Here is a 228,197-nt window from a genome sequence, read left to right on the forward strand (position 1 = left end):
TATAAGAGGCTGATTAGAATAACTTTTTTTAAAGCTTGAACTGGAGTTGAACTCTGGACTCTGCTCTGACTCCCCCTCTGTAGCTACGCTGTGCAAACACAGTTGCCTGACCTAAATCTGTGCCCTTGAGTACCTTGCTGAGAAGCACTCCTCTGACAGGAACTGACAGCACTTTCCACTTTGTCCGTTTTACTGGTACTTGTTATGGAGCTTTAAGAAATGCATGCTGACAAGAGCCTGCAAGTATGGGAACTTAGCAGAAAACTAATAGGGCTGGTCACCAGTGTCCTCAAAACAGGCAGGCAGCCTTGGGGAACACCAGGAAAGAACTAGTCATTGAGGCTGCAAACCTTTCCTGCCTTGTGCTGCCTTCTCCTCTCACAATAAGTTTCATTCTTTCTCCTAGGTGCCAAGGGAGAATCTCCATCTGCCTTTGAAAACCCATTTTAGAAGTTGCCCTTTGTAAGGGCAGATGTCCCACAGCAGTAATGTATGCTCAGACTTTTGTGCCCCACTAACACTTGCTCATTGCCATGTGGGAGCTATGCTGGGAAGGAATCACCATTTAAATTGAAACTGCAGATTTTATGTTCTGAACTACTGAAATAAGCTTAGATGTCATCTTTAAGATTCTTTTAGATGTCCCCTTTAGCCTAGCTGTGGCTGCCTTTTAGTTCACTGATGTACTAGAGGATTAGATATTCTAGCCTTTTTCCATCCTAATGACTTTTCTCTAAAATTCTATTTCTCTTTTAAACCCCCAAAAGAGAGATGGTGGGGGGGAAGCTAAGCAGAGGCACCGTTTGCTCAAAAAGCCTTGCTAACAAATTATGCAATGGAACAGTCTGATTAAAGTCTCTCGCTGACTTTTTCCTTTGATACTTTTCATTCCAGTTCCATAATCATCTCCCTGAAATGAAGAGGAAGAAGAGTATTCTAGGTCTTGTATTTATTCTGTCTCACTGCCCTTTTGGTAGTAGCTGGAAAGAGAATCTTTTTGTGAAGCTGTGTGGAAAGCACAATAGTTGCTGTCTCAGCTATTTCATGCGATTCCTCTTTCAGATTGCACCAGGTTCCTACATGGAAGCAGAGGGATCATAGTGCTTGTAACGCAGCTATGATCCAAGCCTCAATGCTGTGCTGCAGTGGTATGTTGCAGGCTGGGGGGAACACTAGTTGAAAGTAGCTACTTGCTGTAGCAGGGAAGACAGCAGGAAGCCTGGACTGACCAAAGATTCTTAGGTGTACATGAATGCACAAATACCTTTCAATGAATTTTTACAGGCTTTTAAAGACTACTGTTAGCAGTGGTTGCTGTTGGTCCTTCCTTGAGTTCTGCTGCTTGGCCATCATCAGAATGGAAAGGCCTGTCTCCCTTGAAGAACAACTAGCTGCTTTCTACATCACATACATGCCCCAGCCTCTCTAATGTGTATTGACACATTATTTGCTCTGGCATGACACACTGACTGTTGCTGCCTGTATCCCAAGCGGCAAGTTACTTTGCCTTTCCTTTCCTCTTGAACAGCTCAGAAGGGTGGGATTGAATGATGCGGTCTGTATTGCATGGGTGAAGTCATCTTTATTGTTTATTTTACTTTAAAAGGTGGGAGGAGGTAAGTAGGAATTGCTCTGTCTGTATTTAATAAAAGAAATGAAATGTAGCTACGTGGCTGATAGATGTGTTGTCAGTGGCAGTGCACAGGATGAGTGGAAAAATAAACTGAGCAGAGAGGCTGCCTTCAACCACTGTTTTCTTTGGGGCCAAGAGGAGAACTACTGATCACTACTTGCCTCTGTTCAAGCAGAGGGGAATGGTTCATCTCATAGTCTTAGTCCTGCTTGTGAGTGGGGGTGGGAAGAAATGACTTTTCTTAGTGGACTTAAGGTCCATTACAACCTCAAGTCTTTGAATGTATGATATTTTGTGAAGATGGAGATCTCCAGCATAAACCTGGGAAGATCAGCACTGGATTTTTTTACTGTGCAGAGGGAAGGAAAGCTTGTACCAGCTGCATTTTTGCTGTGGAGAAGAGATCTCAGCTTGGGAGTTCAAGCATTTCCCAAGACCTCTGTCCTTCAAGGGCCAGGCAGGTTTTGGTAAGAGGGGCCAGCTGGGAAGGAGCCTGTGTCAGATGCAGGTGAAGACTGTTAATTCCTGAGGGCAATGTGGGGGAAAGTTTCCACAGCCTACCTTTGCTCAGAAAGAGTGCTGGTTTGGGTCTCCTTCATGTTGTCTCTTCCCTTTGAAAGAAGAGCATTAAGGGATCAATGAGCCTGGAACGAGAAGGGTGCAGAAGTGCCAACTGTATGAAGGCAGACTGTGGAGCAGGTAAGAGACCCTTATGGCCAAACTTTTCCCTGTACTGTCTACACTGTGCTTTAGGTGTTATTGCAGTCACTTACTCCCAGGGCTTTGTATATACAGAACTTGACCTTTTGTGTCCTGACCTCCCTCCACCCTGGAAAATCATACAAGCAGTCCCCTGGTCAGACCTTTCACATCTGTTCTCTTCATGCTTTTTTAGCAATGTATTGCTGACTCTTGGGTGACCCTGGCGCTTGTCAAAAAGCCAGGAGCAGAGCGCTTCAGTGTGAGCTTGTTCTTTCTGTCCATGTTCTTCCTTCCCAGCCCCGATGTAGTAGATTGTGGCAGCATCCATAGATCTGAAATGCTCAGTGACTTCTCATCCTTCCTGCTTTCCAGAGAAGCTCATGGCTTTGGACAGAGTGATTTCCCCCAACTCCCTCCGAAGAGGGGGTTCTTTATACAGTATCTAAAAGCCCATGACAACTCGTGTTGTTGGCAGCAGGAGAGGGCTGTTTTCACTCACACAATTACTCTTCCTTCGTATCATGTGCTGTCAAACACTGGTATGCATCAGCACAAACACTGATGAAGCCAACTTTCTTGATGAGGCTCAACCACTATTATACCAACTTTCTAAATCCTGCCTTTAAAAATAAACGCCTTCTCCTTCTTGCTATGCACTCAGCTCCTAGCTACCAGCGAGGTGATTTCATGCCCTACAGCCTGGTGAATAGCTGTGCCAGTTGCTGCACTTCTATTGCTTGCCTGGAAGGCAACAGGAAAAGAGAAATGCTACCAGACCTTGTTCAGCTCCTGCCTCAGCAGAGATTTAAATGCAGGGCCTTTGTCACTTCTGTCAGTTTCATTAATAAGTTTGGTTTGCTGTTGGCTCAGAGAATGAATGATGTCCCCGTGGAGGTGGCACCCAACTAGCTATTTGTTAATACTCTGTGCAGGGAGAGGGTGGCAACTCCAGGCTGAGGTTATTTCCCATCCATGACATTGAATGAGTTATGAGGTAAGAGCACTTTATTAAAATAGCATTTTGTATTGGAGAGCAAATCTAGGAGGAGATGGATTAGCAAGCAATGCATCATTCCCATCTTTGCTGCTGCAAGCTGTGCTTCAATGTTGTAGCTGGGAGACAGATTTATAATGTGGTCATCTATATTCTCATATGCCATCCATTAGAGTATTTACTTTTGAATATGATGTGCTATGAGGAAAGAGCCATTGAGCAAGAAGGAGGATGGGGTTATTGCATGCTTTCTCACCAATACACGTCTCATGCTGTAGAACTCAAGGGAGACAAAAGGCTCACCAGGAAGTATTTATGTCTCAACCTGTGTTTGTGTTTTGAATGGAAAAGGAATGGTTGTTTTTTTTTCTTTAATAAACCATTTTCTTTGACTGTTTCCATTTTACTGCAATATCATTCCTCTGTTCATGTTAAAAAAAAAAAAAAAATTGGTGGCAAATCTGATGAATTTGTCCAGATTGTGATGTAAGTCGCTGGCCTTACCTGGGAAGCCTTGCCGTGCCAGGAGCTTCTTTGCTTATGGAAGGCAGTCCATCTTTCACAGCCAGTGACTCAGTATGTTGGCACATGAATGTAACGGGAGTCTGTTGGAGGGATAATGGCAAAACATGGCAGAGAGTTTGCCACGCCCTGTGGGTGGCTTGTCTCCATGTTCATCTGGTTTGTAGCGTGCCAGGTCTGGACCTTCCCTGCCAGGACATTTCGTTTTCCTCTTTTGGACAAGCATGCGCAGCTCTTTGGTGCCAGTGCAGCTCTAAGGCCTAAGGCTCTAAAGGCCAAAGGGGGGGGGGGGGGGTTGTTGGTGGCAAATGGGTAGATATGGAAAGTCCAGCAGATGTGTGTTAGCTTTCTGTTCTCCTATCCCAAGCTGGAGAAGGAAGATACAGTCCTATGGGTATCTTGAGAGGCAGCACAGTTGTGTAACCGTATCACCAAGGAGAAAAGAACCTGGCATCCAGTCCCTGCACTGATCTGGGTCAGCTGCCCCCACAAGAATTCCACAAGCCAAAAATGACAGTCAAAAAAAAAAAAAATTTATCCAAATTAATTCTTTATCCTGCTTTTCTTGCAGCCTCTGGGACATTTATGACATGCATCCCTCAGTTAATGCTGTCACAGAACCCTACTAGATTCTAACTCAGCCAGTCTTCCACAGACAAGTACTCAGGCCTTTGAGTAAGGCAAAGTCTGTCCAATTGAGCTTCAGTAGAAGAGAAACCAGAGGACTTAAATCAAATGGATACTCAGTTAATGCTACTAGGCTGCTTTGCTCCTCATCTCTCGCTGTGAAACAGTAACAGCTCAGTTCGGGTGCTTGGAGAAGGACTTGCATCTGTTAGAGCTTGCTTTGAATGTCCTTGGACCAAGTTTGTCTTTGCTGGCTGATATTTTTCTTCTTTGTCTTCACTCCTTGAGGTAGCACCTTCCCAAATCTAGTTAATGTCTTCTGAAATATGATGTCCAATGGAACAGAGCCTTAGTTCCTCTGCCAACACCACACTATATGACACTACAGTTTTATAGGACTTGCAAAAGAGAACAATGGCTGGATAGCTCAGAGAAGTCTCCAGACATAATCTCTAGCTCTACTTCATCTCTAATTGTTCCCACATCAACATGATAGATCATTTTTCTATGTTCCTGGCCATTTTCTGCCCCCAGACTTGATTTGGGGTGGTAGTCCTGCTGCTATCTGTTGGTTCCATGACAACAGCTCCCTGCCTTTCCAGCTGGGTATTTTTTTTTCCCTCTCTCCCTCTTCTGCTACTATAGGCTATAGATTTCAGTATTGTTGTCAATATTGTTTTTCCCTGATATGGTTTCACATTTTGTCTCCACCAAGCCTGAGGAAGATGTGCCTGGATGTGTCTGGGTGTGTGCAACAACTCATGCATAAGCATCTCTGTGCAGAAAGAGGACTGAAATCCCAGTCAGTGTCAGACTTGTTGTGTTTATGTGCATGTGATCCTGTTCTAGGAGGGAAAGGAGGGAGAATGAGGAATTTTGAAGGACTGATTGATTCACGGTGGCTGACTTTGGTACTGCTAGAATAAGTAATGAAGACCCTTCTCTTTGCCCTTATCAAAGCCCTAGTTTTCTGCACTAACCTCCCTGTTTGCCTACTGCAGGCCCAGGATCTGTGTTTCTCTATAGAAGGTGGCTTGCATAAGGAGGTTTGTTTTACCGGTTTTATCTTTTAAAATCAGTGTTTTGGACCTTAGAATTTTCCTGTGTGGTAAAGAGTGAGTGTGAGACAAGCAGGCTAAAACCTGGGACAGTGTCCTATGGTGTCACATAACCCAGGGGAAACTGTACAGCCCTTCTCCATAGACAGGGCTGGATATAGTTTCTTCCAGACAGTTCAAACTATGTCTGCAGCTTCTGTTCTCTCTTAAACCTCTGTCCTTAAACTTGTGACCAGCTAGTCTGCAGTGCCCAAGCAATCCTCCAGGCTCCGACCTCAAGAGCATCATTTGCTTCAAAGAGTTGGAAAAAAGAGTCAGATGCAGAACATGCAAAAAAGCTATTTTACTGACAAACAACAAAAGATGGGCTTAGTTTCAGGAACTGAATTGGTCACATATCGTACAAACATATTATTGAAAGGGAAGGTATGACTGAAATACACTCATTCATTGACCCAGATAAAATCAGTGTGCTTTTTCTGTTGGCCCTCAACCCCTGCCACCCCCCACCATGCTCACTGTGGCCTGCAGCTGCTTCAATAATTCCCACTTGCTTCAGCAGTCTCTACAGAACACAAACTATGGGTGACATTTGCCTGTGCAATTATATTTAAAAAAATAGCCATTATTGCTTTTCATTCAGAAGAAAGATTATTCTAGGATTAGACTCAGAGCAGAGTATAATTTCTCTCTCTCAGTTAACATCAGTATGTGCTATACCTCTTCCTGTCTGATGCATACAAAATTGGTTTGAGTGTAGAAAACAACAGAAGAAAGTTTAATACTCCAAGTTTTGTTCTTGTATTCTCATTGCGAGCACTATTGAGAATGTCTTCCTAAGCTGAAGGCTGCATCCCACGATGGATTCCACTGCCTTAGCCATTGTGAGCTGAGGGTGCTTAGCACCTCGCAAGATCAAGTTATTCTCCACAGAAGCTGTGTCACACCTCTGCCAAAATCCTGGTACTCAACTTGAAGAGAAGCAAAAAATCAGCAACCCCACTCGAAAAGAAATGAGTGCAAATGAGCTGGAGGTATGGGAGAAGAGGAAAAGGGTTTGTCTGGTGAACATATGATATCTCTGTTTCTCTCTCTCTCTCTTTGTGTCCGTCTCACACACCCCACAGTATCCTGACAGCCCGGCCAGGACACAGCAAACTGGCAGCCCAGAATGACTGCAGAGCACCTTATTTCACCTGACCCCATTTTACCACTCTCCTGATTCCTCCTCTTTTGCTGCAACCACCCTTATGTATGGAGGTTGCAGACATGACTTTTTTTCTCCCCCCCCCTTCCTTTTTTTCCCCCCATTAGTTCACTTGCTTCCTCATGCCCTTCTGGGTTCCACAGGGTGCTGGACTGGACCAGGAGGGCGGTTCATCCTCACTCTATCCAAAGGTAGGGCCAGTTATCCTGTGTCCTGACTAGCAGATAATACCCTGTTTGTAAGATCAACACTGCCACCTTGGCTCTCTCCTACTTTATCTTGCATTGCCTGTCACTAGGATATATCTGTTTTACATGCATACCCAAGTTGCAAAGCCTTTCATCTGAATGTCTTTCAACTGGTAATGTATGCTCTAGTAATAGAAATGCTTCTGTTCTTTTATACCTGGAGATGCTTTAGGAGTTTCTGCTGGCTGTTTCAGCAGCCCCCTTCATGTGGAAGAGGCCTTCAGCTCCTCCATGTTCAACTCCCACCTCATCAGTGCTGCACTGAAAGTTAAACTGCTGCTGTGAAGGTGATTCAAAGTAAAGTTTGGCATGCAACTGAGGCTCCCCATGTCACTTAATACTTCTGCAGACCTCTGGCCTTCGTACAAAGACAACTGAATGGTGAGTATGGCACTCCCTTTCCCAGTGAGCCAGTGCATGTGAAATGTTCCTTTGCCACTATGCTTTCTCCTAAGTTGGGCAGTGACCTTGGATCAGGACTCTGTTGACTGGTTTCCTGAGGTCTTTATCCCAGCTGAGTTCTCCTAGACCTTGTTTTTTCAAGGTTTTTGATGTTTGAACTTGCAACATTTCCTGCAGTCTCAGAACATCAGCTTTCAGTCTGCTTAGAAGCCACTGGACATCAGCTCCCCTGATGCCATTTTTTTTTCTCACAGCTAAGTGCGGCTGGAAAATGAGGCAGAAAGTAGCAGTGAGAGTAACTAAAACCACTTCACCGTGGTGGGAATGCCTGGAATATACATTGTGGCATTTAGCTCTGGTCCGGGCTTTTACAATTCATTGATAGATATATCCAGAGACTTCAGCCAGGATGAGCCAGGAAACATGATGCTCACTACCCTTGGCTGGCTCAAGAGCAAGCTGATCAGTAAGAGACACAGTGGAGGGACAGCTGATATTACAGGGGCCACCCTCCTAAACTGTCTCTCAAGTTGAGGAGATTATCTTGCTTTGTCCCAGGACAGCAGGCCAAAGAAGGCATGCATGGCAGCTGAGTCTTCTGTGGGCTACACCTCAAATCCCACATGCAGTAGCTTTGGGATCTTTCCTCCCACCATTCCAAAATGATGTGCAGCTCTACGAGCCACTCCCTCGTACAGCCCCTCTTACTCCTAGAGTGAATTTGGGCCTCTGTTATTCCTATCCTGACAGCAGGGAGAAACTGGATGTGGTGTCACTGAATGTGACGGAACAGTTGATGCCAGACTTGAAGCAAAGTGGAGGAGGTGAATGTCTTCACAGGCCTGTTCTTTAATGCATGGTGCTCTCAGGAAGAAAGAATTTGGTAAGGACAGGAAGAGGGTGGGCACAGAATGGGTTTAAATTTACACTCTCTGCAGGGATCTCACTGAGAGGCAGTGCCGGGAATAGGCTGCTTGAATTAAGTACTGGCTAATACATGGGTTTCACCAGCCTGTGCTTTCCTCCACCTGTCTTTCCATAGCTATCCTTTGCAACAAATAGCAGTCAACAGTGTGATCCCATTCTGTGTGCAGACAGTGAAACCTGTGCTCTTTACATGAAAACTGCAGGAGAATGTTTCCAGTACCAATCCTAGCTCTGGAGAATCAGCTGATTTTTAGAGCAGAGAGAGAACACAGAGCTTTAAGCTCTCTCTCTGCTCTAAAAATAGCCCCTCCTGAGGCTGCAAAAAAATTCCCCTCACTATCTAATTCTGCAGAAGCCTCCCTCAAAGCATCTGGCAGATAAGTGCTAAGCCACGGTGCATGCTTCCCACTCCTTTGTCCCTGTAGACCTGCCATGAAAGGCACAGCTGCCAGCTGCAAGTTTTGCATCCTGCGTTTTTTCTTCCACAGGTCCTCTCCAGCATGTCACTAGCCTTGACCTTGTTGTGCCAATTCCCTGATGCCAAAATTACTTGTCTCTAGCTGAACTGTTTTGGGTTGGGGATTTTGTTGGGTTTTCAAGTTTTTTGGTTTTTGTATGGGGTTTGTTTTTTTGTTTGTTTAACTGTGAAGACTGGATCAGAGACAAGAGAACAACAAACAAGCCAACACTGTTACATCTCAGACAATTAAACAAGGAGAGAACACCCCCCCCCACACACACACACACATAACCAGGCAAAAGCAAAAAGAGCACATCCACAGGAAAAGAGGACAGTGCAACAGCAGACTTCACAGGTAACCGAGCTGCAAGCAACAGCAGCAAACTCGCTCGGACAGAGGAATGAGACACCATGAAGTCAGACATTGCTGGTAAGGCTCACACCTCAAGAGGAGCCAGTTGAGGGAATGGGACAATGACAAGAGTGCTAATCTCAGGCCAAGAGAGAGCAGTACTGCTTGGGGCTATACCTTGCTGATACCAGGGTCTTGCAATATTTTAAACATAGTTGCCTCTCTTACTCTCCTGTCTCATGGAGTCTTGCCATCTTGTCTTGGTTTCTCCTTAAAGAGGAAACACTTGGCTATTGGGGACAATAGTTCCCCTTCACACAATACGAAGGTTAAACAATGCATAGGACTAGGGCTGCTCCTGTGTTTCTACCGCTGCAGCTTTATTCAGCATGAAATGTTATCCCGTCCCAGCGATGGGCCATACTCTGATCCCTGTTACATAAGATCAAATCTGCAGTAGCTTCCTGGACTCAGAGAAAAAGGAGGCAACAATCTAACCTTGCATCTCTATTATGCTGTCTTCCCAAAATCACCCTTGCACGAAAGATGTACCAAATTTCTTGAATCAGAAATACAGCTTGGCCTTACTGCATGGGAAGGAATTTTTGACCCTTGTCTATTAAAGATGAGAACCAAAGGTCCAGTCAGTTCCCCAGTTCCATTGATTTAGTGTGTCCTGGGACAAACCCTGCACTATGAGGGTACTTCTGGTCCCCAAGGATTTGAGACTAGTGAATCACTCACAGTAAATTTAATTGCACTGAGCTCATAATTGGTTTTATTTTTTGACTAAGTGTAAGCAAGAGACAGGCTCACAGAGTTATAGCTGCAGCCACAGCAGATTAAACCTGTTGCTTAAACCATGGGAATATGCACCATGAAGGTTTTTTAGTTGTTATTTGTTTTGGGGTTTGTTTGTTTGTTTGTTTTTGTTCTCTTTCTTCCAGAGATTCATATTCTTTTCCTGAAATTCTGGTGTGGAACAGCCTTGATCACTGTGAGCCATCATTTCACTCTCTTACAATTGGAAGTTTAACATTTAATGATATTTCAACTAAGGTCAGTTGCTAGAGCAGGGCAGAGCCAGGCTTTCAATTCATTCTAAGTTTAGATCACTGGCTTAATTCTCTCCTGTGAGAGGCAGGAAGTGGAAAGACTATTCAAAGTGCATTTTTCCCCCATAGCAGCTGATTCCAAGGATTCAGTGTTTGCTCCTAGAATGATCAAACTTTCTGCCCTGAAAAAAAATTGTCCCATCTTCAACTCAGAACTGAAGACATGTCCCTGACATGCACCTGTTTTATAATGCAGCACCTATTCTTTTCTGTCAGCTAAGCATGTGCCATCACAGAAAGGCAAATGCAGCAGATCTTCATCTGGCACTGAATAAGTAGCACTCCTCTGAAGTTAGCGTCTTTTGCCAGCTGAGGATGAAGCCATATGATCAAATGCACAAAGCTCCTGCAGTGAGGGAGGTTGAAAAGCCTTGTGTTTTGGAGAAGACCTGCTAAAGGAAAGCTCATTCTTTAGATGCTAAAAGGTGGTTGCAGATAGCACAACTGCAGGAAGCCCTGAAATGACAGACACTGAAGCAGACAGACACAGGTATAGACTGAGCAATTATTTAGACACAGATGATAGAAACTTAGGCTCCAAGACAAGAGGCACTATGGAATAGCAAAGGTGGGAATGACAAATAACAGATATGCTTGTCAGCTTTGGGGATTGTATATAACAGAACTGATCCTGGGCATAGGAAACAAATAATGAAAAGCAAGACAGAAGCTGGGGAAGGGAGGAAAGGGGGCAAAGGAGGGTGTTATGGTGTCCTTTTCCTTATACAGACATTGCAATCAAATGATAGGAGGCTATTGACAGAGTCAAGGAATTCACAGAAGGAAATAGTACATTTCCGGTAACATTCATCATCTCTTAGATTTGGATGTTTTTCTCATTTAAACACAAGCCCCCTCAATACAAAATGGGGAACAAAAGAGGAATTTGAGGGCTACCTCCTTAAATTCTTGGGGCTAGATTCTCCCTCCCTTACTCTTCTCTGAATAAAAATTTCTCTCTTCCCACTGCAACTGGCTGGGCTACTACTGCCCACCATGTGCCAAAGCAGTGCAACTTGAGCATATTTGCTGCATTTCCCCAGTAGACCAAGACTGTTACAGGGATCAGATACCACCACACAGATTGATCAGAGGCACAAGGGCTTCATCAAGCAATCTCCTTTCAGGCAAATCTGACAAGATGTTAAGGACATCTCTGGATGTCCTTAACCTGATGGCTACGTTGAAACCTGCACCTAAGCTGCAACCATGGGAAACCAAGGCTAAAACATGTCAGAGCAGCTCCATACTTCAATTCAACCCATTATTGAAACATTTGACTCTGGAGATGAATTTGGCTTTAGGCCCACAGTCTCTTTGTGTCCCTCAAGCCAAGCCCAGCTGGCTGCTGAGGTGCTCTTTGAGCTCAGAGAATTAATAAAAAAGAGTGAGGTGACTTGAAGTGTAGGAAGCATGAGACTCTTAATAGGACCTTCTCACTGAGCTGCCAGGATTTCTGGGGAGGTATTAGCCAGGGCCTCAAGCTCACTGTCTAAAAAGGGGAAGAGCAGTTCCTTTCCTCCCAAGGGAGGTGTAGGCAGTGTTTGTGCAGGAGAGGGGTATGGTCAGGGTACAAGTCAGATCTAACCCCTCTTGATTCAATTTGCTTCTCCTTATGTATCAGGAGCAACTACACTGAAGCTAAGGGATCAGATCCTCCTCTCTAGTATTAGTGAAGAATAGTAGAGTGAGGTACCATCAACACAAAAGTGGTGTAAACCAGGCAGCACCAGCCCTGGTAAATGGGCTGATACCTTGTGGTACAACACTGAGATTTGTTCATTCACTTAAGGCAGGTTTCAGTGTATAGCAATGCAAAGAACAAAACAATTATTTATTTCCAGGACTTTCTTCCCCCCACTGCAGCTCCCCAAAACACAGACCAAAGCGAAAGATATCCTGTGCTTTCACAACTAGCTGACAGGAGTCCCCTTCCAAACCTCTAACCGGTCAGGCCATCCTAACAATGGAAGGAAGAGAGCAGAGCAAAACCAAACCAAAAGACCAAAGAAATTGGGGACTTCTAGCTCTCAGGTGAGGTACACTACATCTTCTGCACATGGTCCCACCTCTGCACCCTTGGTCAACACTCCCAGAGAGTAGCTGGATGTGCAGGACAGCCATGAATGAAAAAAAGGGGGGGGGGGAAAGGTTTGAAAGTATAATTCAAATCTCTCTTCTCTTTTTTGTTGTTGTTGTTGTTGTTCGTTTGTTTGCTTTTTACATATATACACACTCAAGTCTGACAATAAAATGTGGAACACAGTGCAATGTCTTGGCTGAGTAGTATCCAGAATTGGCTTAATTGTGCATCATGGTGTGCCACAGGGACACACAGGATGGGTAAATAAAATTATGTCCTCCACTGGCTTCCACAGAGGAGCAAACTCACAGCTGTTCCCATGGAAGAAGAGCAAAGTCCTTTTTAAAATCTCACTGTAGTCTCTAGAGGGGAAGACATTCCTCAGAGGTGCCGAGGGCTAGGGTGCCCATTATGGTACAGCTTCTGTTTGATGTGCACCATGTTCCCAGTCGCTTCCTCGTACTGCCTGTGGTGACGTTTCCTGAACTCCTTTAAGTTACAGAATTTTGGAATCCAAGACCAGGAATTGTCTGGAAGGCAGAAAGGAGACACACAATGAAACATGACAGGAATGGTGAGAACCATGTTCTGCTGTCTTCTCTTACCCCCTTTCTTGGCCTGCCCCAAGCAAATCAGGCATTTGTTACGGCATTGGCAAGGCACAGGGGCTGTCTGTATACCGGTAAGTTCAGCCTTGAGGCTTTTCTTCAGGCCATACTTGTTTGCTGGCTAAATTTCATGTTTTGGTTATAGCCAGAGCAGTGCCCACTCCTCTCCCAGTCATGAAACATCTTGTGCCCTGAGCACAACCAGCAGGTAGCTGCGACCCAGAACAGGCGGCAGAACACCCCTTGCCAGTGCCTGGTATAAGGGCAGCTTTTTTAGAGAAGCACAGATGGGCTGTGCTGGCCCATCGAGTTAGAGAAGGAGTGGAGTTAGAAAAGGAAAACTCCAGCTTGCTGAAACAAATTCTTTTTGTGACCTTTAAAGAGACAGATTCCCCCATCCCTCCTTCTGCCTCACTTCCTCTCTGAAAGTCTGATTACAGTTTGGGCAAGACTTAGTAAAGACAGCAGTCTCTTTTTAATCTCTGGCTAGCAGGGAGCTACTCTGGGGACCAAGCTGCCAGGGAAGCAGCCATACACTGCTGCCACATACATGTCATCCCTGTTCAGCAGGCAACTTTCTTCGGTACTTCCTGTTCACCAGGCATGCTGACTTCAGCCTAATCCTGCCCTGAATTGTCCAGCTCTGCCCAGGCAGGGAGCCTTGATGTCTCAGTCATTTTGGGTTTCCACCTCTGTGCATCCCCGCCCCATACAGCTTCCAGTCCTTAGTCATGCTTTCCTGTGTAGCAGTCCTGGCTTTCTTCTTCTTTGTGTCTTCTAGAACACTGGACAATCTCACCAACATCAGCACAGCCGCTAGTTTTCCCACAGCCTGTGCAGGCTGAGTCGTATCACTTTTTTTTTTTTTTTTTTTTTTTTTTAAGAAATATTTCAGCTTTCAGCCCATGAACCTTTCCTTGTAACAATGTTTCAGCTGCCATTGAATCTCTAAAGAGCTTTGGATTCCACACAGAAATTCATGCTGTCCAAAACCCACAAAGAAGAATTAGAAACTCCTCAAGAGCTGGCACGAAGTTGAACTACAGCAACTGGCATGAGGTGAAATGTGACTGCTCTGATCAGCACTACAGCAACTATTAGACTCAGTCTAATGTAGCCAAGTTGCTATAGAAAAATAAAAGATTACAGCACTGCAGTGAAATAAGCTCATTACTGAAAACTCTTCCATCAGGAAGGAGCTATAGGTTAATCTAACAGACCAAAATTGAAGCTGACCAGGACACAGAGTCACTGCTAAGTCATATTTGTGCATTTCAGGGAGAGCTCTATATTCTATGCCAGTGCTTCAAGCTATAGCAAGCAATATAGCTATTTAATAACAACACCCCTGCCCCATAGGCACTCGCTACTTCTGATAGCCACAAGCAACATCAGTCAATAGAGAGGGCCATCCTTTCTGCCCATTCCCTCTAAAATGGCTAGATTTGCATAACTGAGTTGAATGCATAGTAACTATGTAAAAATAAAAATAAAAGAATAAAAAAGCCAATTACTTTTTACTCTAAATTTGCAAGTGATGGTTCAGCCTGTCCTTAGTGAAATGTGATGACGATATCGGCATAGCATCTAAAAGTGCACTGTTTCTCTTTAGGCAGAACAATTCCAGGCATGTAAGAACCTCTATCCTAAGAGTGATATAATGTCCTACTGCACGGTATACTTGGGAAACCTCACCCACAGATTAGGAGGGGTTCTTCCACAACACATTGAGCTGGGAACCAAGAACAGTGCAAATTCACAGCTGCAGCTCAACCAATATGGTTTACAATCAGAGAGGTCCTGCATGACTGGTGCAAAGGTATAATGCTGCTAAGACTGCACAAGAGACCATGTCTCAGGCAAAGTCTCTTTTTTTTGGGGGGGGTGGGGGGTGAAGCCTTTTGCAATATGGAGGTTACACTTCCAAAGAGATAGCTAAGGGCAGGAAACTGAGAGCAAAGCAAAATTGCATTCAACTTCTGTAAAAGATGTAACTGTGCAGTTTGTTGCACAACTGGTCAGCCCCTTGAAGCTTTAGGGCATGCACAGAAAAGAAGGAATGAAATTCACAAGAAAAGAAGGAATTAAAGAAAAAGATAATTCAGCTTAAATACTAAATGAATATCACTAGAACTACCCTTAACAACTTAAAAAAAAAAAAAAAAAAAAAAAACTATGCAGCACCTGTTTACAAGAAGGTACGCTAGTTGGCTCTACTCTTGCTGTAGCTCTCAGCTCCACAACAAAAGTCATCAGCTCTGAAGAATGATATTGCTGTACGCTCATCTCCCCCAAGGAGAGCTCGTACCAGCCCTGCTGACTTTGTGAGCGCTGATGAGATCACAGCCACAGGTGGTCTGATCAAAAGCAGGTGTCATGGCCTTGAGATTGGCTCAGTACCTTAGATCTCACTAGAAACACTGACAATTAGCCTTCTGCTTGGGAAATGAAAGCAACACAGCCTCAAGAGAGTCTTGACTCAGACACTGCTCAAGCAGGCTGCTGGGAATTTGGGAAGACTAATGAGAAATTAATGTCATTTTGATCTGAGTTTTTAGAAAGAGTTAGTCCACTTCCCTAATTAGATTTTTTTTTTATAGGTTCACAGATAAATCTCGTTCTTGCTCAATCTCTCTTTCCTCTTTCAGATCTGAGTTGTAATTTAGCAGACATCCACAACTGGAGTTTAGAGAGAGTGTGATTTACAAGGACACTGATTATGGGCTAGGATTTCAAGTCTTAACAATTTTTAGTAATTTTTCTTCTTTTACCCTCCAACAAAGAAAGCCCATGGGTATCTGTGTTAAGAGAGCAAAGAGGGGCAGAGAGGGTCTCTGAAGGGATTTCTGCTGTTCAATCTCAGGATATTAGTTCAGGATGCTAAGCTAGTTGGTCCAAAAACTAGCTGCAGTGTACTAGTTACTATGGTTAACACTTTTCCCTGAGGTGTGAGGCAGATGTCACTGCTGAGAAAAAAATAAAAAAAAAGGACACACCTGGAACAGCAATGAGGATGGGGAAACCTCAGTTCATATGCCCATGAGACAACACGGAGGTGGCTGTCAGTGTCATCACATTGTCACTAGTTTACACAAATAAATGAAGCTCCACTGCACATGCATGTGCCTGGCTGCAAATTATATGCACAGAAAAACCCATATTTCAGGCAAGCTTTGTCTGACCTGAAAATACTCTGTTCACAAGTGCAGGCACGCAACTACCATCTGTCAGTCTGCCTTTGTGTGAATGTGCCACTTTCTATCAAACACTTCTTTGCACCAACACATACTTTTCACTTTCCAAAGCAGAGCCTTCAAGTCTAAGATCCTCAGCTAGATATTTCCAGGTGGACATTCCTGTTTTTGTATAGAGAGGGTGGGGATTTGGCTGATCAGGCCTGTGCCGAATCCACACAGAATAAACAAACAGGAACAAACTCTGTAAGACTGGTGACCTTCTCCCTCTCCAGGAGCCTCAAAAGACAGGCCAAGGAATTAAGGAGAGGGAAGGTGGGCTTGTGAGGCTGCACTTACCATACCGTCGACTAGTTCTCCAGGCTCGCACTGCATAATGGAGAACCCCATCCATCCATACCAGAAACCAGCTTATACAAAAGCCCAGCAAAAGTCCCAGCATCAGATCAATCTCTTGCTTGGTTACATTGTCAGTCACAAAGTAATTCTCCGAGGAGTCCACCACTGACTGATCCCCATCATATGGAATAACATAGTGGACATGATGCCTGTTGCAGGGAACAGAAACAGGGAAAAGTATCAGTGGAGAAGAGCAGAAAATGTTTTCTTTCCAGCACCTGCTCTTGTGGCCAAGGGCTAGATTAACATATTCCTTTGAGATGTGGATCCCTGGATGTTGGTAGACAGAAATGCTGCCTTGGCTTTTCTCACTTAACATCAGCAAGTAATTGGTAGACAGAAATAGCAAAGTCCAGAAACATGAATCCATGCTTGGGAAATGGGAACTCATGCCACATTCCTGACACAGGCTCTCTGTGCTTAAGTAAGTTCATCATCTGTAAAATGAAAAATGATATTAAGGGTAGCATGAGGATGGAGTGGTCATTCCCCAGAGACAAAAAGGGCACCACCATGTTCATGCCAGCAGGCAGAGGTCAGTAACACTTTACTTTTGTAAGTACTCACAATCTCAGAAAGTAGCTGTGTATCCCTGCAAGCGCAATCACAAAACCCTGACTCATAGAAGTAAGAAAAGTCCTCTGCTATGCAGTACTGTCAGTGCTAACACCTTCACGGCATTTCTCTGGAGACATGCTGTTTTGCTTTATGTCCCATCTCCCAGAGTCAGCAGAGACTCATATCTTTTACATAGTAAAGCAAAGCATGTTTACAGCCATGGAGGGAATATTGGAAAGCACTTCCTGAATCTATCCTTGTACAGCAGGTGGCAAAGACTCTGCAGTGTATCACTTCTGGAAAACTTATGGAAACTCTAAGACCATCTCAGACTCTCTTACAACCTAACTTAATTGGTTTAGGATGCAGGGTCTTTCACACCTTCCCATTCTTCCACCCTGTTGGGTGTAAGAGAGGCCAGCATCCTGCAGCCTGCCTCCCATCTCATTCCCCCACTCAGCACTTGCTGGGGAGATGGCCAGAGACTTGGCTTGACCTTGCGTTGTAGTCAGTCTCCAAAGAAGAGTGATCAACTTAGTGCTGTCCCATTCCCCCCCACTTCCAAACAGCACAGCACAGAAGCCTGGCAGATGCCCCTTCTGTCAACAAAGTGGTATGCAGCACCTAGGGCTATGCCACAGGCTGTGAATTTCCTTAGAGAGAAAGTAGTGGGCTTTCAGACACTGCCATCTCTCTCTCAGGGATTCTGGTAAGTCCCTGTGCCAGAGCAGAGTGTGTGGCTTCAGCTGTGCAATGAAGTAACAGACACCAAGCTTGGGATGGTGCTGGACAACTTCAGAGACCTTGATAGCTTGGGAAAAGCAGGAAATTGCAGGGGTGGGGTGGGGAAAATGGAGACTAAAGGAAATAAAGCAGGTCTGCAAGGGCTGAATGGGAGGGGACCAGCTGTGACAGGTAAACTGAGCATGAGAGACAAGAGGATCCCAGAAGACAGAGGACATGAAGAGAAGCTGGAAGCAAGATGCCCTGGAGCCCCCATAATCTGTTTTACACTGCTCTGAGATTCTGCTTTACACTGCTCTGAGCATCCCCTCAGTCCAGCCAGGAACCACGAAGTTGCCCTGACCCAGTGCTTAGCCACCCTTCCTTCTCCCATTGCTTGGCTTAGAGGTCCTGCCTGGCTTAGAGAAGACACTACTAGGGCAGGTGCTGTCCTAGTAGTGTCAGTAGTGTCTAGTAGTAGGAGGAGCCCAGAGATGGACAATTAGCAGTGACTAGGAGTGCTCAGCAGTCCCACATGCCTGCCAGCATTGTTAAGGCTGAAGAAAGCCTTTGCAGGAGGCTTCATACAGCAACACAGATTCATCACCAGTGCTTCCAGCTCGGTGCAGCTGGGGCCAAGGCACAGGTGCACAGGCTTCCTCCAGCATCACCCACTGCCATCACCACCAGCATCAACTGCACTCATCTTCCTCCTACATCGATGGCCCCAGCGCTGCTCTCAAATGCAGGAGGGGAGGCAATCTCTGGAGGCCTTTGAATATGCATGAGGTGCAGGTTGCTCAATAATCATGTCTGAGAAGCATCCAAATATTTACACAAACCAACTCCCACTCAATGAACCTACTGAAAACAGCCCTAATCTCAGCAACAACTTAGTGGAGGACACCTGCACCAGAGGCACTAGCTCCCAACGACCAAGGCATGTGGGGTTGGGGTACTATCTATGCCAGAGCACATGGGGGTGGAGAAGTCCACATGCACGGGATGCCCAGCCAGTCACACTCCCACTGTCTAGCACTTGTTCTTTGTACTATGCACTTTGAATGTACTTTGCATTCAGCAAGGCCTCAATACTAGGGACCAGCCTGGGACAGCAGCAGAGAGAAAATGCATCCAGGCCATCTCTGATGGCAGCACAAGCTGCCCTCAGATGATCAGGACAGGCCCTGTTCATGCATCATCTTGCTGGTTGGTTCGTAGCCAGAGATTCTCCCTCACAAACAAGGGAAGAGCTGGGGAACATAGGCAGGGAGAGAGAGGGGCTCCCAAAACCAGAGACCCATTCATGAATGGGAAAGATCTCATTTAGTTCATGAATGCAGCCAAGCAGCTTTGTGGAAGGGGAAAAGCAAGTCTTGCATATACTTGCCATGAACCATGTTCTCCCAGTCACTACCAGCAATACCTGGAAGGTCATTGACCTACACCCTTTCACTTCTTGTAGAACAGGAACAGCACTGAGGGCTGTGTCCACAAACACCTCCAGAAACCCAGACACAACCACCAGCATGGGCGTCTCAAAAGGTGCTGGCCTGTATCTCCTCCATATTATCATATCATAGCCCATAGAGTTATCCAAAGTTTCCCCATGTACAGCATCACTATCACACAGCTCCCACTGGGGTGGAGAAAGGAAAAACTTCCCCAAACTCATCAAGTACAGACCTGTTCCTGCAGAAGAAACTTCAGACTTCTCTTCACATATAAGGTGCTTTTCACATAGGATTTCAGCCTCGTGCTGGAAGAGAGTACTGGACTACACTGCTCCCAGTGACAAACTTTCCCCAAGACTCAGGAGCAGAGATGTGCCTGCAGCATTCATGTATGTGTGCTCACTCTCTCTCACACACACACACAGAAAACACACACACAGCATGGCCAGCACTGCAGTAATGTGGGACAAGGCACTCCTCTCAGCTACAAGAGTTTTTTTTCCCTATCACACACCCTTCACACATCTTGCTCTCTGCTTGCAGGACATTGAGGGAAGGAACACAGTTACCTCTTTCCTGACCTTATCCCTTCACAGCACAGCAGTGTGCTGACCCTGCATACTGCAGTGGGAGTTTCTCCAGTTCTCCAAGTTTCCTCTGGTCATCACTGGCCTGAACTGCAACTTGGGGCAGCAGTCAGGGCCTAACACTTCTTTTGTATTTTCATTTGTTTCTCCCTAGGCAAGTGACTCCCTCCCCAAGGCCCAGTGATTTTAGAGTCCCCACTCAAAGGAGATGCCTCTATAGCTCCCCCATAACCTCCACTGCAGAAGGAGTCCAGATCATCTAAATCTAGAGATCAGGGATAGGGTTGGATAGACAGACAGACAGCATAGCCAGCTCTGGGGTAGAACTGAAGTTGGCAACAACTATTTTCAACCCAGTCTTTCTAATGTGACCACACCAACATCTCCACATGCCTGTGAGCCATGAGGCACATCCCAGAGACAAAGGACACTCTAGAAAATGATGGCTGGCTGACCCTCTCTCACTGTTCAGTTGTGGGCTGGGGCTGGACTCACAGGATGTTTACTGGCTCGCTGCCTCCCATAAGGAAGGATTCAGACCTCACAGTATTGCTTATGCCTATACAGTCTGAAGTGCTGAACTCCCGCCCCAGGAGCAGGAGGGGAGGAATCAGTCCTGTTGTATGCTGAGCCAGCAAGAAGCCAGAGGAAATTCAATGGAGAGCAGAAACTGACCTGTCCAGGTTTGGCAACTTCATTTTCCAAGTATCAGAAATCAAATTTGGACCCCAAGCACATATTTCCCTTAAATAAAAAGCTACCTGTCACCAAAGTTCCTTAGAAAGCACTTGAGGCCCTGCACTGCTGTCTTCCAAGCAGCTTTCAGGAACTCTCGAATTACCAGAGCAGTGGAGATGCCAGAGCTGGGTCTCTACTAGGCAGAGTTTTCTGGGAAGGATTTAACAAGGCTCAGAGAAGATGAGCTTCTCCTGCTAGTGCATGGATTGGGAGATCTGGGCTGCAGGGCTTTTTGTGCTTTGTTTTAAACAGGATTGAGTGGTACCACCAAGATGGAGTGGAGATCAGGGACAGCCTCCCCCTCTGCCCTCGGATTTTTTTGTTGCAGTTCAAATCCTTTAGGATATTACAGTAGTGATTCAGAGACGGTGGCACATCAGCACAGCAAGTTATTAATAGAGCACGAAGGTCCAGGGTCCCCCACCGTATGTCAAGGGAATTGGAAACTGGAACATGGCCTGAATGGCTCTCGGGGCTGGATCCAGTGAGGGAAAATATCACCTCTAAGCTGAGCAGAATGTGATTGCTGCAAGCCACAACCAGCTTCACGTCAGTGCTGCCTCTTTCTCTGGGCTGGGCTGATGAGGACCACTGCATGAATTGCCATGTACCAGCTCTGGCTTGCAGCCTGCTTAGCTGCCCTCAGATGTTGTGGATGTCAGGTGCTCTGGTGGCAGGAGAAAGCAAGAAGTTGATTCGAGTCAGACAGGCAAACCTCACAGTCAGAGTGTTCCTGGAACACAACACTAATGTGAAATAGCCACTGTACAACAACCCTGCCAGTCTGAACATTTCAGGGGAGGAGGCCCTAATCAGGAACATCAGCTACACAACTGCCCCTTTTCGGTATGCTGGGCTAGCAGTGAAAGCTGAGGAGCTCCAGAGAAGTTCACACTAGGCAGGGCAGCCAGGAAGAGGCCATTTCTGAGGGGAAAGCCAACGCTAGCTCAGGCAGGGCAACTCAGGGTAAATGCTTTGGGCTACGCCTTGTTTTCAGAAACATGGCCACACACAACCCATAATAGTACCACACAGAGAAAGGGCCTGTGCAAGGGATGAATAACCTACCCTCCATCCAGTGCCTGTCTCACCAACCAGAGACCCTTGGGAAGAGATGAAAACCTCCTTCAGGCTTTGTATCACCTCAGTCAGCAGGATTGACATGGGTATGAGGCCTCTAGGATTCAGCCACAGACCCACCATGTGCCATGTCAGAGAGAAGCATGGAGCCCACAAAATCTCCCTGTAACAAAGAAACAGCTTAGCCTCACATGCTACCAGTCAGAAGGAGGAAAGGGGTTCACATTCTAGGGTCCCCAAAGCAATATGCTGTACCTCCTGAGGAGTGGTGCCACACAGGTTAAACAGCTTGTGGCTTCTGCGCCCTGCAAGTAACTTTCATAGGTCTCAGTGGGACCCTTGCACTTCCAGGCTTTGGGACTGTTTCTATAGGTGGGGTGGAAAGAGCCATGATCAGAGCAATTTAATATTTACATTGGTAGAGCAGAACCCAAACAGCACCCTGAGCTGTGAGAGCTGTGACAGAGCACGTGGGGTCTTTAAGTGGTAATACTATTTTCTGCCCATGTTTCTTTTCAAAAAAAAGATGTGTCAAAGAAAACAAACGGAAGACCAATTCCTGGGCAGTTCAAAACTGGTATCAGTTGTCACAACAGATCCAGGCCAAACAATTTCTATTATGTCAATCATATCCCACCTCCCTCCATCTGCCCTGCATTTTCACCACACACAAAAGCTCTGATGTGGTGCTGGGGTTGTTAAACCTTTGCTGTGTCTCACCCCAGATGTTGCAGAGCTCCCACAGGAGGTAGATGTAATTGTAGGAAAAGAGATGTAACCACACTTCAGGCCAGAAACACCCTCCAAAGCAGGAAAGTCTGGTGATTGCCAGCAACTCCTCTCCTGAAACAAGTCAAAGATCAGATCTGCTCATCCCTGCCCGGAAAGACAGCCCTTGGCTCAGGTGAAAAACTGAAGCTGCTGGATAAAGGGAGCACAGAGTTCATGTCTGTCCACATGTGCTTGAACATCTCTTTCCACTTTCCCAGGTCTGGTGACAGTAGGACGGCTCCAGATCCCAATGCAAGAAGTGCATGAAATCCCAGGTGTAGCTGTGCTGGAGCAGAGCCTTGGCCAGTATGCCTGAGAGGTTTCACCACAGAGCTGCCCAAAGCGCTAATGTCCCTTCCAGTGACCTTGCTGTGTGCCGGCTGCTGCAGCTGAAGTACAGCACAAGAGCCCTTCAGAAAGCACCACTGATCTGTTGATTTAAATAAAATGAACCCATTATTGCCTTTACTTTCTCCCCTACCTCCCCTCTGCTAGGGATGTCAGCTCAGCTGATGCTCTGGCTCAGCTTGGCTCCCTCTTGGACAAGTTTCAGTCTCTGTTTATAGCAGCCATCACATCTTCCAGGCTCATGTTGCAGCTAGCAAAACCTGGCTGGATTGAGTCATTCCCCAGCTCCAGCTGCATTGGGGTAATATAGCTTGTCCTGCCTTGATGGCTACCCCAAAGCACAGCCACCAAGACGTGCCCTATACAGAACTGCAAGCAGAGCTGAAGGGAGGCACAGAGCCTCCATGTTCTGCATTCCTGTCTGACCTTGCAGACTCTCCTCAAACTTGCCAAACAGCCCAGCTCATCCCAGAGCCAGGACCAGCAGAACTAGTCCACAGCCAGGTGTGGATGGCACCATTGCACAGGTAAAAATACATTGTCAGGCCCCTTCACACTACAGTGGCTACAAGAGGCCCAAGCAGGCCTGGTGTTTTTCAGCACTAAGCAATGAGTACTCCCAGCCTCCCAAAACAGTCACACAGGATGTGGGGACAGAGAGGTTTCATAAGTTGATACTGGCTGGGAAAGGACGTCACAGACCAAAAATGCAGTCTTTGTGTACCTCCTGACAGCAGTGCTGCCAGGCTGGGACAAGCGCTGCTCTGTCCCTCCTCTGGGTGAGGAGGGCAGCATTTGGCCCCTTCTAGATAGAGCCCCGTAAGCAGAGCTGTTCCGGCATTTGCTGCCACCGGGTAACACTGCTCCAGCACCACTGGCAGTCCTCCCTGGTCATGTGACCCCCAGCATGAGGGCAGGGCAAAGTCCCAGCCAGCAGCCACCTCCCACCTTGCCTCCCCACATCCAGCCTTTGTCTTGCGGAGTGGGTGGGAATTCTAGCTGACACACTGCAGGGACTCCACATGCACTGGGTTACTCAGGAGATGCCCAGGGAAGTTTTGTCCCAGGACCATCTCTGCTGGGTTAGAGCCTGGCAATAACAGGCAAAGTAGGGCAGAAGCATCCCTCAGACAGAAGGAGCTGACTCAAGGGTTGGCTAGGTCTGCTGCAAGGCATCGACATTCAGGTGGGGATGAAACTCCTCTCTTCTTTCTAACTTCCCTCATGGGGAGAGACCTCTGAGGGGGAAAGGACTTGCCCAAGGTCACCCAGAATGTCAGTGGCAAAGAAAAGAATGCAAGCCAGACCTCCTGAGGTTCCTGTCAGGGAATTTCCAAGCCCAGAAGACTGTTCTGTTGCATTCTTGCTCCATGCAGGTGTCACCTGCTCTCCTTAACATATCCTGCCTCCATGGACTCATTTTGGTGGTTTTTTTTCTTCTGCATGACATCACTCAGCTCCTGATCAGGGATGCTGCCAGCTAGCTGCTACCAGAGAGAACCCTTTACAGTCTGGGACAGAGACATCCAGGCTTGGGCAGTGCTATAGTTCTGAAACCTTCCATGGCCATTGTCTCTCCTTGGAAAGGGTATATACCAAGGAAGTAGGACTAGAAGGTAGACTAAAGGAAGGACTATTTGCAGGCATATATCATAATTTGGACAATTTGAATATCTTCACATGCTGAGATAGAAGGCGTCTAGCTCCCTGAGGGATCTGCTCCAGTAGGAACATTCCTGGATTGACAGTGCAGAACATCAGCAGGAGCCAGCAGGAGTGTAAGTAAGTGTGGTGCTCACCCCTTTCTTCCTCCAGCAAGAAGACAGATGCCTAAAGAGGCACATTTCCTGCTATACCACGTACAACTGTGCAGGCCTAGTATTAGCACCAGGTGCCAGGGTCAGCCCTTTGTCTGCACTGATGTTCTTACTCCACGTACTATCACTACACCAGCTCTGCTTTCCAAGTAAAGGGCAGAACCATGGGCCCTGCTCCTCCCATTGAACAGCACTGCCATCCCACTGTACAGCTGTAGGTATACAGCTCAAGGCAGCTTGCTCCTCCTTGGCTCTGGTACTATCATCAGGGCAGGAGAGCAGAAGAGCACCAGTCCAACCTACCAGAGACACCCCACCTGCAACAGGGCAGTGGGTCAGAGGGTACTCAAGTCCAGAGCACTTTCCTGTAGTTCCTCAAGAGCAGAGAGAGGCTATGGTGAGAGGAAAGTAACCACATTGTTACCTGTTCAGGTCTGCTCTCACTCACGGCTCAGAGTACCATTCTGCTCAGCTCTCAGAGCTCCTGCTCCTGCGGCAGAGGCATTGCCCAACCCAGGCTCACTTGAACTGACCAGAATGACTCAGTGGATGTTCCACTCAACAGACCACAGACAGGGAGAAGCGCTAGCCTTGGCCACATTTTTCTTCGCACTGGGCTGGAGAGCAGGGCAGCTGCCACATGCTCCAGCAGAAGGCATTACCTGCCAGCACCACACAGCCAGATAGACACAGGGTCCAACCCACACAGCTACAGGCAGTCACAGAAAACTTTGCACATCACTGCACTCATACACCCTCTCTGAAATCTTCAAGAGCAATGACAGGCCACAACTCCTCTCCTACTCCACAAACCTGAAAAGCAGCTGCCAGGCCCCTGCTATGGCCAGGTCCCCCCTGCCAGAACAAACTGCTACCTCGCTCCTGTCATTAAATGCTAGGGAAACAGCTTCAGCCTCCAATGGCTCAAGAGACCCTGACGCCACAAGAATGTGCAGGAGAAAGCAAGAGCCCAGCCCTAAGAGTGCCATGCATTCAGGGTTCAGACACCTCTGAAGATAGAATTAGTTTCCTTCCCAAAAAGGTCTGACCCCAGTGACTGCTCCATCACAGCTAACACACCCTGTGCTTAGAAGCATAGGAAAAGTACAAAGTGTAGTTCCCAGCTGCAGCCAATGAGGCCCTCCCCAAGGCAAGGGACAGTAGGGGGCATTTTAGGAAGAAGTGGGGGGCAGGGTGCCATAAGCTAACGCTCGACCCTGCTTGTTCCAAAGTCTTACTGCTGAGCTCAGTCCACTGCAGAAAGAGAACACACAGAGTCCAGGGAAAGAAACAATCCTGTCCACCAAGAGAGATCCCAGTCACAGCCTACATGCAGCCTCAAGAGCCCTGCCAGGTGACAGCAGAACAGCCTGCCCTGCTGGCCACCCACCTGAGTGACACTAATAAGCCCAGAGCCACCAAAATGTCGTCAGTGCCTCGGGCACCTTGTGATCTGGCTCTGAGGGCCGCTTGTCAGCCCACCTCCAGAGACAATGCTACAGGGAGACTCAGCACGTCCTACACTCTCCCCCTTCCCTACCTTGGGAGCAGGAAGCATAGAGAGAAACAAGGGAGGAGGAAGGGCTGAAAACATGGGCAGACCCCCAGCCAAGGGAGAGGAGATATGGACTACAGATGCACTAATGACACACATCTGCCTTTGACTCCCAGCCTAGAGCAGTCTGAGTCAGGAGCCAAGTCCCTGGCCATCTAGGCCTACCCACTCCTCCAGGAAGGCCACAAACATTCCAGGCCACTCTAGTACCAAAGAGTGACAGGGACAGCTTTGGAAACTGAAGTCTGGGCTTCTTTCCTTGTAGGGATGATGTAGGATATAGAGGCTGGGGAGGGACATGGCACAGAACCACAAAAGTCTCTGGTTTGCCTGGCTTCAGATGGCATCAGACATACACACACACACACACACACACACACGCATACAAGCAGAGTCATCCCTTGCGGTCCACAGCCACCACCAGAAAGGCAACAGTTTCCAGCCCCCTCACACTGACATAAGCTTGGTGCAGACTCTCATTCCTTGTGGAGAGCACACTCTGCTGAACGCTGGATGCCTAAGGCCAGGTACTCACAGCCCAGCCTCGGGGGGTTTAGACATTCAAGGCCATTCCAGGGAAAGGGGTCCTCTCCGATACCCTAAGGTGGGACACAACCAGGATGGGAGAGCAGAAAGAAAACATTTTTGAATGATTAGCTGGTGTGACTGACACCACAACCTAGGCAAGCACAGGAGGGAAAAGTAGGAATCACAACAGCTCAGCCCATTCCCTATCAATTCTCACTTATTCTAGTTCCTCCTTCCCTTCTATTTCTGCAACATTTACTCTCTTCCCCCATTGTTTCCTGTGACACTCTAAACTGAAGTCAGTTCCTTCTCTGAGGACTCCCTTCAGTTATTGGCAAACTCACTTAGTCCTTTATCAGTCTCTGGTACCACTGCTCACAATATGCTCCAGGATATAAACTTTCCTAGTGCAAACCAGTATTGCTCATGGCTCTGGCAACCCACTTTAGGCTACATGCACTAAAAGTCTGCCCTTAGAGCACTTGAACAGCTGACAAAAAAAGACAAGGCACAGTCAAGATCACCTCCTTTTATAAACCAGAGAAATCAAAGCTCAAGCAACAGGTCACAGCCCAAAGAGAATATGTGAGGATCACAGACTAACCCTCAGCATGAGAGAACACAGTGTCCCATAGCACAGGGATGCTTTGTACAAGAATCTCCTGCAGCAGAGCAGAAGCATGTAGAACCCAACACCAATGCAAAACAAGAGCCAGTTCCCAAGAGTGGTGACCAGTATGCTTTATCTGTTGGCAAGAGTCATTGCTTTTATATACTTAAGGCTTCCACCTTTTGTCTCCTCTCAGATCTACTTCTGAAGATTTGGAAGTTGTTTCAGGTACTTTCTAAGAAATGACTTGACTACATCCAAGGAGAGTGCCATAGCTAATTTATCTGCCCCAACAACATCCTGCAGACATGCTAATTAGAGGATAGATGAGTGTCCCTGCCATATTCCCAGGCTTGTGCAGAGAGAGCACTCTGCCAATGACACCAATGAGACCTGACACTTCTCAGTCATTCTGTTGGATTTTAAAAAGTGCATTATCAACAATCAATCATTTTTTTTATCACCACTGAACACAGCTGTAACAGGTTATATAGCTGCACATGCACATATATATATACACATACATATTTATGCATGTAGGTATGTATGTATAGCCTGTTACATATATACATATGCAGATTGAAGAGACAGAGGAAAACTCCCAAACTAGTGAAAAATAAGCAGTCTTCAAAAATTACCTAAGAAATTGCCAGTCCCTGCTAAAAAATCAAAGACGTGAAATGTATTAGTTGTCCACACTCATTCCAGCTGGCCTTAACCCGGAGGTGCCCAAGGAGCCAGGCATTTAAGATCTTCTTGCTAGATCACTCTCTGTCTGGCAGCATTTGGCCTTGGAGGTGCTGTTTGTGCCTTCCTTGCTGCTCTGCCATAGGAGGCTGAGGAGGAACTATGGGAAGAAAGGTAATGGTCATCTTCAGTAAAAGAAGTTGAGAGTGTGAGGACAAAGCAGTTCCCCTTCATTAAGTTATGCATATCCCACCTTCAGTTAGCTTAGCTTCCACACCAGGGACAAACAGACGTGATGCCTGGGAGACAGGATGCAGCTGGCTCCAGAGGCAGCTTGAACAGGCGTAAAGCTCAATCTAAATGTTGCATGTGGTAGTGGAGGCGTCCCCCCTGCACATCTTTTAGCTGACACCAGCATCATGCTGCCTTACTCTGCGCAGACAAGAAACTCTCTTCACCAGATAATGGGTAACCAGGCACAGGAGGGGAATGAGGCCTGCAGGACTGTAGGATAAGGATGACTGACAACAATCCCAGAGAGAAGAGAGAAATTTACTTCGCTGGAGCTCAACCTCAAAGCTTCAACTCAGAGAGCAGCCAAAGCTCAGTTAAAAGCTAAGCACCTCAGTGCTTATGTATGACACAAGAAGCATTACTTAAACAGACATGGAGAGGAGCAAGTATTTGTCCAGTCATAAACTTGTACCCAGCAAAAGCATCACTCATACCATAAAATCCACCCTAATGCTCTCAGCTTGCTAAATGCTCCACAACAACACAAACCAGCTACCAACTGTGCCCTGTCTAGCATCACTACAAGTCTTGGGAGAAAAGTCATAAAAAATAAAAAGCTGGTCAAAGATTACAAAGTCTTAAAGTGACAGTATCCTATAGAACAACACTTCTTCCTGGACACAGAGGGAAAATCCTCTAGGTTCTTCAAGCTGATTCCATTTAAGCTACATGACCACTGAATGCAATGCCCAGACCAAAAACACACCAAGAAACAACACAGTCTGGTGACAACAAAGGCAAAATGACAAGTGTTTAAATGAAAGTTACTCACTTTCCAAGGGCTCACAGATGCATGTGCACATGCATGAATACAAAGAAAAATGGACTTCCAGGCCCATAACAAACTCTTCTCCCAGAAAAACAAACAAATCCTTGTGTTCATGCAGAAGCTGCTGAGGAAGGTGAAACACAGCCAGAATGCAAAAATGTTAGTCCAGCCAGCAGGCGCCCTGCTGCTGGCCATCACCTCACTGTGCCTTTCCAATGAGATGAGGTGGGAAAGGGAAGGGGGGAACAGGTGAGACAGATCTTATGTGGCTAACTTACCTTCCACAGTTGCAGTGACAAACTCGGTCTTCCCCTCTCAGATGCGGTAGGATGTAATTGTGAAATCGGTCCAACAACGCATTCATGTCCATCAAGCAAGCTATTGCCTGTAAGAGCCCATAACCAAGGCATCTGGTCAACTCTGGATGATGGAATAAAACATTGACTCTAGTTTGATTGCCAAAGACTGGAGAAGTCATAAAAAAAAATCTTCGGTGTTCAATGATGCACACACACACACATACACACGCACACACAGAGGTGCACAGGCTAAGGGATAGCAGGGGTGGGGGTGGGGTGGGGAGGGAAATAAGCAAAATCTCTTACCATAACGATAGAGGCGCCCAGGATCATGAAAATCATGGTGTTTGCATTCATGGACATCAATGGGGAATTGCCAGCGGTCGGGTCCGTCCGCCCCCAGCTCGCGGACAGCGAGCGGCAGCCGCGCTATTCCGCAGAGCTCAGCCCGGGGCGCATCGCGCTCGGTGCCCGCACGCTGCGGTGCGGCGGGGGGCGGCGGGGTGGCGGGGCGCCCCCCGCACACACACACGCACTCCCCCGTGCCGCGGATGTCTTGGGCTCCCTCGCCCTGCCCGTTCTTTTTTTTTTTTTTTTTTTTTTTTTTTCTTTTTTTTAATAGGACAAACGTGACATGTTAAAAAAAAAAAAAAAAAAATCCCCTTTCCCAGCCTCTCCCCCGCTCAGCCGAAGGAGGTGCGCCACGTCTCCGAGAGCCGGCACACACCGCCACAAGCACAGCCCTTCATGCAGCAACTGGAAAGCGAGCCAGCCAAAACGGGGGGAAGAAGGGGGGAGGGAAGGAGGAGGCAGGCTGCAAAATCACCCAGTCCGGGGGAGCCTCATTGCATCCTCTCCCCGACCCTCCCCAAAATCACTCCCCCTCCCGATAGGTGCAAAAATAAAATCCTTCCGGCTCCGGGCGGCGGGTCCCCACTGCGTGGCTCTGAGCCGGCAGCCCCCGGCCCAGCCCCCCCCCCCACGCCCCCCGGGCGGTTCCGCACCGCAGGGCCCCGGCTCCGCGCAGGGGAGGGACGCGAGATGCAGCGGGGAGATGCGCCCAGGCAGAGCCGGCCTCCCCCTGCTCACCCCGGGCATTTACCTACGTAGGGAGGCGCTGCTCCGGGAGCGGCTCATTGCGAGCGACAGCAACAGCGACAGCTCTGCGGACTTGCCCTTGCTGGGCTTCCCCCCGCCTTGCAGCCGCACAGTTTTCCCAAGCGAAGCCCCGGGAGCGGCGTTTGACCGCATTTTGAGTCCACATCCCATCCCCACCCCCGCCCTTCCTCCTCTGCCCGGCATCGGCCCCTGCCCTTCTCGCGTCCAGCCCGGGGCCGAAGGTCCGGCCCCATCCCACAGTCAGGTGCAGCTGCCCCCGGGCAGAGGGCACGGCAGGGAGCCACGCTCTAGCTCCGTGCCACCGGGGGAGGCCGGGTGGGGGCACAGCCCGCGGCAGCACTGGGACACTAACCACCAACTCCCCTGCACCCCCACAGCTTCTCACGGCCCCTTGCTCTCTGCTGGCTGCTTTTTCACTCTGAGACCGATCTCTCTCATGAGGAGGTCTCGCCCCAGGTCGGTCCAGTCCCTCCTGCACACCTACTACCCCACATCTCCTAGAAGATGCCTCAAGGGGCAAAATGGGGAGTGATTCCCTTCTCTGCTGTATAAGTACCTCTCTTGGACTCTTCCCTCTAAGAAAAGCTGGGACAACACAGATCTGGAAGATCTATGGACTTTTTTGGCAGAAAGAAAATTACGCTGTACATCTTTATCTAGTCTATCAAACCCGAAATTTAAGGTCTAAGCAAAAGATTTCACTCCAAACTCTCCCATAGCTTTATTCCACTGGGTTACTTGGTAAGTCCAAGTCAGGTCATGCATAGGTGCTTCTGGGAAAATAAAAGAAAATAAATGATGAGGCAATAACCGCACTTTTGAAATGTAAACTGTCCAGCCTTGATGAGCAGAGGACATTAGACCTACCATGTAGGAAACCTATGGTAATACATAGCTTGATGGTTATGCTGTATCAACATGCAGTGCTTTCACCTCCAAGTCGTTAGCCTTCTTCAAGGTTAGTTTCACCTTGTTGGGACCCAAATGTCATTTATTTCTGAGGCTTCTCAGGGTCGTCAGCATAGGCTTTCCTTGTTCTGGGTTTTCCATTGTTGCCTCTTTGTTTTCCTTGTGTTCCTCAGGCCACAATCAGCCTCCTTATGTAATGACTGGTGTTATATAAACTCCATTCTTCAAGGAACAGTCATTAACCTAGTAGTGGGTATTGAAAATACCAATATACTGTCACACAATTAAAATCACTAAATGGTGTCCTCAAATTAGAACACAGATTGCATTGCATTTTTTTTAATTAAACCACAAACATGAAACATTTGATAAGTCTGGCACTTCATACAAACAGCAGCAAGGCTAGGAAGGCCTCCCTCACTGCCATCCTGCTCAGCTCATCAGGGTTCACTCCTCTGCAGCCCTCCGCCCTGGGCTGCTCTCACTGTTTATTGAGCTACAACGTGGTTTCTATCATCTACATGCAAAAGTACTGCAGAGATAGTGCAGCTAGCTACTCTGCTATCTGTGTAAGAGACAAGTATTTTTATTTTTAAAGTAACAACCAGGAAAATCACTAAAGAAAACACTTTGAAAACAAGTCCCAAACAATTTTGTGAGACTGAAATTTTGCCTAGCCATCAGCCAATGTGTCTGATGTCCCAGTCATCCCCACAAACTAGGCTGGGTCAGTTCTTAGCCTTGAGACACTGTGGAAAGCTTTTGTCCATGGCTCTGATCTAAGCTGGGTTTCTCAGCACAGAGCTTGAGGAGTTGTGTTCCTTGTTGCCCAGTTGAAGCAAAAATCCTGGCTGACAAGGATTTCCAGCATCACTGTTCTGAAAATTTTGTTCTGTGAGCACCGCAGCTCTGGTTGGACCTCCTGTCCTTTGCCTGCCGTCTTCAGCTGTGGGAGGACAGTCAATACATTTCAGCCTAGTGTTGTCGATTTATTAGGCAGCACAAGTCCTTTCTCAAACCCACTGGAACTTCCCAGAGTCCAGGATTCACTAAATGTGACAAGCTCACAGGGCTGAAAATGTGGTTAGCAGTCATGAAATTATCCCAGTGTTCATTAAATCCAGTTACCATGCAGAGCATTTGAGTCAAGGACCTCCTGCGGCACTAAATTATATCAGAAATTCCTTCTCCACTGTTCACTTCATTAGCTGGCAGGAATACAAAATGACACATGTCATTCTGCAGCCAGGAACATCTTGCACTTGTTTACTGCAACATATCAGTCAACCAAGTTTCCCCATTTCTCTTTCTGGCCCATGTTCAACTGTCCAGACTCAGGCCCTGTAAAACTCATGTTGGTCCATTCCCCCATTCCACTGCATCTAGGTTTGACCCCTAACCCTGGTATGAACTCTCCATGAGTTTTTCTAGACTCACCTCTCCACAGCAACCAGTGCAGCATAGCCATGAGATTATGCTGAAGACAAATGTGGGCAGGCCTAAGAAGACTGCCTCTCCTCAGAGATACAAAACAACAGAAACATTCCTGTCCCATTAAATGCTAACACATATTGAACTCCTGTCTGCCCACAAGAGACCCAAGGACCAATCTGATGCCATGGTGTTTGGCCAGAGTGGTCTTTCATCTGTGTGTCTAGAAGAGATAAGGTCAAGAAAGAGCTTCTCTAGCAACTTCCATCCAATATGAAAAGGCATCAGGAACTCTTTCAGCAGTTGTAATTGCATGAGTGAAGACTATCTTTTTAATTTAAGTGCTAACAGATGCTTGGATAATTTCAGGTTATTATCAGAATAGTTTAATACGGATTTGCAACATTTCTTCTTTATCATTTTAAGATTGCTAGAAGCAAGCTGCTCCTTTTTCCAAATCAGGATTCACACAGCCCTTGATTCCTGTTCAGCTTCAAGCCTCATGCTGTACAATCTCCACTATCTGTCCTCATGCAGACAAGTCCAGTCTGCATTATGAGACTGCAGCAAAGTTTGGCCTAACTCTGTTGTTTCAAACCAATCTTGCTGCACCTGCTGCTTCTTGCAATCAGCCAGCCTCCTTCAGCTCTCAGTACTTGAGGGCTTAAAGTAAATGCATCTTTCCCTCCCTATTAAACATCTTTAAAACACTAGCAATTCTAGCTGAGATGATGAACAAGACCAGGGATGCCTGTGGGGGAAGCAGCCTCATATTTGCTGCCCTGCAGGTATTCAAGCACAGAGAGAGGAGGCCTATCACAAGCCAGGTACACAGGAACTTAACTCCCTCCAATTTCCTTTCGAAGGGCGCACAGTCCTAAGCTGGCATGCTGTGGTGCTCACACAAGACAACTCATAGAAGAGCCCAACATGACAAATGGAACAAGCCCTACTCTTCTTTTTCCTTTCGATTTTTTTTCTTCTCTTTAATAACCCCTTCAGATATCCTACCCTCCCTAAACTCCACTCTGTTTCTTATTTCCCTCTTCTCTTCACAGCTGCTGTGCTGGTACAAGCACTTGTGTTTGTTTTCATTGATGTCTTCTTCTAAGCTCCTACATGCATGAGGAATAAAAGTTGAAGCTGGATATTCTGCCTGGCAACAAAATCATTAGGCTGCCCCATTGGGGAAATCCAGCTAGGATCACTGATCTTTGCACAGTTAGATCCAGCAAATATTGAAACCTAGGGAAGAGTGCTCTGTCTTATCATATGCAGGCTGATCACGCTATCTGCATTACTTTGTCCACCGAGCCTCAAAGGAAAGTGAAAAAAGCCAGCAAATGGAAAGGTTCAGAGACACCAGCAGTACTTATCTGAGAAAAGTCTTTGCTTTTTAATCAACAATGTTTATGTAAATAAATTTATTTGAAAGACATTATGTTGATGTCAGACAAAAATAAGAATCTTCATTGAATACTATGAAGGCCCTAAACAAGTCAAGAAACACATCAGAAAACAGACACATAAAAATGACTTGTGTCATAAATAGACTGCAAACTAGAAACGAAGTGCTCTGTGCCTCATGGATAGGATTTGCAAACATCTGAGAAGTGGGAGATGGGAATTCCAAGTAGTTCTTGGCAAAGACGTCTGTTCATGCAGATAGTAATATCAACTTTGTGGCAGCACGAGAGCGCAAAAATCTTTTAAACACAATTCAATAGAAACTTTTTCAACAAATGCAACTATTTCAATCAATAGAAAGTCAACAAAGCCAGAGAAATACTGACAAAACATGGTCATTATGTTCAGAAAAAGTGGAAAAAGTTACCCTGATATGAATCTGCATTTTAAAACCAACTTTGCTGGGGTCAGGGAAACCAGGAAAACAGCCCAGGTATATTTTAATAATCTAGTTTATTTTAGAGCAGAAACCTTCCTTCACAACCGAATTCTGAATAAATGCACCCTGTGTTCACAAGGTGCTAACCCTTCACTGCTTTCCACAGTTAAACAAGAATGCTAACTATAGGACATGGAAAACAAATGGACAATCTTTCATCACTAATAATCATCTTCAGCACTGATATTCACCAGTAGGAGCATCAATTTATCTACAAGGCAGGGAAAAGCACAGTCATGTATATGGTGAATCAAGAGCCCTGAAGCCAGCCCAGTATAAACATTTTGACAGATTGGAGAGGAGGTTTAGCAAATATATATACTAAATTACAGATATACCTCTGTACTTAACAGCTTAACCACCCCAGCAGTGTCACAACAAATTGTCCATAAAAGAATACTAAAAGGCTGCATCTTACACAGATAACCAGTGAATTGCTCATATTCTTAAAACTTTCTGGTATCATTTCGCACCACAACCTGTGATTGCTTGTCAGGCTTGTGGAATGTCACTCCACTCTTAAATGAAAAATATATTACTCCATTTCTCTTAACCCAAAATTTATCTTGAAAATTCTTTTTAGCACAGGAAATAACTTTGACCTTGGTCACTTGTGCTTGGCCAGGGTTTATTTTATACATGCATACATACGATTAGGACCCGACAAAATTCTTGCGGGATTTGAGCTTCACTGTGGATTTCAATGCAAATCAAACATACGAAGAAAAAACATACAAATGCAAATATTTTTTCCCCCAATCTATAAATAAAATGTGTCAAAATAAGAACAGTTTCAGGTGTGGAACAAATTCTGCACATGGAAATTTGGTCCATTTAAACTGGACTATGGACCACTCTGGATAATCACTTGTCTATCCTGGTAGCTCTTACCAAACATCCTTCCACACACAAGCAAACGAGCAAAATTCAGGCACTTGAAAGCACTGCAGTGTACTGCATGAGACCACCAGTCAGCTTCCAGTGCTGATTTTGCTCAAGATTAAAACACTGAGGAAAGAAAGAACAGTTCTTTAACATCCAGTATACTGTATCATATTTGGTCACATCAGACCAAAAATTCCCTTTTCAGGTTGAAGTTAAATGGATGAAGTGATTGAACTGATGAAGTTCCACTACTTAATCCATACTTAACACTACAGCAGTGAGAATCCTCTGCCATACTATTACACACATAAAAAAAATTATAATAAAAAGGGTACCTCTGTAAGTCTTCATGTGTACATACAAAACGGGTTAAAAAAATGTGCTGATAAATCACAGCCTGTTTGGCTGTTTGTAAAGTATCCACAAAGAGCTCTGTCCATTAAGAAAAAATGTGGAAGCAAAACTGTAACATTCTGTTTCATCTTGTCACACTGTAAAGACTGGTGCCATATAGGAAAGGAGAACTCTGCTCAAAATGCTCAGTACCAGGATTACTTGAAACATTGTTTCAGAGAGATCAACTCAAGCAGTTCAGTCCTTACTGAATCATCTTACTCCTTTGGTTTTAAGTGTCCCCATGGTAACAAGCTATGATATCATACACAAACGAACAGAAGAAGAGGAAGCTGGATCAAATGCTTCAGATAGTCTCCAGAAACAAAGTGGAGCAGGAAAAGCAAACCAAAACACACATATCCTGCAAACCTTTAAAGAACTGATTGAACTCCAACCCTTAATTGTTCTGATCTATTCATTCATTCTACACAAAAGTTTTGCTTAAGCTATTTTCCAGACAAGGATAGCAGTTTAGGTATTTTCTGGGATATTAAACATTCCTAGGCTCTGAGAATGATGCAATAATCCATTTGGGCAGCAGCCAGGACACAGGTCAAGCTGGCAGAGGTTTAGATTTTCCCACAAGGCAGTTGAAACAACAGCCAATCTCAGATTCCACAAGCAGAGACAGGTACAAGATTTCTTTTTTGGCCTATTTCAGACTCTAGGATTTGCATAGCAACTGCAGAGAAATATTTACAGATATGGGCTTGCAGTGTTCAGGAATCGAACAGAAATCTCCCTTTAATATATGTGTTCACAAAAAATGTTAAGTAGTATTGCCATATAACACAAGATACCTGCATTTAAAGTTGTATGCATAGATGGATAACATTGGCCTAAATTCAGAGAAAGCACGTAATCCTAACTTCTACCATATCCTAAATCAGTAGTTTAAGAGAATTTAAGATAATAATAATAATACTCACATAAGGTAAAACAAAAGGAGTCAAGATAGAGAGTTTGCTGGCAAAGCCCTAATTCATATAGAGAAAGCAATTCACTTTAGTTTAATGCAGGATCAAAAATATTACAAGTTGTCCAAATACACAGTCTTTTGGAACCGGGGCTAGAGTCCAGGTTTTGTGATTCCTATCAAGATCATCTCATAATCAACTTCCTCTCCAGACAACTATGGATGAATGAGCATTCTAGTGCTACTTCAGACAGCGTTTTACCTCACAGAGCATAGTCATAATTACTTTACTTCTATTCTGAAGACAAAGACAAAACTACAGATTTTTCACTTTTATTGGATGCTTCCAATTTTAAATCTAATAATATACAGATAGTCATTTTCATTGTTCCACTCATATCTTCACATAGTCCAGCCATTCACTTACATTAAAATAAAAAAAGAAATAAAATAAATTTGTAAGCTGGAAAAATACATTATAAACATATTCAAGAAACATTCTCTTTATAATTAAAAACCTACTTGTAACAATTAAAGTAGGATTTAAAGAAAATCTTGATTTTTATTTTTAAATAGATGGCCTTTCTGTATACTTTTAATCATTTAATATGTACAATTTAACCAGTATTTCTGCCTGCCTGTGGCAGAATACCTGAAACAAACAAAAAACCCACTGAAAATCATTAACAACAACAACAAAAGAAGATCAGCATTCATTTTCCAGGAAAATACAATATAATCAGAACTTTAAACACATGCTTCTTTCATCTGTATAAGGCCTAAGAGACAGATGTGCTTTAATAAAAGCAGACAGTATGAAGAAAAGTCCTTCCACTTTTCTCTTCAAATTCCTGTAACAGCTCATCTATTTCATTTTCCATGTCTTCTGTGTGCTGTATCTAAAACAGGAAAAACACTTAAGTAACTGGACTCCAAGGATATGATGCAGTTTGGTAGTATGGTAATGATTCCATGTTTTCGGCTTACTGCGAAATCTAAGCCAGCAGGCTATACCAAATTATGCAGCACCAGGGGCTTTACTGACGGTTTCCCAGCATTCCCACATCTACATATATTCTCTGCATCATGTTCACCTGCATATCCCTTCTTCTCCAACCCACTGAATTGGCACTTAACCAAACTAATGCTTTTGTTGGGTAGGCAACACCCATCCTAACTAGAATAGCTACATGCACACTGAACAGATGGCTAAAATTTGAAGTCCCTCAAACCCTATTAAGATTTTTGGATCTGTAAAAGGATGTACATGTTTAAGACCAGAATAAATCAGACAGGCCAGGGGTGTGGGGGGAAGGAGGGCAGGGTCTGCTGTCATACTGGAAAAGGTGAGCTCATCAGCCTGTCTGTATATTGCAAAAGGACAAAGATGCTTTCCTTGCTCTCATGATAGTTGTGTCAACTATTTCAAGTGCAGCTTATTTTAGACCCATTTTCAAGGGCTAGGGGTAAGAACACTGACGGTGAAATGCACGCAACAGGGTGGTACTACGTAGTACACCTACACACAATGCTTTCAAGTATATCAGGATTCAGAAAGCAACTCTGATGTTTAAATTAGGCATATTAAAACTGCTTTTGAAATGGACATTTGCCATGCATAGATGTTTTGAATATGGGCTCATCATGTGTAATGATTATGTTCAATACTTTGCAATACTGCATTCCATAACAGCTAACAGCCCCTTTGGTTTTGAACACACATTCTATTGACTTGAGATCAGGAACTCAGTTACAATTATCTCTTCAGGCACAACAACTCTAAAGAGAACCACTAGGAAAGAATTTCGAAACTGAAGTCTCTTGACATTAATTTTACTTTGGGGCAGCTTCACAGGGGTTAAACAGCTTTTGCTGTATACAGTATCTTCAAGAAGTACTACACAAATCCCAAATCCCTTGCCTCAGCTGAGTCCAAGGTGTGCATAGGTAATGAAACCTCTCTACTTACACACTGGCAGAGCTCACAAATAAGAAAAGCACCCAGGGTGGCCTCCTCATGATTATCCTGAATGTCCACATTGATCACATGTACTGGCTGACATGTCTCCTGCTCTCTGGAATTTAAATCTAGTTGGAAACAAAACACAGAACAGCAACACTTTGTGTGGAATGGTATCAGGTTTTACATAGAGTATTCATAAGGCTTTTTTAGTATGCAGAAATTGTCTACCTTTGCCTTCTTCAATCTTGCTTTTAGAAATTGGTTTTATTCATTGTTTTCCTAAACAATAGTCCTTCTTATTTCAAAAGAGAGAGGGTGGGTTTTGGAAACAAATATATTTAGTGTTGTAGAAGGATTCTGACAGTTTCTGAGCCTTGGTTTTTAAAAAAAGTTACTGCCTACTTTACTCTGACAGTCTTTTAAAGATCAAGGTGACAGTTTTCAAGAGTCAAGAATGATTTTGGGCTTCCACATTCAAAAAGTTTTAGACATGGTTTTTATAAAGCACTGTGCATCCACACTCAGAATTGCAAGGCGAATTTCAGTTCAAGCAATGATAGTCACATTTGAAAATCCAGTTTTAATATGTTTCACTTGTTAATGAAGAGTGAAAGGGAGAACAAAACAAAACATCTTTGTCCCACCAAACCATCTATGTACTATTGTTATGCCTCTCTGTAATATAACTTATTACATGGACTATTTTCTAAGACATTTATTGCTTTTTCTTATCCTCATTTTGCAACTTCAGCTTGGCAAAACCTGTCAAGGACTCCATTGTAAAAAATTCATCTTTCACTTCAAGCACCATTTAGTAGCACTTAAAGTTTCTTCCTTTCATTAGTCATTTATGAAGAACATTACCATGAATTGAGAGAGTTACAAAACTGGACAATCAGGGAATGGTTGCTCTTCACCTGCTATCTTCATAACTTAGAACTCTTAAATCACAAGGGTGAAAGTTACTTTCCTGGCAAGAGATGCTCAATTTTACTGAGGATTTATTTAATGCTGAGTGCAGTTACTCTCATAGAATTCCTCAATACATTTCAACCAGTTCCCTTAAACATTCAGAACACTAACTGCTCAGCTTTCAGAAACCCAGATGTACAGTGTTCTATATTGCTTGAGACATGACCACTGAGGACTGAAAAGCCAGGAAACAAACACCCTAAACCTCATGGGAGTCTGCATCCAACATTTCTAACAGCAAACTGGATCCTAGCCCAGCAGCTGATGGAGTCATTGCTGAAACCCCATGACTTTTGGTGGGTTCACATCAGCTTGCTGCATTATTTGTATTAATGCAGAACACTCAATATGCAACTTGATATTCTTCTGGCATGTCTCACTTTGACTCAGTTGAAGACAAAGCCCTACCTAGCATGTTTGCAGAGTGTTAGCCAAGCTCAGGGACAGTTTTTCTACCTGTACAGGCAGTTTTTATTGTGGGTGAACTGCTCGGTAGGTCACATCAAGTCTTCCTCAGAGAGCAACTGAAAATGACAAAATGCTCTGAAACCAGAGCATAAATTGAAAGCAGCCAAGTGGCTGAAAGTAAGGAGCAAGGACAACCCTCTGGACTGAACAGCTAACAGCAAGGATCAAGAGACACAGAACAGCATTATTTCAGGTGAACTTTATGAAGACATCTTTCATTAGGGTAGCATTTGGTCCACCGAGAATTTTATGATCTAAAGGGAGATAGGGAAGACAGCAAAGCTCAGCAAAGAAAGCCTGATTCATCTGGAATCAGGACTCTCTAGCACCATAGCCTTCAAGAAAACAAAGTAGTTACTCTATCTTTGGATACACCAGATACAGTTAACTCAAAGGCTAGAATGCTGCCTACTGTGGCTATCCCCAAGCTGCCTGTTTGATGGTGTGGTTTCAAAGTGCTTCAAAGAAGAATCAACAGTCATTTTCCAAAGCTGTGAAAAACCCAGATCACATCTTCAACATACCACAACATGTCAGTATAGTATGCAACAGCACAAACACAGAGAAATCATATCTAGAAGACCAGAACAGTGTTGTGTATGTGAACACTCCGCGTAGGATAGAGAACAAAGTTTCTCAACTCAGTGAAAAAGTACTTATCACATACAACTTGCTAGTTTTCTAGATCCATAAGATTTTTCAAACCAAATATGTACTTGAGTTTCTCCAAATGCTTGTTACTTCCTTATATCAGCTCTTGAAATTGCTGTACCTACATATTTTCGTAACTGCCAGCCCTGGTATTTTTCAAAAATAAGTATTCAGCCATCACTTTTCAGGTACATAAAGTCCAGGTCAATGGACTGTGACTTTTTCCACCAGCTGTTGCTTGAGCAACAGTAGTCAGAGCAGACACAGATGTCTAGATTTGTGAAGGACTTGGGGTTGGGAGGGAAAGAAAAGTACTTGCAAGTTAACATGATTTAATTAATTCAAGGTCCTTACCTTCTACTACTTGATCATAGACTCTTTCTTCACATGTTAGGATCAAATCAAAAATATCTTTGCAGTTCTGGAATCTTTCTGGTCGTGGCTTGATTCTCTTATTTCTGTCCAACATGTGTAAAATTCCATTCTGTGTGTATCTGAAGTTGCTTGAGTTAAGTATCTTTACTTTAAAAAAAAAGAGTTGTATCTTTGAGCAAATGAGCAGTACAAATTATATTTTTAAACGTGAAAAATTAGGACAAAAAGCTAAAATAAGATTTTTTTTCCTGCTTGCAAATACAAAGATTAATGACCACTACACAAATTCTTAAGGTGGCAGCATGACCCCAATCAGGATAATTCATGCAGCTTTTGAGATTCATGGAACTGTCACTGTCATCAATACAATAGCAGAGACAGCTTTAAAAGGTTTTCAAAAGACCAGGTTTCTTTTAAAAAAATGTAGGCAACTATTTTTACATCCATACTTTTTAGAATATACAGACTTAGCTGCTTGCATGAACAGAATGTCTTAGATCCACACAAATTAGTGGTCCTTACTCCAGGTCAAGTTCAACTATACAGTGCTTCTAGTGTCAACTGCATACCTGCATGAAGTCCTACTCATGCCTCAGATTTTCACAACAGAACTTCCAAAAAAATTAACACACACATAGAAGCGTCATCCCTTTAAAAATATCCCCAGGTATAAATGGGCACGAACATGGGCTGTTTTCTGCCTATTAAAATTTCAGTAACTGCATGAAAGGAATCAGTTATGCTGCTTGGTAGGTACATTTATGCTGTTACTGTAACCTGAGGCCCCCATTTGGCCTACTGTTCACACCATGCTGTCTTCTCAAACTTCTGGGATAGGGAGTTTCATTAGGAGCATTCCAGGGTTGACTGTCACTTAAACCTGTTCTTAACTGAAGCCACACTCCCTCTGAAGGCAGAGTTTTAGGGGTAGATTAGCAACACAAGAAAGGTTTGAACCAAAGAAAGCCTGAAAATGGATGCATCTCTTGTTTGGTTAGAAATAACTGATATTTTCATATATGTATGTATTTTAAAATTAAAATAGTAGTAAGGATAAGAGTCTACAATTTCTAGAGATAACAGAAGGATTCTGACTGGAAAAAAAAAATCCATCATCGTAGCAAGTACGTATGAGATCTTATTTGCTCATTCCTTTTTGAAGAGTCATACATCTAACAGGTATCTCTAACAGGTATCTAAATCCTTTAAGAAACAAATTTTGCATTAAAAGACTCTCAACTTCCTGTCTTATTGCAGATGTCTCTGGTTTCTCAAATTCTACTGCCTCAGAAAGTCAGATCTACACCAGCTAATCTACATGTTCCATGCTGTTCTTAGACAAGATTTCAAGCCAAGAGTCTCAAGAGCTTTTAATTCTCTAAGTTTTTAAGCTGCATTAAAAATGAAACCCATCTTTATACCCATATAAGAGCTGACTTTATATAGAAAAAACATTCAGGTCTATTATTTACTGTACCTCTGCAGCATTCCACTTCAACTAGAACTAAGAAAGTTTCTATTTGGAATTATTTTGGTTATCATAAATACATGATATCAACCCTCTATCAGTCAAATTGATTTTTACTGTGTTTCTTTTCTTCAGGTCAATCCCAAACTTTTTACCACTCTCCTTTTCAAAAAGGCTTCCCTCTACAAAATTAAGGAATTGCCTTTATAGTCAAATTTTACCTCATAATCCCTCCTTGGGTTTCTCAGGCTTGGAAGAATCCACTGACTGTACTTCAATATAACTATTTCAAACCCTTGGTTATGCGCAAAGCAGACAATACTGCCCAGTCATTTTCAAAGTACTTTTAAACATCTCGCTGTTTTACCTAGTTTAGAGTTTGAAAGTGAACCCTTTCTGGCTCAACTTCTCTATATAGTCTCATTTTTTTCATCATGCAGTTGGGAAGAAAAAAAATAAGACAGATTTTGCTTTTGTGTGTGTGTGTGTGGGGGGGTGTTTTTGGTTTTTCATTTCTAGGATAAAATATACTGCTGGTATCTGCCCCCTAGCTTTCCTGACTGAACATGGAGATGGAAAGTTACACATATTCAAGAAACCTACAATGTCAAACTTCATTTCTTCTGTCCACTTAAAGCTCCCCCCTACCAAGGGTCCATCTGCCTATAAAAGCAGACTGAAATATGTAGTTAAGACTTATGTCATTTTTGTATGTGGCTTTCTTAACCCCTTTCACCTGGAAAACCAGCCCACCATCCTTTCAGCAAGCAGGGAAAGTGACCTGCACATGATTTGCTTTCAGTATGCACTCCTAACACAACTTCTTTCTCTTCATGAGCTAAATGAACTTGAAGATACTACATTATTGATAATTTTCGCTACTCTGCCAGATGTTGAATCATGTAAGGCAGACTTTGTTTGCCAACAGATTTCTATTCCATACTTCCTATTCTGTGCATCCTTGCCCTCACTTTTCAACATAACCAGGTGAAAAAATTTTGGTTAACTTCTGAAGACTTCTTCAGAAGTTAACCAAACATTTTTCACCCGGCTTTTAATGCCATTAATGTTATCTGGCCACAGTAGCTTACTTACCACTACCGTACTCAAAAAGTCAACAAAACATTCATATATTTATCTAAGAGTCCTTCACCCTTTGCAAATTATTGGTATAGTAAACCTATTACATCTCAATGGGTCTGATACAGATATCACTTTTACTGGAATAACTATGCTGAATAGGTCACTCATGATGTATGACTAATCAAGACTATAAACACGTTACATTAAAAAAAAAGATGTTGTTGCAATGAAATTAACCTTTTCCAATAGCCACAACATTGTTACTCATTCTTATGGAAACGGCTGTACCTACTAACTCCATAATTACTGAGTGTGGACCTTCTTCATTTACTTAAGGATATCCCGCAATAAGAAACTGATGAAGATTTTATTTTTTCATCTCTCTCTCTCTCTCTCTATATATATATATATACACACACACACACACACACATACACACACACACACACACGGATATTTTGTCCAGACAGTTAACACAGCAAGAAAAAGCAGATTCTATCAGCTGCCTGAACACCAGCACATATCACTAAAGCACTTCCTCTTTTGTCTCTCTCACATTTAGTGTTTGCTTTTGTAGATGTCCCTTCATGTCAGTGTATGCTTTCAACTAGGCATTTCAAACCTTAAAAACCTGAGGCCAATGTAAGCTGACAAAAGGACAGACAGAGAAAATAAGTCCTTCAGTACAACAGTAACAAAGACATTGACAATGATCCACCAAATCCTCCATAAATTTTCTCTTTTTTTTTTTCTTGTTGGTCAGTTTAAGAGTTCTAAAATATCCATACTTCTGAGTTTTTCAAGTCCTCTCCAAACACCTCTACCCATACCAGTTTCAGTTAAAGATACTAGATATTCTCCTCCAAAAACACCAGTATTATTCAAAAGTACATTTGGAAAACTGAAAACCTATTTACCATTTTTCCCAATTTCCTCTGTTGCACTGTCCTTCAAGTAACAGTTTAATAAGTACATTTCTCATAAATAGAGCAGAACTTTGTAACAGCCGTGAATACAAGATTTATCTAAGGTGAAACTGGCATATGGGAACACATCCATAAAATAATGCAGATAATCCTGAGAAGTAATGTTTTCTTATTTGCTTTTAATATATTCTCATAATTATCTTCATATACAGATTGTTATTAGAATAATTCCTTTGCTCTCACTTCCCCAAATCTGCAATCTTTACACTGAATTTCATAAAACCTGTTCTAAAGTTAAAAGTAAATTTCCTATCCCGGAATACTATTTTTCAGTTTCATATAAATCACTCCCACTTTTAAAGATGCCTTCAAAACTGTCCAAATTCACGCTTTGCTGATAGCATTTCTTCTGCAGTTGAATAAGGTGGCAAAGTTTCTGGTGGTTACCTTAACACGAAGTTTAATAAAATTCCCATTGCTGTTTTTGCTAGGAATTGGATCCTTACAGACCTGACACAGATATTTCTGGATATAATGAGAGCTTTTGGTAGAAGTCCATTAAAAAAAAATATCCCCTCAAAACTGGATGCAGCTTTTTCAGCAGCAGAGTCAGTCCCTTAACAACATACTGTCATCACCTCTCTCAGAGGTGAGCTGAGTAAAAAGCAGCAATGGGCAGTCAGAATAACAAACAAAAAATCCCACCAGTGACTGATGTTATTCCATCTGGGTACTACAAAATATTGCAGAAATGCAAGGGGGACAGGGGGGAAACTTAGGCACATCTTCCTCAATATTTCCATTCTCCTGTAATTAAGCTTCCCTGGTTTTGAACCATACTTTTGAAGCTGTTAAAGTTATATTGAATATGCTCACACAGTTATACAAAAATCACTCATGATGTAAAATAAAATTTTAAGTGACTCTAATGTCAGAGCTGTCTCCCCCATCTGTGTACGTAGCACAGTATACTCATTCCTCCATTGAGTCATCTTTGAGATCAGCTAATTTTTAAAGGAGCTAAAGATGATCTGTAGAGTAACTTGTAAAATCTGTAGAGTAACTTGTAAAATCTGTCTATGAAGACTTTAAGGGAGTCTAGACAATTTTGTTCTTTACCCAAATAGCAGAATCTAGTTAGGAAAAACACCAAGTTTCTCTGCAGGTGCAGATAGTACCCTTTTGTACATCCTGGTAAAATATGGCATATTCCCAGAGGAACTACATACAGAGATTAATTTCCACCACATACCAGTATTAAAGTGGACTCCTAGCATCTGAAAGAGTACAAAACAATTTGTATTAAAAAATAAATGCATCAGATTTCACTTTCCATCTATGCAAATTTGCTTCCCACCCCCTTAAACATAGACCTCACCTAACCCAACCTTACACCTTCTAGCACTTCCAGATTAAGTTTTACATGAAATACTCTTCCCAGGAAGAACCACAAGGGGACAGCAAGAGGAAAGAAAGCTCAGAAACAAAAAAGACAGTAAAAGAACTGGCTGTAACTCAAGCATTTTTATCACCAAACAGGCATATATGAAGTTATGCAAAAAAAGTTTTATTTGCATTAAATAACAGATATTCCGGTTAGGGCACAAAGCATATAGCAAGATACAAGGTACAGAAAGCAACTAGACCGAACAAAGTGTCAACGGTTCTGTTTAGAGAACCTGTACCTAAGGCTGACCAAAAAAAGGAGGGGGAGGGAAGAGACAGAGATTAGCAGAGGAAACTCCAGGAACTTTTGATAAACCCCAGGATCAGACAGTTGAAAGAGGTACATTGCACAACAGTAGATACATTCAATATCTGCCAGAGTACAAGATCACTGCTTCTCAGAGCATTAAGAATCAAGAATGACTATAACTTCACTAGGGATAAAACTTTTTTTTTCCTAGTGCCTAGGATGATAGGTCCTTTCCCTAACATCTCCATTTTGAGGTACAATACTAAGACTGCAATATTCTGAATAAGAAATTGAGGAGAAGACAATAGAACAGAATAAATCAGAGCTGAACATTCAAAAACAGCAGAAGAAATTATTATCTTGCCAGGTAAGTTGCATTTCCCACTAAATTACTGTTTTGTGGGGCTCACCGTCCAACTGGAATCAGAATGCTCTATTAATAAAGCAGAGATTTCAACAGCAGTTCAACCTCAGAGCTTACTGCTCAGAGATGGACAGACAACAATGATCATCGTAAGCCACTTAAGTTGCATATTTTGAGGAATTTGTATTTCAAAACCCTGGAAAACACTACTTGGACACCCAGTATCACATAAGACATACCAGCAGCAAAAACTAAATTTCATGGCTTCTCTTTATACTAGATTGTTTCAACAGATAATGCTGTGTTTTAAGACAAAGGTTTGTTTTCATTTCTTACAACTACTGCTGACAGCGCTGCATTTTTGTGGCGACAATCACTGCATGTAGACAATATACTTTCCGAAGTATTTTCCAAACCTTAAGAGGAAATTTGGATGGAATTCAATCATGCAGGTTTAGAAGACTAAGTAAATGCCCATATCTAAGACCATCTAAGTAGAATGTCTTCCCTTAGAGTCAATGAAAAACAATCCAAAACAGCTGTAGCATGGTTACTGTTTTAATTGCCTCACTCTTCTGTCTCACCCCCTCCTCCCCCCCCAACACATACCCTCCCCATGAAAAACCAAGCTCTGAAATATTTCTCTCTCCCCTGTGCATCTGACCAGGTCACATCGAGGTATCTTGTCTGGAGCTGACTAGAATTAGATCAGAGGAATGCTACCCTATATGATTTATATACCAATGTATTTTAGTTAAGATCTTGGGCCAGTAAGAGACTTTTTTTTTTTTTTAAGGTATATTTAACTATATAATCATCTAAAATATACTGGAGATCAATTTACTAAATAGAATTTGGTAAGTTACATTTCCTTAAAAATATTTCCTAAAAACATTAAGTAACAGTTGACACCCAAGGCTTTTTCATCTTGAAAAGAAAATTCTGACAGGCAAATGATTCATGATGGTGCAACTGTCATACTCACATGAATACTGCAATTCTTCCTTGTAAAAAAAAATAGCAGCAGAATACTTCTCAAACACACCAGTGTGAATGGCATTTGCAAGTCTTTTTCCCTATATCTTCTTAATTTACTTATTAGTATGAGTATTATAAACAGAAACTATGTTGTGCCACAGCCTGCTGGACAAAATATTTAAAATCTAGAAACATCCTTTGGTGGATGGGAGGAGAAAAGGGAACACCCACTCAACCATTTTTTCTCCAGAGTCTCCTTCTTTTACAAGGAATAAATGACTAAAAAACAAGTACTAGCATTATGAACTCTACTTTTCAAACAGCTGTGAATATCACTGCAAGAACCATCTACATCCACTTCTGGAGCATGAAGTGCCTTTCATTTGAAATTGAAATTGTGTGTTTTTACTACAAATCAGAGTTTGTTCACAAGTCCTTTGTGATATTCTGTAATTCAAACCTTAAAACTGAGAATATGCCTTACTGCAAAATACCACAAAGAACACTAACTTGTGTTAAATAGTACTTTTGATAATGTTTGTGGCAGCAGCAACACCTTGCAGAAGACTGAATATGAACTCCCATTTCCTTTGCCTCAATTTTTTTGCCATCCTGTGCGTACATAGGACAAGCTACACAGGAGTGAGTTTTCAAAGGGCTTCAGGGAAGCACTGACATATAAACCATCTCAGATGCAGATTTATTATCAGATTATCATTGTACAGTTCACTCAACTTCTATGATCTGTATATTTGGCAGTATTTACAAATATTCAAGATCAGAGCCATTAAATAAAAACAAGGAAACATTAAGCTTCTACTTCCTCTTCTGTCCCTGCAAATATTAAAAGGATTTCTTATGTGAGCACAACTCAATCACTCTAGGTGCAAAAGCAGCAACATTAATTGTTAGAACTATGAAGATTTAATTTACCAGAGAAGATATAAAACAGAGTTTCTTCAAACCAGTATTTTTCAAGATATTCCACAACTTAAGCTGCTGAATTTGCTGCAAGTTTCTAGATGCTTTAGTAAAAGGTAGAAGCTACAAATCCACAAGATTCAATTAGACAGCTTAACTTGGAGCTCTAATAAGTAGTCATGTTAGTAGCATGAAAATACTAATTTTGCCTAAATGGAAATAAATCTGATTTATACCTAAGCTCTATTATCTTAAAAGATGGCAGACAGGACATTAAAACTCCATACAAAAAGTTCAGGCAGAAAAACCGGCAAGGTAATAAGCTCTGGCATAAAATTAAGATCTTTAGCCACAAAAAATAAAAGCAAAGAGCATGAAGGGGCATCACCTGCTTGCAACTTTTTTTTCTTTCTTTCTTTTTTTTTTTTTTTTAATTGAGGGCACAGAACTATAGAAATAGTTAAAATATTTAACAAATGTGTTGAATATGGATTTTTTTTTTTTTTTTTAGATTCAAGGGAAATGATGCATGTATCCCAAAAGTCAGGCACAGAGATTTTAAGGGCTTGCAACTAACACTAGTTGAAGAAATGACAACAGCTATCTTTAAGATGGAAATTGTTTTTGAATCCATTATAATAAAATGTGCAAGTGTCCCTTACATTAGCACAGAGATAGCTTTGTGTCAGTCTAAAGTCGGCACTTCTAAGCAAGGGAATAGTAATCCATTATTACTTTTCTTTCCTCATTCAAGTCTTGGTTGAAATTGCTCAACTAGCCTCAAATGTAGTTATGCTTTTTATGCTGTAGACTGAAAATAAGTTTTAAAACTAGAGATTACAACAGGTCTGGGTGAAATCTAAGCCAATGCCCAAGAGTAAAAGCAGCAATTTCTTTTACTGATCCTTGCAGAACTTATTCCATTACCACTAAGGCTGCCTGAAAGCTTCCTTTTTTCTATAGCATGGGAATCAGAGTCAATGCACTTGATAGAAAAATTCTATCTGTTGATTCAGCAGAGTACTCCATTTAAACAATACTAACAGTGAATTTAGAAGGCCAGCAGACAGAATGGACATATTACGCCTAAAGCTTCAAGTAGCATGATTTTTAATGTCTCCCCAACCACGTGATACTTCAGATCCAATTCTCATCTCTACTTGCTTATGCTCCTTTAAAGCAAGAATTCAAATGCATGCGTTCATTCACAGAGATCAAAAAATATGACTGAAACTCAGCTAAAGAATGTTAGTTCTCTTTACGCAATTTCTAAGTGGATTTTACAACACTGATCAGCCTCAGACCAGATCCTTTATCAGAAGTCTTTAATCTGTCCAGACCTCACCTTGGTAAAGGAAATAAACCTTCCATTCTACCAAAACAACAGACAGGATGGCAGAGGACGTTTCATATGCTTAGAAACATTTAATACTTGACTGGTGTCTGTAGCTTCTGTATCATAGAAATTCAAACTGCCTACTAGTTCAAAACCCACGAAGAAAACCAAATGAAAACACAGGAGAAATATAGAGGCAAAGAGCTTAACTAAAGTGGAAATTGGTCAGGTTACTCCAGAAAAAAAGGAATCTTCAAGAGTGAGCTATGAAGTGTCACACTATTAAAAAGCAAAAACAAAACAAAAAACAATCCCCATCCTGTCATTGCCATAAATCCTGTGGGTACCATACACTTCACCACAAACACCTCAGCACTGACAGCATTGCTGAAGAATATAACTGAGCTACAAACATATGAGAAAAAAAAAAGTCAGAAATTAAGAGGGAAGAAATAGGACATCATTTATATAAAAGTCCAAATTCCTTTCTGCAAATGACAACTCAAGCAATAAGATTAAAAATTGATTTCAATGAAATGTTTCAAAAGGAAAATTACTGCTTCCTATACCATTCGGTGCTGCGTCTTTTGTTTTCCTTGGGAATTTTCTATGGCAGTTATAACCTGGTTCTACTTGCTTTGTTAATGAAAAAAACGACAACCAAAGTGGTATGACCTAATTTCATAGAAAAAGACTCTATCCGCAGTACTTCTACTATAACTATCCATTCCCAGCTTATGCTTTTCCCTGAAAAAGTGGACACTAATTTGAGCTCCAAAATGAAAGGATTAAAGATGTGAATAAATTCAGAGCTCCTGAGATATCAACTATTTAATAGCCATGTTATTTTAACTGCAAAACTATTTACATGGTCAAAAACAAAAGCTACTTTTGCTTTCCAGATTACAAGAAGGAAACAAAACTATTGTGGGGTAAGCAAGGGTACCAAGTTGAAGTGCTGTTCCACATCGTCTGGGAACACATACCTAGTGCACTGTAAATAAAAAGTAACTTACCCCTTTAATTCATGATAACTTGCTTTAAACAGAACATCTTTCATTCAATGCAATTTAAAGTCTTAAATTAAAGCAAGTACTAACACAATAAGACTGTAATGTTCCCACAAAGATGAACTCACTACACAATTTCCCCTAATCAGGCTACCTTATTGCTTGCAAGTTGCATTTTGCAAGGTATAAAATGCATTTAGCAATTGTACGCAGTAGCAGTAAGGGTAGCTCAACGAATGCAAGAAAAAATTCAAAGCCAAAAATGAACACGTGCTATTGAGTCGGGACTAAAGAACAGCACAGTAAGCGTAAGCCTGAACTGCAAGGCTTTCTACTCATGGTTTATGTCACTATCTTGTTACCATAAAAAATTTTTAGCGTTATTCTGCATCTAAAACTCAGCAGCAGATTCCAGTTGCACAAGAGTCAAAAGCTTGTTTTGTATTTCTTAAGCAACTATTTTCATGTAAATGCAAAAGGTATTTCTGCTTTTTTTTTTTTTTTTTTTTTTGGGGGGGGGAGCTGTTTGTTTAAGTTTTACAGTAAAATAGCTATACACTGCAGGTCTTAGAACATACTGATGAGCTCATCAGTTCAACGCCTCCACTCAGCTCCTATATGCTGATTACTGTAGTTTGCCTTTAGGTATATAAATTTGAAGGTGTGAAGTTGTGGATTCCAACTAATATGCAGTTAATATACAAAAAGGTGTCAAAAACTTAACTTCATGAAATACTGAAATTTAAGGGACTTTTTATGATTTGCTACCAAGTTCTTGCTACAGCTTGATTGCTCAGCTTCTCAATCCAACATAAAACACAAATACACTTATAAACTAATGGTGTAAGGGCAGGGGTCTTAATTACAGTACAGCATAGAAACAACACCCTCCAAGGAAAACTCACTCATTGCAAAACTTTACTGTCTGACAGAAATGTTTATATTATGCATAAGAGCACTTGTTAAAGGGGAAAAAAAATCTACAGTATTCATGTAATTATTCTAGCTACTAACTCCCACTGCTGTTTAAGGCATTACCCATCCCTCAGTCAGAGCTACAATGATGGACTCAGAAACATTTAGAGAATGTCATCTTAAGGTTGGACTGAAACTACCTCCAGTTTTCTTGCCTTCAAATGCAACATTGTTAACTGCTATGGTTCAGAAACAATTCATGCTATTTGCAAATAACCATTCAAGCATGGAGGAGGCAGATTAAGATAGTAATGCCAAACCAAAAGAAGCCCTGCCTGACTTCCTCCACCTTTACAGCTGGGCCAGCTTGTCAGTATCACTACCAACATGGATGCACAAGTCTTCCTTCCCCTTATCTCCACACTGGGGAGTATTAGCTCAAATGTAGTGTCACTTTAACATACCTACACGACTTCTGAACTGGAGCTAGCGAGCATCTGACAAGTAGGGAGCATAAGCAGAAGGACCCTCACTCACCTGTGATACAGTGATTACAGACAGGCCAACATTCAGAATGAAAAAATACAGTTTTTGTGAGAGTCTAAGTAGATATTACTAACAAAGATTCTGTTATGATGAAACAAACCATGCATCTTCCCAATATTTAGAAGTTAATTTTTACAATTTAAGAAAGTTGAAAATCAGCCTCTGTACTAGCTATTCTACAAGCCACAACCACTAAAAACAAAATACTGCCAAACAAAATATGTAATTTTTCTAAGTAGAAAGGTCACTCCAGAAATCTGATTTGCATCTGTTTCTGAGCCAAGCAGGTAGAGAGACAAGACATAAAAGTTAGACTTGAAAGCGAAGAGAACATGCCTAAAGTATAATTAATGAGTACAATTATCAAATTTTCTTGAACTGTTCTGAAATTACCCAGATTGTCTTGTTTTCCAATTAGAAGTCAGAACAGAAAGAACACTGTAACAGCCAACAGTCTTGCAGACAAGTAGAACAGCTACTTCTTGTCATTTGAAGATGCTTTTTGATGCTTTATCAACACTGAGACAAGAAGAGCAATTGAAGAGTGGATACACTGTACTGGGGGCGGGGAGGGGGAAATCTTTCTTCTAATACCTGAGAAAAGATATTGCCACCTAAAAGAACAGATGCACCAAAACAACAAAATGTGATACTATGACAACAATCTTGTGTTTATGGGAGCAGGTGGGGGGTGGGGAAGACGACAGTAGGATGCTTAAGTTAAAAGAAGCCAAATCAAAAACGTAAGAGTAACTAATGGCTTCAATAACTACTTGATAAAGAAGTCAAATATATACTGCCAATGGCCAAAATGAATCAAAATTTAGAGAAGGTTTCCCAGTCCTCAGAAGGAATCTTTGAGCTGCTAGTAGCATGGAGTTGCTGAGATGGTAGCTAAACATGGAAAAATACAAAATAATTGCAAAAAAAAAAGCAACAAATTAGTTATAACCTATCTATCTAACAAAGAGCTGAATGAATAATCAGCATCTTAATACCTCATGCCAGAAAAAGGTGCCTAAATTATTTTACGCAAAAGTGTGCGTTTCAAAGTACTGGAATCTGAATTTATATAAAGTCACAGAAAATACATATATCTATAAACTAAAAAGAGCAGAGAAATGGAAAATGGGAAAATATTGCTGAGCAACAAGATCCAAGATATTATTTAGTACTACATCCTCCAGTAAATGGAATTCTATGTCCAACTGAAGGTCTTACAAAGGGGGACAAAACAACCATAACCGAATTATTTAAGAAATATGGAGTGTAGAAAACAAAACATAAAAAACCTCTGCAATTTATACATTAGGTGAACTATTTCAGAAAACATCTTGCCTCAAAAAATGTACAAAACACTTTACATATGGTCCGTTACCTACCAAGTTTACAAAAAAAGTGTAATAAAACCACTACATATAAACTGGCTTTTTTGCATCATTTTACTCCAGTGTTAAGAAAATACACTAGCGTAAACCAATCAGTTGAAGAGTGAGGGATCTCCAGAATCTGATTATAGAAATCCAGGAATTCTACAGGACTAAGACCAAGGCTGTAACAAATGGACTCTACTATCGTTACAAAGGTAATATATGCTTTATCTAACCAGGAAAAGGCAGTAGGTATAAACCTGGACAAGCTGCACACTTATAGAACTTTGCTTCACTAGAAAGTGTCTTATAGCAGTTCCTTTTCAATTTTATTCCATGATTTTAAAATATTAATTTCTTACTGACTTCACCAAGAACACCTTCAGACTGAATATAGACTGACTGTTCTTCAACCTGCAGGATGGTTTGAGCTTGCATCCAAAATGCAGTTCTAGTTCTTACCTTAAACAGACCTCAGCAACACATTCACACTACAGTATTTCAGCAGTTAGTTTATCAATCCTGCTGCTGATGCTGAATACTTTCTAATACAATTGAGACATGCATAACAAACTGATTGCACTCTTCTAGCATTAAGTGAGGGCACAGAGAATCTTTCAGAAAGGATGACTATTAGTACTCAACTAGTACTGTCCCACAAAACTGAACTTGACTCAAAGAAAACCATTTTTCACAGCAGTTAGGCTTTTCTTGCAGAATATCCAGCTAAGACTTAAGAACTAAAATTAGTACTCTCCTTTTTTGAAAGGGAGAAAGGATCTTCCTTCTTCATCACCATCCTGCATAGATAGAAAACCGATTCCTAAACATATTCTCATTGCTCCTAGATGTCCCCTCTTCTCAGCTGGTCCCAACCTACTTTTATCTGTGTTTGTTCCTCACAGGCACAGGAAGTAAGAGGACCTCAACAGACTTTCTCAAGTAAGACTGAAAAGTCTTTCGAAAGGCACAGAGTACTTCTCCTAAACAGTTCTCCAGTGAAGCTCAATTTACTTCAATAACATACTTCTGTTGGTCATCTTCATTTCTTATCCTGTGTCAGAAAAGAATGATTTCTGTTTTGTTCATTTGGATTCTGTGGAGATTTCATGTATGCCAGAACCTGCTTCAGATACCTCATTTGCAATTCTAAAGCACCCACAGGTGACAAAATGGTTCTTAAAGCCTATGTTTCCTCCAAAGCCCCCATATTTTCTTCTCTCAAGGTCCTACCAAAGTGTATCTTACCAGTTAATAGGAGCACATTGTCTTAGACAGGTGAAAGCCTAGGGGGGATAAATCAGGGATAAGGGTCAGCTGTGGAAAAACTATAATGCCACAGATATTGGCTGGAATTTTGATAGTAGGAACTGTTTTCATCTGTCATGAATAGGATGGGTAGTATAAACAGTATAAAAAAGACAAAAAAAGCACAAAAATACTGTAAGCATGGCCATTCAGCTTAGATATGACATTCAGAAGAAAAACTAGATCCCACTGTGGTAGATTATCAGCATATTTCCTTGGCAGAAAAGAATCAGTTCTTAAACTGGCTTAGTGTATTTGCCCTCATTCTACTTCATTTCTAAAACAAGGTATTTTTCCTTTTTGCCTGAAGAAAATTTAGTATCTAACTTCAAATCATCATGTAATGCTAAAACTGGAGTCCTATCTACAGGTAGAGCGCAGGTTAAATTAAAAGAGAAGGTCAAAAAGGTAGGCAACCAAGCAATAGTCTTGTGCAGTAGAGTAGGCTACCTACAAAGCCAAATAAAAAGTCCATCTTTGAAAATAATTAAGTATGTTCATCTGTAAGTATGTTCATCTGCAAGTTATAGATGTGTCAGTGTTGTGAAGGGGAAAGAAAAACTGTCACCTATGGAGTTAATTAGTATTGATAAAGAACCTAGGAGTTGCCCCTGCAGAATTCTGGTCACACTGCAATTTGAACAGCTCCATTTCTGAGCATAGAAGCAGCTGCTTATACACACTGAATTTGGCTTTTGGAAATGTTTATCCTTGACTAATTACTGCTTCCACTTGAAGGTAAGGCTAACTTTATCCTCCGCATTTTTCTTTTGTCTTTAGAATCAACACTCTATAATTAGAAAAAAGTCTTTAAACCCCTTTACACAACTATAAGAGGCAAAGTAATTACAGTGGCCTATCCTTGAGAGGTCCAGTTTTACTTTTAAAGACAATAAACGACATAGTATATTACCCACTCAGTCTCACAGAGGTCTCCCAAATGTCAGTCACGTCTACTTCAGATTAGTAGTAGATCCCTCTACTGATCTCCTAGAAGGACTACAGCAGTATTTTAAAAAGCACCCCCAATACTACACTCAGAACAAATTTTGACAGTTTTGCCATAGTTCCCTATTACTGCTCCAGGAATTTAAATGCAGTATTTCAAAATGCAAGGTAGAAGTGGATACTTATTCTAACTATAAACTTTAACTACCACATTTTAAAATGTGTTCAGTTACTTTCATTTACTGTAACCATCTCCTCAACCAAGTATACATGCCTGCAAAGCCTGGTTCAAATAATCCCTTATTTCTGTGTTTACAAAATTCAACATTTGCTTTCAAGACATGTAAGCTTGCATTCTGTGTTTCATTAACTAACTGCAGTGGAGATATTTTTACCCTTGCAGAGCTGTGAGTTCTTGAAAGTTTTCCCCTCACTCCTCCTTACAAATGAAGGAGAGAGAGTTTCAGCAGATTTTTTCCTTCTTTTTCCTTTTTTTTTTTTTTTTAACCTCACTCTGACTAGTGTCCAGCACTGCAGAATCTCCTACCTGGTCAAGACTGCTGCTTTCTGAAGCAAGTGTCACTCCCTTGATTTTTCAACACAGAACGTGCCAAATCCGTTATAGCCACAATTTCGCCAAGTATCTAGTGTTCCTAATACTTCAAAATCCTGCTGGCCTACAGGCCTGGAGGAAGAAAAACCACTCCTAAATAAGGCAGCGCTGGATGTTCAACACTCAGACTCCATGCACCCCATCACTGCAATATGGAAACAAGCTGATGGTGGTCATTAGGATATACTATTTCAGAGCATGTGGCAGGGCTAGAGATGATAGCCATCTCCACTTAGCTGATGAAGGCAAGGCTGAGGAACGAACAGAAGAACAAACTAAATCATAGGAAGAAGCATACCTTCTCTTGTTCCCCCATAGTCATTAAAATGCAAATTCTTTAGAAAAGCAGGCCCTCCTATTCTACAGGAGGCAACGTTTGCAAGCCCATCACCTCTATGATGTAATGCTCACAAAAAATAAAATGAAATGAAAATAAAGTAAAATAAATCAATCTACCCCAGCTGAGCCACCCAAGATGATTCTGGTTCAGAGAAATCTACTCTACAGCTCTCTGACATGAGTATGCCTGGTTTTAGTTACTGTAAAAGAATTTACCCTCAAAACCCATTTTTGCAAGTGAAGTTATTCTGCACTGAATCTTCATTCTGAAAAAAACTAAATTACAGTATCTGAGAATAACAAATGCAACGGTTTAAAGGTAATTGTCCCTGCCCGATTTCCCCTGCCATGACTGCTGTTTAAACTGGTATCTTTTCTCAAGACAGAAGAAAAATAACTGTAACACTGCAAATACATGTGGGGAATACAGCAACCATCTCCAGCATGGAGTAGAACCTAACTGGCAACTCAAAAAGAGATGCTGAATGGGGGGACTGGATAGGTTTTCTTTTGGTTCTATCTTAAAGCAGTGCCATACTTGTACAGCAGCTACAGCAAATACAACAAGTTAATCACATCTTTAGTGCTTGTGAAAATTATTTCTCAATTCAAGTAATTTTCTTCTGAAGCAATTGATTTTTAATCAAGATATTGCATACCTCAGTGAGATGGGTTTGCAAAATTTTCCTTATCAGCAGAGGGATAAAAGAAGAAGAAAAATCACATTATGCACATGATTCAATATGACTAAATGCTAAGTTTCAAATTTGAAAAGAGGACCTCTAATTAGACATCAGGGAATCAATACCCCTGGCAAGCAATACCATTTGTGTGGAATGCTGTGCAGAAGATATTCCAATGTATAATCAGCACTAACTGTGCTGCATAGCTTTATCAAACAGCCCAGCCCTTCTCAACAGAAGCCCTTCAGAAACCCAACACAGAAGAAACCACCACTGCTAGGGTCATAGGCAGTTCAAGTTTAGTATTTTCAGGTCAGCAAATACAGTAAGAATTTGCTGACTCATATTAAGCCATAAACAAACAACTGTAGAATTATATCAAGCTATTGAGTTTGATGACTCCTTGGGTGGCAACTTAAACTATATCTTACTGTGTTTCAAGTTTTCTAGTCTTTGTCAACTTTTGTCTTATTCCAACTTCTTTAAAAAGACTTTGAAAGACCTTAAAAAGACTGTTTGAGTACAGTTAGATATTTAAACCATGTTAACATTCCTGCTGAATCTTCAGATAGCCACAGTCAAGATATTAGAGGAAACACATTATCAGTATTTCACTAACATCTAATCCAATGCTAATTCTTTAGGAAAAGTTTAATTTGAGCTTCATTTTCTTCAGTATGTAAAAAAATCCATGGACATTAAAGAACCATAGATGAAATACCACTAAGCAGTGCAAAGCCTGCTCTGTTAAAACTTATTGCTAAGACCCTCATTTCTAGAATACTTCATTCTAAAGGGTCCTCTATCTCTTCAATAGAAATTCAGCATATTCCAGATAACATATTCACATAAGTTAAAATTCACTCCTTCATATCATTAAAAATAAAAAAGCACAGATCTCATGTTGAGAAAACAGCATCTTGAATGAGTCCCCCAAATTTGTACAATAAGTGCAAAAATCAACCCTAAATATAGATGTTCTAAAACCATGTGAAACAACAACTGATGTCAAATTAAGTAGTGCACATAATCTTGATCACCTCTGCTCTTTGATATTATATATTTTATTAGGCTTCCTGTGCCCATTTCTTAATATATACTATAAGATTTTTTTGGGTGCAGAGATCAAATCACATATCAAAAAGTCCTCAGTGAGAAGAGTGGATTCTTTAATGAAATACATCCTCTCTCCCAGCTGAAGAATACTGTAAACCTTACCTGACAGATTGTCTGAACTGAATACATTTTTAATCTTGTGGTCGCAGCACTTGGCACATCCTTTATCAGGAACAGTCTTTGCACTGGGAAAATATGATCCACAGTGCAGTGGAGGAAATGGACAAAATGTGGTAATATTAATGTGTTTTCATTCCAAGAGCTTAATATGTTAATATACTACAAAAGAGTATTCTGAATGCATGCATTGTAATTCAGTAGTAATTTACAAGGGAAGCATTAGAGGTCCATAGTGTGGATAAACCTCCTATAACCTTAAAGCATTGAAAGTCTGCTAGTCAAGCAACTATATATTTCTAACGCAAAATAATGAATTACACCTTTCAAAGATGAACCACATTTGATTTTTTTTTAAAGGGGCATGCCACGGGGATACAGTTCTTTGTCTTTCCTAAGCAAATCATTGTACATCTGATCGTATGTTGTTTTGAAATCATAAACATTCGGCTTGTCCGGTGCTGGTCCTGGCAGTTTCACATGAGTCCCTGTTCCAAAGGATCGGACACTGAATCCTCGTTTGCTGAAAGACAGGCAAGGGAGAGGGGGAAAAGCAATTAGATGAAATGGACTTTAAACACTGAAGTGCTGAAGAAAACATACTGAACTAAAGCATGCACACACACTCTCAGCAACCAACCAAATCACAACTGAATGTTCCGAACACATTTCAACTATACAGTTAAAACACAGAATACAGTGATTTCAAATTTACAGCACAGAGGAGTTGCAGCTGGAAATCTAAAGTTAGGCAGACACATTCTTTAACCCAGATAAACTAAGTCTTTTATGTCAATTTGTAGTTAACATCAGAGGCTCTTCTCAAGTATTTAAGGTAACTAGTATCAAGTGGATGATTTTGCTGAACCTCACTTCTCCAAAAAAGTGAGAAGAAACAACTTAGAATGGTTTCTCAGTTTAATTTTCTCTTTCCTGCTGCCTGTCTCCCTGCAAACTGTAGACTAAGCTAGCACATTTTACCAAAATGTCTAAAACTGTGTCACTGTGCTTGTACTATACAACAAAACTGCATAGATTAAAGAGACAAGGGAGAGAGATCACACACTAGCTCAGAAGCAAAGAAAAACACAACTGCTATTTGAAAATAAAGCTTCACCCTGAAGCTTTCCCATGTCTTCCTTCAAAAAAAAAAAAGTTGAAACATTTTATATGTGAAACTGAGTCTAAATTAGCAGGGAACATCACATAATCTTTATGTGCCTGAAACAGAATGCAAGCAGTACAAGACATGCTGTACAAGTACAAACCACCTCTACACAACGACTACCTTAGAAGTTATATGCAGTTGGGTAAGACTGAGCAACACAGGTATTTTATGAGAAAAGAGTGACAGTCTAGTCTTGCTGTCAAAATATGCTGGGTTTACCAATCCAAAATTGATTTTGGTGAAAGACAAAACTCCAAGTGGAATATCTGCAGTTTTACACTAGCAATAATGTAGTAAACTGCAATTATTTCCCCCCCACCTAGAACTTTTTAAGTTTTCTTAACAGAAAGTAACTTCATTACAGAATCCTGACCATGTCCTGCTCTCTGTGCCTCCAAGTAAAGAATACTGCAACAGCCATGAAAGCATCCTCAGCATCTCCTTACTGCACAAAGCTTTGTAACTACACATTCTTCAGCTTGAATTACTAGTTTTGCATTTGAAAGTCTCCAGTTCAAATGTACAATGGAGAAATAAAAATAAAGTCTTCAGTTTATTGCTAGTCCTTGGTTTGAAACCCATCACAATCCATAATGGACTATATACATTATAACACACAGCACAGTAGCAGGAAACTTCTGAATTAGACATTGGTGGGAGGAGGGGAAATCATGGTCTATTACTCAAAAAATAAACACTTCTTTAGGATTACAGCAAAAAGGAACAGAATCCTCAAATATTTGAAGGTTTTTATACAAAGCCAAGTCAATCCAGCTCAAACTTAACTCTGAGAGAGTTTACCAAAGATTGCTCTATTACTTAAATCGCGTATCTTTCAAGTAAAGGCTTTCAGGCATAACCATACTAACAATCCTCCCTTTCATTCTCTTTTAGCACTTTATCATCTGAATGCAAAGAAAGATAATTTGCATTTGATCATTTGAGATGTATTATGTTAGGGTACAACAAATAAATGCCCAATTCACTACTGACTTTTCTATGACCTACTGTTTGGTTTTGCAGAAGAGGAAGAAAAAAAATGGAGAGGGAGGGGCACAACGCAGGAGTATTTCACTACTGAATATTGTTGTGTCATATATTGGTCCTTGTATGGGAAAATAAAAGAACAAATAAAAACAGTGGAAGAGAGGGTTTTCATAATAACCCAGAGCTAACGAGATTTTGATTATTTATTTACTGCAGTTCTATCAGCAAGAGTCTCATTCTGTGCTTTCTCTTTACTAGAGGATGTTATCTATACAGAACTCTTCTTAGGGGAAATTCTGACAGGTTATCAGAAAACCTCAGACAGACAAATACACAGACAGAAGATGAAATTTCAGCTGCCTAGGCATTTAATACTATTCAGTGCAATAATAAAGAAGTGGTCATTATAAACAGTTTAGAACTTGGAAGTGCCTAGGTCAACTAAAAGGTCTTTCCATTGACCAACTTCAGCCTTTTCAACTTAAGTTCCTTAAATAACACAGACCAGCCAAAAGACATTACTATCACAGAGGGTAAGTATGTTTAGGTATAACCTGACTTAAATAAGCCCAGTATAGAAAAAAATGAGTTCGTCTTCTAGTAGTGTTTAACTAACACCAAAAATCACATTTATTTCAGAGGCAAACAGGTATAGGCAATCGTTACAGTTAAAAACTTTCAATTAAATAAGTCACAAACAACTTCAGATGCAGAATTTCTAGTTTACTGCCGAGAGACAACTTCTGTCCAATCATTACAGGCCAACAACCAAAAAGAAGCATAAAAAAACCCCACAATAATGAGTTCACAGACATTTCAGCTTTTTCCATGTTTATTCTTATGACCCGCTATAGAAGCTTCCAGAACTTTTAATTAAAAGATGTAAGTGACATCCTAACTGATGAAACCAGAATCATCTTGTTTCTTGTAGATGTAGTACTCCTTCTAGATTCCAATAAAAGCGTTCTTGGGAAACTCTTAACCACATTGCCAAGTATGCAATCTACAATGACCACAGACCCAAAGTTTAAATTTTGCAGCAGTTACAGTTGAAACTCACACACCATTTCTAAAGGAGTGCCTGCATTTTATGTACTATTTTCTTTAAAATTACGGTATGTAGTGTTTCAGACATTGCTTTTCCTTTGTACTTTCAGCCACTTTTGATCTGCAACATGCAAACGTTCTGCACTTGCTTCTCTGCAATATAGTTTAGGCAGAGATGTTTCTGTCTTGATATAAGAAAGTAACAATGCCGACCGATTAACATCTCTCTACTCTGCTGAAGTTGCTTAGCTATCTGCATTAGCCTTTATACTTCCTCACTGCGGGGCCAAAACTATCTTTACTGTAATTTAATTAGGCTAGTACTAACATTTGGGCATCTGAAAGCACTTTTCTCAAGTAGACTGAAAAGCTGTGTGATTATTTTCACAAAGTGGAATGGTTATTCTGATGGCTTGCACCTAAAACTTGATTAAACCAGAGATAGCTGCATTCCACTCTTACTTGTTCCATAATAAAAAAAAAAGGGGGGGGGGGGGAAGAGAAGATAGAGGAAGAGAGAGATGAGTGGTGTAATGGGCCAAGTATCATAGGTAAAAACACTGTCACTGTTGTAGAGAATGCTGAAACATCTAGCTTTATAATCATAATGTAATTTCTGAAACAGGTCAAGACAATGGCTTAATCTCAGCTTTTTAAAGAATCAGGCTTGAAACTTTAATGATCTATCAGAGGATAAACAGAGATTGAAGTGTTAAAACAAAGAAATCAGGACACTTGCAGAATCGCCTTCTGAGAGGAGGGAACAGGAGGCCGGGAACCAGTGCAAGAGTCTGAAGTACTCATTTTGAGCAAATTACAAGTCATGTCTTAACTGCTAAATCTTCACATACAAAATAGTACGAAAACTCAGTAAGAGACGCCAATTCAAATTGTGTGTTTGCTTTTGAAGTTATCCAAAAAAGCTTCCTAGCAGAGACCAATAGTGAACAAGTTCTGCCCCAAACTCAAACATAATACTAATAGTTGTGCAGCAATACCTCCTTTCAGTTGTCTTATCTGATCACAACTCTTTCCCCATTTCTTGCTTCATCACACTTTCTTTCAGTAGGTACATATAGTTCCTATTTTTGTAAACAATGGAGAGAGGACATGTGATGTTCTTTATTCTTTCTACAGTAATATAGAAACAACTGAAAATGGATACAAGTGGTAAGTGCAATTCTTCCACCCTCTCACCTCTCCCCTCAATCTGTGTCACATTAACAGTTGCTCAAAATTGTACAAATTCTCTTAGTTTATTTTCCTTACAATCCCTTCAAACTACACTTTCATTCTACTGCCTCTACTAGACGTTAACACTGAAATTTCCTCTCTAAATGGCATGGCTATGTTAAAAAAAATGTTCATGTTTCAAAGTGATCTGTTCTAAGATGTCTCATCCTCCTTTCCTCACTGCATCTACAACTAGAAGTGATTTTTGTGAAGTAGTTTAACATCAGCTAATGGAATAAACAGTAGACTTCGGCACCTTACAGCTTTTGCCCTTTTTCCTCCTCTCTCACAGCAAGGCAGTCAATGTTGTGACAGAAAACTATCTCCTTCTATGCTTTCCTCCTTTCTTAAATTTTTACTTTAATATTATTCTCTGAAACAGGTGTACTGGGGTCACACATTGGCCACAGATTGATGCTGTACGTGAAAAGTCCATCTTCAATTGTCTGAACAGTCCTTGAAGTTTGCATAATCTCATGCAAATCACAGATCTTTGTTTTCAGTTGCTCACATCAAAATTTGTGGCATTGATGCATAAGACCCACTGAAAATTATTTCTTTGAACTGTCAGAATGTGCATCTCACATGGAATTTCATCCTTTGGCATTAACAATTACCGGGGTACAGCTTTTACGTAAGTCATACAATCTGATGTAGTATTATGAAATACTCTGTTACAAAGAGTGTGTTGAAACACTTTCAATGTGAAAAAAGACCACCTGCACAGAATTCTTATTCAACAGAGCCTGCTTCTTGTTAAGCAGCCGGTCAGATTCAGCTTACTGAGTCAGCAAATATCTGTTAAGAATTTGGTGCAGCTTTTTAATAGCAAACATTTACTACAAGTCAATATGTATGTAGTATTGATTCTCAGCCTACAAAAACCTAAAATATAGAAAACAATGAATTTTAAGTTTACCATAAGGTGTAAGATGTATTAATATACCATCCTAGTGCTGATTTCTGAAAGTGTGAAGCTTAAATGTTAAAAGTCTCCTAACGTGAAACTTCAGGAAGTTGTTACTATTAATATTACTAAGACCAACACACATAAATTATCACTACACAAATCAAATACAATCCAGTATTAGACCTCAATTCAGCAAGCATAGTTAATGGTCACCTCAATTTAAGTCCAAAGCTCATTACAATGAAATCACCCGTACTGCCCACATGCCCACATTTAGATTTAATTGCAGCACTATTTGAAACTAACCACTGTATTTTCCTCCAAAAGAACCTCAGAGCTCTTTGCAAATGTACATAACTACTACTTCCTGTCTGGGAAAAAACAGCTGCTGAAAGCCAAGATCAGCACAGGACTACATTACTAAAACAATAACACACAAGAGTTGTTTACCACTAACTTTCAGGCTCTGATGATAAAGATATCAGAAACAGTGTTAATCCATGCAGGCTGAGACATCAACTTTTAACTGCAACTTTTTTTCATTCTGCTGTTATTTTGGAATTTCACACATGCTTATTACGCAAAGGTAACTTCACATTAATGTAAGCTCATAAAAGTATAGCTTTTTCTTACAATAGAAAGTAACAAGTAAATTTAAATATTAAGTGAATAGAAGAAAAACTGCCTTATCACTGCAGCTATAGTGGCAAAGTTCTTCAATGGACAAATCAGTAATTTTAACATATCCTTTCTTCAATACATAGCAGGAGAATAATTAGCAACAATGCCCTCCTCCTAGATCACTTTGAAAGCATCTTATGCCATTCAACTAATAAAAATCATGCTGTTAAACAGTAGGAACACAAGCACTGCTAACTGATTTTGATTATGAAATCTTCAAAACATTAAGAATTTCCTATACTGCAACATGTAATTTGCTTATCAGAGATAAGTTTGACAGTTTAAAACATTTGCTTCTTCTTGAGGATTTAACACAATTTAAAATTTCTTAAATTAAGTGATAGAAATTTCTATAGCCCACTGCATTTAGCTGTTGACAGATAACGTCAGTGGTCAGTAGAACCGCTTATGCAAGCTGCTGTGGGTGTAACTTAAATCATGTAACTCTAGCAAAATTTAAGTTCCTGCTAGTAGGGTTTCAGGTGTTACATCTGTTTACTGCTGGTAGGATGTCCTCATGCTCACATTCCCAAGTTCTCAACACATTTATATGCTGTATGTTTTCATCTTTCATATTTTGTTTTAGGAAACTAAATGCACATCTGCACCCTACAAGCTTCCATGATTTCAGCAGAAGTAACAATACAAAGACCCTAAACTCAGGAGACTGAGATACCTTACTGATACTATCAAAGTCCGAAAATACAAAGTTACAATAGCAATACAACCCCATAATGGAAGAATTTGCAATGTTAAGGGACATCAGTGTGCTACCAAATATACAAAAATAGGAATGTGCAAGTTTTTACATCAGACTTTCTGGTGTAGTGAGGAGTGTCTCTCTTCCACCTTCCTTTTCATAGTTTGAAGAATCAAGTCTGCATACTCTATGTTAATAAATGTCTATGCACATACCACAGGCTTCCAAATATTGTCTTGTAAGATTAGGATCCTCTCTTTAACTGAGTTTCTTCTCTCATCCTGTACAATCTTACTTCAGCAATTTATTTCAATAACTAACAGATTGGGGCAGGGGAGCATATATGTATACAACACCCATACATATTCTGTTCTGTGTTACTTCAAGGAAGATTCTTCCCCCCACACACACACACTCCTTCTTTAGTTCCTTAATAGAGAGTAGACTCCCAGGGCCTTTGGAATTCATAGTGCTTCTCTTTATTTGTCCACAAGAACCTTTCTGCTCTTCAGGTGCCAAATACTCTGCTGCCAGCTTAGAAACAAACATTGGTCCAATGAACAAGGTAGGTCTACTGCACCAGTAAGTTACTGAGCTAAATAAAAAAGGTAATATAAGGCAAACCAACAGATAAAACAAAATAACAGCAGTTGCAGTGGGTTTGATTTTTACCAAATGCTTAAAACTCAAGGCTGTCTCCCTCCCTTTTGCCTCACCCTCCTCACTGCCTTTCTTCATGTTTTACTATACATTTAACAACTGACATTAGTACTATACTGTTTCATAATGTTGATATTTTCAGGTTACAATGATGTAGGGAGAACGCTTATTTTTTACAAGATGATTACAATAAATAATTTGACGTTTCTCTATCCTAAAAATGTATCTTTAGATACACAAAACACTGGACTTGTTTGTTAAGGTTATCTGTAAAAAATATGCAGGTTTTAATAGCATGTTCCATTTGTGTATTATGCACATTCTTCATTAACCAAATTTAATTTCAAATACTCATTAATATCACTGATGGGCATATAGTATATGACAAATCAGAAATGCTGAAACTCTTCTTTTCCTCAATCACTTAACTTTTTTCTGAATCATGGCATTACAGATAACAGATCAGCACAGCTGGAAACCAAAAAGTTGCCATTTGCATTGTTCTGGGGTGGTATAGGAAGCGATTTGTCTATGAAGTTCAGGGCAAGTCTGCTTTTGCACATTTATACTCTATTAAGCAGAAAAGGCTCTACTTCCAATTGTGCAAGCTGCTAAAACAAACAAACAAATCTTGCTAAAAACTGAATCAGCTCACAATGCCATCCTTCAATCTGTTCCTACTAGAAAACCTCAGTGAGAGTCACAGTAGAAAATTAAAGTTTTTCTTCTTTCCACTGAAAAATTACTTCTCTTGCACAACAAACACTTAAAAACTATGAGACCTGTAGTCTCAGTCAGAACATTTCAGTTCATCAGACTAGTGCTAACTTGCTCATACTCCTAACCCTCAAAAATAAAAATACTTTGTACAGGTGGGTGCTTGCTTGCACACACTTTCATTCACACTGCGAAGATTACTACAGGTCAGAACCCCTCGCTTTTACCAGAGCAGTATGCTCCATAAATTTAAAAATCTGTACAGGCAAAAATCACCATCATCACAAAACTTAATTATGAAGCGTATCTGTAAAAGCAAGACATGGAGGATGAGCTGGATTTGACCTAGAGGTTGGTTACAGATGTTTATGCATAAAGACATAGTTGTTCCTTAAAAGTTGTCAAACTGCATGTCCCTTTTTGCTTTATCTCTTTTACTTTTGCTTTAGTATCTCAACATGCAGCAATAGCGAGAGCAACTGTTCTACTAAAAATCTCAAAAGACCTTGAGTTCAACTTCTTTTGGAAGATTAGAACAGTAACAAAGTGTTTAAAAATTGGTTAGTAAGAAAATATGTCAGGATACAAAGCAAAAGAAAACTGGTGGTGAACCAAGATAACGCCAGAAGTCAACAGAGTAATCAGACGTGAAAGTGTTTTCCTGAGGCACAAGTGGCAACACAGAACTATCAATTACAATAAGGATGAAGGACAAATTTGGGTTGGCAAATCAGACTTGTTGAAAATCCTTTTGAAATGAACCACTGCAATTTAAAAGTACAAAAAAAGTTTATAAATAATCTCCCAAAAAGTAACTTTTAATATTTGGTACATTAAGCTAAAAAGACAAGCAAACAAAAAACCCACAGACATAGAACAATATATATTCCAATTTGGGGTGGTTTTTTTGAGTCTGAAAGAGAGAACATCAGGATGTTATAGAAGGTAAGAATGTTAAAATATTAAACCAAGCCTGTTTATCTTTTTTAACGTATGAAATTATGAAGTGCTTTAAACAACTAAGAAGATATAAGAAGAAATATAAAATCAAGAAGGGACGAACTGCAGGTACTTCCAATTAAAAAAAAACTACCAGTTAAATCAAATATTTCATCTAGATGTTCCAGTGTAGATAGCTAGATTTTTTTACATATACCTCAGAAAATTATATTCAGAAATTTCTGTGAGATCATTTTTGCTTTCAAAGGCAGTAGTATGCAGTTCAGTCCAAGCTTTAGCAGACATTATATAGGCCTTAAGTGTGGGTAGTAAAATAAGCTTGCCTTACAGATAGGTATTTTTCTCTATAAATTGAAGACTGGCATAAGCACAACTACTAAAAAACACATCTACAAGAAAGAATTGGCTTTAATTAAACTTGTAATTCAGGCAAATACTGTACAGACTGGAGAAGTTAATTCTGAAACCTGACCTACAACATGAGGAACAGCTAAACACTCAAACATCACATTAAGTATTTTATTTTCAATATATTTAGGGGCATTAATACTGTTTGATAAAGCCTGAGCCAAGTACTTCTGTGAGATCTTGAGCTACACATAGTTCTTGAAGGTGTTCAACACTGAGGACTCCATATTTTGTTTTCAATTAGTCACCTAGACTTCTGTAGTATTTTTGTCCTTCAAACTTTTGTAATCCCTTAATACCTTATAGTTTCAAAATGCCTTGGTTTATTCGCTTTAAACATTTCTCCATAACTCTTCTTTCTCTTCTAGTTGTGATTTTTCAGAGTACAGTGAAACACACAACATGACATAACCCTGAATGGGTAAAATGGACTGGCTATGAGCAATGCAAACCTTTTCCTGAAGTTTATGACCAAATTACCGCTTTCATTGCATGGGTTAGTTATTTCTATAAAAGGGCATCTGCAGTACATCTCTATGTTGTCATTTATGTTACTTTCTTGTTCTAACTATATAGGATGTCACTGCTTACAAACATTTCCAAAATACCTATATTCTAAAATCTTAAGGGGAAAAGAAAAAGACTTTAAACAAATATTTCTTTACAGCACTTGCTAGAAAAAAAGTGCTTTGATTGTTTCCTCTGCAAAGGCAGAGGAGAAAAGAAAGGCCAAATGTTAGAAGTAAATTTAAATTTGTTATGAGTACTCAGTCTTAAGTAAGTTCCAGTATTATTAGCAGAAAAGTAACAAAGGAATAACATCTTTCCCACAAACAGTAGCTATTTGCAACTTTGTGCTTTCATAAAGCTGCCTCAGGTAACATCTGAGGCAGTTTCAAGCTTTAACAGCAGCATATGCTGCTTACAGTAAGATGGCTGCCAGACCAGATACTTCTATTATTTGTTCTTTCAAGTTTTTTTTTTTTTTTAAATGAAGCAAACAAGTTACATTTAATTGCTTGACATATTGCGCTAGTAATGCTTATCTTTTTTACGTAAGTATTATTGTCCATAACTTTAAGCAAAAGTCTTTATCATATCCCTGTTGACCACAGAAAAGATTCAGGGGCATGCTTTCTGGCTGCTCAGGTCTCTCCTGTCCCCCAAACCTCCCCCACCTCCAAGCCCCCTTTTGCATTCAGACAAGCTAGAAGAGTTTACAGTGCTAAATACTGGAATGCTCTCTCAGAGAGCCCATAACCCTCAAAGAGGCGTTTTAACATTCTGAAACGAATACTTCATACATTTTCCCTGAAAAAGGAAAAGGCTCCCTTTCAGAACCTAGAGAGCTCCAATGTTCAGATGCATTGATTTTTAAAGTTGCTGAGACACGCGAGTCATGCTGTGCCCGTCGAAATCTCCAGTTCCTGTTTTGCCGCACTGGATCTGGAGGTCCGTCAGTACCCACGGAGCAGACCTTATCACACCGGCCACTGCAGCTAGCCGAGTAGGAGCAGGGTCCAGAGAAAATGGGATACAAACAGGGATGAGGACCCTAAGCTTCGCGGCCTAGCTTTAGACGCAGGCCCCTAGTATGGTCCCAACTCCCAGCCAGCGCAGTGCCCCGCTGCCCTGGCAGCCCACTGGAGCCCAGCTCTACAGACAGAAAAGGAGAGCAATACCCGCGTTGCAGCAGATGGGAGAAGCCCTGATGCGGCCCTGGTGCAGCCAACAGGGCCCGGGATGCACGCGCCGGGGCCGAGCGGCGGTGGGGAGGAGGCGGCGGGCCAGGCCGCACCGCCCCCGGCCTGCGGGGCGCTGGCTTAGGAAGGGGGTCGGGCAGGCCCTGGTTACCTGAGGATGTTGTGCGCCTCCATGCTGCGGTTCTGGTTGCTAGAGCACACCACGGCCACACGGAGTGGCGAGGAAGGCATAGCGACACAGGCAAGAGCCCAGCTCCCTCCCCGCGGCTCCGAAACCCGCCCAGCCCCGGCTACGGCTCACACAAAATGGCGACCGGAGCCCCACGGCGGGCGGTGCCCGGCGTGTCACCAGGGCAGCGCCGCCCGCCGCGGCCAACCACCGAGCGGAGGGCGAGGGCGGAGGCCGCCGCCTGCAATAGAGCGTCGCCGGAGGGAGAGAGCGTCGCCAGCCGCAGAGCCCGGCGGGAGCGCGCAGGCGCCGCCGCAGCTAGAGGCGCGCGGAGGGGCCGAGCTGCGCCGAGCTGTGGCCGTGCCTCAGCGCTGGTCGGGGCCTACGGTGTGCTGATCCCGGCTGCTTGCCCCGCACTTACCGCCGTGGTGGGGGAGCAGCTGCACACACGCGCTGCACGGCTGCTTCGCGGCTCCCGGTTCTTCCCCTCTTCTGTGAAATAAAAGGACGAACTCTGCCACAGGCCGGACCACATCCTACGGAGTCTCTGATTTCCTTAAGACTCTGGCACAACATATGACAGGAGTCAATATGCTTTCAGTTGTTCTTAATTTTAAAGCTGAAGCCCTGAACTTCCTGGTTAGAGAGCCAGGAACGGCAACGCACAAGGACTCAGCATTTGCAAAAGAAAACAGGTTACTGCTTGCTTTAGCTGTTGAACTAAACATACTGCCTAACTTATCAGCAGTTGATGGAGTGGGGAAAAAGACAGTAGAAAATTGATTGATTTGATCAAATATTGATGTTCCCACTACGATTCAGACAAATGCTCCACAATTCATTTTCTTCTATCCAACCACTTTTAACAGTTTTCAGAGTGAGTGGTTAGAAACAGCACTCCACAAGGGTTTGTTTCTGAGCCATCCACTAATTTCACACAGTCCAGCTCAGTATTACAGAGCTGTTAGCACACAACCTTTCCTTTTATTCTTAAATAATAAAACACTACTGACTTCTAGGTCAGCAAATACTTTCCATTGGTGGATTTCCAGAAATAGGAGCAGAGAAAGCCACTTGAGCACAGCTAGATGAGAGCTAGTCCAAAACTGGGAGTAGCTGTGAGAAATGGCCATGCTTTGCTGTTAATCACCATTAATTGCTATGTATTTTTACTAATCACCTTTACTGTAAACAAGGTCATGTATGTAAAATTTTACTGTACAAACATTCACATCCCTCATGTGAATTAAACATAAGAGTGTGGAAAATGCTCAGTGACATACTTTCGTGTTAGGGCTTCTGCAGCTAACCACAGTAAGCACTGTTATTGTACAGGCAGGTGGCTCTTTCAGAGGGTAATGTAACACCTAGAATAATCTGGTAGAGACAATAGCTGTGTCAAACAGCTGGTTTAGCAGTTTGGTGGGGGGTGGGAGAGAGAGAGAGAGACCACTCTCCTCTCTGTTAAAAAACCTACCCTGTTAGAGGCTTTCCCTAATTAGGCACTGTAATCTAGTCTGCCTTGGTACACATGCATTCTCTCAGACCATTCTGCACATTCCTAGTGGCTCTGTTTTGAATAGCTGGCCTTACCTCCTTTTTGGTGTTGGAGCAGCAGGGGTTAGAATAGCTGCAATGAGAATCACCAAAGGGAAGTCCTGTCAGTTCAGTGCCAGCTGCAAGACTGCTCTGAGCTTGCTTTCAACCCTGCCAAATGCAGCTCCGCTTGCACTATCCACACGGATGCTCGCACTGGCATTGCTGTGTTGAGATAAAGGGGAGCCAGCCCAACCACACAACTTCCAAATGACAATATGCAAAGAATGATGTTGCCATTATCTCATGGAGCATAAATAGATGGCAAGGCTGGATCTGGCTCTGTGATTGCCCCTAATCATTGCTTTGCCACAGAATCGAGGGGCTGTTACAGCATTCTCTCATCATCTCTTTGTGAAGCAGATGTTTTTCCATGGCTCATTACAGTGCCCTCATGTTTGTATTCCAAGCATGAAATCTCAGCCCTAAACGTGCTTCTCAGAGACAGAACTCAGCATGTGATGAATGATGTGCTCAATGCAAACTCGCAAAAGCAGGTGACAGAGACACAAGCTGGTTCTATAAAGACTTCCTCATGCAGGCAGATCATTCCACTTGCAGCAGTCAAGCTACCTCAAGCAGGGCCCACATAGTATGACTTCTAGTTAAACAGCAATATTCAGGCAGGCATCATATCAATTAAAGGTATATTGTGGAAAAAATACACGTTTTAGCAACATTACAGATACCAAATCCATGGTGGGAAGGCTGCCGAATACGAATACACTCTTTCTTCTCTAGGGCTTTAAGTATTTACCCTTTCCTAACATTTCTTTCAATTATGTGTAGGTCAGTAGCATTTTACAAAGTAGCAAACAGGCCAGGTAGCATTCTGTCTTAAGGTGTGGACCCAAAGTGAGCCAAGGGAAGGAAAGTGTCCAGAATCTCTGACTCCCAGGCCGCAGGTTCACCCCAGAAGAAAACTGGAGGGAAGCCCTCTGGGTACAGGATATGAAGCAGTTCTTCCCTCTTTCTCTTAGCTGACAGAGAGAAAAATAGTTCGCTCTTTTTTCAAGTCTTGTTTCAGAAAGAATAGTTTTTCCATTTTGGATCCAAACTCTATTTTCTTCTGAATCTCTTTTCTAAACACAGGGCAAAAGCAACAGTGTTCTCAGCAATGGTTCATTTTAACTTAGAACACCAAAACTGTCAGCAATACCTAGTAAATGCAGAAGAGAGACTCCTCCAGAACATTGTCCCTTGCTTTCTGCAGTCTCAGAAAGAAAAAGGGGCCAAGGCAGCCTGGACAATTTCTCTGCAGTGTGAGAGTCATGTTTTTTCCTGTTCTCAGTTGAGTACTCCTCACTTTGCCCCTTCCAGCTTCGGTACTGAGCTCTCCTTTCCTAACACGAATGAGAAGCAGATACAGGCTGGGATACACTGAGCAGCTTTTTCTTCTTCTCTGAATGGAACAGAGGTTTGATGGCTACCAGTTTATTCCCATTGTACAAAGGAGATCAGTAAATAGGCTATGGATTATCAAGCTTGATGGCTCACTCCTGAACTTGAGGGCAAGATGACAGATATACCACCATTGGAAATAAGGAGAAAAAGCTAGCTGTGATGCCACAGAGGCCTCCATTTGCAAAGACATTATGATGCCGTCATTCCCAGTCGCTATCCCCATTGCAGGGCCTGTTCTAGCATCCAAAGAAACCACAGCAAAGTCCTTGTCAACTCCAGCACAAGAGATTCAGGAATATTAAAGTGCGAACTAAGAAAATGCTTTGACTCAGAGAATATGTGATGCTTGTATAAGAGCTACCTCATTGGCCAATGCACCAAGAACTGATCCAGTGACCTTCAGAGTTAAAAAGCATCAGACTGCAGAAGTAAAACTATAGTTTAGGAGACTGGAAGGCAAGTACAGAGCTGGCAAAACATGAATTACTAAGTACTCCAAATCAATTAGCCATGAAATTCCCAGCACCGTTCTACACAGTTTTTCACTCTACTCCCTCTTCCTTTTCTTCCACTTTCATTTTAGTTTTCCGTGACAGAAATAGGGGGGAAGGGGCATGCCAAGGCGGTATGGTTCCTCCAGATACCTGAGTCAGCAAGAACCATATTTTCCATTACTTTCCATATCTGAGCAATGATTACCTTAAAAACACACTAACGCACCCCAAGATAAAAAATTCCCCAGACTTTTGAAGATGACAGTAGGGAATGGGGAAATATGTTTAGGATGTTGTCTGCCCAGTAACACATAAATGATTTGTTTGCTTAAGGTGTCCTGTCCTTGCTTCCTGCTCCTCCAGCCAGCAGTATAGAAGTGAAATATCACCAATGAACTATGTGATTTCAGTAGTGCCAGAAAGCTCTAAAACCTTATCCATTCTCTGACCAAATGCTTTTAGATGGCTGTCCCTTCTCTGACAGAAGTAACACATATATGTTTTGTGCAAAATTGAAACACTTTGTCCAAAAACTCCCACAGAATGGGATAAAAAAAAAAGGGCAGATGCATATGCATGTTGCATAATGCACCACTGAAGACTCTTGGATACCACATAATGAGTGTAGTATATGAATTTACATAGAATAGATACACCAAGGAGGAAGTAATGAATGAAGAACATTAATATACACAAACAACTGGCTGTGATCTTGATCAATGATCAGTTAGACTGCAGAAGCACTCACAAACTCAGCCATCAATAGAAAACATAAATGTTAATCAAATTAAGGCTTTTTATATAAATTTTGAAAGGAGATGAACCCAGGGTTGTTGGGAAGGCTTTGTTTCTTCTCAAGTGTATATCAGTGAAAATAATACAAAATGCAAACTTTTGAGAGGCCCCCAGGATCTGTATCTCTGCTCCTGTCTCCACAAACTTCATGAAAAAAGCTTCAGAGTAATTAAGTACCTGTCTCAGTAGGAACCACTCTGTTAGCAATACACATGACAACAGAGGATATTTGATCAGTGAGGAGGGGGAACTCCCTCAAAAGTCACCTTCTTCATGCTTTGCCAATGGGAAACATCAGACACAAACAGCAGAAATATATCTTAGCTGTCTGGGTCTGGATATCAAACCAGTGTCAAATCCCAGTCTGCCTAGCAAGGTTGTATGTGCTTTGGGATAGTTTCCACACATTTCACCTTGAGAGAGGCAAAGTAATACTGTGGAGTGACTGCAAGCCAGGTTGACACACAGCCAGGTCACTAGTTCAAATCCAATCCATCTGATGAAGCAGTCACCACAAACGTATGGATAGATCACAGTCTAGTTACAGTGGATCTGTTCCCCAAATCCACCCTCAACCTTTCCACAGCTGGGATCAGTTGCCTTCACTCTGGTTATGGAAGGTAAGAAAGTGTCTCCTTCTGTTGTCTGCTGTGCTGTGACTCTGCTGATTAAGTGCCTGGCAATGCATTCCTCAAAGACAGTGTAAGGCTTTGCTGACCTTTTGATCTGTCCTTGCTGGAGCTAGCATTCTTCAGAAATATGAAAGAGCAGCACAATCTTTTCAGTTATTTAACAAAGAAAATGCCACTTCATCTTCCCAACATCCTCCTTTCAAAGCAAAACTCCTTTTAACTGTTTTGGCACCTAAAGTCAGATTTACTGTGGCCTCAGTGCATATAATTATTTTATGAATTAACTAAACTCTTCTCTTTGTCCAACTGATATTACCTAGTGTCTTCATTTTGGCTACTGCCATTCAGAATTCCATCTGCCAGCTGGTGCAGCTTAAAACCATCCATGAATTTACCCTATAGGGATGAATCAACTGTCAGCTCCTCAAAGCTTAATGGAAGATCTCAATCCAAGTTTTAGCTTCAATACTACCTCTAAAACATCCAAGATAAATTGGAAAAAAAACAAAATAAAAATAAAAAAGTTCTTCATGTGACAAGGACAGCAAGGCAAAGCTTATTCTCAGTATTTGAACCCTGCCAGTCACTGACTTCCCTCAACTCTGTTGAGAGGATTCATCATCTTACTTCTGATCAAAAACTCCTATACAAAAAATTCTGTATACATGTATTTAATAATTAACTCATTCAGACAGTCAGCCTATTAGCAAAGTTGTGAGCTGCTCGCCCTCTTGTGACGACTCTTTGATGCTGCAGCAGGATCCAGCTTTCTTGCGTGTAAAAGAGGCATAAAGAGGATGGCTGTGGTAGCTTTGACTGATGCAAGGCTACTTGGAAGGCAGGGAGGGAATAGCTTCAGCACTCAGCACCTACTGGTTTCCGATGCAGCACACAAGTCTTACCAGGAAATCGTTTTCTACTAGCAAGTAGGTGCTGAATGTGTGTGTCTCTCCTGCTCCACAGACATCTGTTCTACTCTAAAATTTCACTGGTGAAAATCTGCATTTCATGCTTCATTTTCATCTTTTTAAAGCAGAATCTACAAGGCATTCTTTAACTTCAACATGCTGATACATTTCCTCAATTACTATAAATTCCATTACACATAGTCAGGGGATCTTAATGACTGATATTTAGTACCTCTGAAGTTCTAAGCAATCTCATGCACACATATACATACATATGCGCTATTAGGTTTCATCTACATATGTCCAAACAGAGAGACAGCAATTGAATAATTTGCTGCAAAGTGTGAAACTTTAATAATTTGACAGGTGAAGATACATTCCAATCATCCCCAACTCCATATCCCATAGTATAGCCGCTAGACAATCCTGTCTCACTTAATACAAAGGCAATTTTCCAGCACCCAAAACGAAATCACTCCAAGTTTACAATGTAATCTCTTGGACACATCTTTCACTCCATATTTGTAACATACCGTATCAATTGTAGTTCTGCAAAAAGCTGTTTCATACATACCAAATATTCCTGGCAGTCCCTGCGTCTCTTTCCCAAATATGATTTATTCCCATACTTCACATCCATCTTATTCTTCATATGCCTGGCAATGTAATCCACACACTCAATTAGCTTGCTTTCAGTAAAACATTCTTACTGTCTTCAAGCAATTGTTTTTTCCTGAAAAGCCCAAAGGCGCAGCAGGGCAAAAGGCCAACTGAGCAGAGACCGCAGCCCTGTCTACAGGGAGGCCACGCTGCTCTGGGCAACAGAGGGGCTCAGGAGCACGAGGGAACGCTGATTGGCACCCTGGGCCCTCCCCTACCTTCAGAGAAGTGCCATTGTCCAGGCTCCCTCGCTTTCTCCTCCATCTTCTGCAGCTTGCATCTTTGGCCTCCAGATGAGCTTGTAGAGTCTTCACTCTTGCTCCTTACAGTTTCTCCAAGCCTTCCTCTTCTAGACCACGTCTGCTTTGCAGCACCAGGGAACCGGCAAAGACCAGAGACAAGATCAGGACGTTGAGGAAACAACTCCAGTCCCAGCCTCGCTGAACTTACCCTGAGGAGGTAGGGCTCTCTCCACCCAGTAAGCATGCAGCCTGGCCCTCAAGCCCTCAGGCCAGCACGGGCTGCCCCCTTAGTCTTCTCGGTGGGTCTTCTGACACCCCCGAGGCTCCCCCACACACACTCCAAAATGACGGACTCACCAAGGAGCCCACCCCACAGAAGCTCAGCTCCATGCTCTCCCCAGGCGATCGTTACACGGTGCCGTGCAGAACGCACCCATAGGAAAAAGAGAGGCTGCAGATGGGCAGGCAGCACTCGTACAGGCCTGCTCCAGAGACAACCATCTGGAGGAGCACCTGCCAGGGCATCCCCTCTGGCCTGCCAGAGGGGCTGCCCTTCTTGCGCTTGCCAGCCCGTGCTGCAGAAGCAGCATCTCTCTCCAGCAGCACCTCTGCGCGGAAGGCTTGAGGCTTGCCTGGAGACATGCAGGTGGATTAGAGGCCTGTGAGAAAGGGCCAGGACTCCAGGCACCAAAGGCTAGGAAGGGGCCAGGCAACACACGCAGAAGAGACTTACCCCCCACTTGCACGAGGGGCTCACTCTGCAAGCAGGCTTGGAAAAGCGGCCTCTTCTCAAGGAGCCAAAGGAGCAGCTGGGCCCCTACACTGCAGGAAGCCCATGGTGCTCAAGGCACCAGGGGCCTCCCTGCTTCTCAGAGAGGCAGCTCTGATGGCCTTCACCCCGGCAGCAGTGTGCTCACTCAGCTGAGGCTGTCAGCATGGCGCAGCACTGTAAAGGCAGAGGCCGGAGCCCCCGTTCCTGGGACGGAAGGGCTCGGGAGAGCTTTGTGCTCTCCCCACCCCACCCGAGGCAGCAGGAATGCCACTGGCATCCTACTTTACAAGGTGCTCACCCTGGCTGCCTAGTGAAAGCAGCATCAAGGCAAGAGGGTGCCGCACCATCAGCCACACCCTGATTACAGGGAGGCCAGAAGGGTCCTCCTCACTGGGCCTGGATTTACTGGGTACTCGCAGGGCACAGACTGCCACGCGGGCATGAAGCCCTGCGGGCAGAGACCTCGACCCCGATTACGGGGAGGTCTCGGTCAGCTCAAAGGCATAAGCCTTGCATATGCATACATCCCTTAAAGGGAAGGCTCATGCCATGCGTGCTCCTTACAGCGCTGACATGCCAAGGGCAACATCAGTCAGGCGCAATATTCAAAGGAGGCTGACCTGCTCCTCGCTTATGGGCCGAGCATGCCACAGTACCTGCCAGAGGGGCTCTTTAAGAGCCCACCTTCTCCCCAGCAGCAAGGCGGATGTGTTCTGTTCCCACAAAAAGCCCCTTCTGCGGGAAGGCAGGAGGCTCCTTTGGTGAGTGCACACAATGCTTCTGGTTCTCTGCTTCTGCAAAGCATCCATAGCTAATACTGCAGCGATTTTGAGCAAAAACAATACACCATCCACAACAGTCACACCATCGCCATACATACCCACAGGCACACAAGATGGACAGCTTCCCAGGAGAGAGGCAAGACCTCATTGCGGCACCACCTCCAGCCAGTCTCAAACACTAGAGCCTCCTGCCCTCCCAAAGGGAGAGAGGTACAAAACTACATCCGACTTATTGACCGGGGGCCGGTACTCTGATCACAAAGGTCTCCGCATCCCCTCTCAAAGTGCAGCACAAGGCATGCACCCAGACGGCAAAGCCTCGGGCTATGCACCTGACTTACAGGAGAGCCCTGTGCCACGACCTGCTGCCCGGGCAGGAAGCCCCACGGGCTCCGATGACGGAGCGGGCAGGCGCCTGCCTCCAGGCACCGCAGTCCACACAGCTGTAGCTCGCCGCTTCCTCCCTGCCTACAGGGGAGCAACGCCGCGCTAGCCCCTATTGCATGGCACTGTGCCACCGCTTCAGGGTCTGGCACCCAACTTAACTGGCCAGTCCCACGGCTCAGGCCACTGAAGGCCTCCCCCGAGCTGAGAAATGGACAGCACGGTGACTTCCACCCGCCTTACAGGGCAGTCACTCCCAGCAGCCACCCAAAGGCGCAGCAGGGCAAAAGGCCAACTGAGCAGAGACCGCAGCCCTGTCTACAGGGAGGCCACGCTGCTCTGGGCAACAGAGGGGCTCAGGAGCATGAGGGAAAGTTGATTTGCATCTCCTGCAGCCCTGCCTTCAAGGAGGAGCCAGGCTCCTGGCAAGGCTCCTCCTTGCCTTTTCTTTAGTTTTCTGTTTACCTTTGGACTCGTAACCACCTCGTGGATTCTGTACTCTCATTGCTTGCCATTTCTCCAAAGCTGGTACCTTCTTGCCCACTTCTGCCTTTACAGAAGTGGAAACTGTGAGCAGGAGACGGATTACTGTCTCTGCAAAGGCCACAGAGGCAGGGCACACCTCCGGCCTCCCTGGAATCAGGGCGTAGGTCCGCCAGCGGCCTCTCGACCTGGTGCTGCTTTCGTTGGGCAGCCAGGGTGAGCACCTTCTAAGCAGGATACCTGTGGCATTCTTGCTGCTGGGAGGAGGCAGGGCGAGCACAGAGGTCTCTCGAGCCTTGCCCTCCCAGCAGCTGGGGACTCCGGCCGCTGCCCTAACGGTGCTGCAGCCTGCTGCTAGCGTCTGGCCGAGCAAGAACTCTGTAACCAGGGTGAAGGCCACCAGAGCTACGTCCCCGAGAAGCAGAGAAGATTCTGCTGCCTTGAGCACTATGGGCTCCCTACAGTGCAGGGACCGAGCTGTTTCCTTTGGCCCCTTGGGATGAGGCAGCTGTTCCAAGCCCAGTTGCAGAATGAGCCCCCCCGTACAAGTGAGGGGGGAGTCTCCTCTGCATGTGTTACCCGGCCCCTCCCCAGCCTTCAGTGCCCAGAGTCCCAGCCCTCCCACACTGGCCTCCAATCTGCCTGGATGTCTCCAGGCAAGCCTCAAGCCTTCCGCGCAGAGGTGCTGCTGGAGAGGGATGCTGCCTCTGCAGCACAGGCTGGCAAGCGCAAGAAGGGCAGCCCCTCTGGCAGGCCAGGGGAGATGCCATGGCTGGCACTCCTCCAGAACGTGGTCTCTGGAGCAGGCCTGTATGAATGTCGCCTGCCCACCAGAAGCCTCTGTTTTTCCTCCAGGTGCGTTCTGCACAGCACCGTGCAACGATCGCCTGGGGAGAGTGTGGAGCTGGGCTTCTGCAGGGTGGGCTCCTTGGTGAGTCTGTCATTGCTGGGCTAGGGGAGCCTTGAGGGATGCCGGAAGACCCACCAAGAAGACTAAGGGGGGAGCCCGTGCTGGCCTGAGGGCTTGAGGGCCAGGCTGCGCGCTTGCTGGGTGGGGAGAGCCTTACCTCCTCGGAGCATGTTCAGCGGGGCTGGGGACTGGAGTTGTTTCCTCGATGTCCTGATCTTGTCTCTTGTCCCTCCCTCTGACTGGCAAATTGCTACGCGGGCATGAAGCCCTGCGGGCAGAGACCTCGACCCCGATTACGGGGAGGTCTCGGTCAGCTCAAAGGCATAAGCCTTGCATATGCATACATCCCTTAAAGGGAAGGCTCATGCCATGCGTGCTCCTTACAGCGCTGACATGCCAAGGGCAACATCAGTCAGGCGCAATATTCAAAGGAGGCTGACCTGCTCCTCGCTTATGGGCTGAGCATGTCACAGTACCTGCCAGAGGGGCTCTTTAAGAGCCCACCTTCTCCCCAGCAGTAAGGCGGATGTGTTCTGTTCCCACAAAAAGCCCCTTCTGCGGGAAGGCAGGAGGCTCCTTTGGTGAGTGCACACAATGCTTCTGGTTCTCTGCTTCTGCAAAGCGTCCATAGCTAATACTGCAGCGATTTTGAGCAAAAACAATACACCATCCACAACAGTCACACCATCGCCATACGTACCCACAGGCACACAAGATGGACAGCTTCCCAGGAGAGAGGCAAGACCTCATTGCGGCACCACCTCCAGCCAGTCTCAAACACTAGAGCCTCCTGCCCTCCCAAAGGGAGAGAGGTACAAAACTACATCCGACTTATTGACCGGGGGCCGGTACTCTGATCACAAAGGTCTCCGCATCCCCTCTCAAAGTGCAGCACAAGGCATGCACCCAGACGGCAAAGCCTCGGGCTATGCACCTGACTTACAGGAGAGCCCTGTGCCACGACCTGCTGCCCGGGTAGGAAGCCCCACGGGCTCCGATGATGGAGAGGGCAGGCGCCTGCCTCCAGGCACCGCAGTCCACACAGCTGTAGCTCGCCGCTTCCACCCTGACTACAGGGGAGCAACGCCGCACTAGCCCCTATTGCATGGCACTGTGCCACCACTTCAGGGTCTGGCACCCAACTCACTGGCCAGTCCCACGGCTCAGGCCGCTGAAGGCCTCCCCCGAGCTGAGAAATGGACAGCACGGTGACTTCCACCCGCCTTACAGGGCAGTCACTCCCAGCAGCCGCCCAAAGGCGCAGCAGGGCAAAAGGCCAACTGAGCAGAGACCGCAGCCCTGTCTACAGGGAGGCCACGCTGCTCTGGGCAACAGAGGGGCTCAGGAGCACGAGGGAACGCTGATTGGCACCCTGGGCCCTCCCCTACCTTCAGAGAAGTGCCATTGTCCAGGCTCCCTCGCTTTCTCCTCCATCTTCTGCAGCTTGCATCTTTGGCCTCCAGATGAGCTTGTAGAGTCTTCACTCTTGCTCCTTACAGTTTCTCCAAGCCTTCCTCTTCTAGACCACGTCTGCTTTGCAGCACCAGGGAACCGGCAAAGACCAGAGACAAGATCAGGACATTGAGGAAACAACTCCAGTCCCAGCCCCGCTGAACTTACCCTGAGGAGGTAGGGCTCTCTCCACCCAGTAAGCGTGCAGCCTGGCCCTCAAGCCCTCAGGCCAGCACGGGCTGCCCCCTTAGTCTTCTTGGTGGGTCTTCTGACACCCCCGAGGCTCCCCCACACACACTCCAAAATGACGGACTCACCAAGGAGCCCACCCCACAGAAGCTCAGCTCCATGCTCTCCCCAGGCGATCGTTACACGGTGCCGTGCAGAACGCACCCATAGGAAAAAGAGAGGCTGCAGATGGGCAGGCAGCACTCGTACAGGCCTGCTCCAGAGACAACCATCTGGAGGAGCACCTGCCAGGGCATCCCCTCTGGCCTGCCAGAGGGGCTGCCCTTCTTGCGCTTGCCAGCCCGTGCTGCAGAAGCAGCATCTCTCTCCAGCAGCACCTCTGCGCGGAAGGCTTGAGGCTTGCCTGGAGACATGCAGGTGGATTAGAGGCCTGTGAGAAAGGGCCAGGACTCCAGGCACCAAAGGCTAGGAAGGGGCCAGGCAACACACGCAGAAGAGACTTACCCCCCACTTGCACGAGGGGCTCACTCTGCAAGCAGGCTTGGAAAAGCGGCCTCTTCTCAAGGAGCCAAAGGAGCAGCTGGGCCCCTACACTGCAGGAAGCCCATGGTGCTCAAGGCACCAGGGGCCTCCCTGCTTCTCAGAGAGGCAGCTCTGATGGCCTTCACCCCGGCAGCAGTGTGCTCACTCAGCTGAGGCTGTCAGCATGGCGCAGCACTGTAAAGGCAGAGGCCGGAGCCCCCGTTCCTGGGACGGAAGGGCTCGGGAGAGCTTTGTGCTCTCCCCACCCCACCCGAGGCAGCAGGAATGCCACTGGCATCCTACTTTACAAGGTGCTCACCCTGGCTGCCTAGTGAAAGCAGCATCAAGGCAAGAGGGTGCCGCACCATCAGCCACACCCTGATTACAGGGAGGCCAGAAGGGTCCTCCTCACTGGGCCTGGATTTACTGGGTACTCGCAGGGCACAGACTGCCACGCGGGCATGAAGCCCTGCGGGCAGAGACCTCGACCCCGATTACGGGGAGGTCTCGGTCAGCTCAAAGGCATAAGCCTTGCATATGCATACATCCCTTAAAGGGAAGGCTCATGCCATGCGTGCTCCTTACAGCGCTGACATGCCAAGGGCAACATCAGTCAGGCGCAATATTCAAAGGAGGCTGACCTGCTCCTCGCTTATGGGCCGAGCATGCCACAGTACCTGCCAGAGGGGCTCTTTAAGAGCCCACCTTCTCCCCAGCAGCAAGGCGGATGTGTTCTGTTCCCACAAAAAGCCCCTTCTGCGGGAAGGCAGGAGGCTCCTTTGGTGAGTGCACACAATGCTTCTGGTTCTCTGCTTCTGCAAAGCATCCATAGCTAATACTGCAGCGATTTTGAGCAAAAACAATACACCATCCACAACAGTCACACCATCGCCATACATACCCACAGGCACACAAGATGGACAGCTTCCCAGGAGAGAGGCAAGACCTCATTGCGGCACCACCTCCAGCCAGTCTCAAACACTAGAGCCTCCTGCCCTCCCAAAGGGAGAGAGGTACAAAACTACATCCGACTTATTGACCGGGGGCCGGTACTCTGATCACAAAGGTCTCCGCATCCCCTCTCAAAGTGCAGCACAAGGCATGCACCCAGACGGCAAAGCCTCGGGCTATGCACCTGACTTACAGGAGAGCCCTGTGCCACGACCTGCTGCCCGGGCAGGAAGCCCCACGGGCTCCGATGACGGAGCGGGCAGGCGCCTGCCTCCAGGCACCGCAGTCCACACAGCTGTAGCTCGCCGCTTCCTCCCTGCCTACAGGGGAGCAACGCCGCGCTAGCCCCTATTGCATGGCACTGTGCCACCGCTTCAGGGTCTGGCACCCAACTTAACTGGCCAGTCCCACGGCTCAGGCCACTGAAGGCCTCCCCCGAGCTGAGAAATGGACAGCACGGTGACTTCCACCCGCCTTACAGGGCAGTCACTCCCAGCAGCCACCCAAAGGCGCAGCAGGGCAAAAGGCCAACTGAGCAGAGACCGCAGCCCTGTCTACAGGGAGGCCACGCTGCTCTGGGCAACAGAGGGGCTCAGGAGCATGAGGGAAAGTTGATTTGCATCTCCTGCAGCCCTGCCTTCAAGGAGGAGCCAGGCTCCTGGCAAGGCTCCTCCTTGCCTTTTCTTTAGTTTTCTGTTTACCTTTGGACTCGTAACCACCTCGTGGATTCTGTACTCTCATTGCTTGCCATTTCTCCAAAGCTGGTACCTTCTTGCCCACTTCTGCCTTTACAGAAGTGGAAACTGTGAGCAGGAGACGGATTACTGTCTCTGCAAAGGCCACAGAGGCAGGGCACACCTCCGGCCTCCCTGGAATCAGGGCGTAGGTCCGCCAGCGGCCTCTCGACCTGGTGCTGCTTTCGTTGGGCAGCCAGGGTGAGCACCTTCTAAGCAGGATACCTGTGGCATTCTTGCTGCTGGGAGGAGGCAGGGCGAGCACAGAGGTCTCTCGAGCCTTGCCCTCCCAGCAGCTGGGGACTCCGGCCGCTGCCCTAACGGTGCTGCAGCCTGCTGCTAGCGTCTGGCCGAGCAAGAACTCTGTAACCAGGGTGAAGGCCACCAGAGCTACGTCCCCGAGAAGCAGAGAAGATTCTGCTGCCTTGAGCACTATGGGCTCCCTACAGTGCAGGGACCGAGCTGTTTCCTTTGGCCCCTTGGGATGAGGCAGCTGTTCCAAGCCCAGTTGCAGAATGAGCCCCCCCGTACAAGTGAGGGGGGAGTCTCCTCTGCATGTGTTACCCGGCCCCTCCCCAGCCTTCAGTGCCCAGAGTCCCAGCCCTCCCACACTGGCCTCCAATCTGCCTGGATGTCTCCAGGCAAGCCTCAAGCCTTCCGCGCAGAGGTGCTGCTGGAGAGGGATGCTGCCTCTGCAGCACAGGCTGGCAAGCGCAAGAAGGGCAGCCCCTCTGGCAGGCCAGGGGAGATGCCATGGCTGGCACTCCTCCAGAACGTGGTCTCTGGAGCAGGCCTGTATGAATGTCGCCTGCCCACCAGAAGCCTCTGTTTTTCCTCCAGGTGCGTTCTGCACAGCACCGTGCAACGATCGCCTGGGGAGAGTGTGGAGCTGGGCTTCTGCAGGGTGGGCTCCTTGGTGAGTCTGTCATTGCTGGGCTAGGGGAGCCTTCAGGGATGCCGGAAGACCCACCAAGAAGACTAAGGGGGGAGCCCGTGCTGGCCTGAGGGCTTGAGGGCCAGGCTGCGCGCTTGCTGGGTGGGGAGAGCCTTACCTCCTCGGAGCATGTTCAGCGGGGCTGGGGACTGGAGTTGTTTCCTCGATGTCCTGATCTTGTCTCTTGTCCCTCCCTCTGACTGGCAAATTGCTACGCGGGCATGAAGCCCTGCGGGCAGAGACCTCGACCCCGATTACGGGGAGGTCTCGGTCAGCTCAAAGGCATAAGCCTTGCATATGCATACATCCCTTAAAGGGAAGGCTCATGCCATGCGTGCTCCTTACAGCGCTGACATGCCAAGGGCAACATCAGTCAGGCGCAATATTCAAAGGAGGCTGACCTGCTCCTCGCTTATGGGCTGAGCATGCCACAGTACCTGCCAGAGGGGCTCTTTAAGAGCCCACCTTCTCCCCAGCAGTAAGGCAGATGTGTTCTGTTCCCACAAAAAGCCCCTTCTGCGGGAAGGCAGGAGGCTCCTTTGGTGAGTGCACACAATGCTTCTGGTTCTCTGCTTCTGCAAAGCGTCCATAGCTAATACTGCAGCGATTTTGAGCAAAAACAATACACCATCCACAACAGTCACACCATCGCCATACGTACCCACAGGCACACAAGATGGACAGCTTCCCAGGAGAGAGGCAAGACCTCATTGCGGCACCACCTCCAGCCAGTCTCAAACACTAGAGCCTCCTGCCCTCCCAAAGGGAGAGAGGTACAAAACTACATCCGACTTATTGACCGGGGGCCGGTACTCTGATCACAAAGGTCTCCGCATCCCCTCTCAAAGTGCAGCACAAGGCATGCACCCAGACGGCAAAGCCTCGGGCTATGCACCTGACTTACAGGAGAGCCCTGTGCCACGACCTGCTGCCTGGGTAGGAAGCCCCACGGGCTCCGATGATGGAGAGGGCAGGCGCCTGCCTCCAGGCACCGCAGTCCACACAGCTGTAGCTCGCCGCTTCCACCCTGACTACAGGGGAGCAACGCCGCACTAGCCCCTATTGCATGGCACTGTGCCACCGCTTCAGGGTCTGGCACCCAACTCACTGGCCAGTCCCATGGCTCAGGCCGCTGAAGGCCTCCCCCAAGCTGAGAAATGGACAGCACGGTGACTTCCACCCGCCTTACAGGGCAGTCACTCCCAGCAGCCGCCCAAAGGCGCAGCAGGGCAAAAGGCCAACTGAGCAGAGACCGCAGCCCTGTCTACAGGGAGGCCACGCTGCTCTGGGCAACAGAGGGGCTCAGGAGCACGAGGGAACGCTGATTGGCACCCTGGGCCCTCCCCTACCTTCAGAGAAGTGCCATTGTCCAGGCTCCCTCGCTTTCTCCTCCATCTTCTGCAGCTTGCATCTTTGGCCTCCAGATGAGCTTGTAGAGTCTTCACTCTTGCTCCTTACAGTTTCTCCAAGCCTTCCTCTTCTAGACCACGTCTGCTTTGCAGCACCAGGGAACCGGCAAAGACCAGAGACAAGATCAGGACATTGAGGAAACAACTCCAGTCCCAGCCCCGCTGAACTTACCCTGAGGAGGTAGGGCTCTCTCCACCCAGTAAGCGTGCAGCCTGGCCCTCAAGCCCTCAGGCCAGCACGGGCTGCCCCCTTAGTCTTCTTGGTGGGTCTTCTGACACCCCCGAGGCTCCCCCACACACACTCCAAAATGACGGACTCACCAAGGAGCCCACCCCACAGAAGCTCAGCTCCATGCTCTCCCCAGGCGATCGTTACACGGTGCCGTGCAGAACGCACCCATAGGAAAAAGAGAGGCTGCAGATGGGCAGGCAGCACTCGTACAGGCCTGCTCCAGAGACAACCATCTGGAGGAGCACCTGCCAGGGCATCCCCTCTGGCCTGCCAGAGGGGCTGCCCTTCTTGCGCTTGCCAGCCCGTGCTGCAGAAGCAGCATCTCTCTCCAGCAGCACCTCTGCGCGGAAGGCTTGAGGCTTGCCTGGAGACATGCAGGTGGATTAGAGGCCTGTGAGAAAGGGCCAGGACTCCAGGCACCAAAGGCTAGGAAGGGGCCAGGCAACACACGCAGAAGAGACTTACCCCCCACTTGCACGAGGGGCTCACTCTGCAAGCAGGCTTGGAAAAGCGGCCTCTTCTCAAGGAGCCAAAGGAGCAGCTGGGCCCCTACACTGCAGGAAGCCCATGGTGCTCAAGGCACCAGGGGCCTCCCTGCTTCTCAGAGAGGCAGCTCTGATGGCCTTCACCCCGGCAGCAGTGTGCTCACTCAGCTGAGGCTGTCAGCATGGCGCAGCACTGTAAAGGCAGAGGCCGGAGCCCCCGTTCCTGGGACGGAAGGGCTCGGGAGAGCTTTGTGCTCTCCCCACCCCACCCGAGGCAGCAGGAATGCCACTGGCATCCTACTTTACAAGGTGCTCACCCTGGCTGCCTAGTGAAAGCAGCATCAAGGCAAGAGGGTGCCGCACCATCAGCCACACCCTGATTACAGGGAGGCCAGAAGGGTCCTCCTCACTGGGCCTGGATTTACTGGGTACTCGCAGGGCACAGACTGCCACGCGGGCATGAAGCCTTGCGGGCAGAGACCTCGACCCCGATTACGGGGAGGTCTCGGTCAGCTCAAAGGCATAAGCCTTGCATATGCATACATCCCTTAAAGGGAAGGCTCATGCCATGCGTGCTCCTTACAGCGCTGACATGCCAAGGGCAACATCAGTCAGGCGCAATATTCAAAGGAGGCTGACCTGCTCCTCGCTTATGGGCCGAGCACGCCACAGTACCTGCCAGAGGGGCTCTTTAAGAGCCCACCTTCTCCCCAGCAGCAAGGCGGATGTGTTCTGTTCCCACAAAAAGCCCCTTCTGCGGGAAGGCAGGAGGCTCCTTTGGTGAGTGCACACAATGCTTCTGGTTCTCTGCTTCTGCAAAGCGTCCATAGCTAATACTGCAGCGATTTTGAGCAAAAACAATACACCATCCACAACAGTCACACCATCGCCATACATACCCACAGGCACACAAGATGGACAGCTTCCCAGGAGAGAGGCAAGACCTCATTGCGGCACCACCTCCAGCCAGTCTCAAACACTAGAGCCTCCTGCCCTCCCAAAGGGAGAGAGGTACAAAACTACATCCGACTTATTGACCGGGGGCCGGTACTCTGATCACAAAGGTCTCCGCATCCCCTCTCAAAGTGCAGCACAAGGCATGCACCCAGACGGCAAAGCCTCGGGCTATGCACCTGACTTACAGGAGAGCCCTGTGCCACGACCTGCTGCCCGGGCAGGAAGCCCCACGGGCTCCGATGACGGAGCGGGCAGGCGCCTGCCTCCAGGCACCGCAGTCCACACAGCTGTAGCTCGCCGCTTCCTCCCTGCCTACAGGGGAGCAACGCCGCGCTAGCCCCTATTGCATGGCACTGTGCCACCGCTTCAGGGTCTGGCACCCAACTTAACTGGCCAGTCCCACGGCTCAGGCCACTGAAGGCCTCCCCCGAGCTGAGAAATGGACAGCACGGTGACTTCCACCCGCCTTACAGGGCAGTCACTCCCAGCAGCCGCCCAAAGGCGCAGCAGGGCAAAAGGCCAACTGAGCAGAGACCGCAGCCCTGTCTACAGGGAGGCCACGCTGCTCTGGGCAACAGAGGGGCTCAGGAGCATGAGGGAAAGTTGATTTGCATCTCCTGCAGCCCTGCCTTCAAGGAGGAGCCAGGCTCCTGGCAAGGCTCCTCCTTGCCTTTTCTTTAGTTTTCTGTTTACCTTTGGACTCGTAACCACCTCGTGGATTCTGTACTCTCATTGCTTGCCATTTCTCCAAAGCTGGTACCTTCTTGCCCACTTCTGCCTTTACAGAAGTGGAAACTGTGAGCAGGAGACGGATTACTGTCTCTGCAAAGGCCACAGAGGCAGGGCACACCTCCGGCCTCCCTGGAATCAGGGCGTAGGTCCGCCAGCGGCCTCTCGACCTGGTGCTGCTTTCGTTGGGCAGCCAGGGTGAGCACCTTCTAAGCAGGATACCTGTGGCATTCTTGCTGCTGGGAGGAGGCAGGGCGAGCACAGAGGTCTCTCGAGCCTTGCCCTCCCAGCAGCTGGGGACTCCGGCCGCTGCCCTAACGGTGCTGCAGCCTGCTGCTAGCGTCTGGCCGAGCAAGAACTCTGTAACCAGGGTGAAGGCCACCAGAGCTACGTCCCCGAGAAGCAGAGAAGATTCTGCTGCCTTGAGCACTATGGGCTCCCTACAGTGCAGGGACCGAGCTGTTTCCTTTGGCCCCTTGGGATGAGGCAGCTGTTCCAAGCCCAGTTGCAGAATGAGCCCCCCCGTACAAGTGAGGGGGGAGTCTCCTCTGCATGTGTTACCCGGCCCCTCCCCAGCCTTCAGTGCCCAGAGTCCCAGCCCTCCCACACTGGCCTCCAATCTGCCTGGATGTCTCCAGGCAAGCCTCAAGCCTTCCGCGCAGAGGTGCTGCTGGAGAGGGATGCTGCCTCTGCAGCACAGGCTGGCAAGCGCAAGAAGGGCAGCCCCTCTGGCAGGCCAGGGGAGATGCCATGGCTGGCACTCCTCCAGAACGTGGTCTCTGGAGCAGGCCTGTATGAATGTCGCCTGCCCACCAGAAGCCTCTGTTTTTCCTCCAGGTGCGTTCTGCACAGCACCGTGCAACGATCGCCTGGGGAGAGTGTGGAGCTGGGCTTCTGCAGGGTGGGCTCCTTGGTGAGTCTGTCATTGCTGGGCTAGGGGAGCCTTCAGGGATGCCGGAAGACCCACCAAGAAGACTAAGGGGGGAGCCCGTGCTGGCCTGAGGGCTTGAGGGCCAGGCTGCGCGCTTGCTGGGTGGGGAGAGCCTTACCTCCTCGGAGCATGTTCAGCGGGGCTGGGGACTGGAGTTGTTTCCTCGATGTCCTGATCTTGTCTCTTGTCCCTCCCTCTGACTGGCAAATTGCTACGCGGGCATGAAGCCCTGCGGGCAGAGACCTCGACCCCGATTACGGGGAGGTCTCGGTCAGCTCAAAGGCATAAGCCTTGCATATGCATACATCCCTTAAAGGGAAGGCTCATGCCATGCGTGCTCCTTACAGCGCTGACATGCCAAGGGCAACATCAGTCAGGCGCAATATTCAAAGGAGGCTGACCTGCTCCTCGCTTATGGGCTGAGCATGCCACAGTACCTGCCAGAGGGGCTCTTTAAGAGCCCACCTTCTCCCCAGCAGTAAGGCGGATGTGTTCTGTTCCCACAAAAAGCCCCTTCTGCGGGAAGGCAGGAGGCTCCTTTGGTGAGTGCACACAATGCTTCTGGTTCTCTGCTTCTGCAAAGCGTCCATAGCTAATACTGCAGCGATTTTGAGCAAAAACAATACACCATCCACAACAGTCACACCATCGCCATACGTACCCACAGGCACACAAGATGGACAGCTTCCCAGGAGAGAGGCAAGACCTCATTGCGGCACCACCTCCAGCCAGTCTCAAACACTAGAGCCTCCTGCCCTCCCAAAGGGAGAGAGGTACAAAACTACATCCGACTTATTGACCGGGGGCCGGTACTCTGATCACAAAGGTCTCCGCATCCCCTCTCAAAGTGCAGCACAAGGCATGCACCCAGACGGCAAAGCCTCGGGCTATGCACCTGACTTACAGGAGAGCCCTGTGCCACGACCTGCTGCCCGGGTAGGAAGCCCCACGGGCTCCGATGATGGAGAGGGCAGGCGCCTGCCTCCAGGCACCGCAGTCCACACAGCTGTAGCTCGCCGCTTCCTCCCTGACTACAGGGGAGCAACGCCGCACTAGCCCCTATTGCATGGCACTGTGCCACCCCTTCAGGGTCTGGCACCCAACTCACTGGCCAGTCCCATGGCTCAGGCTGCTGAAGGCCTCCCCCAAGCTGAGAAATGGACAGCACGGTGACTTCCACCCGCCTTACAGGGCAGTCACTCCCAGCAGCCGCCCAAAGGCGCAGCAGGGCAAAAGGCCAACTGAGCAGAGACCGCAGCCCTGTCTACAGGGAGGCCACGCTGCTCTGGGCAACAGAGGGGCTCAGGAGCACGAGGGAACGCTGATTGGCACCCTGGGCCCTCCCCTACCTTCAGAGAAGTGCCATTGTCCAGGCTCCCTCGCTTTCTCCTCCATCTTCTGCAGCTTGCATCTTTGGCCTCCAGATGAGCTTGTAGAGTCTTCACTCTTGCTCCTTACAGTTTCTCCAAGCCTTCCTCTTCTAGACCACGTCTGCTTTGCAGCACCAGGGAACCGGCAAAGACCAGAGACAAGATCAGGACGTTGAGGAAACAACTCCAGTCCCAGCCCCGCTGAACTTACCCTGAGGAGGTAGGGCTCTCTCCACCCAGTAAGCGTGCAGCCTGGCCCTCAAGCCCTCAGGCCAGCATGGGCTGCCCCCTTAGTCTTCTTGGTGGGTCTTCTGACACCCCCGAGGCTCCCCCACACACACTCCAAAATGACGGACTCACCAAGGAGCCCACCCCACAGAAGCTCAGCTCCATGCTCTCCCCAGGCGATCGTTACACGGTGCCGTGCAGAACGCACCCATAGGAAAAAGAGAGGCTGCAGATGGGCAGGCAGCACTCGTACAGGCCTGCTCCAGAGACAACCATCTGGAGGAGCACCTGCCAGGGCATCCCCTCTGGCCTGCCAGAGGGGCTGCCCTTCTTGCGCTTGCCAGCCCGTGCTGCAGAAGCAGCATCTCTCTCCAGCAGCACCTCTGCGCGGAAGGCTTGAGGCTTGCCTGGAGACATGCAGGTGGATTAGAGGCCTGTGAGAAAGGGCCAGGACTCCAGGCACCAAAGGCTAGGAAGGGGCCAGGCAACACACGCAGAAGAGACTTACCCCCCACTTGCACGAGGGGCTCACTCTGCAAGCAGGCTTGGAAAAGCGGCCTCTTCTCAAGGAGCCAAAGGAGCAGCTGGGCCCCTACACTGCAGGAAGCCCATGGTGCTCAAGGCACCAGGGGCCTCCCTGCTTCTCAGAGAGGCAGCTCTGATGGCCTTCACCCCGGCAGCAGTGTGCTCACTCAGCTGAGGCTGTCAGCATGGCGCAGCACTGTAAAGGCAGAGGCCGGAGCCCCCGTTCCTGGGACGGAAGGGCTCGGGAGAGCTTTGTGCTCTCCCCACCCCACCCGAGGCAGCAGGAATGCCACTGGCATCCTACTTTACAAGGTGCTCACCCTGGCTGCCTAGTGAAAGCAGCATCAAGGCAAGAGGGTGCCGCACCATCAGCCACACCCTGATTACAGGGAGGCCAGAAGGGTCCTCCTCACTGGGCCTGGATTTACTGGGTACTCGCAGGGCACAGACTGCCACGCGGGCATGAAGCCCTGCGGGCAGAGACCTCGACCCCGATTACGGGGAGGTCTCGGTCAGCTCAAAGGCATAAGCCTTGCATATGCATACATCCCTTAAAGGGAAGGCTCATGCCATGCGTGCTCCTTACAGCGCTGACATGCCAAGGGCAACATCAGTCAGGCGCAATATTCAAAGGAGGCTGACCTGCTCCTCGCTTATGGGCCGAGCACGCCACAGTACCTGCCAGAGGGGCTCTTTAAGAGCCCACCTTCTCCCCAGCAGCAAGGCGGATGTGTTCTGTTCCCACAAAAAGCCCCTTCTGCGGGAAGGCAGGAGGCTCCTTTGGTGAGTGCACACAATGCTTCTGGTTCTCTGCTTCTGCAAAGCGTCCATAGCTAATACTGCAGCGATTTTGAGCAAAAACAATACACCATCCACAACAGTCACACCATCGCCATACGTACCCACAGGCACACAAGATGGACAGCTTCCCAGGAGAGAGGCAAGACCTCATTGCGGCACCACCTCCAGCCAGTCTCAAACACTAGAGCCTCCTGCCCTCCCAAAGGGAGAGAGGTACAAAACTACATCCGACTTATTGACCAGGGGCCGGTACTCTGATCACAAAGGTCTCCGCATCCCCTCTCAAAGTGCAGCACAAGGCATGCACCCAGACGGCAAAGCCTCGGGCTATGCACCTGACTTACAGGAGAGCCCTGTGCCACGACCTGCTGCCCGGGCAGGAAGCCCCACGGGCTCCGATGACGGAGCGGGCAGGCGCCTGCCTCCAGGCACCGCAGTCCACACAGCTGTAGCTCGCCGCTTCCTCCCTGCCTACAGGGGAGCAACGCCGCGCTAGCCCCTATTGCATGGCACTGTGCCACCGCTTCAGGGTCTGGCACCCAACTTAACTGGCCAGTCCCATGGCTCAGGCCGCTGAAGGCCTCCCCCGAGCTGAGAAATGGACAGCACGGTGACTTCCACCCGCCTTACAGGGCAGTCACTCCCAGCAGCCACCCAAAGGCGCAGCAGGGCAAAAGGCCAACTGAGCAGAGACCGCAGCCCTGTCTACAGGGAGGCCACGCTGCTCTGGGCAACAGAGGGGCTCAGGAGCATGAGGGAAAGTTGATTTGCATCTCCTGCAGCCCTGCCTTCAAGGAGGAGCCAGGCTCCTGGCAAGGCTCCTCCTTGCCTTTTCTTTAGTTTTCTGTTTACCTTTGGACTCGTAACCACCTCGTGGATTCTGTACTCTCATTGCTTGCCATTTCTCCAAAGCTGGTACCTTCTTGCCCACTTCTGCCTTTACAGAAGTGGAAACTGTGAGCAGGAGACGGATTACTGTCTCTGCAAAGGCCACAGAGGCAGGGCACACCTCCGGCCTCCCTGGAATCAGGGCGTAGGTCCGCCAGCGGCCTCTCGACCTGGTGCTGCTTTCGTTGGGCAGCCAGGGTGAGCACCTTCTAAGCAGGATACCTGTGGCATTCTTGCTGCTGGGAGGAGGCAGGGCGAGCACAGAGGTCTCTCGAGCCTTGCCCTCCCAGCAGCTGGGGACTCCGGCCGCTGCCCTAACGGTGCTGCAGCCTGCTGCTAGCGTCTGGCCGAGCAAGAACTCTGTAACCAGGGTGAAGGCCACCAGAGCTACGTCCCCGAGAAGCAGAGAAGATTCTGCTGCCTTGAGCACTATGGGCTCCCTACAGTGCAGGGACCGAGCTGTTTCCTTTGGCCCCTTGGGATGAGGCAGCTGTTCCAAGCCCAGTTGCAGAATGAGCCCCCCCGTACAAGTGAGGGGGGAGTCTCCTCTGCATGTGTTACCCGGCCCCTCCCCAGCCTTCAGTGCCCAGAGTCCTGGCCCTCCCACACTGGCCTCCAATCTGCCTGGATGTCTCCAGGCAAGCCTCAAGCCTTCCGCGCAGAGGTGCTGCTGGAGAGGGATGCTGCCTCTGCAGCACAGGCTGGCAAGCGCAAGAAGGGCAGCCCCTCTGGCAGGCCAGGGGAGATGCCATGGCTGGCACTCCTCCAGAACGTGGTCTCTGGAGCAGGCCTGTATGAATGTCGCCTGCCCACCGGAAGCCTCTGTTTTTCCTCCAGGTGCGTTCTGCACAGCACCGTGCAACGATCGCCTGGGGAGAGTGTGGAGCTGGGCTTCTGCAGGGTGGGCTCCTTGGTGAGTCTGTCATTGCTGGGCTAGGGGAGCCTTCAGGGATGCCGGAAGACCCACCAAGAAGACTAAGGGGGGAGCCCGTGCTGGCCTGAGGGCTTGAGGGCCAGGCTGCGCACTTGCTGGGTGGGGAGAGCCTTACCTCCTCGGAGCATGTTCAGCGGGGCTGGGGACTGGAGTTGTTTCCTCGATGTCCTGATCTTGTCTCTTGTCCCTCCCTCTGACTGGCAAATTGCTACGCGGGCATGAAGCCCTGCGGGCAGAGACCTCGACCCCGATTACGGGGAGGTCTCGGTCAGCTCAAAGGCATAAGCCTTGCATATGCATACATCCCTTAAAGGGAAGGCTCATGCCATGCGTGCTCCTTACAGCGCTGACATGCCAAGGGCAACATCAGTCAGGCGCAATATTCAAAGGAGGCTGACCTGCTCCTCGCTTATGGGCCGAGCACGCCACAGTACCTGCCAGAGGGGCTCTTTAAGAGCCCACCTTCTCCCCAGCAGCAAGGCGGATGTGTTCTGTTCCCACAAAAAGCCCCTTCTGCGGGAAGGCAGGAGGCTCCTTTGGTGAGTGCACACAATGCTTCTGGTTCTCTGCTTCTGCAAAGCGTCCATAGCTAATACTGCAGCGATTTTGAGCAAAAACAATACACCATCCACAACAGTCACACCATCACCATACGTACCCACAGGCACACAAGATGGACAGCTTCCCAGGAGAGAGGCAAGACCTCATTGCGGCACCACCTCCAGCCAGTCTCAAACACTAGAGCCTCCTGCCCTCCCAAAGGGAGAGAGGTACAAAACTACATCCGACTTATTGACCGGGGGCCGGTACTCTGATCACAAAGGTCTCCGCATCCCCTCTCAAAGTGCAGCACAAGGCATGCACCCAGACGGCAAAGCCTCGGGCTATGCACCTGACTTACAGGAGAGCCCTGTGCCACGACCTGCTGCCCGGGCAGGAAGCCCCACGGGCTCCGATGACGGAGCGGGCAGGCGCCTGCCTCCAGGCACCGCAGTCCACACAGCTGTAGCTCGCCGCTTCCACCCTGACTACAGGGGAGCAACGCCGCACTAGCCCCTATTGCATGGCACTGTGCCACCGCTTCAGGGTCTGGCACCCAACTCACTGGCCAGTCCCATGGCTCAGGCCGCTGAAGGCCTCCCCCAAGCTGAGAAATGGACAGCACGGTGACTTCCACCCGCCTTACAGGGCAGTCACTCCCAGCAGCCGCCCAAAGGCGCAGCAGGGCAAAAGGCCAACTGAGCAGAGACCGCAGCCCTGTCTACAGGGAGGCCACGCTGCTCTGGGCAACAGAGGGGCTCAGGAGCACGAGGGAACGCTGATTGGCACCCTGGGCCCTCCCCTACCTTCAGAGAAGTGCCATTGTCCAGGCTCCCTCGCTTTCTCCTCCATCTTCTGCAGCTTGCATCTTTGGCCTCCAGATGAGCTTGTAGAGTCTTCACTCTTGCTCCTTACAGTTTCTCCAAGCCTTCCTCTTCTAGACTACGTCTGCTTTGCAGCACCAGGGATCCGGCAAAGACCAGAGACAAGATCAGGACGTTGAGGAAACAACTCCAGTCCCAGCCCCGCTGAACTTACCCTGAGGAGGTAGGGCTCTCTCCACCCAGTAAGCGTGCAGCCTGGCCCTCAAGCCCTCAGGCCAGCATGGGCTGCCCCCTTAGTCTTCTTGGTGGGTCTTCTGACACCCCGCGAGGCTCCCCCACACACACTCCAAAATGACGGACTCACCAAGGAGCCCACCCCACAGAAGCTCAGCTCCATGCTCTCCCCAGGCGATCGTTACACGGTGCCGTGCAGAACGCACCCATAGGAAAAAGAGAGGCTGCAGATGGGCAGGCAGCACTCCTAAATGGAAGAGACTCCCCCAGCATTTACTCCCAAAGTCCTGGCCAATTGACTGTGGTCTCTGCTCAGTTGACCCTTTGCCATGCTGCTTCTTTTGTAACCTGCTGGAAGTTACTGCCTTGTAAGGCAAGTGGAAGTCACTGTGCTGTTCTTTGCTTTGCTTCGCGGAGGTCTTTAGAGGCCTGAGCCATTGGATCACCCAGTAAGTGGTCTCATCTCATCCTGTCTCAGCACTTTGACTTAAACATTTCTCATCTCTCCCCTCAGTGTTTCCTACAAAACTCTTTCTCTCCACAGAGGGTTTAAGAAAAAAACTCTTTATCTTTTTTCAGTCAGTGCTTCCCCAAAAAGTTCTACACCCATCAAAACTTTCTAATATAGCTTTTTTCCCTGTGTGCTTTCTCTAGAAACCTTTTGTCTGCTATCATGTAAGAAATTTCCAACAAAAGCTTCTCCTTTCTTTTCTCTGAGCACTTTCACAGTCTTCTCGTTCTCTTGCCTCAGCACTTCCCACAAAGCCTGTGATCTCTTTCCCTTCAGCCTTTCCCAACAAATCAATCTCTTCTCTCCTCAGCACTTCTATCAAAATATTTCTTTCCTCCTGCCTCCAGGCTTCTCAGCAAAACCCTTTCCCTCTTCTGCCTCAGGACTTAGCTCGAAAGCATTCCCCTTCACTCCTCTTGCGCTTCTTTAAAAAAATCTTTCCCTCTCTCCCCATAGCACCTTTGGGCAAAAAGTTTCCTCTCCTTCCCTCAATGCTCCACACAAAAAAAGCTTTCCCCTCTGCCCTCAGTGCTTCCCAAAAACCCTTTCACATCTCTCCTCAGACTTCCCACAAATACTCTTCCTCTTAGCACTTCCAACCAAAAACTTTTACCTTCTCCCCTCAGCACTTCTTAAAAAAACTTTCCCCTCTTCCCTCAGGACTTCCAGATAAAACCATTCCTTACCCCTCTTACTCAGTGCTTTGCAGAAAAGTCCTTTTCCTTTTTGTGTATCCTGAAAAACCTTTCCCCTCTCCTCAGTACTTTCCACAAAAATCTTTCTCCAGTACCAGCCTGATTCCTGAAAAACTCTTTCCACTCTCGTCCCTGAGCACTTCATAAGAAAGTATTTCCCTCTCCCTTCTGTAAGTACTCTGCAGACAAACCTTTTCCCTCTCCCCACAATATTACCAAAAAGGTTTCCCCTCTCCCCTCAGTGCTTCCCTAGGTAACCTTTCCCTCATCCTCCCCTCAGCGCTTCCCACAAAAAATGTTTCCCCCATCCTCCCAGTGCTGCCCACCAAAGGGCAAAAGGTATCATCTCTCCCCACAGCACTACCAACAAAAAACATTTGCTCACTTTCCTTTTGATATTTCCCAACAAAACTTCCCCTAGCCCACCTTGCCACTTCCACCAAAACCCTTCCCCGCTCCCCTCAGCGCTTTCCTCAAGAAATCTTCCCACAAAAAACCTCTCTTCCTTCCACACTTCCCCAAGAGCTCTCCCCATTCTCCCCTTGACCTTTCCCACAAAACGCCTTTTCCTTCCCTCCCCTCAGCACTTCCTGCCAAAACATTTCCCCTCTCTCCTCTCGGCGCTTCCCACAAGAAATCTCTCCCCTCTTCCCACAAAAAACATTAGCCCACTTTCCCCTTGATGTTTCCTGACAAAGCCTTTCCCCTCGCCTGCCTTGCCACTTCTACCAAAACCCTTCGCCTCTGCCCTCAGTACTTCTAACAAAAGCCTTTTACCCTCTGTCAGCGCTTCCTCAGAAAACCTTTCCCCTCTAATCACCTCAGCACTTCCCGCCTAAACCTTTCCCCACAACCTCCTCCAGGGTCCCCAAGAAAACCTCCTCCCTCCCCCAGCACTTCCTAACAAAACATTTTCCCTCCTCTCAGTACTTCCAACAAAAATTGGAAGTTTTCCCCTCTCCCCCCAGCACTTCCTGATAAAACCGTTCCCTCTCCTTCCCCTCAGCACGTTGCACAAACAGCTTTTCCCCTCTCTTCCCTCACAGCCTCCCACAAAAATCTTTCCCCTCTCTCCCCTCAGTGATTCCCAACAAAATGTCTCCCCTCTCCCTTCAGTGCCTCTCAAAAAAATGTTTCCCACTGCCTCCCCTCAATGTGTCCTGCCAAAACATCCCCCTGCCCAGTGCTTTGCACTGAAGCCTTCATGGCCCTCAGTGTTTCCCAACAAAACCTTCCCTCTCTCCTTTCAGCACTTCCAGCAAAAGCCTCTGACCCTCTCCCCTCTGTCCTTCCCTCAAAGAAACCTTTTCCCACTCTTCCTTTGATATTTCCCAACAAAGCCTTCCCCCACCTCCTTTCAGCATGCCCTGATAACACCCTTCCCCTGCAGCACTTCCCGCCAAAGCCTTTCCCCTCTCTCCCCTCAGCGTGTCCCACAAAAACCCCTCCCCCTCCTCAGCACTTCCCGCCAAAACCTTCTTGCCCATCTCTCAGGGCTTCCCGCCAAAAGGTTTCGCCCCTCCCCACAGTGCTTCCCACAGAAAATATTTACCTACTCTCCCCTCGATGTTTCCTGACAAAATCTTTCCCTTCGCCCCCTCCCCCCTTGGTACTTCCCACTAAAAGGTCTCCTCTTTCTCCTCAGCACTTCCCACCAAAACCTTTCCCCCTCTCTCCTCAGCGCTTCCTTCAAGAGATCTTTCCTCTCTCTCCTCAATGCTTCCCACAAAAAAACTCTAACTCTTCTTTCCACACTTCCCCAAGAGCTCTCTCCATTCTCCCCTTGACCTTTCCCACAAAAAAACCTGTCCCTTCCCTCCCCTCAGCACTTCCCGCCAAAACCTTTCCCTTCTCTCCCCTCAGTGCTTCCCACAAGAAATCTCTTCCCTCTTCCCACAAAAAATACTTACCCACTTTCCCATATCTTTCTTCAGCAATTCCTAGAAAGGCTGTCTTCAGCTTTCCTTTAGTGCTTTCTGTCAAAGCCTGTTTTTGTCTTTCCCCTCAGTGCTTCCACCCAAGCCTGTACCCATGTCATCTCTTAGCACTTCCCACTGAAACCTTTCCTTTTGTGTTCAGTACTTCCTGCCAAAACTTCTTGTCCCATGTCTCCCCTCAATGATTCTTGCTAAACCTGTCCCATTGTCTGCAGTGTCTGTTATTTTGTTACCTCTTATTTTACATACTCACCCTGTAAATTACCTTGTAGTTATGGAAAATACAGTTTCAATGAATCCAAGTTTCAGAATCCCTAAGCATTTCTTCCTCTTCCTTTTCAAACATCACACATTCAGAGTGATAAGGGAAGAGAAGATACTTCCCTGTAAAGTTAGAAGCAATTTTGGAAAAAGTTAAAGATTCTACATCCCAACTCCACAAGATGGTGGAGTTCATTGCCAGAAGTTAGCAGGCAAAAAGCAGGGATCACAACCCCCTGGACTTTAAGAGAGCAGACCTTAGCCTGTTCAGGGATGTGCTTGGAAAAATCACATGGGATACAGTCCTGGAGGGAAGAGTGGTTCAGGAGAACTGATTGGTATTCAAGGTTCACCTTCTGCAAGCTCAAGAATGGTCCATCTCAACAAGCAAGAAGACAAGCAGAGATGGCAGGAGGTTTGCATGGATGAACAAGTAGCTTCTGACTAAATTCAAACATAGAAGGGAAGTGTACAAGAGGTGGAAGCAGAGACAGGTGACCCAGGAGGAATATATGGACACTGTCCATGAATGCAGTGATGGGGTTAGAAAACCTAGATCTCATCTGGAGTTGAATCTGAAGAAGAACATGAATGGCAACAAGAAAGACTGTGCAGCCTCCAACCTTGGAAACATTCAAAATCTGACTGGACAAAATCCTGAGCAATCTACTCTAGCTGACCTTGCTTTGAGCAGGGGGTTGGACTAAATAATCTCCAGAGGTCCTTTCAAACCTAAACTATTCTGTGAAAAACTACTACAGAGCTTCAGAGACCTCTCCAATCACTCACAACTATGGGAAGAACTTTGTACGTTTTAAAAATGTATTTGAATTACTGAAAGAAACTTCTGAGATGATCTATTCATGTGCAAGGAGTCTCAGGGGCATTTCAGAACAGCCATATTGTACATCCTATTGGATGTATAGTTGTCTAATAATACACTTGAATTTCTTCCATCATGGATCAGTCAGTGATCTAATCTGCAGATATACAATCCATGTTTATAATACAAAATGAAACCAATGGATAGTGTTAAACTATTTTCCAGTCACACTTAACATTGTTGTATAAGCAGCAAACTGCTTACAAGGCTTCCAGGGTGCACAAGTGCTTCCAGGACTTCGACAGGTCTCTCTTCTTTTACAGAAATGGTTCTGTCATGATGCAGAATCCAGTCACTGACACCACTGACTTGAAGTAGAGCTGCTCTAAGCAACAGCATTTTAACACTATTTTGCTGCACTACCTCAGCCAGACCTCAGGGCTTGTCACAATATTTAACCTTGTTGGCTGTGGAAAACAGCTTCACTTTCTTCTTGAAATTGCTAAAGCACAATGACTTTGGAGGCTTGTTTGCTGAGAATGAAGAACTCTCACATCCAAACAACTAGTGACTAAGGGTAAAACTCTGGCCTATTCAACTAAATGGCTATGTTCTCTCTGACTTCAATAGGAATCTGCTTTCACTCTCTATCTTTAATCTCAAGAAGCAAAAGGTCTCAGAATGCAGTGCTATTTGGTAGGAGTAAAAGGGCCTCAGCAGCACAGTATCAGCCAGAAAGGCATCAGTGTGCATGTATTTAGAGAATGGCATTTGGCAGGACACTGATAAGCTGTACTTGGGCTGCATTTTAGCTCAACTTGCTCTTTGCAAGGGTGAGTGTGATACTCTCTTGATCTAGGTTAGGGGCCCAACTATCACACAAGCATTGTTTAGGAGAAGAAAGCACACGGAGGTCTTTCCTTGGGAAATTAAAGCTACAAACAAGATTTTCCCTCTTTCCTCTGTTTTTTGCTGGAGACACTTCAGAATATTTTACCCTGTCCATCTCAGTCTTGGAATATCCATCCAAATACAGTGTCCTGGGCTGGAATTCAATAGGATTTGAAAAGGCTGCAAGGAGTCAAGCGAGTGGTGATGTGGAATGATAAAAGCATAACAGTGTTATTGAATAGCGCCAAAAGGTTCCACCAGATATAAAATCCATACTTCATGAAATGAACTCATACCTAAAAGAAAAAGACTGGGAAGGCAATTTAGTTTCCTGTGGATTGTGGTTGAGTATTCCTTCCCCCAAGCCATTGGCACTATCCACTCTGAAGGGGTTGGGTCTCATATAGTAGCTAACTCACTCCTGTATATAAAGTACTCCACCATCCTCAAAGGGAAAATATTGTAGAAAAAGCAGAGTAGGACAGGGAATAAAATAATCCCCATTCTGCTGACCTACTCTGGACAGATCTCTGCAGTTTTTTAGTATACAGTTTCCTCTTAGTCACAGGGATCTGGAAATCTGCCTGCATCTGCATGGATACCCATCTTCCTACTAGCAGTAGGAAACATAAGCCTCATGTGCTTAGGCATATGAGCCTGCAAAGCAAATAAATGCCATGGGGTCCTTTTCTTGTGAAAGAGGTAAGAGAAGCAATAAATAGTTTGTCAATAGGAAAGGCAAAGGAATAAAACTCACCCAAGACAGGATGAATGATGAGATTAAGTCAACACAATTAGAGTTTGGTTTGTCAGAGGCAATCACATTTTCTTGTTTTGCAGAGCTACCAGAAGAGGGATAATGGTATCTCCATTGCTCTCAGCAGTGGGGAAGCATTCATCAGAAGCAACAAAGGATCAGGAAGGACCAGGTCAATACTGGAATAATAGTGGTGAGCTGCTTAAAAAAATTACAAGCATTGCCAATAATGAGGCAATATAAGCACTTGCACAGGCAGGACTGTGCCAAGACTCAAGCCTTGTGTGTTCAGGTGCAGTGATCTGAGGAAGAAAAATAGACCGAACTGTTAATTTCTACTTCCTTTAACACTCAGAACTGTACAAAACCTGTTAGCTTTACCTCTTTGTGTGGCCCTCAGGTACGCACTGCTGAAGCAATACCAGTTAGGGTAAAGGAAAAATGTATGCTCTAGGCTAAAACTGCAAGAGACCCTGTCCAAGCATCACTGCTATAATAATGGAGCCTTTAACAGGAATGTGACACAATTAACTGTTATTTGCTGCTTTTCCTCCTTTCAGCTCACTCTTCCTTGCCTTTCTTCTGGGAGACACTGGTGAAATAGAGCACCAGTCTGCAATCTTACAAGCAATCTGCAGGCTTCTAAGACTATAACTCCAGGTCTCCATGGAAGCAAAATCCCAGTTTTCACTTGCACCTCAAAACAAAGCCAAGTAACCTTTCCTTTTATGTACCACAGAAAAAATACTAATGAAATTAGAAAAGATATCCTTTGCCTGAAGCACAGACTATTTCCTCTAAAAGCTTCAAAACTGGGGTCAGGCTGAGCTTGAGCTGTTTACATTTAAGCAGTTTTCTCCTCACATTTAGCATAGTGCAAGGAAAAAAAACTTGTTAGTAAGCATATGACTCTCTATTTTAATCCCTGCAAAAGTGGAGAGCTTGATATTTGTACTGCAGATTACCAGATAAACCCAAGACTATATATCATTTAAGAGTGTTGCATTTGGATTTTTAATATCCACATATTTGTCTAGTAACAGGGGGAATGTATAGTTGACTTAGAAGCTATTGCCACTTTTTCCGAGAGCATTAGGTATATAATAATCAGCTTCTTGAGAGTTATAAATTAGCATGCTGCTAACTTCTTTACTGCTGCCTAGACATGTATTCCTACAAGGTGCTCTGCATCTTTTGGGAATTGCTGGAAATATTGGATAAAGCTTTATTTAACTGTGTAGTCTCACACAACAGTTTGTCAGGGTCAAATTAATATCAAGTCTAAGTACATGTAACTCTCCCCATTAAGAAACATCTGTATTCATGATAGAGGAAAAAAAATCTGAACTGATAGTTATCAATAGGATGATGGATGTTTGCTTAATGTCACATAGAATAGGGAATATTCTGATTTTCTTTGCCAGACACTAAGATGTATTCAATCATGATTTAATCCACTTGAAACAAACTAGATTGTTTTCCACATCCTATCTTTAATGCATGGAAATAAAACAACACTGATAAAAATAATCCTTTAGAGTTATAGAATTTCCCCCAGGAGGATTTACATTCTTGTTCTACATCTTTTGCTCTTATTTGTCTATCCTCTGCCCAACATGCTGTTGGAATGCAATCCACAAAAGCAGATGCATGAAGATGTGACATGACTACAAATTACTTCTCTATAGCCAATAGAAAAGGTGCTGTTTTAGCTGATAGCTGTAGTCCACCAATATCTACAGAGGTGCCTTATTGAAAATATTAACACGCAAATCTGTAAATTAAATTTGACATTCAGTTTTCTCAGATTTGCACCAGTGCTACTGTAATTTACAGTTCAGGCTATACATAAGATGAAGTAATTCAAACGATTAAAGATATTTGAGAGCTAAGGGCAGCTCATTGGAAGGTCAAAAGGGGATTAACTATATTCAGAAGCAATGGACTCCTAGCTACCATTACTAACTATTTTGGTTTATCAAGTTTTCATAGAAACTTACATGCTAGGCTTGTTGTATCTGAAAGACTAAAGTGATTACCTTGAGTACTGCAAATCTTTTCTCCCTGCTGTTGGACGTATAGAGCATGAGCTTCCTTTTCTAGGTACAGTGACCCTCTCCGCATGAGTCTGACATTTTAGGTTGGACTAGATGATCTCTCTAGCATTAGACTCTTTCTAAGTTATGGACAGTGCCATCAAGACATTCAGGCAACGAAAAAGGTTGCCCAGAGAGGTTGTACAGTCTCCATGGTTGGAGGTTTTTAAAACACAATTTAGATAAAGCCCTGAGTAACCTTGTCTGACCTCACAGCTGACCCTATTTTGAACAGGAGTTCAAAATTAGGTTAGTTAATGTCCAGTGGTCCCTTCCAACCTGAACTCTCTTATGATCCTATAATCTCAACCTCTGTTAAGTAAAAATCAAGCATTCAGAGAATAACTCTATTTTGATTTTCCAATTAATGTTGTAATAAGTTTACATTAGGCAACACAATACCACTATAAACAGTCTTTGGGAAGATCTGCTCACTTTTTAAGTCAAAAAAGATCTTGAATTCATTGAATATTTGTGACATTTTAATTTCTTTTTATTATTCTTTTAATTTATTAAGATTAACGCCAAGGTGGTACAGGACTCATTAGTCACACATTTAATTTTTACATCTAGCAATTCATGGCAAGATGAGGAACAGAACAGTAACACTTGTGACAGAGACTGACAGAGCTATCCAGTATTAGTGCCCCTTTAAAGTCCTGTACAGAACTGGCCACAGGAAAGACTGACTATAAACCTTTAAAAGACCTTTGCTCTGAACTTATTCTGTTTTTAAATTCACTGAATTAAACTACTAGATACAGTTTGTCTTTACATTCTTAAAAACTGATTACCTTTTTTTTCAAGCAGTCCATCTCTTTAGGGGTAAAAAAAAAAAAAAAGTCATCACCCTTCATTGTCAGTGAATGACACTGACACAACTACAATTCTAAATATTGCCAGGCTATGTAAATCAAATATATAGGCAAGCAAACAAAAAGAGAACACTATTCAATTTACAGTCAGCTGCATGTGAGAAAGAAAACAGAGCCAGAATAATAAACAGGTATTTCTGCCTGATGAAATATAGACCTTCAGTTTCTCAACCACTCTCAAATTATGGAAGTCATAAGGAGAATAAATCTGATTGTTAGACAAAAATCATACCATATAGAAGAAGTAAGAGTTGTCATCTAGAGTATAGCTGTGCTCATATGATCAGTACAAATACTGCATTTTATTAAGGACTGCAGATACTTTCTATATTTACCCTCCAATAACAAGTTAATCTTTCACAAACTACCAAACAAAAGCACACTGGTCATTCACTAATGATAAACATTTACACAGAAAAATCACATATGAAACTTAAGTATTTTAATAGTAAAACCCTGTTAGAGAAGAGTTCCTGTTCCCCTACTTTTGCTTTATATATGTTTAACGTGATATAATGTCATTTTCTGTTACAGCAGTCAACTATGTACAAAGAGCACTAACTAAAAATTAAACATAGTAGCTCTCAGAAGGTAACTGACTTTGTTTTATGTATATATTACAGTTCAAGTAAAGATCAGCCTATGTTTGTTTTCAAAACAAAAACGGAAGTTTCAGAGACAAAAACACTAGAGGAGATAGTTGTCTATGAGGACTACAAGAACATATATAACAATATAAATGGGACAAATTCTCAACACTAAGGCACAATAGAATTAATACTAGAATATGGCTAAAATCTTATTTGACTACAGCATTGAGTGAGCAGTTCTGTGAGTGTTCCTGTGTTCAAAACACTCAGCTACAATGTTAGTGAGTTTTGTGTTTAAGATGCTTTTACCTTATCGCAGCTTGCAAAAAGCATTTCTAAAAAATTGAATTTTAGAGGGAAGTGATGGTGTTCATTTATATGTACTTATCATTTTATAATTAAAGATCAGTTCATACTTCCACTATGAAATGCAATTTCCAGACTAAATTTGGCCTTTTAGCATTTCTGTTGGTGGAAATGATCACTGTGATAGCTCTAAAGGGAGAAAAGGAGATCCAGCTGATGAAGGACATTATGGTTCCCATCCTACTGTCACTCAAGCTCACAATAAAACCCCTATTGTTTCTGACACAAGCCGGAGTAGGTCTCTGAACTTATGAGCAGCATAACGCATGACACAAAACCCACCTAAATCGGGGGAATTTGGATCAAGCACACTGTTAGCAATGGGTTTTGCAGTTGCACTGGTCTGTTCCTCTCAGAAAGCTTTAAAACGGCATTCCAGCCTCAGGAAAGCATTCAAGCACATGTCTAGAAGAAGGAGATTTAAGCATAGGCTTAAAGATCAGGCATGTTCTTGAGAGTCTTCTCAAACAAGGCCTCTGTAAGATCTGTAGCTTGTTTTCAAAAACAGAAATTTTGCTGGCACTTCATGTGGATGTTTGCCTTTTATTACTTTTAATCCACTGAGAACCCGTGAGTTCAAAACCCAAGTATGGCTCAGGCAGAAAAGCCATCCTACAAAAAATAAGAGGTCGGAATATAGGAAAAAAAAAGTCCTGGAAGCTCGGAGAAACAAAACCAAGACAACCAAACCCTCAAATGATGCACCGGGCAAAGCTGCTATTAAAACAGCTTAGAAAAATCTCTCCATATTTATATATGTATACACACATATACATATATATATATATGGAAAATTAGAAAGACTGTGTTGGATGCATTGCAAGGAGCGGTCCAGCCAGGAGATCGAAGAAACTGCCGGCTGCCGGGAGACGACGGCGGTGCCGATGCACCCTTCCCCGCCCGGGACGGAGGCGCCGGCGGCGGCAGCCGGGCAGCGCCGGCCGCGCTCGGGGCGCGGCCCGCGGCGCCGCCGCTGCGCCCGGCGGCCGGAGCGGGGCGCTAGGCGCGGCGCGGCGCGGCGGGCGGGCTCATGAGGTTCTCGGTGATGTAGGCCACCAGGAGGCAAATGAAGACGAGCATGACGCAGATGGAGCCCCCCACGGCCGTCATGGCGACGACGATGTCCCGCATGGCGGCCGGCTCCACGCGGAACTCCACGCACTGGGCGGGCGGCGCGGGGCGCGGCGGCGCGTAGCGCGGCTGGAGGCAGAGGCGGTAGCGCACGCTGCCGTGCGCCTCGGGCAGCAGGTAGTCGCGGCAGGCGGCGCCCAGCTCCACGCTGTCGCAGGGGAAGCGCGTGTAGGTGCCGTCCCAGGAGCAGTTGAGCGCGAAGCCGCGGAGGCCGGCGGCCGGGCGCGGCGGCCCCCACTGCAGCAGCACGCTGCCGTTGCGCAGCACGTTGGCCACCAGCGCGCCGCCCGGCGAGCGGTGGGCGCGGCAGGCCCGCGCCGCGCACTGGAAGCCGCGGGCCGGCGTGCGGAAGCAGAGCCGGCCGCTCGCCGCGCCCTCGCCGCCCACCTTGTAGGGGCACCAGGGCTCCGCGGGCTCCGGCCGCCGCGGCGAGGCGGGCGGCGCATCCCCGGCGGCGGCGGCGGCGGGCGGCTCCTTTAGGGCGGGCGCCGGCGCCCCGAGGCAGAGGAGGAGCAGCAGGCGCGGGAGCGGGCTGGGCATGCCGGCCGCCGCGGCATGGAGCCGAGCCGCGGTGCCGGCGCAGGGTCCCCGCGCGCCGGTTATAAGCGCGGGCCCCGCAGCCGCTCCGCCGGCCGCCAATGGAGAGGCAGCTCCGCCGTTAACTCTCGCTGGGCTGCGGAGCACCAGCCGCGCTGGGCAGCGCATGCAGGGACGCGCACACGCTCCGGCCCTGCGGCGCCGCGGGCGCGGGGGCTGGGGCCGGCGGCGGGGCCCGAGCCCCACCGGGCCGGGTCGCTCTGCTGCGCCGGGCGCTGCCCCCCGCGGGCGCGGACAGCTCGGACCCCCGCGGCTTCGGCTACCCTGGGCCGCAGGCGCCTGGCTCAGCGTTGCGCTGCTCCGGTCTTCGCGGCTCCGGCATGCTCTGTGAGGGCCCTCGCCGTCTCTGGTGGTACCGGGAGGGGGGATGCGCGACCCCTGCTTGCATACATGTTCAGGCACTGCTGACAATACTAGGCATCAGCAGTGAGGAGAGCGTCAGGGACAACAGGCTGCCCCCAGGTCCCACAGCCAGCAGGGACTTTGGCCAGCACAGACCAATGGATCAAAGTACAATACTGAAAGCTGTGGAGCTCCCCTTTCTCCTCAGCTGAAGTAGACTTTGTTCAAAAAATGGGGGTTGCATGGACTTTATTATTATTATTATTGGTTATGTCTGCAGAAAGCCCAGACCAGAAATTAAGAACCAGAAATCCTGAGAGAAAGTGAGAGAGCAAGCACATAATATGGAGAGAAAGACACAAGTTCTCCCCGGGATGAGAGCTGATGGGCAGCAGTAAAGTTGTGGGTCTCAGTACACTATGAAACAAAACAAAACAAACAAAAAAGATATTCCTTTTCTTATGTGCATCTTCTTACACAAGCCCCTTTTTTCTCTCTGCACCAGGACCAATCCTGGATCAACCCATTTGATCCATAGCCTGCTAGCAGAGCAGTGCAGAAGAGAAAGGGACTGAGGAAGACAGTACTGCTCCATCCCAGCATCACACCATAATGCTTTCTAAACAATCTTGAAAAAATTATACTAGGACTACAGGCTTGTCTAAATGTGGAAACAGATCTCTCTCTCTCTCTCTCTCTTTCTTTCTTTCTTTTTTTTTTTTTTTTAAGAAAGAAACAATGAAAAGAAAGAGACACTTAGGTTAAATAGTCTTTAAAGTCTCTTTGAGCAGTTAAAACGGTAGAAGATGCTTTAAATTCTATCTTTTCCATAATGTTGTGTTTCATTTGTTTCTGTTTTTATCAGGTTTTACATAGTGTCCTGAAAGTTTTTAAGTAGTCCAGAAAGTAGGAGTTTCTTTCCATCCAGTAAGAGCCAGGGAAGACCATAAATCCTGCTGAAAGATGGTATGCTTCTCTATCATTTGTTCTAAATAAGGAATACTTTGTTTCACACTAACCTTTAGTTCTTAAGAAGCTGCAAGACAACAACAAAAAGCACGTAGAAAGACTGCTACTGTGATGAGTAACATGGGAAGTGTTCTCTAAACAAAATTACTTAAAAAAACAAGAGGGAAAGTTTCATGTCTTCATACAAATATTGGCTAATTGAAGCCCAGGATTTTTCTGTCAGTAAAATTTCCTACCTTTCAAAATAAGTGATCACTCTCCAACTTTAATTATTCTAGCAGAACCCTTTGGAACTGAAATGATTATAGGTTTGACTCTTTAATGTGGTTTCACAAACTAGCTGCAAACCACCTAAGTTTTCCTTGGACCTTAGCTGAGAGCTATTCTTCTAAAGACAGTGAACGTCCTTTTGGTTTTAAGATATACAGTGCAAAATACAGTATACAAAATTTCTCCCCACCCATATTCCATACCAAAGCTAACCTCCCTATCATTAGTGAATAGGACATACAGATGCATAATACAATTTTATGCCTCTTTAGTACTACACATAAATGCAAATGATGCATCTGGTGCCTCTGTAAGTACAACAAATCTTTATAGGTAGCATCAGGTCTGCTATCAATAATGATCTCACATGCAAAGTAGTGAATTGCTAAGGTGGAGTCATGGCTTCTGATCAGTTAAATACACAGACTAGAGGAGAAATCAATGTTTGTGAAATGCAGGATGGGAGTATTCACAGATTAAACTAGTCACACCAATCTGCAAGCAAGAAACCAGTAAAAGGAATCAGAAGTAAATATACAAACACATTCACATGTGTTTAAAGGAGGAAAGGAAATGTTATGGCAATGAGACAAACGAACGTTCATAACAGAACATAGGCATTTGTCTGTATTTAACCTTGTAAAGTAGAAAGATTATTTTATATTGTTAAAAACTCCAGCAAAGTACCAAAACATTGGTATGGTCTTTCTTCACTGTCTCCTACGTAGAGATAGGAGATCTACAGAGTACTTTAAGTTTTCATTAGAAGTATTTATTGTCTTATATAAAGCTTAAAAAATAACAAAAATAAGATTCTGAAGCCTATTTTTTGTTTAGCAGACATACCTAAACAAAAAACAGACCCAAAACATACACTACAGTCTTCATTCAAGCTCCTATTTGAACATATTCAAAGCATAATTCATGGCTATCTGGGACTTGTTAAAGTAGTTCTGTTTTAGATGCATTGCATATCAACATGACCGAATGGTCTCATACTGACACCTTTTCCAGTCTGAAAGATTCATCTTTTCCAAGTAGGTGGTTTCTTAAAGAAATCTTTAAATGTAATTTCACAATGCTGAGTATCATCTCATAAAAGCAATCTCCACATCTGTTTTTTAGCCAAGTTTTTTTTATTATTATTTTCTCTCTGCTTCTATAAAGAAAGACATTAGAAATCTGTCTTGATACTGTGAGATAATGAAAGAGATCACTGAAAAAACAGAATCAACGTAGAAAAGAACACTAATATTTTAGCAGTGGCTTTCCTCAGAGAAAACTCTTGGTCATCTCAGAACAATGGGAGGTGCTGTGCTGCTGAAGGCACTTGGTGGCTGTCACAAACCTACCTGTGGACATTCCAGCTAGGATACATAAAATGAAGATCTGACAGCCCTTTCTTAGAAACGTATGGCTGCTTGGAAAATGCTTGGAGCCAAACCAAGTAGTTTTGCCTCCTTAAGCCTAGTGCAATTCTAACTGCTGTTAAAAGCAAATACCATTCTAGAGTTATCATGATTTCAGTGATCAGATCTTGCACCACCATCAAATGGTACTTTCTAATGATTTGCAAGGTGCTTTGAGTTACTCTGTTGAGAGATCCAACAGAAGTGTCTGGTGTTTGATACAGGAAGGAAAAATGTTTGGCACAGCAGTAAAGATATCTGATCACATAGGCTACATCACTTAGCTCAGGCCTTAATTTCATATCTGCATTAAAAGTTGGGGGGGGGGGGAGGAAGACCCAGACAAGAATACCTCATTTTATGGAAAGCTATAGAAGCCTCTTCAAAAGTTGTTCCTAGAATGGCTGCCAAAATTACCAAGAATTGGAGTAGAGAACAATATTCTTCCCTTTGGGTTCATGCAAGGCAATAGTACAATTGCAGTGTAACTGCATAGTGACTTCCATTTAGCTGCTTACATAATATGATTAGAGTGACTATAGGTCAGAACAGATTTGTTAATGAAAGGATCACTTAATGAGTGGAGAAGGGAATGGACCCAAGGTGTTTATGGCAGCTGTTGAGTACATCCTTGTGCCATCCTGGTACCTGTAGTCTTGCAGGTATATGCTCCACTAGAGACCCCCAGTCTGATTCCTTATTAGCAATACATCTGGATTGAACAATACTGGACTGACAACAAACATTCCTTTGATTCCAGATTCTCCTCAGGCATGTAAATTAAGGATACAAAACACCTCTGAACCCTGCTTGCAATGATTCCAACATCCACCTTGTCTTTTTCCATATATATTGATACTCTGTAATGCTAAAGCGGCACAGAGTTCAGCAGAATTACCAGGCTTCACTCCAAAAGTTATCAAGTGTAAAACAGCACTAAGAGCCAGACATGGGTTGAGCTGACAGGATAGCCATTTTTGTGAGCACAAAGTAAGTGGGAGTTGAAGGATATTCAGTCCTTGGCAGGACTATACTCCATCAGCCTACATTAGACTTATATTTGATCTTTAAATCTGATGACAGCCAATCTCAGACTAAATAGAGTATGAAGACCAGTCTTTATAAACAAATGTTATTTTCCTAAGGAAGTTGTATACATATTCAGAAATGAGAGAGCATCTTTGATTTGGGATGCTGCAGACAGTTCACTCATATAGTTTAAGTGGTTAGGGCATTTTCTCCTCCATTTATTTCAAATGTCCTAGGAGGGAAAATCTCATTAAAATCCTATTAGGTAATTCTCACATTTTAAGCCCTAAAACATACCATATAAATGAATGAGCCTAATAATCCCAAACAGGTTTCCAAGCAAAGCAAGATTACAGAGAAGTAGGTTTCATTAAACACAGATTTCATTTAACTAATTGATAGCCATATGTCTGCCTAATCTATGTCTTGCAAACAAGATTATTTCTAAGGGCACAGAATATGCTATTAGTAATCATCATCTGGCAAAGATGCACACAAACCACTTAATACTTTGACATTGTGTGAACTCTGGAAATACAGTTGCTTACAGAAATCTAATCTGAATGTTACTTGAGTCCAAAGGAAAATAAAGAACATGTTTCTGTTCATGTTCTGTATGCCAGCCCACAGTTAGCATAACAAGATCAGTAACATCCCACGTTGCTTTAGAGGTCTTCAGATAAACACAACAACACAGATTTGCTGCTTTTCTGGTTCTCCTCCACTGAATATATTACCTCCTGTTCCAGCCCTGTTAGAGGAAACACTGAAATGGTATTAGATGAAGGCAACTTGCTATAATCCAGACAACTGAGCACTGACCACCCACAGCTAACCAGTCTATGTAGCACTGTGCTCGTTTTAGTCTTGAATACAGCCAAGGCAGAAAATCCATGGCAGAGATGCTTAACTCTCAGCTAAGGGTGGCATGCAGCATACGGTTGCTGAAGTGTTCTCCTAGCAGGGAGCTTTGCATTTAGGGTTGAGTTGCTATAGTTGTCTCCAAGTCATATTTTCAAAGATTATTCATCGCAGACATGCAAAAGCAGGGAATTCACCTCCTAATTTAGATAGCTCCTGCAGTCTCTCTGAATCAGCATGCAGTCTCATCCCTGCTGGGTGTCTCTTTCCAGCACTTGGTTCACTTTCAGTAAGGTCTGAACCTACTTATTCCATCTAAGAGTCACAAGCAAAGATGAGCATGGGAAGAGGGGAGAGTGTGAAATCAGCAGACAGATAATCATGCTACATATCTCATCAGGGCAGCCTGGGCATGCAGATGTGAAATTTATGTCACAGACTACTGTGGGCCCTGGTCCTACACTAACCTGTGAACAATGACACCTTACCAGCCTAGCTGAGAATTTGAGGCATTTTTGATTGGGATCTATCCAGATAGATAACTGCACTTCTAGTTAATCTTATTCTGAAAGTGCTATTTATAGCAGGCAGTGGAGACTGAACAGTGTTGCATCATACAGCAAAGTTAATAATGTAAAGCACTAACACAGCATTAGCTATTTCAGGTCACTTCAGATATCTTCCACCCATTAACAGCTTCACAGTAAGCTCCCTAATGTGCTTCTGAGGTGAATGCAACAAGGACAGCTATGATGCTTGTCTAATAGACCCTAGACTCCTCAGTGCAGCCTTTGACTGCTATTCTGCCTCTGGCATCTTTGCTTATTCTGCCTACAAAAATACCAAATAGTGTGATGAGAATAAAGCCATTAAGACAGCAGTTGTACTCTAAGATCTGTGTGCCTCAAGACCTGAATGCTCTTAATGCCTCTACAGTTAAAGTAGACTATTCCAGGGAGTGATACAAAGCAAAAAGATCAGGAAAATATACGTATTAATTGTGGTTTTGCTGAAAATCTCTGAGCAGAAAAAAAAATAGAAAAGCTTCAGTTAGATGGAAACTGGACCACTCCTGGATTTCTGATCTGAAGCTGAGAGGAAAAGAGGAAAAGCAGTACACTGGGAATTCTCTACTAACCGAATGCTCCTTTTCAGGCCTAAGAAATCTCCTCTAAGTTAGAATGGTTGGCTGCAGCTGAACTGCTGCTGAGGACAGCCTTACAGTGATTGCAGCTGGGATGCTCTGCCTTTGAGTTTCCTAACTCAGCTAAGGCAGGACCCAGGCATGGCTTCAGCTAAAACTCTGCAGCCAAGAGCTCTCTCAGCTCATGCCCTCCCAAGAGTTAGCATCAATATTCATCTGTAAGGCAGTCTGTGTTCTCATGTGGTTTTGGAAAACAGATTTCAGAACTGGTCCAATGGTCCAGGGCACAGCAGTAGTCCACAGCACAGCAGTACACCAGGTCTGTGAAGTCCTAACAAGATGATTCCACTGGACTCAATAATATCCACTATCATCATCCAGCTGACCTAATGCTGTAGCTCTAACAAGGGGCAATCTGGGAAAGCAGCATTCTTCTTGCTTCCAAGCAAAGCAAGCAGGAAACCAGTTGCATTAACTGCTCCAGTCTCAGTGTTTGGCTCACACAGTTGATTGTGCTGGTAAGAAACACAAGCAGGATAGAAAAATAAATAAAACACCCACAACCTGAAAATCCTATGGAACTTTAATTTCAAGCTCCATTAGAACCCCAGTGAAAAAAAGTCAGTATTGCCTGAATGAAGACAACCAAACTTCCTGGGAGATGAGTATTCTTTTTCCAAATGTCTAAAAATGGGGTCCCAGGGCCCAAAACTACTAAAATTATGACAGCAAGCAAGAGACAGCTCGTATGTATGGGTCTTGCATAAGGTATGAAATGCGACAGCCCTGTCTTATTTATATGAATAAGCCAGGTCCCAGACTTTGAGGAAACATGATGAGGCCCATTTGCCTTTCATCTGCCACCATTTTAAACTCCAGCTGATTCATTGCTCCTTTCTGTCTGAGGAGGGTCAGGCCAGAAATGTTTTAGACTTTCAGTAAAGAAAGCACCCCTGTCTTCAATCCAGCAAATAAGCAGAGCACTAAAAATATCCAAATGAAAAAAAAATAGCACCTCAGTGAGAGAGAAGAAAGTTTATCTTATCCTGGGAGGATGGAGAAAACCTGAGCAGGATGGATTTACATTCATTAGGCTCCAAATATTCCTTCATATCCATTATCATAAATACTTTTCCCAACTATTTTTCTCCTATGCACCAAATCCCTCAGCTTCCCTGGAAATCATGATCAACCTTAGTCCAGAAGATGCCAGAAGTTGAGTGTGTGCCAGTGAGAGGGAAGGAGGGACGAAGTAGTGGGTCTGGGAGGCAGGTGCAGACAGGGAGTGTTCATATGGCAGGTTCTTCTGAAGGCATTACAATAAATTAAAAAGAGAAAAGAAAAGTAAACAAAAAGCCTTTCCTGAGATCCCGAAGAGGGCAGAGGAGGGACAGCTCTTCTGGGATGCTGTGGCTGCTCAGACATGGATTTTCATGGTAAAAAAAAAATCCTCCATCACAGATGGATGTCTGCTCCCATCCTACAGCTTGCATTTGAAAACTTTTTGTCAGTAGGTTAATCTGCCCTTCTCAGACTGTATTCATGTCCTACTTGAGGCATCCATGCCACCAAAATGCTAAAGCAAGTAAAGAGAAGACTATCTGAGCAAACAGAAGGACTAAGAGCTGTGCCATGAAGTTCTTTATTCCAGCACAGTGCTGGTCTGGTGGTCTACATCCTATGATTTTCTTCCTCTGGAATAAGGGTTCAGTGGACCCAGGAGAAAGCCTGTGTACCATCGGTTGAAGGACCTGCAGAGGGTGCTGCAGGGTCACAGCTGTTTGGCAGTCCCTGTCACCGTGCCAGAAATGCCTGTCTCAGCTCAGGCCAGCTCACATCTACTAGAACCCAGGGTGCAACAGCAACGTCAAGACAAGATGCAGAGTCCTAGACAGGGAGGCTCTGAGCTAGGCAGGACGGTCATGTCACAGCCACAAAGCCAAGGAAAGGAGAGCTCTCTATAGAGCTGAGAAAGGCCTGCAAACCTGGAAGAGGATCTGACCATACACACACATGCACATACGTGCTCTTGCTGGCACATGGTCATTTTGCTGGTGCTTGTAGTTAGCCATCACCCTTGCATTACTCCAGACAGCAATCAGGTTGCCCTCCTCTCCACCCTACTGATGTGAGCAAATGATATTTTAAAAGAACACTATCGAACAAAATATTTTATGGAGACAGATTCCTTGGTATTAGCAATCAGTTGAGTAAGTCCAGGGGCCAGTTCAGGCAACTCTACTTTTATAGTCCTCCACCCTTCCCCTGCCCAGGTAGTTAAAAAAAAAAAAAAAAAAAAAAAAAAAAAAACTCAGCTGTGAGGTGAAGGGGAGAACAAGAGGGTGAAGAAAACAGATCAAGAAGTACTTCTAAGAGGAGCAGCAGGATAAAGTCATTCCCATACTCTGAGAGCACTTCCATACCATTGACTGGAGACAAAGTGATGTCCTGCCCCCCCCCAGCCATAATGCACATCTGCAAGCACTCTGCTCAGTGCCTGCAAAGACAGTCATCTCTTCCTGCCTTTGTCTGTTCTAGGCAGCGTTTAACACTGGAGCCAGCTCCCAGGAGGAGTTCTCCTTTATAAATTGTCCCCTTTTTCCTAGTGTGTCCCATCTTTCTTCAGCATCTTTCAGTAGTAGTCGTCCTTCTTGCCATCAGCTCCCTGTATGCTTGCATGGTCCTTCTGCTCTTGAACAAGTTCCAGGTCATCATTGTCATCCACCTCACCTCCATGATCCTCCTGGTTGCAGAGGGAACAGCCAGGAAGAAAAGTCAGCAAGGTTTGGAAAATGAGACTCTAACATGCAGCACTAGGCTATTTCTGAATAGGGCTGTTTTACCATACCAACCCAGCTTAGGAAACTAGCAGGGTGAGAATCCAGCTCTGCCAGTGACTTCTAGGTGAGACTGGCAAGTCACTTAGCCAAGAAGCAGATATAGGTAGCCCATACTACCATGACCAGACTGTTAGCTTTGAATGCATTTACTATCCTGGTATTACAGTGCATTTTTTAACTAGCCTATGGCCACTAACTGTTACACAAGTAGAAAAACACATCCTACCCCCCACATACATTTAAAAGTGTGGTAACAAATCCCACCCATCCTGCACAGCACTCAACACAGCCCCCACTGTCACTTCTAGGTTCCACTGTCCAGCATACAAACCAGGTTCTTGCACAGGGCAAGGATAGCCCCTGATACCAGCTTTATTATTCCCCCAGACACCTCTTTTTCATTTTCAGCAGGTAGCCCAGACCCTCAGATCACCACCAAACATGCTGAAGCCACAAGAAAAGCCAGCAGCAGCCACTCACAAAGGACAAGAAGAAGAGGAGCAAAATTGGATGTTCCTTTAAGAGACTACAGAGGATCCTTCATTTCCAGATGGATGAGCCAGAAGGCACCAAGGTGACCCTCTCTAGCACATATGTAGCCATCGCAGCTATCAGATGCCTGGCTCTCAAATATAGCATGAGGCAGATGGGATAAACAGGGAGAAGGGGCACATCTGGAAATTGTGCTCATCAGCCCCAGTAATGAATACTTTTTGCCTTATGTCCTTCACATTCCCTTTTCAAACAAGAATCTCCTTTTGAAGACCATGAATCAAGGATACCACTTGAATGCTTCCATAAGAAAGCTGTAAACATTCAGATGGCTCTGCAGGCTGCAAAGAAGGGAATAGTGTGTCTCCACTCAGCCAGCTCCTAGCCATGGGAGACTGCCTCCAAGGCAAAATGTGCTCTTGAGCAGCTGCCATTAAATGTTGAAATTATCTAGGGCCATAAATTTAGACTTGAAGAAAAACAGTTCCTTTCACTTCTATCCTTAAAAAAGTTTTATTATTTATATAGCTCCTGATACATACTTAAAAGTTTTTATCTGTCTTCAAAATAGGACCAAAACACCCCACTGGAAACATCTCTCATCCAGTATGACAGTTCAGTTTTTTTTAGATTAGCTCCACGGAAAAGCTTGGGTCCCTGCCCTCGCCACCTGTGTATAAGCCCATAATACATATACATATATATATATATATGTGTGTGTGTGTGTGTGTGTGTGTGTGTGTGTGTATCATACACCCATTCCCTGAGCAGTCTTGAACACCTGCCTGCTAGCCTTTCTCAGCTCCCCTCAGGGTATAATCCATACAGACTATTCTTTCCCTATCACCAAGTACTTGAATCCAAGAACTACAACAGTGCTAGTTCTGGCTCTGCCCAGACTATCTCCAACCCTCTCAGACTGCACCCCAGCTTCCAGTCAGGGCTCTCTGTACCTCTCCCTGTCTAGCCAGGATGCTCTCTCACAGATGATGCTGGTACTGTGCAGCATCAGCTTCATTTTATTAGAGAAAGTCAGCCCCCGCCTCCCCAGGCCAGAAAATACACACTGGGTTGAAGAAGCTTGAGACAGAGTACTTACAATAATCTCAGCATCTCATCAGTAATACATACTCATTCTACCTTGTGGATTCCTCTGCAGACAGCAAGTGGCAAACGCCACAGCATTATTCAGAGGAACAGATCACCACCTCCAAGCCTTTCATCTCTCCAGAATGCACTGAAGTGGGTTCAATAGCAGTGCACCACTGGCTTCTTTTCACAAGGCGTGCATGCAGCTCACCTTCCCATACAGGCCGCAACCACTCCTCTCCATAAGCAGCTAGAGGCCACCTTTCCCACTCTTAACTGTTCACTGGAGTGCCCAGAGCACAACAAAAATCTACTGACACTGCCCTTCCCTCTGGTCTTTCTCCCAGGGAGATGACAACTTGTCACTGACTACGTTAGTCCTGTGTCTTTGAGACACAGCAATACTACCTGTTGCCAACCAAAGAGAAGAGCAATCACTTTCTGGCAACCATGGCCTGACCAAGACACCACCTTTTCCCCTTGCCTCAGGAACAGGATGTGTCACATTCTTCTGCTACCTACACAAGTTTTGTTCAACTTGGTTGTAACCCAATGACCCTTTTCACAGTACAGCCACAGTTCTCCCTAGCTCTCTTTTAGACACCGGTCAGACTCACTAGAACTGATGCAGCAGCAGATTGCAGGGCTCAGTGAATTTCTCTATGCTTGAAGAAACACAAATTGATCTTGCCTAGCTGCACTGGCACAGTCTGAAATTCGCCTCAGTTGTGTGCATAGTAAACATCTACAGCTCAACTGCTGTAGATTGATGCAGGAAAGAAATGGGGAAGGGAGAACATAAAGTATACTCTGAACAACTGAAAAAGAAAGAGAACAGAGGTAAGTGGACTCCAGGTTTGTTTTGGAGACCCACCTCACTGGGCAGGCAGAGACCAAAAAAAAAAATAAAATAAAATAAAATAAAAAGCAGTGCTCACATCTAGTTCACATCTAGTTTCCTATACTTGGGCTCCTGTCTACCAAGAGACAATCACATCAGACAAGAAAAGAAGAACCTTGGTGTCATACAATTTCTTGCTCCTGATCTTCTTGATAGTCATCCATTGGGTCTTCCCTTCCCTTGATGGGTCTGCCAGCATCCTGAAAAATACAGAAGTACATACACTGCTAACACTGCCCAAAGCTACTTTTACTCCCCACAGGGACACCACTCTCCCATATTAGAGCCTCAGGTCCAGAGGACACTAGACTACAGCACAGGCATAGGTGAGGGGGAGAAGACTGCAGGCAGAGGAAGGCATTGAGGCAAACGAAAACCAAAATTCCATCTGTGCTTTCCCCACCCAGTTCCTTTCCCCATGTGCCTGAAGTCATTGCCCAACTCCTCCCACCGTGGTGTAAGAGGTTTCTCTTGCAGCAGGAGGATCTTTGCCTATGCAGCTATCACATGGAGTCCCAGAACTGCAGGAAACCATCTACATTCTGCACTGGTTCTGGATAAGCCCAGCTTCAACCCAGAGAGTCTTTGCACTCTCCCTACTATGTCCTGCCACAAAATTTGAAGACGAAACAGCAGAAGCCAGCAGGGATATTAGAGCCACTCTCACTGGTGAGGACTGAAATATTAATGCTTTCAATAACTCGTAGCTCACAGAGAGGGACCTGGGCATTCAGACAAGTTCGATTCACAGACACTTCAGTCAAGTCCTAGTAATACTGGTACAGAGCCACTGATTCTCAGAGGCTATAAGTTATGTAGAATCAGAGGCAGAAGATGACAGAAGAGAAAGAGATTTCTCCTATCTGTCACATCTCTGCAGTGGGATTATGGATCCATCCAGGAAAAGCAATGTTTTCCTTCAAGTCCTTAAACCTTCCACCTCCCCCCATTCATTGCTGCAGGTCTCTCCCTGACCCCTACTCCTGCAGAAGTAGCTACCCTCATATTTGTCACCTTTGGTGGTTTCTCCTCAGACTCTTTCACACTGGGCTCCTTGAACTTCTCCAAACCTCTGCCCTTCTCTTCAAAATCTGGTCTTTCCAGTTCAGCTTCCTCAAACTCATCTTCACCTTGGTTATTGGGGTCCTGGGCAGGGTCTGCAGCATCATCTGGCATCTGGACAAGAAAAGTTTCTTGTGAGCACCAGGCAGGATATTCTTTAGAGGGACTTCAGCAGAGTAGCACACCTTCACTGGCAGGCCAAAGAGAACAGGAGCTGATGAAACTGTTGCCCAGAAATAGGTGACCCAAATTTCAGGAGGAAGGATACCTCCCATCACTGCATGAATCAAGAGTTTATCAGAATGGTTAAGAGTACAGTAACAGTGCTCCCCTAGAACAGACTAGCAGTATTCTCCTGCTTTTTCCCCAACTTCCAATATGCTTCAGTCTTTTCTCCACGCTCTTCTTATTTAAGTGCTAATGAAATTACAGAAAAGTCATAAAAGGATCCTGCTAGAGCTCCATTCTCCCTGGAGATGGTTTCTCCTAAAGAAGCCAAATCACTGTGAAAACTTATTCAGGAAAAAATTCCTGGCTAGATCCAAAGGCCATACCATGCCCATGCTCTCTGCAGGAGAGAGGGGAAGATGAATATGTAGGGAAGGTAATGGACAAAGTATCCATTATGAATGCATGCAGCAGTTCCTTCCCAGAAACATGATAGTAGGATTTTCAGGGTCCCTCATGGGGAAGATGGACAAGGTACCAGGAAGTCCAGAGTACTCCTGGCATCACAGAAGCAGGGGAGGGAAGCTACACAAGCAGGCAACAGGTCTTGCCTCCCTAACAGTACTATTCCTTTCCCACAAGTAGGGGAATGCCTGCTCCTCACTAGAAGCTGCCAATGAGTGGAGTCAAAACACACAGGGGCACATTCAGCACTTTACACAGCACTTCTTGCCATCAAAACATTTCATAAATCTTTAGCTAATTAACAGAAAGAAATAGTTGCCAGGCTGTTCAGCAGCACACTGCTTTCCCAGAAATGTTACTTTTTTCAGCTTAAATATTTGACCAGATCTATAGATATTAAGCAAATGCTTTCATAAATCTTTGTTTCTCCTTCTCTTTTTCACACTTCTCTTCAGCTACAACAATCTCCTCCAGGTCCTTTCTACTCATTCAGCTTGGATCTAACAGTACTATCCTCCCACCAAGCCACATAAGAATGGTAAAGCAGTACCAAACCTCTAGAGAGAGAGGGTCTGGGACTGTCCATAGTGCACTGTGCACATGCCACTCATCAGCAAATAATCTTCAAAACCATATACACAAGCTACGCAACCAGCTCTATTATTCCACTGCTCAAAAGAGATCATGTTTTTTAAAGTGGGGGAAACTGAAATCAAGTGCATCAACATCTGACTAGGAAGTCCTGGCTCATTACATTTCATCAGCTGTGCCTCTCTTCAAGCATGTTAAGGGTGCAGAAAACAAGAACTCCAGTCTTCATTATCCATCTGAACCCTCCAGCACTAGGAAGGAGTTTGGGATTACATGTTATAGAAACTTCTGGGAAAGCACCTACTTAAATGTGATGGCTAGATTCTTATTCAGAGCTAGGGATGCCTTTTGATGACAGCATCACAATATTTCTTACCACTGGTTCTTGGACAATAGTCTGTTTCTGAGAATGCAAGTTCTCCTCTCTTTCAATCATTCCTGCATCTGCAAGGAAAAGGGACAGTTACAATGTATCCTCTGGATAAAAAGCCACTTAAGCAATCAATGATACAGACTTGGATCTGGTATTCTGAGTGCATGGACGGGTCCCCACACTCCAGTTCACAATAGACCAGTGTCTCAGAACTGCCTTGGAAAGAAATTGTTAGTAAAGCTTTCTTGGAACTGGTAATTAGAAGTGTTGCTTCTGAAACACACATAGAGCATTGCCTGCTTAAGCCTGCAGGCAGACTGAGGTTGATCTACTCTGCATAGAATTAGTATGGCTGCTCCCAACAGTGAGAGTCTTAACTGGTGAAACCAACTTTGACTAACGAACACAAGTAACACACCAGCTTAACATTCTGCTTCCTCAATGCCAGATGCAAGATCAAAATAACAAAGCAGCACTATGCTTCTACAGGTGCCAAAACCACCTCCTCCCCAGGCTAGGGCATGAGCATCTATTGAAGCATGTCCCTGACTTACTGAATAACATATGTAACACACAAACAGCTCTGAACTCATACCCTAACCTATATTATTAAGACATACCTTTGCCTCATGCCACTGCTAAGTCTGGGCAGTAACTATAGCAACAGCCCAACTGTACTGCCAGTCAGACCATCACTGAGAGCTAAACTAAGCCGTGGCAGGTCACAGTCAGCACCACCTTCCCCTTTGATGGCATATGGCTGCTGACAAGATGCCAAAACAAAATGCAGGCTTCCTGTTTAGGCAAGCAAGACAGGAGGAGAGACTAATGAAGGAAAAGCAAACTAATTTGCTGTGCTTATTTCTATATCTGCTTACGGGGGGGGGGGGGAGAGGAAGGGGGGGAAGGAAGCCTGTTGCTTTCAACTAAGGAAAGACCCAAACATCACAAACTGGATATGGCTCCAACAGTTCTCAGCTCTGGCACTTACCACACTGTCTGCAATCACTAGGGGCTGAATGCTTCTCCCCAAAACATTAAAGGAGTCTGTGAGGCAGCAGTGTTCCCTATGGAACAGCAGCATAGCCAGTGCAGTTGAGTCATTGCTTTGGTTGTTAATTCCAATTAGGACATGCAGGTCAAGGGCTGTTGGTCCTCATGTCCCTTTATCCCTGCCATAAGGCCATTTCTTTGCAGGGTGGAATTCACTTTGATGTGAACCAATTAGTTCAATTCTTCTCCGGGGACTTGCTGAAAAGCAGGTCAGTGAAACATGAAATAGCAGCTGAACATAACTGTTAGAAAGCACAAGAATATCAAATCTCCTCTCCAAAGGGAAATCTCTGAGCACAGCAACTGTTACCTTACAGCTCCTGTTCTGGGAAGGAGGAATTCACCTGCACAGAATGAAGTGAGCCAATGAGACAGGAGATTCTTCCCCAGCTTGAATAATTTTGCCTCTTTGATCCAATGCTCCGTTAAAGCAGCTGACCTTCATCTCTGCCCCATGATGTCTCTCCTTTATTCCCGATCCAGGCCTACTTCTGAGCAATGAATGAAATCAGAGCCAAAATCTACTGTCAAAAAATGAGGCTGTTAGCATCTTCATAATTTATAATTTTAAATGCTGACTTGCATCCTATTAAATCCTCACAGGAGGCCCCAGTCTCCCTGCCTTACTGCATTTGAGATCATAGTGATCAGTCAGCTACAAGAAAACACAACTATTTCTTACACTGGCTCAGTCTAGCGACAGATAGAATTAGTTTTAGTCATATCTACAGTTCAGTGCCCCTTTTTGACAAGGGCAATTAGCTGACTTTCATGTCTTACTGGTTACTGCCTTTTATGTAAGAAATAGATGGTAGACTCTAGTGAAGAAATCTGTTTTCAAAGGATTCACGCTGTATTTTGGCTCCTTGAGCCCAGCAGAGCATCTCTGTTCACATTTCTATATTCCTCTCAGACCAAATCTCTGCCTAGAAGCCTATGTTTTATTTCTCTACTGCCTGAGTTGCTATAATACATTTTGTTGTCTTTATTTGCTTCTGAAAAATTTTTGCAGCTTCCCTCTTATGCTTGTGAACATAGAGCTGCAATTAAGTCAACCTTCCCTTTGTTACTGGATGCATAGAAGAGCTGTAGTCACTGCCAACCAGTCACCAGGTTTCTCAAAGGTCTAGTTATTTAATGGCTATTTTTTACTGTTTCACAAAACACAAACAGGAATTCAGTTATTCCCTCATTTTGCCACTTCTATGGCACAGCCCAATAGAAAAATCTCCCCAGGGAAATGAGGTGAGGAAAAGATTCTGCCCTCAAGCTTAACCTAATGGATTATTCATTAGTTGGTTTTGTGGCCTTAGGATGCACTTTATACCAAGTCAAATGCTTCTCTCCTCCTGTTATTAACCCACTGAGTGCAAAACATTCAATGAAACATTTGCTGACGTAGCGCAGGGATCTGAATAGAGCTGGATCAGAAGGAAGAGCAATTTAACATGGAGGCCAGTTCTTGGAACTGCTAACGATTGTCCAAATGCAGTTACTTACCACAGACTTTCTAGCTAGCCATAGGTACTCAGTTGTCTGACTGACAAATAAAACTAACTTCCCTTGAAATTATTTGCTTTTAGCCCCCTAAGGACATCTGGGAAATTTTCTGCCCTGAATAAAGTAAACAAACCCACTTCTAAAGGAAAGTTAAAATCAGTTCCTAGAGGAGACCCAAGACCAAGTCTTACAAAGAACAGTGAAAATCTCCATCACTCCTACAGGAAAGAAAAGAATCAACTCAACCTGCACAGACTTGGAAAACGTCTAAGGATGTGGGCACAATAGGAGGGGGAAAAAAATGAAAGTGTTCAGGCCTTTCATTTAACCAAGGACAATAAATGCATAATATCTACAGAAGATAAAGGAAATAGGTCCACCTTCAATACCATCTGGGATTAAAGTCTTTATTCCTTGAAACAGAATGGAAGATTATAGTTCCTTAAGCTCTTCGGCAATTTGCTAAGAAAATTTGCAATTACTGCATTTGTTGGCAGTAAAGTTGTGCTGTTTGATTGCTCTGCAGAGCTACAAGCCTATAGGCACTAGACATAAGCAGGACAAAACTTATCTGAACCATAAAACTGGAGAATGCAAATATTGTTACGGAGTCTAGAAGGTTTCTTCCTACCAGACTGGGAATCTAAACTGACAGAGTTAATGGGCTAAAAGAAATGAAAGTGACTCAGATCTAGGGTGAAAGCTGACCAGAAAAGTGTGGGCCAAGAGTCATTCATTAATTATCCGCTTTACATAGACAATGTCAAATTCTGTGATTTATCTAGAAGTTATAAGGTTTTCCTTTAACAAAAGCAGGAATTTTTCTCTCTCCATCTCAATTAGCTATAAAATCAGTAACGTAGAGCATAAGATTATGGAAACTTTACCCATTTCAAGTTCCTCATCATCTGTCCTTCCCTTCTTGCTTTCCTGATCAGCTGTTTGAAGCTCTGCCCTTCTCTTCTGGTTAGGCAGCTGTAGGCTACCATTCTGCATCTCTTCCCCAGGCCCAAAATCAAAACGATGGTTCTTTGGGTAACCATTCACTTGTTCTTCATCCAACTGGGCGTTCACTTTGTTAACTATGTCTTGCCAACTGCAACAAAGTTAAGAAATAAGACAGAACACCCCCATCTCAGTATACTTAGGAGGGATTTCAAAAAAGCATTTCATAATGGCAAACAAATAAAAATTCCAATGAATGCGGAAGTCTGGGCTAATTTAATGTTTCAGGTAAAATTAAAATTAGCAGATTGCATTAGTTACCCTGACAGTTGCATAAAACAGAACATTTAATATGCCACATAAGTATAAAGTTACGCTTTATAAATACAATTTATTACCATAACTACTTGAATCTCTTATTCACGTGCTAAGATAACGTGTCCATGTAGTAATAAACTTCAATTCTAAATGGATACTTACTCATGCCTCATATCCAAACACATAGTTGATGTAAGCTTGGTCATCTAAGGTGCAGTTATGTAGAAATATAGACAGGGCCAAAGCCAGGGCTGTCTGATAGATTCTGGCTGTGTCCTTATTTCTGGCATAAGCCATTAGTGTGAACTGTTTTATCCTACTCTGGATATAACCTATAGTTATGGGATCACCAGTCTCAGATGTCTTAGTGTTCCAAGCAAACTCTTCAGAGGAAGATCCTCCCTCCCTCTACCACACCTTACTAGTGCACTAGGGACAGGGACTGAAGCTCCATTCCCTGGGAGGAAAGAAAACAGAGGAAGGAAAGCAGAGTTTAGGAGTTTGCCTTTGCCCTAGCAGCAAAATCAAGAAGTCCAGTATTTAATTGATGCTGGTTGCCTGCTGCTTCTAGATTACTCTGTAAACTTGAAGGTGGTAGGTCTTCAAATCTTCAAGCTCTGTTTGTTCCTGCAAAGCTTGACAGATTACTGATTAATTAGTGGAAAACATGAGCAAGTCTCAGCTTAATACCTGCCAATTAGAGTAACTGAAGGAATTCCTTAGCCATCCTTGCTGCTGAAGATGGATAGCTTCCATTATGCAAAAATTTCTTCAGTGTGCTAAACAACACAAGGTATTTCATTCTGTAAGCCAATCACATAGGGAGGGGATTTCCTGAAATCAGTTTGGACTCCTACTCCACTGTCTCCTCCATCTAGTGGGGAATTCATGCTGCTCTGATTTCACTCAGCAGTAACTCCTTTCTCCACAGATCTTTGAGCCTAAACACTGAGAGCAGAAGGGAGTTTTGCATCACCAACCTTTGCACTTGCACCTGTTTGTTCCCTGTCAAGTGGTGGCCGTCTGGCATCTGAGCCTTTTCTGATGCAGATGGATGTTTCAAATCTGACAGTCCCAGTTGAGGAGCCTGGCTTCCCTCACTGCTTTTCCCCTGGACACGCAGCACCATCGTTAGGTCCTGCGGAGAGGACACACACATGCTCAGGATATACACAAGCTCCTAGCTGCATCAGATCCTCACAGATCCCCCTTGTTTGGCAGGTTTATAGGCCAGTAGATCATTCGAGAGTGAAAATAGGTTCAGAAGTGCTCCAGAAAAGAAAAACACAGCCCTGTTTGCACAGCCTGCAACAAGAGAGAATCCCCTTCATCCATACAACCAAGAGAAAATCATTTAGATCCTGTGTGAGCAAGGCTTGCCTTTTCCTGGATAGGTGAATCTCCAAGAAACAGAACAAAAACATGGTGGTCTCTTTAGGGAAAAAAAACAAAAAAAAACAAACAAAAAAACCCAGTCATTATAATAGTTACTGTGATTATAGTCTAACCATACTGCAATTATATCCTCATTTTTGTAGGGATTTGCTTTGCTTTAGCTCACTCAATCACCACAGGAGGCAGTGAGGTGCTGTTATGTGCCCTTTATAAATCCAGCAGGATCCAGAACAAGAATCCATTCTTCTGGGTACAGCCACTGAACCACAAACTCTCCTGAGAGTGCCCAGGCCAGGACAGTTTCCAGATCAAAAAAATAGAATCCACGTATGCATATCATTACAAAGACCATAGTTTTGAAAGTCAAAAGCAGGGGCTGCACAGAACATACCTGAAAAGCTGCAAGAGAAAAAAAGGTAAGGACAAATACAAGGAGATGATCTGAGGTTTTTCCATGGCACTTTCCCCTCTTGTATAGAATAAGTTATTTTCAGGACCTCTGGCAAACTAACCCATTTCCAGCCATAGCTCTTGTATCCTCTGAAAGGAAAGAGACCTCAGGTTAAGCTATTATTTTTATCTCCACTAATGCCTGTCACTGCACTCCCCCTGTGGGACACTGGCTCTGGGAAAAACACTAACTCTTAAGTTAAGGGCATCCATAAATCTGTCAGAGGCCGAAGGCAGCTTCAGCTGCTTATGATCTCTACAGGGAAGATTTTTCACCTACCCTGACAGCCTCTGAAACAGAGACAGTAAGTGTTGCTCTCTTCACCAGATTAAAGTAACTCATTTAGAGGTCTAAGGTAGCCAACCAATCTATGTATGCTCTTTAAGTCAACAGAAAGAAGCAGGCTTCCAAGGCAAGAGTAAGGACATTCAAAGGGTAGAACCCTGCTCTGGCTATTCCTCTAGAAGGTTTTATTTCAGTAGCATGTGCATGTGAGAACAGACACATGAGAGTGGGTGGGCAAGAAAGAAACCACTCTGCTCAGGCAGCATGAGTAAGTTCTGTAAGTTAGCAGTGTGAACAATGCAAGTACTGTCCTCCAGGCTCACCACAGCATGCAGTATATTCACCTACTCAGTGCCCAAAGCATGTTCCATGAGCATAGATTTTTGGAGTGGGGAAAAAAAAAACACAAATGAAGTGAGCAACACTAGAGTTCTCACTAGCTGAAAACATGCCCTCCTAGGAACAGAGATTTTCTGCTTCTAGACATTGCTGGTTTCAGCTCTCCCCACAAGGCTAGCCAGTTCCTAGCGGGAAGCTCGCATGGGCCCAGCGAAGCTATAAGCAAGTGCTGCACATTGTCCTACTTAGTCACAGGAGGTCCAACCATTCCTGCTCACAGGCAGGAAATGAGAGTAATTAAGGAGATACACTTCCTAAAGGATCATTCTGGCATGCTGAGCCAGAAAGAGGGTGCAAGAGGGAGGGAAGAAGAAAACTTTTCCTTTGGCTTCTGAGGGTTTGGCAGGGTTTTTGTTTAAGAGAACTGTAAAAATGAGTTTTGTTTTTTTAAAATGAAAAAAGCTCTTTAAGACTCTGGAAACAAAAAGCTTCTAAAACTAGTGAATAGCACACACACACTAGGGACCAAGAGAGATAGAAATGGCTTGGTTGCATGTGTTGAAGTTGGACAAGAACAGTGTTTGGGGACTGGGAACCACAAGGATATAATTACTGGCAGGAGGGTAAGGGACTGCAACCTCCTTCATTAGCACCTGCTCACGAGAGGCATAGTGGTTCCCAAGACAGTGAGCTGCTCCCCAAACATTCTTGTGGCCAAATACAGCCCTTTATTAACACATTAGCTTCTTATTTAAGTGCAAATTGCAGGAAGTAAGCAAGGTTAACACAGAAGACAAGCTCTGTCCTCAGTGAACTTGTTTCTTCTTTTCAAAATAAAAAAAAAAAATAGTTCTTTATAAAGGCTTCTGAAGTGAGACATATTCATTGGATCCCTCTAGCATGCAGTCCATGGTGTCTGGCTCTCAGTCACACAGCAGGCAGAGAGTGTGCAGAACTTACTGGGTTCCCATTAGGTAAACTGTTCACAGTCCGGGTAAATCTGATCGCATGGCCATCCCCATGCCTTGGTGGCCAGGCTGGCATAGCATCTGCTGGTCGACTGGCATCTTGCAGTGGGGCTGGATGGGTAAGGAGCACATCACCCTGTGGTCTCAGGCCATCATTACTGTGCAAGTTCTGGCCTTGCAGCAGAGACTCATCTGCCTGGCTCTGAATGCCAGGGACCTTTGCTCCCAGCAGGCTCCCAGCAGGGAGATTCTCCTGATTGACTGAAAAAGCCTACAAGAAAGAAAGGGCGAGAGTGAATTCTAAAGGAACAAAAACAGTTCCTTCAGGTTCATAGCCCACTACCTACTTAAAACCCACACAAGCACAGAAGAACTCCCCCTCCCTCTTTCTTGGGAGTACCACACCTGCTGCCTCACAAGTTGCAACTGGCTGTTGCCTGGCACCAGGGGCTGCTCCTTCAGTGCCTGTAATTGCTGTTGCCCCTTCCCAGCTTCTACTTCTTTGAAGCTTGGCATCTTCTGTAGCGCTTCCTTGAACTGCCTGAACTCTTCCAACTGGGCCTGAGGGGATGAGAAGTGCACAGAGAAATCTCACAACAGCACGTTTAAGCAACTCCCTGCTGACTGTTTTTTGGGCAGCTGTTCAGCATGCATACTCCACTGAAGAGAATGGAGGGAGAGACAGAGAGAAAGAGGGAGGGAAAAATATACAGCCATTAATGATAACAAGCCCAAACTAGACTTGAGCTTTCCTTCCAGATCTCATGGATATTCTGCATTGTCCCTTTGCCAGCCTGGCATCTTATTTTATCACATGCTTCTGCCTTGGAAACACTGACCTGTGACATCAGTTCTTTGAGCAATACTGTTTACAGCATGAGCCATTGGCATAGCTTTGGCTTTTGCACAAGAATTGCTTCTTGGATCTTGCTAGGTTGGGTTTCTTGTCCTTGTATACAGCTGACAAACATGTGTTCAGGTCAGCTTTTTTCTGCACAGCCATTTTTTTCATGGATATGTTTATCTCAGAGGAGCTGACACAATAATTGGCTTCGTTCTACTTGATAATTCAATTTATTTCAAGATGAATGCAAACTAATGCTCCTGGTCTGTTAGACAATTGTAATGCTTTTCAGTTGAGTGGAGGAAACAAGCTGATAAACTGCAGCAGAGGGAAAAGAATCTGAGAAAGCTGTTCACTGAAAGCTCCCCACTGCTCCCCCATTTATAGGAAAGTAGGAGTAGAGAGCTTTCCATGGGTTTGCCAAGATACTTGGAAACAGCCCAAAGTGGTGATGGGCAGAGTACAGGAAAGCTTCCAAGCAGCAAGGAAAATTCAGCAGAAAATGAACTTGTGAGTAGACTTTGTTGATTTCAGTTCTTCCCTCTGAAATTTGACCTTGACACTTTCCTTAAAACAAAGAGACTTCAATCAAGACAAAATAAAAAGAATAAGGAAATTGAAGCAGATTATTATTTATGGAATATAGCTACAGCTGGTAGGAGACTACTTCCACCCAGAACAAACCAGAAGGGGGAAAAAAAAAATCTTGCATCCATCAAGAAGCTGCAAAGCCCAGAGGGAATGATTTTAACTAGCCTTCACACACAGATTATCTGTCACAAGGCTGTACATACATCACTTGATGCCTCTGTGCTTCATTTTACCTGGCAGACCAATTGAGAGACCAGATATTGCAGGCTTAATCTGTCTAGGCCTTGTGAAATATGTTACAATCCTTGGATAACAAACAGTCTGATTAGAAGACACTAGAAAGGACTTGAGAAAACTGACCAAAAAATCATAAAGGTTTAAAATCTAGTCTTATCGCCAGGCAAAAAAGTGAAAATAAAAGAACCAAAATATTTTTTGAAATTGTTAGGACTAACCCCTGCCACTTCACCAAGAGCCAGAAACAGCAAACACAGGTGGTTGGAACACAACATTGTTACATGATTGCGTAGTATATTTAGAATAGGAAGTTGAGCCCTGTCTCCCACACTCAGAGCAAGTCCTTTTACTGTTGCTCACTCTTAATTTTGGCAAGAAATGACTGTTAGCTGTTTCTTGCAAACTACTTTTCCCACTGGTCATCACTGAAGGGGCCAAAAGTTAAGCAAAGAAATTTCCACCATGTTTTCCAATTTGTAAGCACTTGGCTTTTCAGTCTTAAGCATATTTGGCAGAGCTTTTCAGTGCCATTCAGAACACACGTGAGTTTGCATACTTGAACTGCTGATTGCTTTTTCTAATGCAGCAGTTAGGGGAACAGCATTTAAGTGACACTTCTCTGAAGAGTAATTCATTATTGGCCCCACATGCTGTTCTAGATGCAAATGCACACAACATTGAGCCAGCAAGATGAAAGTAGAGCATAAACAACAGGAAGAAGAGGATCTTCAGATCAAAAGATATGGACCAAAGTTGTCAGTGTATGACTTGAGCTGACTGGGTCTCAGTGTTTCAGGGGGACAAGCCACAAAGCAGTGACATATGCAGCTTCTTTGAAGGTTTGACGAGGCCTGAAAGTGAAGGTTAAGCTGCATTTTGGTAGAAGGTGTGAATGTAAGGTTAGCATGGGCACTGGAGAAACTTGTAATCACATGCTATTCAATTTCTGGTTAGGGGTTTGATGGACTGACCAATAAGATGACTAAAAACCTTTGTCTAGTTGCTAACAGGTACACTGCAGGCATCAGGGTAGAGCATCTTGCCAAACTGCCTAAGCCTTATGAAAGACAAGAATGAAAAAGCAGTTAAATGGCAAGTCAGGATTTAGAAGGGAGGGAAGCGAAATATACTGGCAGTCCATCTGGGACCCCTCTAGCTACATCTGACATGAGCCAGAAAGCTTTCAAATGACAACTGTCCTGTGATGCCAGTAACTTGTGCTTCCTGCCTGAATTGGCCAGTTGTCTGTGAAGTTTGTAGTGCCCTGGAGCTACCTACTATCCACTCCTTCATAAAGCAAATCGGGCCAGATAAGAGCAACCTTGCAGAGGGCAAAAGCAACCACCCACCCCACATGCAGTTTGAGTTCAGCATCCAGCTAAGGATAAGAATTGGTTTTCAACAACATTAAACCACAGTTAACTCCTTGCTTCTATGGTTATTCTATAACCCAGGAGACTGCTCAGCAGAAGGCTGTTAACTAGAAAAGGCTAATCTGTACAGTGATGTGACTTTTAACAAAATAGACTTACAAAGCTGCTTGTGTCTTGATTTAATACAAGATTTTCAAGCAGACACCAAGGAGACATTTATCCCTCCCTTTCACTTCTCCCAGCACCCTGCTCCTTCTCCTCTCTCTAGTTTTCTGCTAGCTCCCAACTCCAACTGGCTTAGCAGAACTTGATGGGGTCAGGACTTCCGCAGTGTGCCAAACAGAGCCTCACACTTGTCTCCAGAGCATAAGCACAACACTATGCCAAAAAAGCTTTATATTTTTCTGCCTCTCTAGTCTTAGGCCAACACTGTTTGCATCTTTGCCCCTGGCCTCTAGATTCAGAGCCTCGCTCCATTGCTTTTATTACTGAACAAAGACATCTTGTTTATGTAGCTCTTTCAGAGTCCTTTCAAGGTCTCCCTCCCTATTACGATTTCACAAGGACACACAGAAGGGGACCTTTATTTCCCCCGAGATTGCTGTGTATCTGCTTACATTCCCATCAAACTAAGTAGAGCAACTCTGCATTGCTATTTCTCTCTGCAATTTTAGTCACAAGCAGAGACAACTTGTCATCATTTAGGATGGAATAGATATATGTGGGTAAGTGATAGGAAGGATTTCATGCTTAGGAAGAAGCCGGTTTGTGCCCACCTAAATTGGAGTGACTATTGTAGCATAGCTGTATTTTCAGCTACTGGGCCAGACTCCAAGCTGAAGAATTTTACTGGTCCAGAAAGTATCTACACTGCTCATACCAGCACTGTTTTAAGCAATTCATCCCACTGGAATACAGTAGATAGCTAAATTAATTATGATTGGGAATTGGAGGAGGCATGCAGTCCCCAATGAAAGATTGCCCCACATTTGTCACATGGGACAGTCTCTTGTCAATTACCTGGGAGTTAAGGAGTTGAGAGTGAACCTCCTGGTGGGCCTTCCGAAGAAGCTTGCTCTCTTCTCTGAGTTTAAAGATTGTATCTGCAACAAAAGAAAGAATCTGCACTAAAAGAGCTATTTTTGCGAGCACAACAGCTCTCTTCCTTACCACAAATTCCTCTGGACTTCTTAGGGCTCTCTAAGTCCAGGAACTATCACAAAGCAGTAGCTAGGGATTTGCCAAACCGAACAAACTTACAAGCCTTCATCACCAACCCCTTCAGCATTCAGGACTTCTACCCTTTGAGGAACTTCCTCCTCTAGTGTCCCTCTGCTAACTATTGCTATCAGGATCAGGTTCTTGATCTGCTTGTTATTACTGAAAACACTTATCCCAGGATATTTGTTCCTTCTCTATTTCACTCATCCACTGCAGCTGAACAGAAGGATAGCAGTAGACAGCAGTCAGAGAACTCATTCCTGGGAACTGGAAGGTTAAGGAACAGCTACAAAAGAGCTCTGTCAGCTCTTATGCACCCATAGCAGATCCACCAAGAAGGTTCTCTCCAACTGCATATAGGAGCTGCCTTCTGGAAGAAGGCTACAATAAAGCCTACAGAATGCAATCACAGCACAATCTGCTCCTCAAGGACATTTATTTCTACCATGTTTAGCAGCAAGCTTGTGCCCACAAGCTCCCAGGCTGGGATCCTTCCAAGCTCTTTGTATGCTCCACAGCACTTGAATGACAAGACACACAAGGAATTCGCATTGCATTGTCTTGAATATAAATCTGGATCCATCAGGAAAGAGGAAGACTGTATCAAAAGATATCAGCCTTATTTTGGATGTTCTGCCTGAAGCTCTCTTAAAACATCACTAGAACTATACTGGGATTTCTCTGCAAACAGTGTGTACAAAGAGGGGTATTTTTCCATTGCAACACAGTCACTTTGCTCTAGACTGAAATCTAACATACAATTCAGCTCAATATTACATGTATTTCTAAATACAATTGTGCATCTTTTTATAACATTCATCCCAAGGACAGGGCAGTTTGCTCTTGTGGTTGGATACTATCCTCTTCTCTTGCAGTGAAGATGGTTAACATGAGAAAAAGCAAGCTCTAGGAAGCTATATGAAAAGAAAGGCAAGTCTGTCTTCCCTGCAGCCAGAAGTTGGAATTACAACCATGAGACTACAGATAAAGTGGCTTTAAACTGAGTTAACTTAGGTACACACAGTGGGGAAAGCACACACTTCGCTGTAGTTGTTCGTCTGGAGCAGTGGACTAGGGATATATTCTCAGGAAGCTAGTCCAGGCTAAATGACAGCTAGCACAAGAGTAATACTGCAAAGACCCAACTACTGTGCCGACCTTTCTACAGACCTTCAACAGAAGCAAAGGTATCCCCAGCATGGGAGGGTGTCTGAAGGAAGGCAATACATCATGAATCTCTAGGTCTTCAAAGCACATTCAGAAACTGGAAATCAAGACCTTCATGCCACTATGTCCTTCCTCTGCATCACTGTGGCAGGGATCTAAAATCCTGGTCCCAACAACATCGGAAGGAGTCTTACTACCGGTCTTAATGGGACCAAGGTTTCCAGTCTAACTGCAGGGTCTTTGCTCTATTGCAAGTTCAATAACAATCCAAGCTACCTCTCTGCCTTCAGAGCTGACTGTGCCAATAAGCAATAAGAAAAGTGGGAAGTGCAAGATTAGAGCTGGGGAACACAGCAGAGGACAAGCTGTGCTGGGGGTGTGATGCGTGGCATAAACAAACAAGTCTTACAAAGCTAAGAAGAAAATACACAGAAATCAAAATGCAACAGGAGAGGATCTGGAGCACAAGGGAGAAAGACAGATCAGACAGGTCTCACTTAACTGGGCTGTGAAGCTTCAGCTGTATGAACAACAGTATACACTCATACTCTATTTTCCAGTATCCAAAAACTATTTCCAGAGGCAGGGATTTTCAGAGACAGGATATAGTTACCCCAATAGCACCACAAGCATTGGATTACATGACAGAGTAGCAGCTGCAATACCCCAAATCCCAGTGTCATATGCATCCAGTAGCTTCATCATTAGCCTGGAGAGCTACCTTAAAGAAACCAGAGTCACCAAGAGGAGCTACCAAACCAAGCTCTACCTTTGGGAGCAGTCCTGTATACTTCCTACGGGGCTTCTATTTTCTCTCAGCACCCCTGGAGTGATCTTTTCATTTTTGAAACTAAATCTGGCAAAAATCCTCCAGTTCCACTTTAGCAATTCAGAGCCACACTCACTGCTCAGATGCCTCTCTTGTTCTCTCCTAATATACTGAGAGGTATGCCTTTCACAACAGCTCTCCTGAGGACACACTATACACAGAAGTACCAGTGGAACATGAGGAAAGAAAATCAGGCCTTAGAAGTACTGCTAGTTCTACACCTTTGCTTGCAAGACTGCCTTGCTTTTACCACATGCCATGGTTCCCAATATCTTCTCCTAAGGGAAGGCTTACTAGCCAGCTTTGTCCTTAAAGCACAGAAGAGAGCTGAGACCAAGTAAATAGCAGCTTAGAAAGATGGACAGAAAATATTAATATCTCAGCCTTAAATCAATCTTCCTGATCCACCTTTCCTCTTCAGATTGTTTTGCTAATTTTTATGCTCCTTTCTCTGTGGCAGAATTCATTTTCTTGCTTTTTTTATTGGGGGGAGTAGTGGGGGTCAGAGGGAGCAGGGGGTGGTAAAGGGCTGCATATTTCAAAGAAAGATGGAATTAAATATTTAGGTAGTGTTTCACTCACCTGTGCTCAAGTTTCCCTTTCCAGCCCAGCAGATATTATGATCCTAGGCTAATCCTTCAGCAAGAGGGGGCAGGGAAAGAAAAGTTAGTGGCTCTCACTCTCCCAGACCTAATCTAAGTTAAAGACAGACATGAACCTCAAAAACTCCAAGACCCAATTAAGCAGCAGACTAAATAGAAAGTGATCTTTGGGAATTAAAGGATCAGCATTCTCTGCAATACTTATATTATTAAATGCATTTTATAGACCTTTACCGCAAACAGAAAGCATGTTTAACTTGCTTCCAAACTTAAATGTTAGAATTTACAGGATTCTAGTATTTCAGAAACAGAACTGTTATTTTTTTTAAAAAAAGAAGTGTGCAGATAAGTGGGAAATATATATTGAAATAGATGGAATCTCAGTGTTGCAATGTTTTGTCTGTGCCACAAAGAGCATCTCTTGATAACTTAGCTGCACTCTTCCATCACAGAAAGGATAGGGTAAGACAGTATCACCTGATGGTTAGAACTGCTGTTTCTGCTCCAACCTGCTGTGAGACTACAGACATGCTTGTGTGCCTTAGCCTCTCTCTCCTCTTGCTTTTGGATCATCTTGACCATTTCAAGCATTACCTCCTTGAGAGACGGACTATCATAGTCTGAACATGTTCAGCATCTGGCACAAGTTCTAATCTTATCTGGCGCTCAAAATTCTGCACAAATAAGCTAAGTATCTGCACAAGTAAGATTAGTAGCAGCTGCAGTGAGAGTAAGCAGCCAGTAAAAGTCAGGTAGGCTTTTAAAATAAGACCATGAAAGGTGTTGGTGTTGACAGACTAAAGGTCTCCATATAGCAGTCTCTCAAACCCAGAGAACTGAAAGTTCAGGTAAACACAAGGTCACACAGTCTCCCCTGGAAGAAGGGAGCTCCACCCTCTGTAACACTATCCTGACAGCACACTGTCAGCTCCAGGAACCTGCAGGCTGAGAATAGGATTGCCAGCCAAACTAGCTGGCTGCTTTCATGGTGTTCTGGAATTCTACCGCAAACCCACCACCCACAAATTCCAGTAGTTCCCTTTGTATTTGGAAGCTGCTCAATAGTCTGCTCTATTTCTCAACTTCTCTCGTTGCAGGGTCAGGACACTTAGCCAGTTTTATCACCCTTGTTCCTGAACTACCACACTTCAATAGGACAATACTCCAAATGAGATATAGAAGGGCTAAGGAACTACACCTAGGGTTGTATAGGAGTGTTCCTATAGTGTTTGCAGGCCTTTGGAAGGCCTGGAGAACAGGATCTCTCCTTTCCTGAGCTCAGTATTTTCATTGCTCTGTCTTACTCACCCTGCAAGTTTGTGACTTCACTATCCTTCTCTTGCTGCAGCTGGGCATATTTCTGGCTGTGGGTCTCCAGTGTCTTACGATGTTCCAGTTTCAAGCTGTTGTGCTGTAATTGCAGGTCAAGCAGCTGTTTCTTGACATCTTCATGCTGGTTCTGAACCAGGAAGAAGTGACAAAGAGTCAATATAAGCATGGAGGGGAGGAGTAATTAAAGTATTTAAGACCTAATACTCTGTTTAATGAGTTGTTTGGGTATGCAGAGGAGACTAGTTCCTCTAATGAGATAACAAAAATTACCAGGTACCAAGAAAGTGCTCTTTATGATCAAGAGAGTTTAGGAGGGGTATGAAATGCCAGTTAACAAGCTCTTTGCTTTGTGAAGCAGTATAGGAGGTCTCCGTGGAAGCTGCTAAACTGGAAGCAAAGTGAGGACTCGACTCCACTCCTACTTGAAAAAAGAGATGGAGAATCTGGGGAGACAGAGCCAAGAACGCTTCCTTTTCCCTCCCACCTTCCTACACCCAGCTCAGTGAGAGAAATATAGGCAATAAACATTGACAATATCAAGCCAAATGCCTGTGGAAACACTGCAGAAGTCCAAGGTCCTTTCCCAGACATGCTAAAGAGCAACATTACCTGCAAGGATAAGCATTTCCATGGTGCATGTAGCATCATCTGTACACTGCATTACAAGGGCACTTCACCTTTAAATAGGCCTGAAGTCTAGTTTCCATTGCCTTTCTGTCTGCAGGTACTCCTAGTTATTGAGGAATCAGGAATGCCTAGAAAACTTACATTCTTCTCTCTGGTTTGTTTGCCTCTTCACAGCCTGACTGTTCTTCCACCCACCACTCCAAGATGCTAAAAACAGGATCCCTTTGCAAGGATACCACCTATTCTCACACAATGAGCACAGTGAGCCTACATATCTTGGTTTAACATGGGAGTGAACAGGCAGAGAGTCCCAAGAGGACCTCCACAAGATCATAAGCTGTTTCAAGCTATCTTCTCCCCTCATACTGCCCAAGAACAAAACATTCTGAGACATCGTTTTACTCAAATCCATTGAGCCAGAATTCATCTCCTGTTGGGTTCCCATGGTAACCTCAGAGTCCTTCCACATTCATTTTGTCAACACCAATTATGTATGCAGATTGATTGGCTCACAGGTGAACCCTCACCCTTTCACACAATAGCTCCTTACAACACAGGCAGCAATTTTGACTGGCCCTCCTGTAAATTAAACTTAAAAAAAAAAAAAAAAAAAAAAAAAAAAAAAAAAAACTTTAAATGCTATTGATGTTTGCATTTATCCCCAGTAGAACAAGTATCCGTGGCTCGGGCATTCTCCCCAACAGCAATTATCTTCAGCTTAAAGGAGGAAAGAAATCACTGTGTTCCAAAAATACATACAATGAAGAGGAAAAGGCTTTAATTGTGGAGGGGTCTCAGAGAAAGAACAAAGAGGAGAGACAAGGCTGCCAGGTTAATCAGATCACAAGACTGAGAGAAAAAAAAATAGAAATTACAAGTGATTTCTGCTCTGGCTTTCAAAGACATTGGGTACTTACAGCTCCCATCAGAGCCATAGGTAGAAGTACTGCAGAGGAATCACATCTTTAAATATCATTTTTAGACCAAACACCTCAAAATTCACCAATATTAGCAAATGCAAATTGATTTTAGAAAGCAAATCTAAGGAATATTAAGTCCTCATCAGCTCAGGTCAATTAATTTGTAGCCTGTATCTGTCTGGCAAGTGATGCACTTAATATCTATGCCCAGACTGCTCACAGCCAAAAAGGAAGACGGAAATAGTCATCCTCTGAGCATGGCAGGAAGCTGTATAGAGACAAGTGTTTCAACCAAGGTCGCACAAAGCATCTGAAGCTCAGTGCAGCTCATTAAGTACACAGAGCATCCTCACTCCCAGCCAGTTACTAAAAATAGCTGCAACTCACATATGCAAACATTAGAATGAATCTAGAGATGCTGAATTTTACTGTAATTGTAGGACAGTAGATCTGAGACACACTACATGCAATTCCTTTTTAGAAGAGCAGCTTATTTGCAAGCAGAGCATTCTCAGCTTAGTCATTTCTGTCAACACTGACAGCTCTGAGGAAGCCAAGAACCTCTTCTCTATATCCAGAAGCACACATCTAAATGTAATGTCAGCTTATGTGATTCAATTCACTTCTCTACCTCAAAGAGACACTGTTTTGCTCAGTTAAGCAGAGATAGAGAGGCTTAGATACAAGTGTCATGAAAATCACATATATATGCAAAATCGGGTTGAGAGAAGACAGGGAAAACATGCTCTCATGACATTTTACTCTGTGGCTCCCTACACCTCACACCTGGCACTCTGCAATGCTATGATATCACATCATTCAGGAAGTCAGCTAATCCTAGAGAAATTGCAAATCACTCATCTCAGCTGCATGGATTCTGGTTAGCAAGTCCTCCCATTTCACCTTCATTCTGCTGTTCAGACAACACGCAGTGCCTAAAATACATTAATTATGCAGCAGCTTTTAAGTCACTAAAGTGTCTGGGGAACTGGGCAGTGGGGAGGGAAGTCCCTCAAAAACACCTAGCTCAGTCATGGTTTAGAGAGCAGCTCTGTAGATGGCATTTTACAGAACAATCAGTAACTGCATGCTCAGCTCATGAGCAAAGGGAGGGCACACCTCGCTGCAAGTTTTCTCATTCCAGCAGTTTTAGGTAGCCCTTTTCAACAAATCTTTCATTTGAAACTGCATCCTGGCATGCATATCCAGTGAATGCTAGACTGGAATCTGCAGGAAGATGTTAATAAAAATTTCCAATCTCTACTCAAGAAGATGAAAGGAATCATAAGAAGATAAAGTATGGCCACAGGAGGAATTCAGACACAGGCAGCTGCTGCAGTTGCTATTTTTGGACAGAGCCAGGCCCCTTGCCCTTTTGAGACTGGCTTGCTTGTTGCCAATGTTAATAAGACAGATATGGCTTTAATACAGACCAGAATGACAGCTTGTAAGTCAACTGAGATCCTTTTGCTCTAAAAAGCTAGGTAAAGGCAGTATGAAACAGAGAAAGCCCTTCCGTGTGGCCTGGTGCATCAGGAGAGCCCTCATGGTTAACACAGCCATCAGAGAACTGGAGAAACCCTGGGAATAAGAAAGGTAATGGCCTCACAAAAGCTCCCACGCTCCTCAGTGCAAGGATCCCAAAGGGCACAACCAATGTGCTAGGGTCAGAAGAGCGGAGACACAGTCACAGTGGGTTTGACTGTGAGGAGGGATAATCCAAGCATCCACACTGCTTTGTGCAATAAAGGCATTTAGCTGCATTGTGCCTCAGTTTCCCTATTGTAAAACAGGGACCTTGTCTCCTTCCCAGAGATTATGGGAGGTCTCACCAATACAAAAATGAAACTGATTCACATTCTACATTGCAGAACATAACAAACATTGGTTGTCTCTAGCTCACATGAGAAAGGCTGAAACTGATCTACTGTCCAAATACAAAGGCAGTAGGCAACAGAATCCCAGGACAAATACGCTAGCCCACCAGGCTAAAAAAGCCATCCTAGGCTTGCTACAAAGCTCAGTCCTTTAGACAGAGCTCTTTCCCCTTCTCCACCACACTGAGCACAACATCTCCTAACACAGGCTCCCTGCAGAGCCCTTAACATACCATACCCCATTTCCAGGCAGCTGTGCTTCCTGCTCAAATATTTCACATGCACTGGCAGATCTCAGTCTGCCTCTCTGCCCACCTGAGCAGTGGGATGCTGAAGGCTCAAACACTGCACTTCCCAAGGCGACTGTGCAAACTCATATGTAAAAACGCTAAGAAGGAAATGTTCCTACATACTCAGGATCTGGTTAAGACTCTAAAATCAGCAGACATACAGCAAAAATTCACTGGGCCCCAAAAAGTCACCAAGATGATGGCTTCCCTAAGCAGTAATATCCTCCAGAGCAATCTCTTCCTAAAAGCATGCAGTAAAACAAAACATTAGCAGAAAAGGGTACTGAGCAGAAGAAAATAGGTCTAACAGAGAAAGTCAGCAGTGGGTGACAGAGCTGTCCTGTGAGGTCAAAACACAGCAAAGGCTACAGAATCCACATGCAGTGTCAATGGCCATGTAAAGACTAAAGGGAAACATATTGATGTGGCTTCATCAAGTCTTCGATCAACATTAGGGAGGAGAGAAAAAAAAACATATTTGCATCACTAACAAAACCAAACATTAACACTGAGATGTGCTTCAGGTACAGTATGATATAAGCCATAAGATACTATAAGCCATCCCTATCTGATCCACATACCCGGACCAAAATATATTCTATTAGCCCAATACAGCAAGTTACACTGAATAAGCCCATTTTCATGTTAAGCGACACAGAAAAAGAACATGCTGAACAATAGAACTCTTACGTGATAACTACACAAAGTCCACCATTGAAATGAGGTAGAGATGAAGGCCTGATGCAAAGCCAGTAGAATATATGGAAACGCTCATGAACCTGAATGGTCAGGAGCAAATGTAGGTCTGTGTGTGTTGTCTCCTCCCTCTGGGCTGGCACTAGCTGCAGGAAACCCTTGCTCTCTCCTAGTCAAATGAAAGCATTGACTTTCCTTCCAGTGTATGTTCGAGTGTACAGATGATAGTTACCCAGAAGCAGGCTTTTCCCTTACCTTCAGTATCTTGTGCTGGGAGCTGAGGGCCCCGTATCTGTTCATAGAATCTTGCTGGGAAAAAAAAAATAAGATCAGAGTGACATTAGATGATACATACATGAGTGCCTGCCCAGCCACTGCACAAATAGCAAATTCCCACACACAGTCACACACACCCTGACTGGGAACTGGCATACAGAAATCATCAGCATAACATACAGCCTAAGCACTGCTGGGAAAAAACTCTTTCAATTAGCTACCAGCTAATTAATTGCAGGCACAATTCGGGTTCAGAGCTCGGAACTGGACAAAGAACATAAGAGCAAGGAGAAGTTTCTTTTAATCGCTCTTTACTGACTTAAAGAAAAGTAGTCCAGTTTTCATGTCAGCTCCACAGGGGTAAACTTGAACTCCACAGAGTATAGGAATTACACAAGCTTAAGTACAGTTACCACTGACTTCAAATATGGCAGCTGAAGTGCAAACAGGGAGAGGGTTTGGTCTCTTGATTGGCATTTGAGGTAATTTTCCCCAGACTTTGGTTCTTCACCTAAGAGGGGCCCCAGCACTGGAATAGCTTTCTAAAGTAAAATCCTCCCCAAACCAGATTGAGCAGTCTTTACTGCAGCTCATGCTCATCAGACAATGCTACACTTTCATCTACACACAAATTGCACCACTTAACAAGGAAAAGGGGGAAAAAATTGATCTCTAATTGAGTAAATATAACGCAAAATCCTGTAACTAGGCACAGCTCTCAAACTGAGCTAAATTGACACAAACCAACAGCACAAAGGGATTTGCATGTGTCTGCAGAGGGAGTTCTGCGCCAATTTAATAGATCTGCTCACATCTCCAAGGTTTATACTTTTCCGTTTTGTCTCCAGTGTACAATTCCTCACTACAGCACCAGCACCTCAACACAGCAGACATGAAATCCACCAGCTACCTGTACTAAGAGGCTGGGTCCCCACAGCACTGATGGCACCAGAGAGAGAGCATGCTGCAGATCTTCCTATTACATGCACTTTTACAAGCACTTTTGCTGGAATCTATATATGAGCAATTTACACCAGCAAGGCTGAGACAGCAGGCATGGAACTCTAAACCAAGCACCAGGCAGAGCTATTTCCAATATAACCCACAATTTGACTTACATGATAAATACTCAACAGGATATGAAATATTACCAGCAAATGAGTATAAATTGTAAGGAAGCTGCCTAGCCATTAGAATATTCAGATATTCATCCATAAGCTTCTTTCCACAATAAGATAACTTTCAGCAGTCACAGATGAGTAGGCTAAAAACAATCCCTCTTTTCCAGCATCTCACCAACAGATGCTTCAAGAAAGGGATAAAACCAGCCTTAAAACATCAAGTGAAGAGGACAGACTAATCCAGAGATGCATTTCTTCCTAAATCACATTGAGTCTTTTTGCCCTACTGAATGAGAAATCATAAGCCCTAGTATTTTCTACCTATTAGTGTATTTGTTGATGCTATTCCTGTTCAGATCTGTCATCCCCCTTCCCCTCCCAGTCCTCACTAACATCTCCATCAGCATCAATATTTTGTTCAACCAAAAACATTCTGCTACCTGATGTGCTGTCGGGTAAATGGCACAGGATGACCTTTAGTAAGGCCATCTAATGAGGCAGGACATTTGTTTCACAGGCTTTCTACGTCCCACAATGAGCAGCGATGGAGCTCAGTCCTTCAGACAGGGTCAGATCATGCACTATTTCAGTGGTATAAATGGACACAAAAAGCAACATGTGGAATTAGATGCAAACACTTAGAAGACCAAGGTTCCCAAGACATCTAGCATCAAGCACCAGGCAGAGCTATTTCCAATATAACCCACAATTTGACTTACATGATAAATACTCAACAGGATACTCTGTCTGAATTCAGAAGCACTGATGTTTTCACTGCTGCTGCTCACAAAGTATCACATGCTGGTTGTTTGACTCCATTTCCAGGCCAATTGGGGAATGCTGAAGGTGATGATGAGGGAGTCCCACATTGCCTCAAGGAATGGTTTCTCCATTCCTGCCCCTTTCTCTACAGCAAGGAATTTCCTCTCCTGAGCAGATCAGTTATACCATCAGTCTCCACCTTACTTGAAGCCAGCAGAGTGGAACCACACAAGCCAATTTCTCAAGACACAAGGCCTAGGGAAGACCATCATTTCACTTAATGCACAAATCTTTGCATAGCCATCAGCTGGCCAGCAAACACGCATCCCAGTAAGAACAGGTCACCCAGCCCTGCAGCAGGACAGCGCTGAGTAGGGGATTCATACTGCATCTCCTGCATACACCCCATTTCAACTTTGCCATTCACAGGCCAGGAGAAATCATTTGTCCATCCCTGGAGACAGATAGCAACAGATAGATTTTCCCCAATAACACAACGCCTTTCTTCTTTATGTTCCCTGTGGTGTCCTTTGTTTGGCTTCCCCAGGACTCTCTTCCACCATGAAACAGAAATTTCTTTCTCACTGACAGCAACACATGACTCCCTGATACCCCAGGAGCTGGCAATCAAGTCATCTACTCTGTTATTGCACATGGAAAAATAGGCAGAATAGTTCTGGCATGATACATCCTTCCCTAAGCTGAAGTAGATCCTCACAAGCCAACAGCCCTGCAAAGTGGAGTCAGCTAAAGATTATTTTGCATGATCTGCCATCTTGCATACCTGCCAGACAGCAGCACTGGCCTTATCACTGTAGTAGTACTGAAAAGACCTTCCCTATTCTTGTATGCACACAAACACACACACACTCTGAAGCATAGACCATACCCACCTTCTCTTTGTTGAGAGCTTCCTGAGCTTCTAATTTATACACTAAAAAATCTAGAAATGGAAGAGGAGACAATTTAATGAGCTGGAATTTACAAGGATCTGTTTTATATTTTCAGAAGGAAAAGAAAGAAACAGCCCCTTGCTAAGTAAAATGTTGCAGCTCAGCAAGCTGGCATGCAGATGCTTCCAGGAGACTCCTACTCAGTGCCACCAAAAATACGGTAGTAGTTTCCATGAAATCTATCCACCCACTTAGCCTGGCCTAAATGTCCTGCTTTTTCTGCTCTATAGGCAAGTGCATTGGTGACTTTGACTTCAGCCCACACATGGCTGCATTTTGATAGCACTGAAGCTCTAGAGTGAGAGATGATTCTAGAAAAGAGGAATCACAACCTCCTTCTGGCCTCACAGAAGCTTTAATATCTGCTGATCTCATCTGTGCTTTCCTCTTAAAAAGAGAAAGTCTGGAAATTGCCCTCTGGCTTGTTATAGAACAGATCTGTTCACATTATCACTGTCTGCTATCCAAACCAAAATCAAAATGAGTAATATATAAACATGTAATGTTGGTCTGGGCTGAATGGGCATTCATGAAGGGCCCTTCCACAAAGCACATCATGGAAGCCTCTGGTGCTCACAAATTTCTGCTCCAGTGATACCTAGATCCTTTCTAAAGAGTGATATTTGCTAGCAGAGGTATAGTTGAACCAGAAATGAAGCAAGGTGTGGGCCCAGAAAAGAATTTAATGTGAGGAGATGCAGTTGAAGAAAGCAGATGGTTAAATACCACAGCTTAGTCACCAAGGCTACGGAAATATTCTGTTCCTAGTAAGCAACAGGTACAGCAGCAAGTCCCCAGAGTGCAGCAAAACATCTTGGCTTGTACTTCCTCGCTGTGACAGTGACTAAGGCTATGGTTCTCAAACCTGGCCCTCTTCCAGTCTCCCCCAAAATTCCAGAGATGTGAATATTACCTAGTGAATTTAAGCTAACAAGCTCCACTTTTCTGTCATTTTTTGCTCTCCCATAGAAATAGTGCACAGAGATCCTAGCCCACAAACTGCTGGCTGGAAAGCACACTGAACTACTAGGAAGCCTGCTCACATCGTTACTGCTGGATAAAGGGTGCCACAGGGCCAGAACACCAGGATGGAAGTCCAGTTCTGCTCTGGCCACCGAGCTCATTGTGGGATCCTGCATGAGCTGCTCTGCAGGTCAGTCTAAACCAGGCTGTTCAGATCATATACTCCACGTGCAGAGATCTCAGCATTACTTGGCTTCCATTTGCAAGATGAGGCACTGGGCAAAGTCTTTTAGAGAGAACGGCTACCCTTTCATGCTGCATTTGTACAACACCTAATACAGAAGGAGTCGTGAACATTGAAGGAAGTTTTTAGGACCCAAATGTGTAAAGAACAAATCACAGATGATAGTCTCTGACAAAAGATGGCACTGGAAGGTCTAAAGATTTAAATCCAATGGGCCCTTCAAATTCTGTTTTTCCAGACAGGTCAGAGGAATAATCACATCATCTTGCCAGAGCACAATGACAAAGGCATTACATGATTTGACACTTGCTTCGCTTCTCAGGAAGCTGGCCACACAAGCACAAAGCAAATAAGAGAGAGAAGTGCACCACTGAAGCTAGTGCTGTTTGTCTTTTATCCATGAGTATCAAACTCTCTGCTGGCTTAGAATAAGAAGCCTTTTGAGTCAGGCCATGGAGCAAAGCTCCATGTTATTTTAAAATCCAAGATGTGCACAGCACTGTGGCCATCAGACTTCATGCTCCATGACAAGAAGCCATTTGTTAGTCATTTCATTTTCTGTTAACCCTCACCAAACACATGAAAGACTGGAACTCAGCTTCTCCCTCAACAATTTAGTCATATGCTAGAGCCAAATCTAGATGCTCTATGCCAGCATTTCCAGAAGTTAAGTGCATGTAAGACTAAGGAACAGTAATGTTACTCCACATTATCAGCTCTGAAGATAAAAACCAAACTGTTAAGTTGCCAGCAGCAGTCGGATACAAAGGGGCCTGATGTCCAAGCACACTACTTCACTGAAAGATGTGCGACTTATTCTACTGGCTTCCTCGGTCTTAAAATACTCTGCCTATATATCTACCCTTGGAATTCAACTTTCAAGGGTCATGCAGTCTATCGTGTCCACATACAGTGTACTGCAATGCTCCTAATATTATTAGTAAGCACTTGTAGAACTCAGTGTCTTAAGATCACCTTATAAATATTGATGCCAATCACAGTATTTATTTTTGTGAAACTGAACAAGTTATTTCACAATGTGACAAAGTCTATATATTTCCAAGAAGAAAACCCAGTCCTGTGCCAGATATAGCTAATCGGTTTTAAAGTGCTCAGATGCCACTCTATGGGTGCTGTTATTCACAGATTAAGTTGAGGACTCATTTTGCTTTAGGAGAAAATACAATACCCCTCCCAGTCCATGACCTCCCAGCACCTTCTGCCCACGGGAAACAGACAAATCAGTTAACTGTTCTCTGCTTACAAAGCAGGGATGAGTCTCACCTAGACAGGATTCAGTAAAGTTCACACAGTGCTTTGAAGGCAGTGCTCTGGGTGCCGCACAAATCTTCCCACAGGATAGCTGGAGGGCTTGCTAGCCAATACTATTCTACCCATGCAAGAGACTCACCTTCCTTTGTCTTCTTGTGTTCCCCTCTCTCCTTCTGCAGGGATCGCTCCAGCCTGGATCTGTGCTCGTACACAACTAGGGAAGCAGAAAGAGGCAAAACATGAAGTAAACCCTGAGATTTCTTCCATACACGCCTTTCCCCAAAACAGGCTTCTCTCAGGTCATATATACAGAGACATATGTGCACCTCAAATTCTGCTATGGACTGGGCCATCAGGTGCCTAAGACAGCAGACTTGAGCAATAAGCCTTTCCTATTTTGGATGGTCTGCACTGCTACAGCTTTCTGGGCTTCAAGCACACAATAATTTTCAAATCCAGGCCAAGGAAATCAACAATTCTGAAACATATTCAAATGCCTGGTGCCCTAAACAATGTCAGGTCCAGTTACCAGTTATTTGCATTTCACAGAATCACAAAATGGTTAAAGTTGGAAAGGACCTCTGAGATCATCTAGTCCAACCCCCCTGCTCAAGCAGGGTCACCTAGAGCATGTTAGACAGGATCACATCCAGGTGAGTTCTGAATATCTCCAGAGAAGGAGACTCCACAACCTCTCTGGGCAACCTGTTTCAGTGCTCTGTCACTCTCACAGTGAAGAAATTCCTCTTCGTATTCAGGTAGAACTTCCTGTGTTTCAGTTTGTGCCTGTTGCCTCTTGTCCTGATTTCTTTGTCAACTGGGAATAGATAAGGACTGGAGCAGGGTAGGGACTGACAGACAGAAGAAATGGCAATTCCTGATGAAACACACCAGCCCCTCATCCTGTGGGTATTTGTGGTCAAATTTCTCTCCATCGTGCTTTGGAGTCTAAGCTGTGAAGCCTAAGAACTGGTTTTAGCAGCCAGTGGTTGAACTGCATGTTTGCAAGCCAAGTCCACTGCCAGGTTAAAGACAGCCAGAGCCTTTGAGGTTATCAGCTCTGTAAGGGCATCACTGCATGCAGGGGAAAGGTTTTTTTCCCCTCCCCCACCCCTTCCTCCTCATTAACTGGCTCTCAGATGGATAAAAGCTACTAAGGATAAATGGGCCAAACAGCTCCCTCCATTTCACACAAGTGTCAGTGCTCTGCACAGTTTTGCGCTGCAGCCACATGACAAATGAAAGTGCCAGAGAAGCCTCCTGAGCAATGATAATTTTAATCCACTCTGAATGCTAAGAGCTTTTCCTGAGTCACAGCATTCAGCTGCACCAGGCTCCTCTACACCTCCTCTACCCAGACAGAGACTGCCACCATGCCAGAATGGCACTGGGCAGCAATTCAGAGGGGAAAGAAAAGGAAGCCTGCCTCCAGAGTTAAGATCTTCGGGATGAGTCATGCCACAACACACAGCCTCTGGGAAAAATGAATGAAGTGGGATGATTTTTTCACGTATAAACAGCTAATCCAACTGTTTGCCAAGATCCTGCCAAGCCAAAAGCCCCAGGTGCTTCACCCTCTCACTGCTTGTGAGTCCACAGAGGCTGCCAGCTCCAGTCAGGTCATATGGTAACAGCAAAAATAGCACGTATCCTGCACTAACAGGTATTTTTGCTACCTGAGAGATGATGCTCCAGCCTGGGGAAATACTAGACATGGAATATCCACATGTACATCTAATATTTTAGTGTGTTGATCATCAGTGGCACCAAGCCTAAGACAATGCATCTGTCACTTTTAATATGCACAAGGAGATGAGCTCAGAAAACTGACAACCTGAAAATCAGGACAGGACATCTTCCAAAAGATCCTACAGCTCATCCAGGAACTACAAGGTTGAGATGGAGATTACACAGAAATTGAACTCTGGGATCAGAATAGTCCTTTCTGGCCTTAGCATCTGCAAGTTTGACATTTCTGAACAATGCAACTACTCTTCTGGCTCTGCCAGCCCGGGCTCATCAAGTGGCAAGCTCAGCCCAGTCCCAGTATGAGGAGCCATTCCTCAGGCATCTATTCAAGCCCAAGGTCTCTCCATCTGAACCATCTAACTCCCTCCCTCACCCCCTTAGAGGGTGGATAAAGCCAGCATCCTAGGCCAGAAACTCCCAGTGTCACCATCCCCATCATCGCCTTCTTTCTCCATCCCTCATTAAAAAATGATAGACATGTCAAAGGTGAGGATCCTTTACCTGGGCTGGCCACTTAATTTTTTCCTGTGAAGTGAGGTTACACATCCTAACCGAGAAATAACGAGGCAAAAGCAAGGAAGACAAAAACAACACAAATGCTAAGAAGCTTTGTTCGAGGAAACTGTAATCTTAAAAACATCAGCCACTTTCTAAAAGCCTCATCAGCTCTGGGCACACCAGCTTTTATTAAGAGCATCTCACTTTCTTGAAAGCTTTCTTAGGAGAGCACTTGAGGACAAGTCTTTGACATGATGTAAACCTCAGGCTAACAGTGAAGTCACGGCAGCAGAGACTAATAGGGATGACAACCAATTAACAGGTTTTAAGATGTCCTTTCATGAGCACTGAGCTTCCGGCATGTTGCCTGAGCAGCTCTAAGAGGAATTCCCTATATTGGTGTTTCTCCAAGCAGTTTTCAGCATACACAGAGCAGCACAGGCTTCCAGAGCCCACTGTGCTCCTTCTCCTCTCCCAGCTACTTACGTAAAAAAGCTTTTCTCTCTGCTGCTTCCCTTGTTACAGATATCAAGAAAATATTCCCACCAGTCTCCATCCAGTCACATGAAAACTAACTACTCATGGCATCACAGTCTTGAGTCTCCCAAACAGGGAGGCAACAGCCATGCTCCTGAATAATCCAGAGCAAGGGACAAGGGAAGCAGAACAAAAGCCAGACTTACCATACACTCTTTTCTAATCAAGAAGGATGCCAAAGGAAACAGCATTCAAGAAACACCTAATGGTGAGGCTAGAAGAGCTGTATTCTCATACTCAGCCACTGTACAATGGCAGCCCATTGTGAGAAAGAGTTCCTGCATCTCAGACACCAGTTTAATATGACATTGTCAGGCTGCTTTGGAGAGAGCAGAGAAATGGATGGTGCTGTAAATGCACCCTCACTTCTTTTCTGTTCCAAGAATACTATCTGTTAGTGAACCAGCAGAAATAAAACCTCTAAAGTTTCACTCCACCAGAGCCTTCAGGGAACAGCACACACATGCACAAACACACATCTGCAAGAAGTAGGAGCTTGCAAAGAGACACTGCTTTTAAAGCCACTTGCTACACAAATCAGCATGCCTCAAGTTTTGAGTGGGAACTGATATAGAACAAACTAATCTGGAGTGCACACCAGGTCACAGACTGTCAGATTTTCTCTAATCCCCTCTGAACCTTGTGCTATACCACCAAAGACCCCCAGACCACAGGTCTAAAGGCAGAGCCCAGCATTTATCAGGAAGGCCTTCTCAAATATATCTCCAAACCCCACCCAGCAGAAGTGAGACACACACACACAGGGACAGAAGAGCCAAGCAGATTCCTCTGCAATTACACCTGGACTACTATAAGAAAAGTGGGTCAGCTGAATCACAGTAAACAGAGCAACTTCTGTATACAGCAGCAAAAGCTAGCTGATACAAACAGTACTAGCCACTGGGTAGGCTACAAGAGCTTGGACAGGGACACACACAGGTGACAATACCTCCCCATCCTCTTTTCACACCGTGCATTTTACCTCTCGGCAAATTCAGCAGCTCCTTTGCTCTTAATTTAAAACAGAGCAGATGAGATCCATTTCCCTGTCTGCAGCTGGTACAAAAGAGAATATGGTAAAAGCACTGCTGACTTCAAGACAGCTCTGCAGTAAGTATGGCTTTGCTTCCTCCACTTGCTTTCCTTCTCCTTTTGCTCACTCCTGGCCCAGCCCTTACACTTTCAAGTCTTATTTACAGAAGCAGCCAGAAGCATTAACAAGATTTTGTGCTCAATTATGAGAGGAGCAGGGAATACCTGATAGGTGAAAGGACACAGGGTAAACAGTGCTGAATTCCACCTCATAATAATACGGTCCTCCTTTTGTAGGGTTGTGAAGAGAGAAATCAGACAGAAAAGACTTATCACAATTAAAAGCATGCAATGAGGCAGCACAGGGACAGCAACAAAACACCTGGGAGCTCTGACTTCCATACCCTTCTGGTTTGGGCACCAAATCAGCACAGGTAGCAGTACAAGAAGGCAGCACAAAGGCCACGGCAACATGTGCAAGATATCACTGCCTGTATTTGCCAATCACTTGGCCTCTTCCACCAGTCAAATCCAAAAAGTTTTACCTTTGTCAAGAGAGTTGGACAAATGTTCTAAAAATAAAAAGGGTACCCATGGCAACAACTATACTCGGAAATGGGAAGGCTGACAGTAAGTTAGAAACGCCAGCAACAGACTACAGCTCTGCCATTCGAACACTCTTGGGTGGAAAAATATTATGAGCCTGACTCAGTTGCTTGCTTGAGCCTGCTATTTCCAGAACCACGGTTCTCGCAGGCTGCCACTGTCACCTTATTCTGTGAAGAGCCATCCCTCTCTCCAATGAAAGCAAGAAATGCTGACACACCAGAGAAACGTGAGCTAAAATGTGAGGTTTGTCTGCATAAACTTCATTCTGTGGGCACTCCAGGATCAATCTACCTTCTATTGCTCTGCAGACAACTTCTGGCTACCAGAAACTGGTATCCTACCAAATCTCTCTAAAGGGAGCTCAGCAAATCCTGCTAGAGACTCCAAAGCTAGTGAGAGGTGCCAGTAGTGCAGCTCTGGCAAACACAGAAGGTCTAGAACATATAGACTAGAAGGAGGAGATAAAGCTTAGCAGTGGAATAACATGTGCCCTCAGCCTTCCCTGCTAGGATCTCTCCAGGGGTTAAAATGTCATTCTGCCACAGTTAAACATTTATCTAACGATGGCAAAGGAGAAATAAAAAGGAATATGTTTACTTTTCAGACTTTTGGCAGCTCTTGCCTAAGGAACCAAGTTCTCCTGCCATGACTGCTCACTGACCTACAAGAGCATAGGTCTCTGAAGCAGGCTCAAAAAAGCCAATTTCTCCTCCTTTTCACTACCTCCTATTTAGCAAACTTAGTATATATCAGCCCCAAACAAGCTGGCAAGGCTTTTCTAGAGCCACAGATGAATGTAGCAAAAAGAAGGTGACTTTCTTCTCTTGCAAAGGTAATGGGCAGTAGACAGCGTGAGGACAAACATCATTAAAGAAGCCGTAGGCTCTCTATTTACTTTCTGGAGAGAGGTTCCCACAGGTCAGAGAGCAGAGCTCTCCAGTCTCTTGAGTCTGACCAACTAGCCCATGTATAAGCTTTGTTTGCATTTTCAATACTTTGTTTGCATTTTCATTTAGAGTGACATAGGACTAGTCTTTATGACTACATGGAGGAGGCCTACATGGTAGACCAAACACAGCTAAACTCACCAGTCCAGTACATTCTTCCCTATGCTTCTGTGTGCAGCAATTCAGATTCAAGGCTACTCTAATTCTAAACAGAAAGGGGAGAGTGAAACAGGAGACAATGTCTTCTTAGAGCTCTTTAAAGTCAAAAGCTGAACTTCACTGCACAAAGGCACCCAACTGGTCACAAGGCTGTGCAGGAAGGGAAGGAAGTTCTGAAGGTGTATGCGTGTGCGCACACCAACACATACCACACATGCACAGAGCCACTCACCTTGGAGTTGAGCAGACAGTGCTTCCTGCTGCTGTTTGTATTTCTGGGCAAGGGCTTCAGCGTTCCTCACCTTTTGCTGCAAGTGATTGTACATGAAAACTCCAGAGCCCAAACATGCCAGAGCCACCAGGCAAAAGCCAGTCTGCAGAAGCCCCTTCTGCCTCCTTGAACACATGCTTGTCCCCATGACGGGGCTGAAACTATGTAGACTTGCACTCGTACCCTCGCAGTGCTAACGCATCTGGTTCTTTTTCCAGGCAGCCTTTCTCCACCACAAATTCCCAAGTCCCCTCAGATACCCTCTGCAAGACTCCAGCAAAGTCTTGCCGTTGGATAACTTTTCCTTCCCTCCTTCCCAGCTCTCAGAGAAGTAGAAAAATCTCTAACATCCTTTTATTCCTCATTGCCCAGTGCAGAGAAACGAAGCAAAACACCAGCGTCTGAGAGGAGCAGCCGAGGCGTCGGGAGTCGCGTCCCTCAGCCGCAAACTGGTCCGGGGCCGGGGAGAGCTTCGGGCCGCGTCTCGCGTACGGCTGTCTGGACGGAGGGCGAGTGCAACCGGCGGAGGAGAAAGAGCAGGAGGAGGAGAAAAACTTTTGCTTCCCATGTGCTGCGGGGGGAGGGGGGGGAGGAATCCGTCGCTTTTGGCTCTTCCCCACCTCCCTCTCCGAGCACTGACCGGAAAAAATAACCCGGCGGGTAGGGAGCCTTCCTGCTCCCTCCCCTCCGCTTTCCTCCCCTCCTGCAACAGTTTCCAAGAGGAAGCGGCGACACTCAGGAGTGGGAGACAGGCCGGGAAATCGGCCGCGGCATCCGGGCTGCCGCGGCGGCGATCCCGCCCTCCGCGCCGCGAGGGGGGCGGAGGGAGGCGGGCTGGGAAAAGCAGCGCGGATCCCGGGGACCGCAGAGCCCCGCCGGGCTCGGCAGCGTCGGGCCGCCTGGCAGCGGCGAGCGGCATGCCCAGCCGCCGGCGGTAGCTCCCCCGCGGGCAGCCCGCTGGCGAGGCAAGCGCGGATAAACCTCGGACACCCACTGGCTGGCTTCTCATTGAGTCAGCATCTGCACCACAGCCCAACAAACCCCCACAGGGGGCAAGTGCCTTGAGGCACCCAGCCCCACAGCTGCACAGAAACCCGAAGGAGGGGTTTCTCTCTCACACTGCTGGACCACCTACCCAACTTCCATCACAGCGTGCTGACCCCCAGAGGACTTCTCTGTGGCCAAGGAGAGGTAGCTTCGCCTACTCCCTAAGCAGGCTTGGGCCCTTGAGTCCTTTCACGTGTTTGTTTTCCCCTCCCTTTTCTAAACAGTCAGACAAACCCAAGGCCTCTCTTGCTGATGCTGGTACCTGTTGCTGAAAGGAGACAGGTGCAAGTCGCTTGCACTAATTAACAAGACAGACATCTTCAAATGACCTCTTTAAAAGCTTTGAGAACAGAAGCTTCTCCTCAGGAAAATGTGAGTTAGCAAAGGCAGGACTTCAGAAAGAGAGAGCTATTAGATGACGTAGGCCTTTTAAAGGCACCCAGGGCAGCTATGGCCTTTCCTAGAAGCTGCTCTCTTTGGCAGAGCCCAGCCCATGACATCCCAACTGGTGACGCACAACCAGATCATTAGCAGAAAGCAAAAGCAAACTTCCTGCAGCTTTGCCCATATTCTGAGCTTACATGTGGTATTTAAGGCCCCCAGCTTTATAATACACCTCACCTGTTCCAACAGCCAGACTGTCAGGTTGGCTGATCTGTTACCTGAGCTTGCAAAGATAGTTCCTCCAGAATTCTGCCAAGTTCCATTTTTCAGATATCTGCAGAATAAGCAACAATCATAACAATTAATGCTTCAGTAGTAATTCCCTTCCAAAAATCACATAGTGTTTTGTAATTGTTAATCAGCTGAGCTTTACAGTAAAATTGGGAAACAGCTGAATGGCATTCTTTCATCCCCATAACTTGCAAATAGGAAAACTGAGGCATAGTATCCTGTAAGGTTATAATTCATCTGGAGTAACTAAGTTTTTGATCATTTTTCCAAGCACTTTAAGTGGATTTAGTATGTCTTTTGAGCTGAATGCTAGTACAAAGGTGTACTAGCCTACTAGAAACTGGGTGATCTGGCTGATTTGGGATGCTTCATGCAGTCTGGGTCATGAATCATTTGCACATAGGGTCAGGGGTAACCTTGTGCTAATTCACATATCCTCAGTTCAAGAGATCCTCCGCATATACTGTAAAGACTGCATAGGTCAGACAGCCTTACTCTTCAACTATTTCTTCACATAAATGCCCTGGATTGAGTACCCCAGCACCTTTTCAAGCTGTTTGTCAGGATCTGGAATGTCATTTGTCTGTATCTTGAGGACTGAGGAAGCAGACTGTGTGGTGAGGGATGTGAGTCTCAGGTCTCGGTTTTGCTCCTATTTCGCACATTCCTTCCCCCCCCCCCCCTTTTTTTTTTCTTCCCTTGCTGCTCCCATTAATTACTTCCTCATGTGCTGGTTCCTGCCTAAGAAATACTGGGGATTTCTGAGGTTTTGACAGAAAGGCCTTTGTTAAGGGAGTATATGTCCCCAGAAGTTTCCCTCTGAAGTTTCCAATAATATTTTGCTGGACATGGGGAGTGGAGAGGACAGATTTTGTCATGATGTGACCATTATGGGTAGCTGACTTACTGAAAAGCTCTGAAAGAGTTGCTTCCCCTCTATTTTCATTCTTCTCCTCCCTTCTTTTCTCCACTGACCTCCCTGGGCACCAAATCTTGTTGATTCCTGCTGTAGGAAGGCCTCACTGTTATTTCAGATTCGAGAACTACTAGCACTCTATTAGTTTGTAAACAATGAACAAGTGCAGATAATAGCATGAGATCTGCTGTAGTTTATGAGATTAGTGTCTCTCCAATACACTACATTCTGTTAAGCCCTCCTACAAAAAAATGTACAAGGATTAATAAGAGGCTCCACCACCAAGTTAACCATGACTACAAGAGCCAGTCGATGAAAAAGGTAACACTCTGACTCATGAAATTTTCACTGAATAGAATTGCTTGGCCTTAGTTCCTAGTTGGCACTGGCATTTCCAGATCCATTACAGGTCCCTTGGCACAGCAAATTTCCATTTAGAAATAGACTGGTCATTCTTGCTCACAGATATGATTTCCAAGGTTATCAAGTTATGTCAAGTTATTTGGGGCTCAACCAACATCACACTGTGCAATGCCATGTACCTCTCTGCTGATCACAGCCCTGACTGCTCAGAAAAAAATTAAAACAAAATGGTTGCCAAAATTTTCCTCCATTAGCTGTATGAGTCACACAGAACAATAAAGCACTTGGTTCAAATCTTTCCTATGCAAACAGTTATTGCATTAGAATATGAGTGTCTCTGTAATAGTTGCTCTTCTTATGAGGCTAGATTACACTGACAGAGAAAGGAAGGGAAAAAGAAAACAGTTTATATGTTTGAGAACACCAGTGGATTAAAGCAACCATGTAATCAGCAGTCACTTACCTAATTCAAATACACCTTTCTCTATATTTCAGTAGGTGGGAATGGATGGAGGCAACCCGGGTGAAAACGACTTCTCACTTCCCTACAGTAGCTAATCTTCCACATAGCATATCTGGATTTATATAATTCAACCCCACCACTTGTCACTAGTCTGCTATTTTACAACACTGAACAGTTTTCCTTATATAGATCCAAGACTATATGTCCTTTCTCTTTGTCTCTTGGTTATTAACACTGCACTCAGGACAAAATTGCAGCAAGACTATAGCTTGTCACAGCTCACTGCCTGCACAACTTTAAAGGGCAAGTGCACTTTCACACTGCTGACATGCGCTTCCTTGTGGTGACAGGTCTCAGGATTACACCCAAAATGTTGAGAAACTATCTGACCATGTCTACAACATTCTTATACACGTTTATCCAGGGTATTTGTTCAGTTGCAGAGGGCGGCACAGCATCCTAACTTGTTTGCTGACATTGCTTATGCATTGTCAGTGCAATCACAGTGACCCAGTGCACTCTTTCTTACACAGTCATTCGTAGCAGTGCAGTGGGATCAGACTCTGATGCAAAGTTGCTGCAATGAAGTGTACAGGATGAGAGGATGGGTCACTCTATTCTCATTTTACAGATGAAGCTGAGGCATAAACTGCTTCTTACAGGACCCCAGGGAACTAGGTGAAATTCAGAAACGAAGAACAGTGTTTCCCTGGTTACCCCTGGCAGGACAATTGCAGGGCTGCAGCTCCTAGGCTGAATACATGACATCATTATTTTCATTTGCCATCTGCCTTGACTGCAGGCTCGATTCAGCATATTCTTTGCAGAGATTTGTTTGCAAGTGCTTTAAAGCTCCCTCTGAGATTTCAAATGGATATATGAAGATCCAAGCTGTTTCTAGTGCTTTTTGCCACACTGGCTGAGTTGCAGAAAGGACAGAAAAGAATTGTCAGCTGAGTCCATAGACCATGTAAACACACATTAAATGACTCAGAGAACATAAGAGAAACAGTTGATAAGCAGGGTTCCCAGACTTCCTGTTCTCTGGCATGCCAAGTTGTTCCAACTGTCCTGGTGTATGCTTTGGAGGGTGGAGGGGGGGAGATTTTAAATTCACACAAGGAAGGAGGTGTGTCAGTAGTAAACTACTAGAACAGAACAGCTTTTTGAAACTAGCTAAATCCCATGCAGCCCTGATGTCAGAAGTACACACAAAAGCACAGAAGAAATTGGGTATTGAAAAGGCAAGTTTCCAAATAAACTTGGACAATAACTAAAAATGCTTAATGTCTTTATAAGGCAGGCATTGGAATTTTAAGTAGGAATTTCACTACTACTAGGATGTCATACTCATTCCACTTAATTCCTTCCTTGAATCCTTTTATAGTGTTTAGATCAGCTCCATAATGCTTTGGATCTCTTCCAGGAGGGAGAGATCCCTTCTGGAAGCAGTTGATTCGTTGTGCTTTATACGGCACTCTGATGTCTAGCTATGCAGCCACTAGGAAAACCCCAGGCTCGGACCCAGTTCTGGGCTCTTATTGTTGGAAGTCTTCAGACTTTAGTTCTACGCCTCAACTCACTCAGCAGCAGGAGGCTAATTGTAGTGAGAAGAATGCATTTGGGGAAAGGAAATAGATTTGGTCACATGATTCTTTTTGAGCAGTAGAATTTTAAAAAGTGTTGACTTTTTCTGGACTGCTTATAAGCCCTGTAGTGAACTCATGGCCTGGGATTCATAAAGCTTAATGTCATATTTAATAGTTTTTGGTTCTAATTACACTCAAATTCTAGCTACATCTTTTCATTTGAAAAAGCAGAAAAGGACCAAGTCTAATCCAGATGCTCTAAAAAGCATTTCCCTCAATAGCTGAGCTGCTGAGAGACTAATTTGGCTGAGACACACCAAATTCAGTCACCTTAAGATCACTGGGAGATGATCAGAAAATTCCTTTCTCTCTTCTCCTCTACAAGACAAAAGCCAGGAGCTGCAACTGTTTGTCTTAACTTGCTTGTCACTTAAAACTGATAAGCAAGTTTCTCCTCAAGGGTGTGAGGCTGCCCTTTATCTTTGTTTGGCAACTAAATATAGACAATAGGGAGCTAAGAATAGTTCTGTTTAAAACTTCTGCAGCCAAGAGTTGTTCTAGAGCAGAACCAGCAAGATAGAGGAGCTTGAAGAACATAAATAAGATAGGAAGACACTTAGCAGCAGAAGGTATTCTACTGCCAAATAGGCATTACTGGGTATATTACACAGGTGGTGCTTGAAATACATGATTGGGGTTGCTATTTAAAGCATACCTGTAGGTTATTTGTACCCTGCCCCTGATTAACCTGTGTATCTTAAGTAATTTCACCTGTGCACACATTTCTCTTCAAAGCTGTCTTTTCTCAGGAGGTAGGAAAATTTGAAATACATGACCATGCAGTGACTAGCGTGGTAGGGCCCTAGCTGGTACTCTCCAAATGGCTGGTCAACAGCAGTAGCCACTTCCAGAAACTGATGGTTTGAACCCATATGACTTAGTTTCCTGTTCTGTAAATACTAGTGCCTTCTGAGATCTTTCTGGGTCCTGTGTTGCTGTGATTCTGTAATCATACATTCTGCAGTGAGGGTTCCTCTGGTGTCTAGTGAGATAAAGACTCAAGTTAGAAATACTAACTCTAGTTAACTCCCATTCCTTAAATCAGAAAAATCCAGCTTCTTACTTTCAGCCACTGGATTCACTGCTTCCAGTCTGAAGTGACAAACTGCTGTTGCATACTTGCCTGTCAGACATAATTGCAAAGCCACAGAGAAAGTGCTAGAAATGAAGATGCTGACTGGGTTCATTGCAACTTTCACAGTCTCTCTACTAGGATGACACTAGAGTAGCAAGATTTAATTTTTATTAAGGGTCAATTCCCCTAGGGCCATCATACATTCATTTGATGCAATGAAGCAAGCTTGCCCTAGGAAGTGTGATACATTGCCATTCTGTTCATGTAACTAAGCAGCAATTTCTCAGACATCAGCAAGCAATCATTTGCTCCCATTTGCCTCATGGCATTGTGCCAATCCTCAAAGGAGGACAAGCATTGCAGGCTCAACTCATGCATGTCTATCTTGTTGCAGAAGGGACATAAAAACTTGGCTGACAAAGGAGATGCTCAATTAGGGGTGAAAGAAACTATGATGTTATACCTCCATACATGTACTCAGTAGACAACTGAGTCACCGGCAGAATTCTCAAGAAAGCACAGCTGTCCTGCTCTGCAAATAAACAGCTTTAGAAGAACTGCTGCACTTCTTTCTAGAGAGTTTGCCCCAGTGCAAAGACTTGCACGAATTCTGCACACCACTCAGCATGCTAGAGGAAAATAGTACTTCACAACATAGTGCTTACCCTACCCTGGGGCACAGAAGCTGCTTCCCAACTTTTAGTAACACAACAGTCTCTACCCCACCAGCATTTCAGAGGAGACAGACACCAGCAGCCAAAGTCTAGGAAACTTCTAACAAACCAGAGAGACTTTGTTTATCCAGAATCCTTTGCTGACAAGAGCAACCCCCACCCTGTCCCTTTGGGTGAGGGTGGTTTGTCCAGCTAACGAACTGTCCTCATTTAGCTGTCCCCATCCCTATTACCACACAGGCTTCACACCATTCACATCCTGTCATGATCTGATTTTTTTGTGATTTTTTTTTTTTTTTGCAATGCTCCATCAGAGAAATTGCTAGATATGCTGCGAGCTGAGCTAACTTTCCTAAGGATCCTACCTCCTTCATTGGTTCACTGTAAAAAAAATGTGATGGCTTGAAGGCAGGATCCATTTCTTCCACTACCTTTCAGCTTCTATAGTCATTTATATCCATGTTGGATTAAAATGTTACATGCTTCTTGGATCTATTTTCCACTTCTTTTTTTGTTTGTTTTTGAAAATGACCATGTAATGATAATAGAGAATCTGGCCTAAGATGAATCTTATCTCCTTTGTCAGTAGTAACTACCAGCACTGCTTCCAGTCAATAATGGTACTGGTCTGCGTTTTTCAAGCAAAATGTTCCAGCATACCCAGGACTAACCTCAAAGGTGTAACTCCAACATGTAAATATCTCCTCTTCCAAATCAAAGAAGTGCCTTTGATCTTCCTTAGATGTTACTTTTAAAGAACAAATACAGCCAGGTTCCAGAGCATATGGGAAGCCTTTCCAATCAGCTTTTCAAATACCTACTGCAGAAGGTTAAAAACAATATCATTGTCTTAGTCATATTTGCCTAATTGATTCTCTTAATGATCATAGACCAACTATACTACATTGTTCTCAATCACATTAGTTTAAAGCTGGAATAACCCCACCAAATTTAGAAGTCATCAGATTTACACCACTTTCAGTCATACAAACCTAGAACCAAGCTTTGCCTTTTATTTATCACTTACTTTATTTACCTTTATATTCATTGGATACAGAGTCTGAAGGCAGACACAGGTTTTTTACCATATACATCCGTTATCTAATCCTCATAATGGCTTTGCCATGACTCCTGGCTTGTTTTAAATCTCCTGTTATTTAGCCTGGTTTTTGAAAGGACGAGGGCTCAAGGAATCAGGAAAACTGTTCAGCTGTTAGAATCTGATAGATTTAAACCCTAAGGTCTGTATTAACTTGGAGTTATAATCGTTCCAGTAAAAAAATGTTAGTTAAAATATAGATAGCTGCTTTTCAGTGTTATAAGTTATTGGCAAGGAACAAAGAGGAATTCCTCTTGGGTATATATGCTATTAGGCTGTGATTCTATTTGTTTCAGAGTAGAGACCTAGATGTGGAATTGTACTTCCTCAAAGTTCAGGAGTATTTCAAAGTTGCGTATCAGATGTAGGTTTCTTTCTGGCTTGTTGGAAACTCAGCTGAGGTTGGAATACTGTACTGTTCTCACTTAAGAGTGGAATTATCACATATACATTTTGTTCTATCCAGGTCATTGCCTCCAAAAGCAGTGTCACATCAGTGCACATTTGCAGTGTGTGAGCCAGGGAAGCTGCCATTTCCAAGCTTCATTTTTAAGGAGAGGAGTCCCTGAACCAATCTTTCCACGCACAAATTCTTATATAAGCACACAAAATGGACACTGCAGAACACTGTTGTTGAGGAAAATGCCCTTCTATATGTGACATGAAGACACCAGTAGGACTGCCTGTTTTCCCCCCACAAGCCTTTTTTTTTTTTTTTTTTTTTTTTTCCCCCATGTGCTGTTAGGCTACCATCAAAGAACCTCCCTAGATTCCTGCTGCTGGTATTGCATTCATATAGGCATCTATCTTCCTGGCCAAGTGCCACATCTGTAAGCTACAGAATATTAGGGAGAAGATGAGTTCCTTTGTAAGTTAGGTTGACTAACAGAGTTAAATTCATAGAGCTTCACTGATCTTTAAGTGGCCTTTCATATCTGTTAGAGAAGGTGCCTCTGGCAAAGCCTATAGTCTGTGACTCTTTCTGTTTAACAGCGGCATCCAGTGGGCAAAAAAGATTCCCAGCAAAATACATTAAAAGATCAGGATAGGACCGTGTAAGATTACGTGTTGTTATCCCATATCCACAGCTACGTTTCCTTGTTTCAGTCCCTTGCAGTAGCATTATAATATGGCTACTGAGCAAGAGACTGAGGTAAACTCACCCTTACAAGAAACCAGAGGATCCACACTGCAAAGTGTATGGTCACAGAATCACAGCAAAACAGGATCCAAAAAGATCTCAGGAGGCAGTAGTATTTACAGAACAGGAAACTAAGTCACATAGGTTCAAACCATCAGTTTCTGGAAGTGGCTACTGCTGTTGACCAGCCATTTGGAGAGCACCAGTTGAAAGTTGCTATGTGTATTCCAACCACTTGCTGCTCAGGTCTGCAAGAATTCATCTCTCCCTTCACATAAGAAGTGAAGGGAATGGGAATTACTTTGAAGCATACATCTGTTACAACTGTTTGGAAACAAAGCAGTTTGATTTTACTGTATGACACATCAAAGAAATCATCCTCCCCATTTACTTCCATCTTGCCGCCAAATTCCTGGATATTGATGTACTTAAAATGGTTCAGCTAATTATTTCTGATCCTGAAACAGTAGGCTTACTGCTATCTTTATGAGGAATGAAATCATGACACAGCCTAACACTCAGAAAGAAATGACTTGAAATGATAGCATTGCTTTCTCCTAACTCAGCTGTAAAACATGGTATTCTCCTGCTTCTTTATTAGCATTTGGTATCACAGAATAAATATGCTTCTACATTACAAAACCTATTCTGTAGCTGGAAGCCACAGGAGATTGCCATCAAATCCAAAAAGACTTGATCATTTCCTCCATACCCAAGGGTTTTTTTTAATTCCAGTCACGTCATTTAGGTCCCACCGTCACTAGTGCTAGTAGAATTGAGAGACTGGTAAACTGTGATATGTTGGCAAGAGCAACTGGGAGCTTCCCAAGCAATTTCACTGCCAAAACTGGAATCTTAGGAAACTATTCCCCTGCTCAGTAGTCTTGAGTATAGCAAAAACTCTGTTTAGAAAGGTGGTTTCATAATGTTTGCTTTGATCTTTAGTGCAATATAAAGTAGACCCTCTTTTGCCTTTTTATTATCTTGCCTGTGAAAGATTTACCGAGTGTATCAATCCACTTTTTCAACAGTCAATTGTCTTTTTCATGTGTTCTGTTCTCACAAAACTGATAAAGGAAAACAGTGCAAAGCATATTACAAACCCCACAGCAAGGGAATAAATGATCAGAATTAGCCTAACTTTTCCTGTATCTTTGATGTTTGATGCTGTTCACAGTACTTTTGGTGTTAAACACAACAAAAATACCACTTCTCCAAAGCAGTTTTATACAAATAAAGGCAAATCTTTATCCAAAATAATCACAACCAAGCTTTTGTGTCATAAACTGAGGTGCTGACTCTAAGATTTCATGTTTGCCTAAGAAGGTGACTTCACACACAGTCTAACTTAACCTGGTTTTCCCTTTCCCCCTCATTTTTTTTTCAAAAAGAAAGATTGAATGGCAAAAGCCAGATATAATTTAGAGTCTAGACATGGAAGTTCACATGTTTACAACCAGAACTGGTAAAAGTAAAGCCTTGAAACTTACAGAGTAAGCAGAAAACAAGATACTCCAAATGTGAATGAATATTTTCAGACAATTGATTTTTGCTGCATTCATCTGCCTTTAAGGTATTTTTATATTTAAATTAAAATATAATTCTGTCCGGTAAAAGGCAAGCTGCGGGAGTATCAGTGCCTATTTAGATCCACTTACCACATTCTCAAATACTCAACAGTACACTTAAATACCTAACAGTATTCATTCTCCATCTTCTGGCCAAAGGGCAAAATGTGCTGCAGTTGTGCTTATATGGAAGTCAGCACTCTGCCAGTCAACTCAGCATGGAGCAGAAAGTTAGAAGTATATGTACTCCGTCTGCACTGCTGAGTCTGAACCTATTTTCCTTGATAAACCATTATCTCTCTCTCGCACGTGTGCACCCTCCTTATGCCTTAGTGGCATATGTGGATCTATTTCAGACTTGTAGTAGAGATGCTGGTTGTATTTATGTGTTAGAACTAGATCTAAGAAAACAGTTCTACTACAATCAAAGCCATAAATCTGCCACATAAAAAATAAAAATAAATAAATAAATAAAGATAACACAGAAAATGCTGACCAGGACATAACGTCCAAACAAAATACTTAAATACTTACCTTGCTAGTAACTTGATTCCTTTAAGGAACTGGATGAGACTTTTTGGTGGCAGAACTGGCCACAGTCCTCACAGATGGGTACCATTGTGTGGTCAGGTTTAATATTGCTAAAAACCATCAGGAGACCTTTTGGAAAGAGAAAGTGATATTTTATACCATCTCCAGGTAAACTGAGGACTTGCACTCAGTTTCTCAGATTTCATTCACTCATTCTCACATTTACATTTTCACTACCACCCCAACATGTGTGTTTAAATGTTCTCACCAACATCACTTGTGTGCAGCAGGGGACAAGGGACACTGACTATCGATTCCTCTTCATCTATCTTTGGCTTTTATCAGTTTGCAAAGACCAACTGGTTTTTGGATAGTTCTTTTGAATCCTGTAGGTACAGAAGTTGCTATGCTGTGATCCTGTTGCCTCAGGATTTTGCTCAGTTCAGCCTGCACAAGTTCTAGGTAGGCTGCTGACTATTGTCTATGTTTATCAGTTTTGAGTTTTAGGGCTCTAGTTGGTCTTCCTGATGGGCTGATGGGAAAAGAAACGGAACATATGATGTTCCTTGACCTTGTTGCCATCTTCCTGTTGTGAGTGAAGGGTCTTATGCTGACAGGTTGCCTGCGCTGTGGTCTTATCAGAGTGCAGGCTTTCTGGGTTTGACACAAACACATTCCTCAATTTAACTGCTGTGAAGTGTTAGTGCAGCATTATCAAGGTAGACTGTTCTTTTAATCTTTGTTCTATTACACCATGAATATGTCATTCACACTAATCTTACTATTTTTCTCAAGTCTCTACGTTGTCAGAGACTAAATAAAAAACAAAATTTCATCAAGCATCTATACAGCTTCAAGTGAGCCATGCTCAACATGCCACCAAACAATGTAAGACAGGTAAGCTTAGAACAAACACTCATAAGGTGTCTCTGATTTCCACAGGATAAAAGAAAGTTAGAGTTTGTTCCGCTCTTCTAACAGGTGATCTGTATGAGGGTATTGTGAGTGTTATTAGCAGAGAGAAACAACAGGAATTCCTAATTTGCCTCTGCTTCTTTGAAAAGGAAGATAATACACAAGAAGTAATACCTTATGCTTTCAGATCCACCCATTGTGCATTTAAGTGTCACAGTGATCCCAATCAGGAAATACCTGAGCCATGATTTTGCAAAAAAAGACTTCCCTGGGGGAAAGCTGTCCCTTTCAGACCCCTCAGGCTACCTGGAGAACAAAGTGACATGGCATCTTGCAAGGAAATAAACTGAGGCCACAAATCTCCCTAAAAATAACTAAGTTACTCATAAATCCTCCCAAATCTAGCACGCAAACTTTTATAAAAGTGAGTCTTGGAGGGGATCCTACACTCCCTACATATTCAGAAATCCCCATGGATTTTAATTGCCATTTTGCTTGCATAGAGACAACGGGAAACGACCCTATTTATCCTCAAGGCCACAAAGCAAGCCAACCGGGAGCACAAGGACAGTGCAGACAGGCCGGAGGGAAAAGGCGGACCCCAGCTCCAACAGCGAGGGGACATTGACTGGCTGAGGGAGATGGGCCGCAGCGGCAGAGCAGGAGCCGTCCTCGGGCGAGACGCGGGGCGGAGCCGACTACAGCCCACCCCGGCCCGGCCCGGCCCGGCCCCGAGATCACCGCAGCGGCGCCCTGGGCCGGGCCCGGCGGCCGCTCCGGACCCCCGTCGCTCTGGCCGCGGCCCGCGGGCGCCGTGCGGCGGCCGGCAGCGAACTACGTCTCCCAGCATGCCCCGGCGGCTGTCAGCAGGCACCGAGGGGCCAGGGCGGGGCCGCCCCGGGGCGGCGGGGCCGAGCGGCGCCGCTGCAGCTCTGGCGGGGCCGGCCGCCCGCGGCCCGGCTCCTCGCCCGCTTCCCCTGGGTAAGAGGGGGGAGCCGGGCCGCGGGCGGGGCTGTGCGGCGCCAGCGCGGCTGCCGCTGTGGGGGCTGCGGGCGCCGCGGCGGGGTGCGAAGCCGCCTTGGGGCCTGGGCGGCGGCGGCGGCGCGGGGCCTGTCGGCGGGGCCGCCGCGGCCCCCGGGCGGCACCGGCGGTGGGGAGGTCTCCGGGGCTGCGGGGAGGCGCGGCCCCCGGCTGCCGGGCGGGCGCAGTGGGCTGCCAGGACGGGTGTAGGGGAAAGCTGCGGCCGCCGCGTTTGAGCTGCTTCTGCCGCTCCCGGAGGAGCGGCCGAGGTCGGACTCCGGTCTCCCGTGGCACGAGCCTTGACCGGTAAAAGACCGAGCGATCCTCTGCCTTCGGTGATGGTGCCCACCTGAGCTACTTCTCAGATACTGCGCTCTCTCCCTAGGCCGGTGGAGTAGGTCTGCTTTCCAGGCTCCTGCACCAAGGAGGAGTGAGGGAAGGAAACACATACAGCCCTTTGTTAACGATAGTCGTTCTCCAAAGGGTTGTGAGTTTTGTGCCCTCTCAGCTTGGTCGGGTATGTGGCTTTATTTCCTTGTCTTCTTCAGAATAAGCTGGGAGTAGGTCTGCTCTAAGTGGCGAGTCCTCTTTCCACCATATTTAACCAGGCTTGAGGCTGTAGTGGGATGAATCTGCTTGCTCTTGCTCCATTTTTCTTTTCTTCTCGATGACTGGTTCCAGCTGTCCCAGAGGATATAAATATACATAATTTCCTCTTCTGAAATAGGTACTGCAGGTAAGCCCTTACTTGCTGGGGTGATACCTGAGCATGGAAAAACTGGGAGTGATTGCTTTTGGGCATTTTGTTTCACTGAAGCATGTGACATATTCTAGATAAATATCAGAATTAAAGCACGTGCTGCTCCTGCCTGCCCCCACCCCGTGTCTTGCGCTTGTGTGATATTTGCAGTTCCTTGAACTGAGAGAGAGAAAGTAGTAGAAACAAGGGCTAAATTTAAACTGAGAGAGGATGGTATAGCTACATTGAATGCTCTGTGTTTGATTTCATTTGCCTACAGATATTCAAACCCAAAACTTGCTTTTTTGACTGTAACAGATTTTAGTATCTAGCTTGCTTAGACACGAGTGACCTCTGGCTTGTCTTCGTGGAGGTCATATGAACTTTGTGTTATTACTCAACCCTCTCTGCTTTTGGCTAAGAGCCTCATTAAATCCTCTGCACTTCTCTGTTAGGAATTTATCTGGCTTGAATGGAATACCCTTCTTTTTTCTCTGATTAGCAGCTCTTTGGTTTTGTAAAACTACTTCCTGTGAAGGACAATGCAGTTGCTCATCTTATAGCTCCTTTCCCATCTCGGTTATCTTCTTGGTTACCTGTTGAATTGTTTGTCCATGCTTTTGGGAGGTAGGTGGGTGAATTAAAAGATTTATTTCCTGTAAATAACCCATATGGTTACGATTGGGAGGATGCCATGTGTTATGCTGAAAACTTAAATCAGAAAGAGAATGCTTCAATGGCCTTGGCAGAGCTAACAAGGTCCCTGCATTGCTCTGAGCTTCACAGTTAACATGTATTGGATGGATGATGGCTCCCTTCAAGGAGTTATTCCCTGAGGCAGCTGACAAATAGGGCAGTGGATTAGGTGTCAGGTGAGTCACGCTGTAGTCCCAGCTTTGATGTGTTTTGCATACCTCATGCCCATTGTCCATGCTATTCTTGTCTGTTTCTGTAGTGGAAAGACATAATGAGCTCACTTTAGACTTACAAGTGTTCCTGCAACATATGTTACAAGCACTTTTTTAGCTTTCATTTAACAATGTTACCACCGATTCTGTTTCCTCAAATAATTTTCTTTTTAGGCTTCAACAGGGTAAAGGTTTCTCTTCTTGTTCCTAACACATAGCACAGCTCTCAGAGTCACTACCTGAGAAGAATCTTCAGAATTGTATGATATTTGGGTTGGCTTAGCTTTTTGTTTATTATGATACTGGTGTATTGTTTTATGTGTATTGATATGTATTTCGAATGCTTATTTCTTTATGTGTTTGAAGCTCTGTGACTGTGAAAGCCCAGTGCCCAATTAGTGCATAAAGAACCTCCTACTTTCCTGTTTTGTTTTGCAGTGGCCCTTAATCCACTACTAGAAATCTTCTGAAGAACATGCTAATGCTGTGTTATTTCCCAAGAGCCACTGCTTTTGGTTAATGTCCCTTGCTAATGGTTAGCATACAGCAGCAAGGGAAGAGAGAGCATGTGCAACATAGTGTCCTTCCACTAAAGCTTTGGTGAATGTTTCAGAAGTTGCAAAAACTGAAAGTACTGCATGGTTTAGTGGTTTAAACTGTCTCTTTCCATTTTTGTTTGGAAAGAATCATATTCATGGCTTTCTGAGCTACATTGATTGACAAGTCTGTGGCTACATGACCTACAGTGGGCTAATAGAAGTTACCTCTGAAACAAGCTTATTTTCTGTATTGCATTCATGTGACATTAGTATTGGTTGCCTGCAGACGCCAGTGTTAGGTGCCTATGGCTTGGCTGAAGGCTTTCTCCAGCTTGATAATTTAGCTGTTCCTAGGTCATGTTTTCCCTGACTGCCTGTTCACGTTTCATCTGTTTTTTCTCATCTCTGGTATAGAACTGTTTCTGGTACCCTGCAGAATTCAGGGTGAAAGTGAATGGCCACACCACTTGTGGCAGTACTGGTCATGCTCTTTTGTTTTGAGCTGCTGTTTTCCAAGGATTTCTAGTTGTAGGAATGGAACACAGAGCTCTGAGAGCAGACAGTCTTGTTTGGTTTTCAAGGATTTTGATTCATGGGATGGAGCCAGAGTGTTGTGAATGTGCTCACAGGGAGACCAATGCGTGATTCAGCACATTCTCATTGGAAACTCTGATTGGAGTGCCCCATAAGTCTTGTGTGGGTTTCTTAGTTATTGCTTTTTTTCCCTTGTTTGCTCCTTTTATTGTTTAAGGTATGATCAGGTCAAATCATATTGCTGGCTCACACTGCTCCTTCTTCTCTATCTTAATAAATCATCTAATTACCATATTGTTCAAATGGTCATATTATTAAGGTTGCCACTAGCAGGAAAGAACACTTTCTTGTATTTCTGTTGAGGTTTTTGTTCTGTTTCTCTCTCTCTCTCTCTCTCTCTCTCTCTCTCTCTATTATTATTATTATTATTATTTAACTCTTCCTTCTAGCCTTCTGATGGGTTGTCCTCTTAATTAAAAGAAGTATGTTTCTGTGGCAATTAGCACCTTACTCAGCCTGGGCAACCTGTTTTTCCCTTCCTGATTCTCCTGCGTGATTTTATCTGGAACCTGCAGGGCTTTATCAAATAAAGATCATGCTTTGAATTCATGCCCAGTGAGAATACTGAGCCATTTCCTCCAATAGTCATGAGCCAATAACGTCAACAGGTCGCTTGGGAGTTCATCACTCTCAAAATACAGGCCTCTTAAACCTGTTCATTTTGTCTGCAGATGGTAGAACTTAAAATCTTGTATCTATCTTAGTCTTCTGTGGAGTATCTCCTTTACTTCAAATTTGTGATGTATCGCTTGTTATTGTGGCCACTGCTTGAGAGTGTAAAGAAACTGTATACTTATTTTATTGTTTTTATTCTTACCAGAGCTACAGCTTCTGAGCAATGGAGAGCTCTTCCCCCTTCAGAAATGGATAGGTGTGTGTTTGTGTTTGTGCTTAACTTCAGTCAGGTAAATATCCAAAGCTGGAATGGTGAGAGGGAGACATGCATCTGTGCAAAAACAGGCAGGGAGAGCCTGCATCAATGTGAACATTTTTTTCCTGCCTGAGTACTGTAAAAATGTTCTGCGTATAATCTTAGCAGTTTAGAATTTTTATTTCTGTGGGTTAGATATCACTGGATATTACTGTCTCCTTTGAAGAAGCAGTGAGAAAGCAGAGTCTCTCTCATGTCTTGAGTCTCACAGAATTTAAGTATTTTGGTTCCTTCTGTAATGAGAGGGATTCAGAATTTCCCAGGACAGGGACCAAATCCTCTAGCACTTAGACCAGCTGAATGGGGAAAATAGCAACAAAGAAAATGTGTGTACTAGCATGGTAGTAAAATCCACATTCCTTGACATGCTCCCAAGAAATTCACAAATTAAAAACTGTATCATGGGTAACACTTTCCCTTTGTTTCCCTGGGAATTTGTATAAGGACATAGAGCCAGATACTGGAGTTTGTATAAGGACAAAGAGCCAGGTGGTGGAGTGTGACTAGTATGGGCAAGGCCTGGAGTACAGAACTTTGAGCTAGGATATGTGGACTTCATTTTTGGCCCTGCCACCAATTCCTTATATAACCATGTATCCATTTCCTATCTTTGAAGTGTTCTTGCATTCTTTAAAGTACTCAGCTATCCAGAGCTGAAAGATAACATCTGTACTTCCAAAATATGCAGACTTGTAAGTGAATTGGTGTACATGCTGACCCTCAAGCCTTTTTAAGTACCGGAAGGGAAAGCAACAGCTAACTACTCAATTCATTCTACTGCTATGCAACTGATGTCTCCCTAGCCAAAGGCATGTCTGGGTAGATTGCACTTAAACCTCTTGATCTGCTTTGAGAGCAGAGAAAGGGCAAGTCCTGCTAACCAGTGCAGTAGATGCCAGCTGGTTGCCTTCTATGTCTTAGTGCCAATGGCCGGAAAAGTGATAGTGATTCTTGGCTGGAGAAAGAAGGGGTTGCTGAATGCAGTGCTTTTGAGTTTTCTCATATGCCACAAATCTTCCTTGGAGAGTATGGAAAATTTAAAATACCACTGTTTCTCTATCAAGTGAAAAATATCCTAGTTCCAACTGTAGAAGGTAATCACCCTTTTAAAAAGAAAAAAAAATGTTCCTCCACTTTTTTTCTTTTTAACTGAAATGTGATATAAACATAACTCTGAAATTTGCTGTTGACAACAAGTGGGTTCTGAGCTCTTAGGGCTTGAGGCACCAATCTGCAAGCTGTCAGAGCCAATTAGAGCAAATGACTGGAGCTGATATGTTTTTCTTTCTTCTGAAAAGAACACAGTTCATCAAAAGCCAGAAGGAAATTCTATCAGGCTTATGAGCAATTATTTTATGGGATATAATGTGAGAACTCCACTAGATTCCTAGTTTGAATATTTATTTATAATCTTTTTTTAATTCTCCAGTGAATAGATGAGAACTGATCCCACCAGCTTAAACTGTAAAGCTTTTTGCAGGGGACTACATGTTCCACAGTATTTGATGGCTGGTGTCTTATAAATCTGAATTTCAACTGGCAAACAGCATTTCACCTTTATGTGGTATACTACAACTTCTATTGTGGGAAGCCTATGACAGCTATTTATTTTTGGTTGATCAGTGTTGTTTCTTGAAGGTTCCACTTGCATTTGTCCTGGCTAGAGCAAACATTGACCTACTGTGCAACCCAGTTTATTTCATGGGTCTAGTCCATTAGTCAGTGTTGAGCTGACTCATTAAATATACTGTACTGTGTCTCTGCTCCTGGTAAACAGTGTGGCTGATAGTGCCTCTTTCTGTTCCACTTATTTTATTGCTTGTCACTGACAAAGATCCCCTTTTGGTACATAGAGCTTACTGGCAAAAGCAGTTTAGGCTGAGACTATGCAGATGAGTGTTTTGTTTTGGAAGTAGGTTCATTTTTCTGCATCTCTTGTCATCACAAGTGGTTTGAGGTTGGAGTTTAGGTAAAGTGAAAATCTGAGGTTCAAGACCACCTTATAGTTCTGATTTGAGAGCTCTAAAAGATGGCAAGCTCTTTGTGCATGACTTTACACTCCACTGGAAGAAATTCTCTGGCTAGTATGTTTCTTGAGACTTCAGCCATATTCAAGCTGAATGGTCTCTTGAATCTGATCTATAATGAAAATTGAGGAATATGGCTCCTGTCTGAGATTTTGGTCGTGGTAGTCCTGGATCTGAATGTAGGGAGTATTATTTGTGACTAGTCTTAAAAGTACAGAGGACTTGAAAGCAATAAAGCATAACAGACAAAAAAATCACAGCCCCAAATTTGTACCTAAATCCAAGAAATTTAGCTTTTGGAACAAGGAGAATGGAAGATAACTCTGTAGGACTTCTGGGGTACCATCTCACCAGCTGGAAGTGTGTGGGGTGGTGATTTTTGGGGGCTATGGATTCGGTTCCTCCTAGTGCTACCTCCTCACAATCCAGGATGTGCAAACAGTTAGACACAGACATCTTGCTTTTCCCCTAAGAGCAAGTGGTAGGCCCTATGCTCCTCAGTTTCTGTTTGGTATTTTCTAATGCATTTTCCTCTTCGGTTTATGTATTTTATAGTATGAAGTAGACATAGCCTTGGGACTGAGTAATTCCATCGGTATTAGTGTAATCTCCAGGCTTCTAGCTCTGCTGTAGACTGTCTCAGATAAATTGCTGAGTGTTTCTATGTCACAATTCTGAATGAGGACATTGGTTTTTGCTTAGTTAGTTTCATTTTAGTCTAATACTGATATTTAACCCCCAGAAATGTCATCTACTCTTCTCTCCCCTGCTGTGCCAGTGATACCATTTTGCAAAATCTAGGCTAAAAAGAAATCCTGACAGTGCAAGGAAAAATATTGTTGTCATCAGTGAGCTGTGAAGCAAAGCATTGCTGAGACCTCAGAGTTTAGCACTGAACTATGCACTTCAGCCAGTTCTGCAAATCCTTTTGGTGGGCTGAGGGGGAATTTCATGGTGTTAGTCTAATTCTCAGTGGATGAATGTGTAACATTAAAATCTCTGCTAGCACTGGGAACTAAGAATTTGATTTCTGTGCTGTGACTAGGTACTGTGGATTTGCAACGTAAGTGAACTCTCCAGCCACCTTTGTGTTAGCCACACCAGATCAAGCTTTGGAAACTACCTTTGTCTCCAAAATGGAGAAGGGACCTCAGTGGAGTTTTCATGGCACCTATCTCACCTTACACTGCTTGATACCAGCATTTTTAAAGTCAAGTATTGCTGGGGTTTTTTTCTCTTCCAGGGTAACAAGAATACAGTATCTTTTCCAAACTATATTTCAGTTGGAGTTATTCATTTAGCCCTATTACCAATAGGGTGAGATATTCAGCTGGATAATAGCATGTTCTATCGAATTTTACTAAGGTACCTCTCACCAAGGTACCCTGTTACTTAGTAGTTCAAAAATCTGGGCTGAATAGCCAAATGGAGGAGAGACCCTTATAGTGAGATTTTCATTACTTCTTTTGTTTAGTTAGAATTAGATGGCAAGTCAGATTGCAAAGAGAAGTAGTGTTGTGAGGACTGGGATTCTTCCCCCCCACCATCAACCGGGACTTGGTCTGATGTTGTTGCAATTCTTTCTTGACATGAAAGTGGTTGGCTTTGATTTACCAGTCCCTTGCTTTGATATGCAAACTTTCCTCCTTAGAAGCAAGTTCTTCCTAAGTAGTCAGTCTTACTTGCTTTAAGTTAACCTGATCCTCTGATCCTCAGTTCTACAGTCTTAGTGCATAAACAAAGATCTGATCTGACAGTGACGTTCTTTGTATGTGGAATCAGATCTGGAAAACAATAAACAAATGAGTGGGTCTTGCTGCATGTTTTTCTGTATCAAGAAACCAAACTGGTACTGGTACTGTGTTAGGTAGTGTTACAGCCCGAATGTTTGTCTGAAAGCAAAAAAAAAAAAAAAGATCGTGTGTTATGATTTAATATTAATCTGCATACTTAAGTGACTTTTTTCATTTAGTAGGGTTTTATGTAAATTAGCATACCACAACAGATATTAGGAATACGTTTATTCTAAAAGAGAGATGGAATACTCCCTCTAGCCTTTTTTTTTTTTCCCCCATTACAGGCAGCCCCTGTTGTGTCTGCTGTCCACTGGCTGCAGACTGCACAGAACCAGTGCAAATGAGCAGAAATACAAGTCATAAATAGTCCTAGTTCAGTGTCTGATAGGAAAACACCACAGAAAGTGTGCATTGTGGAAGAAGACAGTTCCCTAAAGTCAGTCTTTTTCTCATGACCCTTCTGTATTTTTCATGTTTGAACATTCCCAGATCCAGTGAAACCCTTCCCCCCTTTTCTATGAGATGCATTTTGATATCTATGGATTTACAACTATAAGAGAGTTCCTGTTGTCGCATCACATAAGTAATTGGCATTAGCTTTTTTTCATCTAGACAGAAAAAAAACATTAGTGAGCCATAAATGTTTTGAAAATTTGATGCTCCATTCTAGCCAACAAAGTATCAGCATTAAACTCCAGGCTGAAGAATAAATAAAATCCCCAAATAGGGTATCACAAAAGAACGTGGTATTCCTAACCCTTTTGCAGCCAGAGTTTCAATCTATCCTGAATTTCCCCCAACTAACAAAATCTTATGATGCAATTAAACTCAGGTTATTTGGTTTCATGTAGATCAAGATGGAGGAGAAGGTTTTGAGCCATAAATTTTGCTGTCTGGGTTTTGTTTAGCAAAGCACATGCCTGCACATCTTACACCTCAGGGAGGTTTGAGCACTTATTGACCTAGGAATTACAAATATGTTCACAGTCTGACACCAAATTTTGCCTGTAAATGACTCAAACTATAAACTGGCATTTCAATTAAGGTAGAGGCCTCTTGCACTCCTGCATAGAGTACACAGTCAATCATACATGCTTGTTAGCTTAGACTGCAGTTGGTACAGGAGAAAATAGTACCTGCAAAATTATCCACTATAGGGCAACTGGAGTAGATTTTTTCAGAGCCTCTTAAAAATAATGTGCTGATTACATGTGAGGTAAATAATTGATATGTTGCTTATAGGTTACTGACTTTTCTTAAAACAGACATTTGAATGCTAATGAAAGACTTGTGTGTAAAGACTTGTGTGTACATGTAGCAATGATTTGTGCAGCACTTCAGATAGTTTGTGTTTAGCAAAGAACGAAGTTGCCAGACAGGGCTTGGCTGCTGTCTGTGAAATGAAAAAAGAGTTAGAACAAACAGCAGAACAGCCCAAAGGCACTATTACTAGGAAGCTGCTTAGAAGAGGCCTGCTAAAAAGGCAAGGGTTTTGTCTGAATAGTAGGGAAGCTGCTTGAGAGCAGGCAAGAGCCCGAGTTGAAGACTAGATGGTAAACTCCATCCTGAAAAGTTGGAGGGAATTAGAACAAGGAGTTTTGGGGCTGAATAAGAATGGTTTAGGTAGAAAGCAAACGTTCAGAGAAGACTCAAAAACAGTGATTTGCAAGTTTTGGAACTGAATATTGAACCTGAGAGAGCTGGAGTTGGGATGATAGCATACTATGGAACAGGCTAGTCTCCAGAGAGGGCCCCTGTTCAGAACTGGAGATTGAGTACACACCAATTTCAGGTGGAGTGCTGGGAGTCAGGGCCTCCCCTAGCTTGTAGTCACACAGAGAAACCATACTGAGGGTACCACAACCAGCTAGCAGCAATAATGTCCCCTAATCTCACCTGGGATCCAGAAGTGGAAAAAAGCCCCAAGAACAGCCCCATGTGCTGGTAAATCAAAGGATTATTTGCTGTGGGTCTTGGTGGTTGCCTGGTCTGCCTTCATTTATAGTGAACATAATTTTTCTGTGAGAAGTGTATTTATCCCAGGGAGAAATTACACTGGATTCTGCTAATGAGAGGACATGTGCATTTGCTGCTGTGGTGTCTTGGGAGCTTGGCACTTGTTGAGGGGAAAGAAATGAAGAGTAAACCTAAATTTGAGTTTATTGGCTTGTACACCAGTTTTGGTAATGAGTGACTTAGCTTTAATCCCTGTCCAGAAGTATTTGATCCTAGTTGTCATTTATTAGTAGAGAATCTTTAACACAGAAATATTTATTTCTATTTTTCAGATAGAGAAATTAGAGGCAAAACTTGTTTATGTAGGTAAGCATTGGTGAGGCAGTTAGCTACTGAACTTGTATTGGTTTCACAAAAGCAGTGTTTCTGTCAGAAAAGGGAAAAATCCTATCAAATCCTACTTTTGTAGGGCAAATGCCTATGAAGTGTAGTGCAGAAACAGTATGGTCAAAAGCCTGCACAGCCGCAGCAAAAGTTTTAAAGGAGGTACAAGCCAATAAAGAAGCCTTAGCTTAATTTAGACATTACATCTAACATGTTTGAGTCTGTTTATTTTTCCAGTGAGAGGACTAATGATACAAAAGTAAATCTTGAGACTTTGCCATAGCAGCACTTGATCAATCTAAATGTTTAATGGCTTGATACAACTTTTTTTAATGGTGCCATGTCCCTGAATTTATGTATTTGTGGCAAACTTAAAATAAAATACTTGGAGTGACTAGGAACCACTTCAGAAGCTTATTAATAAAAGAATGGTTAGAGAAACTGGTCCTGAGTGAATCAGGTGTCTCTTTGATGCCATGTGCTGGCTGGGAACGATCCTTTTGGATCCAGATTTGAACTGTAGACCTTTGTTCTTGTGTAGAATCCTACTGAACAGGAAGACCAACAAGGTCACCACAGTGTCTTTTGGAATCTTGAACTGTCTCTTGAAGAATGAGCAGCATCAATTTGATTTCTTGCTTGCACTACAGTGAAGTTATTCTGAGTTTTTGCTGACACAGGCAGAGTCTGTCATATGCTCAGTTCCAGGCCATGTGTGCTACGTATCTATTGAAAGCTAGTAAACGTTTTGAGGTGTGCCCAGTCTACACTGTACTGCTCATTAAGTACTTATCAGCACTGATTCTGTCAGCCCTGATCCAAAAGGATCATTTGTCTGTTTTAGAGATCCCTGTAAACATTTGTATCCATTTCATCAGGTTACTACTTCTTGCAAATATTGATTTCTATTGAGAGCTGCTTATAGCTTTCTTAGTTTAACTCTGTTTTCCTAGTCCTTTCATGACTTTGTGGTGCTTTCCAATAGAAGTCTTGTCAGCACTGGTTTACTATGCTGTTACTGCTTCTTCTACCTCTGTTTCACAGAGAATGATGAGCTATAGAGATTACTGGGATCTAGATAAACTCTGAGTTTCCTGCAAATTAATATAATAACTCAAGGCCTTACGTAGTTTTTCTACGCTGCTATTTTACTATCTGTGTGACAGAGAATCTCGGGGTGGGGGGCAGGCCTCAGGAAATGCAGTTGTTGTAAAACTTAAATGATGCATTTCTCCAGGGCTTTTTCTGCAAGTGCCTTTATTGTCAGCTTATGTATTTCAGTGGCAGTCTGAAAAAGGGATGTCTGTAGCATCCCTCTAAGTAAAGAGGTGGGAAGGTACACAGAGCAAACAAAGTTTTATTAGTATGTAGGTTGCAAGTTTCTATGACCAAGGCAGTTCTGAACTGTGGTTGGCATTCTACTGTTAGACTACTCTATTGAGCCTGCGTCACAGAATCTGTATGTGTCAGTCTGCTCTGCAGTTTTTAGATCAGGACCATCTTCCGTTTTACTGCAGTGAATTAAATTTTGTGGGTTTGAAGCACAACCTGGAATATTCTTTTATGATGAATTATTTTTGAAAGTGATACTGCCTTCCTTGAAATACTAAGTGTTGTAAAGACTGTGATGCTTCATTCATTCCTAGGGAGAGCAGCATGGTTCACTGAAATAGCATAAAGTTTTTAAGGTTGGGGAACAGCACTTTCTCCTCGTTTAACAAATTTCATGGATGATAGTGCTTCCTTTTCTCAGTGCACAATTACTTTTCCTTCTATTATTATTTACCTCTTCCCACCGGCTCATATGGATTGAACAGAAGGATTTTTATTTTTAGGAGAAGCCATGTGGTGGTGATTGAACTATGTTTCTCCTGTTGTACCTTTCTACTGTTGGCAGTTTCCATTTGTTTTCTCTCCAGTGGACTTTGACTGTCTTGACTGGTTGATATCAGCCCCTTAAAAAAAAAAAAAAAAAAAAAAAAAAAAAGTAGTTCTGCCTCTTAGTAAAAACAGTATCTGTTTTACTTACTCTGATCTGGAGGAAGAGAAGATCATAAAAATCTCTTAGGTTTTGCAATGCTTTCTAAAAAGGGTGTTCTTTGATTAAATTCTGCTTTCACAAATACAACAATGAACATTGGTGCGCCTTAAACTTTCAGCAGTGTTGCATCTGTCTGCACAAAGGAAATCTAAATGAAAGCATTGCCCAAGCCATCTTTTAGTGATGATTAGAAAGAAAGATGCTGCAAAGTTCACATTTGCTTTTTCTGCTGCTCTCATGTGAGAGGTGTTTAGAAGTCAGTGATGAGTAGCAGGAAAAGCCTGAAGCTATGGAAATGCTAAAGCTGAACAGAAATCAAGCCCTTCCTGCATGCTAGAAACTTGAGTCTGCACCAACCTACTCCTCCATACATTCAAAAAGGGATATTTGGCTGGAGGAAGAGTTTATTTTTAGGCTTCAGTGGTTTTGGTTGCTTTATGGGTAGGCAGTAGTGTTAGAAACATGTCACATGGCACAAAGATGCTCCCAATGCTATGTCTGAGTAGACAGCATGTTAATTTGTCCACAATTCCACAGAGCAGGGCCTTGCAGCTGGTTTGAAGTGGCTCTATGTCATGGCAGTTGGTAAGATTCACTGTACTTTCAGAGTCCGAGCAATTTGGCCCTTAGAATTCTGTGCTTTTGAGACTTTCCAAAAACTGTGGAGGTTTTGGTTAGCCTAAGAGGGAGAACCAGGAATCCCAAAGAGAAAAGAATGTTATGGTAGATTTCATTCCCCCCCCCCCCCAAAAAAAAAAAAAAAAAAGAAAGAAAGAAAGAAAGAAAGTTAAAGCGGCACCTTTATTGAAAAATGGTAGTAGATGCTTCTTGAATTGCTCTGTCCTATTGTTCTGGTAAAGAGTTCTGTAAACCAGGCTTTAACTGTCTGTTTGATTTAATTAAAAGTTGTGGATGTGATGCATCTATGTTGTACTTGCTTCATTTACCAACTGCTATGGCAACAGTTGGAAAAGATATCCCAAGTTTTACTGATCCCAGCACAGACTGTGGTGCTTACTGTGTAATAGCTACCCATCCTTTCATGTTCCTGCTGTAGCTAGCATTGATATTTTTCTGACACTGGCATTTTTTTAAACCTCTGGAAAATGGACACATTTCTTTCATATGCATCTTTGAAACTTCCTATATCCTGAAATCAATGCCAAAATGGATTTGCTGGGTAAGTGACACTCAACACTGCAGTGTTATGATAAGATGTATATAGAGAGTCTTCCTCAAAAATTCAGAAATACTTTTTTTTTTTTTTTTTTTTCCCTAAAATCATGCTGTTGGTGTTTCCCTGGTTCTCTTTTCCAGCTTTAACCTCTGTGTATTTTGTTCCTGTTGCCATTGTGTCATGGGTAACTGTTGCATGTATTCCTGAATTTGAAATCAAAGGCTGATAACTGGAGTTTGGCCTCTTTTTGATCTCTTTACTCAGTATCTCTTTTCACATTGTTAACACCATAATGGGATAAGTACTTTGAGCTGAGGTTTGAGTTCTTCTCTTTTGGGAAACATAGAATATAGAAAATGTCCTGGCCCTGTTTGTTCAGCATGAGTTTGTGCACCAAGGGTATGAGCTGAAATGGCATCCATTTTTCTTCCTATGAAAGTTACTGCTATGATGTGCTGAGTGACATTATTTAATTGTGTGTTGTCTCATTAGGTATGCTAAACATAATGCTGAATGTGCTGGATGTGTTGCTGATAATGGTGCCTGTCTTCAGGATCCCCTGCTTGGAAAAATTTTGAGGATTGTTGTGCAGAGCAATGGACTTGGACCTCTATGCCAGCATGCAGGTTGGGATGCGGGTAGTCCGTGGAGTGGACTGGAAGTGGGGCAGCCAGGACAGCGGTGAAGGGAACGTCGGGACTGTAGTTGAGATTGGTCGGACAGGCAGCCCAACCACGCCAGATAAAACTGTGGTAGTACAGTGGGATCAGGGCAACAGAACAAATTATCGAACTGGATTCCAAGGAGCTTATGACCTTCTTCTGTATGATAATGCACAAATCGGTAAGTATGATATGGCAAGATGCACAGCCGCTAGTACTGTAAAGCACTCTCCTTTCGCATACGTAACACCTGCTTCACCTGCTCCTTGCCAAATTAAATGCTAACATCTCAGAGCCGTATCAGAGGCTTGGCTGATGCAAGCCTTTTGCTACCACCTGTCCATGGATTGGTGCTAAGCAGCAGTGTAGTATCAGCCCACTAATGGCAACAAAATTCATTGCTTGGGTACATTCGTGTGCAGAAATTAAAAGTATCTGATCTAGTAGATAGAGAGAGCTTAAGAACTGGGCCTATTTGCATGTGGATCTCTATTCAGCAGTGAACTTTTTAGTGAAGCTGAGAAAAGTGACAAACTTGTCTGAATCATCTGTGAAAATATGGCTGCTCCTTAGTAAGAATTTGTGTTCATATTCCCTCCTTTCTTTTGATTTATTTTTTTTCTTTTGAATCTTATCTCATAATTTGAAAGATGACCACTGCACAGTTTTAAACAGCAGAGACAAGTCCAAACTGTAGCTTCCTGAAATACTTGTAAATATTGCAGTTCAGGAAGAATTTTAAAGAGGAACCAGTGTCACTTGGATATCTGACTCAACAGCTTGAAAAATTGTGTTGACTTGTAGTTTTTGAGACTCCTTAAATTTCTTCACATCCCTTGCAGACCTATTTTTCTATAAATCTGGTCTATCATCCTGTTTTAAAGCATAATCAACTATTGACTCTTCTGTGTCATTCTAGACAGATTTCATCATCCCCATGTTACTGGTGGATCCAAAGTACAATGAGATGTTTTGAAAATTGTTCCCTTGCAAGTTTTGGGAGTAATTGTTCTGATAACAGTCTTGCTGACTTTGTCATACTGTTGAATTTTAGCATGACTTTTAGCAAAAGAGTTCCTTAGACCAGGAGATGGATACTTCATGCTACATATGAAAGGAGCATGCAATTTAAGTGTTCAGTTGTAGAGGGCCAAATTCTGCCATAATCCTTATGTTGTAAGCCCAGAGCAATGTACCTGAGGTTAATTGGGTTAAATTCTGCACTAGGAAGGTCACATTTAGGAAGTGTTTGACAGCTCATCTTGCCTTAAAACAGCTATAGATGCTTAAATGCTTAAAATTATTTTAGAAGTTTGGGAAGGAAGAGGGAACGGGATACAGGTCTTCAAATCTGGTTACCTAAACTATGCACAGAAATGTGGTAGAATACATATGCTTGGTCTTTTTTTTTTTTTTTTTTTCAAAATTAAAGATGACATAGAAGCAACAAGTATCCAGCACACTCAGATGGTTTCTGCTAAGACTCTTAAATCTACAAATAAGCATCTAAGTTTATTTGGGAAGATTCCATTTTGCTTTTTGTTAATTTCAGTTTTGCAAACTTTTTTGTAACAGAAATTCTTGCTTCACAGATTAGAAGTGTGCATGTGATGAAGAAGAGGTGAGAGTGGATACAGATGTTGCTGCTCTTCTATGGCCCTAATTTATATGGCTTTCATAGAAATTGGGTTGAAGATAAGTTCTTCACCTCTCTGCCAGTGAGCTGCTCTGGCTTTGTGTCAGTGCTGCTCAATCCAGACTATGCAAGACAAAAACACTATTTTGATAAGTGAATTGAACTGTAGGGAAGAAAACCATATAGGAGAGAATCAAAAGATGCTCTTATACAGCTTAATTGTAATGAATGAGTTCAATTCCATTACTTTTTCCACATTCTTATGTTAGAAGTCATTAAAATTGAGCAAGCTAATCCAGAATAAATGAGATGCCTTTGCAAGATGATATCAGCTCTATTACTTGGGCCCCATTGTTTAGGCTGTATATGTGAAGCTCTTATTAAACTTTGTAGTCAGTTACGTTAGTCTGTGCAGAATGCACTTTCAAGTATTAGTTGTGCTTCTTTATGATTAATATTTCCTGCCTTACACAGAAAAAAAAACAGTTTAAGAGTCAAACATCAGAAAACTGAGCAGCCAAAAATTGTTACAGGTAAATTATCCTGATTGAGCTTATTTGCTGTAGCTGTGCTCACTCAATGGATAAAGGGCAGGAGTTACCTGTTGTTGAGTGAAAACTAATATATTCTTTTAAGCGGCTCTCTAATACAAAATCTGTTCTATTTTATTGTACGAGATGAGTTCTATTCTTCCAATATCAGTTACTTTCATTGGCAGTGCCCATGCAAAAGAAGTACTAAAAATGAGTTGCTTTATTTTGCAATGGCAATGGTGGGATAGAGCAGGGATAGATATGTAAACCACCTTCACATCCAAACACATGTGATAATAGTGTGTCTTTGCCTTAACATATTAAACCAAGGGAGAGGCAGAGATTACTAGCTCAATCTCGATGCCATCTTAGTGCATTTATAGGGCTTCTAATTTGCTCTGATTGCAGCTTTATACATCTCCTTCAGTACATGTTGCATGTAATTTTTCTGTTTAAAACGTGCTAATATAGGCCTAGTAGCATTGTCAATCTTGTTTCTATGAATTTTGTGTGTGGATGTTTTACTACTTTTCTTTTATTTTCTTAGGTGTCCGTCACCCTAACATCATTTGCGACTGTTGCAAAAAGCATGGGATTCGGGGAATGCGGTGGAAATGCAAAATGTGCTTTGATTATGACTTGTGCACACAGTGTTACATGAACAACAAGCATGATCTGTCTCACCCCTTTGAGCGCTATGAAACAGCACACTCACAGCCGTAAGTGGTGCTACAGAGGAAGTCTAGTTAACCGTGTTGAGATTTATAGGTTGCTATTCTGTAGAATAATACAAAGCTTGATCTGGCTCATGGAGTTGCCTGAGAAAATAGAGCAAAATTTTCTTCTTCTCTCTCTTTTTTTTTTTTTTTTGTTTGTTTTGTTTTGGTTTTTTTCCCTTCTCTCTTTCCCTTCCCCCGATGCCCAGATTAAATAATGTCTTTGAGGTGCTCTGTTATTTTCTGTTCTCAGATAATTGAGTGACCATGAAGAGGCTGACAAGAATCTTGCACTTTCAAATTGGTGATTTCTTCTCAGAATCTGTACTATTCCCTGAAGAACATCATCTCATATAATCTGTACTGTACACATTAGCATTATCAGGAATGCATTAGCATTATAGGAGTGACTATGGAACAGTATCCATAATCTTATGCTCATTCATAACATGCCAAAACATGGAAGTCTGTTCTCCTGTCCTAAGGAAGAACTGAAAAATAACATTAACGGTAGTTTTGTTTGCTCCTACTAAGGTGGACATGAAGATGAGTCTTGTAATCCTCTTGCTTTTAGGAACAATTGTAAAGAATTAGCTTTTTTCTCTGTCACTGATTTTCTTTTTTACTTTTGCCTTGGAATTGTCACTGTGCGTTGCACGTATCTATGGAATGAAAAGTGTAATTTCTTTGCTAAAGACAGTGGTGTCTGATTAGCAGCCCTTCTTCCTCCCTTATGGGAAGTTTTCTTGGGAGTTGATAGTTTTGCCAGTGTTGTTGAGCTAGGCTTCTGAATGGTAGCAAAGGGATGGATGTTGCTGTCCAAAGATGTCCTCACTGAGCTTTGTGGCTTGCGTTTATCTACCAGATTAAGATGTTTCTTGAACCTGTGTTAATGTGACAATCTGTCCAGATACTGTTGTGAAATGAGCTTTGGGATTTGCTCCATGTACATGTGTGTTCACACGTTTTCTTTGAGTGTTATTACAATTAGCTCCAAGTAGTTATTCAGAGGCACCTGATTCTGTCTCTGTTTAAGCTCTGGGAATATTCTACTGTTAAGGTACATGATCTTTCTCACATTTAAAAAAATAAAATTAGATTAAACAACAGTTGTTGTAAGAGTTTGCACTGTTGTGGAAGTGTCCAATTTACTGGCTGTTGCAAGGGCTCTGCAGGGCACTGCTGCTTTGGGCCAAACAGTGGTGCATTCTTTTGAACACTGGACAGCACTGTTAACTTTTCTGACTCTCATCAGGAACATTGATACTTTTTATCAAGAGGCAGATCACTAGGTGCTTATCTCATCAGAACTCTTATCCTTTGCAGGTCTTGTATCCCTTTCTGAGTAGTCTGGATAGGTAAAGACGCAGAAAGCACAGTTTGTCTTTCCAAGATCCGTGTCTACCCAGCATCCAGGCTGTTGGTTGAATTTAAGTAGTGATGTGCTTGCTGTCAGTGTGAAGGAGGAGCTTGGAAGACTGCCAGTAAACTTGTCAAATCTAGTTCTGTTCTGTGCATGTCACTTCATCTTTTCCCAAAACACTGCAAGGAGGGATAACACTTCACCACCGCTCTGAAATACCACCTGAGAAACATCTAAGCACTGGAAGTCTCTAGAGATTGAGATCTACTAGAGCAGAAGTTAATGTCTGATAACACTTGCTTCTTAGTGGCTTTTTTTTTTTTTCCTACTTCCTTTGCTTTTCTCTGAGTCTGGTTGAGCATGGGATAGAGAAGATGATATAAATACAATTATTTTTAGTTGATAACAAGAAGTCTGGACGTAGGCCACAGTCTATTATACCTCATCTTTTGTTAAAACAGCAGTATTCTGACTTGCATCAACTGTGTGTTAGCAGGAGCAATGCTCTTGCTAACACCAGACAGCTAATTAAAAAAAAAAAAAAAAAAAAAAAAGAGAGAGAGAGAGAAAAGGAGATCCACTGTATAAACCTGTTGGACGTGGCCATGGTTTCTGGGAGCCTAAATAAGGGGTGAGAGAAAAATGCAGCAGTAATTTTAATTGGACTGTATATGATATCTTTCCTACTCTTGCTATTTGGTAGGTGCTGAATGTACCCACACTGAGAGATGGAGTGAAATTAGAAATCCACAGTGAAGAAGCTTCTGGTTATGGGAAGCTGCAATTTTAAACATGAATGAAAGGCATGTATTGTGATTCTTAAAGCTGCTAAGCTTGGATGAAACAGGCTACCATAAGTGCTTTTTGTTTTGGTCATTTGATGGAGTTGATGGTAGAATACTGTAATGTAACTGCAATGCAAGTGGTTTTTATACAGGAGCTTTCATATGGAGAACTGGAAAACTGAAACAATTTTACTGAGAAATGTCTTGCAGTGCAGGAGAAGGAAGAAAATGGGAACAGCTTTGCTTTAGTGCAAATGTAATTCTGTAATTTGCTAGTCTGGCCTTCCGTAGATTGCTCAGCATTAAGAATGGAAAGTTCTGATTAAAAAGAAGCAAAACAAAATAAGAAAAAAGGAGGTCAGCTTTGAACAATAATTTCATGATTTATTTGGAGCAACTGAGGTCTGAGCTGCAAAGACAATGCCCTTAGGCAATGTAACATGCTTTCTGAAGAACAAATTGCTTGCTTATCCCTGAAGCCTTAGCAGTGACAATAGGAGAACAGTCACTGCAAAGAGATTATTGCATAGATCATTCATCTCAATTTTTTTTTCCTCAATAAAGTAGGAGAGAGAACCTTTGGCAGTTCCCCAAGGACCCCAAAAAAAACTGTTCATTTAAAATGATATGATAACTGCTTTGTAGATTTGGGTTTTCTTAGGATTTTTTTTTTTGTTGTTGTTGTTGTTACTTGCTGTTGTTTGAATGGCTATGAATACAGAATGAGTCTCCTTTTAGAGATTAAGGTTCTCATCTCCTTTCTCCTGCAGGGAGTGGCTGTTTTGTGATTATTTAGACTGAGAAAATGAACAACTCAAAGCACAGTAGTGTTTTGCTTTCAAATCCCAGGCAAAGTGCTGTGATTGGCCCACTAGGGTATTAATTGAAGAAGCTTATAAGGGAGTGGATGGTGGAATAGCCCACCAAATTTGATAGTATCCCATAATCTTGGATTCACATAACAGCAGAAGGGGCTATATCTATACTTATCTATATTGATAGTAATCCTTGGGATTACTGTCAATGAGATCCAATTCAGAACCATGGAATACAGCTGTATTATGGAGCTTTCACGGGGACAGTGATGGACATGAACCATCTCTCTAATGGAAGATCAAGAGCTAGGAGTTTACAGTCTCTGGTCTCAGCCCTTTGTGAGAGGGTGTCACCATGCATCCCATCTTGCAACTGGCACCATTGCTGTTTCTCTGATGTAGGAAGCAAAGGCCTCTAGTGGGACAGCTTCAGAGCATCTCACATGGGTGTGACAGCCTTATGCAACAAATTGCTGCCACCTGCTCTTCTACAGCCAGACTCACAACATAGCATCTGTGCAGCTAAATATAGGCTAGACAAACATGTAAATTTTTGTAGTGGCTCACTAATACCAGGATTTTAGAGATTTTAAGCCTGGATAGGTCATGCAGAGAGTTCCAGTCAGTTTTCTGAAGAGGCCAAGAACACACCTACCTGAAAGCTATTTAAGGTCCCCAATGACTGGAGCTTGAATCTCTTTGAAAGATGCTACAGATGGAAATCTACTGTTTCTGGCATTTTTCTAGGCTTATTTTCCAGCTGTTTCCTCTCTGTTCTTCACTGTCCCTTTCAGCAGTATTCCTTCCTTCCCTCACCACTTTCTTCAGTGACAAATTTTCCACAAAAAATGAAAAATTTATTAGGTCAAGCTAAGGCAAGAATCTGTTCTTAATAATGTGGAATTGGGGTATGTTTATCTTTGGTTCAGTCTTTATAGGATAGGGGAGGATGAAAGGGAGGAAGAGAGACAGATGAAGGGAAAGAGATGGCCAACAGCAATAAGCCTCAAGACAGAACGCAATCTACAAACACCTGAAGATGTGCTGTAGACTTCTGGTCAAAAGCTATATCAAATCTTGCATATGATTGCATATACACAGTGAGTGAGATTAGACATCTAACTTCCCCAGTATAAGGTCCTCAACAGAGAGCAGTGCTTAGGGAAAATGAGTAAAAAATAAGATGTTGTCTTTGTATATTGTGCTCTATTTTTTTGGTAACTGACGATTGGTGATATACAGACTTTCTAAGCTAGAGCTTGAATCTAGACCATTGAGTTTTGCAGTGTCCAAAGATGCTGTCTTTACAAATGTACTGAATTTTTTGTTGCCTACAATACTAGATATGAACTTGGGATGTTGAGTCTGATTCCTGACTGTGTTAAGACTATGGCATCTCAGTCTCTCTCTGTTTCCTGGAAAATAAGGATTTTTTTTTTTTTTTTTGGTTATTTGGGTTATAAAATTTTGCAGGGCATGCTGAGTGGAATATTTTGTTTGAAATATCTTGATTCTTCTATCATCATCTAGTTTGAATTTTATAGCTGTTAGTTTTGAGAGAGGCTCTCATCCTTAGATTAAGTGAATGGACAGCTTGGTTTCATTGAAGACCTGGGGTTTTTTGTTTGTTTTTTGTTGTTTTTTTTTTCCACATGATGTTGTATCTGCTTTCTGAATATACGTGCTCAGTAACTAAAAGATAAATCAGCATCTGTAAGCAGGGTAGCAAGTGAGTTTTGTCCTGGACTAGTTTCGTTTGTTGTCACAATCAATGGAAAGTGCCAGTTGCCTCTGCTTTGGACACTCTGATTTGCAGGCAGCCTTACCTGCTTGCAACATCTGGCTGCAAGTCTAATGTCCTAGTGCTGACTTCATTCCACTGCCTCTCCTCAGGATGTATTCCATTACTGTGAAATAACAGGGTAAGGGAGACCAGATAGGCTGTAATTAAGTCCAGTTTGGGGTGATGTTAGTGATCTGAAGATGCAGGTTTGGTGTTTGCAGAGGTGATGCTTGTGTAGGAAAAAGTGAGCAACCTTGAGTCAGATGTGCATTCCAGATTTAGGGGGTAAGAACAAGCAGAGCAATCTAGCATTCTTGTTTTGTGGTTTAATGGAGCAAAGAAACCAAAGGATGGACCAGATTTACTCAGCAACTTGATGGAAAATTTGAAAGATTGAAGTGTGTAAACTGCTCAAAATCTTTGGAAAGAATCCCATAAGCCCTTCTAGGATTTGGATCAGATAGTAGGAGATCTAGTAAAGGCAAATATTAGACAGGAACTGTGCAATCCTTGAGTAATTACCAAGGAAGTAGCAACAACAAAAACTGTGAGGCAAGTGCTACCTCATACTAGCTTTATAAAGTGGACAGATGTCTTGCAAAAAATTATCGTGCTTCCCTTATCCTTCTTCTATATCCCCCCTAAGAGCTTTTCAAGTAGTTGTTGAGCTGTCTAAGGGAGGGAAATAGATGAGAGCTGCATGTCATATTAGAAAGACTGGCACAATCTTGTTTAGTTTGACTTGGTCACTGTTTTTCCTACACCCTTTTTTTTTGCTGTTAGTGCACATGGACTGGCTAGTATGATTAAGCCAAACTTAGATTAGATGGATGCAAATGTTGCTTTTTAAGTGGATTGGCCAAGGGGGCTGGGTGTTTGAGAGCTTCAGCAAATAGACTAGGTTTGATCTGTAGGTCAAGGCATTCTGGTTTGAATCTTGTGCAGCTGACCACTGGGCATAGTGAAAGATAGTTCATGCCCTGATGAAATTACTGTCTAAATTGATGTATCAGACTTTTAATTTAGAGAAATTTAGAAGGAGATGATATGCAGAAAGATGAAGTGATTTGCTGATGGCTGTGCAGTTGCCCCACAGCAGATCCCAGAAGTTAACCCACATCTCATGAATAAAAATCTGTTAATCTGATATCTATATTCTTCTTTTCATTGGAAAAGACTTCTTTGTCTTTGCAGCCAGAAGGTTAGGGCTAGAAGGGTCAGGCACTCTCTGGTAAATTATGCAAATAATCAGGTCTGAGATACTCTTCCTCCTCTTATGCAAAATGTTAATATTAATATATTCAAGAACTACTAGTAGTATTATATTCCATTGCAAAAGCAGCAATAGCATTTTGTAACTGTCGCCCTTTCAGGGAGGATGGAAATTTAAATTTCAGAAAGGGGAGTGGTGCATTTGACCCAAGCTATTTGCTAGTCTTCATTCACCAATCAATCACATTCTTAACAACAAATTTAAATTCTACTGTGGTTTGGAGAACAATGGAGGTGAAAGTGACAGCAAACTATGTGGATAAGTTTTGTGTAGTGTAACATAAGAAATATTTATATATTCAGTATTTTCTCACTTTGTTTTTTATACTGTAGTCACAATGGAGTCTGCAGTTATTTGCAGCAGTGATTCTTAAAACAGCCCTGTCTAGTTCACCACAACTTCTAAATCTGGTACATTAAAAGAACAAATGCTTGTTATCGTAGAGGTATATGCAGTGCAGACCTATTTAAGGCAGCTTTAAAAATATGATAAATATGTGACTGATTACACTGTAAACTTGAACTAATTAGCTGATTGCCAGCTTCTGGACATTTGATTACTAGTCAATAAATGTGATACAGCTTTATTTACCATAGCAGTCTCTGCAATATGTGTTGTTTATGCACACAGATTAAACACAGTTTAAGCTCAGTCAGCTTAAACTGTTGAATCAAGAAATTTCAATGAGTAACGTGAAATTATCCTGTGATGATACATTCATTTCCTAACATACATTTTTTTAGTGTTCATTAATACTTATAGTAGAATTTTATTTAAAAAACAACATTAATTGCCAGACTATAAGCTATAGTCTGTGCCATCTTAAGAAAAATATGTAATTTACAGAACCCTAGGGTATATCCTCACACTAGCACTTCTCTTATTTAGCTTGGAATACTTTGTTTGATTTGTGGAATGCAAAGTTACCTGAGCAAAATTGCAAGCAAAAAAAAGAAAGCTTCACCAAAACATTCTTAGCCTGTGTTTTGAACTAATAGTCATGTTTAAAGGATGATGAAAAAAATATATTGCTTGTGATTCTACTTGGAGCTGCTTTATCATTCCTCTGAGAGCTCTCTAGCATGATTGAGAACACTTTCTGTCTGCAGTGCAGGATTGAATCTCAGGTACAGATACATTTTTAGTTCATATTTGATAACCTAAGTGTGAAATATTACCCAGCTGTGGCTTTCCTAAGCAGAGTGTGATATGAGTTAGATCTGGAGGTTAGCAGAAAGACAGCAAGCTTCCATCCCTTATCTTGCCCAGCTAAGACTGCAGAAACGTACATCAAACTATGTCTTAGCAAGGAAGCACAGGATTGACCTATGGAATTTCTTGGTGAGGATGGTTCCTGAAATAGGTTTACGTGATCCTGATCTCTTACTTGTTAGTGTCCTTGTCTTAGCCTGGTTCATGCTCAAGCAGTCAGCATATGCCTGTCTCCCTGTCATCTGTTAGAATTTCCTTCCTTTGTGCTTTACTGGAGGTGTTTCAGTAAATGCTATGTTAGGGAGACTAAAAGAATCTAGAATTTCTTGCATCACTGAAGTCAGTTTTACCCCATCCCAGAGTGGGGTGTTTTGGGGGTTTATTTGGTTTGGTTTGGGGGTTTTCTTGTGATCGCTTGTGTAGATCATTAGATTTCCTAAGGGAACTGTGGATTTGTATCTGCTGTGAACTGGGACTTTAACTCCCAGCTATGCCTCTCAGAAGAGATGGAACGATTTAATTAACACTGTGTTTATGGTCTGCTACATTTTTGGGTGGCATTCTCTTCTGTTTTCCAGTCTTGTGCATTGTGCTTGTCTGTTCAAATGAGAATTTTCTGCAGAGGGGAAGTCAGTCTTGCAAGGTATGTTAGTTGTGCTGGGTACCCTGACCTCAGCAGGGTCTCAAACTACTACTGCAAATAGAAAGAGCTGTCTCTGTTCTGAACTTCTGAAAGTCAATTGTTTTGGGTCTCAAATCTCTATCTGTAAAGCACAGGAGATTCTCTCTCTCTCTCTCTCTCTCTCTCTCTCTCTCTCTCTCTCTCTCTCTCTCTCTCTCTCTCTCTCTCTCTCTCTCTCTCTCTCTCTCTCTCTCTCTCTCTCTCTCTCTCTCTCTCTCTCTCTCTCTTCCCCCCCCCCCCTTTTTTTTTTTTTTTTTTTTTTTTCCTGATTGGAGTGTTAAGGGTGACCATAGTTCTCAGTGATAGAAGGAGCTAGGTAAGCACTTCCTTGAAAAGTGAGCATAGGCACAATACCCCCAAGGGTGTGGTTCTGGGCATATTCAAGGGAGGTGTAGCTTCATCCTGTACAGTCACTCTGAAATGTTTTCCTGTGGGACTCTGTAGTAATCTAATATAATTGGAATTTCTAGGGCAGAAATGGCTCCTGACTGTGAATGGCTGTCTTATTGCCTTTAATAACAATTTTAATTATCACAGTGATTAAATTTATCCTTAGGGTATTTTTGCAACACTAATAACTTTGGTTGCTATCCAGTATTTGGAGCAAAACATGGCAATTTAGATTAAACTTAAGAAGAATTGGCTTAGGACATCTGATTCTTGCATCATTTTATTGAATTACTGATCAGCAATGTGGTTCAATACAAGGTCAAAATTTTTGTGAGGCTAGGAAAAGTAGGCAATTATGACACCTTGTCCCCAACATTTAAACAGAAGATAGTTTCTTACATGAGGATGGAGTTGTCCTACTGTCATTTATTTTACAGACAACTTTCAGGTGCCTGGGCTAAAATCAGGACTTTATTGTGCTTGCCCTGGTTAAAAGATAGGCCTTATCCTAAAAAGTCCGCAGCCTGAATGGCCAAGCTGAGTAGCAGTTGAGCAAATGAAACCTTTCTTCTGCAAAAGGGATATAGAAATTAGTGTGATTTGCTCAAAGCCTGTGGCAGAGCAGGAATTAAATTCAACCCTTTTTACAGTGACTTCATCTCTCTTGCTCCCTATTGTATATGACTGCAAGTCAGGAGGGGTGTGAACATCACAAAATATTGGTATCAATCAGAAAGGGGACAAGGGATCAAACTCCTTGTTTCAGCTGGAACTGTGATTTAGCATGTTCATCCTATTATGCTGAATATTTGACCTCCTTACTTGTGTATCTTTTTCTTTTTTTTCTTCTCCTCCTCCCATCTCTTAGGGTTCTGTTTTAAAGATACCTGTTCACTATCTGAGACCTACATTAGTTGACACGAGTGTTCTACTTGGGAGCATGTGAATGGCATAAATGCGCATAAATGGCACAACTGGTAATGAAGCACCCTCCTGCTATGATGTTTAAGACTGCTTGAAGATATTCATAGTAGGGCAGCTTCTGCCATGTGTAGGGATGTAGGTCAATGAGCTGAAGTTACTAAAGTCAGACTGTGTTGGCTTTGATTTGCAAGCATTGTATCTTGTGCTGTAGAATACCAGTAAATAGAAAAAAGAATTAATTTTCACTTATTCAGAACAGTCGTATCTTGCCCTCAGTAAACTAACTTGCCGTGATATAATTTGTGGGTTTTGCATGCCGTAGAATGTGTGTGGTATTTTTTCCTTTTGGAGCTACTAGATTTTGGGTTTGCCCTGTGTAGCCCCTTCAGGAGCCTGAAGGTCTAAAAGAAGGATGGTCTTTTTATCCTTCACTATAAGGCATGCTGTGTGTGAGTGAATGAATGTAACTGTTTTGAAACCTCAGGTTTATGTATGTTCAACTTTGTGTTTGATGTATGCTCAATATATGTTCAATATTTAATATACTAGCTCTCATGGAAATGTACCTGTACTCATGTTCATATCCCCAAGTATCTGCATCCTATAGCTGAGGGAAACTCTGAGCTTTTTTAAAGCTCACCCTGAGTCTCACAATTTTTAATAGTATTTGATGATAAACTTGTGTCTTCTCTACTTTTAGCCTAGTGTATGAACTGCTGGTTGTCTTTCTACTGTCAGTGGAACAGTGCCTAGGAATTTTGACCTCCCTGGGGAGACTAGCTTTTAGGATCAAAGCCTCTGTTCAGCTATTTTGCTGTTTTCTCTCATTTTTCTCTCATGTTCTTCAGAACTCAGGACATGCTTTATTGTATGTAGATGTGGTCCTAACATGATGGATCTTGGTTGGAACAGAGATTTACAGAGTATAAATAGTAACAATAAATGAATCTATTTTCTCTTGTTCTATTTTTCAGAGTCCTAGTGAGTCCCCGACAGAATTTGACTCGTATCACATTAAAAGGGACTTTCCAAGGGGCTAAAGTAGTCCGTGGCCCAGACTGGGAGTGGGGTAACCAAGATGGTAAGCTTTTTCTGAGATACTCTGTAAAACACCTTTTGATTTTTATTTTTGTAGTGTTTCTTTTTCCTTTGTGCTGAATAGATAATTAAAAACATTTGTGCTGAGCAGTAACTTCTGTGGGAGCTGTTCAGATGATGCAGGTTGCTGTTTCATAGAGTATTAATATTATTTATTGTTTTATGTTTATTTAGAAACATACCTTTGTCAGAGACTCCATTTGGGGTGTGTAGGGGGAAATTTTGCTGCTCCTATTTCATAGATGTGAAAACTCCTTGGAAACATCCTGGAAGGTCTTATGTAGAACTATAAATGTACACCATCTTTACAAGAAGATGAAGCCTTGCCCTATGCTGTGCTATCCAATGAAGAGCTCTGTTTGCTGTGGGTTTCTACTTTCTATATTTCTGAATTATAACTTCAGGCTGGAAAGGGACAAGAATGCCTTTTCTAGACCTCGCCCTGAGATATAAGGACTATATCTAATTCAGTGGTAGCAATGTATGTGTAGTGCATCAGTGTTAAGGAAATTCTACTGTCCGTTTCTATTCCAGAGCCTTACACATACTGAAATGTTTACAGCATGTTTTTTTCCTAAATAATAAAGTTGTAAAACCAAAAGTTCCCAAAGTTGACTGTACCCTTTATTGTAGCTGTGGGCTCAGTGCAGGAGATAACTCAAATGGTCTGAGAGCAAAAGAAGTTTATGCTCAGTACAGCTTGCCCATCCTTTTGAGAACAAGTCAATATTTGTATGTCTGAAACTTGTGTTGCTCACAATGAATGTGACCTGTATGCAGTGGTATGTGCAAAACAAGTAAGAAGAAATGCAAAGCCAGATAGTCAGCTAGTCACTACTGATATTATTTTATCTTTGGTGGAGCTGCATCCACCCAAATTTCTTTTTATCAGTGCTCTTCTGAATTTAGCTTCCCAACAGCACAAAGTCATCAGCTCTCTATTTCCATTTAAAGAAGTAACATGTAAATACAGGTAATAAATAATCTTGTGGATTAATTAATTCCATGATTCTGTGTGTCTGTTAAGGGCAATGGAAGCTAGTTGAGAATGGTCTTGCTTTTATTTGGCTTGTGGCTTTTTATTGTTCCTGTCACCTCAAGCCCTCTGCAGAAATTTGCACTGGCTGCTGGAGAACCTGCCAAGTAACCAAACCTTTTTCTGTGTTCTGCTCAGAGTAGACTCTGGTAACTCTTCAGTCACTTGAAACTTTTCACTCAATGCTTCTGAGTGCCTTTTCTTTTTTTTTCTTTTCTTTTTTTCTTTCTTGCTACCATCTGTCAGAGTCCAAGCACTACTGAAGTGGAAGCTGGACCTGCTGACAGTGCCCTCTTTGTAGAAGAGCATCTGAACAGAGAGGGAGAATACCTTTTTTGTCTGGATCCCTGCTGTCACAAGCAAATGTTAAGTTCATTTGTCAGTTTATGTCAGCACTAATTTAAGGCCAATGATACCTGCCAGGTTTCTTGCAGACTAAAAATGTAGGGGAAGAGGACAACAGCAATCTGCTATAACCTGTCCGCATTAGTAATACAAAGGAGCACAGTGTTGCTGCAAGATCACTGTGTTGCTGTCCTTGAACACCAGTACTGCCCAGAGGCTCTCTTCTCCTTTGGTCATTAAGAATGGATATCTGATGCCGCTTCCTTTTTCAGGAGCTGTAATCTTGATTCATTTTGGCCTGGGTAGATGTCTATCTGCAAAGTGTTTGGAAGATGAAAATTCCTGTTATCTGCCCTCTTGCTACGATTTGAGTTCTAACCTAGAAGTCTTTCTTCAGGCATAACTGGGAAGGTTACATCACAGAAATGCTTTTGGTAACCTAAGTTGTAATTTCCTGGATAATAATCATGTGGGTGGATATCTAGAGTGCTGATCTAATAACTGACTGCAGTGTGAATTGTATATAGAACTGGGCTCCACCTGCCATTTCTAGGGAGAGATTCTAAAGGCATATAGGACTTTAAAATTTTTCTTCCAATAAAAATCAAGATACATAGGGGGGTTCTAGTTCTCGTTTTAATCCACTGAAGGCCTGCTTTTTTCATTGATGGAACTATCAATAAAGCCTGCTAGTTTGCGTTATGCTTTTTGGATGAATGTGCGGTTAGATGAGGAAGTTCATTCCTTTAACCTGGTAATTTCCAAGACTTTGCAGGCAATTAGAACCTTACTGTCTGACCAATAATGTTCTAATTGCCAGTGAGATAGACAGAGAGTGCTGTTTGCATTTGGAAAAGCACTAAACCAGTGCTGGGATTTGCCCAAGTTCCTGCAGATTTGACAGAAGAATAAGGAACAGAATCTGCAAATTCTGAACCTGTATAACTAGGTTCAGTGTTAATACAGCATGGTCCTTTGCATGAGACAGATTTATTGGCTCACAGATGTATTCCTGTGTTCTAGATCATTTCAGCAGTGTTCCTCCTTGCTTGGGCAGGTAAAGAGAAATGCTAGAATAAAGTGTACTTGGTATTTGCCCACCTGACCAGTGTGAGAGAGAAGTGAAGGATCTTGGGTCACTTTTACAATGCTGTTGTGTTTCTACCTTGCCACAGTGTGGTGCCATGACACCATGCATTGGCCAGGCAGTATTTCTGTGGACCAGGAGAAATGACCTTTATGCTTTTACAAAATGCAACTTTTGTGTATCTGTATTCCAAAGAAAACAGCTTGGCTGTCTTTCCACAAGCTTGATGCAGAGATTCTCTCTGAGCTAGATCAAACTGAGTTGTCTCATAGCTTAACTTCCTTAATTAGGAAGATGACTGAGACCTTCTGCCTTTTGCAGCTGATGGTTATGAGGAGGATGTATAAGTTCCTGACTTTATTTTTGTTTCATTTGCTTCTTATATATGAAGAACACTTGATTGGCGGCACTGCTTCAGGCAGCAGTTTGCTGAGAGTGAAGCAGGCCTCTGTATATGTTCATCATGTAAAGATGGCCTGTGAGCTTCTATATAGGATCGTGCAGAAATCCTTTCTGGCAGCAACCTCTCTGTCAGAATTTCATCTTTCCCACCTAGGAGCTTTGGGCTCTGCACTTCCTCTCCCATTTGTTTTGCCCTGCTTTTTCTCCTTGGGTTTGATCTAGTTAAGATAAATGTTATTAAATTGTATCTTAGTAAAAATCCCAGTGTCAGGTAATTTTCTGCATATTGGTGTCTGAGAATGCAAGCCAGATATTTTTTTCTCTCTGTTTCTTTTCTGTCAGGTGGTGAAGGCAAAACTGGACGTGTGGTTGATATTCGAGGCTGGGATATAGAGACCGGACGTAGTGTGGCCAGCGTCACGTGGTCTGATGGTACCACGAATGTCTACAGAGTTGGACACAAGGGGAAAGTGGACCTGAAATGTGTTGTGGAGGCACCTGGTGGCTTTTACTACAAAGAACATCTCCCAAAATTAGGTGTGTGGAGTGAGTTTTCTGTTGGGAAATTCAGACTCATGCTGCCATACCAATCTCTTATTTTCCTGACATTAAAGCTATTCTGCTTGGAGTACACAAAATCAGGAGTTAGTTTGATAATGTTCTAACATAATGTGTACCATTTTTAAAAAAAAATGCATGTCAATATAGTCCTTTCTTACAGGACGGTTAGCAAAGCAGCTCAGTTTTGTAGTGGTGTAAGATCATATCAGATCATCAGATGCCCCCAGCTGTTTAACAAAGAGGGACCTTCTGCTGATACAATTTTTTGCTGATGCAAATCCATGAAAATCCTTGGGAGTGCCTGCATTTGTCACCAGAAAATTCAATCTAGTGTCAGTTTTGTTAATCCAAAGTTTTTCATTCTTCAGGTAGGCATTTCTCTAACTGGTGTTCAGTGTGCTTTCAGAAAGCAGATATTATGGGTCTGGTGGACCAACAAGTATGTTGGAGGGAAATATGACAAAAGGGAACCTTCTGAGAACAGAGCTGCCAAATACCTGCTCAACAGGGAGTTAGGAAAAGGTTGAGGATAAAGGTGATATCTGTATTGGCAACATGCCACAATCCACCTTTCTTCTTAATTCTTCAGTGAAATCATGGAAAGTACTTTCATTCTGAGTGTGTTTCTGGACTTGCTAAGGTGTAATTTAGGTGTTCTTTGAATCAGATGTTCTTTTGCTCCCCTGAAATAAAACAGAAGACTGTTAGTGACGTTGCTGCAACACAGTCAAATCTTTCTTTTCTCTCCGTAAGCAACTTGACCAGAGCATCAGGGAAGGGAAGGGTTGATTGAGGAGCTTATTTTCAGGAATGAGCCACCTGAATGCAGAAAGGCTATGAAGATGGTATTCCACAAAGCAAGCTATTTGAATACCTGTGGAAGAGAAATCATTTTGAATGCTGTGTGGGTGTCTGCTGAGCAACAGTTGTGGATACCAGAATTGCTAAGAAGAGATGCTGAAGTCTGACATTGCATGAGAGGCATCTTTCAAATGTGTTCTCCACCAGCAAGGACGGAATTGTGTCTTGTTAGAACTACTTCATGTATAACCCATAGCATTTTCTGATGAAAGAATAATATTCTTAATCCTGCCTAATGCTGCCCCACAGTGTGTGTGTATGGTATACTCTGCAGGTAGAAAAAGATTCTTACACCATTCTGCTCCAATGAAGCTTATGCTAACTTACAACTCTTTTTATAAAGCCAAATGAGAGACAAAGCATATTATTGCACCTTGCATGTGTGTAAGCGGTGTCATTCTGCTCTTTAGGAAAACCAGCTGAATTGCAGAAGAAAGAAAGCACAAACAGGCATCCATTCCAGCATGGGGACAAAGTGAAATGCCTGCTGGACATTGACATCTTGCGGGAGATGCAAGAGGGCCATGGTGGCTGGAATCCTAAAATGGCTGAGGTATGTTTCTACTTGTTCCTATTCTTTGAGTAATTTATCAGTCACTATGTTAAACTACAGAAGTAACCACTGGCTAGGAAGCTGACAGAACTTCTCTGTGTAACATAATAGCTTCTGTTACTATATTGTGTTAAGTAAAAAATATAGATTCTTCAGTGTTAGGACACTAGAATCAGATTTGTTTTTAGGTTCAGATAAATTGGTCTTGTATGAGAATTGCCTTGTGGAGCCCTGTACAATTTCTGAGGCTGAGCTGGGCCAAAAGAGCTGCTCCAAAGTCTCAGGAGCCAGTGCAAAAAACTCATGTCTGATTTGTTTGTTTTCAAATGAGATTTTTTCCATGGAGTTTTGGGTCCGTTCCCTGTTTGGCTACTTTTGTTGCATACATTAATGCTAATGAAAGTTGTGTTTGTCAGCAGTAGGCTGTATCCCTGAATATGGTTGACTTTTCTGCCCATATGGTGTTTTTGGAGCTTAGCTTGGTGTCTTGTCCTTTGTTTTGAAGAGTGATAAGTCTGTTGTCACTTGTTGTTGTCTAAACAATATTGTCAGACAATAGAGGAAATGGAAGAAGAAATGACATCTAATACTACTGTAGAGAATCTCAAGGAGCAATTTTACCATGGAAGGCTCCAGAGGTTGCGAATGTTAGATGTGAACTTACATTTAAATGAAATGATGACAGCTAAATGAATAAATTTGCCCTTTACATTAAAAGATCTGTGCTTTTCATTTCTCTTAAGTTAACTTCTTGGGTTTTAACACAAAATAGATTAAATTACCTTCACTTACTGAAGAAGACAGTAGTGCTGTTGTGCAGTACATTTCCTGAAAAGCAAAACCACATTTTGGATACTCATCATTGCAGCAGCAAGATCTATTTCTGAACCTGTATTAGTCACCTCTATAAAAGCATCCTTTTGGAGAACGAGGAAAAGTTAAAATGAAAAAGCTACAAGTGACCCAAAAGCCTGCCATATGTGAAAGTTGCAGGTCTGATGCTGAGGCAGCTCCCCTGAAGCTTTAATATACGGAGCAGTACTATAAAATTATGTAGATCCATTTTATATATATATATATATATATATATATATATATATATATATATATATATATATACACACACACATGTATTCTAACCTAAGCTGCCCCAAGCTGTCTTTTCTAAGTCAAGCTTTAAAACGACAACCAAAGCTGTAATTTCAGGTTCAGTGCAGAGATCTATTAACTGAGCATCAATTTCTACTTTAGCCTGACTGACAGGGATTTATCTTCATCTAACGTAGACTTTAAATAGTCTGTCAAGAGAGTCATGAGTTTCTTATTCTTGCAGAGGCCTTAATCTCAAAACCATAGTTTTTGATTTGCATAGCTAAGGTAGTCTGCTACATCATTACACTTCGCACTTATTTAAATCTGCATTTCACAACGCCAGAAATGGGATATTAAATAGAGAAACAGTATCTTCCCTTCACCTCAGAAATTATTACTTTTTGTAACTAGTCAGAATCAAGAGTACTACACCATAGAACAATATCTTGTTTTCTGTGGTCTCCCGTCCTGCTTTTTTTCCCCCTCTCTCAAAGCATGACTTGTTGGTATTATACTGCCATACAGTGCTGTAGATTCTACCCCTTTGCCATTGGGAAAGATGAGGATGATTTGTGCCCCAAGTTTCAAGCATTTTCACACTTTGTATTCCTATCACCTTTCTCCTCCCAGTATGCTGCTACTTTAAAGGAGTTTCTTAAGCTGTCTTTTCCTTTTGCAGAAAAGCAAATAACTGCATATCATTAAAACAGGTTTGGGAGCACTGTTACTTTGTGAATTAGAGATGATGACTTAGCCACCTATCCCTTGGTTGTCTGCTTTTCCCACTGTTAAGCAAAGTGATTTATTTAAGGGGTTTCCCCTGTTCTGTTTTATGTTTTGTTTTTTTTTCCTCCCCATCAAAAGTTCATTGGCCAGACAGGGACTGTACACAGAATCACGGACAGAGGGGATGTAAGGGTCCAGTTCAACAGTGAAACTCGCTGGACTTTCCACCCTGGAGCTCTGACTAAGGTAGGTGCTGATAGGTGAGTTTGGCCAGAACCAGCAGTGCTGCAGGGAACAGTCATCAATTTATCTTGCTGTGTTAAGACACAGTGTGTGTCAAGTGCCAAAGAAATACACTGCTGTTCTGAAAGCAATAGAGCCAGGCTAATTTTCCTGCAAGCCATCAAAGCTAAGCCAGGTGGTTGCAGAGTGCAGGAATTGAGCTACTAGGTTGTCCAGTTGAAAGAATATTTGGATTTTAAGTGTTGGAAGTTCTTAAGGTAAATTCTTGATTTCAGCTTCTTTAATAATACTAGTAACAATAGTGTTGCAATAATTCATCCTTCTGTAGCTGCCTCTCGTATGTGATGTACCATTCTTCATTTTGTTTTCTTGCTTGTTCTCTTGTCTTCATGTTCTTCTGACTCTTGTGTCTCTTTCTCAAACATCTCCTGACTGTATTGGATGGCCCAAGTCTTTAATCCTTCTGATTTTATGTCTGCATTTCTAAAGCTGTTAGCTCTGGCCTTCCCCAGAGGATTGATGGCTTGAAATGTCTACCTTTAGAAAAAGGGCTAATATGTATGGGAGGAGCTGCTGGAAGACTACAAAATTCTGAAATATTTTTTTTGCACAAAAATCAGCCTACTCTTAATAGCGTGTTTTCACAGTGCTCCCTTTTTAGCTCAATATGCGGAGGAAGCATCTAACAAAGGATCAGTACAGATAAACTCTGCTTTCTCACTCCTGTTTTAAGTAACAAACAGATTTAATTGCCTTATTAAAGTGAATTAAAACCCCCAGTGCTGAGTATGGTATGGTGAGGGGATGACCAAGGTAAATTCCCTGTGTGCTTCATCCTGGTATTATTTATAAATGTTTTGAAGAAAGAAAAGAAGAAAATTGTTCTGTCCCAAATTATTTGCCTGCTTATAACAGAAATACCTCAACCCTTGAACTATGTTTATTTTGCAGCACAGTGATTGTGAATTTCTTATTTGTGATACTTCTGTTTTGTAATGTCTTGTTTAACTGGCATTTGGGCATGGGGGAATGGAGGGGCATTTTTGTTCTTGCTTTGCTTGTAGTGATAATGTTCTTGGCTTCATCCCCCAAAAGCTTATGACTTTTTTTGTCTTGTAGCTCAACACTTTTTGGGTTGGTGATGTTGTCCGTGTGATAGATGATATGGAAACAGTGAAGCGATTCCAATCTGGTCATGGGGAGTGGACAGATGAAATGACACCTGTGAGTGTGCATCAGTTTCTGGACAGTCCAGTAATTTCCTGTACAATTAGTAACTTTAATTGGGCTTGCATTGCCCTCCAGTATTTCCTGATGGTCAGTCAGTGCACAGGCCTTTCTGGTACTGCTGAGGCATTGCAAAAGAAATGTTGCCTAGCACTATTGGTAATGTAGTAACAGAATCACAGAATAGATGACTTTGAAAGGGAACTCTGCAGCTCATCTAGTCCCACACTGTCAGCTAGAGCAGGTTGCTCAAGACCATGTCCAGTTGGGTTTTGAATATCTCTGAGGATGGAGACTCTACAGCCTCTCTGGGCAACCTGTTCCAGTGTTGAACCACCTTTGCAGTGAAGAAGTGTTTTCTGATGTTCAGATGGAATTTCCTGTGTTTCAGTTTGTGCCTATTGCCTTATCCTGTCATTTGGTGCCTCTGAGAAGAATCTGGCTTCATCTTCTTTATACCCTCTTATCAGATATTTATAAACCTTGGAGAGATCCCCCCTGAGCCTCAGCAAGGCTTCTTAAGGCTATAAAGTCCCAGCTCTCTCAGCCTCTCCTTTTATGAGATATGCTCCAGTCCCTTCATCATCTTTGTGGCCCTTCACTGGCCTTGCTCCAGTAGTCCTATCACAGCAAAGCGGGTCAATGGGGAATCTGACAAAAGATTTGTCTACCAGGGAGTCAAATAAGAGGTTTCAATAACCAAAGTAAACATGTCCTCTTATGGCCTTCCTAATTCTCTGAAATGAGGCAGGAAAGATTGTCCAGTTGGAAAAGCTGTCTGATCAAACCAATGTGGCTACAAAGCAGAATACGGGTGTCTTCCAGGAGCAGTTAAATGTACTGAGGAAATCTTTCCTAATCCCAACTTTGTCCATTTTCTCGGGACTCTACAAAACATGTTTTGTTGTTTCACCAGCTTCCTTCCCAGGCATTTGTAATGTGTCTGAGAAACACTCTTTGTATATAACCTGTAACACAGAGACTGCTAAAACCTTCTTAGATGCTTAAAGTGGGAGCTTTCTGCAGTTGTGTCACTGTTTAATGGTTATCTTTGCACAGCAGGAGTACTGCCTGTGAAGCCACTCTGAGAAGCATTATGTTGGTTCTGAGATGCAAACACTGTATCCTTGCTTTTAAATATCACTTTTCTCTTCCCATTGCAGACACTAGGGCACATCGGCAAAGTGATCAAAGTATATGGGGATGGAGACCTGCGAGTGTCAGTTGGAGGACAGTCCTGGACGTTTAACCCAGCTTGTCTGACAGCCTATCAGAGAGATGAGGAAGCAAACCTTATGACAACTGAGAACACAAAGGAATCAAAAAGTGAGATAGTGAGAAGGGAGAGGTCTTGTCTGTCAAGGGTTGAGGAATGATTGCTCCAGTGTAACAACAGCAACACTCTTTGGTCAGTGTTAAACTCCAGCTGCTTGTCCTTCTCCAGATGGAGTACCAAAACCAACTTAAGCCCTATTGGGAAAGCAAAGCTGGTCTTAAGAAGAAAGCACAGAATTTAGGATTCTGCTGCCTGTGGCACTGCCCTACTCTCTCAGTATTTGCTACTGCCTTGAGCTATTTCAATTACCTGTTCCATCCTGCTACATTTTCTGCAGGAGGATAAAGGATACTAATCCTTGAATGCTTATGATATGCTCCCAATTCTTTGTGTGGAAGTTTTGTCAAACTGTGTGGGAGAGAGGAGAATCTTACTGCTTTTTTAAAATTTTGCTATGTAGATTGATCTCAAAATGTTTACTCAAGTATATCTAATAATAAATTGCCTTAAACTTAAGGGAGTACTTGTACCTGAGCTCTTTAACTTTGCTCTACTTGGAGGACTGTAATGCCTCTGACCTTTCAAGCACTCCAAAAGCCTGTGATTGGAGAGCAGGTCTGAAAGGACCTGTGTTTCCTCCTGATGGCATCTACCCAAAGCTAAGAATGCCTCTTCAGAATATTTGGTAGTGACTTTCCTGGGTTGTCTTCTGTAGCATTGTCTCTCGTATCTTTTGAGTTCTCTAAACATCAGTTTTGTAAAGCCAAAGGCTGTAAAAGAAGCAAGTTTGTAAAGCTCTTTGTGTGAGCTAAGTATTAGAGATACAGCAGGCCAATAGTGTGGCTATATAGCTATACTACCCAACTGCAAGTTGTACATTCATGCATATCCACACATGCCCACATGCTCTTTGGCCCTGGTAACTTGCAGTTGTTTCTTTTTCCTATCCAGGTACTTTGATCACTGTTCTGGAGAAACTGCTGTCCCAGAAGACAGAGTCAGACTATGCAGGGTGCTTGGTCATTTGGGCAGCACTCAACAATGCAGTTAAAGTTCGGGAGCTTCTTCTGAAGTACCCAGACAAGGCAAGTATTGAGGACATTCTTAATGGTTGATTTTTGTTGCGCTTCTTTAAAATACTGGCATAAAATTTTGTACTAGAGTGGGGAAAGGGATGGAAGAGAAATGATAGACTTCTAAAACCTTGTATTAAGTAGTAACAACTGGGAAATGATTTTGCTGCAGTTTAGGATTAAGTCTGTAAATTAAATGTGTATGTCTTATGGCATCAGTGTGTGGCTTTAAATCTGAACTGCAGTTAAGTCCTTACTGCATATTTCCAAAGCTGGCTTATTTTAGAAGATTTTCTGTATGGATGCTGCACTCATAGAGTTAAGGGGAGAGGTATTTTTATGTATGAAAATAGTGGCAAGATGTCCAAGAATGTGGCTCATTTTTGAAAATAAAACAACAGGTTGTACTGGGTGAATGCATCTGTCCTTAGATGACCTTGCAAAAATGGAATTATTTGAGTCAGAAAAGGAAAAGAGTAATGCCGGCCAGATCCTTATATTGTGCATGTCTGTGCAGTGTCTTATCTCATGTCTGACTGAGACAGCCAGACAGTGAGCAGGGGAACTGGGCTTGGCATGTTGCTGAACAATTTACGTGCTTACAGGGTGCCAAATTGCTAGAATCACATCTGCTCAAATAATTTTTCTTTGAAGTTGTCTGTTAGAGAGGGTTCCAACCTCTTCAGTAAGGGGCACAGGGCCTATAACAGGTTAAAAAATGAGAATCAGAGAAAAAAGTATTTCAGCAGCATTCTTGGGAGCCATTGCTAACAAGAATTTCAAAGCTGTGACCATGTGGCAGGCAGGAACAGGTAGGTGGGTGGCTGTTGAACGCTAGGATTGGTTCTGAGTGAACCTCTATGAAGCTGATTTTAGTGGCTGGTTGTCTGATATTAGCCCTGGTTCTTCACTTACAAAATCAATGGGGGCCTCTGGAGATGCGAAGGAAAGAGGGAGCATCTATCATAGGTTAAAAAGAACAGCCATCCATCCATGATTGTGTCTAACTTGTCTCAAATAAGAATGTGCAAAGGGTCAGGAATACCTTATGTTACTTCTGCTAGAATATTATAAGCACCAAGAGAAGACTGGAATTGAGGCTCACTTAGCAGTGCAAGTTGTAATTGCTTGTGAAGGGTTTTCCAGCTTAACAGCATTGTCCTTCTTGTGGAAACAGGAAAATAACACACTGACCTTGTAACCCCTTCTTGCTTAACTGGCTTACCCACTGTTTTGAGTGAGTTAGAAGTATTGCCTGTCTCACTGTTCTGACCACTGTAGAACCAGCTGCAGGAAAGAAAAAAATGTTCCATTCCTCAGCCTGCTGAGGCTTTGTCCGCTCCTTCAACTCTTTTCCTTAGTCTCCCATTGATTTTAGTAGCTTCCGTTTCTTTTTCTCTTGCTTTTCATATCCTTTCTTTGCTCTTCATTTCCGTTAATTCTTGAAAAGTCTCATGGCAGGGCTTCAACACTGTGATTTACTCTCTAGCCTTTGTGCCTAGTATGGTACCTAAGTGACATAGAAGAATGGGGAGTTGGCATTTCAAAGCCTTATGCAAAGCTAATCTGATTTCCTCCTTTCCTATTAGGAAATAAATTGTTGGCTGAGATGTCAAGTTTCATGCTTGTAGGCCTACAGAGACTTGGTGTCTGAGCTGCAGTTAGAGCCCTGGTTGCCAGCTCTGTGTTCTTGACTTAGTGTTGTCCAGTTCGCTTTAGAAATACTGTGGGACGAGGTTGGCGTTTTAATTGATGCACATAAAGCACCTGGCCCAAGAGGGCACAGATTCTGCTTATCACTTCTGAGCATACCACCATTCTACAAATAACTTTCATCCTGCTAGGCCTGCTCTAGAATAGAGATAAGACCCGAACACAAGCTAGGCTCTTTCCTAAGCAGCAGTTTGCTGTGTCTCTGCCCTTCCTATAGGTCGACACAAAGAATCAAGGCAGAACTGCCCTGCAAATTGCTTCCTATCAGGGGCATCTGGATGTGGTGAAGATTTTACTACAGGCACACGCCACTGTCAACCTAAGGGATGAAGAGGGGGATGCAGCACTGCACTATGCAGCTTTTGGGTAGGAGATCTTTTTTATTCTTGCTTTGGTTTATCTCATACAAGACCTAGAGGGCTCTGAAAGGACATCTGTAGATATAAATGAACAGTCTTTGTGAGGAGAGTGTGGCAGAACATGGCTTTGTTCTGATTTTACTCATTAGAAATTGGCCCTTAAACTTCAGGGCCTCAGATGAATTTGTTAATGTGCTAGTCTAACCTCCACAGCTAGGACAGTTCCCATGCTATGAAACTTTGGGAGGAATCAGAACAAATGATAAGTTTTGAGTGACTGGATTTTTGGTAGGAGATTTTTTGTTTGGTTGGCTGGGGATTTTTTTTTTCTTTTTGTAACTGCATATATTTTCTAGAGCAAGATATAATGGTGTTACCAGGGGAGAATTCATCAGCATCAAGAGTGGGAGGTTGCTGCTCATTTAAACCAGACTAATCAAGATTCTAGAGTACCAATTAGGAAAGCTTTCTTTTGATACTGAGAGGAGATAGGGTGGAGCGGAGAAGATGCAGAAATCAAGAAATTCTGCTACCTTATAAGGAGAGACAGTTTATCTCTGTACAGTGTAGAATCTAATCTGTCTTCCTCCTTGCTTTTAAATCAGAAACCAAGCTGAGGTTGCCCGTGTGCTTATTGGTAAAGGAGCCAGCACAGACTTGTTGAACAATGCGAAGTGCACGGCATTGTATGTTGCCGTTAGTCAAGGATTCACAGAGGTGGTGCGAGCCCTCTGTGAGCTCAACTGTGATGTCAACCTCCCAGTAAGTTTTGGATTTTGGACATCCTTTTCCCTGGGAGGGCACAGAGGGCCTTTATGATCTTGTGTCATTTGTTATTTAGTGGAATTTGAAGCTCATTCTCTAAATAAAATATACTGCTGTTCACTGCACAGAGAATATATTCCTCTAACATCAGTACTCTGAAATTCTGGTTTGGGGTCTGCTCGTTCATTGTGAATCTGTTCAGCTCAATCCAGTAGCATTTTCTGTTGTGCTGGATTCAGTCCTCCAGCAAGGACTGACCTGCTGCTAAAGCATGATGTTGAAACACTCCTGTTCCAAGCAATAAGGTCTGGTGAGGATTTTCAGACTGATATTTAGGAACCCAAAGGGCAGTGGTGAATTGGACCTAGCCCATTTTTAGGGCACATGCATATGATGATGGGACTGGGCTTTGCTGGGTCAGTCTCCCAAAGATATTTAGATGTATTAGCACTTACTTACTCAAGAGCTGGACTCAAGACTCCAGTAACTGATTTCATGCAGGTTATGAAGCAGCTAAGGGCGCTGGTGACTTTGGATGATTGGCTTGAAGTTGATGTGTTTTGGTGACACTGTGTCTTCTTGTCTCAAACGGTCCCTCAGGGTGGCCTGTTTGAGTCAACACTCCGTGAGGTAACCTGTGCTCTGCTTTGGTCTCCTTGTGTAGGATTCTCAGGGAGACACCCCCCTGCATTATGCTATCACTGCTGATTACAAGGTCATCATTGAGATCCTCACTGAAGTACCCAACATTGACTTCACTGTCCAGAATTGTCAAGGCTTCAACCTGCTCCACTATTCTGCTCTAAAAGGCAACAAACCGTAAGTGAACGAAACATAGTATGCATCCCTGGTATACCCCACAGGTTGGCTAGAGCCCTGTGACACCAGGTAGTGATACACTCACACTGAATACATGCAAGACAGCTGTGAATCCTAACAGGTAAGCACCCATCTGAGACAGGAGAAGACACTACCTGTTGTGGGCTTGGAGTGAATTCTCTGCTCTATTACCAGTAATTCAGATGTGGGACATGAGCAGAGTGTGCATGTGGTGCTGGGGGAGGAACAGGTGTCAGCTGCTGTGTAGTATACCTGCTTTTGCAGAAGGATGAGCTCAATCTGAAAGATCTTTTCCTCTAACCTGTAGTTTTCAATTCTTATGTTGTGTTAATTCTCTGCAGAAGTGGTTTCTCAGTAAGGGGGAGGGAAAGGTTGAGATCATCTAACTCACTATACCTAACGCAACACATTTCAGCAATGCAAGTCTAGGATTGTGCCTATTAAATTCCATCTTCCTGTGGTTTCTCTGTTGTTTTGTTTTTTTTACAGTTAGCTCTGCACAGAGCCTTATGGATATTGAAGGCACATAAAATCATAAAATCAGGAAAAGATTCTTAATATTCCAAAAGCATTAGACAAGAATAGCCATGAGAGAAGTAATTTTTCTTATGAGTATTAGTTTTGAAGGAAGAAAAATAGCAGAAAATGTTGAATTCATTTATTGTGCCCTGTATGCATTGAATAAGCTGTGCCTCCAAGACATGAAAATGAACCTACATAACCATGCAAATTTTAGCAGACCTCAAAAAAATAGGAGAGCAGTACAAATACTCACAGCTTGGTTTCCTGCAGCAGTAGACTGGCTATGCCACTTTTCTGTAGCAAGCTCTCTGGCAATGTGTGCAATATTTGAAGGCGGCAGAGAAATCTAATATTCTGCCTCATTAAAGCTGCTAGTGAAGATCTGTTCTGAACAATGGTCCTATGCCTAAAGAGACAAAGGCAGGATCTGCCCTAGAAAGGCATGCAACTTTAGCAATACTGAATAGGAGTGTGGTTCTCTGTAACAGTTATGCTGACAAAATCCTTGTATATATGCAGTCAGGGTGGTGGAAAGATCCTCTTGCCTGCCTGAAGTTTTTCAGTGGGGAAACTGTCACACTCTATGTCCCCACTGACAGAGTTATAAGTGAAACCTTTCTCTCTGTTTTTGTCTAAGGGAGTACTGCAGATGCATCACTGAACAGAAGAGAAATAGAATGACAGGCTTTGTTTTATTTTGCTTTTGAGGTCTCAGATGTCCAAGAAAACTTCACATGCCTAGCTCTCGGTGGTCCCTTACTTTGGAAGACTAGATCCGCTTCAGTGAGGAGAAAACTTTTCATCCATTTCTAAGGGAAGCGAAGTAACTGTGGGAGAGTGAATCATTGATACCAAATTAACATAGAGGGCACAATCACTCAAAACTAAGAGATGTGAAAAAACACTCCTCCAACCCTCCTTGAACAGCCTGTTATAATAAGAACCACCCTAGAGTTCCTCATTTAGTAGCTGTTCATGGCTAGTCTGTTGGCAGCATTGACTTTTTTGGCTCTTCTGGGTAAGAGATGTGGGACTAAAATCTGTGTTGGTGAGGAGAGGTACAGCTTGAGGCAACTTTACAAGCCATTGTGTGCATTTGGACTTTTCTTATTTTTACTGCTTTTATAGATACTAACTTGTGCTTGCTGTCTAACAGGAGGAAGGCAGTGGACGTAGCTCTAGATAGCTAGAAAAGAAAAGCTTGATTATGCATTTCTTGGGTTTAAATATGGCCAGATATAGCTGTTGCATTTCTTGTCCCATTCCTTCCTTCATGCATTTGCAGGAAACCATGGCCTGCTTTCCCCATCCCTACTTTCTTTTACCTCCCTGGCTTCCCTCAGGGATCTTTGTGCTTCTGAGTAACCTTCTTACCTGTAGTTCTGCATACTCCTTCTTACCTGGAAGGACAGGAAAAGCATTGTAATAGACTGTACAAGGATAAATCTACTTGTTATTTTCAATGGCAATGTGAGTTTACTCTGCTCTATTAAGTGATAACTGAGAGCTTTTGTTTTACTTTTATAATTCAGTCTGCAAGATGGAGGTAGCTGTCTGTGTCTCAGTGGCCAGCTCATGATGCTGCCTCTTAAAACATGAAGAACGTTCATAACTACTGAGCAGATGAGGCAAACCTGTCTCTTTTCTGTTGTTTCCCTTCCTGATAAAATAACACTTTTCTGTCCCTGGTTAACCTCCAACACTCTAGAGCCGTAAAGAAGATTCTAGCAAGAGCTCGACAGTTGGTTGACTCCAAAAAGGAAGATGGTTTCACTGCCTTGCATCTTGCTGCTCTCAATAATCACAAAGAAGTGGCTGAAATTCTCATCAAAGAGGTAAAAGCAAAACAAAAACAAAGCACTCTCAGGTCTCTACCCCTAAAAGCATCCATTTCCTCAGCGTATCAGATTAACGCTATGCTCATAAACATGTCTTTCTCTGACAAGCTGCCATTGCTGCCCAAATTTTAAAGAATAGGTCTTGGCATTCCTGGTGATATTTTCTTTTAGCATTGGCAAGAAAGCAAAGGCCATCTTGTGTGCTAGAACAAAGCAGGGGTTAGAGCTGGGTCTTGTGGGGAGCTGTTTGGTAAGTGATGGATATGAAAGGAAAAGCCTTTGAATAGCTGTTAACCTACTGATTAAGGAATGTGTAAATTTGTATTCAGGACCCTCCTCTACCTTTTAGATACAGGCCAGAGCCCTTGAAGCTCAGCTTCTGTCACTCCAGGTGAATGCTGAAGCTACCTAGCTATTGATTATTCTGTAGTTGCTTTTTCTGTTTCCAAGAAGGAATATCTGAAGACATGTATTTAATTTGAATGCAGAACAAAATGTTTTGACATGTTCTTTTCTGAGTATTAGTCTTTCTTCAGGCTTAGGCAGGCGTTCCATATATCTCTGGGGAGCAGCATTCTTTAGCAATGAAAATAAATTGAAGGATGGGAAGCTAACTGGCCTTTTGCTGTTGATTTCAGTGCTGTCAAAGCTAGCATCTATCTCTGCTTTCAGATGATAGTGGCAATGAAAATGTTAACTATAGGTAAGCTCACCTGGGTTTTGTTTCTGATTGTCAGTGGCTTGTTGTCTGGGTTTCCCCACTTTTACAATGGGGATCCAAGCCACCACACCAAGGCTCTAATGGCTGTACAGATGAGTGCTGTTGTGGAGAGGTGTCTGTGAGCACCAGCTACAGTATTGTGATAGCTTTATTTCTGACATAGTCACTGCATTAGCCTACCCTTATCTCTAAGTGCTTTCTGTGTTTCTAATCCCTTGCTGCTGCCTTCACCTGCAGATTTGGCAGAAAGCAGAATGATCCAGGTTTCAACAGGTTTTTCTCTTCTTTGCTCAGTTGCGCAAATGAAGAGAGGAAATCAAAGCATAAAAGGCAGCGAGGAATCAATATTGCTTTAAAGGAGCTAGGCCATGACTGTTTGCTTGGAGTAGTTCCAGGATTTGTTTGTAAGTGTCAGGAAATTGACTAGCTGTCATCCAGCTCATTACCAGGCAAGTGTTACCTGCATGTCACCTTGGGCACTGGGCTTCTGGTCCTCGTTTCTTTACTTGATATCTGAGATATCTAGACTGTATGGCCAAGGCACAGAGGGCAGGATCATGTAGCTCTCTTGGAGTTCGTCTTACTGCTCTGTTCTGAAGATTAAATTGGCAGTTGGGGCTTCAACAAGGACTCTTCTTCAGCTAGACTCTGCAGCAACAACCCTTTTTATCTGATGCAATTCTTCAAGGGTCGCTGTGATGTCAACCTCAAAAACAACCGGAACCAGACTCCACTGCACTTGGCTGTCATCCAGGGACATGTCGAGATGGTGCAACTGCTGGTCAGTGAAGGCAGTGATGTCAATGCTGAGGATGAGGATGGAGACACAGCCATGCACATTGCTTTGGAACGACAGCAGCTAATGTCAATCATGATGGAGAAGCGTGAAGGGGACATGGGATTGTCCCTCCTTTCCAAGGTGAGCTGGATGTAGGAGAAATTCGAGCACCAAGGGCAGGGAAATGCTTGACAATGTTGGAATGACTGCAGACAGCAGGACCTAAGGGGGTAAAGGAAAGCAGGAAAATTGTATAAAGCCAGCCAGAAAAGGAGCTAGGAACAAAACTCCCTTGTGGGAAAGGAGTGAATATGTCCTCTGAGGCCTCAATATCTTAACTCTGTGGTATGAGAGTATGCTTGGCTGTTAGCCAGAAGGCTGGAGACTGCTGGAGAAAGAAACACTTTACAATTCTCCTATGTAGAGTAAGTACTCATATAATGAAGGAGGTGGTGGGTCCCTCAATAGGGTCTTCAAACCAGAATTGGTTGGGACTTCCCTGACTTCTCTCTCCACCCCCCCCCCTCTCTCTTCACCCCCCCCCTCCACCCCCCTTTCCCCCAACCCCCAAAATGCATGTTTTTGACTTAACTTTTGTCAGGATTTCTCAAGGTTAAGTAGTCTACTTTATAACAGCAGATAGTATAATAGCTACAGTATTTGCCTGCTCTGTTGAAAGACCTAGGTTTGAATCCTCACCCTACCTTATTTGGAAACTCTGCCTTCCACAGGGCATTCCGTAGGGAATGGGTCAGAGGAGAATGTGTCCCTTTCTTTTCCCTCCTTTGCTGCTTTTTCCATCTTTCAATGCAGAGCAAAAACAAACTTATTTTATGAAATGGAATTTTTGTCTTCTAGCCAGTTCTAGGCAGGATCTGTCATTTTAAAAAACCACAAGTGCAGTGGAAAAAAGTACTTTTCAGCATTTCTGTCAACTCTCAAGGCTAAACTTTACCTCTATACTATGGCTGATTTGGTACCAAAAAGAGCTGAATTTCTCCCTCAGTCTGAACACAGACTATTTCAGGAAGGACTTTAGATCTAGAAATCAGCACGTGATATGCCAAGTATTGGAAGCTTACTCTAGTTCTTTGGCAAAGATATTAAATTAGCCCTTCAAAGTATTGTCATCCATAAATATATCAGTACGTGCAGACACCAGATTTGCAATGCAAACCATGAGTACAAATATCAACTATACGTTCCAGATGGCATCGAAATGATTCCATTAAGGGGGACAATTTAATATCTTGGAAAAAAACAGTCTACCAGTAACAATTTTTGAGCTTCTCTGCCTACAGATTGAAGCAAAGGGATCAGTAGCAAGGATAGGTTTTAGCAACTCAGTAAAAGTTGCACAGCAGCTTAACTAGCTGTTGGGTGTTAAGATGTGCAGGGGATAGTTACTAGCTAGTCCTTAAGATAGAGAGTCCCAGAGCTACATGAGGAATCTGGACATTACGTTCCCAATGACATTAACAGGAATGTCATTCCTGAGGGCAGAATGTAGAAAGGATATTTAAGAAGACCTAAATGTGCAGAGGTTTCCTTTCTAATTTCATATGAAGTTATGCCCTGGTCTTTTAAGTCAGTGGAAAATTTTTATTGACTTCAAATGAGTTTGGATCAGGTCCACAAAAACTAGGCTTTTTAAATAGTTGCCACATAGGGCTCCATATGTTAACTGTTCATCTGCTAATATTTACTTTGGTATCCTCAGTGCAATTCCTACTGAAGTGTCTTCACAGTATCTCCTCAGTGCAGCTGAACACATAAGACGACAAAGACTGAAAAAATGGAAGTCTGGCAGTTAAAACTTTGGCCAAGAAAGCAAAGAAATGAGAAGGAGGAGTCTCATCTACTTTTCTCATGAGTCTTTTCCCTAGAAATAATCAGTGTTCCTCATCCCAAACTCAAAATACAAAGGGGAATCAGGAAAAGAAAGAGTATTGAAGGGGGAAAAAATGGGCATGAGAGGATATTCTACAGGCCTCTCTATGTTATAAGGCTGCTTTGGCAACTCTTCCCCATAAAAGCCCTAATCAGCACTTTTGTGCTAATCAGCACAGGTACCTCATCACTGAGTTCCTTAAGTGTTTAAAGTATCCCAGTATGTCAAGCTTGCCTGTAGGTTTATTTGCAGTGAACTCCACAAAAGCTTTCTGGAATACTGGCCTCATCCACTTTTATTCAAATGTGCTCTGAAACAAACATCCTGACTTTGAACCATGGTGCAGAGGGCAAAGCACAGATAGACTAGAACAGTTTAACTTTAAAGAATAGCACTTTTCACTATGTGCAGAAAGGAATGGTTATTATCGTGATTAGTAATAATTAGCATTAGCACCAATTAGGACCAGTTTTTATGCACTCTTGGAATGCAAGGTATGAATCTGTTTATATGCTGAAAGATCTTTTAACAAATAGGAGTGCAAAATTGCACTCTGAAATTGCCAGTACAAGAATTAAAACTTTCTTCAGAATTTGATGCAGAACAAAGCTAGATATTGGAGAATTTTTTTTATTATTAATAGAGAATATTAATTTCTCATCCTCCTTTAGCTGCAGGCTTCTGGCTTTCTTGGAAACATGGAGCTGAATTTTGGAACTGCAATTGCATGTTATTTAGCACAAGAAGGAGCAGATATTAATTATGCCAACCATCGTGGAAAGTCTCCTTTAGATCTCATTACAGATGGAAGGATTGTCCAGATCATCAAAGACTTCTCACAGAAATTCAGGTAGGCCATCTCCTCTGCATATTGTTCATAGTGTACTTCGCTGCAAAATGCAGAGTACTCCAACACTCAACATGTCACTCAATGTGGGATTGAAGCCTCTCTGAAACATGTTGGATGTCAGTCTGAGCGCTTTTGTTTCATCTGGAGCTAGCTGCTAACTGGATTCTTCTTTCAGGGCACAAACTGCTATTTGAAACACTAGCAACAGCAAATGAGCACTGCTCACACAAAGTCAAGCTCTTGACTTAGAGCCCTGAAGCAGTCTGAGAAGACTGGCTGCTGAAGGCAAGAGCAGCTTCTCTCTTCTCTTGCACAGCAGTTCTGTATTTTGGTTTACTTTCTTTGCATTCTACAGTTACAGATATTTAAAATCTAAACAGAGAGAAACTCCAACAGTACAAGAATGAGCACGAGAATCCACAGAGTTTATTCCAGAGCTGGATAAATGCTTATTTTTTCAATTGATGAGAGAAATAGCTGAGAAAGCCCCAAGGGGAGAGCAGCAAGTCAAATATGACTTTATCTTATGCTTTGAAAAACATTTGTTTAGGTTTTGGCTTGCAAAAATGAAACCAGAGTTCTGTTTGATCTGAGGACACAGACCTACAGTCATGTTGCCGTTGAAGGAGGCAGCATGCAGCAGCCACAATAATAGGCCGCTATCTTATTTCATTGTAAATATGAGGTGAAATGTGTTCCTTTCCATAGAGATTTTGTCAGTAAAGTATGTGTTGGATTGAGATTTCTTGCTTAAAGAATGCTGGTTCTTTTAAACCAGCATTTGTCACAGCAGTGTACTGGTTTCAATTGGCTTCAATTTCTGTGTTGAAGTTGGACTGGAAGATTTGAGTGGATGTGTTTGCACAGGCAAGTAGTTAAGGCAGCCACTGCATATTGGGTGCTGCATGTTAGATCACAGGCCTGAGGTATGCCATGGTATGTCCCAGCATCTCACACAGGAGCTGCCAGGACATTAGTTTGACTGAAATGAAGACCTAAAAGAAGGGCATTGGGGATTCATATGCATATATAAAGAAGCTACTGCCACTGTGGTACGAAGCCAGAGAGTAAGTGCCTCCCAGAAACCTATTGACTTTGTATTGAAAGACCAAAAAATTCCTCTTTACGATGTTCTTCCTGGGCTAGGGACTTCTTGGCAATAATGTAGACATTTGCTAGTAAAACCACCATCCTTGTCCCTTCTGTTCTGTTTTTGGATTTGGGGCTCATAATGTCATGATAGAAGTCTGAATCAGAGCCTGTATTATAAGAGTCACTCTCAGACATATAACCACCCTATGCCTTTTCCAGGAGTGTGTAAGTACAGAGTTCCTTGGAGCTGCCCTTTTTAAATAGATTCTAAAGACTGACTCCTCCCTGCAGATTGATGTAATATCAAGACCTTACTGTCATCATCCAGAAGGGCAGTTTCAATGCATGTAAATATTAGTTGTACCTGCTCTGCCCTTTGGGTATTTTTCCGGCAACTGCAGCAGTGACAGCTGCAGCAATGGCTGCTGCTAGTTAGATCCAGCCAGAATGCCAATACCAGCTCCTCGAGGCTGAGCCAGCCACAGCAACAGCCGTAAAGGTTCAGAACTGTATGCTGTCTGAGTATCTGCTGCACTGTCTGCATGTGGAATGTTTGCCAGGGATCAATGCAGTTTTATCTGGTTACTGAAGAGGGACCTGGAGTATGTGGCTCACGTCTTATCATACATTCATGGTTGCAGGGAACAGCAGGCTTCTTCAGATAGTTCAACCATTGTATGCAGCCTCCGCCGTGTGCACACCACCCCCAACACGATGACCAACCTTAGTGTCTCGAGTGTGGCAGCCCCCACAGAATGCCTTGTCTGTTCAGAACTAGCATTGCTCATCCATTTCTTCCCATGCCAGCACAGTATTGTGTGTGAAGGTAAGTCCGTCCACTTTTGCGTCCCCTGATAGCCTCCCTGTTTGGATTCTCATAAATCAGGCTCCATTCAGACACAAAGCTATTGAGCTGTGACCTGAAACAACCCTGCCATGATTTCAGCAACATCCTCTTAGATGGGATGCCCAAAGTACCTATGAAAGGGACACCATGTGTTCTGGCCATTTGTTGATGGGGACCCCAGGCAGCTTGGCTTATACTTACAGATGCCCTGGATGATTCAGAAGGAAGGCCAGATGTTTCAGTTCTAGCTGGCAGTGCACTCTCCATCAAAACCTCCTGAGAAGGATTTTCCTGTTCTCTGGCTGTAGTTATCTGTTTGCATTTCAATTATTTTAACAGCAGCCTGCTCAAACATGTTAGCAAGTCTGTTATCTTGCTAAGGCCACCTCAATCTGAGCACAGAGCATTTGGTAAGGATTGCATGCCAGAGCCACATCCATTTCCCTTAGAGCAAAGGGCTGTTTTGCAGCCACAGTGCAGCAGTTCCAGTGGAGAAGCTAGGATTATGATCCTGTCATTATTGCACAGAGTATTGAAGAATTAAGGGTGTTGTATTTGCCATAGGGAGAGGACAGACTAAACCAAGAGACCTTCAAGAAGGTGGTTTCCTCATTTCTGTGCAGAAACAATCTCTTAATCATCCAGGAAGTACTCAAATTGTTTAAAAGCTGATGTTCTTGAATATGTTGTCTTCCTCTTTTCCTCTTGCCCCTAGTACCATGATCTAATTGTAATCTTATTTCATTTGTGGTAGAATGCTCCAGGAGAATGAAGAAGTGCATCAAATGTCAAGTAACAATAACCAAAAAACTCAAACAAGGTATGTTTGTTGTTCCTACTGTGTAGTGTCATAGATTGGGAAGGGTCCTTCATGGTGTTTATTTGGGCAGCATCAATGATCCTCTGTGAAATACACATAAGAAAAGGGTTTGATTTTGTGTGCATGTTGGATTGACTAGTTTCAGAGAGGCAAAGGCAGATTAACTGGGAGCTGTCATAGGCCAGGCTCAAGTGGCACAGAGAAAATAGAATATTTGAGCAAGCTTGTCCTGTACTTAACTGACTTTGTGAATTGAAAGCGAATGTCAGGTTCTTCATGTGCCAGTCTAACCCTTCTTGTACACAGTGATAAAACAGTGAAAACTGATGAGAAAGGAAACGTTATTTCTTGTGAGAGCCTTGCTTCTCACTTGGCTGCGATTACAGTGCCTGTGCAGGACTGAGGCTAGCCAGCTATCTAGGAATCATTAAGCTGAATTGCTTTGATAAAGCTCTTTAGACCAGTTTTAAACAGAGATTGTCTTCTCTCCATACTACCACTGAATAGAATGGGGAATGCTCTACATAGCAGCAAGGTGGAAGCAAGTTGAGCACTGAAGCTTTTCAGTAGAGCATGAGAGAGTGGTCTCAGACAGGAAGACATCCACTATCAGCGCAAGTTTATAGCCATGCACATAGAAAGGAATTGCATGTTCAGCCTCAGCTGATTTAGCTTCATGTATGCCTTTGGCATCATGCTGTAGCCTTGTGACTTGATGCCTTGGATGAATGTATAGGGGAGCCAAGTATCTGTCATGTGGCATCAGACATATCAGACATACACAGCTGGCTAAGCCAAAAATCCTCTTTGGAACTTCATAATGCAAAAAAAAGAAAAAAAAAGAAAAAGAAAGAAAGAAAGAAAGTTTACCTGCCGTTAGTCAGGAGTGTTGTCTTTGCTGCAAGCTGCAAAGTGTTATCAAAGTGGAGAGCAGAATTCCATTGCAGGAGGAACAGCCAGGTTTCTGAGCATATGAACAGGACTTCCCTGTCAGTAATGTACACAGTGTGTCTTTAGCATACTGCCCATCCCCAAACTTGCTAAAACTATATGGATTTGAAATCACTTCTTGCACCATTGAAGTATAATTAATTTCAGAATGTTGAGGAAAGGAGCATCTATAGCAAAATGTAAAGCTACATAATCAAAGATTTAAGAGCAGAAATGATGGTGGCTGTGTTAAGGTGAAATCAGGAGGAGTCTATTTACTTAAGTTGGTAGTTGAACAGCACTTGGCATTCTTTTATTTCATGAGATTTCACCTGATGCAGTATCTCTGCAAGGTCCACTGAATTTTGCTTATAAAACTGACTAAAACTGACTCTGTTTGTGTAGCTTTATGCATGCAGAAGTCAGCTTAAGTGAGTTCACATGGTTTCTTCTTGCTGTGGCCTGAAAGACTTGAGCCAAAATTTGTATCCCAGATGTAAACAGGAGGTTGAGAAGATGGATTCCTGGACCTGTATGCTACAGCATCACAACCACCTTTGAAAATTTTTACTTCAAGGTAGCAACAGCATATTGCAGATCAAGAAGGCAGGACATACCAGAAAGTGGTTTTTGTTTTTTAAAACAAACATGCACACGAAAAGCTGAGCAATAGAACAGAGGAAAGCAACAGTGGCTCTTATCTGAGGAATCCTTGGATCAGGCTCAGTGAAGAGTTTAGTCTGATGTAATTGCTGCTCTTAAGAGGCAAAGTCTAATGAAAGAAGCACTGCATAAGGGAACAGACAGAGCGCTGTAGCCACTAACTCTTTTCCTGCCCTCTCACCCCTGCAGACAACACCGAGGTGGAGTGCAGCCCAACCTCTGAATCCACAGATCAGAGGAGGCTCATGGAGGAGCTGCAGAACCGCTACCGGCAGATGGAAGAGCGCATCACCTGCCCGATCTGCATTGACGACCAAATCAAACTGGTCTTCCAGTGTGGACATGGCTCATGCCCAGACTGCAGCACAGCCCTGACAGTGTGTCCTATCTGTCGGCAGGCTATCCGGGAGAGGATTCAGATCTTTGTCTAAGGATATGCTTGCTTCACTTCCCGTTCCCACCTCCCTCCTTTACTTCCTTTTTGTTTGCATTTTAGATGAGAAGCACTGGTCTATCTGTTGTTTGGTTATATGCAAAGCCATCCTCAAAGGGGAAGAAGCAAATAACCAATGTGACTTGGATAGAAGCAGAGGGAGCCCCCTCCAGTCTCAATATTATACAATTATATGTACAAGCAGTGGTGCTTAAGGGCAGCCAGCCACTCTCTCTGTTACTGATGCATCAGAAAGATATGAAGTAAAGGACACTGGCCTCTTGTGCTGAAGGCAGAAGAGGCTTTCAGACCAGAGGCAACTAGACTTTCATGCGCAGATGTTTTCAAGGGCATCCAGCTCCAGTGACTGTATCCTGTCATCCCTGCAGTGTCAGAGCCTTGCGTTACTCTGAAATAAGATGCTGTAGGATGATATACCTCACACCTTTGTGAGCAATGGCAAAGCAATACTCTTGCACTTCACATGAGGAGGTATCAGAGGAGAGCAGTCACAGCCTTCTGTCCTTCGAGGAGCCTGTTGTTGATAGAAAGGTAGTGTCCTAAGATGATGTATTCTCTCAACTAGTCCTCATGGTCTCAACAAGATCTCGGACTGACAGAGGCAAATCTGAATGTGATGAGATCCTAGAGACAGAGTGTGTGCCTTAGAAATAAAGTAGTGAGCAGTGATTGGAGAAAATATGTTGTTGCAAGAAGCACTTCTAAGTGACATTCTTCTTTCCACACTCCCCCAGCTACATGTTCAGAGACTACTGAGCTTTCTATCCATGATGCCAAAGGGAGGTGTTAAAAACTCCAATCAAAGTGTAAAAAAAATAAATAGTAATAATTAAGAAATGAGGAAGAGGGGTTTCATTTTTTGTTTCATTGTTTTGCAGCAAACTTAATAAAATAAAGTTTATATTTTCCTGAGCATTAAAATGAATGTGCAAACAATGGTTAAAATATGGATCCAGATGTATTGTATTTTCCTATCCTACTGGCTGGCTAGAAAATATTGTCCAGTGAATCCTATAAAGTAATTCTTAACAGAAGTGGCAGCATTAAGGCTAGCATGCATGCTTGTGTGTATGTTTACGTGTGTGTTTGCATGTGTGGTGTGTGCCTTTACTGACAGTTATATACAAGCATACTGTTTGTTACACATTGCAAGTAATATTTCAATCAAACAAGAATACTGTGTTCCTCTATTACCTTTGTTCATCAGGAAAGAGGTGATATATCTTTTAAAGAAATTTTGTAAATTTGTACAATATATGTAGTTAAAGGAATATTTATTACTTGGTAGTAGTTCCGTGGTGTCCTGAGAATTTTTTATGTCAAAATTCCAGATTCCTATAGATAATCTTCCTTGAAATATTCAGTTGAGGCTGTTACAATTTCAGTGGATTTTTTTTTCATGTGGAGCTACAAAAATGTCTCATCTTTAACCCAATAATTTTTTGGTTGGGTCAGATTTGACTCCTAAACAGTCTACAGCTGAGTTTCAGAATAAGCTTTAGTAATGTGAAAGATGCAGATACTCATTTACCTTATTACTATTATTTCCTAGAAGATAATGTTACAGTAAATCCCTGTTGAATAAACCAGACATTTCCCTAAAAAAGTTTACAAATGAAAAGGACTCTTAAGGGGCTATTTTTAAAGTAGAAGACTGTCCCATCATTATATTTTAAGAGCTACTTTTACTGCTATTTGCTGCAAGTGAATAATTTTCCATAGTATAGACTATCTTAACGTATGCGAGCACTTTACAAAATGTTTCTTCCACAAGGCTCTACATAAAATTCAAAAGCAGTTTACCCAGGTGAAATTAATCAATAACTTATGTATAATAAACATGTATGTATATTGGCGTTTAGGAAAGACAGACGAGCTGGCTAACAGTTCAATGTCTGCTTTATTCTCATCTCCTACCCTAGTCTATGTCAGTATATACAGGAAAAAAGGGGAGCATCCTTTTTTTTTTTTTTTTTTTTTTTTTTTTTTTTTTTTTTTAATAATTTCCTTGCATACTAAGTGAGTATAGGCCTCAAAGAAATTGTTCTCCCTAAAGGAAAAAGACTGTAGGAAGACTGCAGCCCTCAACTTTTATAGCTGCTGCAGAAAACAGAAAATTACTTTTTCCCCAGCTAAATGAAAGATATTTTCTAGGGAAAGAAGAACTCCCTTCAATTTCATGTTTTACTTCTATTTTTTTAATATATGATCTTGTTTGTATATCTGAAATTCATCGTAAGGCCAAGGTAGAGATGGAATTTTGCTCAGTGTAATACACCAGCTTTAGAACTATGGAAATAGTTTGTAAACATAGCTTTCTGATTGGGATTATGTTATTTCATTTCCTTCTTCCTGCTGTGATTGCTTTTGATGTCTTAGGAGCAAGAGTTAATCTGTTAAGCACCGTTTTGACTCATTCATTTTCCCAGTAAGAAGAAGGGAATTGCTGCACCACAACAGGCAGAAAACAAGATGGTCAGTGAAGCCTCAAGAATGAGAGACATCAGAAGGCAAGCTGATGCCAATTATGTGCCAGGTTTGTTTTTGAGAAGCTTTACCACGTGGCAGGTTCACCTCCACAGGAATCTGAGGCTTTGGAAAAATGTTGGTGGAGAAGTTTCTGCTGTTTTATCTTTACTTGCAGTCCTGCTAACACAAAGGGCCAGGACCACAGAGTGACTTGTGGCCAATTGAGTGCTAACCTGGGTGAAATGGTTAACTTCATGTACTTGCTAGTTCCTGTGTAGTCTGGCCTATACTCCCAGCTTGTAAAACTGTTTCTCTGCTCCAATCCAGACTAGAATCTGAAATATGAGAAGAAAGGGATATCTGCCTAAGCAGAGAAAGAGCCAAGAGCCTGGACTGAGATTAGGAGTTGCATTAAACTTAGCTACAAATTATGAGCGAAGAAAACGGGGCAAGACGGGGAAGTACGTTCCTCCCTTTTTTCCAGTTGCTACCAGTTGGTATTCTTGGTGGTCATAGGAACAGCAAGAGGCTGAAGAGAGGCAAGTGCATGTCTTGGCATTAGGCAAACACTCCTTTAAAAGACAAATACTGTGGCTGATTATTCAGTGTGGATGGTGTGTAACTTTCTGCTTGATGTTTATTACAGGTTAGTCCCCTACACTGTGACAGCTCTGGGAAATGAGCCCAGGAACACCTTGCTCTCCTTGAGGTTCCGTGCTGCCATCTGCTGAAATGCAGTTGTGTACCTGGCAGCAATGCTGGTTTTGAAAAAGAAAGATCTTGCTGAGACTTTCTAGTATAAAAATCTTAAACATGAAACGACAGCTGATTCAGATTAATGCTGGCGCTAATGGGGTTTGTGTAATTCTTTTCCCAAACATTAGCTCACATTTCCTGTCTGACCTGCAGAAAAGAAGGGCTCTTTTTTGGCTCTACTAGTTGCAATTTCTCTGCAGTATAAGCACGGGCTTTTCCTGAAATTGAAACTGGTAAGTGTTCCTAGGAACATTCCTGCTTAGTAGGGTGTTAAAATATCTGGAAAAAACTCTGATCCAAGTCAGCCATGCAGTAAAATCTGTTCTTCTGCTCAAAAACAATTAGTCTCTAAATGAAGCAGGTCCTTCTCCTGGATCAGTCTCCTAGTCTAGAAGAATTTCTATTGTTCCCTTAAAACACAAAAGAGACTCTGCTTTGTATTCCCCGTTTCTTGCTTTCTGGTTAGGAAGTGCTTCATAACAAAATTGGCCACTTTCACTTTCTTACATTTTTATGCTTGCTGTCACTTAAATTTTTTTCCTGGCAGATAGTATTCTAACCCAGCTGGGAGACTAGAATTTGAGTTGGCAGCTGGTATTATGAGCACGACTTTTTGCGCAATTGGATTTTCATGGAAAATCATTCTTATAAATGTGCCGTTATTCTGGGCAATGTTAGGACATGAGCCTGCAAAGAGCACAAGCCCGTCTGCCTGTTTTTACATGCTTTGTAAAATCTGGGGATTATACCACATTTTCATACCACTGCCATGGTGCAGTCAAGTAGAGCTGTATTTGCAGTCTTTTCTTTTGCATGAATCTAGGATATTCTGAGTCAGTGCAAATAGCTATTGGAAAGCTTCTGTCTGTGTACACAAGAGACTTCAAGAGCAACTGGGTGCCTAGCTAAAACTGGAGCCAACTCTTAATGCAGCCAGCACTATGGGATTCTTTCCATCTTTTAAGATATTTTTAAATTTCCTCATTTTGCAGTTGAAGAAAGGTCGGTATGTCCATGCCCTCCCAACATCTGCTTTCTAATCCGTAGACTAAATTGAATTGTCCTTGTGTTATAGTCTAAAGCAGAACAACGAGGTTTACAGTCGCTGCACAAAAGAACATAGTCATAGCCCCTCAGAGAAGATGGCTGGCATCTTTCTTTAACTTGGAAGGGCATTAAAAGGCACTGGAGGTGCTCTGCACTGAGTACTCCATTGTTAAATCAAGGGAAAGAAATTTCAAGCCTCTCCCAGGGAGTTCTGTAGAATGGAAAACTCATAGCATAGTCAAGATGTACCTTTTCTGGAAACATTGTTAGTATCTGCACAGTGTGTGAAGTACAAGGCTGGTCTTACTACACCAGGGTTTGGAAGACTAGGTCCTCAGGCCTGTTTAGATAAGGAAACTGTCTTGCAGCACAGCTTGCCCCATTGAAGTGCCAGTGGGCTACACATACTATCAGGTTGCAGATGGTCATTGGTACTCCAGATACAAGAACTGTTCTGCTTATTTAAGGCTGATACAGTATACAGAGCAACTCCGCGTAGTTTATAAGTTGCTTTGTCCAGTAAGAGCTCTGAGCAATCACTTTATGAAAATTGTAGCAAGAATGAGGTGGCCACGTTATTACTTCTTGCAGTTGACCTAACTTACTACACAAACTTATACACATAATCCCACCCCCTGCATCCTGGCTTCTTGTAGAAGAAAACCATTGAATGGACTCTCTCTATAATACAACTGCCCCTAGTGTCTTTAGATTTAGTTTTTCTCTAAGGCTAACAATTGTTTTACAAATATGGGTAAGCAGATTCCTTGAAGAATTTACGTTATTTCCAGTTGAGTACAAAAGCCTGTGTTATTTTTGCTGTTTCTTCCCTTTGAGAAAATGTTGGTATGACAGACATATTCTCGTTTTCCTCGAGAAGATTACTTTTAGAAGCTTCTTCTACTATGTGCGTAGCTTTGTTTTGCTGTGGCATTTTTAAAGAGAACCGAGTGCTGCTGAAAGCAACTGATGCACAAACCAGGAGATTGGAGTCAACTTAAGGGTAAAACCTCAAACCTTCTGACTCTGTACAAAAGGTTACTTCAGTTGGTCTCAGTGGATTTTTTGGAATAGTGTTTTGTATGAGAAGGGACTGCCTGGTCTCAGAGATGTTCATTCTTTCAGTATGAAGCAGGTAGACTTCACATTTGGAAGAAGTCAGTAATGCAAAGGTTTGTAACCTAGTTTCTTTTGACCGCTAAATTATGCTTTCACCATAGCATAGCTTCAGATTCTGTGCTTCACTTAGTCTACCATCTCTTCAGGGAAATAACTTATGTAAATTTTGGCAGGAAGAGCATTTGTACTAGGACTAAGGTCCACCACTTTCTTATCAGTCTTCAAACTCTTAAGTTTAGGATCTGTTGATTTAAGGAAACTATTCTGACATACATACTATTCCTCCACAAAGTCTGAATTCACTTTTGTCTTGCTCATTTATAGTGACAATAGACTACTGTAAGGTCTCTGCAGCCTTAAGATGCTTATAAGATGAAAAATCTGCTGCAAATAAAATAGCTTATTCTTTACATTCTCTTCATGCTCAGTGGATGGGATAAAGACCTAGTACATTGCATTTTCTCCACTCTACTTACCCTCTTAACAAGAGGATGAAGCTGTTAGCCATTGTGTCTAACTTTTTTCATCTGAACTCCTGTCTTCAATGTTAAATAGCACTTTACAAAGTCTTCCTCTATCCAGGAAAGAATGTTGTTTGTTTTTATTCCGGTACAAATTGTCTTGCCTCCTACTGTTATTGAAATTGAATGCAATCCTAGGAATTTGTTGCTTCTTGGCTTTGTCAAACCTGTTTGTTTATCATATACTTTTCCACTGAGATCTTCAGACTTTCACTGACATTTTTCCCTGTAGGCCAGGATTTCCTGGTGGGTCTCAAACACTTACCTTTGTTCCCTCTGTGCTTCTTTCATTGTCCAATGCAGAAGTGTCTCTTTGAATGAAAGTTTCTAAAGCACTTCTTTGAAAGCCTGGCCAGTACTTGCCATCTTGCAGTCTGGGTGAGATTGAAGGAGTTACAGAGAGAGAGAAAGAGAGGGAGAGAGAAAGAGAGGGAGAGAGAAAGGGGGAGAGGGAGGGAGGGAGAGAGGGAGGGAGGGATAGCTTGTCCAAAGACAGAGTCAGGAAAAGAGCCCATCTCTCCTTTTGATTTTTGTTCCTACTAGCCCATACTGCTTCCATGATTTCAGGAGGATTGCTCTACACACAAAGGTTTTAAAAATGATATATGTAGCCCACCAAAGGGCAATAAAAGAACTATCCCCATAACCCATGGGAGTAAGTCTTAGTCCCATTTGGACACACATTATTTATCTGTGTCTCGAGAAAATTTGCCCTTCCTTTCATTCCTGAAATTCTGCTCACTACGTGGCCATGACCGACTGCTGAGCTTCTGACTGGGGTCAAGACCATGCCTGTTTGGTAATGTGAAGTCAGGCCAGCACAGATGCTTCTGTGAGCTGCAGCTCCAAATTGACACTTTAAGCAAAATATTCCATTTTCCTTGCCAGCTGGAGCAAGCCCTTGTTTTCTGCTCATTTGGTATTCGGCAAACCAATGGATTTTTCTAGGAACACCAGTAGATGCTGATTGCAAGAGGCTGCTCGATGGTAAGAGGGAGGGTGCGTGGGCACTGAAGAACGTTCTCGCTCTCCCGCTCCTTGGAGGATGTTGCTCCCTGCTACAGCAGATACAATCCTTTCTAGTGCATGCATGACCCACTGAAAAAGGGTAAGTTTGAACTGCTATTCCCACAGGAACCAGACAAGAATGCTCTCTTCAAATTGTGAGATGATGGGATGAATATGTAAGAAGCACTCTTACATATTCATCCCATCATCGAATATGTAAAAAGCACTCTTACATATTCATCCCATCATCTCTCAATGTCCTCATATAGCTATGAGGACTTGCTAATTCTTTTTGCGTGGGCCACCAAGGAACCAAAATGCAGCAAATCATTCAGCTCTGTCCCCATCCCCTGCCTATGGCCCAGACTTGGACTGACACCCTAGGAAGGAAGTATTGCCTTGAGCCATTGGAAACAGTATGATAGATTCTTTCTCCTTCTATGTCCTCCTCACTCCTTGATGTAGACCTCCCAGAGGAGGACAGGGGAAGCTAATGAGAGCAGTTTGTTGCAATGCTGAGTGATATGTACTTATTCTGGGGAAAAAACAGGACATACTTTGCTTTCATGAGGAATGAGATTCATCTTGGATAGTCAGATAGCTCTATATCTAGCACTAATGGTTGTTCTCTGTGTAGCCCCTCTTAGCATGAGTGTGGATATGTTGTAAGAGATTGCTCTGGAGTCTTCTGTGGGGCTGGAATGAAGCAATGCCAGTGTGCTTGCTGGCCTGCTGCTGCACCGGAGCTAACTTTCCCTTTAAAAGTGCCAAATGTAACAGAGAGATCCATTTGGAAATAGCACTGAAAGTAACATTTAAGGATGTAACAATGCTGAATAAAGGGGAGGAGAGAAATAATCCATAGAATTCAAGAATAATTCATGGAAATAAAAGTGGTTATTTTATGAGCTAAAACCTACCCTTAGGAATGCAGCAATGTACTGTGTATTATATTGCAACCAGGCTTAAAAACTAAGTAGCGCAGCAAGTAGGGTTGAAAAGAAAAAAAGAGACCGAGGTGATTTATAAGGGAAGTGTATTGTGTATGCAATTGATCCAATACTTTATGCTCTACAGAGTTTCTAGTTAATCACTGTAGGTTTTATGAATCATTCATTCCCTTCTGACGGCTGTTCAGATTGCTTTTTCATGCAACATTTATTGTATGCAGAGATCTTAGGATATGCATCCCTGATTCTTTGCTTAGAAAAACCTATCTCCTTACAAAGGAAACCCAAGTCCTAGTCACTGCTGCTAATGGCAGGAAGACAAACCAAAGTCAGTTCTGTCCCCTGCTTTCCTCCCCTGCTCCTCGTTACACCATATGGCTTCCCTCAAGCTGTAATGTGTTCCATTGCATTTAGACACTGTGAGGAACTGAAGCCAGGAATGTTTTCCTCTCCAAATATAGTCAGACTGACAATTCTAGCTTGTAGTCCAAACCAAATATCCGGACTTGAGAACCTAAAGCCTCCAATATTCTTCAGCGTTCTGAAGACACAACACTTCTCTGCACTTGCATAAAAACAGTCTTTTCAGGGGCTCACACTGCCTGATAAAATAAAGAGAATATTTTAAAGTACAGGAAGAGTCAGAAATAAAACTTTAGAGTTTTGACTATCCTCTTGCCCTTGGCACTAGACAACACAGGCTCCCAGAAATGAGTCCTGGGACTTGTCTGACACATCTGAAAGGAGCTTAAATTCTGGCAAGTGCTGTGAATGTGAGGCCAGTGAAGGCTACATTTTGAGAGGCCTTTGCGTGCAAGTATCTTATAGGAAAGCCATGACATTCTTAACCCTGGGCAAGTAATAGGGACAAAACGTCAGTGGATATCCTTAAAATATCTATAGGAGAGAGCTGTACTTGAAATTTAACAAGCACTCTAACAGTCTAAGTAGATCACCTGAACTTCTTCCTCTTTACCAGCAGCTACACCTGAGGATTCTAGCTAGAGCTTGGGCACCAAAGAATCTACCTTGACAATGCTTCTGAGAAAGTCATTCTGCATGTGCACATGGTTAAGTTCATGCATCTCTCTCAACTCCACAAGTTTCATCTGTAGATTTTGAATACCCCAGCACAAGAGCTTTCCTCATCTGCCTCTGCAACAACACTGTGAAATTTGTGTTGGCCTTATTGCTGAGCTGGCTTCTGATGAAATATTTGGCTTAAATTTTAAAAGGTTGGAAAGCATTCTGCAGCCAAGGGCTTGGTGAAGTTGCACACACAGGCACTGGATTTCTGTGTGGATGGGCACAGTGCACTGACTGTGGATGCAGGAAAAAGGACCTAGCTGCTCTCTAAGAACCCTGTTCTGTCACTTCTGATCTATCAAGACATAACCTGCTTTCTACCTTGATGAAGAAGCAGGATGCTAAACGGTGCAGGGGTCATGAATCATCTTTGCTGCTAAAGATTCCCATTCATCCACCATATGTGGCATAGAAAGGGAAATGGCTAACACACAAAT

The 228,197-nt window shown here is 43.5% G+C and overlaps 5 protein-coding genes across 11 annotated transcripts; 1 reads left to right on the forward strand and 4 right to left on the reverse strand.

Moving 5' to 3' along the window:
* Positions 1-12,044: 12,044 nt before the first annotated feature.
* TMEM240 (transmembrane protein 240) lies at positions 12,045-29,900 on the reverse strand. Of its 2 annotated transcripts, XM_062593469.1 has the most exons (4): positions 29,656-29,900; positions 29,329-29,435; positions 16,472-16,680; positions 12,045-12,860 (listed from the first exon to the last, which is right to left on the reverse strand). In XM_062593469.1, the coding sequence occupies exons 1-4, from the start codon at positions 29,710-29,712 to the stop codon at positions 12,712-12,714; spliced, it is 522 nt and encodes a 173-aa protein (XP_062449453.1). In that variant the 5' UTR covers positions 29,713-29,900; the 3' UTR covers positions 12,045-12,711. The 2 variants fall into 2 exon arrangements, with proteins under 2 accessions (XP_062449453.1, XP_062449451.1); XM_062593467.1 differs by lacking the exon at positions 29,656-29,900 and having other exon boundaries at positions 29,329-29,528.
* A 7,328-nt stretch (positions 29,901-37,228) lies between these two features.
* On the reverse strand, positions 37,229-70,569 carry SSU72 (SSU72 homolog, RNA polymerase II CTD phosphatase). Its single transcript, XM_062593565.1, has 5 exons — positions 70,403-70,569; positions 59,457-59,600; positions 41,320-41,459; positions 38,881-38,999; positions 37,229-37,810 (listed from the first exon to the last, which is right to left on the reverse strand). Exons 1-5 carry the CDS (start codon positions 70,480-70,482, stop codon positions 37,709-37,711), a joined length of 585 nt encoding a protein of 194 aa, XP_062449549.1. The 5' UTR covers positions 70,483-70,569; the 3' UTR covers positions 37,229-37,708.
* Positions 70,570-107,152: 36,583 nt separating this feature from the next.
* On the reverse strand, positions 107,153-115,952 carry FNDC10 (fibronectin type III domain containing 10). The gene is made up of 2 exons (XM_062593725.1): positions 115,929-115,952; positions 107,153-107,698 (listed from the first exon to the last, which is right to left on the reverse strand). Exons 1-2 carry the CDS (start codon positions 115,950-115,952, stop codon positions 107,153-107,155), a joined length of 570 nt encoding a protein of 189 aa, XP_062449709.1.
* LOC134149974 (Golgi integral membrane protein 4-like) lies at positions 110,083-154,318 on the reverse strand. 3 transcript variants are annotated; one of them, XM_062593377.1, is made up of 15 exons: positions 154,275-154,318; positions 153,101-153,637; positions 147,477-147,551; positions 144,799-144,848; positions 142,002-142,055; positions 137,313-137,463; positions 133,206-133,288; positions 129,546-129,701; positions 129,133-129,411; positions 126,683-126,840; positions 125,327-125,535; positions 121,890-121,957; positions 120,242-120,403; positions 119,356-119,427; positions 110,083-116,648 (listed from the first exon to the last, which is right to left on the reverse strand). In XM_062593377.1, exons 2-15 carry the CDS (start codon positions 153,285-153,287, stop codon positions 116,538-116,540), a joined length of 1,815 nt encoding a protein of 604 aa, XP_062449361.1. In that variant the 5' UTR covers positions 153,288-153,637; positions 154,275-154,318; the 3' UTR covers positions 110,083-116,537. The 3 variants fall into 3 exon arrangements, 1 of the variants encoding a protein (XP_062449361.1); XR_009960553.1 differs by lacking the exons at positions 110,083-116,648; positions 119,356-119,427; positions 120,242-120,403; positions 154,275-154,318 and adding an exon at positions 123,284-123,460 and having other exon boundaries at positions 121,892-121,957; positions 153,101-153,865; XR_009960552.1 differs by lacking the exons at positions 110,083-116,648; positions 119,356-119,427; positions 120,242-120,403; positions 154,275-154,318 and adding an exon at positions 123,284-123,463 and having other exon boundaries at positions 121,892-121,957; positions 153,101-153,865.
* Positions 154,319-166,150: 11,832 nt separating this feature from the next.
* Positions 166,151-219,725, forward strand: MIB2 (MIB E3 ubiquitin protein ligase 2). Of its 4 annotated transcripts, XM_062593180.1 has the most exons (20): positions 166,164-166,236; positions 166,661-166,792; positions 179,860-180,210; positions 182,746-182,917; positions 193,116-193,222; positions 196,452-196,646; positions 197,942-198,084; positions 200,041-200,148; positions 201,265-201,369; positions 202,536-202,698; positions 203,600-203,733; positions 205,652-205,800; positions 206,399-206,555; positions 207,223-207,377; positions 209,629-209,755; positions 211,168-211,398; positions 213,820-213,998; positions 215,732-215,916; positions 216,692-216,757; positions 218,540-219,725. In XM_062593180.1, exons 3-20 carry the CDS (start codon positions 179,964-179,966, stop codon positions 218,779-218,781), a joined length of 2,865 nt encoding a protein of 954 aa, XP_062449164.1. In that variant the 5' UTR covers positions 166,164-166,236; positions 166,661-166,792; positions 179,860-179,963; the 3' UTR covers positions 218,782-219,725. The 4 variants fall into 4 exon arrangements, with proteins under 4 accessions (XP_062449165.1, XP_062449164.1, XP_062449166.1 ...); XM_062593181.1 differs by lacking the exon at positions 166,661-166,792 and having other exon boundaries at positions 166,151-166,236; XM_062593182.1 differs by lacking the exon at positions 201,265-201,369.
* The last annotated feature ends 8,472 nt before the right edge of the window (positions 219,726-228,197 follow it).

Source organism: Rhea pennata, chromosome 22 (genome assembly GCF_028389875.1).
Source record: "Rhea pennata isolate bPtePen1 chromosome 22, bPtePen1.pri, whole genome shotgun sequence".
Classification (NCBI taxonomy): domain Eukaryota; kingdom Metazoa; phylum Chordata; class Aves; order Rheiformes; family Rheidae; genus Rhea; species Rhea pennata.

Bases quoted from the DNA above. Each gene is read 5' to 3' on its own strand.
- TMEM240 (XM_062593467.1), bottom strand. From the start codon at position 29,528: ATGACTTCTCCAGTCTTTGGCAATCAAACTAGAGTCAATGTTTTATTC. The intron at 16,681-29,328 runs GTAAGTTAGCCA...TCCCTGCAACAG, and splicing joins TGTCACTGCAACTGTGGAAG to GCATCATGTCCACTATGTTA. The intron at 12,861-16,471 runs GTAAGTGCAGCC...TCTGCCTTCCAG, and splicing joins GAGAACTAGTCGACGGTATG to ACAATTCCTGGTCTTGGATT.
- SSU72 (XM_062593565.1), bottom strand. From the start codon at position 70,482: ATGCCTTCCTCGCCACTCCGTGTGGCCGTGGTGTGCTCTAGCAACCAG. The intron at 39,000-41,319 runs GTAAGGACCTTG...GTTTCCAACTAG, and splicing joins CTATGATCAAGTAGTAGAAG to ATTTAAATTCCAGAGAGCAG. The intron at 37,811-38,880 runs GTAAGTAGAGAG...TTCCTGTTTTAG, and splicing joins TTTGTGAGCTCTGCCAGTGT to ATACAGCACACAGAAGACAT.
- FNDC10 (XM_062593725.1), bottom strand. From the start codon at position 115,952: ATGACCATGTGCCAGCAAGAGCAC. The intron at 107,699-115,928 runs GTATGTGCATGT...CGGCGGCCGGAG, and splicing joins CCATGTGCCAGCAAGAGCAC to CCCGCGGAGCCCTGGTGCCC.
- LOC134149974 (XM_062593377.1), bottom strand. From the start codon at position 153,287: ATGGGGACAAGCATGTGTTCAAGGAGGCAGAAGGGGCTTCTGCAGACT. The intron at 129,702-133,205 runs GTAATTGACAAG...TCATCCCCTCAG, and splicing joins CTCAACTCCTTAACTCCCAG to GCCCAGTTGGAAGAGTTCAG. The intron at 116,649-119,355 runs GTATGACACCAA...CTCTGCAACCAG, and splicing joins AAGATCAGGAGCAAGAAATT to GAGGATCATGGAGGTGAGGT.
- MIB2 (XM_062593181.1), top strand. From the start codon at position 179,964: ATGGACTTGGACCTCTATGCCAGCATGCAGGTTGGGATGCGGGTAGTC. The intron at 205,801-206,398 runs GTAGGAGATCTT...CTTTTAAATCAG, and splicing joins CTGCACTATGCAGCTTTTGG to AAACCAAGCTGAGGTTGCCC. The intron at 211,399-213,819 runs GTGAGCTGGATG...ATCCTCCTTTAG, and splicing joins GATTGTCCCTCCTTTCCAAG to CTGCAGGCTTCTGGCTTTCT.